The sequence below is a fragment of the Ambystoma mexicanum genome, chromosome 2q, assembly GCF_040938575.1.
Source record: "Ambystoma mexicanum isolate Mex_15411 chromosome 2q, UKY_AmexF1_1, whole genome shotgun sequence".
NCBI lineage: Eukaryota > Metazoa > Chordata > Amphibia > Caudata > Ambystomatidae > Ambystoma > Ambystoma mexicanum.
The window spans coordinates 182169687-182458044 of NC_090924.1; the positions used below are offsets into that span (position 1 = coordinate 182169687).

The 288358-nt window shown below is 43.3% G+C and overlaps 1 protein-coding gene across 2 annotated transcripts; it reads left to right on the forward strand.

Moving 5' to 3' along the window:
• Nucleotides 1-57468: 57468 nt before the first annotated feature.
• MYL3 (myosin light chain 3) lies at nucleotides 57469-227214 on the forward strand. Of its 2 annotated transcripts, XM_069647094.1 has the most exons (7): nucleotides 57469-57789; nucleotides 110464-110491; nucleotides 132778-132927; nucleotides 160596-160769; nucleotides 171659-171736; nucleotides 184320-184355; nucleotides 226590-227214. In XM_069647094.1, the coding sequence occupies exons 1-6, from the start codon at nucleotides 57670-57672 to the stop codon at nucleotides 184346-184348; spliced, it is 579 nt and encodes a 192-aa protein (XP_069503195.1). In that variant the 5' UTR covers nucleotides 57469-57669; the 3' UTR covers nucleotides 184349-184355; nucleotides 226590-227214. The 2 variants fall into 2 exon arrangements, with proteins under 2 accessions (XP_069503195.1, XP_069503197.1); XM_069647096.1 differs by lacking the exon at nucleotides 226590-227214 and having other exon boundaries at nucleotides 57534-57789; nucleotides 184320-184359.
• The last annotated feature ends 61144 nt before the right edge of the window (nucleotides 227215-288358 follow it).

Sequence of the window (288358 nt, forward strand, 5' to 3'; positions counted from 1 at the left end):
AGACACATTAGATTCCCTTAAAGGTCGACATATGTTTCGGCCCTCGGAAGCATGTACCAAACCCTCTCTTGGGTTGTCACTTGATTGATTACTGGGCCATCTTCAGGACATAAACAATGTTTTCAGAAAGTTGAGTTTCATTCCCCAGTGCTAGTTTAATGATCTGTTGTCCATATAATATTGCTTGGGACTTCTGAGCTTGCACAATGGTGAGTGTAATTTTATGACATCCAGTGTGTTGTTCCGTGTTCACACATGCTTTGGCTGTGCCTTCAAGAGTCAGCACTTAAATCATTCGAAAACCCGGTCATGTAATCCACTGAGTAGGAGCGACAAACTGGAGCAGTTTATTGTTCAGTTCTCGTGTTTGTAAGAGATTTATTCATTTCTTCTTAAACCTGCCATTTCGCGCTGCGTGCGGTGCCCAAGCTCTTTGGCTATTTGTGGGGTAAGGACCCTCTGCCAAAACTAAAAGGCCGAACACAGTTTGGGCAGAGGTTAATACAACCCAGCAGTGCCCATCAATCTTAGCAATATTGCTTCATTTAAAGTGGAAATATCCGATACGGAATAGATCTGTTTTTCCTTGAGCTCTTTTCATTCCTTGTGTCCTGTAGGAACTGTATGTGCATGCCAGTTGGGATTGCATGTGTGGTGTCATTAGCAGTGAATGTCCGATGTTGAATTATGACTGCTTTAGTCCCAAGGTCATGGATTGCCACCGTGGCTCCTTCCTTCAAACATGCCTATTCCATATTCCCTGTGGAATGACCTATGTCCATGTCACAGGTGCCACTTAGGCATCCAGTGTGCCTACCTCTGGCAATGCCCAGTGGTCACAATGCCAAGGTCAGAGCCTTAGACTAGGCACGTCCTAGACCCACATGATGTCCACTGTATTTGGCTTGTAGCACTCCCAGTGGGCACCGAGTATCGGGCGTGGCCTGAATCCCTCCTACCTAGAGCTCCAGTGTAGCTTGTTGTGTCTGGACATTGAGTACCATGACTAACGTCTTTTGACCAGGCAACATGTCCACCAGGGAAGGACACAAACCTTGTCCAGAGGCCACTGTGGGTGGCTTGTGAGGACCATGTAATAGCTGAAGAGCAGGTCAGCCCATGGGCAGTCATGTGTGTTACCAAGCCTCCTGGCTTTGGGGCAGATTTGAAGATGTAAATGGATGGTCGGTTTGGAAAGACAGTTAAATGGTTGGTGCATTGCTGTACTAAGGTTAGCAATACAATACAGGGGATTCTGGAAACTCCTAATGCAAAACACACGGATCATGAACGTCTCTTTTCAACCCTACTTGCAATGAACAGAGTCGATTCTTGATCTCCTTTCTGATATGTCATGTGTCTGTCTGCCTGTAATTGTATGCACCCTTAAATATACATTTCAAAATAGTATATATTATTGCGTGTGTGTCTGTGTGGTGTGTGTGTGTGTGTGTGTGTGTGTGTGTGTGTGTGTGTGTGTGTGTGTGTGTGTGTGTGTGTGTGTGTGTGTGTGTGTGTGTGTGTGTGTGTGTGTGTGTGTGTGTGTGTGTGTGTGTGTGTGTGTGTGTGTGTGTGTGTGTGTGTGTGTGTGTGTGTGTGTGTGTGTGTGTGTGTGTGTGTGTGTGTGTGTCGGTGTCTATTTTTCTATGTGTATGTGCGTTTGTGTACGCATTTGCGACTGTGATCTCTTGCATATGCGAGATCTTGCTAATTAAAAAGCATACTTAGAATGATTGGTACTTATCATCGCTGCATTGCAAACTGCACATGTCTTCTTGAAAGCAGCTGAGCGTCAATGTGCGTTCCTGTCTTCAGCTTCTATTTTCACATTATCGCCAAGACTCTGAAACCGAGAACAAGGAGGCCAACACTCATCCATGTCTGACCTGCCAAGAGGGCTTGCATTCCTCCTCCGGTGATGCTCAAAATGAGATGCCAGTGGCAATAGCCATTGATCTTACATTACTCTTTTGAAAATGTTTGCTTTCTCGGCTTGCCGTCACACCCCTTTATGGATTCATGTGTCCCATACTATGCTGCTGATGCGTATCACCCAAACGTCTGTATGCCTGCACAGAATATGGATTTCCAGCAATATGCCTTGTACTGTGTCATGCTATCTGCTAATATTTTTAGTGAGATCAATCTGGTTTTGAAACAAATGTGCTGTTGGTTGTATTGTCTTGGGTAGGTCTCAGTCTCTCATTGGATCTCTGCCACAGCCAATAAGATTGCTTCAAATGCAGGTTTTTAATACCAGATGTTTCCTGAGCAAGATTTCGACTGCACACACCTGCCCTCTGTCTCCCTCATACTGCCCTCCACCAAATCCCTTCCATTCTTATGTAGCCCCAATTAGTTTAAATCACTCTTTACCTGTTGCTTCTGTGCTTCTCCTCTATCTTGCCAATCTGCTCGTCGTTGCCTGTTGTCAAAGAAACGGATGAGGGACTCAAATATTGTCTCGCATGCTTGCTGCTGCCCGTGTTTGTTGCCACAAAATGGCACTTAGCATCCAGACATTAGCCCAGAGAGCGAATGTTCATAATACCATGATTGGGCGCTTGTACCAGGTGGTAACAACAAGCCAAACCCATTGAAGGACTTTTGTGTGGTCTGACCTGTTAACCTGGGCCCGCGGGCCATTACAGTACAATACTGCCCATCAATATCTGCATTATTTCTGAACTACAATCCTGCTCATCTGACCATTTATTCCTGCCTGCACTTAACATTCTATGGGCCTCATCACGAGTCTGGCGGTAACCCTTAAATGCGGTGGTAGCGCTATTACCGCTGCATTTAAGGGTCCGCCAGATCATGGCTTTGGTGGATTTCCCCCCAGCTCTGAGCTGGGGGGAAATCCGCTGCAAAATTTCAGATTTTTGGCGTGATTACCGCCGGCGGGTAATTCGTCGGCGCTAATAGCGTGAATTTTCCCCATTGGGCCTAATGGGAATGAGGAATTCCCGAATGGGCCCAATGGGGAATGGGCAATAACCCTTCCGCCAAACCCGTGATCCGGCGCTAATAGCGCCGGGGGTTTGGCGGTAGGGCTATTAGCGCCGGCGTTACCGCCCAACTCGTGATGTGGCCCATAGTATCCATGTAAGCCAGCACATTACATTCTTCAGTAAGAAATTGCAATAGATTTTAAAAACCTTCCACATTGATGGGTGTGTTAACAACAGTTCACAGGTCTGATTCCTGATAGGTCAATAGATTATATTTTTATATGAAGAATCCAGCTTTACCGCCTTGTGACATTGATAAAATAAGTTGAAGTGTGCAGTTATGAGAACTGAACACGTGAAATTCAGAATTAAGCACACGTCTTGACCTCTTTTCATCCTTGTGAAATTTGTAAAGTGAATACCCGTGAGTAGGGGTGAAGCGAAAATGGCAGAATTCCCATTTGGAATTGGCTTCCGTCAAATCAGCATTACGGTTCCACCGCCACCAGAATTTGCCTGGATTTGTGGGATTTCGCGCAGAGCATGGTGTTTCTTTCCCATGTCGATGTCATGCAGCGCAAAGAGAAACTTTGCACATATATTATTTTTCGATCCGTGGTGGTTCCATACAGCGGCACAGGAACATTTGTGCAGGTTTTTCTGGACCTTACTAATGTCTCGCAGTGCCATGATAAACTTTGCACAGTTTTTTGATTTGTGATAGGTTCACGCAGTGACACAAGAAACTTTGTGCAGGCCTTTTCTAGATCCATGCTTGTTTCACAACACAAGAAACTTTGTGTGGGTGTTTCCTCGATCTGTACTAGTTTCTCACAGCGACACTACAAACTTTGTGTGGTTCTTTTTCGATCAGTGGTAGTTCCGTGCAGTAGCATGCAACACGTTGTATGGTTTTCCCAGACTCGTGCTAGTTTCGCTCAGCGACATGCAGAACTTCACCCTGACTTGTTTTCGATCCGGACTAGGTTGACTTTGCACAACCTTTTGTTCGATGCATACTAGGTTTGTGCAGCGGAACCAGAAACTTAATGTCGCTCTTTTCAATCATTGCTGGATCAGCGCAGCGGCATGAGAAACTTTGCACAGCTCGTTTTGATTTGCGCTGGGTTCGTTCAATGGCCCGAGAAAACTAGGTACCGCTCTTTTCAAAGTGAGGCGGTGGCAGAATGGTGGATTGGAGCGAAACAGATCGAAATCTTACAGATTTGGCTGCCACAGGTGGCAGAACAGAATTTAACAATTTTGCCCATCCCTCTGTGAGGGTTACAGTACCAAAACAACACATGGGGTTCATGGCAGATATTTACATTTGAGATATTTTACATTTGAAATTCCTGTACTACTGGGAGTTTGTTACATGTGCATGATGCAGCATTTAAATCTTTTGGAGTTGCTTCCTCTTCCTAACACAGAGCTTAGATATTTTATAATAGAGTCCATGCCTGTCAGGAAATAACAGGAAAGAGTTTATTAATAACAGCCCCTACTATTACATTACTTAAAAAAGGGAGGAATCTGTCATGAAATTACATCTTTTAAATTGTGTTTTTATTAGTGAGATTGTTTATAATTTGCAATCTTTTCACAGAACAAGTATAAAACTAATACAATGCAAATGGCATTCAACATGTAATACATATAAAGTTAGGATCCATCAAGTAGTCAAGTTAAATTGTAATGCCTAGCATTACAAATATCTTTGTTAACATGCAAACTAAATCCAACAGCCTAGTAATACTATTGCCCACCATTAAATCAGACCTCAAAATAGTATCAGCTTCAATTGAGGAAAAGTCGTTAAAATACTTAAAGTGCATATGCTGAAGTTGTGCAGTGCTTCACAATACAGTACAAGATATGTTGTTGTTTGAATACAGTCAGGTTCTGTGCAAAGTCTATGAATTGTAGAACCCTTATGCAGGGATGTTCGAGGTCCCATAAACTTAAAAGTAGGCAACGAATACAATTTCAATCATATATGTCACATTCTCTAGAACTAGGAAAAAGGGAAATATATATAGATCGTAAACTCCTTTTCCTAGGAAAACGACTAGATTCACCATGGAGTGTGAAAGTGGTCCGTTCATTCACAATCACACCAGTCAAACTCCAAGAGCTTTCTCTTGAAATAGAGAGGGTTCTGAACAAGGACAGAGCCGTCAAGGCCCAATAAATCGTAAAGTGCCAACATGTTAGTGCAACAAGTTTGTCCGGAGAAGAAATCGAATTGTGTTTCATCAATGAGTGTAAGACCTCAAAAAGAGATTTAAAGGGAGGATTTCGCCCAAAGAACTCTTGTCGCTAGCAAGGTCAACCCAAACTCGTGTCGAATGATGCAGTTCGGAATACAGGCGAGAGGTTCAGTCTTTGCTTCAATATAATTCCCTCAAGGGAATTTAAAAGAGGACTTGCATCAAGTAAGTAGATCTCCATTCTATATTTTAAAACTGGAAAAACCATAGCCAGATAAAATGTGGGTAATTGGATGAGATAAAATTCTCAGAGGGTCCTACGGATCCTTTTTAACTGAGCGATCAAGACATGAGACTTAGCACTCACACGGTTACGGATTGCATAATGGGACTCGCTATAAGAAATATTGAAACCTAGGGATTAAGTCCCTAGGTTTCAATATTTCTTATAGCGAGTCCCTAGGTTTCAATATTTCTTATAGCGAGTCCCAATATGCAATCCGTAACCATGTGAGTGCTAAGTCTCATGTCTTGATCGCTCAGTTAAAAAGGATCCGTAGGACCCTCTGAGAATTTTATCTCATCCAATTACCCACATTTTATCTGGCTATGGTTTTTCCAGTTTTAAAATATAGAATGGAGATCTACTTACTTGATGCAAGTCCTCTTTTAAATTAGAGTAGGCGAGTTCCAACTGGGCAGTAAAAACAGCCCAGCTCATTGTTTTAGGTTTCAGTTTCCACGAGAAAATGATGATCTTTGATTTGTTTCCATTGACCCGGGGGTTATTATCCTCAGCAGAGGAAGAGAAAGCAGAAAGCATGCGCTTGAAACCTATTGGAATCAAATCAATCAGCATCACATTGTCAGCAAAAGCCAACTAAATCAATTGTCTTACTGGAAAAGATGTAACAGAATCCCATAGTGAATCTATATCCGAGAAGTAAATGTTAAAAAGCAATGGGACCAAGAAACACCCTTGCCTTAGTTGCACAAAAGTCTTGATCGCTCTAGTCAAAATACCAGCCTCGGTTAACCTGACTTGTACATGTGTTTGTGGTGCAAAAGGGAAATTATCTTAACTAAAGGTGGAGGCACCCTCCAGTTTAGCCATTTGTGCCAGACCCTCTGACTAATGACTCTATCAAAAACAGAGGAACTGTCCATTGACGTCAAATGAACAGTCCCAATAGAGCCATTAGAAACAGGTACACACATGTTCCAATATGGTGCCATTCAGGGTGGTGACCATCTTTTTTGCGAAATCCTACCTGGTTGAAAGTCCAAATATCTAACCCATCTACCCAGATTTCGACCTCCTTCAAAATGATTGATGCAAAAATCTTGCTAGTGGCATCCAAAAGGGTGATCGGTCTGTAGTTGACAGGATTCGACCTATCAGCCTTTTTTGTAGATGGGAATAATATAGGACAACGATGAAATACAAAATCAGACCATAAATCGGGAGCATGTTTCAAAGTTACAGGAGCCAACATTTATGGGCCAGGAGCCCTAGAAGGCTTACTCCTTAGAATATGGTCTCTAATATCAGCTACACCCAAAGAAATCCGAGTGGGGGAACCTGAGACAGCATCTGGTAGATCTGGGAGTTTGTTATTTTGAGGCTCAGCATAGATGTTCTCATAACACAAAACCCAAGTTTCCTCTGTAATGGTTCCAGGATCTTCAACCAATACCCTATGTGTAACTGAGCTAGTCAATTTCTAAAACTGGCATATATTTACATTTACCATATGATCTATGGCTTCCTTCCTTTATACAAAGCTGACAGCTAAGGCATTTAATATACTTTCTATAATGTTGGCAAATCTTTGTTGTATTGGAAATGTAATTATAGGTGCCCAATAATTGACTACGCCAATGACTATGCCTATGTCTGTTGAGGTTATATATATTTTTTCGCATTGGTCATTCAGGGACCCAATCTGGGCCTTTGCGAAATGCAGATTCCTTTACTCGTAAAACCTTTTTGGCAACAGTGTTGTTGATCGTCCCACGAGCAAACAAATCATGTTCTTGTGAAGTAAAAAAAAACTTGATTAACATCTTGTGTAAATCTGTTTAACAGAGAATGGTTCCATCGCAATGCTGTACCACTATTATTGGGTTACAAATATGCGGTAGCGACACGCACATCTCAAGATTTCAGCTATTGATTGTAAGCTTAAATATTAGTGAGAGGTGATCACTCACACATATCTCCTTAATTGACAAAGTCGAACATCGTGGCATAAGAGTTGCAGAAACAAAAATATGGTCTATCCAAGAATATTAAAGCCTCTATTCCATGTGTAATTCTTAACAGAAAACTCAGGAGCACCCTACAGTAGAAGACCAAAATTCCAGGTTTTGAAGACAATGCTCTACTCTGTACAAATTATAGAGATTTGCCACTTGTCTTGGGAGGATAGCTCAGGGGCAACGTGCTCGCCTTGTAAGCAAAACCACACAGAGCAACACGGGTTTGATCCCCGGGTCTGTGCTTAGAAACCTCTGTACATTAAGCATGTTATATATATACATACTTACAAATTACACCCTTAACCAATAGATCTCTTGGCCCAACTATGTCAATAGCACAGGCAGAATTGAAGTCTCCCCCTACCAAAATGTCGGCCTCATGTCCATCACCCAACCAGACATACAACACTTTGCCCAATGCAAGTTGAAAATCCCAAAAATTGCCCTTTGCTTGGATTCCAATGTAGATTTATTATAAGAATTTTCATGTTAGATTCGGGGAACTCAATCCCCATCGCTAGGATTCCAAAAGTGGCACTATCAAACAGAAACGTGCCCACTTTATCTTAAATATACTACTATAGCAAACCCTCAAATTGGTCATCCAAGACTGCCTTTAACTGCACTCTGTGAGTACACATGAAACCCATTCAGGGTTAGGGGAAGTAAGCATAGTTTCTTGGAACATATAGACATCTTGATCCCAAAGGGGAGGATTGCAATTACCCATCTCTGTAACATTAGTAGAACCACACGAATTCCAAGATAGGGGTTTTAGTGAGTTATTGTGAAAAGCTGGGTTGACGCTCTTTAGGCATGATGTTTTTGTAGATTGCCTCCAAGAGCCATGACTAGTCAGCCACTTGAGTTTATAAAAGAGGTAACTGGTATGTCGCTAGAATACTTGTTCCTTATCGCCAAAGAATTCTTGTTGTTTCCTTGTACATGGTGATCTTTCAAAAAAGCTATCAATTTGTCTGCAATCTCTTAGATCAACACCCATAGACCTATTTGAATCAACCTGCGCCCACACCAACTTACCCACAAAATATGAATAAAAATATGCCACTAACATTACACCCTGAATCAGGTATGAACACCAGATCTATGTCACGGTGACAAAGACTGATAGGCAAATGGATATTTCCCATCCGTGAAAAGTACAGCGAGCAAAAAGTGTGTCCTGCAAACTCTCATCTCAAAATGGGAAAAGACCACAGAACAGGTTATCATGCCATGTTCTTTCTGGAGAGGAGAGCCTGCTACCTTTTTTGAATTATGTCACCGGTGTGTAGCAAATAAAGAGCATGAGTTCCTGAAAAATAGAAATTAGCTTAGAAAGATACAGGGGTAGCAGACTATTAATTTGAACAATATTTTAAAATCCCACAATTCGAGAATCATAATCTACTGTTTCATTAATTTGTTTTGACAGTGAATTGCCGTTCACAGTCTCAGCTCGAGTGCCTTTCCCCATTGACTCTGATGTAAGGCTTGTCCCTATAGTCTGTTTTGGCTGTGCCAGAATATGTGGCTGAGATCTAATAGGAGACATACAGCTAGGTATTGCAGGTGGATCCTCAGAATCCCTGCGTCCTCTACTAATGAACAATCCAGTCCAGTTATCTCAATGTCCTTCTGCACAGGCAGACATTTCACGATTTGTGTCCTTCTGCGCAGGCATACAATTAACTATTTGAGCATGGGAAGACTTTTTTTTAAAGTTTCCGTTTAGAATTCCTAACATCAAGGGTATTGATGGTTGGGCAGTTTGTAAAGATTTCTTCTCGAATGATCGTTGGTTGGGAATTCAAGTCAATTATTTCCTGGTTGTTTGCCAGTGACAATAGGCATTTCCGCAAAGACTTCCTGCTAGTGCCCTTGACATTTGGGCATTTTTTAGTTTTGTGATCCTGATGAACAGCTGTCCCCCTTCTTTTAGTTGTTGGTGCTAGTGGGGAGATAGGTCTCTCAGTGGAGCGCAGTGCTGGACTATCAGCTTGAGAATCTTTGGGCTGCGTTTGAAACAAGCCAGGAGACACACATAAGCATGTTAAACCAAGAAGAGGCTGTGGGAAAGAAGGGCTCATAGCTTGGTCAGACCTTTCTTCCACAGAGGTTTCCAAGGGCAATGCCCTTAATGGAGTACCATGTTGACATTTACAATTAGTAAGGACCTTCTCCCTATCTAGCTTCTCGGGAATCACTTTTAAAAGGCATGTGTCATGGACAACCTAATCCTTAGCATTACCATAAAGGTGAAGTATGGATTTGAGAAATGGATGAAGGACAGCAATAGAAGAAGGACCAGTAGTATTCACATTAGATGGTGAGCCCATTCTCAGTCTAGGTAGAGCGTTGAGGGGAGATATAAACACTTCCCGCTGCCAGATTCTAAAACCAAATTGTTCAAATCAGTTGATAAAAGGCCTGATGACATTTCAGGGGGGGGGATTAAGAGGAGGAGAAGACAGACACGGTTGCTATCATACTAGGTCCAGGGACAATTCTGAAAGAGTAAGTGCATAGAAGAAAGTAAGGGAGGAGGGGAGGAGATAGGAAAAGGGAGAAAGGGAGAGTAAGCAGTCAAAAAGAGTGGAGAGGCAAGAGGGGAGAGTGAATACAATTTCAGAAGTCAGTAGTAACACCTAATGTTGCAAGCCAGGATTCAAGATGAAGAGTGTTAGAGTGTTCGAGAAAGTGTTGGTATTAGTTTGAAGCTGAACAGTCTTAGCGTCAGAGAGGAGTTTGTTTTGACAAAACTCAGTTATCTTAACCTGCTTTTGTTTATGTTTAGCAGACCTCAAGATGCCTGCCATTAGCAGGTAACAAAACCTCTCCCAAGGTCACCACAGGGGAATTGTTAATTGCGGGACCAGATGGAGAAATGATCACTGTGGGGGTTGTCAACCATCGTGGAAGCAGACAAGGTACTTCCTAAATTGCTGGAAACACCAGTGAAGTAGAGTGGGGGACAGCTGGACTAGCTTGGACTGCCCACGGACCACCGCAGACCACTTTCTGCTCCACTTGGCGCTCCGTGTGGCGTTTGAGGTTATGTAAGGGCAGACGGACTTCCGGGACTGAAGGCTCTCTCTGCGTCTCTGCTCCTACTCGGCAAAACAATGAAGTCCTGGAAGACGAAAAATGCAGCATCGTCAACACCGTAGACCACTTTCTTCTCCACTTGCCATGCCAATGAAATGACATTAGAATAATGCATTACATATGATAGCACAGTTCAGTGGGCTGAGTGATTGCTGCTGTGATCTATGAGTAACATTCTACCCAGAGCCGGCTTTAGGGGGGGCGACCCGAGCGAGCGCCCGGGGTGCCAAGCCCCTCAGGCCGACACAAGCCCCCACCACGCCAGGTCGGGGGGAGTCTTTCAAGGGCTCACCCGAGCTGGCGTAGTGGGAGAAGGTGCGGCAGGCGTTCCAATTCACCCAGGGCGCTGCTGCCCTTATAGCCGGCCTTGATGCGACCCATCCATTTGAATGGTGTCAGGAAGCACAACCTTTATCCCACTTATGCCTTCCACCCAATGCCTAAAATGGTGCTATCATTTAAACACCGAAAGACAGTTCAGTTTCAAGAGACTGTTCTATTGTTCTTTAAATAAAATTAATGATACGTTTTTGCTGCGCACGTCTGCAGTGTGTACAAATCACCACTCCTGTTGTCATTTGTCTTCTGTCTTCTGTTCCAGAAACAGGGTTAGTTTCATGCTGTTACTTAATCATTTGTAGAGTGTTTTTTCACAGCACCCAGAAATTAAATTCTTAATATAATTCTGCTCTCCATCGGGGTAAAACAGAAAAAGGTGTTAATTGAATCTGTGTTTGAAAGATATGTCTTTAATCTAAGCCAGTTCATCGTGAAAGCGGCTGACCTATGTTGGCACTTTAGAGAAGTCAGGTTGTTCTTGACATGCTTCTCTATTAGTCTAGTCAGCTTTTAGACTTATTCAATCATTTTTCATAACCGAATCTACACTTGGTATTGGGTAAAAATAAAACCGAAGTCTACATTATATTGCCATCGTCTTGTGACACATTTGAGCAACACAATGTTGTCTTTTTGCAAACATTATCTTTTAGCAAGTGTTCAGTTGAAGTGTTTAAAGAAGTGGGCTAGTGGCCCAAGTGTGACACACTGGAAATGTATTCCTCACCGAGCCCCACCCTGTTAACAGGTCAAGTTTCCACTGTGTGGGATTTAAGCCCTTGAGTCTCTCGACGCCCCATCATTCTGTAGGTTATTTTTGGTTCGGATGATCAACGCAGGGCTTTGTTTGACTTTCGCATATGTTTCTGGGAGATGCGTGGAACACGTGCTCCTGAAACAGTTCCATTCCACTAACAGCTCTTTGTCAGATTAGATCTAAAGTTAACCATTCACAGCAAAACATGTCCCAACACAACCATCATTTAACAGGTGGTTTGATAGTTCCGCAGTCCTGGCTCCACTGTGAAACGGTTGTATGTTGTTATCGGCATATTACAGGCGCTCAGGTCCATTAACAGCATTTGACAAATTTGCAATTTGGATGTGGTGCAAATTATTACCACTTAGCAGTTATAAGTAACATATTACACACTTTCACTCATTTGGACTGACACAAATTTCTCCCATTTTAGGCCAATGTGCTTCTTTTGTATGGTTCTTTCAGGTCGATAGATGGTACGTTCAATTTTGAGATTCCACACGCACTCTCATAAATAGGGTTTTAAGTGTGCCAGAGCTAGCTAGCGCTAGAGGCGCCGGCCATCACAGGCAGCCCTTTCACCACATGACTCTGTTGGGTGAAAGAGCTGTCTGCATAGTCGGCTCCTCTAATAAAGTACCAAAAGGAGAGGTGAGTGCACTGCTATGAAATCTATTGGTGCACCCGCCTCTCCTTTTATTTCTTAATCAAAGGCGCTGACCACTACTTGCATCCCTTTCACCTTTCAGTAGAGACCACCTATGCTGGGTGCCTCCTGGGGCTAGAAACAAAGGAGAGGCTAGTGCATCAAAAGGTTTAATAGTAGTGCATCCACCTCTCATGCTTGGCCCCCAGTGTCTGGTTTGGGAGAAATGTTCAACCACACCACCTCCCCATGCTGCCCATACATTGGCTGTGCCCCTTGTTAGAGTCTCCCTGCTCTCCCCCCCACAATTCCACATCACAATTAAGGCACTGCTCATAAACATTATTCTATGTCAAATGTGGGTGAGCTGGCACCCAGTCTATGTTAACCTGGGGGAGGGTTGTGAGAACAATCCATAAGAGTTCTTCCCGGTTATTTACCTTGGCACCTGACTTGCGGCACGCTCCATGTCTGGTCTTCATCGTACCTTCTGAAGCCCATGCTGCCTAGTCTGTGCCTTGTTTGCCACCACTCACATGTTTCTTCCAATGCTTGTCTCTTGCCACCATGATCCCTTCTCGTTCTTCATCTATTTCCTTCGATTTTCGTTCTCCGTACTCCAAAGCAGAGCTGTACTACTGAATCTTTCTTCATTGTTTTTGAGATACTGAAGAAAGGTTCAATCACACAACTCTATGCATCAGAGGGCCAGGTCTGATTTTAATTTAACTGTCTTTAACCATGTTTTTTTTTAATGTTACATGTTTAGGCTCAAATTAAATTAACTCAGTTTTGATTACTGGATTCAATAATTACTACTGTCGACTTTTCATGAAGATAGAGCGCATCTGACTATGGTGATACCGACATCTAATTTAACAAAATAGCATCTGCCCATTTGAGGAGCCATTTGTCCAGTCCAGTGATTCATTAATGTATTACATGTAAGTCTAGATTAGGGTTGTCCAATGCCAGGCCTCGCGTGCCGGAAACATGTCATATTTTCAGAATACACCTCATTGATATTCATGAGATACATTTTCATACAATGATTCTAAATGTATGCACATTTTTTCCTCATGAATATTAATGAGGGATATCTTCAAAACCTGTCAGGTGTGTGGCCCTTGAGGCCTGGAGTTAGACGGCCATGCTCTAGATCATCAACTGAGGATCCTTAAGATTCATTTGCAACATCTAGCTTTCCTGGAGCATTACAAACGGGCTCACTAGGCACCCCAGTTTAGGCGGGACAGTCCAGGTTTCTGAAATCCTCTCCCAACAAGCTTCTGCAAAATGGCCCAGTAGCCAGTTCTCCCACTTTTTAGAACCTGCTTCAAAGCTACATCTTTATCAGAGCATTTTTCTGAGTAATGGTCACTGCAAGTCAGGTTGCAGCTGCAGGGAGAGCCTAGCGTGAGGTAATGCTGCACTAGATCACATGCCTGCGGGGAAAATGAGGAACACTTGAAAGAGTGTGTGGAAAGGTGATGGGAGGGAACAAAAGGAGCAGAGTATACTCAAGATAGACGAGGTATTTCGGTAGGTTAACGATAATGGTGCATTCGTGTTCAACTTTAAGAGGAACACCTTTATCAAGGTGTACCTGTAAAGTGATGGCTGAAAATAGCACTATGTGCTCCGTGTCCACTTCTGACCTATATGAAAGTAGTGATTGGAATCTCGCATCATCTCTTGATTTAGTGAGTCTGTGCTTGATGAGCTGCACAAATTACTGTTATGATGTATTTTTGTTGTACTATATGTAAGGATATTTGGCGTGTTACAGTACACAGTACAGCAATACTGCACAAGTAGCATTTTTTTGCAGCACCACCACAAGGGTGCGGTGCATTGCTATATGGGTTAGCAGATTAACAAGGAAAGACAGACTATTCAGTCAAAAACGATTTTAACATATAAGATGCAAATCTATTTTTACAGTTAAAAGCACACGTGTTCATTTAAAAATGCACACTATTTTTCACCTGAAATGCCTATATTGCTAGAGACACATTTGAAAATTAACAGCTAACATATTAACCATTAACCTGACTAATAAAACCTTATTATAATATAAATCACTAATAAAATGTGTTCTCTACTGCAGAATTAGGCATACTTTAAAAACCATTTAAATGAGTGTGCAGATTTTTTTTTCTTCTCTTCTCTGCCTGATTATCCGTGTTGTTGTGCACAGTAACGGCAGGAAGGAGGAAGTCAGATTTGCAACAATTGCAAATGTATAAGCGAAGCTATTGTTGAAGAATAGGAGGATGAGAGATGATGGATTTCATTGGAACACGTCATAAAGAGGGCTGAGAGGAAAGTTTTAGTGGGCAGTAGCAGGGAAAAAGACAGGCAGACATCTTTCTGCACTACTGGGGAGAAGACCTGGCTGTGGGGGTGTCCTGCTGCAGTCGAGACTGGGGAAAGCTGAAAGAATTACCTTTCCACTGGCAGAGGCAGTCCTATCTGAAAAAGCTGAGAATTCCAGGCAATGACCCCGGCTTGAGAAGGCAAGCGTTCCTTTTTGCTGGAATTAAGCCAAGAGAGCCACATTCACAGAGAGAAGCCTCTGAACAGATAAGGTAATTACCTAACTGGGGGAGCTGTGTGTGTGCACGAAAGTATGCAGTCAGTGTAGAAAAATGAAAGTCCCGTGCGTGTCTTAATCAAGTGCTAATGTTGCAATTTAAGTTCTGTTCTCCGCCACTATAATTGCAGTGTGTCATTGAAAATTCTTTGATTGTTCCATTTTATTGCTGTAAAGAATGAGATCATGTCTAAATGCAACTTTTATAATACAGAAAATATTTGAAAACAGACGGGTGGTTTATTTTCTATTTACCATTACAATGCCAATGATGTGGGGAGATTTTTAAACAGTGCAATGGTCATTTTAAGACAGATGTGTGTATGTCAGAATCAGTATGAATAATTGTGAGTGACTGTAGTATAACTTGTTGGAGGTACATGAGCCAACGGGAAGAGAGACTCTCTGAACATAGCTCCCTACCGTATATAAGGTAGTGGAAATTACCACAAGACTACCACATATAGCTCTCTGTCGTAAATAAGTCAGTGAGTTTGCCCATGGTGGCGCACCAACACTATCACTGGAAATTGTGGTATCTCTAGAATGCAGGTCTGAGGTCTCTCTAGTGATCACACGAAAAATCTAAGCGAAGATAAGGGATTCTGGACATTGGGGCCACAAATAAAACAAGGGAATTATGCTCACCAAAATACCACCAACCACGTATACCAAATATGCAGGTCTGGGTGCTGAAATAATGCATGTCCATTGTATTATTGTTGCACATGGCCAAATCTGAATACAAAGAGTGATTATTGCTAAGTTATTTTTCGGCGGTAATAAAATACCGTCAGGCCCCAAATCTCCACAAAATACCCTACATATTTATGGTGCGTTGCAGGCCGGGAAAGTGATCATAGAGTACCTACTGGGCGTGGCAAGCGTGTCTCACACTGCCATTTGCACATTAAAGGGAACCCATTTTATAATAGCAGTGTGCCACTAAAAACGAATTTCAGAATGTCACAAAGGTAAACCACATTCTCAGATCTAGTGCAATATTTAGAGGCAAAGTTATTTGCACATGGGAATTGGTCTTCGAACAGTACCTTAGAATGGAGTAACCGCATTCAGGGTGAGGTGCAGAAAGAAAAACTAGACAATATTTTTGCAGAAGGCAGCATAATTCAGGTCTGCCTTACAAGATTATTGAATGCAGCCGATAAAAGTGCAGAGAAAGACTGTTTAATACGGCTATGCGGCAAAATATGGTTTATTTTAATTAACAGGTTAAAGACTGAATTAGATGGGGCAAGTAAAAATCAGGAAATGTTGAGAGCAGAATTGGATGTATGCCAAAAAGACATGCAATTAAAATGCAGAGACTTTGATACTCAGTTATCCAAAAGCAAGAAACAATTTGAAGATAGTGAGCAAGAATTGACACACTTAAAAGCCTTAGTGGATCACATTAGGCAGGATAAAGATGAGGTTGTTTCAGAAATGCAGATTTTACAAAAAGAACATTGCGAAAAAGAAGGTGATCTCCAGAGTGCGGAACAAGAAATGATTAAAATGATCCAAGAAAGAGACAAGAGAAATAAAGAGTTCAATGAATGCCAAATGCAAATGTGCGATATGCAGGAGGCAATTAATAAAATGAGTGATGAAAATAATTATTTGCGTGATGAAGCCAACAGACTCCTTAAAAAGTGTAAGGACTTAGAACAGCAAATGTGCATTCCCAGGTCCCAGGAGAGGCGGCAGGGTACCACATTCAATGGAGTGGAGGTGAATTCTAGCTCTGCCCAAAGAGCTAGTGCCCCAGTGACTGGGCCGGTGACTGAACTTGGTTGCAGCGCCCTTGGGGGATTTGATACTCCCATTGGGGGCAGCCACCAATCTCATACACCTGAAAACAGGATTGAATCACAAAATAGTGCAATTCCATGCATTGCAACAAGTAGCCCCATAAAAATAATGAAATCCATTAAAGCCCTGATCAAACCATTTAAAAAGGGAGGTGAATGCTGCATTGAGGATCACTTAGAAGCGGTGCATGACATTTTTAAAGCGCTCCAGATACCTAAGGAACAGTACAGACAATATTTTCATTTAACTTTAGATGCCCCGACGGCCAGCATCATAAGGGGATTAAATGAACAGCAGAATATGACATGGCTGGAGTTTGAAAAAGAAATTAGGCGTCATTTTTCTCCTTTTCAGTCATTGCAGGAGGCAAAGAAAGTCGCGTACACTATTACTGCTGGACCTAATACATCACCTCGCCAATTTTTACAAGACTTAAAAAGAGCATTCTCTCGCTTTGATGTATCTTTTGACTCAAATTCCAATGAGTTTAAAACCGCATACTTCTATGGGCTACAGAAAGACATCATATCCCAATTGGTCCGTGAATTTGACCGTGACAAGTCCCTTGAATGGATTGTACATCAAAGCACCAAGCTATATGAGGTACTCTATTGTCAGGGTAGAGAAAGTGATAAAATGAAAGATACTAGGCCTAAATCTAAAGAACCCTCAGCCACAGTAATGGAAATCAGGTCAGCCAAAATGTCCCTTGAGTCTGCTCAAAGCCAAGGTAAAAATAATGTGACACCTGAACAAAGGGGTAATCAACAAAGATCGCCATTTCCTGTACCAATGTTCCAATCACATGATCCTAGTAATAGAGAGAGCTACATCAGCCCTAGATATTTAGGAGATAGACCCCGGGTAAGGTACCGGTCTGATATGGCAGGTATGAACAATAACCAGAGACAAAATCAAGATCAAAGAAATGATGGTCCCTACCAGTCATTGGGGACACAGAGCAGATTTGATCCCAGCACCATGATATATGGTAATCAGGATAGGCCCCGATATGTGGATCGATTTACTGATAATGGAAATCAACATAGGGGCCAGTACCCACAATCTGAGAGACAGGACATGAGGCAAAACGTGAACTACAGTCCACGCCAGTACAATGATTCCCCACCAGGGGACTATAATCAAAGGATGGGTGCAACCCGCTCCCCTCCACAAATGAATCAAGAGTTCAGAAACCATCCCAACCGGTATCAATCACCTGAGAGGTATCAGAATAGATCCAATCAGGGGGAAAACAACCAATATCGACCTAGGCCACAGAAAGAGGATCCTAGAGAGGTGGAAAGGTTCCAATGCCTTGAGGCTCAAGTGAAAATGTTAGCTGAGCAAATAGGAAAGCTCTATACAGCACAAAAACAACCTTCCAAAGAGGGGGCTGATGGCCATAGCAATGACCGGGGGGCTTCCGAAAAGTGACTAAGTACTCATGATAACTGCAGCGCCAAAATGACAGATTGCTCTGATATAACTTTGCATAACGACTCTGAGATGACTAATGGATTAAAAATGAAAGTACCAGTAAATGAAATTGTGATAGAAAGTGCAAATACTTCTAAAAAAGAGGTACGGTTTAACTTAGAGCTAAATAAAACAGTAAAGATTTGCACAAATGAAAAAGAAACATTAGGAATTCCAAAAGAACAAAGGGACAGATTTAAGAAAAATGACTCATGCATGGGGAATACCAGTGAACAGGGAGTAAGTGGGGATGCCATAGCTCCTTCCCTGGGCAAGCAAAACAATGACCAAACACAGACAGAAAGAGGAAATACTCACAAGGAGGGTACAAGTCAATCACCTGAAAAATTCTTTGAGCCACATATTTTTGAAGAGGCTGAAAGGGCTGGTATTACACTAAATGATCACAAATGCACAGAATTAAAAAATGACAAATTGCTGAATGATGTTGTTACACATGTTCAGTTGGAAGGTTGTAATGTGGTCTCTGATGTTACCCAGATGGATGGGCGAACGGTGGCCACACTCCAAAAAACCTCTGAACATGGAGAAATGAATAAAATATCTCGCACAGAAATGGGTAAAAAGGAGGGAAAAATGTCTTTTCATTTACCAATGTGCTTAGCCAAAAGTGAAAAAGGCCTGAGAAAGGTGAGCCCTGAAATCAGTAAGAATTCACATTTCTTATGTGTATTAGAGGAAGTTGAGGACAGATATTATGCACCCATCACTGTAGAAGAAAAATGCCACACCTTTGCTATGATTGACACTGGCGCACAGGCCACAATTATGTCCAAGGAGCTGGTAAAGAGTATCAATGAAGGGAGGCCTCCACAGAGTCAGATCACAGTGAAGGCAAATCAAGGCCCAGTGCATAACTTTAATGGGGAGGAGGTGCCCATCATAGGTGTAACTGAGGTTGACATAAAAATAGGAAAGCACAGAATGAAACAAGAGGTATTGATCACATCTATTTGTGAAATTCCATTTCTGATGGGGACAGATTGCCTGAAAAGATTGTCTCCTCTCATAGATGGGGTGAATGGAGTGCTGTGGTCCTTAACCAAAAAACCATTGAGGCCTAAGAAACAAAAATCACAAAACAGCAATATAAAAGAATGTCACACCGTTGCCAAAACAAATGATGCTGTGGAGGTATATCTCCAGAATAGCTGCATACCTAGTGTCACTGTTATATTAATGTGTCAAGACAAAGATCAGAGCGACAATGAAAAACTACCTGTACAAATATACTTGGACCCAAGGAAAGATTGGCAGACTGCCATAGACGAACACACATTACGTTTCTATTTAAAAGAGAATACATGCAAACAGAATATTGTTCCTAAAACAGATTCAGAAAAACACATTACCACTCTGGCAGAGATACACATGGAAGATGAGCAACCATGGGTTCACGCTGGTATAAATGATTATCTTAAAACAATAAAAGCCACTTTAGCGCTTGAACATGAAAGGAGTTTCATTAATGAGAAATTGTTGCAAAAAATTATGGAGAGGGAAGAAATCCCGAAATTTAGGATTAAAAACCAATATGTTTCTGGGTTGGACAGTCCAGACTTTGAAAACCGAATTACAGGCAGATGCATGCTTAAAATTAGCATTGGGCAGAAAACAATTTACCATAATGTATGGATAGTGAATGGAGCACAAAATGAATTTTACATGGGCAATGACATCATGCACAGAATGTGTATGGTGTTAGATTTCCTTAATCAAAAAATATGGTCACGCCTAGGTGGGCCGGCGCCTGAATTTGAAGACAAAAGAAGGGCTTATCATTGTGCACAACTAGTTCCTTATGCAGTCGAATTACAAATGAGGAAAAATACTATTGTTCCTGCATTTACAAAACAGTTTGCAATAACACTGAAATGCAAAAATGGACAGCAGATGAAAGGCTCTGATGCATTTGTATGCCTGAATGAATCCATAAAACAGCAAGGCCTGGATTATGAATACATTCCATTGGTAGACATTGGTGAAGGATCTGTAAAAATCATGGTAAATAATAAAGGTTGTCAGGACATTCATTTAGAGGAAAACTCCCCATTAGGAATGGCCATACAAAAATCACATTATACGGCAGATTTAAATAACATGGTGATTGGGAATATTCCTGAAAAATATGTAGATGCCAAGGGCGAGTTGCCAGAACACCTGGACTCTCAGCCCAAAGGAATATTTAAAATTCATTCTGTGTATCCTTATGATTCCAATGAGACAGTGTGCTGCCATCAAGAGGATTGCATAATATTTAATTTAAATGAAAATGAAACAGGAAATCAGCCCATTGAAGTGGAAGCTGATATGCCAAAATATTTGAAAGTGGCAGCTCTACAAAAAGACACAGCCACACAGTTAGAGGAAAGCGCTGAGATTCCTTTACCAGAAGAGTTTCCAGAATTTTCCAGAATGGTAGAAGAGCAGATCTCCTTAGCGGATGCATGTGACAGCGATGAGGATCGACGCAATCTGAGGGAAATATTTATGGAGTTTAAGGATGTATTTGCAAAAGATGCTTATGATTGTGGTTTAACTGATTTACATGTGGCCACACTACCAGAAGGTTGTAGCAGAAATCCAGTGTTTGTACGCCAGTATAGACTACCGCTGGCATGTTTAGAATCATTGGCAGAGATTATTAAAAATTTGGAATCACGGGGAATAATTAGGCCCATTCATAGCACATCCAATACGCCTATTTTAGGTGTGTTAAAGCCAAATGGTCAATGGCGGCTGTGTGCAGACTTAAGAGAGTTAAATAAAAGAGTACCAGTATCTAGATGGCCACTACCATTCATTGATCAGGGCCTAGCTCAGATACATGGTTCAAATGTATTTACCACGTTAGATCTCACATCTGGATATTGGTGTGTGCCATTGGCAGAGGAGATACAACACCTATTTTCCTTTACATTTGACAGGACTCAATATGCCTGGCTTAGAGCTCCGTTCGGGTACATCAATAGTGGGAGTGAATTTGGCATATTTTTGAGAAAGGCCATGCCGGATGCAGCGGAAAGAGGGACAATAGTTTATGTGGATGATGTCTTGATAAAAAATGAAAACCTTAAAAGCCATTTTGATGAAATAAGACATGTGCTTGGCCAATTGCAGAAAGCAGGCGCCAAAGTATCTTTGCAAAAAGCACAATGGTGCAAGAAAAAAGTGAACTTTCTAGGGCATGAAGTGACTGAACATGGGCTAAATCCACAAAGGAAGAAAATAGAGGCCATACAAAGATTAAAAGATCCTAAAAATGTGAAAGGAGTAAAAAGTTTATTAGGGATGACAGGCTATAACAGAAAGTTCATTGAGAATTATGCAGAAATCACTCAACCATTGACTAAACTGCTTAAACTAAATACTCCCTGGAGATGGGAAAGAGAGCAATCTGATGCAGTGGCTAGATTGAAGGAATGTCTTGTAAAGGCACCATGTTTAGCATACCCCATAAAGGACAGGGATTTCTTTATAGAAATAGGCTTTTCTGAACATTGTATGTCAGCAGTGTTATCACAAAAACACGATTTGAATCACAAAACCATTGCATATGCAAGTAAGGCATTTTCCCAAGTTGAAATGAAATTTAATGAATGCGAAAAGGCCCTATTAACCACTGTGTGGGCGCTACAACATTTCCGCCCCATTGTTCAGGGAGAAAAGGTGATTATTGAAACAAATCATCAACCTTTGCAATTTTTAGAGAGTAAAAGAATTAGATCAGGCAATCTAGCGCAATCCAGAATCACTTCATGGACACTGGCATTACAAGGTTTTCCCGTAGAAGTAAGATATGGACAAAATAAAAAGAGCCCAATTGCTCAAGGGTTAGCTGACTTACATGACTGTGCAGCTGAACAAATAACAAATGAAATGGATGTGGAAGCTAGTTTACAGGAATTTGAACAATCACCACACAAAGCTTTTGATGAAAAAACATGCAAGGATTTGCCAACTGTATATGTGGATGGTTGTGCTTTTCACATTGAAAATGACAGTAATAAACAATTAGTGGCAGGAATAGGAAATGTCTGGTTGAAATGTGAAGGCGTTCCTAGTATAGGGATGAGGATTGGAGATAGGAGCAGTCAGGTGGCGGAATTGGCAGCCATCTATAAAGCAATTGCTACTGCAGTTGATAAAAAGTTCAGTGAAATTGTCCTGGTGACTGATTCTGACTATGCACGGAATAGCTTTGTGGAGTATTTGCCTGGTTGGAAAGCAAGAGGCATGGTTACATACAACAAAAAGCCACTTAAACATGGAAAAATGATACAAGCCATAGACAAATTGGTGTCAGAAAATAATTTAACAATATACTGGAGAAAAATTTGTGGGCATTTAAAAACACCAGGAGAGGATAAGGAGGGAAATGATAAGGCAGACCATCTGGCTAAGATTGGGGCTGTGATGGGAGAATTGCTACCTATTGATTATTTAATGGGTGAAATACAAATTGATGCAGTCACACGTTCTAAAGCACCAAAGGAGGTAGATCAACCGGTGGTGCAGTGGAGTCATGACACGCCAGACCAAGATTTGATTGAGGCACAAAAGAATGATCACATTTTGGGAATCTATTATAATCATTTGATAGATCCTGAACAAAATCCTTTAACAGAAAATGATTGCATGGGAAAAGAAGAATTGAGGGTGTTATTAAAGAACAAAACACGAATTAGATTACAGGATGGGCTCATGATTAGAGAGTCCATAACAGGGCAAATACAGTGGGTAGTACCCCTTTCATTCAGAGGACTAATGCTACACCATGCACACGATGCCATAACTGCAGGCCATAGAGGTTCACAAAAGACATTAGAAATACTAAAAGATTATGCTTACTGGCCACATATGTCCCAAGATGTGGAATTATATACTAGAGGATGTCTAGTATGCGCCCAATTTAAACCTGCTTCACCAATGCATAGAGCACCATTGATGAAAAGAGGCCTAACTCTCCCATGGTCAGATTTGCAAATAGACTATGTAGGTCCTTTAAAAAGGTCGAGCAGGGGACACCGCTATATTTTGAGTGTGGTATGTTTGATGTCAAAGTGGATTGAGTGCATTCCCGCACCAGATTGTAGTGCGCAAACAGCAGCCACATTGCTGGTGAACCATGTGTTCTCAAGGTTTGGGTTGCCACAAAGAATTGAGTCAGACAGAGGAAGTCATTTCACAAGTACTCTAATGAGTAAGGTATGGCAAATACTAGGTGTGAAAAGGAAACTACATATCGCATATCGGGCGGCGTCTTCAGGTACAGTTGAAAGAAGCAATAGGTCTGTTGTGGACATTTTAAAGAAATTTGTGGCAGAAGCAGGTTCCAGCTGGGATTTGCGTTTACCATTGGTTTTGATGGCAATCAGGTCGACTCCTGCCAAAGCAACAGGTGTTAGCCCCCATGAGGTCTTAACAGGTAGGAAAATGGTGTTACCACAACACCTACTATACAGAACACATGAGCAAACTCTAGTGAGTGCATCCACAGTTCATGAATATATTGATGAACTGAGGAGGCATTTGCAACATGCATTTGCTTTTGTGCAGAGAAATCTGGAAAGAGCTGCTGACAGTGCTAAGTCATATTATGACAAAAAGACATCAGTAAAGGAATACAATGTAGGGGATCAGGTGTACAAGTTTCATTTTGGAAAAAGTAAACAGAAAAATTCTAAATTTCTGGCAGCCTGGCAGGGGCCATTTCGAATTATAGATAAAGTCTCTCCTGTAGTGTATAAAATTTTGAAAAATGAAGGTGAAACAGCAATAGAGCAGTTTGTCCATGTAAATCAAATCAAACCATGCCATCCCAGACATGAGATCAGGCAGCTTGAGCATGTGGAAACGGATAGAGTCCCTTGAGAAAATAAATGGGTGTGATCAGGAGGCAGTGACAAAGAAGTTAAAAAAAAAAAAAAGTTGATTGTTATGATGGCACATAAACACTATAATATATGTGAAAATATATAATATAAATAAATAAATAAATAAATAAATAAATAAATAAATGCACATATAACGGAAGCTCGTGGTTGGTGTGCAGAGAGAAAGTGTATTAAATATTGAATGCTGTTTTATATGTGTTTGTTTTCTTTTAACTTGTGTTTAATTTCAGAAAAAAAAAAAAAAAAAAAACGAAGTATTTTTACCAAGCATGTTTTATTTTTGGCAAAAGGATGAAGTTAGTATTGTGCTATGTACTTAATCTGTTTATTTTCTATTTTGATTTAGACAATTAACATTATTTGATCGGAGGTTCCGGGATCAGAGGCCACGGGAGACGATGGAGTCCTGGAGTCCCCTGGATGAAGACCAAAAGATGCCTGCCTCCAGGTGGAGGTGAAGACAAAATAACCGGAATGCCAAAAGAGATGACTACTGTGGATTCAAGATTGCCAAGATGAAAGAGTACTCGAATGAACCGAATAACATCGCTGGTCGGGACATACCAAAAGAGACAAAACAAAAGTTCCGGCATATGAAGTTCCACGTATTTATTATTTTAATTATTTATTTTAACTTGTTATATTACTTATTTGTTTTAGTTAGTTGTTTTATTTCATTGTTTTTAATTGACTTGGAAAATTTAAACTTAAAGTAATGCCACTTCCACTGAGAAGGCAAATGTGGAACATTTTATGAACTGATGGACTCAGATGAAATGTTGATTGCAAATTTTCATTGATGCACATGAATATTCATTTTGTTGGATTGCTATATTGTAAAAAAAAATAGAACAAGTTGTTTTTAGGAATTGGCTTGGATTATAGCCAAGTTCTAAAAACAAAAGGAGGGTATATGTAAGGATATTTGGCGTGTTACAGTACACAGTACAGCAATACTGCACAAGTAGCATTTTTTTGCAGCACCACCACAAGGGTGCGGTGCATTGCTATATGGGTTAGCAGATTAACAAGGAAAGACAGACTATTCAGTCAAAAACGATTTTAACATATAAGATGCAAATCTATTTTTACAGTTAAAAGCACACGTGTTCATTTAAAAATGCACACTATTTTTCACCTGAAATGCCTATATTGCTAGAGACACATTTGAAAATTAACAGCTAACATATTAACCATTAACCTGACTAATAAAACCTTATTTTAATATAAATCACTAATAAAATGTGTTCTCTACTGCAGAATTAGGCATACATTAAAAACCATTTAAATGAGTGTGCAGATTTTTTTTTCTTCTCTTCTCTGCCTGATTATCCGTGTTGTTGTGCACAGTAACGGCAGGAAGGAGGAAGTCAGATTTGCAACAATTGCAAATGTATAAGCGAAGCTATTGTTGAAGAATAGGAGGATGAGAGATGATGGATTTCATTGGAACACGTCATAAAGAGGGCTGAGAGGAAAGTTTTAGTGGGCAGTAGCAGGGAAAAAGACAGGCAGACATCTTTCTGCACTACTGGGGAGAAGACCTGGCTGTGGGGGTGTCCTGCTGCAGTCGAGACTGGGGAAAGCTGAAAGAATTACCTTTCCACTGGCAGAGGCAGTCCTATCTGAAAAAGCTGAGAATTCCAGGCAATGACCCCGGCTTGAGAAGGCAAGCGTTCCTTTTTGCTGGAATTAAGCCAAGAGAGCCACATTCACAGAGAGAAGCCTCTGAACAGATAAGGTAATTACCTAACTGGGGGAGCTGTGTGTGTGCACGAAAGTATGCAGTCAGTGTAGAAAAATGAAAGTCCCGTGCGTGTCTTAATCAAGTGCTAATGTTGCAATTTAAGTTCTGTTCTCCGCCACTATAATTGCAGTGTGTCATTGAAAATGCTTTGATTGTTCCATTTTATTGCTGTAAAGAATGAGATCATGTCTAAATGCAACTTTTATAATACAGAAAATATTTGAAAACAGACGGGTGGTTTATTTTCTATTTACCATTACAATGCCAATGATGTGGGGAGATTTTTAAACAGTGCAATGGTCATTTTAAGACAGATGTGTGTATGTCAGAATCAGTATGAATAATTGTGAGTGACTGTAGTATAACTTGTTGGAGGTACATGAGCCAACGGGAAGAGAGACTCTCTGAACATAGCTCCCTACCGTATATAAGGTAGTGGAAATTACCACAAGACTACCACATATAGCTCTCTGTCGTAAATAAGTCAGTGAGTTTGCCCATGGTGGCGCACCAACACTATCACTGGAAATTGTGGTATCTCTAGAATGCAGGTCTGAGGTCTCTCTAGTGATCACACGAAAAATCTAAGCGAAGATAAGGGATTCTGGACATTGGGGCCACAAATAAAACAAGGGAATTATGCTCACCAAAATACCACCAACCACGTATACCAAATATGCAGGTCTGGGTGCTGAAATAATGCATGTCCATTGTATTATTGTTGCACATGGCCAAATCTGAATACAAAGAGTGATTATTGCTAAGTTATTTTTCGGCGGTAATAAAATACCGTCAGGCCCCAAATCTCCACAAAATACCCTACAAGCCCTTAATAATAGATATGTACCATATTTTCACAACTAACCTGCTCCCATCTCGCAATTCTTACTGGGAGAACGTGCATTTATATATTTATTTGTTCATCTGAAGATACATAGCAGAATACAAAGTGGTTACATTCTTGCATACACTTCCTACACACTGTCAAAAGGGCACTGCCTGGTGGTAAGCACCCTGTGCTTCCAACTCACTCACTCACTCACAAAAGGGAACATTATCCTGTCCAGCCCCACTCCTCAAATTCCTGTCACGTGCAGCATATGAAGTAGCACCCCGATCACGTGAGGGTGATCTTTGGTAGGGAAGACTTGCTGATTGCATGAAAACAAGTCTGACTAAACCTATCCCTGAATGGTCTAATGTTAACGACCACAATCCTTACTCTCTCTACAAATCACACTTTAGATCACTTGCACAAACCCACACAGCATTTTTGGTGGCACAAGGAAGCACACATTGCCCCATTCTGTTACTCCATGGCATGTCAGTTTCAACTCTTGTTAGAAATGTATATTTCAGGCAATAGAAAACTTGCATCCCCAGAACAGCTAAACATGCACATAGGTTACGTGCTACATGCAGGATTGAGACGTCTGTTTCCGTCCCACCACACTGCCGCAAAACACATTGAATGAACTTTTCAGGGCAGGCATCGTTTAGGGCCAGCCGCTTTTTACCGCATTGTGATGTCCTAAGCTATGACCAGATCGGTTGCATGAGGTGGGGGTCCAAATAGGACACTAAGAGGACAAAATCACAAACGGTTGAGCAGTAGTTTGTTAATTTACATGTTACTGGGGAAATAGAATATCACCAGCCTAAAAAAACACATGCAGGCTAACAACAATGCACAGGCCCGCTAAAAGCTGTGCATGCATACATAGATTGACAGTAGCACATGTAAATATACTGAAGTGCTTTTAAATTTGCATACAGAACTGTATTGAAAACCACAAACACATATAGATGGAAAGTAGCACATTCATGGTTACTGAACATTACACACACCTTTTCATATTAAACTGCAGCCAAATATTCTGAGAACATAGCGCATATGTGGGTTGAGAACAGGATAAACACATTCCAGAGAACATTTTCGAATTAAAACCTGCAGGAGCCAAATTAAGTTGACAATTGACTTTATTTAAATGACTTGCACGTAGCCTATTCATTCACTACCTCACACCTGTACAGGGTAGTCAGATTGATTGTACATGTACTCTAAATGTTCAATACTCGGGAGGATAGCTCAGCGGCAACGTGCTTGTCTTGGAAACAAGATGACACTGTTTCGATCTCCTGGTCCGCGCTTAGACACCTCTGGGTATTAAGCTCGTTATAAATAACTAAACATATATCATATCAAGTAACTTTCTCTGACACCACACTTGTTTTGATACTGGAGAAGATAGAACATTTTGCACACTAGCCTTCTATTGAAACATTATCATTAAAGTATGCAGCGTAGTTTAGATAGATGCAAATGCAGAAGACAGTTTTAGAATGTCTTCTATCTTTTAGAGGTGAATATGGATAGTAGAATATTAGTATGAATGTGTGTATAGGCTGATGATAGATTCATATTTGGGGGCTGTTTATTTTTGGTTGATTATTCAATTTCTGTATGCATAACATTTGATGATCACCACAGTGAAAAGCTGGGGACCACCTTGGTTGAATTTATTTCATCATTTTAAATATATACATTTAGAGTTTTAAAAAACAGTCTATTTCATTGCCTGGCCTTGTGTGGTGGGAATGTATAAACTGAGATGTGAGACCAGTATGTCACACCAACATGAGTCTAGAACAAAACTTTAAAAAAATAGAAATATTCCTACAAGGTCATACCTTTGAGGTGTCCTTGAAATATCTGAGTGGATGGGTCAGAGTTAACACAGTCGACCACTTTGAGGGCATGTACCATTTGGTTGCATGCAAGACTATCCTTAAGAGTTGTGAGATAGAATTACGTCAGCATTTAGTGGACACGAGTATCACAGACCCTAAGGAGTTTGCCAAGGCTGCAAACGGTAAATGAGCACTTATCTCCAGAAAGAAGCTCCCACATCTAAGATAGATGAGAGGGCAATTGATAAAAGCAAAAGACAAGGAAGACTAGGGCAAAGGCCCCCAACCCTCCTTTTAAGAAAGGTCCTCAAAAGCACAATGGGAAATCCCTGCCACATGGCTTGTCGGCTCCCACAGATAGAAGTGTGGGGCACCCACATCCACTGTCCCAAGAGGCTGTTTTCCATGTGGGGAGATGACATATATGGGAGGAGATATGATTGGCAAAAGTAGAGCCACAAAGGCTATGGTGCCACCATTATGGTAGAGGAAGCCACAGTCAGTGTGGGAATCATAGATGTTGAATTTCTACTAGGCCTGTCCAAATGTTCTGTAGTGACTCTGAGTAGACAAAGTACTCGGTCTCCATATGAGAACCAAGATCCCCCTAACATTAAGACCTTTTTAAAGCATGTATTTTTTTTTCCAACTTGAATTTTATTGATTTTAACAGTGGAAATGAACATACAGGTGGGTGTAAATAATGCATTCGTGGTTACATCAAAACGTTACTCCATCCCACTTTAACTTTGCTTCAACAACATCAACGTGTTCCGTTCCAATGACGGATGGATTAATGTCCTGCCCCTTCCCTCCTCCCCTTATCCCAGCTCTTGAGTCTTCCTTGTCCATGGCATTGCTGGGGTGTACCGCAGTGGGCTGCGTGACGTTCTTCACTGGTCATGTTTAGATTATGGAGCTCTAGTAGGGTCTGTGGCAGGCATGGTGAGTTGGTGACGAGTCATACGGGGTTCAACTCCTGATAGTGCGGACTAGGTGCTAGTTTCCTTGTTTTGTCGAATCATCTGTGGCTGTGCCTGTGATCTAGTGCTCAGTGAAGTCGCACCAGGCCTCTTCAGGGGGTGCGGCCTTGTAATGGAGTGCTGCCGTTATTTTCTCCTTTGTGTATATGTTTGTGGCAATCTGTATCCAGTCTTTTTTATCTGGGAGGCGCAGGGATTTCCATTTTATAACCAGGCCTGCCCTTGCCGCCAGTAGCAGGGGGGAAACTAGTCCTCTTACTCTACTCAGTTCCTAATCCTCCTCTTCGAGGCCGAAAGGAATCAGCAGAGGGGATAGTTCTCTCTCTATACCGTCTTAGTGTTTGATCCATCCGAAAACTTCTTGCCAATAGATGCAGACTTTGGGGCAGGTCCACCACATGTGCCAGTAGTCAGCGTCATTCCCGCATTGCCGCCAGCATCTCGGGCTGGAGGTTTGGAACATTTTGGACAGCCTGTGTGGATCATACTGCCACCTATGGAGTAATTTTATTGCGTGTAGTTTATACTGGGCCGCGATTGATATTCTGGAGGTTGTTTCACAGATTTTGTCTCAGGCTCGCTGGTATAATTCTCTCCCAAAATCTCTTTCCCATCTCCCCTTGAGACGACGACTAGGAGTTTCATCTTTAGTGATTAGGGCCCTGTACATTCTTGCTATTAGGCCTTTAGAAGTGTTGGTCGTGTCCAAAATTGTCTCAAAGGGCGTGAGTTTTCTTTGTGTGGTGGTCTTCCATTCTCTCCTAGATAGTACACCTTTCAGCCGTAGATACAAAAAGACCGGGATCGGGTGTAGTTGGAGAGCCTCCTCCAGTTCTGTAATTGCGATGAATTTCCCTTTTCTCCACAGCTGGCCGACTCTCTCCAGGCCGGCATCAAACCAGGTGGTATCTGGTGTGTTCCGGGATTTTCTCTCTGATCCCGGGGGACCAGAGATGGCTCAAGGGTGAGGGGCATGTGGTTACCCCAGACATTGCTTTCCCTTTCTTCCACATGTTCCACATCGTTCCCAAAATAGGTTGTTCATGCAACCTTCTTATGAGCTTCGGTCTCGGGACCCATAACCATTCTGCTAGCGTTGCAGGGGACAGATTGTTGTTATCTAGCTGGACCCATTGAAGGTCCTTTCTATCTCGCAGGTGCGGGATCAGGACCCTGAGTTGTTTGGCCTGGTAATAGCGTTCTATGTCCGGAAGGCCTACTCCTCCTTGCTCCTTTGGCAGTATTAAAATGTTGTAGGGAATCCTGGTTTTCTTTCCGTCCCATAAGAATTCCAGTAAGACTCTTTTAACTTGTCTGAAGAAGTGTTCAGGAATTATGATGGGCAGCACCTCGAAAGGGTACAGAAAACGTAGGAGACGCACCATTTTGATTGCATTTAAGCGGCCCATCCAGGAGATGGTAAGTGGTTTCCATTTTCTAAGGTCAGCCTTAAGGGTTTCAAGAACTTGGGGGAAATTTGCTTGGTAAATGTTGTCAAGGTGTCTCGTTAGGTTGATCCCCAAGTATTTCAGTGTTGGGCCTCCCATGATCAGCCCGAGGAGATCGAGAACTATTTGCTGTTCTGGGGATGGTTCCTGGAGTGGGAAGAGAATGGATTTGTTTTGATTCATTTTGAAGCCGGAAAGTGTGCCATATTCCTCTATTAATTAGATCGCTCGTGGAATGGAGGACGCTGGTTTCACCACATGGAACAGGATGTCATCTGCGTACAAGGCCAATTTATATTCTCTGCCGTTTACCTGCATCCCTTGGACGGTGGCATCTGTTCGAAGCGTTTGGGCAAATGGTTCCAGGGAGAGCGCAAAAAGTATTGCCGAGAGAGGGCAACCTTGTCTCGTTCCTCTATTGAGAGGGAACTAGCGGGAGAATTGGGAGTTTACTGCTACTGATGTTCTTGGGGTAGTGTAGACAGCTTTAATTCCTCGGTGGAGTGTGGGACCCAGGCCTATTTTCTTTAGCGTGGCCTCCAGGAAATGCCATTCAACTCTGTCTAAAGCCTTCTCTGCATCTATTGAGAACAATGCTGGTGTGTTTGACAATTTGTGTGCTTTGTGAATTAGGTGAAGTGTTTTCCGGGTGGAATCTGCGCCTTGTCTACCTAGGATGAAGCCTACTTGGTCATTATTTATTATTGCCGGCATGTGTGACTCCAGCCTTGCAGTGAGGATTCTCGTATAGATTTTAGCATCAATATTTAGAAGAGATATTGGGCGATACGAGACGCACAGCTTCGGGTCCTTACCCTCCTTGGGAATAACTGTTATTAGTGCTTCTGAGAAGGTTTCGGGTGCCACCCCAGATTGAAGTATGTCGTTAAAGAGATCTACCATGAATGGGAGTAGGGCTTCTTTGAAAGTCTTGTAGAACCCTGCTGTGTAACCATCATTACAGGGAGCTTTCCCTGTAGGAAGTCTTTTGATCGCCTCTTTAATTTCTTCTCCTGTGATGGGGATTTCCAAGGTTTGTACTGTGTCGGGCGGGAGGGTCGGCAGAAGTATTTTATCCATGTACTCCGTTATTGCTTCTGGATGTGGGGCAGCTTGCGACGTATATAGTTTCTCATAGAAGTTGGCAAAGGCTTCAGGGACACTGGGAGGATGTGGGTTGTGGGAATCACCCTCATTTTGGATCGTGGGTATCTGCCGCTCTTGGCGTTGACCACAGAGTCTTGTGGCAAGTAGGGCACCTGCTTTGTCCCCGTGTTCGCAATGCTTTTGCTTCAGGCATTGGAGCTTGCGGGCGATGGTACCTGTCTCCATCTGTCGTAATTCCTCTCTTTTTTGGTTAGCCATCTTGATCTTTTGCAGTCTATCGTGGTCTGTGGATTGTGCCGTGAGGTCGAGTTGGGTGATTTCATTTTGGATCCTATTTTCTATGAGTTGACGTAGACCGGATTTTCAAAGAGCGTCTCATTGCATCGCCATTTGGAGCACCTCCGGGGGAGGGCCACCTGGTCTATAGTGATAGTGAGCATATCGTGGTCGGACCATGTGACGGGGGATATGGTGGCTTCTGACAACGCCACAGTGAGATCTGAAGTTAGGTACATATAGTCGATTCTAGAGAACGTCGCATGCGGTGCTGAGAAGAAAGTGAAGCCTGTTCCATTCGGTTTCATGTGTCTCCATGCGTCAGTGAGATTGTAGGCGTGCATCATATCCGCAGCCGGTGGGGGTCCTGGACCCGTTGGGATGGTCATAGGAGGGTTGCCTGCCTGCCTGTCCTGATTTGGGTCCATCCACGTGTTAAGATCACCTCCCAATAACACTTCACCCTCTGCTTCTTTCATGACTTTCAGGATTGTGTGTTGTAGGTATCTAGACTATCCTGTATTGGGGGCATACACTGACCGAAGAGTGATGACGGTTCCTTGTATCTTGCCAACCAGTACTAACGCTCTGCTGCTCACATCCGCCCAGGACTTTAGAAGCTCAAATCGAATCGTTTTATTGACTAAGATGCCGACTCCCGCTTTCTTTAGTGAGCCCGAGCCCCAGTATTCCAAGACTAGCTTGGGATATAAGACCATCCTCTCCTCACCCTTGCTGTATCGGGTTTCTTGTAAAAAGAGTATATCTAGTTTCACCCTTTTGAACTCCCTGGAAACCAGCGACCTTTTGGTGGGAGAATTAAGCCCTTTGACATTCAGTGTGCCAATTTTGAGTTTGCCGTGCCTGTCACTTGATTCGTCATGACCGTGGGTCAGTGCTTTGTTCGTTGATATCGGTCGTCACGTCGTGCTGCCCATTGCACGAGATTGCCACGGAGGAAGTAGTGAGATAGCTGCCTCGCGCTAGCGGAGGCTTTGAGACTGGGTATGCCCCTTCCCCCTCCTTCCCCTTCAGGGTATTGAACATCATACCCTTTGCCCCCAGTTTCCGCTGTGCGCTCCTCATTTCCTTCATGGGGGTCTGTGTCCCAGTTCGATGGCGTCCGAGTTGGACCAGGTGTGTACAGCTGGTCTACTGTTGGACCACCAGTGAGGGGCGTAACCACACGACCCCAATCACAACTACCATCTCATTAACATTCTGAGCCCCCCCTTATACTTTTGTGCTTTACTCTTAACAACAGATTATCAAACAACTTTAACTGCTATTGCGAACTAGTAAATGGAAAGATACATGCAGTTTCAGGGTTCGTCTCCACCAGGCTTTCGTCTCTGCGCTTCGGATGATGGTCTTGCCATGTGACTGTCCAGTTCAAAAGCGCTGGTGGATGCCGATCAGTGGTGTCAAGACGTGTGTAACCAAGATGAGCGATCCACTCATGCCGTTTCATTTGTCACCATCTGGCGTATCATTGGGTCATTTGTATTTTCTAGATCCCTTGACTTTTTTCCTCCTCAGGCCCTGGGATCCCCATCTCACTCTGTTTTGTGGAGGTTCCTCTTGCATTTCTTCACTTGGGTCTGTTCTGAGAAGATCTGCGATGTACTCCCGTATTTCTCCTTCAGCGCGGAGTACAACCTTCCTACCCCCGTGCTCAAACGTGAGGGAGAAGGGGTATCCCCACCGATATCTGGTCCCTTGTTCTTTAAGCCATTTAGTTAGAGGGCTACAGAGACGCTGCAGAGCCAGGGTGAGCGAGGATAGGTCCTGAAAAATGGTTATCTGGGCTCCTCTAAGGGTGAGGGCGTCACTGGACCTGGCCTTCCTGAGTATCCTGGTTCTGTCTTGATATTTATGAAATCTGGCAAGGACAGATCTCTGGCCGCCTGGGGGACCTCCGGCTCTCTGTATTCTCTCCATTGTCGGTTCGTCAATGTTCTCATCAGCAGCCAGGATTTTGATGATATCATGCACAGTTTGCTTGAGGTCCTCCTCCGTTTCTCCCTCATGTTCCGGAATCCCAAAAAAACGTAGGTTATTTCTTCTTTCTCTATATTCTAAATCATCAATTTTCAGACTAATTTCATCCTCCCTCCTCTCTATGTCGCGCATTCTGAGGTCTAGTTGGGTTTCTAGTATATCTATATAGGCTTGATTATTTTCTACACCCTCCAGTCTCTCTTCAATTTTGTCCACTCTCTGCGTCATCCTGTCAATTTTGCCGCCAAGATTAGCGCCCATGTTTCGAATTTCGCTCAGTAGGGTGGCTATGTCTCCCTTTGTGGATGCCGCTCCTGTCTCTGACGTTTCCACAGACATTGTGGCGTTTAAATCCGGATCCAGGTGTGGTGGAGTGTAGGCGAACCTGGCCAGCTTGCTTTGGGTGTTCATATGATGCTTGTATGCGTGGAGGCACACGCCCCAGTAGTGGGGGCCCTGCCCTTTGCACTGGCGTGGTGTGGAGTTTTCGGATTGCGTGGTGAAACGCCGCTCAGGGAGTCCATGAAGATGGAAGCGTGGTGGTGGGAGGAGGCACACGCCCCGGGTTCAGGGCCCGTACCCTCCACTTTTGTCGGTTTCCGACTCTGTGACCGCTGTAAGGCCAGGGGGGTCCAGTGCACGGACCAGTCTTGTAGGTGGACTCGAGGGGAGCCGTAATGGATGGGTCCCTTGGTAGAGGGCTCAAGCCTTGGGAAGGTTCAGTGGGGTATCCACGGGGGTATTCCTTTTGTGCTCATTGGTGGTCCGCCTGCGAAGGTCTCAGCGGGGGCAGCTGACAGTGTATTACGCCGATGAGGGCACACGCCCCAGTGGTGGGGCCCAACCCTCAGCGTTGTCTTCAGTTCTTAGGCTGACTCTTTGCTCCCTGTGGCAGAACACCTAGGGGTCTGTCCAAGGAGCTTTTCCCGTGGGACAAGCGTTGGGCCGAATGCTGTGGGTTACGGCAATTTGGTCAGTTGATGGGGGGCCGAGGTCTACGTTGGGTGATCTTTATTGTAGACCACTGTATGTGGAGGATTCCCGTGGCTGTATTCTTGCCGCTGCTTCCTGAGGAGGGGATGCAGCTGTAGTTGTCCTCGTGGGGGTTCTGGGGAAGGGCAGCCCCTCCACCGAAGGTGCAGTACTGGGTGTGGTGTGGGGCATTTTATAATAGGAGGCTAGTTAATATCTCCTGTACCGGGGCTCTGGAGGGGTGCTTGGGTCACTCGTTGGAGATTTGTATCCTGTAGAGTGAGTACAGGAATTCTGAGACAGTGGCCAACTGGAGTTGGTTGTTCCCCAATGCCAGGGGAGGTTCCTTCTGTACTTAGCTTATGACATTCCTTCCGCAGGAGACTTAGGAGTGACCTAATCAGCAGGCAGACTGTCTGCCAATTTTTACTAGCCCCATATGGATTTAAAAATTAAGGCATTTGTAAGATTGCCAAGACTGAGCAAAAGGCCTCTTAATTCGACCACCAGTAGTAGAGCAACCTATCGAAATAATAGGTATAGACATTGTCAGTCCTTTGGATGTTCAGAGCACTTCAGGCAACCAGTACATTTTGGTTGTGGTAGATCATGCCACTCAGTACCCAGAGGAAGTACCCTAGAGAAGCATTAAATCTCCTATATGTCAAAGGCCTTAATAGGGATATTCTCTCATGTGGCTTTCCCTAATGATGTTATTTATGACAGGGGATCCAATATCACATCTGTGAAAATGAAGGCTAAGCGGGATTAATGTGAGTTAACCTATTCATTCTGCTCTGCCTTTCACCCACAAACCAGAGGGTTTGTTGAGCGGTTCAACCTGAACCTGAAAGACATGATTGGAAGCTTTGAGGAGCACCTGAAGGTGACATATCCTGCCATATATATTGCCTACCGACAGGTGCACAGAGTTGTGTGGGGTTCAGTCACTTTGAGCTCCTGTTTGGTCATCCTGCTAGGGGTCCCCTAAGTCTGGTGAGAGAAGGGTAGGATGGCAATGTCCAAACTACTTCCCACAACATAGTAAATTGTTAGTTGTGCTTGCTGTCAAATCCAAGATGGCCAAGTACAGAGAACAGAGTGCTTAGAACCGGAATGTCAGCGCTGGCATCATCAGATGACAGTGACAGACTGTACTTCAAGACAGATGTTCTGGTTCAAGAAACCTGCCAAGCTCTGCACCCTTCAGGATGAGTGGAATGGGCCTTATGTGGATCTGAAAATGTTCAGTGAGTTTAATTACCTGATTTATACAAAGACCTCATAGCAAATCCACATGATCTTTCATCTCAACCGGCTGAAGCCTCACTAAATTGGGAATAACTTCTTAGCGTTGTCTTCCATGACTATTGATGAGCCTGAGGAGACAGATCCCCTCACAGACATGTTACATCCTGATTACAAGATGAGTCACAGTTAGAACTTCAGATCTCCCAGAACTAAGCGAACAACAATTGCACGATTGTCTGCATCTTTTGGATCAATACGAGAGTCTGTGCTTGCATAACTGACTCCAGCATAAATTGAATGGTGCATTCATAACATTGACACAGGAAACAGTAAGCTGGTAAAAAGCAGAATTTACAAGATAGCGGACAAGGTAATGGACACCATCAGGGAGAAGGTCTCCAAGGGTTTTGCTTTGAAACCATAATGGTAGTAGCATTTGACTTTCGTTAAACTATACTAAATACTAAGCATGCTACCTAAAATGTTCAGTAGTGGGAATGTTGAAGTGTGCTTTTGTGTGGACTGCAGAGGGCACAATTCTATTACCAAGACAGATGTATACTGTAAGTGATTTCAATCCAGCACTCCAACTAAATCAATGCCTAGTATGGGATGCCCAATGGAAACCCTTATTTATATATTTTTATGTCAAGAGTTCTTTTAATTCTGGATGATGTACCCTTATATAACGCCCCTCTCTTTGAATCTCCCCCGGTCTCACTGAACCAAGAAGAAGGTTGTTTTGCAAAGTTAAAAGATTTATTTGAAGAATTGAACAATATATATCACACTTCTATATATAGGACTAATATCTGAATATCACACTTATGAATATGAACAATGATTAACAATGGGTAATATTACAATATCAACAATCTCTTTAATCAATTAGGAGTAGGAATAGGACGAATAAGGTAGCAGAGAATACTTTGTGTGGGTTGAATGAAATGCAGTGATATGAAAGAACACAGAAATAAACTTGATATGAATTTAACCAGAGACAATGTGATCACTCTTTCCCCCTGTTATTACTCACTCCCCCCAATATGCAATATGAATAGATGGAATGAGGGCACACAGGTTTCAGAAATAACAATCAACAATTGCAGTTTCAATCCCGTTTTCCCCCAGCAAGCTTAGAATGAACAGTAATGATTTTAAAACAGGTCAATTGCTTTTAAATGTAATATGAATTGAATGGGAAAAATGCTAAAAATGACTTTAATTCGCTAAATGGGATTCAGAACTACTGAGAGTTGCTTTGGATTGGGTCAGGTCAACACTGGCAATGATTATAGAATGATTAGCAGATGGAAAACGAAAACGAAATACAGAAACGAAATACAGAAGTTGAAAGCAAGAAATAGCTGTTTTACACGGCAACTTTTCCGCGATCACAGAAATAAATATAAAGAATTGAAATGTCGTTTTGGGTTCGTTTGAAAGCTGAGGATGTACGGTTCAAAAGTTACATAGGTTTTAGTAGAGGTCGATTTTTTTGAAATTGCACTTTGAATTACAAACAGGTTGGCTTACACTAACAATTCTCACAGGATTAGATGGATGAGAAAGGATTCAGAATGGACAAAAGAGATTCTACAATGCAGTCTGGATATGTTGGGATGGGTTGGATGGATTACTTTAAACAAAGAGATGACTACGGACAGTTCTACGCTAAATACTCACAACTCTGATTTAAAATGGACCCGTCAAAGATCTGGTCAAGTGTTTGGCTGGGATTCGCTCGCCACCGGACAGCTCTCAGGCGCATGGTTCTGCTCTCAGCAAGGCACTTGGGTCTGCACGGCCTCTTGGACTGGATCTGACGGATTCAGGGTTACAGCTCTTCTGAACTGATCTGGATCTTTGGGTTCTAGGATGGGTTTTCACCAGAAGCAGCAAAACAGCTCAGCCAGGCTGTTGAATGAGTTAGGTTAGGCTCCGTGGAAGTTTAGGGGTTAAATCAGGTTGCAAGAGTTTAAAGGCCAGCTGAGAAGGGTTCATCTTTTTGGATTGGCCATTCTGCTTCAGAGTTATGGAATCTAGATCTAGGTTCTAGAGTCTGGATCTAGGTTCTGGAGTCTGGATCTTCCTGCAGGGTGCTTCGCCAGTGGATCAGTTGATGAGTGAAAATCTGTCTCTTGCGTGTTCTCAGCAGTCCCTATTTATCCATTTTCCAAAGTGGGTGGGGACGCTGATTGTCTATGCCCAACCCTCTAAGGATCTGATAAGTCAAATAATTCCCCCTCTCCTGATTTGAGAAAGGAACAGTGTGTCATGGTGTGTCATGATGTGTCATGTTTATGGCTTAGCGAGAAACCCTCCCCTTTGTCTCTGTACAGTATATCTTATTTTTCATAAAAAACATATGTACAATATGCACAACTTGTTCATAATACATATACACATCACAGATTGCCTAAGGTACATGTTTTTCCAAATCTTATCTTCCTATGTGTTTTGGTTCATAAATGACAGTTTTTCGTGCTTTTGGTTGGTTGCACATTTTTGGATCTGTACAATGATTTCTACATACATGCACATACCATCTGGGAATATTCCTGTGATTTTTCATGCTCCTAACCTAATCACAATTGCTAGAATATTAACTTTTCCGTGGTTCAGTCGCTGAATGTCGCACAGATTCCAGATTAGTTTTAAACTGTGAGCGAATTTTTCATTTTAACAACCTATACATTTCATATGTTCAGTACAATTTGCTATACGTCTTTTTCTAAAACATACAGTTACTTCATTTTCAAATCCACATGTTCAGTCTGGCCCGCCTCCAAAGCTTGGCTGAGTCAGAGAGTCACATGGCTTCTTCCTGCCAGGCAGTTGGTGTCAGTTACACCCGAATTAGCATTTTCTATTCAGTTCAAGGAACCCATTGTCTCTTTCCCAGAGCCGCAGAGGAAGTCTCCTCCCCTTCTCATTAACATGCCAATGCGATATCCTCTCCTTTTGGTTGGAAGGAACAGGGTGGTATGTTCTAAGGGGAAGAAAGCCGCTTTGAAGTTTTAGCTGAATCCGGTTTCCTTATGGTCAATTGTGACATAGTTCCTTGTGAAAAATGACAGTTACAAATTTAAAATAAGCCAACATATCTTCAATTCCAGTCTTTTTTCAACATGAAAATCAATGTGTGGCACCCTATATTGCATTTCATGGAAATCCCTTCTTTAGCATATTTAGCTTTTTAGACACAAGTTTCTCCTGTCAGATTTAGAGATCACCAGCGTCTGACAGAGGTGAGTAACGGTATTGCACCCATTTTTGACAGATTTCTTTCCAAGCAAGCAATCTTCAATGTGGATTTTCTTCTGATAAGTGTACTTCTATGGACATTGTATTTATGTGGGTTGTTGAAGTAGAATGATGCTCAACACCCCACAAGGGGTTGGATCTTTTGGGTGGTTTGTGAGCCATGATTTTTGCAAATTTGACTATCAAGAAAGATTTCCACACATCTCTGTGTTTCTTTTGCAATCAGCCTTGCTCTGTGGGCAGCCAATGGTGGGTTTTGGCAATGGTCTCCTGTGTTACCACTGACATAGGCAAAAGCGGATGGCGGCCCATTTTTCAGATTTTTTACTGCGCATTTCTGGGTGATTTTAGCGAGCAGAATGCTTTCCAGTGGCCATTCTGATGTTCCTGATGCAAGCAATGCACAGTAATGTTGCAGGGCCTGGACTAGTGGGGAAAAACATCCCACAATATCCCATTGCTAGGGCAGATCAATTTATTGAAACTAGGCACTGCCTAGTTCATGAGTACCTTTGACCACACCAGAGAGTACTGGCAGGTCAGCTTAACTGGCAAAACAAACGAGAGGGCAATATTTTCTACTCCTGAAGGGGACTACCTCTTCACTGTTTTTCCCTTTGGGTTACAAAATACCACTGCCACCCTTTTAGATGGACAGTGAATCACGACCTATCTAGTTCATAGAACTTTAACACTTCAGCCATACCTGGGAAGATGATCTATTCCACCCTAAGCAGTATCTTCAAGACATGCAGAAGGCTGGCTTGACTATCAAGGCATCCAAGTGGCAGATAGCACTGGGTAGTGCTACTTACTTAGAACAACAAGTGGGTGATGGTAGGGGTCAAACTATCCAGGCCAAAGTCCAGGACATGATTCCATGGAATATCTGCACTACCAAAACACTGCTGAGAGTCTTCTTGGGGCACACCCATTACTATGAGCCTTTTATTAATGGTTACGTGGCAGTTGCCATTCCCTTGAATGATGCTACCTCTAAGAAATTGCCAAAGAAGGTCATCAGGACCATTGCCTGTCAGGCATATTTCCAGTGTTTAAGATATGGCTTGTCACTGATTATGGGCAGGAATTCATCATTCAGACAGACATTTGGAAATTCAGAATTTGTACAATTTACTGCAGCTAAGCAACCATGTGGGTATCTTAGTAGGTTCTTGACCAAGAAAGAGCACAACTGGACCACAATTGAAGAACGGTACATAATCAGAAACCCTACATTTTATGGTCTCACTTCGTGAACCAAGAAAGCAATTGATAATAAATATGTTGTATGAGTTTTACTGTGTATTATTTATTTTAACCAATGATCATTTCTCTTAATAACTATGAATGTTATTAATAGTTTTAATATTGGTGAAGATTAAATGTATTTTATAAAATGTTGTAATTCAAAGTATGTTGTCTATGTGCTTAAGGTTTTGTTCTTTTATAACCATTGCAAAATAGACACAATTAAAAAAAAGATTTAAAAAGAAGAGCCAAACAGACCACAGACCCCTTAGTTAGACTAGGGCCATTGTGCCAAATTTAAGGAATGTGTTAATTCTCCCCAAGTGGGAGCCTCCCTGTGAGGCGAGTCAGGTGAGCCTGCTCCACAACACCCTCCCTAGGGTTCAAGGCAAGTAGCATTTCACCGGGAGAGACTCCCCTTTTGGGGACAAGGACTCCTGTTCCTGTGAGGAACTCCCTTGGAACATCCCAATAATACCTCTTCAAGCATATTCTATGGGAACATGTATGAAGAAGAAACCAATATATGCTATTGTTACCCAGCAAAGGGAAAACCCCACTCAACTCGAATGAGGAGAATGACATACAGAGGAGGAGAGGAGCTATACGAGAGAGGAAGAGGCAGATCTGGACATACGCTGGGGATGTTACAATGCTATGTCACATAAGAGTGGGGAGGAGACAGATGAAGAGAAAAAAACACAAGTTACAAAATGGCCAACTGCCTGATGCAGAAAGATAGAGCAGGAAGTGCAGCATCCTGTGACCAGAAAGGAACACAAAACAGGTTTAGATGTGTGGCATCTTGCCTGGAGGAAAGTGAGAGACGTGAAGGCAGATGTGTAGCATCCTGGAGTCCAGAGAGAGGAAGATGAAGAAAGAGGTGATATGACCAGAGAAGACTTGTGGTGAACCTAGAGTACAATAAACTATGCCAAAAGCACTTGGAAGAAGAGACACAGAACTTAATGGTATTAGAAATACTGTGCAACCATCCTAGATGACAACACAAGAGAAGCAATTGCAGCAATTTGAGAGACCACACTATGTAATAGGGAAAAATGGAGAGCTGAGCGGAGAATAGAGAATTATTATGGAGCCAATCATACTCATCTCAGTCAAAGTATCTGAGTCAACGTAGAGACTGTGAAACTTAAACCCAGGGGAGTGAAAATCATTATGGAATTAATCATACTTGTCTCAGTCAAAGTAAAGTGACTGTAATACTTCAACCCAAAGGAGTGAATTAGAATCATAGTGTGACCAATCATACTTGTCCCAGTCAAAGTAAAGAGACTGCAAACATGTACCATGGGAAGAGTACAGAATAACTCTATGTAGAGAGAATCAGGAGGAAAATAATACCACCATAAAAAGTAACCATCAAAGAGAGAGGAAACCATAGCACAGCAAAGTGTTGAATTTACTATTTGAACTGACATACCTAGTCACCTGAGACTACCTGAGAATCTCCTGTATAGTTGTTGTTATAGTGGTAGGGTCAACTAAGCTTGGTTTGAACAGAGGACTGATTCTGTTAAGTCATTCACTGACGATGGACGAGCATCTTAGCTAGTTTTGTGAGTTAGGGATGCCTTATAACACAGGGTAAAATAGATCCTTTTCCTTTGATTTATTAAACTTCTAAGTAAAATGGCTTATCAGAGTGCATGACATTTTTCTGGCCCAGCACACCATGAAGTGAGAGAATTCCCAGTTATTGGTTTGGGTCAAATTCCTACAGGTATTGGGCAGAGACATCCAATGCAAACCTGGGTCACATCACTCTGATGCACATAGACTTAGGAGACACTATTGTCTTATGGATGAGACAGACTCTTAGAAGGGTGTAACAAAACATTTCAGCTGGGGTATGTGTAAAGATCGTCATATGACGCGGATAGGGAAGCCCTGCTGAACAGAACCCCTGGTCACAACATCTATGCCAATGACTTACGGCCCTTTTCATGGAAATGTGTGCAGAAATCTTGGAAGGGCCACGTGCCAATAAGCACAGGCCCAGTGGTGCCCGAGGGCAAGTGCAGGGGGGGGCGGAGGCTGCATGCGATCGGGCAGATGGGCAGAAGGCCGGGAACCCGAAGGACACATAAGGTCCCAGGGCACTAATCACTGCTACTGTGGGGTTTAGCACAGGAGGGAGAGAGGGAAGGAGGAGTAGAAGAGGAACGTCTTGAGGTGTTTGCAGAACTTGAGGAGATCCTGCTCAAGACAGAGAGAAAGGGGGAGGCTGTTGCAGAAGAGGGAGCCATCTCAGGAAAGGGAATGTCCACCCTCTCTCTGCTTAGAGAAGCACTTGACAAACAGAGATTTGGAGCTGGAGGATCGGAGGAATCTGGACGGGGAGTATTTGGTGAGAGCAAGTTGCACATATTATGATCCCTGGCCCCAGACAGCCTTATAGATGTTGTAGAAGGATTTAAATTTGATCCTTGCAGCAACTAGGGGCCAGTGTAGAGATTTTAGGGCTGTAGAGATATGGCCCCTTGGCTTAAGGCCAAGGATAAGTCTTGCAAACCTGTTCTGGATTAGCTTGAGGGGGCGGATAGAGGATGAGGGTAGTTTAAGGAAGAGGCTGTTGCAGTAGCCCAGCCCTGGAGACATTGAGCTTCAGAGGAAAGTGAGGAAAGGGAGGATGCCCCTGAAGAGGTAGAATTGGAAATGGGCCTTCCTGGCAAGGTCCAAGATGCGAGGAATGAAAGAGAGAGAGGAGTCAAAGATAACCCCCAAGTTTCTGGTCTCTTAGGAAGGAGAGGGGGGAAAGCCCATTTAGTATTATGATAGCCTACCACTGTGGTGGCTGGGTAATCTGAATATATAAGTCATACCTAGGGCATGGAGTGGTGGTTGGTAGGTCACATAATTATTAAAAGACACACCAGATTTGTATCCTACTCATGTCATCCCTCTGAGCCTTTGCAGCCATGGACAGGCTATGTGTATTTGATTTGGATTGCTAACTTTGCTCCCCAGCAGAACAAAGGGAAGGCAAGACTGAGACTCTATTTGATCCTTTGCAAAATCAGGTAATCCCTTTCTCCAGGAGGACAGACAAAAGGGCCAGACTCACATTAGGGTACTGCTTACCAAAAATACTTTCAAGTGCAGGGCTAGAGAAAAGTGCAGAATTAGGCAGGCTGTCTTGGCAAAATCAAAGAGAGGAAGGGTTCACCCATCTTAGTTTTCTGTGTGCCTTAATTTCCTTCCTATCTACCACAATTCCTGCACAGTGCAAAACACTTTGGATAGGATACAGTAAGGCACAAGTCACTTATTATCTTAACAATGATTGGACCCCTCAAAGTAAGCCTGCTTTAAACCACTGTCTGGTGGTGTGTTGCCTTTATAAGGAAGGTCTGCCTCTCTTTCTTTGATTCATGCCTGGACAACAAGAAGAATACAATATTACATCTTTTGTACTGATGTGATCCAGGTTTGCATTGGATGATCTTTCCAAAGCGATCAGCCATTGAAGTGAAGAAGGTGTGTTCCGAGGCAGAGACACACTTTGCTTCGTGACCACCCCCAGTGCACATTGTGGGTGAACTGCTGCCAGAGCAAACCTGCCTCTATGGAAGCTACACTGGTACTCATGACATCATTGGAGGTAAAGGACCCCTGCATGTATTAGCTAGCCTCACCGGGCTGAGAGAAATAAAACAAGGCTCATCTTCCATGAGCCACTGGATTGGTGCTCACAGCAACTGAAGAAGCCAAGCAGCTGTTAACCTGCATTTATACCACAATGAGCTGCATCGAACCATTGTTGACTGTGTTCAAACACATTTACACCAGCAGGACCAATGGTGCTGCCTTTGGCACTTTTTCAAACCTCTTTCAACGACTGTTGCTGCAGCACAGCGCCAGTTGAGTAAGTATATTGTACCAGTTCTAACAAGAAGATTGCTGCTTCAGAAATATATGACCCGCCACATTCCGGACCACTCCACTAACCAGCAGACTCTGTCGATGACCCCTGATTGAACACTGAACTACCCAATAGCCGTATTGGCTTGCCTTCTTCAAAGGATGCAATGAACCACAACCAGCTTTGTCTCAAATTCATCTCGATAGCTAGATCTCTGCCTGGATAACCTCCAGTTCTGATGAGGAACTCCCTATCACTCAACAACCCAATACTGTACTGGAAGAATCCTTGTTCATTTACTACTGTGATATTATATCTACTCACAAGTACCTGCCTGGTAGTGTGAAGAAGAAAACCCAAGGGAGTCATAACAAGTGTGCCTATAAAAAAAGGACTTCCACAAGTCACTGGGGAAGGCCCAGAGCCACATCATAAACTTGAGAGGAGAGAGAATGAAGGAGAGAGAGACCCGGCATTGAAATCAGTTGTACGAGGGAAACTGGTGAGATGGAGAGAATGCTGCTTCCCAAGCAGGGTAAAGGCAGGACAGAAGAGGTGCCCAAGGAGCACTATTCCACAGACAGCATAGAGAGGCCCTGTGATGCAGACTACCATCCCAAGAGGAATACACAAGTGAGCAGTGGTGGCCGAGATGGGGAAAGGGAGAATACCACACTCAGAGCTGATACCAGTTACCAAAAAGCATGCTGAAGCATGTCAGAGAAGGAAACAAAGCTGAATTTGAGAGACGTCCTGAGAAATGGTGGCCGAGACAGGGATAAAGAACCCATCTCAGCGTTCATATTACTTGCCAAGAAACATGCTTAAGCGTGTCTGAAGAAGCAAAGGATCCGAGCACGAAGGCCATCCTGACAAGAAGAGAAGTACCGAAGGAGAACACAAACCCGGTGACACAGCCCCAGTACAATTGAGGCAACGGGGAGAGTGGAATATGCAGGGAGAGAGATGGTTTCTACGATTGGCATAATCATAATCGACACAGTCCCAAAGACAAATAGATCAATTCCAGCAATCGTACTCGTCCAGTGATACTTAAATTAGTAAGAGTGAGAATAGTGACTGGGCTCATCATACTCATCCCAGTGACATACAAAGTAACAAGTAGAACAAGACTAGTTCCTGGGTACATCAAAATCGTCCCAGTGATATCCAAAGTAATAAGGAGAGTGAGAAAAACTACTGGGCCCATCATACTCGTCCCAGTGACATACAACGTAACAAGAAGAGTGAGAACAATTGCTGGACTCTGTATCCTCGTCACAGTGAAGTGCAGAGTCCTGAAGGGAGTGGAATCTTTACTGGGGTCATCATACATGTCCCAGTGAAAGAACCAGTAACAAGGAGAGTGAATTTTATTTCTAGAGTTTTTCTTTTTTTTACCACATCCACAATGGCAGGCCTAAACTGGCTGTTGTGCACAGATTTAAATCTTTGTTAGTCGAGCCCTACACATGTTACAGTGGTTTAAACTGGTATAGACTAGTCCTTAAGTCCCAAGTTAAGCATTACTCATCTGATAATAGTGTACCTGAGCCTCTGCAGTTTTAGAGGTCAATTGGTTAGTGACAAAATGTTTTAGGAGTGTAAGGGTATATTTAGGGAAACCTTCAAACTTCATTCTGCCTCGGTTTTGCTGAATTATTCGGAAATTCTGGTTGGGCTCTTCAGTTTTACATACCTGTTGGAGGATTCCACCAGTGTGAGCCATTGCTGCATTCTAAAGTACCAGATATGGCCAGGACCCTCTGTCCTAGGATGATTTCCGGTTTGGATTGTTAGCTGCTGAACACGTTTCCTGTGCTATCGTCATCCTCCACCTGGTCCTCCACGTCTGATTGACTGGGAACTTGGTGCTGGATCCATCTTACTAAAAAACCCTTAAAATGCAAATCATCAACTGCACGCAAGAGCATTTTCTAACACATTTCCATGACATCTTGGGCCACAACATATCGCAGTATAAAAGCATGTTTTCATGCTGAGTGTGCACATACATGCCTATGCAGGCTGAATGCACCTGTGCATCAAGAGTAAAGCAAACTTGATACGTGTTATTATGTGGCTAGACAGTCTAGCACGTAATAGCACTTGTCAGGGTTGTTTCAACATTGATACGCAGTTAATGTGCAACATACGTGTTACTACGTGCCCAGACTGGCCGACATTCAATGTAGGCCAGTCCAGTCACGTGATAACACGTTTGCTTTACCCTTGATGAACAGCACCGTCCATTGAGGGTACATCAAAAAAGGAATATCATGCCATAAGCAGCCCTCTATCCTAAATGTAGGGGTGAGGGCTGGCATACACACACACTCACATATGCCACTTGTATCCACAAATTCAAACACCATTCAAACAACTCCTCCTCTGCAGTGAGGGCAGCAACAGGGATGACAGGGACACCAAACACTTGCAGGAGATTACCAACAACTAAGTGTGTGTCGATATGGGGAAAAAAAAGAAATCAGCAATTTCAATGTTTGAATTCTCAGCCAAGCTCATGACTACTGTTGTGTTGCCCTGTTTCAAAATAAGTATGCAACATAGTGAACAGGGGTGATAAACAAGTCACAAAATGAAAATCAGTTTTGTGTAGGGCACTTCTGCCATTTTGGTGATATCAGAAAGCATGTGTGTAGCATATTTGCCAACATGGCCCATTCCAATCTGTAGGTGCTTATCCAGTCCTGTTTTTTTTCATTTGCGTTCTAGGACTTGGAGTCTGAGTTTTATAATGGGAAAAGTGGAACTACAAGTCCCAGAATGCAAAGAAAAATAACATGACTAGATAAGCACCTACAGAATGCAATGGATCATGTTGGCAACTATGGTGTAGTATGCAGGTGTAGTATGTAATGCAAATTAGTTAGTAGTCTGTCTGGAAGGTGAATCAGTTAGGGAACAGAAAGGGAGGTTGGGGTCTTAAAGTGTCCAGTTACTTGAATTTGTGATGCAGTCTTCATACTGTTCCGGGATCCATTCTGTGCTTATTCTAGTTGTGGTGTTGATGCCTTTGGTCTGATGTAGGCAGAAATTGGGGCAATTGATCTGAATGAGAAACATCTCCCCAGGGTTCTTGATTGGACTTCTGACCGCAGGTGTATTTGCACGTGTCAGTTTGGCTGACCACAAAGGGGTCGTCTGTATTTTGTCCTTTTTTTCCAAGGCTGGCAATTTTGTCGGCCTTTGGGTCCAGTTTCTAGGTGGCTATTATTTTATAGGAGTGGATTGTTTTAGAGTAGAGTATAATGGTCTTGTGAGCTGCCTACCTTGCATGCAAACGAGAATTAAATGTTCTAGTTAAAGCCTAGATGTATTGCTTTTGGAGTTGACTAGAGGTATGCAATGTCTTAATTTCGTTGGTCACAACATATAACGGTAATGATTTCTAATTTCTATAGCACTTTCACCAAAGCGTTGTTCATGGGACATATTTACCTACATGTATCATCCGATCTGAAGTTGGTACTCATTTAACGACTTCGTAAGGATGAAAGGCTTAGTTGGCCTTGCCAGGATTCAATCCTGCGACCTGCAGATGACACCCAGATCGCAACAGCGAACGCTCAACCCGCTGAGCTATCTTACTGGCAGACTGTTAAAAATGCCTTGGATGCAGTTCACAAGTACTGTTAATATGTCTCCTCATTTGTAGCATCATAAGGTACAATACATTTCAGTGTATGCTTTGTAAATCAATACATTTAAACATACACGTTACTCGAGTGAACACATTTGATGCATAACCAGCAAAACTACTCCAGTCCTTCCCCAGCTCAGCTGACATTTCTCTGAGAACTCATATTCATGTTGCAGTCTACACCATGAACCATAGAGAGGATTATACACGGTTTAAAATGTTAAGTGGTCTCGGAGCTCAAGTATGAATGCTAAACCCATCATCCTTCCAATGTCGATGAACTGGACACCATTACACTCGGCAATGACAACAAGCTTTGTCACGGTGCTTTTGAAGTAGGTAGAATCCTGCATAAATCGCTGTACAAAAAAGTGACAATAATAGTAACAATTATTATTCAAACCAAGCCGTGGAATAGATGTGCAACCTGTCTCGAGCATGTTGGCACGTGCAGATGAAGTGGCACTTTGCCACATGGTGTTCAGAGCCATCTGGTAAGTAGCATCATTGCCTTCATGTGCCAGTCAGCCACCCCACTGCGGTGCAGGCTCCGCCTCCGCCATGGGCATTCACTTCAAAATCCATATATGCCTTGAAATACCATTGTCAGCCATTTTATCGCGATAGTTTATTCTATGTGTTTATCTCATGTGATGTACCTTTATAAACATTCCGTTTTTTGTTTTTACTGAAGTTTATAATTGATAAATGAGGATCCATGCGTGTGCTGAATGCCACTAACCTAAACTCCATCTGTGCTAGGAGCAGCACTGGGTAGCCTGTAGTGAAGACGCCTAGCACGCACCTGTGACTGTTTAATGCACGTGCATTCATATACCACATGGTTTGTTATGGTCACCCACCATCAAGTAAAATACATTGGGCTTCATAATGACTCTGGCTGCCGCCTGCATCAATTTTTTTCCCGGCGCCTGGTAATGGGCAATTACCGGGGCATTACAGCCCCGGCGAACCAGGTAATTGCCCATTCCCGAGCGCTGGGAAATTATTAGTCCCCATTCCCATTTGAGTCCCATTGGACCATTCTTGAATGGTGCCGGTGCATCTGACATGGACTGATCGCGGGTGCTGGCCCGCCCGCCAGGTCAGACATGGCAGACGAAAAGGCAGCTGCTCGCCTACCTCGTAGTTTGCCAGTCTGGTAACAACGGTACCGGCAAGCTTATCGGTACCGTTGTTACTGGACCGGCAAACTTATAATGAGGCCCATTGTCAGCAGAATGCTGTTTGTTTCATGGGAGGTAATTAAGAAACTTCAAATAGAGCATATAGGACCGTATTTACAAAGTGTTTTTCAATGGGATTGCACCATTGTAAAACATATTTTCAATTCAGGCCCATGGACGGGTAACAATGAGAAGTGCATTGTCATGTGAAATTTGAGTAAATAGTTTGTCGGCACTGTGCAAAACTAAGAGGTCTGATTTGAGTCTAATTATTTCGTGAAGAAAGACTCACCATTTTGTGGAAATTCATGATGGAGCTTGATTAGCTGTTTTAAACTTTGGGGCCAGGGCACGTTTGCTCTAGTTTTAATTCTGTGGGACAGTGCACTTTCACTGGTGCAAAGTCTATGCAAAGAGGCCCCTGGTGTAAGCAAAGTATGCTATCCTCAATGCCTCTTGGGGAAAAGGTGTCATTCTAGATAAAGGCCTTGGTTGGTGATAGGAAGCGTTGACACAACGCAAACGCAAACCCATAATCATGGCCCTCGAATCTCAAATTGCATCATGGGTTTGTTTGTGTAGATCATCCGGCTAATAACAGATCACTTGGGCTGGCTCATCTAATTTGTTTGAGTTCGTTCAACCAATCAGAGCCCCAGATTCTCCTAAAAGATGTTAGAGTAGTGCTGCTGATGGACTGGGTATGAAGCACAAAACAAGAGATAGGCAAAGGTTGGGCTAGTTCAGGGTGAGGGTCTGCCACACTACATGTCACTTAAATTACTCTAGCTCTTTGCACAGTCCCCAATAGCTGTCCATGTCCACAAATGAAGTCGACTACCTACCTAGATTGTAAAGTCAGATCGATTCCACCAGTTGTGACAGATTCAGGTGGTGGTGGAATCTTGGCATCATGCATTAATTGGAGCCACCAAGTCATAATTATTTGTCCGATAGCTCGTAGTTATAGCAGGAGCTTTTTGGGTGCACTAATTCGCTTTTTCTGTTCCTGGGAGTGGTCGGCGGATATGTGGAGCATAGGGACCGAGTGTGTGAGCATGCTGTGCAGACCTGCCTCTAGGCTGTGGATCCCAACGTCTTCATTGACCTTGTCTCCTGATCAATCAGTACCTGCTTTGTGGAACTGCATTATGGCCTCTCGTACCATCAGCAGCCAGATCAGCTCCCAAGTTCTTACTGCTCTTCAGAGTCTCCTCTCCCTTATCTCCCTTTCTTCTCCTCTGTGTAATGCACAGGAACTCGGGTGCATTCAGATGTTCGGAGCAAAGCCATTTTATAAGAGTTGAGTATCTCAGCTGCAGTCAACACTGTCTAATGGGTACTGCCTCTGCCTGCTTGGCTGGACTCCAGACATTAGGATTTATGGTCTACCCAGAACATGTGGATATGTAATGCTTAATTTGTGTAAATTGACTATTCCAGAACACAATCTGTAAGCATTCCTTAACATTTGCATGTCACTGATTCCACGTTTGTTTTGTTTTTCGCTTACATCTAACTCTGTGGATTAAAATGTTTGACTAGGTTTAAATAACATTGTTTTTGTTCAGAGAAAAAGAGCTATATTTAAAAGAAAGGACAGGGTAGACAAAAAAACACTTTTCTCACTTCACCCCTTTCTCCCTAGCTAAATATCACACCAGGGAGCTTGCAGGCCTTCTATAATACGACACTATGGACATCTTTAAAGCTCTCCCATAAATTATTATTATTATCATTATTATGGTATTTATTGAGTGTGGACCTAGCTTTGGAAGCAATGGAACACTTTACAATCATAGGGGTACGAATAACGTTAGGGAGCAAAGATACATGGGAGTGGGGCTCTAACAACAGGGGAGGGAGGGCAATAGTCAGCAATGGACTTCAGGCTAATCTCCTCCTCTTTGATAGGCGATTCCCTCGCCTCATCAACTTCCTCTCATCTCCAGCTGTCCCCTACTCTCTTCCTCTGGCTAACTTTCCCTCCTCCACTTCCTCCTTTGCCCCAACTCAAGCTCCTTCCCCACCTCCGCAGGGTGTACCGCTGAAGGCTGGCAACCTTCTCCATATCGCTACACTCAATCGTCGCTCGGCTGTTAAACACTCCTTTGACACCTATCACCTCCTAGAAGAACTCGACATTGATGTCCTCGGTCTCACTGAGACATGGTTCACGACTAGCTCTGACATGAGTATTGATACTCTCCTCCCCGACGGCTACAAGATCCTCTTAGCCCCCAGATCCAACCAGCCTGGAGGGGATGTAGCCCTTATCTTCCCTCAGTACAGGGCCATCTTAAGCACTTTGGGGGCCTGGGGCACGGACACCTTTGGGGGCCCCCCTCCATCAAGCCAAATGAATTAAGGTATCCAGAATATCTGGTCGTGACCCGTCATCGCGATCACAACACATAGCTTGGCATATTACCTCGCAGCTATTAAAATAGCCAACGGTATTCCCTTTCAGTCCCCTACTCTCTTCCTTCTTGCTGTAATAAGAATGATAAAGAAGTAGCATTTCAAGGCCAACATTAGCAGTCCACAATAAGGCTACTTGCATTCTACAATAGGTACAGGCCATTTTTCATCATTAGCAGTAACAAGGAAGGTACACCAGTCATAGTATACATGATTCAGGACACAGATCGTATGTAAAAGGCACACTTAATCCAGAATAGACAGACTCAGATTAGCTCCCTCACAGAATGCAAAAATGCTCAAGCATGGATACAGAAGACCAATTAGAAGCAAGGAGAAAGATATACCTACCATAGAATAGATAGTGGATGAAGATTAGAAGCTACGAGGAAGGTACACGCATCCAGACAGATTGAGATTAGCAGAGGTACATGGTTTTCAAGTAGGGTTGCCATTACAGAGCAAAGAAACAACTGGCGGTGGTGTGCAATATATCAATGCTCACTATTAGTATAGAGGAAGCAACACTATAGCCAGTTAAACCATGTGTGAAGCTGTTGTGAAGCTCATACTCTGAGGACAAAATCACTCAGAAGGGTGACAATTGTGAATGGTTTAGGCACCGACAATTGTGACATATTAGGCAGTGCAAGATTAAATGAGATGCCCCGGATTACACAGTGATTAAAAGGTGAAGCTGGGATTTGCACCCATGCTGCAATTTCTGCACTTCACCACTTGCTTTTCTAGTATGTACCATGAACTAAAATGATCCCATTTTAGAGATCTGACTTAGAAAGTAGACCAACCACATAACCTAAAATGACAATTTTAAAAGCAAAATGTTATAGAAGCTCATTATGCAAAATGGGAATGATTCTAGCTTCATAGTCTGTATCGTCAAGGGAAGTATATAGGTGCCAACATACTATTTGATGTGATCCTAAAAGATTACATCTGGGTTTCTCTTTTGCATTTGAATGCTTTAAATTGGCCCAAAACACAGGCTTGTGAAAGTGCTATTTATAAACATACACAAAAACCTTTATGTTGCACAAAAAAAGCTAACTGTTTTTTTGTGCCAAATGAGCAGATCTTAAAATATCTTTGCCAGAGGCTTGCAATATCTGATCCGCTCTCTTCTGTCTTGGACCTTTTCCGCTGATGGGACCTACATAAAAAATAAGATCAGGTATTGAATGGGCTAAACAATACCCCCAACATGTGAATAGGCAACCTTTTCAAGGAAGACAGTACAGTAATGTCAGTGAAATATGTTGATTCATCCAGGATCACTGTATCGTCTGCTGGGGAAGCCAGGATAGAAGTATGACATAAGTACTTTTCCCAGTCCCCCTACCCTTGCACTTGCGCGATCTGAATGACACCTGGCCTAGTAGGATCGTTGTCTGTTCTCCCCTTGTTCCCCCCCGCCTCATCGTGCCTTGAAACACTTGTGTATAGGCGCGTTACAAATGCCATATCATATCATATAATATCCTTCCCGCAAGGCTGACGCACACCCAGACACAGCCCTTTCTCTTCTCTACTCCTCTATTTCTGCTACTCTTGATACTCTTGCCCCCGTCATGAGGATCTGGTTGGCATCCAAAGCCAAGTGCAATTCTTGGTATGACTCTGACCAAGCTAAACTTAATTGGAAGCGTAGGGCGCCAGAGCGGAAATGGAGGGTTTTTTGCTCATCCTCTGACAAACTGGCCTGCCGCCTGCTCCAAAGGCAATGCTGACTTGCTGTTCACACTAAGAAGAGAGTCCACATGCAAGCCTGCGTCTCTAAGGCATCTAACAATTTGGCCGAACCCAGGACATCCTGTCTACCCTCTCCTCTGCTCCCCCTCCTCCTCCTTCTCCTTCTCGGCTTGCTGACCCTTGCTCAGCTACCCCGGCCCCTTTCTCCTCCTTTCCGATTTTCTCCGCTGATAAGATAGCTAGACAAGTCCGATGTATGAAAACCTCTTCAAAACAGGTCCATCCCTGTTCCTCTGAAACGATTAAGGACCACATTGACACCCTTGCGCCGGCCCTTTCCTATTTCTTCAACCTCTCCTTTGCCTCTGGCTCTTTCCCCTCCCCTCTTACACACTCCCTTGTGCATCCTCTCCACAAGAAATCCACTGCTGATCCATCATGTCAGGCAAACTACTTCCCAATTTCCATTACTCCCTTTTTGGGTAAGCTTCTGGAAAAGCTGGCCATATCTGAGCTTAATCTCCATTTATACTCTGTTGGCTCCCTCGATGACCACAAATCTGGCTTCAGAGCTGCCAGAAACACAGAAACTCCTCTCCTGAACATCCGTGAAGACCTGCTCTCCAACCTCGATTCTAAGATTCCCTCTGTCCTCATCCTACTTGATCTCTCCTCTGCGTTCGACACGGTAACCATACCACCATGCTCAATCATCTCTGTGACAACCTGGGTATCAGCGATCAGGCTCTGGCCTGGCTGACCTCTTTTCTCTCTGATCGCCCCTCCAAGGTACAACTTCACTCCTTCCTATCTTCTATTTCCCTCTCCACATGTGGTGTCCCCCAGGGGTCTAACCTCTCACCCTGGCTTTTCAACCAATACATGGCAACTCTCGCTTACTGCATCTCCATTTTCTGCTCAACTTTCCAGTGCTATACTGATGACACCCATCTCATATTCAGGCTTCCTTCAGCCTCCTCCTCTCCTTCTTTCATCTCTGATTGTCTAATCGCCATTCAAAACTGGTGTGCCGCCAACAATCTATGTCTAAATGCCAACAAGACTGAGATCCTCGTTATTGGTTCACCATCTCCATTCTCTCCTCTCACTCTCTGGCCGGCTTCCCTTGGCCCTCCACCTACCCCAACTGCGGGGCTAAGAACCTCAGGTTTATCTTTGACTCTACACTTTCCTTCTCCGCACACATCTCTGATGTCTCCAAAAAGTCAAACTTTTTACTTCACCTCCTTAGAGTGGTTTCTTCTCCTTCCCTCAAAAGCTCACTGTCTCCCAAGCTCTGGTTCTTTCCAGACTCGATTACTGTAACAGCCTCTTTCTAAGTCTACCTGCCTCCACCCTCCACCCTCTACAAGTAATCCAGAACAGGTCTGCAAGACGTGTCCTTGGCCTCAAGCCCTGGGATCGTATCTCTCCAGCCCTGAAATCCCTTCATTGGCTCCCAATGGAAGCAAGGATTACATTTAAAACCCTCTGCATTGTCCACAAGGTTTTCTGGGGCCTGGGTCCAAAATACCTTCAACTATCCCTTGTAAATACCTCCCCTCTCAAGCCCTTCACTCCTCTACTTCTAACTCCCTCAGGGTTCGTCGTTTTGCAAAGAAACGAGCTGGGGTTAGATCTCTGTATTCAACTGGTGCCTCCCTTTGGAACAGCCTCCCAGCCACCTTGAAACTTGAGGAAAACCCTCTCCAGTTCCAGAAGCATCTCCAGACCTTCCTCTTTGGCTCTGCCTTTGCCCACCTTGTCCTCTGTTGATCTGTTTCTTCTCTTGGCATTGTCCACCTGGCCACCCTCTATCATTCGGGCCAAGGTACCTGCTCATCCTCCCACCCTCCTGCACTGCCTCCAGGCCACCCCCTGCACTCTGTACCCATACAGTACCCCTGCCACTTTTCTTCTGCACTTCTTCTGCACTTATCAGATATACCTTTCTAACTTCACCTGCCACTTTATTTTATTTAATATTTATTTATGTTTTCTCTCCTAGGCTCCACTCTTTCCACTTCCCCCCCTTCCATGCACTTTCCCCTGTTTCCCATTGCCATGCACTTGCGCTTTCTAAAATGTCACTGGGCCTAGTAAGATCGCTGTTTACTTTTTTTGTTCTCCCTTGTTCCCCTCCCTTTGGCCTGGTTGCACTCTGAAACTCTTGTGTACGAGCGCAATATCAATAAAATATAATTTTATATCAAGTAACCAAGTGAGGAAATAGCATCAGGTAAGGCAGGGAGTGGATGGTGTAAGGACCTAGGTGTTAGGGAGAAGCCAGTCCTTGACAAGGTGGGTCTTCAGCAACTTCCCAAACTGAAGAGGCGAGACGGTGAGTTGGATGCTGATGGGGAGTAGGTTCCAGAGTCCAGGGGAATAGACAGAGAAGGCCTGTCTTCTGGTTTTCCCCTTCCTGCACAAGCACAGGGGATACATCAAAGTGGGGCTGATTTACAAAAGCACATTTCAAGGGAATAATCCAATCATGCTTTCTCCACATCACATGTGCCATGCAGAGGACATGCTTTGAAAATGTGCGGCCGTAAAATGGCTGCCACCCATGCAATGATCGACATTTCAAACCCCCCTCTCTGGGGTGAGAGGCCCTGGTGGGGGAACAAGGTGAATTCCAAAACACATGCAAGGTACCCCAGTAAGCATGCATGTCTAGTGGGGCAATGGTTTACCTTGGCAAATTGACTCGTGCGTATGCGCCGCACAGTCACCGGTGGTTCTGCTTTGAGCCTTTACACTGATTGTTCCTGACCCAGAATCCCAGCACAGCATCACCTGCAGGGCTTCAGCTTCCCTCGCCGCCTAGTGTTCTTGGTGCCGGTCCATGTGCTTATTACGCTTTTCTTTTTATAATGCACTCACATGCATTGCTTTGCCAATATTGGGCCTGGTTTTACTCTTTCGCGTTCCATAGTTTTAATGGCCCCTGAATAGAGGAAAGAGGCCCAGGTGGGTAATGTGCTTAGCCAGACCATGAAAGGATTCATGTATTTGCAGTGCACTGCTGGATATTGCAGTGTGTTGGTATTGCTCGTGCTGTGAAAGGTGTATACATGCTATCAGTAATCGCCAAGTAGGACATTAAACTGTGTGTTACAAGTGTACTTTACTACTCTATCTGAGAGATGTGTCCTTAGCTTTGCGATTTAAGCTGTGCTGGAAGCAGGGCGTCGAGTTTCTGTCCAGCATAAAACCTTTGAATGGTCCCATATATTTCAGCGGGGTTACAAAATAAATATGTCTTTCTGTTGTTCGGCATATAAGGAAACTATTCTTTTTTTTGTGATCACATGAACCGGAAAAAGCTGTGAAGATATTGTCTTGCCCCATCAGAACACACACCACCTTCTGCACGAGCCACAGAGGCACGGTGCAGACGCCAGAGCACCTTCCCATGTACGTGCTAATCCATAACAATGCCATGCCCATCTGTTCAAAAATAGCAGCGCACATGCTTTGTCCTTTTATAGGAGTGGGTCTATTGTGATCTCTGGCATGTGGCAGCCACGCGAATGACACATCGTGTGACCTTCGGGGAATGAGCAGAGATAAAGTCCTTCTTGCTCCGAGAGACCTGTGCTGCATTTTGTCCCCAGTCCGAGTGTCTGCCTCCACGGGAGTCCTCTAGCCCTAAGCCTCCCGTCACTCTGCCTCATCTCTGCCCTCGCATCTCTGTCCCAGACAAAGACCAAGATGCCCCCCAAAAAGCCTGAGCCCAAGAAGGCAGAACCAAAGGAAGCACCGAAGCCACAGCCGCCGCCACCGGAACCGGAACCTCCAAAAGAAGTCGTGTTCGACCCTTCCAAAATCACAGTAGGTATCACCCATTCCCTTAGTGACACACAGGAGGAGGACGTTGCTTCATTACAAAATGCACTGCATGTTTGTGTGTTTGTGTCTCTGTACAAATGGGGTTCTCTTCGGTGTGAGTGCTTCTCTCTGTTATTCTGACTGTGTTTATGGGCCACTCCTGGCGCGTTCGTGTGTGTGTTTATGTGTTTTTGTGTGTTTAGTTGATATATGTTGATTAATGCAGCTACATAGCCAAGCGTTCATTTACTTACACGCTGTACGTGTGGAATATTTACTGCCACGGTGTGTTGCACCTGTTTTATCTGTGCTAGGTCCCATGTGATCCTGCTAATTGCCAACACAACTGAAACCTGCTCTCCCACCTCGAACTTTATAACAATCAAAATCCGTATCAAACATACTGTTGAAAGCAAGAAGGAAATGATGTGCTTCTCGCTCTGACGTTGAATTTAACGAATTCAGATCAACAAGTGTTGGCTCTTCAGCACAAGTAGAAAGATGGTTGGTATTTCTGCATTGTTAGCATGCAAACTTTCAAACTCTCCTCCCCCCTTAGCCCAGTAGAAAAGGCCAAGACACTTCTGGAATAATCTGCCCGCAGGAGGCGAGCTGAGGCTAGAGTTGTATAGAGCAAACGATGCCATCAGGAGATCAACAGAAGACTGAGCAGTTTTATAGCTCGCCACCACCAACTGGTTCGCCTTCAACTGCCTCCGGGTGGAACAATGCGCAATAAACTTGCTCACCCCTTTTCTTTTTCCAGTTTTGCTAGGTTAGTTAAGTAAGGCACATGACGAAAAATTGATTTGCCCAGAATCACGCTTAGGGCAGATTTGGATCACAGCACACTGCAATATGCTGGCATATCAACGTGTGCTGTGTTTGCCATGCAGAATAGAAGTAGCACTGGTTTCTTTTGTAATGATAATGATGTGTTATTTATATAGCGCCTTAATCCAAAGCACTTTACAGAGCACATATTTTCATACAATATCACCCAACCGAAATTGGTACTCATTTATCGACCACAGAAGGATGAAAGGCTGAGTTGGCGTTGCTGGGATTCGAACCTGCGACCTACAGATCATACTCAGATCGCAGCAGCGAGCGCTCAACCCGCTGAGCTATCTTACCGGCAAGCCGCATACATTGCAGCCACATACATTGCCGAAACGGCCGGCAGAATGAGAATTAACAGAGCGCGTCATGGCGCAATGATTGACTGTGCCAGTAGTGCAAATTACGTGCTGTCACAAATACATGTTTAAATATATACTGTCGACAAGAAACGAATGCAGCCGATCCAATAATTAATATCTTATCCGTGACACCACACGTCCTCCTTCATGTTCACGATCAGTCGCCTTCCAGTACCCAGCATTCCCCCCACTTTTCCTTTTGTGAACTCTGAATACTCTGTAATGGCGTGACCATGAAGCTAGAGTGGTAATAGGGATTTGGCTCCACAGCTCTGGGCCAGGGAAATGCTGTTGAGTTGAGCCATCATCCTGTGACCAAATGACAGCACCCTTCGTGTACTGTTGGCGAGTGTGGCATTTCCCTCCGCAAAGTAGCAAACTTCATCACTAACATGATTCACAGAAACAGTTTCTCCCCTGGGCTTCATTTGCCTTGCCACAAGATACCTCCCTTCAAATAGCAGGACTGTGACGTACACCCCTCTTTAATTTCCTTGTGAAATGCAATGGCATTCTGTGCCACTATTTGCACAAAACAACACCTATGGGCGTGATTAAATGCAGGGCTATACTTGGCTGAGGGGTCGAGGGGGGCGAAGCCGCGACGAGAGCAAAGTTTTCCTGCTTGCAAAGTCAATAGTTTAGCCACCAGACCCCATCCTTTCTCAAGCAAGCTATGCGTGTTGCGCTCTTTACTTCATCAGCAAAGGAGACTTGTTAGAATAATGCTGGTCTGTACCTGTGTTTTCTTAGCCCTCATTCACCGGGCCACTGTCTTCTACCCTCAATTCAAAGGGTTCAAGAAGTGGCCAAACGCATTCTGTGATCACATTTGTATTTATTTATTTATTTATTTGAATTCTTATTTAGTGCGCCACATGCCGCAGGCTCCAGGGCGCATACACATACCACAACAGGGCAGAAGAAGCAACATGTTAAGAAACAGGTCGGAATATATCAGCTTATCAGAAGGAATGTCAGGAGGAAGTGCTGTGCAATAGTTGTGCTGCCCTGTTTAAGACAGGAATGTAATTTGGCAAGTGCACCGTAACAAATCATGGTCATCACCGGCAACATTAGCATTGTTCATGAGAGCTCAGTTCTCATGCACTGCTTGCGATGGGCTGCCTTTTCAATTGTGAAAACTCCGTCCACAATGCAAACGTGAGCTATCCACCAGAGATATCTATCCAAAGGACTAACATATCCATTGATAACGTGCACATCACAAACCCAACCCCTCCCCAGAGACATGTATCAGACCTTTGCTCACCACACAATGAAGGATTAGGCCAACACTGCCATGCACGTTACCACTTTCCTCTGAGGAACGTCCACTTTTTAGGACGAATCATTGCAAGAAAACGCATAAGGATGCAAACAAAATACTTCACAGAGCGTTTTCCTATGGGATTGCCCCATTATAAAACGCTTCTGTGAATCAGGCCCACAGTGTCAATTTAAATGTGATATTTGCAATCAAATACAGTCATACCTCACAGCTGCTCAGCAATTGCTTACGTTACACTCTGTGGCGTGGCTGGTCCTAGGGAGATTGAAAAAGTTTGCTAATTTGGTCAGAACCAAAACATGCAATGTTATGGGCATTAAAAGATTTATGGGAAACGGTACCGTGACATGCAGCAAAAGAGACACATTGTCAATGGTTAATAGCACATGAAGCATACTCCCTTCTTAGATAATATTAGATGGTTTCCATCCAGATTCCAGATTCACAAGCAGAAAGTGGTAATGCACAACTTTCAGATGTGGACCAGCTACTTTTTTATGTGCTCTGAGGGTTCCACACACTCTCTCAAATATGGCTTTCACGCATGGTGCGGGGCCGGACGTGGCCGGTAACGGGCCACCAGCCCGATCCATGGTAGGCCTGTGCAGGGGGTCAAATCTTTTTCTCCTTGCACAGCCAATCTCCAAAGGGGACCAAAACACAATGAAAAGAAGATGTCCGCCAGCATAGGGAAAAGGGACTAAGTCCCTTTTTGATTTCTATGGTGGCCGGGATTGGAAGCAGCACAGAATCCAGAGCTCAAAGCTCCAGTCTCAAAGGTAAATTGGGAGTGCGGAGAAGGTGGGGAAGGGGTTTGGTTGTTTTTGGGGGTGGGGGAGGTGGGGTCGCAACAAGGAGAGGCTCACTGTTGCCTCCCCATAAAAAAAAAATATATAAAAAAATGGCTCCACACAGAGCAGGGCATCGGGTGGCTGGAACCAAGGGCAGAGACTGTATATTCTTGCCCGTAGTTCAGGCCACCTGAATGGCTAATGGCCCTTCCCCGGATTCGAAGTTTAAATCAGATTTAGGGCATTGTGCATTACATTATGATATGTGGGGTATTTTATGAGGTTTCCTAGCTTGCCACAAAACATGGGGCTATACACAAATTGGGATCATTTGCTGAAGGCAAAATCAGGGCTTAGTGCTGCACTAGGGGCACACTTTTTCTACCTTATTTGTATTGCATTGGTGGTTGAGTGTAATCACTCACAATAGACTTACCTGTCACCTGAAAATGATGTATTTATAACATGGGGAAAAGCATGATTGTGCTTACGGAAATAATGTGTCATGCAGAAAATAGCCACGCACAGCCTTCGTTTTTTCATAGGATACTTTCGAGATTGTCAGCAGATCAGAATAAAAGCACGCACAGGAATACACGATATGCAATCTTTATACATTAAAATCGACTGAGAACAAAGAAATATACTCTCAACTATCGGCAAATGCCGGTTTTACAATCTGCAAAAAATGATGCCATGCACTTATGCAAGTAGCCCTTTTAGAACACTTTCTGCTTCTCTCACCTAGGGGGAGATTTCCCTTTGTCTGCCAAGAGAACTATTGCAGCTCTCTCCCCCTACCCTAAACTTGGCAGAAGACACTGTGAGAACAACCTTGAGGGAAGCAGTTGCTCTTAGCTCTGAGAGCGGTAACTTGTTTTTTTATTATTATTTTATTTTTGCCAACTAATCTTGCATAGAGAAATGCACTTCACTTCATCAAATGGAGACCAAATAGACTTCCCTGATGCCTGATATGATTTTCTTTTCCCACACACAACACTCACCCTAGCTATATTCTATCGCACACAAAAACAATAAAAACAATGAAAAAGGGCAATTACGGGGTCCGGCGGGGCTGGAATACCCCAGTAATTGCCAATTTGTGGGTGCCGAATTTTCATACCGGTATGGAGGTAGCCTTGCCAGTAAAACCGGCAAGACTACCTCCAACCTCGTAATGATGCCCAATATATTGAGACCAGCTAAGCCACTCCCACACATGTACTATAGTATCCATCCAACCACACCTGGAATAACATCATTATATAACTGTACAACCAGCTTAAATGCCTCAGCCCTGGTAGGTGCATCCAAGCAGCACTGGCACAGAAGGCTCCCCGTTGCACACACATGTCTCCATGTGCTTGACATAGAACTCCCAGAAAAAGACACCCACCCAGAGGTCAGGGGAAAGCAAGCCTCGACGTAACAGCAAATCTATCTTGCATGTCCCAACTCTTCCTAATAACCCAACCCAACACACGTTCATAAAAGTCAACAAAAGCACTTGGAGACCGCACAAAATGGTGGGTGGTATAAACCCAGTGACATAAGATAACATGACATAAGTTAAAATAAAATAGCATAAGATAACACTACATGGCTTTTTTTTCATATGCACCAAAATAGAGTGGGGATATTTAGGGCCCGATTCATGGAATGTTTTGCATGGTGCAAAGTGGCGCTGCACTACCGACACAAACCCTGGTTTGCGCTGCTTTTTTATCCTCCCTCCCACCCCCAAATCCAAACTCTCCACACAACCCTTCCAATCCATCCCACTTCCTCAAGATCTCCTTACCTTCTGGGCTACTCTGCCTGGGCCGCACAGCTTCCTGGAAATGGAAGAGGGGTTAAGAATGGAGCCCCTCCTTCAATTTCCATGGCAACCCTGACACTCCACGGCCACGCAGTGAACGAAGCAGTGAGGGTGTTTTCTTTTTTTTACTATTGCTGTTAGCACCTCTAGTTGGGAATAGCAATAATCCCCCATTCTATGGGCTTCACCAGCCCGGTTAAGCCACCGGGCCCGGCATTAAGTTGGGCTCTGGGCCGTTAGCAGCCAGTGAAGCATGCAGAATACAGACTTATGTACTAAATTAAGAACAGTGTTCCTGACTAACCTGTACATATTATGCATTTGACACATTACGCAATTGTAGCCTCCACCTGTTCTGACCACCATTCTGCCACACTGTAAGATAGCCATAGCAGGGTTCAGAGAAAGAGTAACAAAGGACTGCCTGCGCATAGCTGTGGGTGTATATGCTTGTGCACCTTGGACCTAGCAGGATGGTCCACCTCATGCTGGTTAAAGGTTCACTCTAGGACTGGTTCAGCGAGCAGAGACAGCCACAGCATATCTATTCAGAAAGGTGAGGGGGTAATACAGCAACAGGTTGCTCCATCAGGGCATTTGCTACTCAGAGAGCATGCTGCATATTGTGAACGGAGGATAGCACAGGGGCAACGCGCTGGTCTTGGAATCAAGACCGCGCAGAGCAACAATGGTTCAAATCCTGGAATGTGTGCTTAGAAACCAAACTCAGGTATGGTATTAGGCGCGTTATAAAAATACCAATAAATAAATATACTGGTGCTGGGTGTTGTTTACATTCCTCTACAGTGAGTATGCCGAGTTGATCAATGGACATCCACACTCCAATATGTAACCTATTATGTGTGTCTTCTAGCCCCACCACCAGCTCCCTTTGATGTTTATTGGGCATAACAATGACACCCCGCCCAATACCCTCTCTTTCCTGGGAGCTTATGAGTCAGACTTTAATTCCTTTAGGACCTTCATTCTGTGATGGAACAACACTTTTCATCGTTGCTCCCTATTATGAGGCTATATCTATATACATAGAGGATATATAACACATAATACATACGTTGTTGCAGCACAGAATTACACTTTTCTTTTTTTACATAGACCTCAGAATCAGGCCCTAAGTACCTTGTGCCCCACACAAGGAAGTTTTCTTTCTCCGGCTGTTTTCTTACTAAGAGGATAACACTGATAATTGTTGGTGGCTTGCTTTTACTTAAACCACATTCAAATGTGGTAAATGATGATTGTACATGAAGGATATCTAGTCATCATATAGCTGGAATAAATACAGTTTTTGAAAGATTTTGGGCCTCATTACGACCCGGGCGGTAAGGGATTACCATTACCGGTAAGGGCACTGGTGCCGGTAATCCCTTACCGCCCAATTCCGAGGTCCCTTTGCGGGTCCTCCCTCAATGGCTGGTTTTACCAGCCGTTAAGGATGGTACCCGCAAAGGGACCTTGGAGGTAATTACGGTACCGCAATTTGCGGTACCGTAATTACCGCCTTGCCCATTTCCATTGAGCCGTATGGGGGCAAAAATGGGAATGTGGAAGGGCCAATGGTGAATGGGGAATTACCGCCCCGCCAACCTTGGAATGGGGCAGTAATTCTGCCATTCACCATGGCGGAATCAGTAAGGTACCGGCGTCAACCATGGCGCTAATAGCGCCATGGATAACGCCTGGGTCGTAATGAGGCCCAATATGTTCCTAACTGCACCCCGAACACTATTTCGCCTTTCTTTCCACATATCTCAGGTTTGGATTCAGATTAGTAAAGGAACGCAGTCATGGAACATGTAGGAAGTCTGTTATATCATTAGAATATATGGAAGCAGATTGGTGGAGTCACCCGCTTTATGGCTAAGTGCAAATGTCAACCCCTTAACATGATTCTCAAGGTGTACTGTACACAAACAAAAACAGCCACTAAACATGGCACATCACAATGGGGGTGTTCTAATGTTGCTTAACTCCAAGAAATGGGCAATGATGTTCTTAAAAAGCTCTTGTACCGAGATCAGCTTCATATTATGGGTTGCCTGTCGAGCTAGGTTTGAGTTTCCTGGAGGACAAGTTGCGACTAGAACCAGACATGCATTGGCTATGCATATAGTCAAAGACCGGGGCGACTCTAACACAAAGCATTACCAAAGAGCTGCCAATGGAGAATGGCTCTCATAGAATCCCTTGGCTTCAAAATATCAACAAAAGCTTGGGTGAACTCAATGCACAAACACTTTTCTTCTCACCTTGAACGTCTCGTGATAAAGAGATTTGTGAGTCCAGAGAGCTTTTAACGGTCGATATGCTGTTTGTTCCACTCCAGACACTTTACAGGACTGCTTCCCATGGAGCCATAAGACATATGGGAAACGGCTCAAAGCCAACACTGCAGAATGGAAAGGCCAGCCAAACGATACCAGTTGTCCTTTATGTAACAGACCGATTGCAGATCTGCTTCCCTTTGTAGTATTCTGTGCACATTAGGAAGAGAACAATGGTATTGGTTTTAAGACAGTTGGATTTCCTTCAATGTCGACCAGCTTTATGTTATGTCTTTATGATGGCCAACTCACCTTGCGGTGCTCTGGCCTTTTTGTTATGTCTTAGACAGGTACTTAAGTTAAGAAATAATCATACTGGTGCTGTATGTACTTTTTAAACCTTTTTACAAACTGACATTTATTGTATAAAGTGTTTATGTTATACGTTTTTTATAAAATAATTAATTCTGCAATAAACAAATGTGATTGATTGATTGGAGGAGCAGAGAGTGAGAGAATGCATTATCACATAGGTCATAATTACAAATGATTTTTCAATGGGATTTCCCATTCAAAAAGGCTTTGTGACTCGAGCCAAGAGACTCTGCAGGTTCCATACGTGTACATCTAAGTCAATTTACAAGGAATTGCGGTGTAGAAACTGCATGCATGATTTTGTGTATCCAAGTATGTAGGCATGTTTGTTAGAGTGAAGACTGCCCTACTGGACATTTGATGGTGTTGTAAAAGAGATTACAAAATAAAGAAAAAATAGCAGTATAAAATGCTTCCTAATATACATGAAATAGGGTATTTAAAATTCCAAAGAAGACCCCATGCGATGAACCTTCGCTCAAATATAACAGTTTGTGCCCTCTGTAACATAAACCCGCACAAAAACTGCAGACGCGCGTGAAAATAATGGGAACCAGGTTTTGCATTCCTTCTGGGCTTTCCCGCTGTCTCCATTTGAAGAGTGTCGCTGCTGTGACCCCTCCCCCACCTCTGGCAGAACATGGTCTGTAGTCAATTCCTTTTGTCAGCAGGTCCAGGGGACCAATTAAGGTTCATTTTGTATGGGAGCCAGGCCAGCAAGTCATGTGGTTCTAGGCGCAGAGGCGCTTAAAGCAGGCCACTGCCAGGCCCACCCCACTTCTGTTATCAAAGGCTAGAAATTCAGGAAGCCTCGGTTCTCCTGTGAAGTGGCTTCTGCAATTACTGCGGGGCAGCCAATGGTCCACGGGGACAGCCGATGAGAGACGTTGAAGATCGGGGCAGGCAGCTTGAAATGCATTCCACGAGCTTCCTGCTCGCAGAATGGCTTACAAATGGTGACATCTGAAGCTTTGCCACGTGATCATTGTAGAAGCCTACACATGCAACTAGGAAACAGATATGAAGAACGTGCCACTTTCAGGCCAAGGTTGAAGGAACTCGCTGGGGCCATCCAACTGGCCTGCATTCTACCCGAGCGGAATAAAAACGTAGCCTAATATTAAATAATATGAACAAAATGCAACTAAAGGCTTTGAACTTTATGAAAATCAACTTCAGAATGTGTAATGAAAGCAACCGAGATACAGGCATAAAGTCCTTGTCTCTCTCACTCTTTTTCCTTCTCTCTCTCTCTCTGCATTTCTACAACATATTGTGGGTACACCAAACACCTGATAATGTGTGTATAACGTATGTTTGTAATACAATCATTAAGCATTCACATAACTAAAACATATTGCATTTGCTAAAAAAATAAAAAATAAAACTAAACGTGCCTACCTCCATACCAGTAGGAACGTCTGCCAACATGTATAATAAAAAGAGCTTAGAAACATGAAAAAGATCCATAAAAATGATTTAACAAAGACACATTACCAGATAATATAGCATTGTAGGTGGAAGACATCATTGACTATATCAAATAAGTTACAGCAAAAAATAGAAAAAAGTTCCAGAAGTTCAACGTAACTATGCCACTTGTAGAAGTGCAGGTAATACCGCAGCAAGGGCATATCTGGTTAACAGAAAGTCCAAACAAATCCACTAAACGTAGTGAGTATAATATAGAGATTGAAACACTTGCTATTAAGTCTCTCTCTCTAAGCACTGCAAACAAAGTGAGAAATGCAAAGGTAAAACCGATGAGTGTCACACTCTCTGTGCTGGGTCAGGAGAAGGGCACAGACTCTTATGGGCATTTTAGGTAAGTTTAGCTGAATAATAGTCAAAAAGGCCTGAGGTGTTCCCTACCTAAATAATAACGAAGGATCTCTTCAATCATCTGTTTCTCAATGTCCAAAAGGAATCAGTTTATGTTCCAAAACTATTACTATGAGACCCTATCACTTATCTTAATAAGATAAAGGCAGGAGAATGACCCCCTTCTCCTGCTTCTTGCTCCCAGCTCCTAGCACTGGTTCTCTTAATATATGTTCTTTTCTTTGGCCATTCTTATCATCAGTTCCAACAGTCATTTTCTCACTGTAGATAGTTTGTATCCCACTTTTGGCAAGTCTTTACTTTTTTCAAATTGTTTGGTGGTATAGTTTATGTATGCCTTTAACATTTGATATTCTCTTTTTTTTTACTTCACACTCTTTTGCTTTGGCTATCTAACAGCAGGGGTGGACGGGCAACCAACAGAGGCCCTGGAAATTATTTTCAAAGTGGCCCCATGTTATACATTTTTAACAAGCTCAACCCTTTTCCTATGGAAAAATGTGGAAATACCGAGAGATGTAATTTCACCAAAATGCCAGGGGTAGTGGAAGTGACATCACACAACCATTGACTTCTGATGACATCACAGGAAGTGGTGTAATTTGACCCCGCCGCCAAGGGACACCACAGGAAGTGATGGCACATGACCTTACATCCCCTTGACAAAACCGGCAGTGGCATCACATAGCATTGTTCCTCAGCACATTAAGAACAATTTGGCTACAATATCACTGTAATATGATATACATTTCATCACCATATGTAGTGATCATATCAGTGTGTACAGACCCATATTACCAAGATATTCTAGTTGTGTGGCCACCAAATGGGATGGTACCATGTTCCCATGCCCAATGGACCTTGGCAAATAGCCATTGGGTACTGGTTGCAGCCAGTGTAAAAATATTCTAAACAATTTGGGAGACTGGGACGTTTGGCCAGACGTAGCAAGGGAGACAGCAGGGGCCTTAGCTGTGACCCCTAGCCACCTCTAAATGATGTCACTGGAAATAACACACACAAGAAGCCCAGCTTGCTGCGGCCTACCAGGAAATCTCCAATGTTCCCTATAGGCCAGTCCACCCCTGTCTAAGAGGCTAGCCTTTCTTTCCCAAATAGTAATCTATTCCATGGGTTGTCCCGTTTTTTGAGGACCTCTTCCCCTCTCTCATTTGTATTCACATTTAAAAGGTTCTATCTCTTTCATGCAGGTCTCTCTCTGAGAACATTATTCTTTCCTTCTTTATTTGATCAAAGTTCAGATTTAATAAATTTGTATGTTGTATTTTATTTGGTTTTATATAGCTCATTACAAGCACTGAACATAGGAACAAGCACAGTACAAATAAAAAATTAACATTTAACACACAGAGTATTTCTGTGATTGCAGTAACCCTCATTGACCAGACAACAGAAGGTGGGATCGCGGAGAGACTTGAAAGAGTGAGTAAACAGTGATAGAATGGAGAGAAAGTGGAAGAGTGTTCCAGTTCAAGGGAGCTAAAAGAGAGCAAGATCGCAAACGAGATTGAACACAGGGGGGATAAGGAATTATAAGCAGATGGTGTGAAGCAGAACGGAGTGGGCGAGTAGGAAGGCACAATAAAACAAGAGAGGAAAGATAGGGGGGAGTAAGAGCATGTAGAACTTTAAAAATGAAACATACAAAATCAAATTTTACATAGTGATGAAAGGAAAGCCAGGTTAGTCAAGGAAGAAGAGACAGAGTCACGAGGAGCAAGAGGACAGAAAGCATGAATGGAAGCATTAAATACAGATTGCAAAGGAGCGGGACGAGATAGAGGAAGTCCAAATATGCAGAGATAGAGGAGCCGTGAGACAATTAGAGCAGTCACCAATAGCTGTGTGGCTTTAAAAGTCATAAAAAGGACAGGCTTTTTGAATATTATACAAATGAAATCGACAAGAATGGGCAGATAAGGAAATGTGATGATTGAAAGAAAGGTCTGATATGAAAGGTGGTGATGGAGAAGGAGAAATAGTAGATGAAGTAAATGTACTGTACTTCTATTTTCCTCCTCTCCAGGAAATAATGTTGTTCCTCTCAATAATCTATCACTCTTCTCCTTTGAAAATGGTAATCCTTTCATGTCCAATTCTCCTTCCGTGAACATTATGAATATCACACTTTTTTTTTCATCACAGTCCACAAATAGTAACTCGTCTTTGGTACTGGGAAGAGTTATCTATTTTGTGTTACCTTACTTGTCATTCTTCCCATGCCTCACCAGCCCCAGTTACCTTCTCTGTACTTCAGAAACAGTCCTCACACTTTTATGGGTCTGATAGCAGTTCCAGTTCTTTGCTGTATTAGCAAAATGGCGTTTCCCGTCGTCCCTCGCCTGCCGTCCTCGCACTTCCTCTACTCTCTTTGCTATCGCGCCAGGTAGCAGTATCGACTTCACTGGAGTCCGTGCAATGGTCTCGGCATTGTTGCACGGGTCTACTGAAGACCAAAGCTGATGTTTGCAGCTGACTAATCAAATAGCACTGCGATGGCATGACTTAAGACTCAGCAAACATTTACAGACCTTAATATCCATTAATAAATGGGCACAGAAAGTCAAACAATTCCCAAGGGCAGGTCATGCAAGCGAGGATGCATTTCAGTATTTAAGAGCCTCTGCTCCCCACCAGTTGAAGCCTGCTAATCATGCTCAGTTGGAGCAAGAGGCAAGTAGCTGAGACCAGCTATTGGCAGTCTAGAGTTTTGACTAAGCTTGCACTGGTACATTCCAACCTCTAATCCCATGGCATTGAGGAAGTGTAAGTGTAGACACTGTGATATAATGTCACATCAATGAATATGTAGCAGGGGGCCTGGGGCGTTCAGTACATTTAACCAGCCTTCACTTTGTACGGTAGAACTATGACCAAATTCTGAATCCTTAGGTCATTTTTAAATGGCACTTCTTCTTCTCTGGCTATTGACTGTGCCTCTTGGAAACCATTTGGCCTCCGGGTACAGCCATACCACTCTCAGTGGCCGTGAGGATAGTTCATAGAGACAGCAATCTGGCAACGGAGTGGATATAGAGGGAGATGGGTCATATATTCTTAAGCACAGATGAGACTGGTGTGACTAGCAGACTACATAATTCAGCAATGAGGCAAGGATTGGCCTGGTGGAATCACTACTAATGAGTTGATCCAGCGAACAAACCATAAGGGTCCACTCAGCATTAAAGGGTTGCAGGTTACTAGCTTAAGTCTACCAGGGAAGCTCTTAGCCACTGACTGACTACCCACAAGAGCTGAGAAGGGATGCATGTCTTAGATAGATTGTGCCTCATGTGGGAATTGATGAAGATGTCTAGAACAGGGGTGGTAGAGAAGCAAATCCCTGCCCATATTTGACAGGGGTTAGACTCCGGAACACCTGCAAGCATTATGCACTGCTACCCCTTTCAGCAGCGTGATGTGATGAGATAGCTCAAAGTAGGTCCATGGTGAGCATCTGCCAAATGGAGCTTGTGCAAAATCTTCCACTATATATCCCTTTACAAACACCTTTCCTTAGATTAATGAGAGGAGGTTACTGTCAAATCCAAGCAACACAAACTTGGCAGGATAACAGATTGATGTGCACTTATAAGTAGGTCAGACTGCTGAAAGAACCTATTACTGACACTCTCAAAATACAGAAGACACCAGCCACAGCTGGAGCAAGCCCACTTTTGGTGCAAATGAGGTATCAGTTTAGTCCTATCATGTAAATCATCTTGTATTATAATGTGGAATGGATTCTATTGCATGTACAGACAAACTCAGCTCACTGGTTTAACACATTAGATGCCTTAACCTAGGACTCACCCAAAGGACACAGGCTTGGATGCAGGCATGGTAGATTCAGATTTGAAAGAGACCCAAGCTACTCCTCCCTGATGACGCCTGTAAGCATGAAACATGACAGGGCGTCCTTGTGATCTCGTGCAGAAGGGATGTGATATAGTAGTTTGGGATGGACTGCTTCTTTTGGGGTGGGGCCAAGCATGATTTGCATATGGTCTTTCCCCTTTTGTAATGGCTTGGCAGGGGAAGAACGATGGTCTGGAGGGTTGCCCAGAGCAATTGCCAGAGGTTTAAGATTAATTCTAAACTTTCCAGCCATCATTTTTTTTTGCTGTAGATTCAAATGTTTAGCCTCCTGGGGTTGAAGAATTATGTGCCAATGGTCTTATGTTTTAATACAACGAATCGAGGCATAGTTGATACAGCCCAATACAGGAAATAAGATATTAAAATAGTCAACACCCGAAACGGTCAATGTTTACTTTCAGGTAAGCAGGGAGAGTGAAGGATGGTTAAACAGTCAGACATGTATTGTCATCCGATACGAAGAGTAATGGCATTAATTACATGGGCCATGACCTTCTTAAGAATACATTTGTGCAACCCACACAAGACTTTGAAAATTATGAATGCCAACAGACCAAGCCAGATGTGTGCTTTCAGTGCAGAGTGAAATGATCCTACAACAGGAGTTGAGCAGATGTTTTGCTTTTTTACAACTTTCAAATGATCAGTGGAAATAGACATGTTATATTTCAAATAGCATCCCTTAGAAGAAAAAATAAAGTGAGGTGGACAGAAAGGTTTGTCCTTCAGTCTGCATCTGTCGTAAGCTAACACAAGGAAACAGCTGCAGGGCTGAAACGGTTTAAAGGTTCAGTGCCTGAAGCCTGTGGGTGTTGGATACTTGAGGAGCGGTCTTCGGGCACCACAGTGGCACATGCTCACGTTACCAGGGCGCGAGAGTCTTGATTTCTGTCGCATGAGACTTAACTGGGAAACGGCCGGAGGTGTTCACTTTCCAGCTTCCAGTTTCACTAGCTGTTCTTGGTCATTAAAGGTGTGAATACGCTTACGCATGAAGGCCGCCATCTCGATTCCTTCCACCGCCGTGCTGCAGAGGCCAATCTCAGCCAACGCGTTCAAAGTCAAGGGAGACACAAAGACTGTCCCGCCAATCACCCATAAAAGGCAGCGCCTCTGGAAGGAGGATGTGAATATACATAGATATGAAAAAATCAATGTGTGTTTTATATGATTTGTAAATGAATGTGTTTTACTATTTTTCGTATTAATGTTTGACATTGTTAAGGTTGAATTCGCTTTTAGCCAATATACATTACATACAACAAATATATATATAAATAGATATGTAGCTGGTGTTGACAGAGAAGAACAGCGAGAACAAGTCGTGCTTTCCATTCTCTGTCCATTGAAACACTGTGCACTTGACTTAGTCACCACCTCTGTCTTTGCACTTTCATTGCTGGTACTACACTCTGACTATTCTAGAGATTTTTCGAAATATTGATTCACCCTACCCCCCGACACTTTTGTTAGGGATGTTCTTTGTATACCCAAACGTTCCTTAAATGAGCATCCTTATTCCATCCTGGCCCCTTTCATGTATTCCCGATTCTGGAGCAACATCTTCCACCTCATATATGTGCCATCCCGGCTATATTTATAATGGCGAGTTGTCTTATTGCCCCCGTTGCTGGATTCATATCTCTGCAGTTTTTCAACCACCTCATAATATAACCCCTGCTAGTAAACATGCCTGCACTCAAGCCCAATAAAGGAATACTCTGAATTCTAAGTCGTATGCAATGAGCATAGATTCATGTAAAGGCGTGCCTCTGGTCAACTCACCAGACTTGTTTTTTTCCTAAAACAGCTGCCTCAACACCAATAGTCAGCATCCCAAAGCAAGGCCACCCAATCCTGTTTAACGCAAGAGCTTTAGACCTATGACCCTGCACACAAATGGCTCCTCCCTCCGGAAGCGCCTTTCCACTTCCCCTCCACCCTGAACCAGATGATATAAAGTACAGGTAAGGTCAGGATATACACACGTTCTGGTGATCATGCCCTAGAACCTCCATGAGGCTGTATTTGTGCTTTGTGCGCCACTTTCCCTATCGTTCACTACTCCTCCCACGCTGGGCACATGAGAGTGGCCTTGACAACTCTCCCCTGCACTTGCGCGTTTTCAATGTCTCTGGGCCCAGTAAGATCGTTGATGTTGTTGTCCCTTGTTCCCCTCCCTTGCCTCGTCGTGCGCTGAAACAATTGTGTATGGGCGCGATAAAAATAAAATATCAATATCAATATCATTTTATAAGCAGCGGTTCTGTGCTCCACTCAAATCCTACAGATCTTCAATCAAACATTATTTATTTATTGCCACTCTGGCCCTCCCCCAGGTGCATGGCTGCCAGCCAATCAAAAGGTCAAATGTATCTTTCACTGTGTTGTTACAGTTGGGGGATTTTAATTTCTGTTGTATGATGTGTATCCATCCCATCGTTTCTTCTAGAAAATTCTTAGTCAAGTCATTACGTCTCCTCCTTAAAAAAGAAGGTACAGAAAGTGCTCCAAAATTGAGCAGTTGTTTCCTCATCTTGGGTTATGAATAGCACACTACACACTCTTGCACATTGATCAATCCGAAGTGTGCAAGGTTGCTTTCTCAGTCACAAACAGACAAAGTAGTGCTTAAGTTAGCTTGTTACAGAATGCCATCTGTGAGGGCGTTCATTCCTGAGGATCTTTATTTCATTTTCATTTTGCTATGCAAAATGATGGTGGTTTTCTGTACCGGAATGTGTGCTTTACTAAACAGAGCTCATGTCCAATCGTCCATACTGTTAAGATTAGTAAACACTTGTGTACTCTGCTGGGCCTTGTCTACTGACACACCACAAGCTGCAATAAGATACAGAGTACCATGTACCTTCATAAAACAGCCTAATAAAATAAAATTATTTCCTATATCCATGGGCATACTATACGAGTACTGGCACCCATGTTCAAACTATCTTTAACTGCACTATGGCAGTGAAATATTGTGGCACAAGAGGAAATAAAGTTAAATTGCCGAACCCCAATCTGATGCCATTTAGGTTAGCCACCTTTTGTGTGTTGTTATCCAGTCCTGGGAGTTTCATCCCACAACAAATATCGAGCCTGTCTGGGATGTCTTTTGCCTTCTGCTGGGGTACCCTGGCACCTTTCCCAGGAGAGCAAGACATACCTCCACTTGGGTTTGGTAGGGGATGGGAGATTCAAATGGAACTCTGCAACATGATGGGGAATTCACTAAAGGGAGCTAATAACTGGAGTCCCTTTGATCTGAGGCAGACGGAGGAGTGGGGGAAGTACAGTTTAGCTGGGACAGGACCTAAACAGAGAAGGGGCCCACCATCTTGAATATGGCTCAGCCTAACTTCCTTCCTTTGACACACCTGACATCCCACAGACTATACACTCCCGGCTAATGAAAGAGCTATGTGAAAACCTGTTAACATAGCCAGAATTGCCCCCCTTGCTGTAGGCTTGAGGTGGACCAGTTCTCTGCGGACAAGTGACTTTATAAAGAGATGAGATTTAACCTTTAATGAAATCATCCTTGAATCTGTTTTGATAATATCTTGAAGAATCATCTTGGTACCATCTTGGAACAACTTCAAGAGGATTTCACTGGAACTTAGTTGTGGCAAAGGCAGCCCAAAGTTTCCATTCATTGGGAGAATAGAAGGACCACCAAAGAGAGTACAGACTATCTCTCTAACCACTTCTGGGGAGCACTTAAAGCAACCTGCTGGAGGAAAGCCTCACTACAGCTGGCAACTGCTACATGGAACTCTGCTTGCTGAAGTGGCATCCCTGCAAGTATCCCAGGCAACCATCCAGCCCAAACGGGCCAAAGACAGACTCACCTTTGCACATAAACCTGGTACAGGGTCCCAGAGCTCTATGAAGAGCACACACAGCTATTGTTGGCTCTTTCTTCAAAACTGTTGAATTGCTTTGAGCCACACCTAGCAATGCAAACTCCTTTGAGCCACTGAAAAGGGCCAACAGAGCTGCCTTTGAAACTTTCTGCACTTCCAGCTGCTTTGAGAGCCTTACAGTTACCCCAACCTGAACATCGCCTGCCTGTTCATAGCTCATCCAAACCACAAGCCATTGTCTATTATCAAACCGCACCACTCTGTAGGATCCAGTCAAGCCAACTCAACAATGAGGCCACATCTCTGACTTCCTGGCATCAACACCCTGTTGAGCCTTTGAGCTACTCCAACTTGAAGATCGCCTGCCTTTCCCAAGAGTGTTTGAGGCCTGGGCCACTGCTGCTTGTAGAAACACATCACTTTGTTGAATCTTGTCGGGTCAGCTTGCCACATTGAACCCGATTCAGTGCACTGAAAAGTGCCCAGAAGCCTGGCGCGATGCTCTCAGGAATCTGAAAGAAGAAAATAAGGTAAGAATCAATGGTTTGCTCACTTTTTCCTTGTGTAAAGGGCCCTAGTGACATTTAAGACCCCATTGTATAACTTAAAGACATATTCTTGAGCATTGCTTAACTTTTACAAGACTATTTACATGCGGACCCCTCTTCTTTAATGCAGAGAATTCCCCTTTATTCCCAAAGTCTGCATTATCTGAGTATATCAGTACAGGGGTGGGCTTCTAGTGTTTCTATCGTTTGTTCGTTTAATTTAAATCATAGTTTTTTGGAACCTTGGTTGGGCATTTCTTTTATTTTGGCACTTACCGGACTATTGTTGTTTTGGATGCTACCATGCTGGCTCACACCCTCCTGAAGGGTATAGCCTGCAATCCCACTATGCTGCCACCGGCGGCCAATGAGGTATACCTTTCATGCTGTACCCTTTTTACCTTTATGATTGAGGTCACTGTTGCTCTATAGTAGTGTGGAGCTGAGTAGGAGCTTAGAAGCCACGGCCCATCCCTGTTCTCCTGTAGTAAAGTACTCATTTCATTACAGAGCTGCTTTTGTGATTAGCATACACCCACTGGTTTAGGTTGAATTGATGGGATTGGCAGAAAACCCCAGAGACAGGTTGAAATCTTTGATTCACCCCTTCAGCCTGCAGCGCCTATAGCGTGACCCCAACCTCTCGTCCCCTCCAAACTCCCCAGCGATGCAGAAAAAAGCTGGTCTTGTGTGTTGCATACATTATATCCACCCTGTGGAATCACAATTTCTATCTCTAAAAGGAGGAGGATGAACAGGTTGCTGCCCAGAAGTTTTCTACTACTATGAGGTAAACTGATCTACTGTGCACATCTTGCTCAGTGGGGCCCCCTGGTGTCTGCCGAGCTACAGGATGAGTGGAAATACCCCTTCAGTAAGTACCCTGCAGATTGGCATTGCAGCACACTTTATGGATTGGTCTTACCTTGTAAGAGCTACCTTTACTTTTGTGATTTAATGGTACCTTAGGTACAAAAACAATGATAATATGTTCTCGTAAATCGCTTCAGAAGTCTTCCCCTTCTAAGCTCGGCACTCAGAGGTGCTATCTTCCAACTTAATTGTGCTCAATTTATCTAACTCGGAAGGAAGTACACTGAGTCACCCCTGCTTGATTCAAACTTGTGACTGCAGCTCTTTGAAGGCCGTGCTTAAGTCGCTTACAAATTAAACCAGCTGTCAGATGCCATTGGGTCTCATTACGAGCATGGTGGTAGCCGTGCCTGTATGGCAGGCACGGCTACCACCATGCTCTCTACCGGAACCGGCTTCCAGCGATTGGGCAATAACCGGGCCATTACGAGATGAATGGGCCGGTAATTGCCCATTCGCGGGTGGTGATATTGCCGGGCTCCCGATCCCCATTCTGCCCCATAGGGTGGGGAGCATGGCTTCGCCGGCACCGTTGATAACGGTGCCAGCGCAATTACTAGTTCTGCTCGCAGGTGCCACACAGCCCGCCAGGAACCCGCAAGCAGAACTCGTAATGCGGTGGGACGGTATGATCGGTGCATGTGCCTTACTGGCACCGTTCATATCGCCACCCTTATAATGAGGCCCATTGTGTGTTGCAGAAATCAGTCCCCATGAGTGTGACATAGCAAGGCACCGTGCATGTTCCTAATGTCTTCAGCACCAGGATGACATTGTACAAGTCTGTTGCCAGCATCAGAAGAAAGCATGATCTTCAGGTTGATCTTTTGGCCCAGCACTCACAGATATCCCTCTCAGCTCGCACACATTTCGGACTTTCCTAAGTTATTCTTCCTTTTGGGCGAGCTATATATACACTTGTTATAGTTGAGGTTTTTCTGAAACTTGTAATCTTTTCAGGGCATGGCAGTTTTTGTATAAATACAGCCACTAAGGTTTGGCGAGCCAAGAAAGGAGCGGTCTTAATTTGGAGTTTGCGAAAATCCATTTTCTCCCAAAATAAGCATTCTGACCTTAGTGAAGTTACACAATAGCATCTAAGCCAACATACTAAATGTTTAACATATGGCTAAACTATGGGAAGCAGACAGGGCACATTACAAATACTACCCAACACCCAGGCACTCTGACAAGATATACACTAATCAAACCACAAACGTCTCTTTTATTTCAAATTAATGATTATGTGTGACAAGGATCTGCCTCAAAATTCCTGATGCTGACTTTTCTTTAACAATAATCAGACGGTTTTTCTTTACATCACACACATCAACGCAATCAAGTATTCTAAGGGCTCGATTCATGGAAAAGTGTGCATTGAACCTGCAAAAAGTCCCTGCAATGAGAACTGTTTTGCACATCCCTGCGCATATGAGATTGTTTGCACACTTCGCATATTGATGGATTGTTTACCGCAAAGTAACCCTATGTACAAGTAGCGGCCGGAACGCCCACGACACACCCCCCCAGCAAAGCGAACCCAGCCACAAACACCTACATTTGTGGGATCTTGGGCCACAAACACATGCACCCCGGTAACCCAGCTCAGGGTCCCCACAAGCAAGCCAGCACCACAATGACACTATGTGGGGTACCTCGTAACCGACAACATGCTTACCATTTTTCTTAACTTATGTAATTCCACTGGTAAATCTGTATGAGGACCCTTGTAAACCGTGGCTGCACCCCGCTACTTTGTATGCACGCACCCCTAACTCCAATTAGCACCCCAACTGTGTGAACAGACTCCAAAATTCTATGTCGGACCTTACCTTTGCACCGCGATTCCTATGTGAGCGGCATACCTTCAGGTGGCGGTGAGATCGTAAACTTTCTGTGCTGATTTCCCCGATGTGACCTAGCGCGATCGGATCCATGAATATGCTTGGATATGCGCAGTTGTGGACCTGCGGTTTCCTCGCGCGGGACATCTCTCGACATGCCCACATTTTCCAATGTTCTTCCTCACTCTGCTTGTTCCACCCCCTATTTTTATAATTGCGTAGGTCCAACCCACACTCTGCGAGGAGTCTCACGCAAGATGCCCAACCGCTCACAGAGACATGCCGGCCCTGAGCAAAGTCCATACAAAGTCCGAAAAAGTCTGCAAAGTGGGTTCTGCACGCAGAATGGCCCTCAAAGTCCCTGTTCTCCCCCAAAAAATTGCATTCATCTGGCTCAAAGTGTCTAAGATAGTTTTCCCGTTTGTTTTAATTAGGAATTGTTGCTGGTGGCTAACTAATGGGACTGGCTGCTGGTTCAAAACCTGCATTGGCTAGAAAATACGAAAGGTTGAGTTGTCCATTCGGATGAAAAAAGATAAAATGTCTAGTTTTTAATGATTTTGATCAAGGTTATAACAACACAGTGTTATGTTTATTGTCATTATAAATTACTCAGTGAGTAGCAGATATGTGTATTCCAACTGGCATTGCTTGTTTGCAGATGTATGTTCATACTCTGCACCTAGGGTAGCCATGTCATGAAAAAAAGAGCTTTAATTTATAATGAAAATAAACAAAACACTGTGTTGTTATAACCTTTATCAAAATCATTAAAAACGAGAGGGGCAAAGTGAGTTTCTTCATCTGCATTGCACATAATTGGTCGCTGGCTATATGCTTGCACAGGCAAAGACATAAGTTGCATCAGGCATTCACTATATCCCAGTTATAATTACATGACAATTTCCAAAGGAAAATGAAGAAAGTATTTTCCTCTGTAACCTTTGCCCTCAAAAATGAACAAGAATCACGAAAGTTGGGGTACACGTAATCCCACCAGTTCCAAACATTCATGTCAAATTTCGAGAAGTTTCTTGAATGTTTACATATTAAAAGAACTTTGAAAAAGTGTTTTTTTGCAATTGGTCTTCCAGAGAACCACAAATAACATGTTGGAGGGTTGTGTATATTGAAACTGACCTTTCTAATGTTCCATATATGTGGCACAGGCATATAATCATGGTGCTTGCTCTTAAATTTTGCATGCAAAACATATTTTAAAAACCTCATCATCTACTTCGAAATATTGACATTTTTTATGAAACAGATTGTATCTACTGTCTATATTCAGCCAGGCACACCGAACGCTTGATACCAGGACTACACTACGGCACGTCAAAGGGTGGTGGTGTATTGAATGCAATGTTCAGTGTGAATAGTATATTATGGGCATTGGGTGTGGTTTTCTGTGTGTATTATTTATGGTGTAATATATGTACAGTGTATGGTGTGTTTTTTGTATTATGCATGGTGCATTTCGTCTATTGTGTATAGTGTGCTATGTGCATTGTCAATGATGTATTATGTTTACTGTGTATGGGTACGTTACGTGTATTGTGCATAGTGATTGTGTGGATTGCGTATGCATATAATACATAAAATACACAATACACCCAATAGCCCATGAGCAATAGATATAATGCCCCACACAGAGTACACAAAATACATAATCTACGATGCATGCAGTACACACCACTCTACACAGTACATGCAATACATGCTGCACAATGCAAGTAATACAGCATCACTGTGATATGAGTACCATTACATATCACGGTAAAAAGTGAACAATGATCGGGCACTTGGCTCTGCAATGGCAATAGCTGACAAAGTGCCAGCGACTGGCAATAGTTAACAAAGAGCCAATGACTGGCAAATGCTGATAGAAATGTCAGAAATGGGCAGGCACATGGCTATACAATGGCAATAGCTGACAAAGAGCCAACGACTGGCAAATGCTGATAGACAAGTCAGAAATGGTCAGGCACATGGCTAGACAATGGCAATAGCTGACAAAGAGCCAACGACTGGCAATAGCTGACAAAGAGCCAACGACTGGCAAATGCTGATAGACAAGTCAGAAATGGTCAGGCACATGGCTATGCAATGGCAATAGCTGACCAAGTGCCAATGACTGGCAAATGACGGTAGACACGTGAAAAATGTTGGCATGTCTTTTATAAGCTACGCCTGCGTGAGAAAAGGCCACAAAAAAGCCGTGCACACTTTCATTTGTTGCGACTGAAATTAGCTGGCACTCAATGAAAGACACAGTATACTGAAAAAATGTCCAGAGGTTGTTTATTTATTTTAAAGGTATCAAAAATGTATTTATTGAGATACATTATTTTCCACAATGAATTAATCATTAATCAATACACACACATTAAATTACATTAACATTGCAGGAGAGCATAAGACACCAGATCATAAAAACCTAACACAACCATCATGCCTCAACAATCAAACCATCATTTGCAACTCGTATCAATCAACCTCATTCATTCACAGTAAAAAAAAAAATTGAACTAAAACTATTAGTACAATACATATGTGGTAGCATTTCATGAATTAGCCCCAAACAATCTTAAATATTTAATTTCATCCACATAAAATGTGTATCAGCACAACAATTAACCAGAAATGTGCTCTATTCCACGGAGTGGGTACATTCAGCAGAAAATGATAAATCCCATCCCCGGATGTTCTTCTCTACCAGTTTCGACGTTTGAAAATAATTGAAATAACGTCTTTGTCAGGAGAAACAATTGATACAATACTACCATCTACTCCAGGGGAATCCGCTCAACATAATCCCACAGATCCATGATCTGAAATGGCAAGAATTCCATTGCCAGCATCTCTTGCAACCCATATGACAGCGATCCTTTCGGTGTCTGTGCTTCTTACGTTTTGCAGAGTAGGATGACACAATATTGTATTTAGATCTGCTTTTATCCGTGCCCTGAAATCACCAATAGCGGCCCTCAGGGCAATGCGAGTTCCGGCAAAGAAACGGACCCGCAGCCTCCCGTGGCTCGTGACCTCAGAGGTCACGAGGGCCGCTATTGGTGAGGTGCTGCCTCTTACGGATGCTACGTAATGACGTGCAGCACGAGCAGGGGCCCAAGTGTCTCAAGTTTTACGTCGCTGCGTGGGGCAAAGGGCGCCTCTGAAAGGTGTTCTTGATCTCTGCTGATTTCAGGGCACGGATAGAAGCAGATCTAAATACAATATTGTGTCATCCTTCTCTGCAAAACGTAAGAAGCACAGGCACCGAAAGGATCGCTGTCATATGGGTTGCAAGAGATGCTGGCAATGGAATTCTTGCCATTTCAGATCATGGATCTGTGGGATTATGCTGAACGGATTCCCCTGGAGTAGGTGGTAGTATTGTATCAATTGTTTCTCCTGACAAAGACGTTATTTCAATTATTTTCAAACGTCGAAACTGGTAGAGAAGAACATCCGGTGATGGGATGTATCATTTTCTGCTGAAAGTACCCACTCCGTGGAATAGAGCACATATGTGGTTAATTGTTGTGCTGATACACATTTTATGTGGATGAAATCAAATATTTAAGATTATTTGGGGCTAATTCATGAAATGCTACCACATATGTATTGTACTAATAGTTTCAGTTCACATTTTTTTTTTACTGTGAATGAATGAGGTTGATTGATACAAGTTGCAAATGATGGTTTGATTGTTGAGGAATGAAGGTTGTGTTAGGTTTTTATGATCTGGTGTCTTATGCTCTCCTGCAATGTTAATGTAATTTAATGTGTGTGTATTCATTAATGATGAATTCATTGTGGAAAATAATGTATCTCAATAAATACATTTTTGATACCTTTAACATAAATAAACAACCTCAGGACATTTTGTCAGTAAACTGTGTTACACTAATACCCTAGTCCAGGGTGTGGGGTTTTCCTGCGCTTTTCAGTGTGCTCTTACTCAATGAAAGACAGTCATGAATTGTATTTTGCTGAAAATAGAGTTCCAACAAAAAACAAGCTCATTAAATATTTCCCAAGGTGCGTTTTTACTAGCGGACAGAGATAAATACTATAATGACATCACGTGTTCATATCTGCATGTTACTTATCCTGTAAAAATGATGTCTTTATTCCGCAGGGGATAATATTCTATCGATTAGAAACGTTGCACAGATGACTGAGCCCTATCACTTTTTTAACCTGAAAATGGGGTGGGGGTGCAGTGGCGCCATATTGCTGTTATTGAATCTTAAACCACGTGATGGGACCCTCCAGCTGCTGCACTGATACCAAGAGTTCCGACCTACGACTGCAGCTGTCACTCAAATCCCTGAAGCACACGCTTAACCAACTGAGCTATCTGACTGCCCACAAGGTTCCATAATTCTGAGTGGGTAATTTACAAATATGTGGCCTCCAATCAATACATATTACAACCAATTATGGTCTTAACATAGCCTTTGTCAGCAATCCTTTGTTTATGAACATGTGTACTGAAGAGGAGTACATCACCCGCAACTATCCTAGTGACGCTGGGCATACAAGAACACGCCCAAAGCCCCTCATTTCAGTGAAATGCATGCCCGTGGTTACCTTTGAGCCCTTTAGAGGACTCACAGCATACGGACCAAGTCCAGGAAGGAGAAAAAATGTGTTCTTCTAAACAATTCACATGCTTAGGTTTATTCACAGTGCTTGCTCACAAACCTCAATCTGTTATGGTGGGGGTTATGATATGGGATTTGCAGTCAGTGGAAAAACCACAAAGTGACTTCAAAGAAGCTTTAAAATCATGAAAATATCAGGATTCCACAGTCTTTATGCAGAACTCAACGCCACATATACCATAGAGTCTACTGCTTTACTAATATATTTCATTGTGCGAATACTTCCAGAGGCGAGGTTATTATAATCAGCAGCACAGTGGGGCGACATCAAAGGAGAAGTTGTCCTGAGGGGAAAAAATTCCAGTTCTGTCTGCCTCGTCGAGACAAGAATTACATTCCAGCCTTCTCAGATTTACAAACATGTGTCATGTTGTGCAGATCCCTCTCTGTGTAAATAATCAAATTGTGTTGACATTTTGAGCACTTAGAATTGGGTTAACCAACTGACAGACCCTGATTTAAGGACCGTGTATTCAATAAATGTCGATTTGCAGGCCCATTTTTCATAATGTGAAAGAGGAAGGACAATATTTTCAAATTAAGCATGAGCAGGATAGGGAAACAAAATGGCGGGCATGTAAGAGAAAACAAAATGGAGTAAAGCAGTCTGTCGTGTTGCTGGCATATTATCAATCACATTTATTTCATGAAAAACGGTTTTCCCAAAGTACACAATGTGCTCTATGAATGACATGATCAAGATTGCACACTTTTGTTTTTTAGATTAATATAAATGTACACAGCACCTCTTCATGAACGAATACAAACAGGAACACATCTGTTTTCAATTTCAATTGGATAAGAAGCAGGGCTGTCATTTACCCACTTGCTACTTCCAGATCCTGTACTGTGGCGTGCGTTGGGTACGCCTCTATAGAGTTTTCCGGCTAGCCATAGATACCTCGCTTCGGGCATAATAGGAACCATGCGCTGAATTACATAAACTGCGCTGAACTATTGTCCTGATCTGGTGCAGTACGGGGCACGGCACTCCTAAATGCGCCCAGAGTATTGCACCATTTTAGGATGTACTGTGCTGCCAGTGAATTCTGACGGTGGTTTAATATTTGCGGCGCTAAATGGTGCAAACACATTTTTAAGTTGCTTTGTGGGTGGAATATGTATCCATTGCGCAATTTGGCAACTAACAGAAATGATGCTGATTCATCCTTTAAAAAGCTTTGTCAACTGTCAATAGTAAAATGGTGCAGCAGTAACATATGTGGGATGAATAAAAGTCCTTTCGTTAATGACAACATTCACCACAGGAATAGTGTGCCTTGTTTGGTGCAAAATGCAACAAAACCAAAGACTGCATGATAAGTGTTGCTACATGCCTTAGCCGGACTTCATTTCTGCAGCCAGTCTGGTTACTTTGGCATTGTGTTTTTTACTGGGCATCATTGTTAAAGCAATCATGATGTTTGCTATAACATTGATGACCAGTAAAAAAATACACACCTCCTCCCGCATCCGCAAATCAGAATTGGGGATGTGGGGGAAGGGAGTGCCAGAAAATCAGAAGCCCTGCTTATGAGCATGGTGAGTGCCACTCACGGTGCTGCTGAGAAGACCTCTGGTTCTCCCCCAAATTATATGCCAGATCACCATCATGGTGAGCCCTGCTCACTAGATTGGTGAGTGGCCTCTCTAATTCATTCCCTAAATCAAAGCCCCACTCTCCAGCATGGTGAGCGCAGCAGACTGTGCTCGTGAGCAGGCCTCTCATTTGGGGCACACCCCTCACCGAGCAGCCCAAAAGAGGCATGTGAGCAGGCCTCTCATTTGGGAATGTGAGGGGATGTGGGTGCATTTTTCACACACACACACATCAATGCCTACACCTATACTGCTCTCATGAATGTCTTCAACTTCATTGCCTCTGCTAAGCACTCCAGCCTATCATCTATCCTATTTCTCCTTGACCTGTTGATCCCTCTGATCTCCGTAATACTCTCTTACTTCTTGGGATTCGTGAGCAAGCCCTTGCCTGCATTGAATCCTACCTTGTACTTCACCAATTCTCTGTCTCCTGGAGCAACAACAGCTCTCAACTAACTCCTCTAAATGTTGCTATTCCACAAGGCTCTGTCTTGGGTCTGCTCCTCTTGACACTCTACACCTGTGCTCTTGGGGCACTAATATCCACCTCTGGGTTATCGTGCCAACTCTTCACAAACAGCACCCAAATGTTCAATGTTTCTGAACTCTCCTTTGATCTCTCTATCAAAATTTCCAGCGTTCCCTCTGCCATTAAATATTGGATGCTCCCCGTCCCTGCCAAAAGCTCTCTCTCATCTTTTCCTCTGGCTATCTAGTTCCCTCCTGACACTCTCCCCTACTCTTCAGATAGAACCCTTTGCATCATCAATGGCCCTTCTCTAGTTTTGTCTTCAAAAACGGGAACAGCAGCTTGCCTCAACCACCTAAATATTAGGAAAAACAGGTACCTCCTTCCTTTCAACACTGCCAAGCATCTCTTAATGACTCTTGTCTTCTCAAAACTGGATTATTGTGCCAGCATCCTCTTTGGTCTCCCCAAATATGCTTTCTGTTCTCTCGACAACATTATTAACTTCACTACCAGCACTCGCATTGCACTCCCTCACTTCACACATACTTCCTTGTACCATCACAAGGCTGGATGGCTGATGATCCCAAACATGGCCAGATTTAAATTTCTTCTCCTGGTTCACAAATCAATCCATGGTAAGGCACCACTGTACCTATCCTCCTCTATCCAACTCTACAAGCCTTCTTGTAATCGCAGCTGTGCCTTTTTGACAACCGTTGTGGCTCCTCACCCTCCTTGTGTTCCCTCCCACTTTTTCTCTCTTCTTGCTCCACTTGCATGGAAATCTCTTCCCCTTGACATCTGAGAAACAGTCCACATGGATTTTTTCATAACCAAACTAAAATGCTACCTCCTAACCTCCGAGTTACCCTCTTATCCGCATGTATATGATTTGGCTGTGGCAGAATTCTTCGTGTATGAATTGACCGTGGTCAATTCGGCCACAAAGGAATTTTGCTGCGGCAAATCTGGCCAATCTTTAGTCCCCCACAGCCCCCAATGCATCCCCCACTCACCACCTACTTACCTTTTGATGTCCGATTTTCTTCTGACCCTGCAGCAACAGTTCTGTCCCTCCTACGTTGGTCAGGTACGATGCTGCAGGGTCCCCTTTTCCTCTTTTTTTCCTTTCCCCACCTCCGAACCTCCGGAAGCGGGGGACTCCCCCGCTACCCCAAAGGCCATCACTACCAAACATAGGGACCTGGGGACACCCCCGCAATCCCCACTCCCCATGTTTGATAGTGATTACCCTGTTTGATAGTTTCAAATCAAACACGTGGTACTGGCCAAATTTGGCCAAATGCACCATACAAATATTAAAAACGATCATATTGGGTAATTCCTCTTATCCTACCTTTCATCTGCCTGCTAGCTAAAATTTTTCCCTCACCTCTGACCTATCACTGTCCCTCACTTCCTCTGACTCCACTCTAGCATTTCACCCATCATGAACACATCGTGATTCACTGCTGGCAGTAACATCTAACTGCACTTAAAAATATCTAATGTAAGTTGTCCTTAATCTGTGTATGTCCACTTATGTATAGTCCCGGATGACTGTTACATTTACTCCCCTCCACAACCTGGTAAGAATGTCCCTCAAACTCACCCCAATATAAGAACTGCTTCCCGTCAAATCTGATTTTGTTTCTATTGTATGCTCCTTTGTGATCAAAAGAACATTGTTCCTCCTGTATATAAATACATTAAAAATATACACATAGATTCTCACATGCACTCGCACAACATGCAGTCTTTTATTCACACATCAATGTACACATCATGTTTTTCTTACCTGCTATTCTGGTACAGAAAGGCTCTACCAGGTCCTGTGACAATCTCTGCTCCTGTGTAGCCTGAACAGGAACAAGGAATGGAGGAGTGCTTCACGGTTCATGCACATCGGTGCAGGAGCCTGAGCGTTCTACGGAGGATGCCCCAACAGGACTGAATGTTCAGGGATGCGCAGGAGATGCCCCTTGCACATTTAGGGCTGCATTACCACAGCCAGTATCCCCAAAGGGCCATGCAAGGTTGGAGAATAAATATGCCCTGGCCTTGCATGGCCCATTGGGCATGAACAACTGGCTATGAAATCTCAAAGGGAAATGCACATTTCAATCCAGCCCAGGAAGCACTCCCTCAGGGGCAACAGGCAGCGGATAGAGCGCTTAGTGGGGAATGGTCCAAAATCAGTAACTTGGTGCCCCATCACCCTGTATGGACAAACCTCCACTGGTAATGTCCTACTTATTATTACCATGAAATGTATAATTCTTGTGTTCAGAAGATGCAAGGTGAAGCACAGAGGATACCATTGTAAAGAATCAGTGGAAATAGTGGATCCGTTTAGTTAAGACTGAGGGTTAATCAGAGCTGTAAATTGAACATGCACATTTAGTGCGTAAGCGAGTAAAGCAACACATCCAAACTGTCCAATGTGTAAACTAAGCCATAAAGCAATGAATGGGCCATCATAAAACCAATATTGCATGTCTATGCCGCAAACATATCCACAGTATAATTCAATGATGCCCAAATAAGGTGCATATCACATAATATGCATGATTCTAATGTTGAGAAGAATTTATGGTGGAAAGCTTATGGTTTGCCTCACACTACTCTGTTACAAGTGAACCATTTCAAACTGGTACTGTCAAACCCAGTGATCAAAGCAAATCTTTAAATAATGGGTTTTCAACTCTTTCAGGCCACGTCTATGATACATCTGGTGCTTCTTGAGTGAACACAATGTATGACTCCTTATAGTACAAACGTTTCTCTTTTAAATCTTAGAATGCAGACCTCTGAAAGAGAGGTTCTACAGAAGGAATCACATGATTTAAAAGAAAGTCCAACTCTTGACATACCCTTAAGAATCACACATCATTTCAAAAGTATGTTAAGAAAGTGAAGCTGGCAGAATGACATTCTGAGTATCTCCAAGTAACCTTCACTACACCCAACCTTCTATGTATCTGATCTCCAGTGCCCAGTTGAGAATTAGACAGAGATAGATGCCATTGTGCACGTGCTTGAACAACCCATGGAGTTTGTTTAAAGGTTGCGATAAGAAGAGCACATGACTAACCACAAATAATTGCCAGACTATAATTGATTTAGCTATTTATTTAGTTATATCCTGTCCCCTGTTTAGAGCAAAGCGAGAGTCGTATCTGATCAAAAGTTACCTGGTCTTTAAAAAAGTTATGGTTGGATGGGAGCTCTATGTACATTGTCACATAACCATCCTCTTGTGTAGGCAGATCTACGGTATTTGAGGAGATAACCTGACATGCATCTGTGGGCCTGATTCATAGAGCGTTTTCCTATGGGATTGCCCCATTATAAAACACTTCTTTGAATCAGGCCCTTTAAATGTAAAATTCATATGCAACAAAGGTGTAAAACATTTGGTAATGCTTATCAAATAAAATAAGCTCTTTACATGTATGAGTAAATACTAATTGTTATGTAACATAAATATCACTTTGGCGGTGGACCCATACAATACAGAATTAATGGTAGGCTCGTCAATGTTAAAGTGGCAATGCCACTAAGTTGAGTCTACTGCAAACTATTGTGAGCCTCAATGATCCCCATTTACTCTGTCTCTTAAATCTTGTATGTAACTGTGAAATGTGTAGTGACATCAGTTGTGTGATTGATATACAGACATACAGGACCATCTGGGGTACCAAGAGTTTGATCTCAATTTAACTGTGGGGTTCCCTCTTCACAGCTGGTGAGTCACTGGTGAAACTCTCATTCTGTACAAAACGTCCACAGAGATACTAATATTGTGTATGTTACACAATAGTTGGTAATTACTTATGAATTGCTAAAATGTTATTATTACATATATGTTTTGTTAGTTACTTATTCGTAAAACGTTTTTTATGCTTTTGCTTTATATTAACTATGCATTCGTAAATGCCTTGTAAGTGCACCTCATTATAAAGCGATATTAACTGACATACATATTTGTGAATTAATACGTGATTGTGAATGTGATTGTAATATGTGATTTATTTATTGTGCATTTGTAAGACGCTTATACTCAAGAAATTGTGCTTCAAAGCGCCCACAGGGCAAAGGGGAGGGAACATAATAATAATAATAATAATTAGGCTTTTATATAGCGCTACAAACCCTCAGGTATCTGAGCGCTGCTTATTATTACCCACGGTGTGTGGTGCTCATTTATCGACCTCGGAAGGATGAAAGGCTGAGTTTGGCCCCGCCGGGATTCGAACCTGCGTTAACAGGCTCTGCACGGGTGTCAAAGCGGGCGCTCTACTCGCTGTGCCACTTGACCGGCCATGGCAGCAAAGGTAAATAAAAACTGATGAACAGGAAGGAATAGTCCCCCTAGGCCTTGTGAGCATTCAGAATGTGCAAGTGCAGAGAGAGAGAGAGAGAGGGACGGGACAGGGGAGGGGGTAAGTGTTCGCAATTCCACAAGGGGAAGTGCTAAGGAGTTAGAAGTGCGCAACAGTAGGTGCTTGGCAGAGATCACTTTGTACAGAAGTGATAACCTGCCAATAATAAGTGAAAGCCTGTGGCAACACAAGCCAGTGGGTGCCCAAAGGCAAGTGCTTGGAAGGGGCAGAAGGCTGAGGGTGATTTGGCGGAAGGCTGGGACCCAGAGCACACATAAGGTCCCATACCACCAATCTCAGCGACTGTTGTATTAGACTCGGTATTAGCACATGAGTGGGAGGGCAAGGAGGAGGTGAAGAGGGAAGTCTTAAGGCTCTTCTGGAATTTGAGGAGATCTGGCTCAATATGTAGAGTAAGGGTGAGGCTGTTCCAGAGGATGGCGCCAGCTGTGGATGGAGATCTGCCACCAGCTTGCTGCTTAGAAAAGCATGTGACTCGCAGAGAGTTGGAGCCAGAGGAGCTTAAATATCTGAAAGGAAACTATTTTGTGAGAATAAGTTGTAGATAGATTGGTTCAGGGCCCCAGACAGCCTTATGGATGATGCAGAGGGATTTGAGTTTGCAGCAACCGGGAGGCAGTGAAGGGATTTTAGAGCTGGATAGATACGGTCCCTGGGCTTAAGGCCAAAGTTAAGTCTTGCAGCCCTTATCTATACAAGCTGGAGAGGGCAGAGAGAGGAAGAGGGTAGAACAAGGAAGATGCTGTTGCAGTAGTCTAGGATAGAGAGTACCAGAGCTCTAGTGACGTTGAGCTTCTGGCGAAAGATGAGGAAAGGAAGGATACCTCTGAAGAGGTGGAGTTTAAAGTGGGCCTGCTTGGCAAGGTCCAAAATGTGAGGGCGAAAGGAGAGAGAGGAGTCAAAGATGACTGCAAGGTTTCAGCCTTTCTATCCAGGAGAAGGGGGAGAGCCAATAGAGGGGGCCAGAGTGAATAGAAGACAGAGGGAGTGGGATTCCCAATAGGAAGGATCAAAGTTTTGCTGGCATTGAGACAAAGATCATTGGAGGCACACCAGGACTGGATAGCAGATAGGCAGTCGGCAATGGTAGAAGGAGTAGGGAGAACATCAGAGGGAAGTTTGAAGAAGAGTTAGGTGTCATCTGCATAACACTGGGAGTGAGGGGAGAAAGTGGACATAAGGTGAGCAAGCAGAGAAAGATATGCATTAAAGATCCAGGGTGAGAGGTTAGAGGCCACAGGTGGAGATATGAGAGGAGAAGAGCCCAGGAGGACCTGGGAGGGAAAGTCTGCGAGGAAGGAGGTCAGCTAGTCCAGTGCCGCTCCGAAATACCCAGGGTATCATGGAGCTGTTTTATGAAGATGGAGTGGTTGACCATATCAAATGCAGAGGAGAGGTCAAGTAGAATGAGGACAGTGTGAGAGTTGGAGTCAAGAGATGAGAGCAGTTCTTCATGTGTGTTCATAAGAGCAGTTTCTGTGCCTCTGGATGCTTGGAATCCAGATTGATGAGCATGTAGGCAAGCAACAAGCTCAACATGTTAGGCCAGTTGGGGGAACACCAGCTTCTTCAGGAGTTTCCCAAGGAAGGGAATGATGGAGATGGGGCGGTAGTTGGCCAGACAGGTGGAGTTGATGAAAGGCTTTTTCAGGAGAGGCGGACAAGAGAATGCTTGAGGGAAGAGGGGAAAGACCCAGCATCAAGAGAGTGATTGCAGAAATCAGCAAGTGCAGGGGCAGTGTAGAAAATGTTCTCCTGAATAGTCCGGGAAGAACAGGGGGAGACCTGTTTGGAGGAGCACTTCACAGCGAGGATAACCCTAATGACCTCGCCCGATGTGATAAGGAAGAGAGAAAGACTGAGGGAGGTTGAGAGTCCAGAGGTGGCAGGGCATCGGTGGGTGGGGAGCCAAAATATTTGTCAAACAGCAAATGTAATGAACACTAGGATCCCCCATTTGTTGTACTATTGTTTTAATAACTAAAAACGTTTTTAAGCCATTAGGCGAGGTTCACACAAGGAAAACCTATCTCTGTGACACATCAGACATTTAAATTGACAAAACTATCGAATTATACGTATAGTCTAAAGGTATTTTTGCAACGCACACCACTTTTCTATTCAGTGAAGTAGTCAGCGTTGTTCCCTGGGTGGTGAAAATTAAGAATGTTGTGCTGAAGGAAATGTCTTCGACTCTGGTGCTATAGATCGCATGTCCTGGTGGAAAATGGAAATGATGAACATGATCCACTTGTTTTGGGCTTCTTTGTATTTTAAGTGCGTAGCAATGTGTCCATACATCGAATGTACAGCAATAAATAAAACAGATTACATTCTCAAAGCAGGTGACACGTGTTCTCTAGTACAATTTAACAATACTATGTACAATATCGCCCTGTACAATGTAGCACCACTATAGCAAAGGCACACAGGGACGGGGATTTCTGCATGAGTTTGCGCAAGTGCAAGATCGTGTATGTACAGGTGTGTTTTCCAATTGTCATCCAACTGTTTTGTCAACTTCTCTTTTGCAAAGTTCTCTTTCCGGAACTTGTCCATTTGTAAGCACACACATACGAGGCATCTGCTTCGCTGTACAATGTGTTTCATTCTGAGGAGTTTGCAGTTTCCGTTTGGAAGTCTCACAACACAACAGAAACCAAGGCTATCTTTCCAAGTCTGACCTTATTCAAATTTGACGATAGGTTGACTTTTTGCAAGCAGGGAGTGTTTTCCTTTTTGTGGCCTGTGGGCCGATTTCCCATCAATCTATCTCAAGAAACTGGGCGACATTTCCACACTTCTATGCAATAATTGGCAAAAACAGGCATTTATGAGTCCTCCCACAGACCTTGGGTTCCAGAAATTTCTTGTATTTTCCACCATCTGAATCAACATCGACAACGACATGGGGAAGCCAGCCTCAAATAGGTACTTTGGAAGCTGGGTATACTGTTCCTTAGATATATATTGGTTTTGAGCTACTTTCCACATTTTTTGGGCTTTGTCCGACACCATTCTTGGTCTGTAAAAATGATTGCCATTTTACTGCTGATGCAACCGTTTTGTTTTTTTTTGTTTTTTTTCACATCGAAGAAAAAAGTTACATGTGCTGTTAGCCTGGTTGACTGGCTACGGTCTACCAGGAAGCAACGTTGTAGTCTAGAAATTGAGAAAATGGCATTCCTCTCAAGCCTCAGTATTGCACTCCTTTTTATGATCAAGCCTCATGCGCATTCACAGGATTTTGCAGGATGCAGGTGGAATAATTAACTACATTCTGAGCCTAAGTAGTAAACTTTTACTGCACTCTGCTGCGTCCTTAATCCTGACAGATGTACTTGAATTGCACAGGGTAATTAATATAAGTTCATGTGCGTTTGGATTTATTAAACATTATACTCTAGGTTTTCATGGTTGCGACACCCTGTGACTTCCAAAAAGTACAGCTGAAGCAATAGTTCATTAGCTACACCAGATGTGTAGGGTTGTATTCTTTATGATATTTTTTATATGTTTTATGGGTGATTTGCAAGGCACCAAGCATGCAAAGTAAATCACTTCAGGGAGCACAGAGCTATCCTTCAATTCTTTGTCAGCCTGTAGTAGAAATGATATATCTAATATATCTAATGATATATCTAATGATATGTCTAATCAGACCACCTTGTCTTGTTGCTTTCCGGTAAAGCAGTTTGAAACGTCCTGCGGCGATCTGCAGGTTGCAGGTTCGAATGCATGCAATGTTGACTCAGGCTTTCATCCTTCCGAGGTCGATTTTCGTTCTCCTTAGCAGCTTTTTATTGGTGTCCTGAGAAACTAGTGTTAACCACTTGCTTTCATTACTTCGGCCAGTTCTGGTGAGATTGGTCCTGTGCTCTAGCACCTTGAAGCGTCTCTTCTACTAGATGGTCTGCATGTTTCTCTTGTCTTTTCATATGTTCATATCGTTTCAACATATGGTCATATATCTTCTTCATGACATCACTCTGCTCCTTATAGAGATTTCACTCAATGCTCCATAACATCCACTGGTGTGTGCAGACATCCATCCACTCTCTCGCGGTGTGGGTACATTTGATATGGTTGCCTGAGTGCATAACGCCTCTCATACACGTGATGCGTTATAGGGACAACACACGGGGTCCCACATGCAATTCTTCTCCTGCTATTCCATTATGACGGTGGTGAGGGGGCGGGAGTTCAGGTATACCTGCTCCTCTACAGTCTAACTCTGTCAGCATTGTTTTTAATGATAGGGGCATCATGCTTAGTGCACAGTTGCATCTATTTTTTTGATTGGATTTGGTTCCATTGTTCTTTGGCTTTCCGCTCCTTTCTGGTCTCCACACCAATCCCCACACTCATAGCTGGACACTTCTGTTTCATTCACATGCAGTTTAGACTTTGCTCTCTCATTGCACTGCAGGCTCACACTGTGGTAAAACCGTTCCTGCTGCATGCCCCCCAAAACCTTCCTGTTTCTTTTTAATGGGGTTATGCAGTGTGATATGCAATTGGCTGGATTGTGGACATGTGGCAAACCCTCTACGTTGGCCCAGAGAACTTCAACCAAAGGCTCAAGTACCACACCAGCCTTAGATTTGGACATTTAAGGTGATCAGATTCAAGGCAACAAAATCTTTGAAATTCAGCAGATGTGGTAAGTGATGAAAATCTTAACTCGGCGTCCGCCCGTTCATGACCCATAGGATCTAATGATGCGTCAGGATGTGCCCACTGTTTATTTGAATTCACTAGGTTTCTTTCACAGGTGCTCCCCATGTACCTCCTTCCATTTCTCTATGTCACACCACCCACCTCAGTTGATTTTCACCTCCCTGTCCTCTCCCATTAATCCCTTTCTCTCTTTGCTTAGTGTGATGCATTCTTGATCATGAGCGTGTCTTGCTTTATTACCATGATAATCTCTCAAGATTCCCCAGGAATACCCCTGATAAAGTGAAAACGGCCAAACTGAAGCTGGCTCCCCAGACCACCTCCGAATCCCCAACTTCACATGATGTTTGCTTTCTCTCTCCCCACCTCTAGCCTGATGTGATTTCAAATGTTGTCCTCCTTTAAATAGCTATTTTTGCACTTTTTGTTTTCGCTTTTCACCAATACACCGACATTAATCACTTACTTCAAGCAAAAAATACAAATATGGAGGCTTTGCATCAGAATATTGACCATCAAATATTTTAAAAACTACAGGAGAGAATAACCCCAAACCTGTCCTGGAAATTAAGTCAAAGCTTCATGCCCAAGTTATTTCCCTTTTGTTCCAATTCCTTCCAGCATTTATTGGGCGCTTCAGCTTGATAACATTTTGACTTTTGAAGAAAGAAAAACAACGTGTTTCGCGGTGCTCACACCGCTTGGTCACGTTATGACATTAGTTAAGAGAGTTAAGGTATCAAATTCACTGAACAAAACCTCAGAAATTCAGCACTCCCATTTCAAGCAAGTCCACCTTAACCATGTGCCCCCAGTTGAGTAGTGTATGACCACAATGATGACCTACCAGATGGCATCACTGATGACATCACTAATTATGTCATACTTTACTTCAATGATGACATCATTATGCTTACACTAAGCACAACTGCAGGGCTTTGTAATGCTATATTTTCTTGGGGACAAGGAGCCATTGCCTTTGACCATAGCCACTGTACATGTTGAACCAACACCTTATTTTTAGGCCCACTAGGTGAGGCCTTTGGATGTGGCCACTGTACATGTTGAACCAATATGTGTCTTTGGGGCCAACTAGCCATGGCCAATGGCTATGGCCTTTGAACGTGGAAACTGTACACATAGCACCAATATGTTTCTTTGGGGCCCAATACTTATTGCCTTTGGCCATGGCCACTGGACATGCTGCACTAACAGGTTTCTTTGGTGCCCAATAGCTGTGGCCGAGTGGCATAAAAACCCATTTGTCAAATAGATCTGACAAGTGCAGGCGTTTTTTTTCCCCCCACTCTCTATTCCCATGATAATTTCCCTGGAAATCAATTCCGATTCATACAGTAGTATATTGGCCATTCCCCAGCCTCACCATGTGCCCCCCACCTTTCTTCTTGGTCCTCCCACCCCCAAATTGTTGTTTGCCTACCTGACCCTCTCCCCGTACCCCCATCACTCTTCAGTTCATGTGATGCAGTTTCTTAACCAAGCACATCTTGCGGAATTGCCGCAGTACTCTCATGAGATTCCCCTCGGTATTCCCCCGACAAGCTGAAAATGTTCTTACCGAAACAGGCTCACTAGCCATACAATGCCCCAACTTAGGGGCAGTGACAATCTTTTCACATGGAAAATGTCATCTAAATCCATCCAGCGAGTGAGATGTTATCAGCACTAGAAAGGAACATCTTTGTACAAAGGATTCACCTTAACCATTAGCCACCCTATAATATACATATTTGGCTGAAATGTTCCCAGGAAATTGCTTGCCCTGACCCTCCCTTCTCAAGCCTCCACCAAGTTGGAAAATAGGGGGCAAATGAATTCATCAAAAATAAAAATATTAAAATACATTTGGTTGGGAGGTAAAACAGTTTGTGTTAAGGGGTCAAAAATGCAGTATGCCTACTATGCATTTTATGCTGTGGGCGGTGGGGAGACATGCCATCATGAATGGGTTTTCTTTTTTGTGAGGTGGTGCTGCCGGAAGGTCTGAATCAGTCTTGTGTTGTGGGAGGTGAGGAGTTAGATGGCAGAGTGGGATTTTGTTTTATTGTGTGGGGGAGGGAAAGCACTAGGTATGTGCCTTGCATTATTGAGAAGAAGGACAGCAGATATGGATCTCATGTTGTGGGCAATGTGGAATGAGGATACCACATAATTGAATTTGTTCTGACTTTGCTCTAGTTTGACTCTTACCATTGATGGAATTATTTGCACAGTTTGCAGTCATTTTGCACTGCTGAAAAGTGACTTTGCACTGCCAACACAAACCCTGATGCATGGAACTGTGCAAAGTCTTGTTTTGCACTGCAAAATCTGTGCAAGGGCAGTGCATAGTCATGCGTGCAGTACAACATGACTTTGCCCGGACTTTGCACTGCAAAATTACACTTTGCACAGTTCCATGAATCAGGGTTTGTGTCGGCAGTGCAAAAACACTTTTCACTAGTGCAAAGTCACTTGAAACCCCCACCTCAGTCCACTAATTCTCGTCATTCTTGCTGTATTTATAACAATAACATAAAGAAGTTGAACCTCCCGCAGATACCGCTGGTTGCTTTGACAGGAGGGGATGATCAGCTGAGGGCGATTGTTAGGACCTACTGGGAATCAGTGGGGCTGGCAATGCTAGGCGATGTTTAGCAAGAGGGATCCATTAAGGAGTTTATAGAACTCAACGAAGAGGCGGGGCTACACACGGGCCAATATGTCACGTACATTAGATTGGTGCGGATGATTAAGAACACCTGGCCAGAGACAGTTTTGATAGAAGAACCAGATGCAGTTTTGGAAACAATATATAATATATCCGAAGGAGGTCATGAGATCTCGAGACTGTATGAGATGGTGATGGCTAAGGCGGGGAAAGATTTGACACATCTGAGACTGGACTGGGAGGAGGAAGTGGGGGCCCCGATGGAGGACGGGGTATGGGAGCGTGCCCTGGGTTACCACAAAAAAGTGTCTAGAAATGCCAGATTAAAACAAATACAGCTGTATGTAACGCATAGGGCATGCATGACCCCCTTGAGGATATCCAAGTTCCGAAACGCTGGAATACAAGTGTGTCCTAAATGTAACCTGGAAAACGCTGACATGATACATATGTTTTGGTCGTGCCCGATTATTAGATGCTACTGGGGAGAAGTGGCGCAGAAACTGGCTGATAAAGGGGTTACTCTTGTCACAGACACGGCCTGTGCCTGCTTACTGGGTGGGTTCCCTAGGCCACGGAAACTCAAGCATATTGAGAAACTGAGAAATCTGGCGTATGTGCTTGCGAAACTTAGGATCGCCATGGGGTGGAAGAAATGCCACAAACCTAAGGTGGATGTACGCTGGAAGGACTTGCAGAAATGGGTGGAAGCTGAAACGGTGGCATGGCAAGAAGCGAGTAGCCGGGCTGATGAAGGGGAGGCGGGCACCCTGTTGGCTTGGATAACGCTAATAACAGAATTGTTTGGAGTAATATCAGATCCAACAGACTCAGAAGAGAACGAAACCTGGCCGCATGTGCCAAACATTGAAAGGGATTGACAAATAGGCTCACGAGGGGAGGGAGGGATAATGGGAGCAGTGATTACGATAACTTGATGTGTAATTAAACTATTATGATTATGCTGCTTGCTCGGTTTTTGTTGTTTTGTTTGCATAAAATCAATAAAAGAAATTAAAAAAAAAACATAAAGAAGTTGAAGTTCAACATTAGCAGTCCATGAAAAGCGCTCTTTTGTTGTAGCATAAGTAGGAAGGTACACGGGCTGTAGTATAAATGTAGGACACATATTGTATGAAAAAGGTGCACTTAATGCAGAATAGACAGAAGATTCAGATTACCTTTCTTCCAAATGCAAAGGTTCTAAAGCATGGATACAGGAGACCAATTGGAAGCAATGAGAAAGCTACACATAACTTAGCATAGATTAACAATGAAGATTTGAAGCTACTACCAAGGTGTCCATATCCAGACAGATTTGAAGAGGGACATGGTTTTCAAGTGATGTTTCTATTATGAAGCATAGTAGCAAGCGGCTGTGGTGTGCCATATACAAATTATTACTATAATTATAGATGAAGCAACACTACAGACAGTGAGTGATGACATTTTGAAGATTATACTCTGAGAACGAAATTACACTGAAGAGGTAAAAATGTTGAGAGGTTTAGGGAGTGACAATTTTGACAGGTTGGGCAATACAAGATTAAATGAAGAGCCCAGGAACACACATTCGTTAAGAGGCAAAGCTGGGTTTTGCATTGAAACTGTCATTTCTGCTCATCACTTCTTTCTTTTCCACTTCTTACCATGAACTAAAATAAACTCTGTTCATGGAAAGGACTTGGAAAGTACACAAATCCCATAACCCAACATGACAATTCTAAAAAACAAAACGTTACAAAAGCATTTTTATTGAAAAGGGTAATGATTCTGGCATTTTTGTCTCCATGTCCATGGGAAGTATACACATAGTAGCATATCTAGATTAATGTAATCTTCTGGGTTTTTCTTTTGTATTTTAAAGCTTTAAGTAGACCCAAAGTATTGGCATGTGGGTTGCTATTTATGATGTGCAATAGAACCTTTGAATTGTCAAAACAACAAACCCTTTTTTGTGACAAATACATAGCCCTTTAAATATCCTTGCCAGAGGCCTGTGATTCTTGTCTGCTCTCACCTGTCTAGAACCCCTTTGATTCAAATGGGCCACATGAACAGAAATATCAGGTAATAGGCTAAATGATACTACTAGCATGTGAGACGGCAAACCTTCCCAGTGATATAGAATGATTTGGCCATGAACACGTTATCCTCTGCTGGCAAAGCCAGGATACAAGCATGAATGCGTTGGTTCCTCAGTCTTGAATCTAGATACCTAATAACCTCTCCAGACTAATACATGATGTTTATCAATGGGGGTGGCTGCCTAGGTTTTGCTACCCCCCGCCACCGCCCCCTACATCCCCACTTAGTCCCTAGACCTTCATCTTATTGATTTGATGTTCATTTTGTAATGAAACCACTATCTGGTGCAGGTACATTCTGATAAAAGTACTTGTTGTGCTACATAACGAAGTACACATACATGCAGGTTTATCGACTTCATTCAAAAGGCAGGCTGAGTTGGCATTGCTGAAATTTTGGAAATGATATGATATGATATGATAGTTTATTTATATAGCGCCTTTACACAATGTGTTTCAAAGCGCTTCAAGGCAAGGGAGGGAACAAGGGAAAAAACAATTACATTCTTACAGGCCATGAACAGTAAGGATGTGAAATTAACTATCGTACTCGGCTTGACGACATTTCAGATAGCGCAAGAGCTAAAACATAGATAAGGAAGGGAGGGGGGGAGTGGGAAGGAAATGGGAACAGACAGGCGACTACCGTACTAGGCCTGACGACATTTCAGATAGTGCTGGAGGGAGGCTGGGGAGGAAAAACCAGTAAGGGGAGGGAGCAGGAGACAGACTAGGTTGCTATCATACTAGGTCCGGGGACAATTCTGATAGAGTAAGTGCATAGAAGAAAGTAAGGGGAGGAGATGCAAATGTATTCTTGCATGTAAATAAAAAGCTCTGCAATGATTGCTTAATACACTGAGTTATATTATGAACTAGCACATCACTCAAATGTATCAATATGCATTTCAATGTTGGCTAGTGCACATGATTAATGTAACCCCCAGAAAGGAGAGAATGCTACGGGAGCTGTGCTGTACTGTACACACAACCTATGTCTACCACAGTGAACACAGAAAGTATTGCAGGATGAATTGATCGGAGCAGAATGCATGTTTTGTTTGACAACAGTAAGGCAAGAGGTTTAGAGCCTCAGCAGCACGTGATCAAATATCCTGGCATGGGGTTCTTTGGATCCAGAAGCCTTGTGCTCCCCCTCCCCAAGGCAGAGGCTCGGGGCAAGAGCCCCTTTTGCCTTCCAATAAAGACGTCTATTATGCTCGCAAGTCAATGGAGACGCTCCACATCCCAGATGAAAGAGCAGCTCATTGTTTCTCTCTTAGGTTTTTGTAGTGCTGTAGCTGACAAGGGTTAGTATTATTAAAATCATTGAGGCTCACTCTATTAACCGGAGATGAAAGGATGAGTCTGCCCTGCAGGGCTTCAGGTTGTAGGCATCATAAACCTATGTGACCTATCATACCATCTTACACGACAACAACATGATTTGATTAAGCAATGTAAATAGTGCCAGGTCAGTTTATTGTTGAGAGATGAATGCAGAGTTTCAGGTAGATTACTCTGGTGATCAAAAAAAACCCATTAAGGGCATGATTAACAAACATGTTTTCACTGGGACATTTCTGTGTTAAAACATTTTTGTAAATAAGGCCCTTGGAATATTTGAATTAGAGGACACGACTTAAGACGTTAATACCTCCAAATTAATTAAGCACAGTTGTGATCAATGGGAAAATACTGGGATTTTGAATTCAAGACACGTCGGATCATAGAAGCTGAAATGAACGTTCCACTGATTGAACCCACATTCACCCACTGTTTTCCTTAGACTGTAGTATATAGTTACAGAGGCCTACATCTGAAATGATTGCATGTGGTGGCAACCCCTGGGCCTCTTTGGTACTTAAGCCGCCTTTAACATTTCCACATGACTTCACAAGTGTGGTCAATGGGCCCAATTATGTGGAATTATTTCAAGCGCATACTTTGTTTGAATGCCAGGGCTCAAATTCACCAGGTCTTAGAAAACCTAGACGTCACCGTAAACCACTGGTGCATGTCGTCATGAGCTTGAATTTCTAGTGACTTGAGGAAACTAAAAGCAGACGATTTTGAGTAAAACAATGTGCCACACAATTGGGGATTGCTGCTATTAACATAACTTGTTGTGGCCATTAGAACTGTAAGCCAGGATTGAAGAGGGTTTCTTCTCTGTCTTTTATTAAGTTGAACATGAGACTAATAGCAGGGATCGAAATTGAGACTGGCTAAGCAGGAGCTAAAAGCATCTCCTTGTTGTCCAGCATTAACCAGTGGCCAGGAGCTTCCTTAGTGGGATAAGGAGCTAGTACGTGCAAATCTAACAACTGTAAATCTATAAGATGTAAAAACCTAATTGTGGCCATTATTTATGACCCCTTGTGCTTTTAATGTTGTACAGATGAGTGGTAATGTTTGTTTATAGATTGTCCCAAACACACACAGGTAAATTGACATAGATGTGCTTGGTAGGCATCAGTTGACCTGGGGAGCCAGAAGGAGCTCCTGGATGCATTGTTGTCAAGCTAACCACGTGCTCCTGGGCTACATGCAGGAGCTAAATAGCTCACAGCTCCCCTCAATTCTGATCTCTGCTAAAAGTGGCACTTTTAGCAATTATGGGAGTTTGAAGAGCTCCTTGTGGCATGTATTATATAACGGGTGGGCTTCACTTCGCCCTTCAGAGCACAACACGATTATATTAACGGTTGGCTGCAAGACACTAGGGTAATCGAGTGAGATGGTTTTGATATTTGGGGATAGGGAATGGGATTGCTTTTGGGATATTACAGAAGGTCAACTAGCAGAGTAGCAATTGGAGGCAGAAGGTGTCTGTGACATTATTTTAAAAGGGTATATTGATTTGCTGGTGGGGTTACTTCCAATTCCGCTGGGTCCCATTAGATCGAACAAATCAGTATTGCAGTGACTGTTGCTGATCTTGGTAGAGTGATAATGGGGTGTGTGTATGCCACAGGGCTTTACATTAATTACATTTCCAGATGTTAAAACGGGTGTTCAGGCTATTTGTAAAAATGTAGCATTTTCACAGACAAAGGAAATGAGGCACAGGACGGGGACATGGAGTGCACAAAATCACACACGTTTTGGTCTGGTCACGTAAAAGGTTTGGAATAAGACTATATATATATATATATATATATATATATATATATATATATATATATATATATATATATATAGACAGAGAGAGAGAGAGAGAGAAAGAGAGAGAGAGAGAGAGAGCCCACCAGTCACCGGTAGACCACTTCCTTTACAAATGATGCACCTTATCTTCTCACCAGTCTATAACACATGGGAGCAATATGCTCAAGTGATGCTAAAAAGGAGTGAGTGTTTGCCTTTTTCCAGGTGGAAGGATGTCAATCATGATATACCTCAAGGAGCAGTGTAAAAGCATATCCGTGCCTGAGGAACAATCCAGCAGCATCCCCCTAACACATTACAAGAACTGGTATATAATAATGGAAAGTGGAGCGTACTACTTTCATTCCATGTCCACCACCACTGGGGGAGACCATGGCGGAATGGAGGAAGGGTCTGGGTCTCGACCCTCGAGTTTGAAGTAAGTGTGGGTGCAGACCCTGCAGCCCAATCCCTGTGAGCATTGTCTGTCTGGAATCCCAGCCCCCCAGACAAGACCACAGGGCTAGGACTAACAGCACCGTCGGCCACTGTACTCTCAGAAATATAGAGACGGTAGCCTGGTACTATAAGCAGCTTACCGGCAATTTCGGCTTACCATTTCCGCCACCGCGATATCACATGCGGCGGCAGAACGGTAAGTTCCCAGTCCCATAGGACTCTATAGGATGAGAACCGCTGAAGCATCGGCACCATTGTTAATTGTGCCGGAGCTTCAGTGAATGATCTGCCAGTAGGGGCCTGAACTACCGGCAGGTCAGGCCTGCCAGTAGTTCACAGCTCCTACTGCCAAGCACTGAGTGAGCCGGTCCGGGAAAGGTGCCTGTAACATTGTTACCGGCACCTTAATTCCAGACCGACTCACTTGTAATGACCCCCTGTGACTCCATTAGGAACTCCTTCCACCATGAAAACAATGGAACTTGCTATCTGCCATTACCCCAGCTCCCTCTTACTATGATGCAGTATGTTAACCCTCTCTGCTGGACATGAAATGGGGACAGCACAGAGTGAAAAGAAAGTCATAGGAAAGCAAATACAAAATATACAATTATGTACATGGGGAGGGGTGGACATTCAGGGAGGGCATGTTGCCACGGTTCATCTCAAGGTCACCTGCCAAAAGTGAGGGGTGGCTTATTTAAAGCAGTCTTGAAGTCCTGAACCATAGTTGGGGTACGCCGTTTCAGGGACAGCATCCAATGTGGGTAAAGGGGTGGATGAGAGAGAAGGGCAGGGTTGCTAGTAGCAAGGAACACTTGGGATCCTAGAATTTGAGGCACGGATGGCCAGGACCTAGACTCGGCTAGGTGGGTGGGCGCCAAAGTTGAGAAGAAGGATTTTGAAGGGCACCGCGCTGCACGGCAAGCCACCCACCATGTGCTTTTGCAACATGCTTCACTTTCTGGTGTGCAGTTCAGATCTTTGTTAAAATCAACGCTGAGAAATGCAGCAGTATGAAAAATAACATGGTCTCTCGCCATGACTTTAGAGGCATGGCCATCTGCGTAGCTTACGTCTGCCAATTTCCAGAGCTGACCACAGAAGAAGCCACGTTATGATGAGGCATCAGCACACAGGGACAGAAGGCATGCCTCCCAACAACTCGAGGAAACTGGAACCAGGTGGCGTCTGTGTGTGTGTGTGTGAGAGAGAGAGAGGACAGGGCATGTGCAGCACATAAAACCAGTCATAAGTGTCAATAAAACCGCCCAGACATATAATAGGGTTGCATTTCATGTGAAAAACGTAATAAAAACGTATGCCGTTCCCTTTCCCTTTCACCGCTGCGTGGGAACAATTACTCCCTGGTGTTGGCAGGCACTAGCAGGCTGCCTACGCATTTTATCCAGAATAAACCCCGGCTCACTCTAGGAAAGCTCCTGCCTTGCTACCGTTCCGACCAGCAGCCAACGTCGCATTCACAGCCCCGTTGCTTAAAAGGTGTCGGGTTCAAGCACGTTGGCAGAACTTGACTCCTGCTTACACTGTGCGCTCGCAGTGTCGAGAACAACATTTAGAGAAGGGGCTGTGAGCAAAGGACACCAGCTGTCAGCAAATGGCAGCACTTAGGGAAATAGGCCCGGGGGCAGGTGCTCCATCTTCTCTCGGAAATTGGAAACTACAGAAAAGATCAAAAATCCACATCATTTGGTAAAACATATAATGGGGGTAATTTTCCAGGTGAAGCAACTAGGGAAAATGGCAGTTAATGTGTCTACTGGTAGTTTTTCTGATCCCTCTCAATTTGCTAAATTTGCATGGTGCAATTAGGGAGTGCGGCAGACATAACGCGTCAGCCTCCATTTCTTGCTCTGCCACAGAAATGTGGGAACATTAATGCCAGCAAGTATTTTCATCCTGGCATTAATGCCTGCCTTAAATTGACACCTGATCAAATCAGGCCGATTCCATAGCAATCCGTTGCCAATGCTGCCCACAAAGCACACTTCGCAGACAGCTTTTAGACTTTTCCAATAACATGGTGGAAAAGTGAAGAGTAAAGGCAATGTTGCCTTTATTTCACCCCTCACGTTTCCGCCACCTATTGGAAATGAGGAAAATTGCGGTGAGGAGAGACCATTCGCAGAGAAGTGCAAACAGAGTTGGTCAACTCTGTGTAGTGGACATAGTCAACATAAATGGCCATCAATAAGTGTGCAGCCAACACAAACTTCCACAATCATGGATCATTAATTCATACCACCTGGAGAGGGCTCGAAGAGATCCTAGATCCTGTCTTTCCAAGGGTCTGCTAATACATTACAGTTGTCAGGCATGAGCCCATAGGCCTCTGTACCTTCTCTGCAGTGCCTAACATGTTGTGTGGGGATCATAAAGAAGTATTTCATTATGCATTTATACCTTTATGTTAACCTTTTGAAGTTGTTTCTTCACTTTCTATACATTGCCGGAGCTTATGAAAGCTTACACATATAGGTCGTGTGTAATAAGGTGTGAGGCTACTCCAAAAATCTTGCAGTTACAAAAACAGAAAAAAAATAGATTGCACACTCCTACCAAGATGAGCAAATCATATTTTGTTTAAAATGTAGTTTTAGAGGATCAAACATAAGCAATGGCTTTCATGTATAAATAGATGGGTTTTATGTCCACTTATGCATTTAACTAACACTATAGCTTTGCCAAGTTTCCAAATTACAAAACCGAACAGTGTTGGATAGAGGATTTTGAATAATTCTTACACACTAGAGTTGCTTTGGGAAATCAGCCTGCCAAGCCATTACAGAAGGGGAAACACATAGGCAAACCAAGTTTGGTCCTTAACTAAAATTGAAGCGCAATGAATGGAAGGTTCGGAAAAAATCTAAATCACTGGCAGTGGTCTTGTCAACCCTACAAAACATTATTATTCAGCCTGTCTTGCCATATAGGGTGTCATCAGTGATGCCCCACTCTTCAATTTAGCAAAAAGTTCAGAATACAGCTTTCTCCTTGTATGAGCAGGTCATGTGATAGAACACTCCAAGGCAGCCTTCTTGAGTTAGTATTCCATGGGTTATTGCCAATACTCTCTTATTGCCCCTTAATTCCACAATGTAATGTTGCCATCCAGAATGGATATCACACATATTGAATATCATATAATATGTATGCACCTAGACCCGCGGTAGGGGCATTAATGATCTGGTTACAGGCTGAGAGAAGTGCCGGTCCTAACAAGGGTCCCAACACGGTTACCAAACCTATAATGCCCCACTCCAAGGGGGTTATTGCTATTAGCATCAGACCATGATTTCCAAGATGCTAATAGTGTGAACTGGCACAGGGGCAGTTTTTCAAGTTAAAAAGAGAACTATAAAAAAATATGGCTACCATGTTACAATGCTAGTCCTGCCTCCTTTTCCACTGCAGTCATAGGAGGAGTGATTGAGCGGGGAGATGAGTGTTGCCATTCATGTGCTCGGCCTGGAGTGGAAGTGAAAGGAGTGGGGGCGACTGGAGGCAGGGAGAGGAATGAAGAGATATGTGTCAGGCAAATACCAATGTCTTCGAAACTATGATGTATATTTCCAATAGCTTTCTGGACTTGTTTTTTCAAAATGTTTCATATCGCGTGGTTTCAGTCGACAAGCTGGACGGAGATACATTAGGATCTAACCCATTTTGATGAGAATATAATTGTTTTCTCATTGTACATTGTTCGGCCTTGTTAGGATCACTTGGATATCTAGAAGGTACATTGGTAATTTTTATACATAAGGAAAGAAGAACGTGTGCCAGAGTAATTTATTAATCACAAAGAACTTAATATGGTAGACCAGTCTCTAAGCGCGGAACCATGATTCAAACCAGTGTTGTTCTGTTTTCAGGACAAACACATTTCTCCTGAGCCATCCCCATGGCCCAGATATTGAGAGATGCTTACAGCAGAGCTCTGAGAACATGCAATTGTAATTCCTGAAGGAAATCAACAATTATTTCACGTATACTAATTCTCTTCACAATCGTAAGCCACCATTTTATTTGCATATTGATCTTGCTGTAGATTTCAAAGATTATGGCAAGTTGACTGCCTTTTAACTAGTTTAATATATCAGTTGTCATAGTTTATTGTTCTGTGAGAAGGATTTCTCTCCTGGTTTGTTTCAAGAGTCCCAGATGTGTCACCCTATGGTGATTTGAGGGATGCTGCCTTTGAGTTTTTTCGGATTCTCAATTAGGTAGTACGGCCAAGCAGTCAAGGCTAATCTTCAGAGAGCGGCGGATGCTTTAAAAGTACAGTAATCCCTCTGATAAACTCCCAGTAACATAAGGTCTACACACTTTATCTGCAAATACGTCTTGTTCACATGAAGGTTGAGTAAAATAATGGCTTTACATAATAAAGGCAAGTAATAATAATCTTTTAAGAATATTCAAGAACTGTGAAATATTTGACCAACAGGCAGGCACGAATGTTCAATAAGTCAACACGTGTGTTGGTGATGCTCACCTGCAATATTACAATTGTCCAAGAGAATTAAGTGTCCCTGTTCATGCCAATGAAGGTAAGTACAGATAAGTAAAAGGTCTTCACATGAGATGTAATGAGAGGTAGGTGCCCCAAAAGGACCCTAAGAATGATAAAGGGCAGAGACAACAGAAGGGATCATGACCCTAAGAATGATTCCCCAGCATTCTGTGTTGGAGATTTCAGAGAGGCGTCACCTGGATGAGCAAAGTCTGCAAGTAAAGACCCAGAGCCACAAATTACAAAACAAAGAAGACTAGACAAATAAAGCGATCCCCCAATGGGAGATCCATATGAATAAATCCGGCAAGTGTGCAGTGGCACCTGGAGAGTTCCAAGTGGCAAATGGGATTACCAAAAAACCATCTCAGACCAAAAATACCTGGAAAGACTCAAAGAATATGGCAAACTATTACTTTATTATCAGCTCAAATAAAGTAGGGAAACTGGTGAACAAACAAATTGCAGCTTACACACTCTGTGCTTTTTCAATCATACAAAAGTTTTATACTTCGATGTTCATCAGCTATGATGTCATCCTATGTGTCAAATAGTAAAAACCTATCGGGTGGAGGGATTGGTTAAGGGATTATATATACCTGTATATTGTTTAGGTGTCAGTAACATAATTGTCTGCCCCTTATCTGGTAAGCACGCCTCAGAATACCTCTAAATATGTATAATACAGATTATTACAGAATAACAACAGTGGATTGGCTGCTGCAACATTGTATAGTACACTGCTACATAGGTTCTTGTGATTGGTTGGCATTCTCTCCCTACCTTGGACTTTCTGCTCAGCAGCACATGAGCAAAATAAAACCCAGATGCAGGGAATAAAGTCAGACTACAACCCATATGGTCAATTAGCCTACCATCTCTCATCAGTTAAGCCTCAAGCCAAGGCTTCTTTTTAATTAATCTTTTAATTCAGTTATGGCCTAATGATTAGGCCTTGTTTTCGTGTCTTGGATTATGTGTGAGGCGAGCACAATTTTTCCATTTCAACCTTTTATTTGATGCTATTTAATTCAATTATACAGGGTGCTATTACTCCTCTCAACCTCTGGAGACTTTGTTATTCCATCTCACGTATGCTTTCTCCGTCTTTAATTGTTTAATATTTGGCACTTGAAAATGTTTTCTTCATTACTACTCTCAGAGAAATTTGCCTTGTGTACATAGCTTATCCTCTTTGACTCCCATTATGCCTTACAATTAGTTCTTGAAGTTACATCCTTGATCCCAGAGCAACAAACTTTCTTTATTCCTGGGACAAAGCTGTTTTCCACCACGTTTCAGGTCTGCAGCCTTGGTCCGTCTCTGCGGTACTTTGGTCATTCTTAACTTGAGTCCGACGGACATTTTTTCTTCATGGGCGCTCCAATTACATTTTGTTTTCTTCTGCAGCAACCGTCTATATTTCTTATTTCTACGTATATACATTTATTGATCCTCTACTCACTAATCTTCTCAATGAATATGATTTCTTTGTCTCTGCATACATGTTTCTCTTATTACTTCAAATACATCTCTATTTGTCAAGTATTTGTGCATCGTTTCAGTGCGTCTGTGTGTCTAGTCTTCATGATGTCACTCTGCTCTGGTATGATTTCTCTTATAGCTCTTATATGTCCATTGATGTATGTAGACATCCTTACACAACATCAGTGCGAGGGTACATTTGATACAGTTCTCTAGATAAATAATGTCTCTCGTATCTTCGATGTGGTATAGGGCCGATACCTGGTGTTACAAACAGTGCTCTCTTACTGTTATTACAGTATGATGTAGGTGAGGGGGCAGGCACTAGAGATGACGTATACATCTGCCTCTCTACATCAGTGTAGCATGGACTCCAAGTTTACAGGGTGGGGTGCCTGAAAGAGAAGTTGGAGAGGTTATGGTTTTTGCCATAGATTAGCAACTGGCAGGTCACAGGTTGTGTTTAGATCAAAGTGCATCAATACATGCCACTGGAAGTGTCCATGCCAGGAGATGGTACCAGGGAACTGCTGCACAATTCCATGGGCAAAAGAAGGGTTAGCAGCAGTGACACCCAAGACGGTATGTCTGAAGGATCCATTGCTCTGGTTTTGAGTTCAAGCAGTTGGCCGAAGTTATGCAAGTTCAGTGTGCACAAAACACATCCAAAAGAACACATCTACATCGCCAAAGACCCACTTATAGAAAAGAGTAATGTGCCCAGAGGGGCCTGGATGGAGCTTACTTAAATAAAATAGAGCATCACAAAATCAATCAACAAGTGACAGGGGAGTCACACAGTGGGCAAAAGGGTTGCCTTTCTTCCTAACACATTCATATTTTCAGATTTCAGATGTCAGATAACACATTCATATAGTGTTCTTCCCCCAGTTGACCACCCCTTGCCCCCTTTGTGTGAGGGTGTATTCACCATGATTGTTTTAGTCATGGGCGACTGGAATTCTTCCTGCTGTCTTTTGCTCAACTTCTTTTTTTTTTTTGCTTTTCTTTTTTATTTCTTCTTTTTTTCCTTCTGGAGTTTTCATTGGTCACCATTTCATAATTCTTGAAGTAAGTTAATTTAACTTCCATTTAGTGCACTCCATGGACTCAATGTTGGATTAATGTCACAAGAGGCAGCTTTTACTTTGACATGTTTGGGGACGTGTTCCATTGTGTCGTTGTTCTATAGTGTTTCCAAAGTCATTAGATCTTTGAATGTAAATCGACTTGGACAACTCTATTTATATGTGGAGTTTGGAAAAACGTTCATATTTTGAAAACCCATCTTCACCTTTAGCTTTCTGACAAGCATGCAGGTGCTTATCGGTGTTTGCACATGGATAAAAAGTTAAAACCTCAGGAAAGCAAAACCTGAAGCTCTGCCAATGTTCAGCCGAAGCATACCCACACTCTTCATGATCTGCAAGGGATCCCAGACCTCCTCAGCCGACTTAACTCAGTGTCCCTTTAATACTGCCTCATTTGGCAGAGAACTCAATGAATTGCTATCACTGTTTTTTTTTTCGTGTCTGCTATGCTTGGCTTAGTGGTGTGGTAAAAGGCAGAGCCTGCAATTTGTATTCAATTGTATTGATTTCTAACCACACATTTACTATCTTAAGATCCATGACCTTTGTGCAGCCTCACTTACTAAATAAAATATGTTCTCGAAACGTGATGCAAGCATATGAAACAGGTTTAAATCACCATGCACTACGAGTGTTAAAATACATTAAAACAATTTGAATAACTGTTTCCATTGAACTTGAGAATCACTTTTCTGGATACTAAACTTTGCTTTTTTAAATTTGGTTTGCAGATTGAATTCACAGCGGAACAAATTGAAGGTAAGATTTGATGAGACTTCCCAGACTGGCATGTTGTTTGCCTTAGCCTAAAATGATCGATGCATACACGCTCTGATCTCAGTGCAACTGATCATTGATGTTTAGCGTGTATTCAATAATATCATAGAAATGTTATAACTGTAATCTACCATAGACTTTTGCATGATCATGTACTTTAACGCTATGTATGTCATAAAGAGAACAATATGACCAGGTTCAGCTGTTATTTAACACATTTTGTCATTTGTACTGGATCATTGTGATCACGCTGCCGCCCATAATGTCGACTTTCAAAAAGCTGAAAGCTGACTTCCGTTATAGCGCGACGCAGTGATCACATACATCACTGTGGCCTGCATCCCCCTTTCCTGCCTCCCCCAACCCATTTACTTTTTCGGTGGCACACACAGAAGTGTCCCGCCGTCTGCACTGTATCCCTGAGGCATCAGTTTTGTCCCACTAACGTGGGTCTGAACTGGCGCTGCAGGGTCCTTTTTTCTTTTTTTGTTTTTTAAAACTTTTCTCTTTATTGTCCCTCGCAACCATCTGAAGGATGCAGGGGACACCCACACAACTCCTGAGCCCCATTACTCTGACTAGTGGGAGTGGAGGACACCACTGCAATCCCCTCTATCATTAATCAGTGTAATGGGGGTTGGGATTTTAGTATGATGCAAAGGCGCCGTATTCGGTATAGGCAAAAAGTTTAAGTCGCAGTATTTGTAGAAACCCATTTGTACTTACATTTAAACACAATGGGGCTCATTACGTGTCCGGCAGTAACCCTGCCGATGCGACCGGCGGTTTTCCACTGGACCCGTTAATAATTACCAGCGCCTGATTTCCCGGTGCCACCAGACTATTCCAAGTGCGGCGGCTGGGAAGGCAGATGCCGGCAATTTCGTTAATCCCCACTCCCCGCTGCTGTTGCTAACAGTGCTGGTGCTTCTGTGACTGGTCTGCCTACCGTGGCCGCTGTGCACAGCAGGATCACACCTGTTGGGTACGGCTGCTCCAGCAGGCAGACCTCTAATATGCTTTCCGGAAACAATGGTGCCGTTAAGCTTAACAGCACCCTTGTTTCCGGACCGGCAGAGTCTGAATGAGGCCCAATGTGTGTACTCTATTGCTGTCTATCCACCTCCTCAATCCATCTGTGAATGTATTATATGTTGCTTTTGTTATACATTTGCATGCTAATACAGCTTTAACAAGACAGGCAAGGATTCACTGATATCAAATCCCACTATAAATTGTATTATTATATAGGGGTGGTGAGTACGCCTCTCCTCCATTCTCCTCCATCCCCACACCCCCTGGGAAAGGCCAACTGCGAAAATGTCCCCATACTTACAATGAGACATCCTGAAATATTGCCCACTGCCACCTCCACCCCGGGAAAATGAAACCTTTACTCACCTGGTAGTATAATGTTAGCAGGCACAGGTCTGCAAAGATCTCACTATTATATATGCATAGCTTTGACAAACTGTTCCAATACGGATGTCAATTCATCAAAATATCAGGGGTAGCACAAGTGAAATTACTTGCCTGATGTTGTCCGAGGGAGCCTCACTATACATAATGTTACCCTTGTGATATCACTGGGACAGACTATATGCATAAACATAAAAGCCATTCAAACACAGCAACTGAATAATGCTTGTTTGTCGACAGTAGATATCCCTCCCAACAGACATCACTCAACAGTATGCTACACCTTTATGATCATCTTAGATATCACAGCTCCTGCCATGCGTGATATGATATGACATTTATAACGTGCCTATACACAAGTGTTTCAAGGCGAGAGGAGGCGAGGGAGGGGAAAGAAAGGGAGGACAAAGACAACGATCTTACTAGGGTTGGCGACACTGATATTGCGCAAGTGCAGGGGAGAGGGACGGGGAAAAGTGCCAGGGGAAGGGGAGGAAGGGTAAGTGCAGGACACAGTATCAAAACAATTATTGCGGCCAGCAGGTGGCAGCGCAGTGATTAAGTACAGACAACAAGTGTCTGATAAGTGCAGGCAACGTGACTGTAGGGTTGCAGATACAGACCCAAGTGCAAGGAATGCCAGGAGGCAGTGCAGGTGTGTAACTGTGCGGCCAGAGACCTGGACCCGAAGTTCAGAGGGTAGCCAGGTGACCAGTGCAATATCAGACAGGTGATCATCAGGGAAGAGGAAGAGAGAATGCAGAAGCAAAGAGGAATGTCTTGAGATGCTTCTGGAACCAGAGATGGTTCTGCTCAAGTTTCAGAGAGGCAGGGAGGCTGTTCCAGAGGGAGGCTCCAGCAGAAGAGATGTGAGCTTCGATGTGAGCTCTCTTCATAGTGAGGACAGAGAGTTGGTATTGCCTTTTGGACCAAGCGGCAGGCCAGTTTCTCAGAGGATGTACAAGATTCAAACCATTTCCTCTCTATGTGCACACAAGGGTCCCCACTTAGAAATAGACCTGCATGCAGAGCTCCGGGCGATTCCCGTCTGAACGTAACAGAACCTCAAACCTGGCTGTCATTTTACTTCTCTCCCCACTCACCTAACCCACTCCTTTCTCTTTGAGATCTGCCAGAGTGCACGGAGACCATTCAAATCCCAGAGATGTTCAGCATTCAATCCCAATAACATGACATAGCTAAACTCACTGAGCTACCGCCATGGTTTACAAGAGGTTGCACGCTTCCTGAAACATGTCGCTCTTGCACATACACACACACACAAACGCCCACACACATAAGTGTGCACACACACTCACAGTGTACAAATACAGCCTGATTAATAATAATAATAATAATAATAATAATAATAATAATAATAATAATAATAATAATGGACTGCACTCAGAGTGCCAAAACCATAAAGACTCATCTAAGTTCAGCTGTGCTTTTCTCAGAGCAATGGCAAACATGTTCAATCCTAGAGTGAGAGCCATCGTGCCAGGGGTCACATACAGTGCGACAGGTAGCCAGGGGACCTTAAGGGGTAACAGCTGCTATCACTGGGTACCAATTTTTTACATCCACGTGTTCCAACCCCTAATCAGTCATGTGTGTACTACCCCAAGGAAAGGGTTTTTTTCTCCAATAATTGTTAGTAAATGCACTGCCTGTCATTATATGTAGAGTCCCTGTAATACGTGCACCGGGTATTTGCTATATTCATGTGAATTGAATGGTTCTTAAGTGCCCTGATTTTGCTGACTTAACAATGGCATAGATAATGATAATAATGCAGATGTGCAAAGCATGTTCGTTGATCTGCTGGGGAGTAATTCCATTATTTGGCAAAGTGCACAGGTCATGCCAACATTCCTCATTCCATTTGTGAGCTGCTTGACCTGTCATGATTTTTTCTTTCCATTCTGGGACTGTCAGCCTGTGCTTCCCATCATAAATCCAGAAAATATATCTCAGAATGAAAATAAAACAAGCATTGGCAATGCCAACACGTTGGGCCCATGTCTAGGCCTGGGAAAGACAGTTGCCAGGCACTGCTACCGTGGTATTAACTGGATATTGATGGTAGCAGGTGCAAGATGGTGTGAGTTCCAGGGCATCAAATTGCAGTGCCTGGTAAATGCTCTATACTTATACACAAGCCAACACTGTTGGCTTTGCCAACTCTTGTTTTTAACCAGACTTCAGTGAAGGACCACATGGGGCTTATGAATTAAGTGGATTAAGGCAAACCTGGTTAAGGCATTTGTATTACACCTCCAATTAAGTCATTAACTCTCATAAGACTGCTTTGGAGAAAAAAAAAGCAAGGTTTAATGGAAAGGTATAATTAATGAATTAGCTTATAACAAGCTTAATACCCGAGACAAGTCTCAAAGCTAGGGCCAGAATTCGAACCTGTGTTGCTCTGCGTTGTCTTGCTTCCAAGACAAATGTGCTGCCTCTGAGCTATCCCCCTGGCCATTAAGGCTTGATTAATGCAAGCTCAAAGAGTTTTCATCAGAAGGTGTTTTGGTCGGGGAGGGGCAGGAACCGGGTGGGATGGCCATAGGGATTAGAATGGTCATAGGCAGTAAATGGGTGGGAAAATACCCAAACAACACCTGCAAGTTTTGTGTCCATCTAATGCTATTTCTCCCTATCAGATTCAGTACTCTACTCTATCAGAACTCTAATGCACTCAATTTGGATTATAGGTGGTGCTGCTAAAGCACCATCTTATAGTATAAACTAAAAAATACAGGACTAGACTAAAGCCCTCTGCAAGAATGGGGTATGTTGCCAGTGCACATAGCTGCCAAATGGCCCCATGCCATGCTTGACCGCTTTCCCATGCCCTAACGCTAGCTTTGCATGCTGGGAATTCTATACCCAATTGTATAACAAGAAATAACCCTGCCAGAAAAGCCAGGACTGACTCCAGAGGTTATGTGTTACATGGGATCAGTTGTCTGCTAAGGATAGAAGAGTGCCCAGCACCAGAGGTCAAAGGGGGCCGGCGTGGTCGGCAGCGGTGCACCCATACTTTTTATTTTTAAGTTTCACTGTTCCTATACTTTTATTTTAAAAAGAAACCGTCATGGAATGGTTTACTTTTAAAATAAAAGTTTAGAAAGAAGTTGAAGCTTGCACTTCAGTGCCCTGAACTGCACATTCCCATAAATAGCTGGTGTGTTTGTTTGGGGGTTTGGATTGTGGGTGGGAGGGGGTGCAGGGATGGGGTTTGTGGGGAGCGGGCCAGCCCATCAGGGAACATAGCTCCATTACTTCTTTTCGTACACTCCGACCACTGCCCAGCACACCTACTTGGGTGGATCTGCTTCTTTTAATCATCCGTGTGGAAGCATCAGCAGGCTTCCCGGATCTGTACAGTCGCAACAGCCTGCATGACTTATTTGCAATGGAGAAAGCACAGCCTCTGCCGAGGAACGGCCTGCATTTCCGGCTTAAGGACTCGAGTAAAAAAAGAGCTTTCTGGGGCCTGGACAGTGATAATGAGGCGGATGGGCTGCTAAATTGATAGCACATGACAGAACATTTGAGAAGAGCAACGCATGTGCTCGGTAGCAGAGGCAGCTTTTGGTGATGGGGTTTGGGGGGCAGAATATAGGGTGCTAGCGGGAGGTTGGTGGCTGCCCCCAGTGTCCCCCTGGCTCGGCCACTGCATGTTCTGCCATGTTGCGAACATTGCCTGTAAATGAGCAATTGCTACGTTGCGACTTAGCGACCCCTCATGTCAGTCCTTCCCGGGGTTGTGAGCAGTGCGCAAAGTATGATTTATTCCGTTGAAAGTTGCTTATTGAGTCTGTCGTGTCCAATCCCCTTTGCATTCATAACACGTTGCAGATGGTTTCCAAGTCATGCTTGAGTGGGCACACGGGGCAGGCACATTTCCTTCCCCATTGAAGCCATGCTTCAAAACCTAAGTATGCTTTTGGGAATATCTAATTGGCGTTCTAATGAAGTCAAGTCTTCTGGTTTACAGGCCCTACGCCATTGCAATTTCTGTACACAAAGAGCACACGTTTCTTCCATTACTAATCACAGAGCCTCGGAGTCACGTGCTCTTCTTACTGACTGTTTCCTAGGCTTGCTTGCCTTTCAGTTAGAGCTATGGCCTCCCGCCCAACGAGGCCACGTATTTGGGGGGAAACACAGGTCTGCCTTCACCAATGGGCTCTGTCTGAATCGCGTTTAAATGTGAAAGAAACTGTGGTTTCCAAGTCCTTTTCCACAGTCGTAAAGGAACAGCTACTTGTCCGAACACCCAGCATGCACTGCTGTCATCCCAGAAGTCACAGTGTGGGGGGAAATGTCTCTTTTTTGACAACAAAGTTCTGAAGGTGACGACAGAGAAAAATGGAGGAGAGGCCCAGATAACATGGGCAGGGTCCTCCTCCCTCCCCCCTGGGTAAGGGGGAGGGTTGTGGCAAGCGTGCCAAATACAAGCAAAAGTCTGCAAAGGGCGACAAAGGAAGGGGCGTGCCAATCAGCATATAAACCGGCGGCCGTCCTGCTGCAGGAGAATCCAGCCCCAAGCAGAAGGATACCCGCCGCACCAAGGGGCAAACAGAACAAGCAAGTGTGATGGTACAAAGATGGACAAATGCCAAGGTTATGTGTTGGTGTCTCTACGCTTGGAGAACCTTTTTGGTAATAGTTCGCTCTTTTGCTCAACGATTAGATTCAAGCGACACATCTGAGTGGTGAGGAATGAGTGAAAAGATGTTCTCCTCATAGTTCTGTTGCATTGAGGTCATCAGCCTGCATGCACAGATAGACACTGCTGCTGGAGGTCAATGGTCTGTCCTTGTTGACAGAGGGATGTAAGCGAGTGATAAGGACGAGTATGCTTGTCCTTTTTGCATAGACTTGCATAATAGCCTGGCACTCAAGGTGGATGTTTGCAATCATTGTGGTCATTGCCTTGAGGTCCATGAGCAATACTCTTCAACAGCGTAACTGCCAAAGTACAATTTCTTCTTCCTTTTTTGGGGTTAGGAATGCATACTAGCCCCACTCACCTCACTTTGGATAAGAGGTTGAGAACGTATATTTAACATGCAACCCCTACAAGCAGATGGGCAAACCAGAAAAGGAGAAGCATGGAAGATTTATAATCACTTTTCTGGCTTCAGAACTCCTTTAGCAAGACTGTAGACTGATGGTCATGGCTTTCAGGGTATAATGGGATATTAGTTCCCCCTTTTGGGTAAGTAAATGTTTGGTCTCAAAGGGAGCCGGAACATTCTTATTATGACACGGTCTAAAGTTGCAATAGTTTGATGAGGTTTCCAGTTTGTTTCAACCGTACCAAACCAATGAAGATTTTTATTTCACTCGAATAGTTATTGCTATTAAACGTATGATCAATCTGTTCATTATATTATGAGTAGATATGGTAGGACAGTGAGTATGAAGGACAAACATTCCCAGTGCCCATCTACATTTTTCTCCCTACTACAAAATCTCTCATTCCTTAGCTGAGTGCCTCCTTAGTCACATGGGGCACTTTCTCTTACTCCTGACTAATGAAACTCTGGTGTAAGTCAGAATCTTAAGGTTTTGGTTACAGGTTTGACTTAAGGAAGTGGTTACATGAAATGCAGATCATAAATCGGCATGATTAAAGAATATGGATATTTGCAGGACCTTCTTTGGAATCAAATAGGCCTCTCCAAGTTTAGGTTACAAGCAAGTCAGAATGACTAAACCCAACGCAAATGAACTCTGAGAAAACCTTTAGTGAAAGCTTTGATTTTCTCCCACCCTTTCCAAGGTTGTATAATTATCCTCTTGGCACATAGTTCACTCGTTCCCTTTTGATCCCCATCCAGGACTGGTTTCTAATGCCAATCCTTCAAATGAAATGCATGTGTTCATACCGCCACTGTGCGATTCCCAACACAAAATTCTGCAAACGCTGTTCGTTTTTGTTTGTTACATCTCAATAAATCAGTTGACTGTGGGTCATTTCCAGACCCATTAAGGAAATGGACAGCATTGCGTCCAACACTGAAACCTTGTTGCACAGTGTTCCTCCTGCCTCTCATGAAACCTAACCCGGTTGTGATGCTAATTATTCTGACATGTAGAATTTCTTTTCTCCACACCCGTTTACGGCACAGCATCGATTGAAGCATGAGCATCAAAAAAACGAATCCAAATTTCAAAACTAAACACTCGGTACCAATTCACATTAAATAAACATTGCAATGGGCAAATTACTGACAAAATGATGTATTTCTGTAGGCCGTTTGGAAACTAGAAGGACAAAGCTGGAGGCCCAGGGAACAGCTGATTTGGCTAAACACATTGCCTATTTACACCCCCCCCCCACAGCGCTGATTTACGTGCTCTACAAGGGCCACAGTTAATCCAGCTTCAGATTCTTTCTGTGTGTGGCTGGGGACAGGAAAAGCAAAGAAGAAGCTTTCGCGGCCTAGGTACAGTGAACGTTTTGCTCTACCACACCAATTGGCACGCAACAGGGCATGATATCCAAGTACATTGGATAAACGAATGTCGGCAATCAGGATGAAAGTTAGATGACAAACAGAGAAAAAAGATAGGAGAGCATCATGGCCTTCTGCTCGGCTTTCCAGCATTCTACCGTAAGGAATCGTCGTTATCCAGCCTGCAAAGCTTGTTATCTGGCATTTCAATAGCCAGAAGGGTTCTAATGCCAGCAATACATGCTGTTGGTGTCATGGTGGACGAGTTCATGGAGTGCTAGAAAAAAGAGATTCTTCGGTATTTTCCATCATTTCACGGAGCACAAATCGTAACCCCTACATGGTACACTCAGGCAAGTCATACGTATGAAATTATTGTTGAGGCGCCAAAACCGAGCGTCCTTTAAGAAGTTGTGCCCAGTAGAATGAGCTAATTCCGTGAGCTGTACACCTCCTCAAGAATGTTGGTTTGCAGCTCCACATTCTCTAGACTATGCTCCAGCAGTCATCTCAGCTGATTCTAATGTCAAGACCTAGCGTGAATGCAATCCACATGTGCTTAAGGTGTCTTACCTGGATAAGGAGGTACTGGCAGGGATTCGAGGGTAATCACTATACTTGATCTTTTTATGGATTACTGCGTAGTATCTTGATGAATGCGGACATTCTTGTTCAAGGAGCAAATTATACTTTCGACAATGAGGCAGAAGAAGCTATGATTTTTCGCAATACACTCTGCTTTCAAAATGGAAGGTTTGTTTGCAGAATTTCTTACTCTGAGAGTACAAAAGAGTGGGGGAAATGTCCCAGAAGCAGTAGGGATAGGGACCAAACATTATACTATAACAAGAAAGTCCGTACTGCTGTGAATACAATTCTCAATAGGTTCAATTTGGATTGTTTCTCTAGGCTTACCACTACGGTATCACACATTTTTTTAACAAAGGGTTCTCTGAAAGCAATCAAGGCAGCCTCAAATTTGTGAAAATATTCTTTAGGTATTTATTTCACACGGAAAAAAAGGTTACACATGAATAGTTTATAAACAGTAAGTCACTCTCCAGAGCAGAAAGTGAAGGAAAATAATCCAGCCACTGAGAAAGCCACAAATGAATTGTGCATAGCTGAGAACGACATGTTTTTACACAAACTATGGAAGCACCTGTCAGCTGAATGCGGATGAAGGCGAGCATGATATGGAAGGATCAGGCGGCCACACCTCTGCCCCTGAACGGGTCCTCCCACAGACGAGACCAGCCAAGACTCTCCTGAGACCCGCTCACAGGAAGCAGAGGGCCAGAAGTGAGACAGAGCCTTTATTCAGAATGAGCCGCGGGATTCCAAAGTAGATGACTCTCAGGTAAACTTGTCAAGTCCGCCTTTCTGCCCATTACCATTTGCTGCCGCAGAGGCAAGGCCGGCTTTCAGCTGCAAGCTCATGCCCTACTTCGCTTGCACACCCAAGGTTACACACAATGGGCATAGTTCATATAATATTGTTTATAGTTGGTAATTAAGGTAGAGGCTGAGCCCTACACAGCTATTCCCACGCCGGTATTCGAAAACTCAGAGCACTTTATTTCCTAATTACATCTGTATATACTCAAAGAATGGCAGGCAAGCAAAGGCATATGTTAGAGAAAAGGCAATAACCCCCTGCCTTTAAAAAATATCATTTCCAAAAATCTAACTTGGCCTTGGCGCCACAATCCACAACATATAACTAACTGCCTTCATACTTCCAAGAGGCGGAATTATAAAGGCAGCTACATTTTTATAGTTGCAAATTCTTTTGCAGAAGGGAAATTAAGCAACATGTGGATCTCGTCAAATGGGTCTCATTTACAAAGAGAAAATCAAGATACTCCCGACTAGATCATGGCAAATTGAAAGGGTGCACATGCTACTGTGCAAATGCAGACGTATGCCCTAAAGGGTGGGTGGGAGTGTAGCTCCTGACACAGGAATGTGCATACAAAATAGGCGTGTCTTGGGGAGTGGCCATACCCAATCAATTCAATTGAGGGACACACATCGACCTGCAAACTCATACGCGTGCACGCCAAACACACACACACACGCACACGCGCTCTCTCTCTCTCTCTCTCTCTCTCTCTCTCTCTCTCTCTCTCTCTCTCTCTCTCTCTCTCTGAATGGACTGATTCACAAACATGTGATCTTGTACTAATTTGCCCTGATAACATCTGTTCAGGACACTAAAGATACTTGACAAATACTGTTAAATTAGGATTACATCGGCCAAAAAAAACATACACAAATGATATTGAAGATTTCATGTAATACTATATGTCAAATTGTTAATTGCACACTAGTATACAAAAACACAAAATAGTTAATAACTGAATAAAACAAATCACACTGATTTCAGGGTCTTTTTTATCACATATCGTTGTCTTGGTGGAGAGACGGTCAAATATAGAGAAATATCCAACATCATGTTTCATTTTCCAGGATATATATTTACATTTAATGACACGTAACACATACGTGTCATTATATATTTATATTTAATTTTACACGTAACACGCACCTGTACACATGTTTGCATGATTTATATTTCACATGTTCAGCTCTTTTTGTATTGGTTCTGTGCCGCTCTACCACACGCCGTGGTTAATCATTTATTCATTTTCGTTCTGTTTCAAAATTAGGATTTTGAGCAGGCATAATTTTAATTGGCACACATATAAAATATCCCATTCCTCCTGAAGGCAGTGGCAACACATTTGCATTCATATGAGGCCCAAGACATTTGCACATTTGAACAATGATAGCCCCCTAGAAAAGCCTTCCTGTACGCCTCTGCTTTATTGTTCAAAAGTTTAGCCTATTTTGTACATAAGAAACACAGACTTGTTTGAACTACCCGGTTTTGACTTCTGTGTATTTGTGCAAAGTAGTTTTTGGTTCTGACGCACTGGGTTTGCTACCTCATAGAGAAGCAAAGATGGCAATAATATATGTTCGAAACTAAACATAGTTCACATATTCAAACCAAAAATTGCATGTTAAGAAGAGACATTCCATATAGATAAAGATGAAGGAAATATTAAGTCAGCTTAACTACACGCTCTCAATCCATAGACCGGACCCTTGGTCTGTAGGACTGTGGCCGAGAAGCGCAGCTGCTAAGCTCCTGACTTTGGGCAGAAACCTTATCAATAATCCGATGATCTATGAACCTGATGGTAATGCATGGTAAGATTATGGCTAGGGAAAGGAATAATGCTGTCTCCAAAGAAGTGTCCTTCTGACATTAGCATCCGGGCGCGGGTGGCCAGACAATCAGATGGCTAGGAACGCAGGCTTGAACCCCCGGTACAAGCCCACATTGCAAACTGCTCAACGGCCAGCACCTCCTGCCATCTTCCCCCCACCCTCCATTCCCTTTTTTTATTTTTTATTTTGTTTCCCTCCTTCCACTTACCATATTACAGCGGTGGAGAGTGCCGCCGCCGCATCCGCTCCTTCCCCTTTCCTCTGGCAGGCTGCCATGGAAGGGGAAGAGGTGCTCCGTGTGGAGCCCCGCCTTCTCTTTCCTTAGCGACCATCTAGGGAAAGGATTTTCATTCATTGAACGGGATGCACAAGGGTTCCCAAAGCGTTAACTCAGGGTTAAATGGCGTTAATGACCTAGAGCCCTTGTTATCCTCACTCGCTTCACTCAGGCCGATAACTTGGGATGCCAGGCTGTTAACCCCCGTTCCAGTCCTTGGAACAGGGGCTTAGTGCCACACTATAGCCCTTCTGCTGAAGTTGCAAAATGTGATGCATTTAGGGCTAATATGCTTATTTCTCCTGTCACTTTGGCCTACGGACATCTTAAGAAATCAGCTAGAATCGAATACAAGCGTTGTTATGTGTTAGGAGGCTCCCTGTCTGATACAACAGGATAGAGGTTGCATGGGAAACCCCCACACCTCTTTCTAGCTCCCCAGACTCATTCTAGTTTGGATTTCTTTACATTTTAGTAGAGCACAAGTTCTTGACTCCACCTGACCTGTAGGGGGTGGAGTGGGACACATATGGCAACAACAGTCATTATTATATTTAAATTTTGAGACAATCCAAGAAGACTTTCACCCTTTTTCAAAACTGATACCAGCATGCAATGAATGTGTTTCAATGGTTTAATTAAGAAAACAGTCAAAAGATGAGGTGTCAAGATGATTGTCCAACTAAATAAAATAAATTACCACAATTGTAAATCCAGGGGTCAGTATAGCATGTGTGAACTGCCAATGCAGGATCTTATTAAATTGTTCAAAGAAATAGGGACTCCCCCTTTTTACTGCAAAGAGATTCGCCAACAAGGTGCTCAGACCAATTAATCCTAAAATCTGATGGCAAGCATAAACATACATTTCAAAGGGGGTCATCATGGGTTGGGCGGAGCAGCAAAAATGCAGCGGCAACGTTATTACCGTTGCATTTCCGCTTCGCCCAATCCTGAGTTTGGACCGAAAGTTGGAAATTTACCTCAAGCTTTTTGCTAGAGGTAAATCTTGCCACTTTTCACCCATTTGTGGTGCTATTACCACAGTAATAGCACCTAGAATGTCCCATTGTGTCCAACAGACCCAATGGGAATGGGGACTTATGCCCCGCCTAGCAACTCAGGATCTGGCGATAATAGCACCAGACTGAGTTGCAGTAACGCAATTTGTGTTGGTAGTATCCCAGAACATTTACTGCCTGGATCCCGCCAAAATTGTGACAGAGCCCACCGTGTCTCAATGCAATGTGCCCACACAGTATTCCCTCCTTGTGGAGGTAATTTTTTGCCCTCCAGGGTTCTCTGAGGAAAAGGTAACTGGTTTTCATACCCTGTTCTTTGGGGTATCCAACAGAACGGCGACTAATGGGAAAACAGAGGTTTCGAAGGATCTCCATAACCTATAATGGTTTTTACTGAGACTTTGTCTCCTTGGACCGCAGGAGGTTGGCTCCAGGCTAGGTGCCACTTCAGTGCTCATGGTGTGTTGGGGCATGCACTGATGCGTTCTATCAGAGAAGCATGGTACCACTTTCCTCCACCCACTTGTCTGGTCAGTTTTCCTTTACAGAACTTCCCCCACTTCCCCCACTCTCAATACCCCTATGCTGTCCTCACTACTTTCCAACTTATTGGCACTGCCACTTACCTTCCCTCCCCTAAAATCTCCCCCTGGCCCGACTTGGTCCTACAGAACCTCACAAGTCTCTTCAGACAGCTGTATCCCTCTCATCAGCCAATTAAACACGCTTGTTCTCTCCTGATGGCTTCTGCTCTCCTTAACAAGTCACTTGTTTCCTGCAAAGCCCTCTAGTCTCATCTCTATGTTGCCTTTTCCCGGTGCTTCACTTGCCTTACTCTCTTTCTTTTCTTTCCAGGTGTCTTCCGCCTCACAATACCTCTCTCCTTCTCAATGTCTGTTTCCATCTTAGAATCTCTCTCCATCTAAGGGCCTGATGCATGGAATTATGTGCATGGTTCAAAGTGATTTGCAGTGCTGGAAAGTGACTTTACACCGCTGACACACACCCTGACCCATGGAACTGAGCAAAGTGTATTTTTGCAGTGCAAAGTCAGTGCAGAGTTAATTTTGTACTGCAAAAATGACTTTGCACTAACACTGCACTGCAAAAATACACTTTGCACAGTTCCATGAATCAGGGTTTGTGTCAGCAGTGCAAAGTCACTTTTCAGCAGTGCAAAGTCACTTTGAGCCATGCGCAAAATTCCATGAATCGAGCCCTTAATATCTCCCTCCGCGTCAAGCTCTATATCTGTCTCAGTATTTCTCTCTCTCTTTTTCTCCCTCTGTCTCAATGGCAGGATCCCTGTCTTCACCAGATCAGACTATCTCTAGCTTATCAATAAGCTCACTCTCTTGCTGCTTCAAATAATCTGCCTCTTTCATTTCCAAGGTGAAATCCCCTCTTTCCGTACCCACATGACAGCCCTCTCCTGACAATTCAATAAACATTCTTAGTCCTGCTTCAATAATACATTCTCCCTTTGACCTCACAAAATCCCCTACCTTCTTTAACAAAGCACAATCACTCACCTTATTGTCAGTGTCCACCTCCTGTTCTATAACAATGTCTTCCTCCACACCATTCCAAGACACCGTCACCTCTCCACTTACCATCCTCTACTTCTGCCAGGTCTCCACCCTCATGCTCGCTCCACTCGAAGGCTCCAGGACTGAAGTGTTAGTGCGATGACTCCTACCTGCTCTCCTTGGTGGGGATATTCACCTCCTGTCCTGACTCCGAAGGAGTGACAATGACTGACTGGGCTGCCTGGGTTTTAAAGTCTGATCTCTTCTCCCACTGCACAGCGCTTAGGGATAGGGTTTGCACATGTCTAGTATAGGCAGAGCTGTCCTGTGATTATGTCATGTGCATGTTGCCTTTTGGGTTGGAATACATATTGCATAATTCATAACTGTCTGGGACATGTGAGTGGGCTCCTTTCATCGCCCCTGAACCAGTGATTCCTGGACTGTTTTAAGCATTGTTTCTCTGTTTTCTAGCATGCACAATCTAAATTAAAAACAAATGCTCTGGTCATCAATCATGTGAAGCAGTTCAGTGGAATGGTGACTTCTTAACCACGGGGAATTTGCAACATTGTAACCCAAGCAATTCTAATAGCGGGAGAATAGGGGTTGTCTGTTTCTTTTTCTCGACTATAGTGTGACTCCGTTGCAGATTGTTTGCATGCAATTTTGTATCTGTGTGATTTCTGTGGTATGTACCAGAGTTAGTCAGAATATGAGACGCAATGCATAAAAAGTGTTTTGTCACACGTCAGTGACGTTAAGTTGTTGTAACTTTGTTTCCTTAAGGGGAACACATTATGCTCTATGCTGAGTGATTTGGTCTGGGCGAAGGGCTTCTGTCTTCAACTTGTACTGTCCCTGGAGCTTTGAGGCCCTCCTACTGGACCTCCAACTGGCCCACATAGGTTCTGTTGGGCCTGTTTGAGCTTTTTGCCTTACATACAGGCGTTCCACGTCATCACATTGTGCACAACTATATAGTCTTTGACAGTTAAATGGTCCTTACTCCAACTGAATCAAATCAAGCTTTATTGTCCTCTACTTTGTTCTTTATATCACGCATCGAATTTGCAGAATAGGTCTGATTTCCTTCAAGTTATTTCCCCCTCCTGACACAAATAACACTGTCTGCCCCCCAATGCACGATTTGGTACATGCAGCAAGACCAATACAAAGACACGAGGAACACTTGCATCCACCGCAGATGAAGCGTTGTATCTTTGTTGGAGATATACACTCTGGACACAATGAGGGAAGCTGGCGTCCAGCCTGGTGGACGCTTGGAATCTTTGAGGGAATCTTTTCACATGTAGACTTCTGAGGGGGGACAGAGCAAACAGGCATGTATACTGTCGGAGTAGGAGCAACCACAATCACTGTCCCCTCTGGCATAGCTCTTGGCAACCCTCCAGATCCTCATTTGTCAGCCCACCAAATCATAACAGAAATGGAAAAGACCATTTGCAAAACAGGATTGGTTACATCCCAAATGGGGTATGCCAGGTAGTACCATTGTGGCAGTGTGTGACACACACCCATCCCATGCCTGTCTGCATAACATCTAAGATATTGACTTTTCCAAGGTTTGGTTCTGGTACATGTTCAACATTTTGAAACGTAACTTGGTGCTTAAGGATCTGTATTCAGACACTTTTCAATGTCTGTACTGATCGATGAAGGTTGTGGATATTATATTGATGTCACACCATTCAGGAAATGTTAGTCCTGGATTTCTAGATTATAATGCCAGGGATAAAAGTCCTGGATTGCAAAGTTTAGAAAAGGACAGGGCAGGCAAGGGGAATGGGGCATTTTGGCTGTATACATATGTGCAACTTGAAGACCAACTCAACATGGTTATTTCAAATATTGCTAAACCAGGAGAGGTATTTAGTGGAGACATTTCCTTCATTGGCATCATGTGGGGAGCAATGGAAGAGTTTGAGCTACAGATTACACCATCCTGAGCATAAAAACACACATTGTTCTGCATTAAAACATTACACTAACCATCTAGCAATAGCAATGCCTTGTGACTGCACAAAAGCTACACACATCGGTATTAGCCAATTTGATCGATTTTAATTGATCGAATGATACATCTGGCCAAATTCGGCCAGTACCATTCGATCGATTAAAATCGATCAAATTGGGTGATCAATACCGAACATGGGGTTCGGGGGTTGTAGGGGTGTCCCTCAATCCCCATGTTCGGTATGGATGTTTTGACGGCCTTGGGGGGTAGCAGAGGTGTCCCCTGCTTCCTAAGGACTGGAGGCAGGGAACGGAAACAAAAAAAAGAGGACCCTCCCACATCAGATTGACCAGCATTAGAGTGACAGAACTGACACTGCATGGTCAGGAGAGGCCGCTGACATCCAAAAGGTAAGTGGGCAGGTGGGGGTATTTGTTAAGGGGGTAGGAGGGCACAGATTTGCAAGATTTTGCTACTGTAAAATTGTATTTGCTGCAAAAATGACTACGGTCAAGTCCGCTGTGAACAATTTTGCCACATAGATCCCAAACATCAACATGCTGTCAATGGCTGTAAATGCCATAATACATGTTTATATCTTTTAATGTTTGGTGCTTATGGTGAACATGTTGTGTTCTGCGCCACATTGCAACATATGAACTGGGATCATTTTGGAGCATGTTTTACCCTGGGACACGTTATACGAAGAGCTGGGTAGCATCATTAAAACTACTCTATAATTGTGAGTGCAGCCATATATCTTGAACTTTAGCAGAAATGATCCCCCGTCATAAAAAAGGGTGGGCAGGAAAACCCTGCAAACTATCAACTAAGTACACTCTTGGACATACTGGAAAATGTTTGTTTTTTGTATTACTGAGGCACTCAAAAGCCTCGGCGAAATAAAATTCACTAATCAATCACCTGAAAGAAGGACTCCAATAAGGCAGGAGCAGGATGGGTCAAAACACTTCAGATTGTTTTTGTTGGTTTAAAAATATGTCTGGCTCAGGGAATTTAATCTAAATGTTTCCTTTATAGATCTGGGGACAGAGTTTGATGGCATCCCACATACAAGGTTATGGGATGTTCTATTTGATTTAGGAATACCACATGAACGCTTATCCCTAATCGTATTGCTCTATACTAATCTGTAATAAGCTGGGGGTTGGGCGGGGAAACAACCAAACCATTTAAGGTGCAGAAGGGTGCTCAGCAGGGATGTGTGCTTGCACAAACGCTGTTTTCCCTGTACATCAATGGTGTCATTGATAAGTTGTTAGCCGTCCCGACCATTCCCAACTCTACTTCTAGGAAACGGTGCATCACAGTTGGATTCATAAAATAGTTTGAGTGATTTAAAACTTTCTGACACAGTAAGGGCTTGGATATTAATTACAGTACAGCCAATATATGATGGTGTCCTCTAAAAAAAGAACATTGGGTACTCGTCCACTTGCGGGCGATGGGTGTATCATTGAAAAGTTGAAAACTGTTGACTACCGATGTGTAAGGTTCACTATTACTGGCAAATGGGACAGTCAATTAGAAAACACAGGTATTGTCTTATCCGGGAATGTGGGGGCTATTGCGAATTTTAAACACACACACACACACACGCGTGCGCATGCACACACGCAGGATGGTGCAATAAAACCTGCATTAGAAGTTTATTCATTGCAAGCCAGCCAAGTATCCCTATATGGTGTTGAGATATGGGGTTAAAAGGAAGGTGTTGCTGAGAACAAGTAGTTTCATCATTTTAAAAACGTGTTGACAATGCTGGACATGTAATGCAGTAGAGAATGGAACAATGTCAGCAGCAAAGCACCACAAGAACAAAGTATAACTGATAGTTTGTTTATAACTCTGTTAAAAATGAAAATAAAGTTGGTTAAAAAAAAAAAAACCTGCTGATAGCAGTGGTAAAAGAGTACCAAAACTAGTAGTGGAACTGTGGTCTCAGCAGGGGAGAGGGTAGGTGGAAGCATGGCGCACCATGTGACAAGTGTTGCCGCCGGGGCATTCCGATAGTCTAAGTGACTAGTAACTAAGGTTCGTATTACAACTTTACACTTGCACAGGGCCATGAATGGACAAATCCTCTATATAGAATGGTGAATATGTTGGGGAAAAGTAGAGGAATGGTAAACAGAAAACAACAAAAGTAGTGCAACTTCGCTCCTCACCGTTCCCGCTCACTTCGATCTCTGGCTGATCGTAGTTGGATGTGCTGACCGCTGGTCCATCCCTGAAAGAATGGATACAGTCACCATAGTAAAGACTGAAAAACAACTACTGGGGCACATTTACAATGGCTATTTTTGATAGAATTAGTGCCTCAGAGATTAAAAGTGTATATTGCGTTAGTAAAGGTACCCATGGTAGCAGAGTTATTTACATGAAACCAAATCAGCATTGACATGCTCACTTTATATGAAGTTATGGTTTAGCATGCTACCAGTTGGCCGACTACTCAAGAAATGGGAGAGTAACGAATCGAATGAGTGTTTGCATTGCAAATCCAGGGTTGAGTCGTTAAAACATTTTCTTTTGTCATGTCCATTGTACGTTTATTGCCTAAGGTTTTCTTTCGGACCTTGGTTTTTATTGAATGGAATAAGAGCAGCAGCAGATGCTATGTCTTTTTCTAAAGAGACAGGCGATGATGCATCTGTACATGCAAGTGCACGATATTCAAATTGTGCGAGGTATGTTTTATTTCAGCGATAATATCCCTGCTGGGGTGGGCCCATTAACGTGTCAGGTTATGCCCCCGGGCTCATAGTTACAGGTCTGAGTAAAGCAAGGGCCTTAATGAAGGCCCCGTGGCATTACCTGATGCAGTAATGCCCCCGTGGCAAGGGGCTTATTGCTATCAGTACACCAGTCCGTTGGACCGGGGTATTAATAGTGTATATGGTTGCAAAATGCTCCGGCGTTCAGCAACAGAAGTAAGGGGGAAAAATGCCATGGAACGGGATACCAAGTCTTATATCCCTATCCATGGCTGCCATTGAAAAGAGTAGAAGTGGGCATTAAAAAAATAGGAAAAAAAGAAAACAAAGACAATGCCTGCCATGGACCACAAAGGGACTTCTAAGGGCCCGGCGAGGGCCAATCAGATCGTTTGTAACATTATGATTGACTCTTGCGGGGTACTAATTGTTTGCACAGTGGGATTGGGTGACATAGATGTCTAGAAAAATGGTCTGAATTTGTGAATTCTTTCAAATATTTCTCAAAATCAGAATTAAAAATGATATTGTTTTATGTCAGGAAATCCTACCATTACATATGCAGGGTTTCAATAATTACTTTGAAGGATTTTGATAAACCCATCAGCTAAGCAAGGATGTGAACTAAAGTATTTTAGTGTGAACTAACGGTCAAATACAGAAAGATTTGTTTTACAGAGGTTGTGCTCTATGATCTCTTAACGTAACATGATAACGGAACTCTACTTTTAGAATTGTTCTCATCATTCCACTACGACAAAACCATACAAGGATCTTATTCTTTTAAGGAGTGAACGTCAGAAGTTAGTGCACACCTCGTTGGCCGGTGCTATCCATGCACCTGGCACACATTGCCTTTATGTGAACAGGCCAGCTCTTCCCGAGATAACACTCTAAGTAAGGTGGTGATTTGCAAGCACAGTCTTTCCTGATTTGCAAATGAGTGACGTCATGTAAATCAAGGACCACCAATGGCGCATGTACTTACTACATCACTAAAAAAGTGCTGGTATCATTCACCTCCATCAGGAGCGTGGTGTGTAGACCACCGTGAGAAAGTGTGATCATCAAGGGCACACCTCTGACTAGTGGCCTGCAGCATCTCTAGTGCAAAAATGTTTGATGCTCCAGGCAAATAAAATTATGTTTGCACCTCATGAAAGTCTTGTATTTGCTTTGCACAATTAGCAATGTATTAAGATTTACTCAGGCACCAACCCAACATATCGTGATTTCTCTTTGTATTTAGATACATTTCTAATCAAGTCTCTTTCATGGGAATAATTGTATCCATAAAGCTAACTGTTGGTCCGAGCAAGCACAAGGAGAAACAAGTCGAAACCGGGAAATAGTGTCATGTAAGCAATAATCATTCCCATCGCAGGTGAATGGAAGGGTAGAGGTGGAACTCGGAAAATGAAGAGGAACAAGTGAAAATGTTACGAGGGACGGCCCGTAACGTCCACAGCCACGTTCTGCGTGGTGTCTCGTGCAAGGCACTTGGCCTCTCGCAGTGACGTGCTGAGCCTGCACGAAATCCCCGCAAAATACGAAAAAGTACAGCGCAAGTCGATTCCATTAATCAACAAATGGGGTTTCGGGCGCAGTTTGGCGTGCAAAGTCCCTATTTTCTGTGCAGATATTTCCATGAGTCGGGCTCCTAGTCTCTTGCATTAGTTGGAGTTGATATATCTAGCTTAGATGTAGAGAATATGATTTTAAAACAAATAGGATTGTTGTTGGAATTGTCACTTGTATACTGGAGGGTGGATGATAGAGGCGGGTATAATTAAGCTTTATAGACCTAGCTGAAGGTCCGTACCAGATGTTATGGGCCCGGAAGACCGAGTTAAAAGCCTGAGCACAGAAAAATGTTTGACAAGTCTTCACCACATACATCTGACCAGGCTGTCTGCTGCCTCAGAACAGGCAGGTCTGTGTTAAGGAGTGGGCCTATGGACAGCATACAATTAGCAATACAAGATACCTATCCGGATCCTGTAGTCATGAACATTCCTCAGAGCATGAGTGTGGCTCCCCGTATGAAGTGGTTCCTTAGGTCAGTGTCAACAATTAGCCATGGGATTGCTGTGGCCCGGGCCAGCAATATCCCACAGTCACTCTGAAGCATACCCGGGATGTCCCTGTATAAGCACACACACACACCGGCGTATGTGGGCACACCCATGTACACCATTTAGCAAAAGCCTGAGGGCCGTAAATGTAAAAGGCCTGGAAAGGTCATGCAGAGAAGTTATAACACTGCGTAGGGAGACATGCTGGTGGGTGCAGTGCTGCAGATGTGTGCCTACCTGCACCCTCTAGGTGCGCATTCCAACAATGTGCAGCTTTGGGCACATTCATCGAGGGTTCCATCTGGCACTTTAAAATGCATGTTCCCTAATAAGGCAACATGTTTATGGTACGCAGCTTTGTCATCTTTCACAATTGCCAACGCGTGTAAAAAGTTCATGGTACACTTGCCTGCCCCTCGATAACACTGTATTTCGCCGGCTTGCCTCTTCTTCTCTTTCAACAGACTCACCGCTTCTCAGTCTTCTCTTCCTCTCCCTATCTTTCTCCCTCTCTCCTCTCCTCCTCCCCTTACTATATATTCTATGCACTTACTCTATCAGAAATCTCGTCAGACCTAGTACAATAGTTGCTTGTTTGTTCATCCCCCTCCAGCACTACCTGAAATGTCGCGATAGTCGCTTGTCTGTTCTCATCTCTTACTCCCCCACCTCCCCTCCTTATCATTGTCAAAGCTCTTACACTATCTGAAATATCGCAAGGCCTAGTACGATAGATAATTTCACATTCTAAATGTCTCAAGGCCTTGCTAGAATGTCATTGTATTGTCACTTGCTCCCTCCCGTGCCTTGAAGCGCTTTGAAACACTCATTCATCGCTCATACCAGGTGTTTTAAATATAGACACCTTTATTGTAGCAGTCATAATGTGAGGTACCTGCAAACATCAAAGTCATAACACATACATGCCAATCAAACTATATTAATTCACTTAAGAACTGTATTCATTACTTTTAAAACAACCTGTTGAAAATACTGATGTGTGAACGTATATATTTCTTTAAACTATTCACCAAACGTTTCATCCCATCATTGTTTAATTTTTACATTTTATGCTTATTTCATACATGTGTTATTCTTTGAAAAATTAAGGATGGGCTTACAGAGACGCATGTCATTTTCCACGCTGCGTTTTTATTGGAACGAGAAACAAGGACCATCCTTTTTTCATAAAAGGGTGGGAGCGTAGCCCACTCAAAGCATAGTTAGCGCTACTCATTATGAAATTATTTGACTTTTGAAACGAATGCCTGTATTCATTTGGATTTTCCGCTTGTGGTTGTCGAAAATGCCATACAAACGAGTACGTGCCAATAGCCAAGCTTGAATCAACATATACTACCTGCGTAGCTTTCTAATGAAACATTGCTGGTGATAAATTCAAAACGTGATGACACCTAGATTAATTGGAATTGTAGTGAGGTAATATGACAATCAGTTTTGGAACGCTCCATCAGTGGAACCTAAATATTGTCCTTTCCCCGTCCCGTTGGCAGAGTTCAAGGAAGCCTTCTCTCTCTTTGATCGCACGCCCAAGAACGAGCTGAAAATCACCTACGCCCAGTGTGGGGACGTCCTGCGGGCGTTGGGACAGAATCCAACCAATGCTGAGGTTTTGAAAGTCCTTGGTCGGCCCAAGCAAGAAGGTGAGTCCATATTTGTAATGTCAGACTTCCAGAAATGTGGCGCACTGCAAACAGACTTGTTTTTGAGGTGCCCCCCTACCTGTGAAAAGCACGCACCGAGAAAACATCTGGACAGACATCAATGACATCTGGGTGTGAAAAGGTATCGAGCCACTCTGAGGGGACGAGTTGAGCTGTTAACATATTTCTTCTTAAGAAAGGAAGCCATTTGAAAGCTTGTTCTCTGCAATATTCTGAAGCATTCGTAATGAAGAGCACTCCTGAAATCTCCTGCATGGTTTTTTTTTCGTTTTTAGCTTTTCCTACTAGGTGCCGCTTTCGTCCTACACCTAATCCTAAACTATTGGTACACAAGGATATACAGGCCGGAAATGGGCTGGGAGGAGGGGTGCATAGCCTGCTGGTATTGTCTTGCTTTCTACTCACCCATTTACTTCTCATCGCCATACTACTCTTTATGCCCCACTACACACCCCTCCTCACCCAAAACACACCCTAATGGGATCTCCTTAATCTGCATCATGCAGTAACATAGCACGATCCAATATTACTAGCCTGTCATTGTTATTTGTAAGCAATCTTCTCAGTGTTAATTGCTTAAATGCAGCTGTTAATGAGCTTTCTAAAATGTGCATTCATGCTCTTAATTTAAAAGCAATATGTCTCCTCACATCTTATCCTCGGACTGAATTCCAGTTAAAAACAAGCATTGCCAAGCACACAGTTTAACCTTGTCCATAAGCTGTAGACAGATATTTGCCAGACCCTCATATGCAGGCAGATTTATGTGATCTTTTGGCAGGTAGTGCCCTTGTGGCTGTGCCTATCACATGACTAAACGCAAGCCGACATTGTTGACTGTGTTAATGCTTGATGTGCTATGCTACTTGTCTTTGAACACTGATTTACACAAGATTTTGAACCTAAATCTATCTGCACGTGGGGAAGCATGCTCAGCCAATCGTATAGCTGGAAACGTGTTTGGGAACTGCAGTGTTCTGCCCTCATTCTGCAAGTCATCCATGGCCTTTCCCTGCGTGTCAGCATTTTTTGTGTGCCTCTTGGCCCTCGTACATCAACCTTACCCCTCCCCTTCGCTAACACCCATGCCTCGCACTTCATTCGAAATAATACTCCACCCACCCAATCCCATTTACCTCCTTGGTGGGAATAACTATCATCCCCTTGTCGGCAATGGCCCTGGAGCCTTGCAAAGGCCCTTTCTTCGCTTAGACCAGCCAAGTACGACCCCAACAGAGAGGGTTGTGGGGGTGATTGCTATATTCCCAAATCGGAATTTGTGGCAATGCACATGCCAGAAAACAGGGGGACAATGGACACCCATGCGTCCCCTGCAATGCAGAAGCGGCCCCCACTTTTCAGGGACCTCCACCATGGCCCAGGGTTCATGCATGGCCCAGAAATTTCTGGGTCTTTTCAGTACCTCTTGCAAGACCTAACCACCCATTTTGTTTTACACCTCTACTGTAAACCTCATGTGGATTTTGCAGTATTTGATGTATTCTGTTTAATTATCAAACAATATTATGTGATTGTGGTGATCAGCTGGTTAGCTGGACTGTAGGAGATTTGTTGGGATTATATTTATTATCTCGTGGTATTTTTGGTAAGGTGGTATTTTCTTAGCTCTTGGCAATATATTGTGGTAAACATATAGGGGTATTTCTATAGTGGTGAGACTAATTTCAGAACATTACCTAATAATTATTTCCCGAGGGTCACTAACGGTAAACAAATACTGGACTTAGTACACTCTGAATAAATGGCTCATGCTCACCTGTGATATTATATCTACAATATCACTTTCATTCCCCTTTGGCTGTGTTTTAAAATACATAAAGCATGCAAATGAAATACAAAACATTCATTCAGCCTCTCCAATTGACTGTCACAAACTTTGCTTTGAGATTTTATTTCACACATTTTAACTCTCTATGCATGTCCCATCAATGTGACTGATGGCAGAAGAAATACACTGAGACTAAATTACCTTTTTTAATTAATATTCTTTATCATAAACTAGAGATAGGCAAGTTACACAGTTACACAGCATGACTGGTGCACCCATGCTGTAATTCACACATGAACAAAGTTTTATCTGTGATCAAGTGCAGAGCTCTGCCTGTGGTCACCCTTGAATTCACAACAAAGCTCGCAGAATAAATACAGTCTGAATAACAGAAACATTTCGTGAAATATAAACACAGTTTTACATGCACATTTGAATTTGTATTACTAATGCAGAACCTACAAATGTACTGAATTATTTACCCTATGCTACAGAGTATCAACATTCATTTCACACGCCCCTCAATTAACAGCATAACTACCTAGGGCTATTGGTGATATTCCCCAACTCAGCTTGGCAGTGACCGTGGGTCAATCACAGATAAAGTCGTTCGGGACTTCACAGCTCTTCTAGGGACTACCAACCCAGGAGAGAGACAGCCTCAGCCATGAAGACAGTCTGCCCAGGAACCAGCCATCTCTGCCTTGTCCAGCAATTCTGCCTCCTCCGTCAGTGAGTGAACAAATGCCCAGCCCTCTCTGCCTCAAACCTTTTTCACAAAACCGTCTGTCACTCAAAAAGCACCTCCTCTTGACAAGATCATCCCAGTAAAATAGCATGTGATATCCTCTGTGCCTTTACCTGAAACACAAACTGCATTGCTGAAGAGAAAATGATACATCTCTTTTGCGTTTCCTGCCTCAAGACAATGCACTGTCTTTAGCAGAACGGATATTCACATTCCTCATCTTACAACACTGTGCAACTTCAAGTCTGCATGTTTAAAGTTTTCCATTTCCAGAGCATCATGCATTACAATTTACCTGCATCCAGTTTATATAATGGATTGATTTGCACTGCATGTTATTATGGGAGTTATATGTTAAATGGGTTTGGGTAAATTAGTATGTTAGTTTCATGTTAGTTTCATTTTCAAGTGCAGCTCAGCCCATTACAATAGCATCATGGAGCAAAGTGATCATTGTCTAGCATGTGTTCTGTACATTGGCATCTATTTAAATTCAGCCTGAAACTCATTCTCTTGAGTCATATATGTGAGTCTCACACACTTGGCCCTAGTTAAAATTCAAACCTTTGCTAAAATGTGAATCATGAAAGGCAGAGCCTATATGTTGAAATGTGGAGCCTACGTTCCTACTACAGGACAGGGATGATAAGGCTCACAGGGCACCTTTTTCTAAATTTATCTAATCCTAGTAGAATTTGGTAAGTACTGTAGCTGTGTGTTGAAGGTCTTTAACTTCTATAGTAAGGTAGTGGCCAGGTGTACTTTCTGATCACAAAGTTTGGGCTGCATCAAGTTTATTTAAATAATTTGCAAAATGCCAATTTGTATGCAATGCTTTGCACTGGCCTGTATTTTGCACTTTCAAAGTGTTAAAGTTCAATGACTGTTTTTCGTCTGGGTAAAGTAATTAATTCAGGCAATGTAGTTTAATCTCCTCAAGGAGCGTTTAGTCAATAACAATCCATTTCAAATATTCAGATGTTTTTAAAATATGTTTTAAAGATAATTTGTATTCATCTTGTTTCTCTTTTCCCATCTCTTTCTACCTGACATATTGTATTACTCATCTGTGCTTATGTAATTGGCATAAGTAGCCTTTTTTGCACTGCACAAATTCCATAGTAAAGTCATTGCAAGCCTTAGGATACTGTAAGCGATATTCAATCAACACTACAGCTAAATCAATGCCTAGTCTGGGATGCTGAGGAAAACCCTAATTGATGTATTTTTATATTCAGTTCAGTACTCTGGATGACAACCCTTGTATAACACCCCTCTCTTAGAATCCCCCTGACCCCACTGAGCCAAGAAGTAGGTTTGTTTTGCAAATTAAAAGGTTTATTTGAAAAATTAAACAATATATATATATATATCACACTTTTATAATAAATTAATATCTGATAGTACACTGAGACATATGATGTGGATCCACAATGGGTAATGTTACAGTGGTACACTTGATTACTTAGGAGTAGTATAGAGGATGAGGTAGCTGAGAGTGCTTTTATGGCTTCAAGGACAACGCAATGATGAATGAAATGCAGTACAGAAAATAACTTGATATGGCTTCAACAAAAGGCAATGTAATCACTTTTCCTTGACAATTCACTCCCCCCCTATACAATGTAAGAAATGGAAGGAGAGCACACAGTCTTCAAGAATCCCAACAAAATGCAATACGAAATGCAGTTCCCCCCCAGCAAGCTTAGAGGAAAACAGGTAGAGGTTTGAAACATAGGCCCAAAATGCTTTTAAATGTGATGGCAATGAAGTGAAAAGGTGCTAAAATTGCTTTTTATTCCCTCTAGAGGTTCAGGGTAGGTGATGGCTACTTTATATTAGTTCAGGCTCACTTTAACAATACTCTATGAATGATTAGCAGATTGCAAACGAATTTTAGCAAAGAGAAGCAAAAAGCTGCTGATTTCTACAGATGAAGAAATCGGGCCAAATCGCAAATTGCGGTAAATTGCGCAAGTGCGTGTCTCGCGATTACGGGAAAAGTATAGGAAGTCGGTTCTAGGTTCGTTGGAAAGCCTAGATTCTAAGCTTTCAGATGAAAGTTAAATTTTGTTCCTAGCCCAAACGGTTCCAGAGATACGGACGATTAAATAAAGGTAGTTTTTCGGATTTAAAGTAAACTCAAAATGACAGGTGACAGCTTGCAGCTGCAGAATTGCAGAAATGACAGATGACACGATTTCTAGGAGGCAGTTCTACTTAGGTTAAAATAGTTTGGATTAGATTATTTTAACTAAGAGATTGGTTCTGCACAGTTCTGCTAGGTACTCACAATATAAATTTGAACTATGCCTCGTCAACACGTCCGGCTGCGGTTCTGTCTGCTCGGCGGGTCAGTCAGGCACCGGATCTGCTCACAGCGATCTGGGTCAGCTCTGCTCTGCTGGTCGAGCCTCTCTGGATTCTGGATGTAACACTGCTTTCTGGGTACTGCTACAGGTTCTTGCAAAAATTCTCGGCAAAAATTCAAACAGCTCGCCCGGCTGTTGAATAGTTTGGTTAGTTTTGAGGCCTGCTGAAGAGGATTTAGCTGGTGGATTCAGGCCTCTCTGCTACAAATTCTGGAGTTAATTTCTGCTACAGGTTCTGGAGATTGATGGATTTGAAGTCTGGATCTCTGGATGTGAAGTCGTCGGTCAGAATGCTCCGCAGCAAATGGAATTGAATCTCTCTACCTGTCCCAGCAGTCTCTTTTTATGTGTTTTGAAAATGGGTGTGTGCCTGGGCCTAGCTAAGCCTGCCCCTCTCTACTTGTCATTGGCCCAATTCTCCCCTCTCCCATGATTGGGGGAAGGAAATGGATTGTCATCATGATGAGGTCTGTTTATGTGTCAGAGGATCCTCCCCTGGTCAGTTTGCCCACAAATCTATATTTGATTCCCAGATACACAATTTGTTGAAATTACATGTACACATTATATATTCCTTATGGTCCATGCTTGTCCGCCTCTGATCTTCCTGGGGGCATGCATTAAAAGATGACAACATTTTGCGCTTTTTAACTGGTTTTGCAATATCGGACATTTACCCAAAATTACACACATGTGCGCAAGGAGTATGGACATTAATTGATGAAGTGTCCGATTTTTAACATGCAGACATTTGGAGTAAGACCCTATTTTCCGCTAGCAACCCCCCAGAATACACCACAGGGTCCTAACGCCTCTTAAAATGTGCACCGAAAAATCACAAGAATAATGGTATTACTTATATAATTCTGACAAGTCCGTACTATGAATTATCCATCTTTTTTTAAATTATGCCATGGTCAAAAAGGGGTGTGGCTTCCCACATCAAATGGTGGAATAACTGGTTTATCCACTTCCCCCAAGCCAGCTTGTTCACAGAGGCACAGCTGCCCCCCAGTTTCTCCGAAGAGGAAGCTATTTTACGACGCCCCCAATATAACATTTGCCTGAGTCAAGGAAGTTGCATTGTTCGGTCCCTTCCAGTTCCCAGGTGCTCCACCCCTAATCTAATCAGAGAGGTGTCAACTCCTTTTGGCAAGGGGCAGCAGGATGCAGCTAGGCCTGGGAAGAGTGACTGTTGATCCAGTTTCAACTCCTGTCGGGGGTTGTTGTCAGGCAGAATTCAGTTTCATTAAGCCAGGTTTCAGCTAAATGTCACTTTTTGTTCCCAGTTTTCTACATTCAAATCAATTTTTACCTATACATTAAATAATTACTTCCTTCAAGTCATTTCAGAATATAGTTTTACATTGTATCCACCTCTTAGCAAGTCTTTCCTTGGCCTGGTTTTGTTTCATTTGTTCAGTTTTACACAAAAGTCTGGTGGTTTTAAAACGCCGGCTTTCTGATAGTGGTGAGTACCGGTATTGCAACCATTTTTTGGGATTAAGAAAATGAATTCCCCACCGTTCTGAGTTGCTTTTTGGCAATCAGCATTGCCATTCGCAATGGTTTTAGGCTACTGTGTGTGTAGCCCAATGGTGGTTTTAGGCAGTGCCCTCCTGTGCTCACAACATAGGCAAACATGGGTGGCAGTCTATTCTTCATGTTTTCCCTGTGCACTCTCTTGAGAGTTCTGGCCATCATGATGTTTTCCATGCCAGTACTGCACAGTTTTATGATAGGGCTTGGATGCATGGGTAAAAACATCCCACAAGACACAACAGATAATGTTGTGTTTATTATTTGTGGATAATACAAAATATATGTAATAGACGTATTGAGAACATTAAACACACTTGACTGCTACCTGAAGCACTGGAAAGATACTGTGGCATTAACCATTCGGGTGGCCAGCAAATGCCACCTGTTTGTAGGCTTTTCCAGTGGTGGACATGCCTACAGGGAACTCTGGAATTGTCCTGGGTGGCCTCTGCACCACGGACCATTTTTGAGTGAGATGAAGTAAAGAATTTGTTATAAAGCTTTCAGCATATATTATTATTGACTCTTATCAAATCTTATATCCAATGTTGTTATGTTTAACTGTGTTTTAATCATTATACAGGGACTAATGTGTTTTCAAAATCACAAGTTGGAAGTATTTTTCCAAACCTTTTTGGGAGTAGCAACAAAGTGTTACACAATAGAACTAAGGGGGACACCGAGGGCTGAGAAGCCCTTCGGAACGGGAAGAATGAGTGGGACAAATAAGCCAGTGGCGACTTGGGACAATATATTCTTGATGAGAACGAAGACGGGAAGCAGGAAGACAGATACGTGCTGAGTGGGGTAACGGGAGTCGAGTAAGTGCAATGGATAAGGAGATTGGGTAGGGTTGGAAAGTTGGGTAGGTGAGACAAATAATGAAGTGGAGGGGGAAGTTGAATGAAGGGTGGTTGGGAGCAAGATGGTTCTAGGGAGAGGAGCTAAGCCTTTAGTATTAATGGCGACAGGTGGAAGCAAGATAGACATAAAAAGGCAAGAAGGGAGAGGAACAAAAGCAAGAAGGGGCACAAGGGAGTAGGAATAGCAAGGTGTTTACATGAGGATTAGTGCATTGAACAAGAGGGCTCACCCGCAACTTGAGGATGAAGTGAAGTAAGCAGTTGATAGCTTGGTTATGGATGGCTTTGAAGACAATGAGAACCCATTCCTTATTCAACTGATGTCTGAGAGAGTCTACAACATAAGAAGGCATTGGGGAGACCTCTTTACAATGAAAACGAGTATTTTGGGGAAAGAAAGACTGCTATGTACAGTAAAAGAGGAAACAAGACATAAAACAGAACACCAGTAGAAACCAAACAGATCCAGAAAACGGCTAAGTGTTCCTATCAAGGGTTTGACAGTCCAGTGTGTCGTGGAAGTGGACAGCAACTGACTGGGAGGAGGGTGACCCAAGTAGAGAGTCATTAATTGGGATAGGGACCAGCGATAGGGGGCTAGCACACAGCATACAAGCAGATTTTGATGCACATGAAATCCCTGATAGTTGTTAATTCAGAAGACCCATGTTGGGCTGGAGGAGATGGGTGACTTGCTGATTTGGGGGATCTTGCATGGTTTACTTTACTTATGGGTTGTATACATGAGAGGGTGTCCAAAGTGTTGTATTTGTATTATGGGGTTTGTGATTGTGAATCTAGCTGAGCTTGAGAGCATTGGAGGGCTCTACAACTTCCATGGAGTTCCTTGGTGGAAGAAACCAGGGCACGCACCCAAGATACTGCATATATTCCAGGTGCGGGATCATGATGGGAATTGCTCAGGTACCAATGGTGTGAGGTTATCTGTGATTGCTGAGGTGGTCTTTGAAGATGCAGGTTTTCGCTTCCTTTAATAATTGTAGAAAACATGGGCTGAACCCAATGTGCAGTGTTACATTAGATTCTATAGCATATTTATTTATTTATTTATTGATCATTTGTTGGGCGTTTATACAGCAAAATCGTGTTTCCAAGCACCACAACACAAATGGGGAGGGAACAAGGAGAGTAAATAGAATGCAAAAGAACAGTACGTATACAAAGATGTTCCTACTAGGCCTTGTGGCATTCGGACGTGCAAGTGCCATAAAGAAAAGTGCAGGAGGTAAGGAAGGGATGGGGGAGGGGGGAATTAGGGATGGACAAGTGCTGGTGAGCCCAGGAGGGAAGTGCAAGCGGTGTCAGCGAGGAGTCCACTGGCTAAGTGCTGTGTGGAGGGATCCCAAGGGGGCCGGTGGGATGCACTGTGTCGAGGCAGGGGGCCCATAAGGGCAGTTCTGTGGGGCACTGGTGTAGACTGGGCAGAGAACCTGGTAACCTGTGAGATTCATGAAGGTACCAGGCCACCAGTCTCAGTGGCAGTGTGGCGGTTAGCAGGGAAGGGAAAGAGAGAAAGAGGTAGAGAAAAGCAGGGTTTTTAAACATTTCCGGAATTTACATATGTGCGGCTCAAGTCTGTGCATAGATGAAGAAAGTTTATTTCCTCCTTTTCTCTTTCCTATAAATCTGATTTCTGTTTCTGGCTGTGGAACAGTTCCCAGTCCTGTACTAAAATCAAAAAATGTTGAATTTATCTGTCAAGGAAGTAAGCGGTTTCTATGTCCTGCAGCAGATTCTCAACCAGGTCTGGAAGGTCAATCATTACAAGTCTAATGGGGGATGTAATCATATTCATGTAGTCCCTAATGTGATGCCCATCTGCATTTCGAATACCGATAGAAGTTCAAGGGGTATATCAGGTACACCCACCGGTGGAACATACCTCTGTCATGGTGTGAGAAGCGAAGAGCTTGTCGATCGTTCTGAAATCACTATTGGGCAGATATGGCTAGATTTTTCCAGAGCACGCGGAAATAGGATCGGGCTTCACTGGTTTTCTCGTCTACGTTGATTTTGAAGTATGTCTTTCTATCAAAGATAAAGGATTGAAGGATAGTCGGAGTGTGTTGCTATGCAGTCACATCAGTGTGAGGCATTTAATGACATGAACTTGGGAATGATACATCGTTATATTTTGATTGGAGTGAGGTTTTGGTGACCCCTTGACATTAAGCTGTGGATAATGTTGAGAGAGTCAGTGAGCTGGTGGATACCCTTGATAGTGTATATGACTAAAGTTGACTGTCATGGGCATATTGGTAGTATGTGATTCCTAGCTTGTCAAGATATCCTTTGAGTGGTTCTGTGTAGTTGTTGAAAGTTACTGTTAATACGATGGATCCACAGGAGGTATCGTGATCTTTATGAACTCATCAGTATGAACTGTTAACAGCTGAAGAAGTGTGCGCAAACAACATCAGGTGTTGTCTCTGAATCCCATGTATGATGGGAGTGTGTTCAATATTGTCTGGAGATCAACAGTTTGGAAGGCAGCAGAGAGATCCTGTGGGATCCTTTGTAAAGGGTGTTTTTCTATCTGTGATGTGAAGAGTGTCATCTACTTCCAGATTGGTGTCTGTTTCAATGCTGCAGTTTGGCTGAAGCTTGACTGTTAGTAATGGTGGAGGTGGCAGTTGTCATGTGGGCCTTTAAGATGGATGGTTACTGATTTCTCAGTTATTTATTTGAGGACTGAAGATGTGTGAGGAGTCTGTAATTGAATAGATCATCTAGTGTTAGACTGAAAGACACTGGTGTCTGATGGTTCATTGTAGAACTGTGCCAAACTGTGTTAAACAAGCTAGTGGCCAGAGATTGCCTTCAGGAACTTTTTCAGGCACAATATGGAAACACATAACAGGAAGTTGCCACTTTCACTTTAAAATGGATTCTGGAAAATAGTTGTGTTTGCACCAATTTGTTACACAGTATACTCATGTATGTACAAGTGCAGATATAGGCATGTACATGGAGGGATAGTTAGAGCACAGTTGAGGGGTTGGAAGCCTGTGGCTCACCACATGCTCTGAACTATGACTCACATGATCCCTCACCATTGGTGATGATGAAATTTGTGGTCCAAGCATCTGGTGAGCCAAAGGTTGTAAACCTGTGGAATAAACATATAACAGGTAATATGTACATAGATAGGTAGATGGATAGTGTGCATAAATGCAAAAGAAGCTGACAAAAAGATTACACTTTATATGTACAGGTTTTAGCCGGTAAAATGGCTCAGTGTATTGAACGTTTACTGCTTCAATCTGTATGCGATCTTCAGGTCGCAGAAACGACTTCTGGCAAGGTCAACACAGTCTTTCCTTCTTCTGAGGTCGATAAATGAGTACTAACTTCGATTGGGTGATGTGTATGTATTTATGATCTCTGTAAATCACTTAAGCGTAAGCACTATATAAATAACACATCATTTTCATTTTAGGCTTAATTCAATGGCCTATTGTTTAACATGATTTCCAGAATGGTGGTTTGGGTCAAAAGAAGTTTCTGGATGAAACATTGGGATATTCACTCCATTTCCCATATTACAATATGATCTCTATTTCTCTTATTCCTTTGAAAGCTTTGGTACCTTCATTACGTTTCCAAGAACATAGTGTGAGCCTTTTTCTCCAACAACATCTTATGGACTCTTTTTTACATTCACTACCTTTCCTAGATGACAGTATCAGGGCTATCTTTCTTTGACCATGTCTTATGTTATGTTATGTAATTAGCAGAGTGGTCTTACGGTGCTGATACCTTGTCTGAGAAACAGGTGTATTGTGCTCCCAAACAACAACCAGAGGAGGCTGGAGGGAACAAAGCCCCACAAACGATCCCCCAGAACATGGTATACCTTTAGCAAACACACAACTGCGCTTGTGGTTATATTGTTAGTAGTTAGGGGAAGAAAACTCACAACTTCAACCAAGACTAACAAAATGATCAGTCTAAATCACTTTTCAATTCAAAGGATTACAAATGTTAATATTATTTTTAACAATGTTTAATAACAAAACTTAAAGATTTATCGTTCCAATTGATGTTGTAACAGTGCAACACAAAACCGATAGTAAAGTCAGTCAGGAAGTGAATTCATTTTGAGATTCCTTAGTCATAAAGTGGCTGGTGCTGTGCAAAACGTTCATCTACAAACATTGAACCACCACACACTACTCATTTCTTCCAACAGTCATACCATACTTCAACATACACAATTCATCACAAATCCATCACATAAATTTAAAATTGCCCAACTTGTTTCTTTCCTAAAACCTCTAAGTCAACTAGTCTAAGGAAATTCATCAGGGGCTATCAGTTTCTGTCAAAAGCACTATGCAACAATACAAATTCGAAATCTACAGTGAATCAAGTTTAACAGTTAAATACTGAAGTTTCACAATTTTGATCAGTAAGCTTCAATCTTCAGACATAGCTCTTTACTGGCTATTATGTGTGTGTCTTCCCTGTGGAAAACAAATCAATCCATGCTGTCAATCTGTATTAGACATCCACGTACTCTTGTCCAATTCTCTGTGTGGAGGAGAAACTTTCCCGCTGCCTCGTGTAGCGTCCTGGCAACCACCAACCTGTATGAACGAGTCAAGTTGAATGGATACATGTGGGCACTGGCTCAGTGCGTCTACCATCTTAATAAGTCTCCATGCACTAGTTGGCAACCAGGAGGCAAGATTAGTTGATAGGTATCAAATACCTGCTCTTAAATCTCAGTAAGATGTTATGCAGTTAACGTATTACTGTATACTCCAGCGTGAACAGAGCAGTTTCAAATCGTCCAGCGGTTAACTCAAGTAAGCAGTGGCCCACAGGTGAATCGGGGAAGCAGCTGCTACTCACTACACTCACGATGTGATGTTTCTTGTTGTGTTGCAGAATTTATACGTCATTGCATGCCCAAAAGTACAAGGGATCATAACGATCGGTTCAGCAGCTAAATAGGCAAAGACCCACGGATGAATCAGGGGTTCAGCTGCCTCTCATAGTGCAAAAGTTCCTGTGAGCTAGACGTAGTGTCGCAAGATGTCCTCACCTCCGCAGGGGGTATTGCGCTCCCACCCAAGGTAACCAGACTGCAGACTGACAATGTTTTATGGAAACTCTGGAAGTTTGATCCTTTGTAAGTTTCTAATTAGGAAGTATTAGGCCCACATCTTTTACCTCCACGCTCTCTCATTTACTCAGGAGTGCCCCCATACTCTTTCTTGATATCTCTCTGTTTTTCACTGTTGCCCCTAGCTCCCTTATCTGTCTCGCGTAGTGCTTTTGTAGTACATTGTCGGGACTCTGTAAGCAGGACACATGGCAGCAATTTTGCAGATCATTTCACAGACTTGCTGGACGGGTTACCATCACACATTGCTTCTCGGGAAATGCTACTTCCTGGGAGCTCTGCAATACTTTCTCTACCGGTTAATGAGCCTCTCTCCACCATCTGCATAATTTTGACTATATAACCTGGACTTCAACTCTCAGATGGCCTGTACGAGAATCAGAATCAGAATGTGTTGATGTGATTATTAAAAACAATCATAAAACACAAACAAAGCAAGAAAAAGTATAACAAGCTAACATTAAACATTATACGTCTAAAACTTTGCTCAATATACATCTTGAAGTTCCATCGATTATAAGCATACACTTCCTTAGCAACACAAATTTGTAAGGATGCAAGTTCAAGTTAAAAGGACATAGAATAACATATTAACATATTTATGAGGTTGAGATATTCTCTTCAAGGTCACAGATGTGCAGCATCTTAAGTTTCAATACCTGTCGGATAAAATGAGAAGTGCCCACGTTATATAGACTTCTTACTGCAATAGACAATATAATATTGCCGGCCTAACTTGATAAAGCCCCCCCGATTTTAAAACTGGAATCAAAGTTCTTTTGCGAACTGTAGGGTAGGAACAACAACAAAAAATAAAGTGACCCAATGTTTCGGTATCCAATTGGCAGAAGGGGCAAGTTTGAGAATAGATTCTCACCCCCTGCCATTTCCCAGTTACAGAATTCAGAGGGAGAACATTAAACTTTAGCAGGACCAGGTAGGGACGTTGGGATACACCTATGCACCACTCAAGGTAAGGCTGCAATTTTGTAGGTGACGTAATTACCCTCTGTTTGGGGATTTGCAAATTTCTGAAATTTCCCTCCTATATCCCTGGTAAAAGTTCAGGAGCAGGACCTTAGCCTTCTCTTCGCTGAGGCCATCACTCTGGTGTTCTTCATATGAATGGCCAGCATGTATGGCTGTCAGGGTAGCTTTTACATGCATGAGTCTTCTAATGCTAAGTACACCAACATGGGAAGGAGCATCAACAAGTATTCGTTTAGACTTTCAGAGGCCTGTAACCACTAGGCTTCCTTGATACAGTGTTACAGCCGAGTGCAGCCAAACCAAGATCACAGTACTGCATGCTCACAACACTCTCTGGGCCATCTCTCCACATTTCAAAGATGAGGCATTAAGCTTGAAGAGATGCTGCTTTTAATGAAATAATCAAAATGACGAAGCACTTGGCAAAAGCGACATGATGTTGCAACAAGACGCCTGGAATGCGATCAGGCTCAGATTTGGTTGGTTTCCCTTGTTAGCTAAAGATATAGGTGTCAATAAAGCTCAGTTTTATCATAGTAAAACTCAAAGACAGTGAAGAAATAAGGGAAGAGAAAAGGGAGAGGAAATGTTGAGGCAACGCTTATAAGTCGCAGCTAGACTCAATATGGAATTTTAAATTGTCCCAAAGAAAAAGAGATGATTAGCCTCACATAGGTGCACAAAAGAGACAATAGCAGAAAAGCAAGATGACTGTTTTGTGATGTAATTGACAAGTCTGAAAAGGGAACAGTAGTTAGTGGAAGCTTTTTTGATTTTACTGGCCAGAAGGTCTGCTTAACCTCGAAGATGGTTTTATGTATATAGTTCCACCGCTTTTGCCTATCATTTGCCCAGTTTAAGTTCTTGTATACTTTGTTAATCCAGGTGGAAACATGGATTTGCATATCTACACTTTTCCTAGAGGGAGGAAGAAGCACATGGTCTTGTTATTAACATTTCAGTGAAATTATTCACAGGATTGGGAATGAAAGACTACCTTAGTTGTATTTGTTTTCACATGGTTCTATCACACCTTCCAACATAACCCACTGATGTTCCATTTCTGTCCATTTCTGACCATTCCTCGAGCCAAGTATCAAAAGGCTCAGGTTTGGCCCAGATGTGGGTCCGCAGCCTGCTGGGCGTAGAAACCCAAGGTACAACTCACTGATGATGCCCAATGAGGCCTAAAAATGTTTGGGGATGCTTGTGGTCTCGTGCAGAAAGGATGTGACCTAACAGTTCTGGCAGGACTGCCTGTTTTGAGGTGGGATGAAACCTGATTTGCATATGGTCTTTCCCCTTCTTTAATGTCCTGGTAGGATGATGGTCTGGAGGGTTGCCCAGAGTAACTCCAGAGGTTAGGATTCATTCAAAATCTCCCAGCCATCACCTCTTTTGTTTTGCATAAGTCACCTTGCGAGTGAGCCACCAATTGTCTTGCTTTGTGCTTATGAGATAGTACCTCAACTGGGTTTAATCTGGACATCTTTTAACTTGGTGGTCAGATGGTTTACATAATTTTGGTAAATCTCTGTCTAGGGCCATAAACTGAGGTTACTGGAAATCACTGCTGCTCTTTAGGAGCTTGCTGTTCTTCTACCTGTAGGATGACATCAGCTCTAGAACAAGTTTACACATACATACAAGTAAGTGCCACCATGGACACTTACACACACTCCTGACTTTCTACTAAATATGGGATCATGGCAGATTGCCTCCTTCCTGAATCCACAAACCCTTTTCTTTCCTTTATTTCTAATCAGGATATGTATCTTCACAGGATTGGGAATTTCCCCTGTCACACTTGATTTTTTGCAGAAGTCTCATCCCTTTTTTAACAAATTAGTCACACAGATGAAGTCTGTGCATACCTTTGATTGATATTGTTGTCTGGCTTGAGAATGTGGCTTCTCACTGTCATAATATGGTTCATGAGAGTTGAATGGTAAGAGGTGGCTTGGCCATTTAGGTGCCAATGGAAGGTTCCCATGAGGTCAGCGCCTAATGATTCTTCTAGAGGACACTAAAAACAAAAATCAATTTTATGACTCCATTCACCACAGAAATCAGAGCATATGGCATGAACAAATGTTTTTTTTTCTTGACACCAGTTGTGTTAAATCTTTCTTTTATAGTTTTCAGGTTGGGACTGGGTTGGCCTGTTATGTTGGCAGAGGTCATTGGGCTGCACACAGAAGTCTAGGCCAATTATATGCCAGTGGACCTCTTTTCTGCTTCTTGCTTATGAGTAGTGTGTAGCCATATCGATGACATCTTCTAAATTATACTCTTGGTGGGTGCTTACCCATCTCTGAATTAAACATGTACACCCTGTTAGTTATTGTATCTCCCAGTTCACAAATCCCTGAGTCTAAAGTACAGCAGTCTAGGGACTCATTAAAGTGTGACTTAAGTCTTCAAAACCTCTGTTGGTAGGTTTCCTCATCTCATGTTTGCTTTTTCAAACACTGTTAGTTTCATATATGTAGACACACAGTTCCCCATGTAGCTGGCATGCTGATATAGTAATTGAAGCTCTCAAGTTAACAGGGGAGTGATATACAGGCTCCATCATTTTCCATGCCTAGATTAACTTTAGGCTGCTCTCCTAATGGTCAAGAAGATGGCGGATTGGTTTACACCCTGGATACCAAGACCAGTATAATGGGGAAACTTTCCTCTAGGGCTTCCTTTTGATGGGAAATAGTCTATGTTGTACTCTCCTCTGACATTCTCCTTGGGGTTTGAGAACATTTGTGTAGTAGTCTTAGTCCTCTGCCAACGCGTGGATAAAAACCTACATCCAAGGTTTCATGCTCTGTGTTTCCTGACGTGGTTATATTTGGAGACCCGGAGGTGTTAAGAGTTTCTCAGGATTTCTCAACAATGCAGGCTCTCTTTTTAACTGGCCGTGTGACAGGGAGTGTGACATTTGAGGCCAGCTGAAAGTTTACATGGATGGGATCCAGCATGATCTTAGTCCTTTACATTGGCCCTTCTCCTGGTTTCTGGTCTGTAATCTCTATTTCATTTCTCAGTGCACCATGAGTAAAACGTGCAGCTTGTTTCTAACAGTCATTTTTTGCATTAGTTGTGGTGTACAGAATTAAGGGTAATTTCTTTTAAGGAAAATTCCACTGTTGTTAATCGTGGTATTTTCCATAAATATACCTAATTGTACTTGATGGCCTCTTTTCCAACTTCCTTGGATTATCTTTGGCTGCTTCAGACAAATAGTAGTATTGTCAGAATGGTGTTCTGACTATAAACATACATCTCAATGATATGGTGAAAGTCACTTAATTTCCTGGCCCAAAATGCAACAATTCATTCACTGTAATGCTTTACATGATGCAGCTCAAAGTTGTACCACGCAAAGGAAAACTCACACTGCAGAACTGCCATGAGATAATGCAAGGCAGTAATTCACACTTGCTGAAACTCAACAATGCCATACACACGGAAACACACACTGAAACAAAGCTTTAACATGGAGGTGACATGGGCAAGTATTCAATAACATTGACATGAGTGTCCTAAAGTTGGTGCCAGTGAAAATAATGCATTAGTAAAGATGCAAACAGCCCAGTCTAAAGCACTCTCTGCATCATGGAGCAGCTGGTTGCTATTGATTGGGAGGCTCCACAGTATATTGTGTAACCAACTGTAATGCAAAAGTGGAACACATAATCTACTACAAGCAACATTGGACAACCCATTTCCCACCTTCACATTTGCACCTTCTTCTAAAAAATAGTATGCACTATGATTGAGCAGTAAATAGGATGCACTTTTTCTGCACCACTTAGGTGTAGATTGGAATAATGTCCCTTTTCATACTGCTTGCAAGTGCCCTGAACGAGAGCTTAATATCTGGATAGTCCGAGCTGAAAGGAAAGGAAGAAGGGAGCTGTTTAGAGAGTGGTGAAATGAACATCTGCCGGTATTCCACCATTGGAAAAGCGCATCATTTTAATGTCAGACTCTCCACCAGTGGAGACTGTCAGGCAGCCCACTGGCGGTCTCCTGTCAGGAAGCTGGAGGAGTCTTGATTGGTGGCCAGTCTCTTGCGTCACCCTTGTGACAAGATATTTCCCTGACCAGGGACATCCTACATCATAACATCCCTATCAAGTGTGTCAATCTTTGAAGTGTTTAAATGGAATGCATAGCACCTTGTATCAGGTTACTCCTACATCAAAACACACATCTTTAGTGTTGGTGTAAGGCCAATAAAAGACATATAAACATATATGGCATAAAACTGCTTACAAAAAATAAACAAAGCATAGAACTATTCATGCTGTGTGTATATCACAATTTCTGTCAACGATTCGGTGCTTAAAATACTGTGCCCACAATACTATCTTTAAAACAAATATGTATATCCATTTGAATTCTAAAGTGCATTATAATAAAGTGGCAAGTTATTTATTTATTTGTTTATTTATCTATTTATTGGTCACATATTAGGCGCTTATCCAATTAGCTTAACTGTTTCAAAGCGCCCACAGGGCAAATAGGGTGGGGACAGTGAAAGCTAGACAATGAATTACAGTAAGGAAAAATAATGTCATTAATAGTACAAATAAATATTGAGAACAGAGGGAAGGGGAGACAAACCTACTATGCCTTGTGAGTGTTCAGAACATGCAAGTGCAGAGAGGAGGGGTGAGGGATATGGCGCTCTGACGGTCATGGAGAAGTGCTCAGGGTAAGTGCTGAGGGGAAAAATGTAAGTGCAACCATCGATGAGTGGGTGAGCCAAGTAAGTGCAGTTGAAAGTGCAGTAGATTCGAATACTGTTGGCATGCCTCCATAGATCCTAAAGACGCCCTGCTTGTAAAAGGTTTTCTCGTTGGTCACCAGGCATCTAGGCACAGCGAGAAACACAGATATCAAAATGTGCATTGCTTTTTTGAATTTCTCTTTTGCTAACCACACAATTTCACTACAGACATAACTAGCCTTCTGCTAATGAAAAGGGGATTACAGAGCTCATATAGCAAAACACCCACTATAATCAGGTAAAAATGGCAATTAAACTTGCACCAAAGTACTGAATCGTGGGCCAGGCTGTCAAGATATTTGATCGCGCAAGTGAGATGTGTTTGCCCATCTCCTCCCTTGCGGCAAAAAAAGATCAGTCCAAATCACACAGGACATCTGAATGAACACATCTTAGTTGTAGTCATTTGAATGCCCCCCCCCCCAAGCTTTGCGCATGTGAGCAAATAAGGGGGTGTTTCTGCACATTTAAAAAAGCATCCTAAGTTTACAAATGAGAAGCCCTTTTAAATGCAAAGAAAGGACGATCATCCCACTGCTCCAGTTGGGAACTGACACAGAGGGCAGCGCTAATAATGGTAATGTCATTTCTGATCCTGTAATGTCGCTGTGGTTTAAACTACAGCTTTTTATTTTTGAGCAATTCACAGAGACGGCCCTTTAATGCATGTCTCTGAAATGCACTCCGAGCAACCATGCCCCGCAACTACGTGGTTGCTGGGAGACTGTAATACATTAATAGCAGAAGTGTGCTGCTGAGCCTAATGTATGCAAGGGGGCTGGACAGTGCATCTTTGTGACATTGTCCAGCCCCTCCTAATATGTGCATGTCACCTTTGAAAATGTGGTGACCTGTGCATTTCTGCAAAGAGCGCAAAAGAAAAAATGCGCCTACAGTGCTTTTTAGGTGTCACTAAAGTGCCACCTATCTGTCAAAACTATTGGGAACGGATAAGGTGGTATGTTATGTTATGTGAGTCTAATGTATAAAGCACACTATCACTAAAGGTATCGTGGTGCTCCAGGAATAAACAGGATCGAACAACAAACAGAAACCAAAGGGGTACAGTTAAATCAAAAGCATTTTCAAGGCACGCCTCAACCCTAAGGGCCTGATTCATGGAAAAGTGTGCAGAAATTCTGCAACGCCTGTGTGCCGAGATTGTCACTGCATGAGCCTGTATGCAGTGGTTTTTCTGTGTGCTCCATGTATTCATGGAATTGTTTGCGCAAAGTAACTTTATACGCAAGTCGCGGCTGGAACGCCCCAGCCACCCCCCCATGCAAATCAAAAACAGACACAAACAGCCACCTTTGCGTGCTCCCCGAGAGCGAATACATGCACCCTCAGAACAGGGCATGGGGTCTCCTACAAGCAGGCCTGCATCTCGGGGACCTTGCAAAGGGTCTCTCCTAACTGTTACCAAAAACCCAACAACATGCATACAATTTATCGCATCTCAGGTAAAACTCAGAAAATCTGCATGCAAACCCATATAAACATGTTCTGCACCCTGCTACACTGAATACGAGCACCGGTAAGTTTGATAAGAACCCCGGCTCCATGCATGCACCCCTATATCCGACACCCGATTTTACCTCTGCACAGTGATTCCTATTCACAAGTAGCTGTATGCCTGCCTTCGCGTGGCAGATAGTATGAGGGCTTTGCGTGGCCATTTCCCTGCAAGGAAGTGGCGCAATCAGTTCCCTAAATACGTATTCTTCTGTTCAATAGTAGGCCTGCGATGGACTGCCTGCGGGCCGGCCCTCGTAACACCCACTTTTTCGTCCCCATTTTCATAGTCCTCCCCCTTCCCCGCCATCTACGCAAGCCACGGCCATGATCTGCATGGTGTCTCGCGCAAGACATTGGTCTGCCTCGAGGGATGTTCCGGGCCGCCAGAAGATAGACGCAAGTCCTAGGAAAAACCACTGCATTCGATCTTATGGATCAACGAAGGGGATTACGCACACAGTTTGAAGAGCAAGTTTCCTATTTTCTGTGCAAATAATTCCACGAATCAGGGCCCTAAATGATTAGCAATAGATCTTAGTAACAGTGGAGTAGAGTTCCATAGTTTAGCAGCTGCGATTGCAAATGTGCGGCCGCCGGTTTGGATGCAGTGAAATATATGTGGTGAAATGGCCATCGGGGTGAGTTGTACCAAATACAACTTTTAGACTGCTGACTTATGTAACATCTCCCTAATTAACCCTGATTGTTACATAAAGTTTCCTACCAGGAAATATCACTTGGAAATAATCTTTAGCTGTACAATAATAAACTGCTATGCGCAGTTCTCTACTCCTAGTATCTCTGAGGATTCAGTTTATCCACACTTTTCGTGAAGAGTTAAATAGAGGGTATGTAAACAGGAAATGAATTATGCTGCACTCACATTAGGATAGAGCGGGTATAGATGTATGCTCTGCATATGTGGGAAGGCAACAATTTCTAAAATGAGTATGGGAACACATTAACATGCATAATGAAAAATGGCATCACCGAAAGTTATGTTATGCAACTGTGATCTCTACTTTACACTGTTGTCATGGACATTTCTTAAAGTGAAATATTCAAACGACATTCAATTGGCCAAGTGAACATTTGACTTGCAGAAAATAAATCATTTCCATCCGAAACATAATCTGAGGGGATTTCCTATAATGTTGCTGGCAAATCATAAAAAGGCATAAACTTTTTAAATCCAAGAATCTGCATGTACTTATTTATTTCAGTATATAAGTCTTATTTAAATGAATTTAGGCCAATGCTTTGTAGAGGAGCAGCCGAATGCATCTACAGGAAGTCCCGCCCCTATTCTGCCCATATGTTGGAAACCGGAAATTGCGACATGTGCAACGCCAGTAATGATACCTATACCGCGAAGAGTCTTTGAGATGAGGTATCCACTAAGAAAGCCCTATGTGAAGTATCCTTGAAACGCCGATGATCTCCTGAGAAAAGCGCCTGACGAAGTGTGAAGATGTGAAAAGGAGAAGCTGGTGACGTCATGAAGAATGAGAATGAGGCACTCAGAAGGATGACCAGAGAAGAAAATACATAGGTGATATAGAATCTGATGTCAAAGTAAACAATCAAGAAGACTTTCATGTGCAAAATGAAGATTGCATGAGTGTGAAGAACACTGAAGAAAATGCAAATGTTCAATAACTGTACAGACGCTGTAACGCAAGTAGACTAAGAATTCAATAGGCTGGCTATACGTAGTATATAGATTGCAGGCGGCACCACCAACATACATGCATGTAGAGTTCTGGACATTCAATGACATATTTTAGTAAGCAAGTCTCCATGAAGGAAGATGGATTTGAAGCTACGTGTGTCGCAGCAAAGAATAGGCTTACATTCGAAGCAAGATCAGAGAGGCTTTCTGGCTTGATGTCAAAGACTGGAAGCAGCCAAGAATTGGTTATCAGAGTGCAAAAAACAGTGCACGTGAGAAACCAAGGCATCCTTCGTTAAGGTTGCAAAGAAGGAACACCATGGGTGCCATGTTTCATCATTAAAGATGAATAAATGCTATAATACAAGCAAATTCAAGGTCTCTGATCATGTGCGCTGAGAATGAAAATAGATGAAGGGCATGGTGCACCGGACTGAAGATAGAAAGTGCTCACACTCCCATATACATCCAGAGAAGAGAAGCTACTGCAAGGCCAAGTTAAAGACAATGTGAACTGCAGACGGCATGTGTGATGAGAAATGGCAGGCTAATTGGTTGCAAAGATAAGGTCAAGTCCACCTACCAGCACCTGGGGTACCAGCTTACGTGCTGATGGAGCATCCAGTGTTCCAGAAGAGTACAAGCTTGCCAACCAATCATATAGTGCCGTATAACGAAGATCTTTTTGGTCTAAGAGCCAATGAGGTGTTGTGTTTCTAATTATTGTTGAAGATGACTTGCACAGAGGTAGGGCATGAGTGGCCCACCTGACTATAGAGACCCTATCACAGTCCCAGCCCTTATAGAAGTATACTTAGATGTTCCCCTTGAGTCAACCACGATCGCATGTAGGTTTTCTTAATTTGCCACGTAGTATGACATCATGAATGACATGATTTTGCTATAAAGGTCTGATTTTTTGTAAGAAGCGTTGAGATCATGCTTTGTGACATCCGTTGATTTCCGTTGTACTCCCTGTCGTAGATAAGGGTTGATAAAATAGTATTATTTGCCATGTCAGTCTTTTTGCCTAGTTTGAGAAGTCCGTAGTATGACATGTTACCTTGAGTAAAAGGGCCTAAGGGTTCAGCTTTCATGTGATTCAGTGATTCAGTGGGTACATTTCTATCATGGCAGCCTAATGGCCTGGGATACAATATTGATAAGGGCCTGTAGAAACCCATAATACAAATCAATGGAGCACAATATGATTTTATTTTACTCCTGCCCTCAAATACACCAAGGGGGACGCCCTTCGACTTCTGGAAAAAGCAGGTGTATATTGTCCAGCCCCTTTTTCCCTTGATTTAACTCAATTTCTTAGGTTACCTGACTGACTGAGCCTAGGGCATAAATGGCTGTCTATGACTGCGCCCCTGTGTGCGGCTTTATAGGGCACTTTCCCCGAGCTTGCTCTTTTTGAGTCACATTTACTCTGTGCAAAATTCTTGTTCGGCCACTGCTAACATTGACTTCCCCAGCATTTACCAGGTTTGCCCAGATTCTCAGCAATCAAACCAGCAACATCTCCAACATGGTTGAAACAGGCTTGGTGGCTACTCATCCCCAATGCAGAACTGAGTTCCTTGCAGCATTTTGGGATTCTAGGTTTGCAGACAACTTGGTTTCATAGGAATAGTTGTCTTTGTTGGTTTACATACTAAATAAGACCAGCCCCTAAATTAAAACAAAAAGATGTATTAAAAGACACTTTGAAGAATCTGATTAAAGTTTTGAAAACGTGTAATTTCTGCTTTTTCCAGCCTTCTAGACACCGATACCCCTCTTCCCCAAATAATGGAGCTGTTCTAACTTAGGCTCTACACTACTCAAGAGGTGTAATAAGAATGGCACACACCCAAAATGTTGCAGCAAACCCAAGGAGTGTGTTAGGAGAGTTTTTCTGCATTCCACCAAAGTAAGACTTTATAAGACAATCCCTTGGTCATTACAGGCACTCCAACACTTAGTACAAGCCAGCACCACCCAATATTTAGGTATGATAGCAATGACAGAGCAGCCAGGTTCATCTTAGGAGGGGGAGAGGGCTGTTGTAAGGTAAAAAGAATGTGTAGCATACATATGGTACAAAGAAACACGTATACATTGATCTTTAGCTACTGGATCTTCCCCATCCCTCAAGCACTCCCTTGTGTGCCCCCTCCTGAACACAAGATTCTGCAGACCCCCCTTGTCCAACCAACAACCGCCCCATATATATCACCCCTTTCCTTGGGAAACTCTTGAAAAAGCTGGTCTTCCCCCAATTTACTAAGCACACTGAACTTGTTGGTTGCCTTCAGGACCACTAATCTGGATTTGTGCATCCAGAGGCACAGAATTTGCTATTCTGAACACCTATGTGGAACTGCTTGCATCTCTTGATTCCAACTCTTCAGCCGTTCTCATTTTACTTGGTCTCTCCTCTGGATTTGATACGGTCAACCACCCCATCCTCATAAAACGGCTCCATGATACCCTGGATATCTTGGAGTGGGCACTGGACTGGCTGACCTCCTTCCTCAGTGACCGTTCATCCCAGGTTATTCTGTGCTCTTTCTGCTCCCCCATCTCTATCTCCACCTGCGGTGTCCCCCAGGGCTCCAACCTCTCCGCATGGCTTTTTAACACCTATCTTGCTCCACTGGCACACCCCATGTCCACTTTCTCCCCTAACTACCAATGTTATTCAGATGACACACAACTCTTCTTCAAACTTCCCTCTGACTTTCTACTTACCTCTCCCATCGTTCCTGACTGCCTATTTGCCATCCAGTCCTAGTGCACTTCCAATGATCTCTGCCTCAATGCCAATAAGATTGAGATCCTTCCTATAGGGACTCTTGCTCCCTCTTTCTTCCCCTCACGCTGGGTATCCTCAATGGGCTCTCCCCCTTCTCCTTCATCTGAAGCCAGAAACCTTGGAGTCATCTTCAACTCCTCTCTTTCCTTCCTCCCTCACATTCAGGACCTTGCCAAGAAGACTCACTTTTAAATCTACCTCCTCAAAGAAACTCTCCCTTTACTCATTTACCTCCAGAAGCTCAATATCTCTAGACCTCTGGTTCTCTCTAGGCTAGACTACTGCAACAGCCTTTTCTTTAATCTACCTTATTCTTTTCTATGACCACTCTGGCTAATCCAGAATAGGGCTGTGAACATTATATTTGGCCTCAAGCCCACGGACCACATCTCTCCAGCCCTAAAAACTCTCCACTGGCTCCCGGTTGCTGCAAGGATCAAATTAAAATTCCTCTGCATCATTCATAAGGCGGTCTGGAGCCGGAAACCATGTTATCTGCAACTTGCTCTCACTAAATACTCTCCCTCCAGATCTTTACGTTCTTTGGGCACCAACTCTCAGTGTGTCAAGCGCTTCGCTAAACAGAGAGCTAGTAGCCGATCTCTTTCCTCTGCAGGCTCCCTCCTATGGAACAACTTCCCCCTTCCTGTTTGTCTTGAACCGGATCTCGTCAAATTGTGGAAGCTCCTCAAGACTTTCCTTTTTACCTCCTTCTTCCCTCCCTCCCCTAAAAAAACCCTCAGTTGCTGAGATTGGTGACCAAGGCCCTTATGTTATAAAGGTGATGGTGACAAGTTACTGGCCCCTTTTTCCGCAGCAGTTCACTGTGAGTCTGCCGATACGGGCAATGAACTACTGGCAAGCCTGAGCTGCCGGGAGTTCAGGCCCCTACTGGCAGGTTATTCACTGAAACACCGGCACTGTTGGTGCCAGTTCTTCAGGAAGTCCATTCCCTTGTAATGTTATGGGACTTAATAGGAATGGGAATTTACTGTACCACAGCTTCCTGTGATATCCCAGTAGCACCAGGATGTCAGGTGGCAGTAATGGTATTGCGGGGTTGCCGGCAAATCGCTGGTAGCACTGGCGGGTTACCAGCAACCTCGTAATGAGGGCCAAAATCTGGGATTCCAGGCAAACAAATTTCTGCAGCTTCTGGGGGCAGTCTATCAGAAATGCCCAGACTACAATTGTACTAGTGGAATAACCTTTGTTTCTCAACAAATGCAGCTGACCCTAGCAAGATGTAATGACAAGTACTGCATGTTTCACTAAGGTTATCATACATGTAGTTGAATAATGTTTTTGAAGCATGTCAACCTATTATCCATTAGCAGTTCCCATGTGCGGTCACTGTAAAGAAGTGCACCAGCAACACAGAGGTGCTCATTGTCTAAATCTGAAGAAAAAAATACAGTTGGCCTCATTACAAGGTTGCCGGTCCGGTAACAACGGTACTGGTAAGCTTACCGGTACTGTTGTTTATGAACCGGCAAACTATGAGTTCTGCTCGTGGATGCCTTTCAGCCTGCCAGGACTGACCTGGCGAGTGGACCGGCACCCGCGAGCAGATCTCGATGGATGCACGGCACCATTCGTGAACGGTGCAAGTGCATCCGGCCTCCCCATTCCCATCGAGTTCAATGGGACTCAAATGGGAATGGAGAGTAATAATTACCTGCACGGCTACTGCCGAAGTCGTAATGAGGCCCAGTGTGTTTATTTTCCCATGCTAAGGTACACACACAGGTTGGTTGGAGTCGGCTTGAAAAATTAATTCAGTCTTTCACTGATAAGCGGGGAAATTACCAAGTGAGTTGTTGTCTGTTTTCCTTTTAGCCATGTGATATCTGGCATAAATCATACTACTCTTCCGAGGCGTGTCAGGTGCTACCGTCCACCCAAAAAGGTGGTCTCTGTTGCTCCCTTCTAATTGAAGAGCAGAGTCCTCCAGGAACATGCAACACCTCTGTGAGTGTAATATAGTGCCTCTGGCAGCTCCCAAAAACAGCACTAACATTACACAAGCTAAGGGTTGATCTAATTCAGGCAGACCACGCCCTTATTTTGCTGTCTGAATGAATGTTAGCCTTTGCGTCGAAAGAAGGTGCCATTCAATAAAAGTGAAATGCTTACCCTTGGGCTAATGAAAATGGTGTCTTCGGAGCCTGCTTAGAAGGTAAATCAGTAATCTCATCTGCAATCGGAAATTGATAGGAACCTGTGGGATTTTTTTAAATACTAGGTCCCAACTCTCTGGATTGGAAGTTCTAGTCATGCATAAGCTGTAGAGAGCTGTGATACCACTCGTTTGTAACACTGATAATACACATGTGTACTGCGTTATGTCATCTGATTTCCTGGCTCAATGCCATTGCTTTATTGTTTGTCAGAGACTCAGGTGGAAACGTGCATACATTGTAGAGGTATTATCATGTTGTGCCGATTGTTTGCAGTGTGGGCTGGAAGGAGTTAAAAAAAAAGGGCATAGGTATATTTCAATTTATATGCCTGTAAAACAAAGGAAGCTTGCTCTGTCTTGATCTTGGTAAAAAGAAGTCATTCAAGAGTGCATTGTAATTAAATATCTTCTGAACTGTCATAGGGATTTTTTAAAATCTTTGGGCCTCATTACGAGCTTGGCAGTAGCCGTGCCTGTATGGCAGGCACGGCTACCGCCATGCTCGCTACCGGCACCACCTCCCGTGATTGGGCTATAACCGGCCCATTACGAGATGAAGGGGCTGGTAATTGCGCATTTGCGGGAGGCGGCAATGCCGAGCTCCCGATCCCCATTCTGCCCCATAGGGCACACTGGTGGTCGGGAGCATGGTTGCACTGGCACCGTTGGTAACGGTGCCGGTACAATCACGAGTTCTGCTCGCGGGTGCCACACAGGCTGTCAGGAACCCGCGAACAGAACTCGTAATGTGGCGGCCCGGTATGAACAGTGCCGGTGCCTCACAAGCACCGTTCATACTGTGGCCGCCACTGTTATAATGAGGCCCTTTGCATTTGATCTGTAGGGTCTGTTTGTGGTATTGCAGTTTTAAAAACATGTATTTTCATGTTTTGCGTCATTGTACAATTTATAATTAAATATATATTGTGCATCGTTGGTACACTGATGGGTAAATCAGCATATGGAATAAAGTTGATGGTGGCCTCCGCAAATATTTTATAGAAATATGTTGAGATGACATACTAACACCTGATATGTATGGCACTTTGAAACTGCGAATATATTTCAGAGACCATTCTAAAATGCTTGATTTTAGAATGGTTATTGTTGTTACTATTATTATTTGTATTACTATTATTATTGACATTACTAGTATTATTATCGCTATTATTGCTTTGTGCAAACGATCTTATTTTCAATTGAATATTCCTCATTTGCCCACAGAGATGAATTCTAAAATGATGGACTTCGAGACCTTCCTTCCTATGCTCCAACATGTGTCCAGGTCCAAAGAGAAGGGCACCTATGAGGACTTTGTGGAGGGTCTGCGCGTGTTTGATAAAGAAGGGAATGGCACTGTGATGGGGGCTGAACTCCGCCATGTTTTGGCCACTCTAGGTACAGTATGGAGTGGATACATTGGCTCTAACTTTCCCTCTCTCTCTTCTGTCTTTCACTTTCTCTCTGTTTTTCGGTCCATCTGTGTGTTGTGTCTCAGTTTTGAGTACTTAGCACACCCCAGGTATTTCAGAAATGACAAGACATGCCTTATGACCCAAATTACACCACTACCAGTGACGGAACACATCTTTTGACACTGATGACAGGCAGTTTTGGTGTTTTTTTAAACATACTTGATGTACACTTGAGGATGCAGCATACTAATAAACAGTGACTGACAAGTTACCTAATAATCTTGCACTTGTTTGCCAAACATTTATTTATATCTATTTAAGAAATGCAGTCGGTAGGCTAACTAAATCCGAGCGTTGTTAAAACAGACACAACATTGCAACATAACATATCTATGAATGGCTTTAAGTGGCTAGGACTTGAGAGGACCAGGTTCTACTAGAGATTTGAATTATGCCTCGAGACAGGGCCTGACTGAGGTCCCTGGCCATATTTCCCAAAATGTGTCCTTTGTTGTCTTGATGCTGTCTACCCTAGAGACTTGAGGACTGTAAGAAAAAGTCACTGTGTCTGGTCCTCGTCCCTAATAAGGGAGGCAATTTTCATATTTCTCTCACTGATCCATAGCCCAGAAATTGCATGTTAAAAGGGTAGGGCAATTGGAGTGTTTCCACATATACATGCCTACACAGTTCCCAAATGGGTGCTCTGGATGCAAGCAATGACTAGAAAATAGGACTTGAGATGTCTCAATGTGCTCTGTAATTCTCAAAAGGATTGTACACCTATTTCACAGAGATGGGCTTTAATGTGACTTTGAATATTGAGCCGAAACACCAGGTTTGGTACTGGAGAATCACTGACACAGTAACTCCCAAGCCATGCTGTCACTACACTAAATCTGGAAAACTGAAACAAGTCTGGGAGGAGGTACTCTTATAATAAAGTGCTGTGCCTACCTCTCAACAGGCGCAGCTCAACATGGACCTCACGTTGTACCCTGACCTTATTTTGTGTGAGGTGGCACTATCTACTGAGAGCCACCAAAGGACCCGGCTATAATGACATCCTTTAGTCTAAACCAGCCTTTGAAACGAAGAGAACAAGTTGTTCGGGTAGCTGGAATGGGATACCTGGAGTCCAGGAAAAATGCCCTTTTCCAGGAACCCTCAGAGCACACCGACATGCACAATCCAAGAGGGATGCTCTTTGTCATATAAGCAGGTGAGCAGACTGGCTCTTAACACAGAGCCATTCTATAAATGATTACATTGATAGCGTCTTCAGCTGCCACCGCCTTAAAAGGCCTATCACCCTGAACAAGCTTTAAACAAAGAATGGGTGCTCTTCCAACCCCTCTCTAAAGTGACAATGCACTCTTCTATGATTTCTATATTTGCAGAAGGACTGAAGGATAGCACTGACTGTTTACAGCCTTGTAATGACTACCTACTATCCAAGCATCTCTGAAATACACACGCATTGATCCCCCAATCTCTTTCCCAAATGCTTTCCCTAATCCGAAATTAAATCTTCCCAAAGAAAAGCCAAGGAATCCAAATAAACATGGCCTTTTAAAAGGCCAATCCTCTAGTCTCAAAAAAGTCACCCATCCCAACCCTGTACTACACCCTGCAATTCACTGATACCCTAGTCCCCAATACGACAATCTACCCTGTACCTCCCGTTTGCTGTTTCTGCCCATCTCAGTTCTATGAGCAACAGCAGATTCATGTTGTGAATGATACAAAAGCCAATCAAATATGGCGAGCTGACTCACTGCATTAAAACGGGCAACAGAAGCGAGCTGGTAAGGAAACTGCTAGCTGTACATGGGTAGTCAGTGGGTGGGCCTTGGCTCTAATATATTCTTGAGAACTGATTTTCTGGCAATCGGGTAACCTAAAACACGCACGCACCAAGTAAAATCAAATATACAAGGTATTTGTTAAAAGGACTCTCGCAGAGAATGACATACACGTCAAACTTTGTAAAAACGGTGGTACCTTCCTATCACCTTCAAAATTTTATATAAAGAAATGCCCTTAACACATCATTACAACCCTCACTGTGTCACCATTCATGCGATTTGCGACGAGGGATAGCTCAGGGGCAGCGCGTTTGTTTGGGCAACAAGCCAGCGCAGCACAATACAGGTTCGAATCCTGATCCTGCCTTAGAATTCACTTGTTTTTATTAATTGCGTTATAAATGAACAATTATAATGTGAAACAAATTCAACCAGTCAATTTCCTCAGTGCAGTGGTGGCTATAAACATCTATTGACAAAGTGCATCGGAATGTGTGCATGATCAATATACTGACTGTTTTTCTCCACGTGCACAATTGCTCATGGGGAACAGGGGACTGCCATTCCATCTTAAAGCACATCCCGATTTCAGAAATGCAACGTGTTTAAAATGCCTAGAAATCAAACCCGTTCCCCTGCTTCTGTTTCTGTTTCTGACATGCGCAGAGCGGTCTTATGACATGCGCGAGAGGAGCAATGCGGATCCTGCCACCCGCTTTGCTATAAGCGAAACCACTGCTGATGCAATTGCATTTCAAACCCTATATCGGAAGTAGATTCGTTTTTGTTTACATTTTTTTTGCATTTCACAATGATAGGACTTGCATGGTGGCCTTCACATTCCAATGTTGCATGTCGCTCCCAAACTACTGTATGCAAGCGGGCTGGCCTGAACAACTTGTGCACTGCCAACCAGCCTCCTGGAACTGTGTGGGTCACTGTTGTGACTAAAGGGACCCGCGAATAGCTCTAAGCAACACACATAAAACATGCATCTTTACTAGCATTACTCTTTGAGCATTTGGTCGCAGTAACTCCAGAGGTATTATGGTTGTACGCTTTTGGATTTAGTAAAAGAGAGAAGGAGCACATTTGAGATGCTCACATCATCTCCTCATGTGCTCCTGTGCACATCTGTGAACATCAGGCCAATGTTATACTTTATTGAATCCTACTAGATATCTTTGAAAAAGTGTGATTGCTATTTAATGCCGAAATATTTTGAACAGACTCATTCTTTTTTCAATAAACAGGCAGTTGGAATTGAATAGATAAATATTGGGAACATTTGATTGGGGGGAAAGTCAATGCTGAATGCATACGCCATTTTATGGGAGCACATATTTGACAGGCCATGTTTTGCCATATGCCCCTTAAAGAGCAATTAGATAAATTGCACACAAACACATAAACATGCTTTGGTTAATAACAAGCACTGGCAGGAAAAGGGGACTAAGCGAGTGAATGGAAATTGTTTTCCGCGTCAAAGAGTCCCATTCAGGGCAGTGTGGTTCTGGTGATGCAGGGTGAATAGTCAGAAACCACAGGACCTGCCTTTTCCAGAGGTGGCTCAGACAGCTAGGCACTGTTCGCAACAGCGCAGCTCTGGGGTTTGTGGGCACAACCCATCCCAGCGCCCAAAATACGTTTCCATTCATTGGCACCACTTTCTAGACTCTTGCAAAGTGGCAATATGCTTGTACTCTGAAAGTCGAAGGATTACATCAGGACATCCTTTCGTCCTTCCATTATAAGAAACAATTCCAAAGAGGTTGGGTAGAAGTTGTTTCATTACAAACTTTTCAAATTCCCATTATATTTCAGGCAGGGATATAGTATGCAGTTATGTACTGTATTTAATATTAGTACACAGTGAGGGTGGTGTGGCGATCTCCCAGCAAACGAGACACAGAAAAGAGTCTTTATCAGACAGTATAGACCCCGTTCCGAGTCTCCTCAGAGCTGGAGGCCGCCATCTTCCCTCACCAGAAATCGGTTAAGTGTTCTCCCCTGCGCCCCACGTCCCCATCCCGCCACCTCTGCATCCCTTTTCCACATATTTAGGCCCTCCAACCCCTCCCCACTGACCTTGTGTTTCCTTCTTCCTCGCTGGGAACAGAAGTGTTCCCAGTGCAGCTCCAACTCCCGAATGGACACCATGGAAAGGGAGAAGGGATTACCTGTTGTCAGGGTTCAAGTCCTAAAAATTAAAGTGGGGGACTCATCAAACGTAATGGGATGTGACGTCGCCAGAAATTAGCATATCAATATGAAATATGCACATTTCATTAAATTGGCTTTGCATAACCACCCACATTGCACAGGACGGATGGCATTTCCCTTTCATAAAATCAACACACACACACAACCAAGAGAGGATATTTTCTTCTAAAAGTGTTTTTGAAAACAATAACAAGTGTGCATGTTTTAATCTCCAAGAACCAATACAAATGTTTTCTCTGGAACTTGCAGTACCAAAATGAGACATTTCACATTTAGTTGTTTGTTATTTTACATCAGGTTATATAGTGCAGTGGTGAAGTGTCTGGCTTGCAAACCTGATGACTGCGGTTCACTTGCCAAGGTCGGCTTCACTTCCTAAATTCAAAGAAAACATTCAATGTTTCCCATTTTAGCTGGGGGGGGGGGGTTGAGTCCACCCTCTGAAAAAGGGGGTACTCCGTCCACCCGCTTGTACCCTCGATCCCTGCCTGTTGTTCCCTTCTCCCTGATCCTTGGCGGGCAGCTTTTTTTTATTAAGTTGAGAAACGGTTAACACGCTGATTCTCAACTCTCGGAAAATGCACTATTAGTACCCTGGTACAACATGCCAGGCTACTGACAGCAATATAAACCCTGGAGGGGAGGCATTAATGGTGAGGTAATGCCCTGGGGCTCACGTTAAAGTCCTTGCTTCTCTCAAGCTTCTAACTGTTTCCAAGGATTTCCCTCACCGGCAATACCCCCCTTCCTCAAGTTATATTGCTTAAGTATTCATAATCATATCTCCAATATAAAGACTTTGCTATCATTATGTATTCATTATGATTATGAATATGTTAATTATTATAATAATTAAAATAACTCGTCTACATACTGTATCCTTCTTATCACAAGGGAAAAATAAATATGTCCCCATACAAGGCATTGGCACCCAGGTCTGCCGCCTTTCTGGTAGAAAAACTCACCATAGGATGTATCCTCTCACTACCATTTTGGCATTCCCAAACCTACTGTTCGATCCCCACAGCAAAATGGCTGTCCCTTCAACAACAGCTCCAAACAATACCTTATCTCCTCTTAGTCACATATTCACATCATTCAACTCTCTCAGCCTTAGCAGATTGAGTGTTTTGTTTGTTGTTTTATCTGAGCCCTCCTCAGCCCTCTATGTAGCACCCACTTACTCTAGATGTGATGGTTGCATTCATTGCACTGTCTGCCAGCATGAATTGCCGAGTCTATGAACCTCAAATTCTACAGGGATTCGAAGTTTTAGTATGTTCTAAAATGTCGGCCGTATACCCAACATACCGTGCTACACAAAATGTCATGTCCCTTGTTTAACAGGGGCTTCATGCTTGCAAGCTAACATGTGTTTCCTGACATTACTATTAATACATGAATACAATATTAAGGGATGACCTGGAGGCTGAATAAGTTGTTGTAGGGTCTGTGTAGGCAGTGTGTCCGGGTGGAGCCCCTCGGCCACCCACAGTGCCAGTCTGTTGTGCTCTTCCCTGGGCTTAGAGCACAGCCTTTGTGTGTAATTGTAGACGTTGCCACGAGGGCAAATGTTCAGTTTCGTTCTGGACAGTGTATACTTGCCTCTGTATCATAGGCATGTCTGTGGGTTGCTGAATGTGCACGAGGTGCCAATGGAGCAGGGTCGTCTCTTCCTACGAGCAGAGCACTGGATTCAAGCTAATAGGCTAAATGATGGGTGATTCATCAGTGATGGCCTGAAAGATGACTGTGTCCAGAGCAAGCAAAGCGTTATTTCCTTGCTGTGTTGTGTGAAGACACACATCTAGTTTTTAGGCAGTCAGCAGATGGCCTGCCATCATATCTGCATCTTCGAAAACATTGCATGGGAGAGAATCATAATAAAGGCTTCAGTTGAAATACCATGTGCAAATATAGCTGGAAGGTGATTTGTTACTGTAGCATATGATATTACCATTTAAGTACGTAATACCTCTAGAGGATATTTAGATTGTTTGGAAAGGCATTTTAGTAAAAGTGTATGTGAGATTAAACTGAATTCTTTCATATCCGTGAAGAACCCAGAACTACTGAAATGTATTGAACAGGGCCAATGATGTTCTCTTTCCTGTACTACTTTCAAATCGCTAAAATAAAATACTAATACATATACTGCTCTTTCTATCATATCTTCCTTTATCTACAAATCCCTTTTCCCTAAACAGGGGCTCTCCCGTACAAAAAACTCCCGTACAAAAAAAATCAGCCAATCACAATCTCTCACAATCAATGAGAGGTGGCTGACATTGTTCTGGCTCAGGTATACGTCCTTATGGCATCACAACTCAACCCTATCTGTCCCATATTGATTAAATAAGGCTAAGATCACCCAGTAGGGTGCACAAAGCCTTCCACACCTAGGTTGTCCTTTCATCACCTCTAAATTCCAGCACTTCTTACCAGACTGAAACATCTGCTCTTCAACAGACAGCCCTCTATCCAACCTTTGCATTAACTGATCATGCTCTGAAGAGTGAGCTTTTTGGGTCCTTACTTCTCAGCTCTTTAACAGCCCCTCTTATAGGATTCGGCCAATCTCTGACCCCCTAGCTTTACACATGACCTTGAAAACCCAGCTCTTCCAAAAATAACAGTTTCTTCTGCACAAATCTTGTACACAAATCATGTAGGCTTCTGTCCATAATAGTATGAATATGTGAGGCGATCATTTGAGTGCAACCTACAAATCGTCATTAGCAGAATCCTGTGCAACAGCTGCCCTTCCATTTCTTGGGTGCCAAGGAGGTCTTGGTCCCTTTGTGGTGTTAAGTTTGCTTATAAGATCACTGGTGGCCTTGTCTATTACTTGCACCTACCGAGGGAGAAACTACGGGGACAAGCATTCCCTTATGGTAAGGCTCAGATCTTCTCATCTTTCTCCCCACAAAACCTGCCTTCTGCATTGATTGGCTTTTCCCACTTCCCATCATCACCGTTCCTCCTCACTCTGCGCTGCCACACCAGTCTTCCCAAGCACCATGCTGCTCAGACCTTCTCCAGCACACTTCTTTACTGGTTCCGCGTCTTTTAGTCCCTCCAATTGTTTGCTGCTCCATGTAGCATCCACCTCCAGACTCTACCTGCTTTCCTGCCCCACTTCAATGCTAATCCTTGTTTGTTTTTGCAGTGTCTTCCTGCCTGCACCCTAATCCTGCATCCCAATCTTTGTTTCCCACGGGACACCTTATCTCCGAAACCTCTGTCACAGAGTACTACTAGGAATACCCTCTTTGGTGGAGCAGCATTATTGGCTGGTAAAGGAGCACGATACTTAGTGGAGGACCCCAATTTTTGGGCCTATTACATGGGCTTAAAGCCATTACCAGCTAGTAATGGCTCCGCCTCGGGGGTTATTGATTAAATGTAATATGACACATTGATTTATTTCACATCCTCTGACATGTGTACAGTTGTTTCTTCATCTCTACCAAAATGTCTCACTGAACAATTAATATGGGTGGAGTAAAGTAGGTGCCACTTAAGTCCTGACAAACATACATATTGCGCCACATTAGGAGTTTGGAGGTAGCCATCCCGACTTTAGAGGGCCTGGTAATTCCCATTCTTGGGACTAGGACCCGGTACATCCCCATTTGAGCCCCCATAGGGATCAATGGGAATGGGGAGTATGCTAACAATGGGCCCATTAATGATGGGCCCGTTGTTAGCATCCTGGTCTGCTGGCGGGTCCCGCTCTGCACATCTGGTCTGGCCAGGTGTCCAGAGCGGGACCCGCTGCGGACCTCGTAATGTGGCGGTCCGAAATGAACGGTGCCAGTCACTTACCGACACCATTCATTCCGCTGCCGCCTACCTCCCAATGAGGCCCATTGTCTTAAAGCTTTTTGAGTTTTGATCAAAGTGGGATAGATATTCTATTAATCAACTAGGTTAATTTCTGCACACCTCCCAATGCGTGAACACTCAGCAAAGACTAATTATGCAGTTGGAGATCAGAGCGGGGGTAGAATCACAATCTGACAATCAAGAGATAATATGTTTCTTTTTTTTAAATCGATCCTGATGAAAGAAGAAGTAATGAGAACCCGTTTACTATATGTGGAGAAAGATTGGGTTAGTGAACTTGTTTTTGAGTATATAGCCTTAAAGGTCAAGGGTGGGGCATTATCGTGGGATAATGACCCACAACCAAGCAATGCGCTGAGGCGAAGCCGAGGGCCATATGTTTAAGGTGGATCATTATCTCCAGTGATACTGACCCCTCCCAAGGTTTATAAAGCTATAAGCATACGTTGGTAATAGCAATACATGTTTTGGATATTTTGTTAACACGTTACTTTAATAGTGAGTAAAGTAGATAGACAAACTGAGTTAGTAAATTAAATGGGTTTTTATTTTGTCCGAATTTAAATAAAATTGCCTTCAAAAGCTAAGCATTTAACTTGCAAAATTTCACTTGCAAACTTGATTATAACGGCGCAGGTTTAACATGAGTCTTCATTTGGAGTCATGTAAACATTGTCACACTGATTCATGGAATTATTTGCGCGCGGAAAACGGGGATTTGTGCGCCATTCTGCCCGCAAATCCCTGTTTAACAAATGGGGATTTGCGGGCGGAATGGCGCACAAATCCCCGTTTTTCGGCGCAAATAATTCCATGAATCAGCCCCTGTATGTATAAGAACGAGAAAGCATTTTCCAATGTTTTAACTTTATCTTTGTTTTGCTAAATAGCATATTGCAGCCAGAAAAGCTCTTCCCAGAAAGGGTGTTGCTTTCATGTTTGCTTTTGAAGACAGAGGAGTTGATTTAAAACGTGTTTTTCAATGGGATTGTCCCTTGAAAAATGCTTATTTGAATCAGGCCCAGAATGTTGAGAATGCAGTCAATACCAGTAGTTATTGACTGCACTCTGAACATTCTTATTGGTTGAGAGGAGGTCAATAACTATATGCATTGTGCTTATAATATTCTTATATGTAGTTGATATCCCTGTGGCCACCAGAGAGGTTTAGCCGCTTTTGACCCACCTATAGGTATTGTACATTGTATGGCAGACTTGATGAGCCAAGAGAAAAAAGACATTGAATTGTGTTCAATCAATTGAACTACAAATGCATTGTGAATGCATACACTAATTTCTCATCAAGAAACACATTGTGGAGCTCATTTTGTTCAAAATGTCAATTGCCCTAAGAGGACGGCTTATGTTTGCACTTACATGCAAACAGGTCTCTTCTGTGTAATTTTTGTCATTTGCACTGCAAAGTGAAAACGAGAAGTGTAAAGAGATGCTGGAAGCCTCTTTACACACATTCTCTATTTGTACTCCAGAGTGCAAATAGAGTAAACGCTGCCTGCATGGTTCAGAAAGCAGGCGATTTCCATAGGAAACAAAGTTGTTTTTGAAGGTGTGGAGAAAATGGAATCAGAACCGAAACTCCCGGTACACCCGCAGCCCCCCTTACTCACGGCCTTCAAAAACAATGAAAATCCCATGGAGCGTGAATGAAGGTGCCTGTCGTTAGTCCCTCTATTTGCGCACAAGCGATTAAAGAAAATAGCTGATATGTTTTATTCACAAGATATACTCAGAATGATCAAACGCAATAAAAAGCTGATGTATTTATTTGCACTGCACCCGTCATTTGTGTATGCAACATTGAACACTGGATAAATGCAAGAGTTTTTATGATATAGAACCATGGGCTACCTAGGACGTATGTTGGCAAATTCAGAATACCATAACCTTTAAGTATGCTGGGAAATGTGCTCAGATCAGGGTTGTTGCTAAGTCAGGAAAAGAATCGGGGCTACCCTAATGTCAGGACTGTCGGGATTTGGGGCTAGCCTTCAGGTTGGAGTCACTGAGTTTTTAACCGGGGCTACAACCAAAAGACCCAGGGCTAAAGCCCCCCACACCCCACCCAGCAACGCCTTTGTTCAGATCCTTGAATCACTGAGCCATATTTGTATTCTGTCACACGTTGACTAGAATATCCTCCGTGCAGATCTGCCCTTGGGGCGCAGAAGAGCAGATACTGAGAACAAGTGCTTGCTTTGAAAACATCACGCCAACCCCACGTGCTATGCATTAGCCTCCAGCAGGCCCGCCTTTCAATTTCCAGTTAATCCTTTTGGATTATGCAGTAACAATGACAACAGAATCTCTCTACTCATTTTCCTAAGTGAATCTTTAAGAAAATAACACCTTAAGAAACTAGAAAAAGATATAGGGGGTCATTATGAGTTGGGCAGTAAGAGATACCGGGCACCGGTAAGGAGACCGGTGCCGGTAATCCTTTACCGCCCAATTCCGAGGTCTCTTAGCGGGAACCGTAAGGAACGTGTGGTCTGACCACACATCCCTTACAGGTCCTAAGGGGGCTCAAATGGGAATGGGGAATGGTTTGTTCAATGGGGATTTACTGGTCCCTCCAGGGTCAGAATGCACCAGTAAATCCCCATTGAACAAGACCGGTGCCGGACCCGGTATTGGAGGTAGCCGTGGCGCAAATAGCACCATGGACAACCTCCAATCTCGGAATGAGGCCCATAGTCCATGTGCATGTCATAGATGATTCCGGATAAAATGCAACGATTTATATCATAGAATAGAATCAGAATATGTGTTTTATTGCACATCAGTGCTAGTGTAAGGACCATCATTTCAAAAAGACCATTGGTGATTGCAGTTTAACTGCATCTTTTTCTTGACTGTAATGATGCTTGCAATCGGATGTTGGATCACTAGTGAACATTATAATCTGTTAATGTAGCAGGCATTATTTTCATATCATATGTCTATATAGCTAAATGGCCTGTTTATTGTCCAGGTGAGAGAATGACTGAAGAGGAGGTGGACAAGTTGATGGCAGGGCAGGAGGATGCCAACGGCTGTATCAACTATGAAGGTAAGAGGAAGCTATAATATGTTTTTCTTTTTTTTGTTGCAATAGGAAATCATTGCAAACCAGGTATTTCACCCAAATCCCCCTGTTGCTCACCAACTCATATTTCCTCTTTAGTAACAATAATTAGGTTATTGAATGGACCTTTGAAATTGGTGTGGATTTTAGAGTAGTTTCCTATAAAAAGTGTGCAGCATGCAGACGTGTGTGTCATGGTTTTGGGTCCCATAATGTAAATGATTAGGGCACCCTTTCCTCCTGGTCATCCTATGCCTCTTAGCAGTATTGAACACTGTTGCAGAGCAAGCACTGCTCCACATCTTATGCTCATGCATGGCAACACATGAACTATATAGTCTGGTGGTTCCCCTATTTCTTTGCCAACAGACAGCAATATGCCCAGATGGACTCGTTCAAATAAATTCTGCTTTCCTGGCAAATGCAGACCTTCAATTCAATGCCCACAAATATTCAGTTCATACATGAGACGACTTGTGGTGCTACCCGCCAGGCAGAATATCACCCTGTACCAGCAGACTATGACTCAGAACTCAACCTCTAAACATCAACTCTAAATGTGCTTGAGTGTTCACAATTTACCTCAACACAAAGCACACAGACATATTTCATCTTCCTAAACAGAGGCAACCATAAACCAAGAATCATGGAGCAGCTGGCAAAGGCACACTTCCAAGGATTCACTCCCACCCTCCCCTCAAATTTAAGGAGCACATACAAGCTCTGATATTGGTATGAAACAAGCAGAACCACTACCTTTGGTTAAAATATATTATCGCATCTGTAACTTCGTATCTATCATTTAAACCTTGTCTTCCTTCACAGAGATGGAACCCATTCTCTGCTCAATGGTCTTCCAGCATGCACCCACCCCCCTAATAATAACGCAGGCCAATGTGGCCATTACATCCTCTAGCTCTGGCACATGCTGCTGATACATCACGCGGCCTGAATCCAGGTCTAGTCACCCGTTTAGGTTATAAAGCCATTCAAAACAAGAATCCACATTCTGTGTCTGATAACCTTCTCCTCCTTGAACAATCCAGCACAAAGAGTTCTAGAAAGGGTTACTTTCTCTCTATGCACACATCCTTTGAAAAAAAACACACACTGTGCCTAACACTCTCATCTTCAGTCGAGTCCTCAAACGAGGATCTGTACACACTGTATTCATCTCTGACTCTCCTTCTCTCTGAACCTTCAAAATTCCCTTTCATCCTGGCTCCCACCTTATACCCTTTATGTCATCTACAGGTGCAACCTTATGTACTAAACAATGCCTTAATTATGGAAAAGTCCCTAAATGCATATCCTGGGGCATACTTCTCCTCGATCATGTGCACCTTTGGGGATGCCTCTAATATCATAAATAATACATCTGCCTCCATGTTTATCACTGCACGTTTTGTGTTCTGCTCCACAGTTCTGAGTTATGGGTCAGTCCCTATTAGAACCCCTTTGTAAGCATGAGACCTTCCCTCCCAAAAAGGACTGAACATCCATCCCACAAGATCTGCACAATCATGACCAAGTCTGGGCTGTCTTCATAAACACACAGTTTTGACCATTGTAGATTTGCATTAAAACCCGTGTGTGTTTTTTTTAAAAAAAATGTATTTACTAATTTGAATATACATGTTGTTTGTGTAATTGAGCAACATATGTTGTTGTTTGTAGTGGGTTTTATGTAGTGTTACATTTTGTGCAATAGCCGTTTTAATATATTAATTTTATAATACAATTGTCTTTATAACTATGAAATTAATTTGGTGTATGACCTAATAGAGGAGAAGGTGAGAGCCGCCAGCATTTTGTTGTTGGAAGGTTTTTTTCTCTTCTTTATATAGATGATTTGTATTGTCACCCAGACAGTAGAGACAACTTTTTTTTTCCCCCGCTACATAAATACCTGGGTGTTGCTACCCGGTTTATACCTGGATTCATAACACTCTCACCAGATCACAACATCGCTCAGGGAGATAGTTAGGCGACTTGGCACTGCCATGAACAAATATATTTGCTAATGTGTACTTATGTATACATTAGATATCATGTGCTTGCATTATTCACTTATATGTAGATTAGTGGTATGTGTATTACAATGGACACCATATGAGCACACACAGAAGAAACCATAGGAAGCAATAACTCCATAGGCTATTCAGGAAAAAGTCCCTCAAATTCGAGAGTCTGGAATAGTTCTGCTGTTATCCATGACCATCATAACAGAGCACACTGCAGTACATCATTACCCTTACAGTGTTTATTTATGTACTTAAGCTTCCATACCACAATGGCATTCGGCATATAATTATATATCTGATGTCTTCAACCAACATCTTACTACCAATCCTCTTCTGTTGCGGTATGTGCTGCTGGGGCAAGTGACAATTCCATAAAGGCTGGCTCACCACCTGCCACAGAAAAACCATTCCAATCTCACAATTGCTTTAATTCACCCCCTTACCTACTACACCAATGAACACCAAAGAACACAGACCCCTGGACACAGCCATGTATCAGGGAGATTGCACAATGTCGATCCAATAGTCACCTAAGTAAAAACGATTTCTCCCAACTCTAAACATTAAGAACAGACCAGAAAGCAATTCACCAATGTTAAAGACCCAGGACCAACATCAGTAGATGACATAATTTAGAACCTGAAATCAATTTTTTTTTTAAAAACAACAAAAAAAACAATCGTGAAGGTGGATCAAATAATGTCATTAATACATTGTGACATGAAGTTGATTAGGTCAGACAATGGAGACTGGGAAAGGTAGAAGATAATATATATCAATTTTAAACCCTGAGTATGAAGCAAAACAGTAAACAACTATCACTCTGGATAGCAGCCAAGAATCAAATGAAAGGAAGAGTGATGAGAAATAGTCAGGATCCTTGACAACTAACAAGGTGATAACAGCAACAGTTTGCACACACCCCACCCCCTCCCGCCCTGTGACGCAGTGAAGCTATGATGTGACAATGCTGTCAGAAATATTGTAGCTATTCAGATGCACACAGTGCCCGGTTCCAGGTTCAGCAATGTATGGAAAGATACAGATGGAAGATCAGACCCACTCACATGTGTGTGCTGGTAAGACGTCTGGTGGTGGGCACAGTCTATGCCCATGTGATCAAAAAGAGATGACTGATATTTACAGAGCAGAGTCTAGCTCATACTGCTAGGAACACTGAATTGTTAGGAAGTGACTCGAACAACACAACGGATGCACACCTTAATAGATCTAGCAATTCACCCTTTGAATGAAATTGACACAGATAAAAAATGAAAGACGTTTCTCACACGAATATCTTCAAAACCCATAAAGGACAATTAAAACAACTATCGGAAAACACTGCTATTTTCATACGAATGGTTCATGTGCAGGAACGTGCTTTGTAAACATCTCCTCCTAATTATTGAACTGGGGTACGAGCGTGAGATATTGACTGGTACAACATAAGACCATCCACTTGAGACTTTGACAAAAGGCTCAAACAAAAAGAGACCAAACTTCAAAAGGGGGCAAATTAATTGTAGCCCCCTAAAAACCTTTGGGCTTGATGAAATTCAGAGATTGCATGAAATCATTCTAGGAAATCAATGAAGGTTAAGTAACATCAACACAAATTAAATGGGCCGCGTGTATAACATGTGTGAGAAGCAAGCTGAAGTAGGAAACATCCATGAGGAAAAAATAGCCAGGGACAAACAAAGACAATTTGGAGACACCTATAGCAGATGACTAGGGTATGTGCATATGAAGGATACTCATTACCGTATCAGGAATTGGTTAAGGAAAATACAAAATGAATAACATATTTTCAACATTGGCAAAATATTCTGTGTCATGTTAAATCAAAGGCACTACAAACAGGATTGAATAGCAGGATCATTATTTGGACTATTAGTTAAAAAGAAAGAAGCAGTTCGGGGAGTCGTCATGCTGCAAACATAAATCAGAGAAAAACAGGCAAACACTCACAACTAAACACAGATGTATTTTAATTCTATAAACATTTGTGATGAAAGTGGAGGCATTGGGACACCTTGAATGCAAATGTATGTCCAGTATAGGCCTATTATAGCAAACAAAAGAAATGTTGAGTGAAACTCTGAAAGGGTTAGAAAGAAAAGACGGCAATCCAATTTCTCTGAAGAAGATTGCTCTCCATCAGCCTTCTAGCAGGTATAACTAACACACATCTTCCCTAACTTGAACAACGTCTTCAAGAGCAGCAGGACACATGTAGAAACTGAGAACCCAATTCAGTAGAGTCATTGCCAGGGAAATACCCATTTCAGAGATAACATCTCAAAGATTTCAACACTATTGTCACACAGCTATAATTAATATTATACTAGGATTCCAATGTCAGACATACTTTATGAGTCCCAGGTTGTCTTTGTGCCATGGTGTCAAGATCAAACTCTTAACTTCTGGCTAGTCTATTTTACCAGGTGGAGAATGGGGCTGACCCAACGTTTGCTCATTAAGCAAATGCAGAAACAGAGCTGAGTTTGACAGGATAAAATGGGCCGACCTACTCATAAAAGGCACAGGACATAATTTAACAGTTAAAATTGACTTATTTTACAAACAAAGACCCAGCTAGACAGAATTCCTGAAGATTTATATCTAATACCTCGGCTATAAGGAGAGGAACAAGACAAGGTTTCTCATTGTCTCCACTAATATTCATACTAAAAGTGGAACCTATGTCATTAGCTATCCACTCCACCAAGGAAGCTTAAAGGTATAACGATTCCTCGGGGCTTTTGCAAGAGCATGCTATATTTGGATGATATCCTGATGGTCACACCAGGACAGGAAACATCAATTAATAATCAAGTGCACATTATGCAAAACATCTTTGGTTACAGAATGAAATGATTAAATGGGAGACATGAGTTTTGCAACACCCTGACAATGCCTCAGGGCACTTGCTAAGTGGCACTCAATCTTTTGATGATAACTCATTTTGTGGCCCTCTGGATGTTTTGGACCTCACCTCCCATCAACCCTAGCCTGAACAAAACTATATATTAGCCTGGTGGCAAAACTATCTGAAATTCTTTGGCAACAGACTGAACATGGCACTTGAACACAAGAATTCAGATAACATTATATCAGCAAGCAAATACAGCTGGTTATTGCTGAATGTGGGGAAGTCCAGTCCACCAAATTGGTCAGAGTGTGGGAACAGAAGCGTTGCTGGAATGCTGCCTCTGTATGGCTGAACGAGGGTGCAGGCTGACACGGGAGGATAGCTCAGCGGCAGTTTGCTTGCCTGGGAAGCAAGATGACATGAAGTTACGCAGGTTCGGTCTCTGGGACTGCGCTTAGAAACCTCTGGGTATTTAAGTGCATTATGAATATGCAACTAAGATAAAAAAAAACAAATATGCAACTAAAACAATTCCTGTAACAGTGCCTCGTTGTCTGCGGGCTGTGTAAGTGCTTTAAAAATACAAAAAAAAAAATGTTCTGTAAATGTTTACGTTTTTATACTTCTGATGGATAAAAAAACTATTTTCACTGACTGACCTCGGAGTCCCCACCAGGAAACCACAGACAAATGAAAATACCTGCACGATAAAGCGAGGAGCATGGGAGCCAAAGGAATCAAAACGGCACTGAATAAAAAAAATGTGTCAAAAGCATTTGCTCCACTAGGAGAATTCATAACAAAACCAATAGTAAACTTACATATGAGCCCCTGAAATGAAAGACATTCGATATTTTCGCTGTCATTAGACAAACAAAAAAAGTTGAGGGGACGCAGAAGCTTGGTCTCATGGATGTTCAGCATACATCGTGAACATATTGTACAGTCAATGGAACATAGCTTATCAAATGAACGGATATTGTGGTGAGGCGTACATTTTGTTAATGTGCTTATTGTCATACACTTAAAGGCACCAATGTGTAAGGATGGAAGCAAGAGAATGGGTACGATAACAGGGAAGATAGAACATTACAGGGCCTTTCCCGGAGAACTAAAATGTTGCATCCTCGTTCCCTGTGCCATAAAGTTAAGGTTGAAAAGTATGTTTTTAGCTTCTCCCAGAATTTAAAGTGGTCTTCTTGGTCTCTGAATACCTTAACACCTTGCTAATTCTCGAGCAGGCCTTTGATCCAGCACTGCGCAGGATTATCCCTGCAAAGTATTTTTGGTTGAGTGAAGGAATGGTTATAATGGGGCGATATGCTCCTCGGTGGTGGATTTCCCTGTCATTAACAGCCTGAAACCCAAGGTAAGGGAGCAAGCAAAGGCGGTCCTGTTTCCGACTAAGTCATTCCGCCACGAGGGACACAACTCCATTTGCACCAGTGTAGTTACCTACACGAGTGCTAATGGTGTTTTTTTTTTTTAAGTACACTTATCTTGAGGTGCTGTGCAGCGGCGCTCCTTAGTTCCCAAAGGTCTGTTTTCTTTGTTGATGACCTGCCATCATCAACAGAAAAAACGACCTGGGGAACTACGACACTGAGTGCCACTGTATCAGAAGGTAAGGTTTATTTAAAAAAAAAAAATATCCACTCTTTGCACAAACAGGGGTTGGGGTGGTGGAAGGTGGGGATGGGGGTACAGGGGTGCACTTACCTGATTCCTGATGAGGGAAGATGGCGGCCTCCCACTCCAAATTGATTGGAGGTTTTACTGTGTGGTGAATCCCCCATTCTGAGCCTTCTGATTGACTGGGAGGCCGCTACACCCCCGTTGCCGGGCACTAATGTACATTGCTATCTTTATTACACCTTCCATCATAATGGGGGAAAAGTATGTAAATATCTGGTGGGGTTGTGGGTTGACATGGCTGTTGATACAGACATTGGGCCTCATTATAATTTTGCTGGCCCGGTAACTACGGTACCGGTAAGCTTGCCGGTAACAGACCAGCAAACTACGAGGTCTGCCCGCAGGTGCCTGTCAGCCCGGCAGGTCCGGCCTGCCCTGCGGAACGGCACCGTGAGCAAACCTACCAGGTAGTGTTGGCACCGTCATTAACAGTGCCGGCGTTACCGGCCTCCCCATTCACATTGAGCCCTATGGGGCTCAAATGGGAATGAGGAATAATAAATACCGGCACCCAGCAATGGGCAATTACTGGGTCTGGCGGGGACGGAATTCCCTGGTAATTGCCCATTGCCGGGTGCCAGTAAAAAAACGACTCCAGGAGCAGCCGTGCCGGTAATTACCAGCACGGCTACCACCATAGCCATAATGAGGCCCATTGTGTTTTGGTTAGCATAGCTCTTTAATTATTCCTTTTTTTGCCAGATATGTTATCCTCACAGTCTCGAGATTGTACATTGTATTATTCTCTTAGTTGGGGTCTATCATTTATTTAAATATTTTAAAAGTTTTGTAGTTTCACAGAAGGACACACCATTGTAATAATATTGATATGATACTTGAAATTGCTTTTTGGTAGACACTTGGTCTATGTTTCAAGTAGGCCTAGAAGAACGTTCCTTCAACAATCTCAACATCACCCAAATGTAAGTTCATTTGTCAAGGTCAAACATCAGACGAGCATATTTTGGGTGATTTGTCAATCTTTAACAAAGGTTTGTCCACGTTTTTTGGAGTACAAGTGGCTGATACTCTGATTCAATCTGAGGCGGCTTTTAGGGAGGTGGGAGGTCATTGCTGGAGGCAGGCTTTGGCTATTTAAGGAAGTAAAGGTTTATTTAGAGTAGTTATAGGAGGAAGGGTATGAAGGCAAAGGATGATTGTAACCCAGTTATAGAGTAAGATTTAGGGATGGTTTTGCTTGCACAGCACTGGGTGACACTTTGACTTAAATGGGCTGGGTGAACAACAGAGTGCCATCTCCACAGTTTCAGGGCTGCAGGTAACATACCAGTCAGTGTCCATCTCTTGACGCAAGTGGACACAACATGTGCCATCAGGTGACACCTGGGAGGAGGAGTCTGAGGAGCCAAGCATATCTGAAGACAGCTTGTGGGAAAGTCACGCTCACCTGATTCACCTGAGAAGGTGTAGCAGAGATCTACAGAGGGGGAGATACATAATTTGACACATTTGGAACACTATGTCTGTAACCAAATGAGCAAGAGACGGGAAGATGTACAGCTCGTTGTATTTTCACCACTGAAGCAGCAATTGCTGTGCACTGGGGATGCTAGAATTTCATGTGCTCAAGTTAGGTAATCATTCAACTCACATTCCACTCCCCTGACACAAGTCATTCATGGGTACATGCTCCAGTACAAGGACATTAACAGGTAATGCATGACACTGAGCATCCAGTAAGGCTGACTTTGGAGAGAGGGTGTGCTTTTAGTTCGTCCCACGATCAGTGGGGCAGGCGGAGGAAGTGCAGCAATCTTACCTAACCAAGTCCAGGGAAGAACAGCATTCAAGGTACTCGAACAACTAGAGGAAACAGAAAATCCATGGTCTCATTATTTGCTGACCCTTCCACTGAGTCCAAATGGGTGATATGATGGATGATGAGAAAGATTATGCTCCACCACTGCCCCGGGAACAAGCATGGTTTCTGGCTGCAGACAATGGGCCTCATTCCGAGGTTGGTCGGCTATTAGTGCCATGACTAGCACCATTACCAGTACCGTGTCCGCCCTGGTTCAATGGGGATTTACCGGTCTAGTCCAACCTTTGTGGGACCGGTGAATCCCCATTGAAAATGTCAATCTCCATTCCCATTTGAGCCCCCATAGGGCTCAATGGGAATGGGGAGGGTGCTAATAACTCTGTTATTAACTCTGTTATTAGCTCTGAAGTCCCTTTGCGGGTCCCGTCCTTAACGCCTGCTCAAACCAGGCATTAAGGAAGGACCCGCAAAGGGACCTCGGAATAGGGCGCAAAGGGATTACAGGTACCGGTGTCATTACCGGTGCCCAGTATCCCTTTCCGCCCGGGTCGTATTGACCCCCAATATCTCAAATGACTTTGCTGCCTTCTGAATTGGCATGGGAATGTGCATCCCCTAATTAGCCTATGTCCTACACTTGTTGGTCACGCACTTAATTTACCAATCTGCAACGTGCGGCGGAAATAGTTGCTTTGGCCCTGAAGATTAGCTGTCATTTCAGCCAGGATTACTGTGCCAAAATGCAACTTTGCTTACTTCAAGTGTAACCCAAATTGACACTGAAGATATTTGTGGCAAGACATCATTCTAATTTTCAGGTGCTACGGGAGCAGTGCAAAACCATCACATAGTACTTTGATTACCAGAGCTCTAAATGGGGTATTTGTAAGACCATGTCAGCTGCTGCTGCTATCTAATATCTGCTTCGTGATATCAGCATTTGAGCAGGCCACCACTGGTTAGCCATCACAATGTAACCCTGTGCAAGGATCCCCCTCTAGTCTAACTGTTTGAGCACAACATGAGCAACATGGAAAGCGCCCATGCCTTGTCAGATGATGCTGATACAGCACAGCTGCTAACCACTTTCAACCTTTCATGGTGATCCACGGGTAGATCTTTTGAACAAAAACATTGAGAAATTGCTGGCTTCCTTTGTGGACCCACGTGTTAAAACAAGATGGGTGGTTTTTCTACCACATGTCTCATTGGTTGAGGTATTGTAGCAAGCATCCCATGTTAGAGACACTACAAATGTTCATGGATGGTTTTCACAGCACTTGCAATTTCACTTGGTGCAATAGCACAGGCAGCAGGAAGACAACAGACCTGCCCACATTTTGCCATTTGAAACGGGCCTGTCAAGCTCATGAATAACAGTGTCATCAATGGGCAGCCCTTCATGAATACCTGTTCAAAGATTTGAGAGCCATGTGGGAACAGCCTACTTTGATGAGGAGAATCTGTGGAACACCCTTCTCAGTGACTCTGGAATGTATTTTGAATACAGGCTGGTCCTCAGGAACATACAGAGGGCCATTATCCACACATATTCTTGATGGATATCTAATGGCCACTTCAGACATGGGAAGGGATGATATGTCAGCATTGTTACAACAAGCGGTTCAACTGACCAGCAGCACCTGTGAGATGTGTCTGTGCAGTCACTAAGCTGATTCCCAGCTGAAGTACAGTCAGAGTTTTTTTTTTTGTTACTTTGGAAGAAATTACTGCCTCTAACTGCAGGAGACGCCTAGGAGCACTGCATATAGAACAACTGAAATATATAAAAATGTATGACCACTTCATTGAAGAAGACTATGGGCATCTACCAATCGCCTTGACACCCATTTGGAAGATGGTGATGATGATTTGGTAATGACCAGATGTACGTGTCAGAGACTGAAAAAGTGAGCAGGATTGTTTCGTGGTGCGTGTTGGCTAGCACACTCTGTAAAAACACGTGGACAATTAGGGGCTGCAAAAATCGATTACAATCATTCAATATCACAGGAATATACAAAAAGGGCCAGCAAGAAACACAAAAATACTCCTCCAAAATGACCCCAAACTCTCAAACCCTCTACATACCCAATTGAAGCATGAGTCTGCCCTTTGTTACTTACTTCCCTCACAGTTTAGCAAGACCTGGAAAGCAACAGGAAGTGAGCAGCGCTGTTTATATGGGCTGGTATTCCTTGCAGAGAGTTGTGGGCTTTACGTGTTTGAATAAACCCAACAGTTCACCTGAGAAAGCCTTTACGGTCTAGACGATCCTCATCAATATACCAGTTTTTTTCTCACAAAATATACTGCTTCCGTTTGGATGACCCACATTTTTCTACACCTTAAGTATGGCTTGGCCTTGTGCAAATCTATGTCTAGCATGTTGTTTATATTTGCAGTGTCAACCTACATCGATAGGGAATGGATCAAACGGGCCAAGGCTCTCTCAACTATATCCCTGGGTGCCTATGGAGACGGTGCCTGTATTCCCAAGTAGGTTGAGGGGCAACTGATGCAACCATTAGTAGGCCTCTGTAAATAATGTAAATGTCATCCAATGGAGACCGTTCATTTGTGCGTGCCAAGAATGACCGCCTATTTCTATTTCTAGGGAGTCATACTTAAGCTAAAGTTGTTCTCCGCATGTCAACTGTATCTAGATTTACATTTTATTTTCCACATTCAATGTCAAAGGATTGTGCTATTTTTTATTAGATTGGTTAACTGTCTGTTATGTATGCACAATTAATTTTAGTGTACTTACTGGTTTTTATTTCAGAGTTTTCTTGTTTTTATGTGTTTATGATGTTATGCCCCGAAGTGGTTGGATTACCATTTTAATCTTCCATATGCTTGGGGGTGCCCCTTAATTGATTATGTTCAATCACAACTGGCAGCCACATGAGATAATTGATTTGTTTTTCCGGTGTATATTGTGTATGGCTAACGCTCCGCCTGTATTAGCTTTGCTTCACACAATGACTTGGGATCCTGCAACCAATAGGAAATCTACATTTTATAAATGAAATATTGATATTTTTGTGTATTATGTGTGCACTTTGATGGCCGTGGGATGAAATAAAGCGTTGAGTGACTGACTCACTGACAAATCATCGCAAGTGACCCGGAGGCCCGTCATGAGTTCGCCAGGTTCTTTTTTGCATTCTTTTGGTAGGGGCAAATCTTTTCCAAAAGATTAATCTTCCATTATCTATGAGAACTAGAGAGGTCCACCCAGACCTAGTTTTGAAGGGCTACTGGTCTTTTACTTGCTCGTATTTCCAGAATAATGACCCCAGTATGCTTCCCTGTATTCTGAGGTTGACCAGTGCTGTACAGGACCATGTATTCTGCTCCACCTGGTTTGTATTACTTTTAATGGGAGTCAATGTATCCAAGGCTCTTTTGATTCTACTATGAAATAAATTCAGTTGTGCCGGGTGGTGGTGGAAGGTTTAGTAAACTTGAGAGGGTTTGCAAGAACGTTTTTTTTTTTAATGCTTCTGAGAATAGTTTTTATCGGCGACTGTTGTTATACATGCTGACAGCCATTGCTGGCACTTTCTCACACTAATTACACTCCTTCTAGTAGGATCGCCCAGGTGCAAGTTAGCTGTGCATTTAAGTGTGATGAATGCATTGGCACCTCTTTGGGAATATTAGATATAGGTTATCACTTGTTGAATGTTTACCAACATCTGCCTGCCTCCCGTAGCCCATTCCTACAATACCACTTGGCCAACCAACTTTCAAAGCTCTCAATTTCTGTATCTCTGAGGCAGAAGCTGCAGCTCAACGAGAGCTGTGATCCCAACATTATTGGAAATCGTTTATGTTGAATCACTCTTTATTTTCTCTTCCCATCCGTTTCTCCATAATGCTACTAGTTCATATAAACCACACAAAATGCCTTTTGACAAAAAAACAATGCACTTCGCAATGGACCGTTTTGCCTGACTAGTCCCTTGAGGACCCACAATGCCAGAAACATCTAAACAGATTCCCGGGTGCCCCTTGGACTTTAGGAGAGGGTGACACGGCCTTTACTGCATCCACACTTGCATGAAAATTGACCACTTTTTTAGGGTGTTTACTAAAGGGCTATGAATTATATCACGCAAGCACATAAATGTTTCATTGCTAGGACTCGCCATTTTAACAATTCTCCTTTGTCCCCTTTTGCAGCTTTTGTAAAGCACATCATGGCAAGCTGAACATCTGGTAAGCTGCATTATGTTTCAAAGAGTGATTGTTCTGCCCTTATTGTGAAACGTGTTTGAGTCATGTTCTTTTCTTTTGCTCTGTGCGTTATTTAATACAAATGTGAGTAACAATGAACACCGTGGTGGCATAGTACATTCTCTTTCAAGACCAAACGGGTCACAGATCCAGATGTGAACAGTTGGTAGTGAGGGGGGCATTTATTCAAACCCAACTCCATCATGTGGCCTGAGAAACAGTTTATAGTTGTAAGGCACAGCAACAAGAAAGGTTTACATTCATAATTCGTACCAATTGAAGGGATGTTGGGAATCAGAAGAGACCACTTACTGCAGTTGCCAAATGGGAGATGTGTTCCCTGTGCTATGGCATGAGGGTGATGGTAAATTGTGCTGAGGGTATAGGGAATTGGCAGAATAACACACCAGGCACCTAATAATTAAGAGAATGGGCATTTAAAATACCAATTGCCTTTAAAATGGCAACATATTATAAGTTAGCAAAGCTTGGGGGATTTAATGCCTGGAGTATATAGTAAGTACTGCATGGGGTACATATATATGTTATTCATCTCATGTAGGACATACCATGTACTAAGGTGGTAAATATTCCATGCACTAGCAACTCATATGTAGGTGGTGTTTTAAACATAGGCGAAATATAGAACACAACATGTTCCAGCTGTTGTTATCAGCATACTCCTAATGAGGTTCTAAGTCACTGAAGCCCTTAAACGTTTGCATCTTGGTGTAACATTTTACACTGATAGACATGTTAACATTTTGTCGGAGCACTGAATTCTCGTTGGTGACCTGGAACTCATTTGCGGACTTCAGGCAGCAGACTGGAAGGACGTGTTCTCTGTGAGCTCAGTGAGCGCAGGGAGAGTTGCCCCCACGAGCCAGCCTAAATGCATTTAAAAAGCGTGTTATTCTGCCCTTAGCTTGCCTTTGAAGCTGCAGAGCACTGAAGCCCTTGTTGGCGACCTGCAACTTGCCCCTAGAAGGTATCTGAATTGTGGCGCGAGTGACTCAAGCACTTACAGCTCCCAAAATGGCGTCTGTGAGCTCGTTGATGAGGTGGAACACCGTTGTCACAGAGGCAACCCCTTGTTGAGCACAGGCAGGGGAGTTGCTAGGTCTGGAAAAGACCCGGGGCTAAGCTGATGTCGGAACTGTTGGGACTGGGGGCTAGCTAGTCTTTTGGCTGTAGCTCCTGAGATTCTATCCGGGGCTACAACCAAAAGATCAGGGGCTATAGCCCCCTTAGCCCCCCCCTAGCAACGCCCCTGAGCACACGGCTGTGGAAGACTTGCCTGACCTGAGTTGACAGTGAGGAGTGGAGCCATTGGAGCGATTGACCCCTGGATCACAGTGCAAGTGGTGAGGAGTGGAGCCATTGGAGCGATTGATCCCTGGATCACAGTGCAAGTGGTGAATGTGCCCTGTATTGCACATGAAGACAAGGCGCCGCCATCTTGAGCCCATCAGACCGGGATGTGTGCTATTTGCCCTAGGCTACAGGCCTCCCATAAGCCAGAAAGTGACCAATGGGCCTTCCCCTGATTGATTGTGCGGTGCCTCCGGTCATTGTGTAACAGGAGGTGTAGTGCGGTTTGGCATCCATTGTTAAACAAGAGATCAAGTCCGCCGCCTCTCTTGGGGACACATGCAGAGGTTCGGAGAGGCGAGCTCAATGACTGGTGCATCTGGTTTGTCCCAATTGCAGTTGGTGAGAGCGCGGCCCTGTTTAGAGCAGCCTACCCTCTGCGCATGGAGCACAGGTCCTCCCGGCTACAGCAGCAGCCTTGTAGTGAGTCCAGGAGTGGGCTGGAATGGCATGTCCTGTATGGCCGTGGGGGAGTGATGTTGGAGGAGTGTAGCCCCTAATATTGTATAGGTGTATAGGTGTCTGAGGATGTCAACCCTAAGATTGTTGAGCCTGTGGATTGCCCCATTGTTGCAGGGTCATGAGGAAAGGAGGGCCCATCTTCTTGGGCTGACCAGCCCGGGGGTCATACTCATGTGCTGTCTGTCTCTTAGTGGTTTCGAGGTACTTGTGGTGTCTGCCTCAGAGAAGGCTCAAAGGCTGAAGTCCCTGTAAATCTGGATCCTGAAGACCCTTGACATTCCAGAGGGCACACTGGAGCTCAGATAACTATTGGCAGGCTCTGCAGTGATTTTGGGGCAACCACACTTGGAATGTTAGGACGGCAGACCATTCTGGTTTGGTGAATAGTCACGGTCTGAGGTGGATGCTGGCAGAGTGGGCCCTGACTACATCGGCCAAACTGTTTTCTTTCCCACGTAGGAAAGTCTTCTCCCCTGAAATTCCAGACTATAATTTGCCTTGGTTTGGTCAAAAGTTTCTAGCATTGACAGTATGTACCCTCTCAGTGTGTCAGGAGCAGCAGCTGCCCCTCCAGGTCACTTATAAGTGGAAGTTAAAATGCAGAGTGGTGCACATCAGCGTTTCCGCTGGGCTTTGCAGACTGGCTGGCCAGCTGCACATACAGAGAAGTGTCCCTAATCGTGAATGGCTCCTGATGGTGCACACCACTTCGGAAAGCTTGGGAGGTCTTGCTACACTAAGCATCAAATAAGGGGAGACTCTCCTTGCTTTAAGCCACCAACATGTGTTCAGCGACCTGGGACGTCTTGTGCATCTGACTTGTCTGCACCTGTCTTGCTGCTAGGCCGTCTGATTAGTTTGTTGTGTATCGTGCAGTTTCTCCATACATTGTGCAGTTTCTCCATTTCTCTCTCTTCTTCTTTCCATATCTCTGCCCTCTCCCTCCATGGTGCTACTCTTTCACCTATCCTACCTCTCTCTCAAAGCATCGAAGTAAAAAGTAAAAAATAGATCTCCTGGTCTCCAATCCAGGCCTGTACATCACAGACACATATGCCCATGCTTCTTTCAGGCAGACTCTCACAGACATCCTCTTTGCCGCTCATTCTCTGCACCTATAGACTCCACACATAGTCTTTGTCCTCTCCCTTTAGTCTTTGTCACCCAACAATGGTGGCACCAGATGCAAATTACTCTTGTCATGCTTCTCATTCTCTAGGTGCATCATTAATGTCTATCAAAATAGTAGTGTCATGGCGCAGGGCTCTCAACCCAACCGCTTCCTTTTTGATAGGCATCTTCCATCTCTCATCAAATTCCTCCCCTTTCCTGCCACTTCTCTGTCTGCCACCCTTTTTGACACTTCATATCAAAAGATATACCACTTCCCTGTACCCCTCCTCGGAAGACCTTCAAAGGTGGCAACCAGCTTCACCTAGCTACCCTCAACTCTTGCTCTGCTCTTAAACACTCTTCTGTCTCCTTCTTGAAGACGTTGACCTTGATGTTCTCGCTTTCTCTGGGACGTGGTTCACTGTCAGCTCTGTCACTGCTTTTGACACACTCCTCCCTGAGGGCTACACAATCCTCTCTAAGCCCAGGACTAATTGGCCTGGAGGCAGAGTGGCCTTGATGTTCCCATAATGGTTCTCTTCTTCTATCATTCCCAATCAGACCTACTCTTCCGTCAAAAGCCTCATCTCCAAGCTTAGTGTCTCTCCAACCGTATTGCTGACTCTCTCCACCATCTACTGGACCTCTTGTCCGGTCTTCCCCTTCCTCTCGTTATGGTCTGACCTCACCTCTTCTCTGCTTGTCTCCACCTCCAAGCTTCTCCTCCTTGGAGACTTCAAGATTCACCTTGACTCTCCTGATTTGTCCACTGGCCTCTTCTGCAGTTTCTGTGACTTTCTTTCCCTCACCCTTCATCCCTCTGGTCTGACACACTCAGCCAGACATACTTTGGATGCTCTCATCTCAGCAGACATCCCCATCTCCAACCCTCTCACTACACTTCTCTCCTGTTGTGACCATGCTCTCCTGCCCTCTCACCTGGTTCTCTTGGGTCTGCCGGCTAAGTCCCTGCCAGTCTCCTTCTCTATCATTCGACCGATGAAGTGAGTGTCAGTTGCTGCTTTTGCCACCACTTTCATTCCCCCTCCCACTCCTGCCACTGACTCCGATACTGACTCTGTCCTTGATAATCTCTATCGCCAACACCCTGGACATTCGTGCCTCTGTCATGAGGGTCTGCATGATGCCTGCTTCCAACCTAGCCTCTCTGAAACTCAAGGGCAAAGTTGCTGAGCGGAAGTGGCAGGTATCAGGCACATCCTCTGACAGACTGAACTGCCGCCTACTCCCAAGGCATTAGACTCTCCATCTGCTCGAAGAAGAGGGCCTATATCCAAGACTGCATTTCTGGGGCCACTAAGAACATGGGCAAACCATTTACAATCTGCAAGGGACTCACCAATCCTACTGGAATCTCCTCTTTTCCCCAGCCATACATGACCCTCTGTACTTCACTGGCCTCCCACGTCTTAACCAAAACTCAGGACATCCTGTCTTCACTGTCGTCTACTACCCTCCATCGTCCCTCCTCAGCTCTCAGACATCCCTCGGCCACCCTCTCCCCTTCCCTTCTACTCTCCTCTTTGTCACCCATTGCACCGGATGAGGTCTCTAGACAAGTTCTCTCTGTGAAAGTCTGCTCCAAACAGGTGTTCCCCTGCTTCTCCAGAACTACCAAGGACAACAATGTCTCCCTTGCGCCATTCTTGGCCGATTTCTGTAATCACTCCTTTACCACTGGCTCCTTCCTGCTACCCCTCAAGCACTCCCTTGTGCATCCTCTCCTCAAAATGCCCCCTGCCCTCCCCTCCTTGCCAGATAACTACCACCCTATCACCATTAACCCCTTGTGGGGAAAACTCCTGGAGAAGCTGGCCATTTCCCAACTGATCCAACACACTGAATCAGTTGGTTGTGTCCACGACCACCAGTCTGTCTTCAGATCAACCAGAGGCACGGCAACAGCTATGAAGATTTGCTCTCAAATCTCGATCGCAACTCTCCATTAATTCTATCCTTCTGGATGTTTCCACTGTCTTTGACACAGTCAATCATGCCACCTTCACAAATCAGCTCTGTGCCACCCTTGGCATCAAGGGCCTGGCAGTGGTCTGGTCGACCTCTTTCCTCGACAACCGACCTTTTCAGTTTCAACTGGGCCATTTTTTCTCTCCTATCACACTCTCCACCTCTGGCATCCCACAAGGCTCTGTCCTCTCACCGTGGCTCTTCAATATCTACCTTAACCATCTAGCCCACCTGATCTCCTCCATCTCTCCAAACCTCCAGTGTTATGCAGGTGAGACACAGCTCTCCTTCAAGCTTCCCTCTACTTCCTCCTCTTCATCCTCTCCCATCCCTGACTTTCTCACTCCTATTCAGGCATGGTGTGCTGCCAATGATGTCTGTCCTAATACCAGTAAGACTGAGATCCTACTCATTGGGATTCCAGCTCCTTTCTTCTCTCCTACCCTCTGGTTGCCCCCTATGGGTCCCCACCCCTCACCCTCTTGTGAGGCAAAAAACCTTGGTGTCATTTTTGACTCCTCTCTCTCCTTCTCTCCTCACATCGGAACCTTGCTAAGAAGGCCCACTATCAGCTGCACCTCCTCAGAGACATTCTCCCTTTCCTCGCCTTCTTCCATAAACTCAATGTCTTCAGAGCTCTGGTCCTCTCTAGACCGGACTACTGCAACAGCCTCTTCCTCAATCTTCCTTTATCCTCCCTACCGCCCCTTCAACTAATCCAGAATAGGAATGTAAAACTTATCCTTGTCCTCAAGCCCAGGGATGGCATCTCTCCAGCCCCAAAATCTATCCAATGGATCCCGGTTGCTGCGAGGAACAAGTTCAAGCCCCTTTGCATCATCCACAAGGCTTTCTGGGGCCTGGGACCCTGCTGCATCCAATTCTCTCTCCATACATACCTCCCTGCTAGAGTCCTCTCGTCTTTGAGCTCCAACTCTCTGCAGGTAAGACGCTGCTCTAGGCAGAGAGTGGGGGGTACATCTTTCTCCTCCGCAGGTACCTCCCATGGAGTGGTCTCCCTGCCCCTCTCAGGTTTGAGCCATACCTCCTTAAGTTCCAGAAGCTCCTCACGAGCCTCTTTGGGCCTCATTACGACCCAGGCGGTAAGTTACCGCCTGGGCCGTGACTTTACCACCATGGCGTAAACTACGTTTACGCCATGGTGGTTGGCGGACTTACCGCCCCATTCCGAGGTCGGCGGGGCGGTAAGTCCCCAATCCCCATTTACCCTTCCCCATTCCCATTTTTGCCCCATAGGGCATAATGGGAGTGGGGAAGGCGTTAATTACGCCACCGTAAATTACGGTGGCGTAATTAACTCCATGGTCCCTTAGCGCCATGGATTTTAACACCTGCTAAAAGCAGGTGTTAAAAGCGCCATGGCGCTAAGGGACCTCGTAATTGGCGGTAAGGGGTCGGCGCAGCTAACGCTGGCGTTAACCCCTTACCGCCAGGGTCGTAATGAGGCCCTTTGTCTTTTATTCCTTCCCTTCCTCCTCCCCTGCTAACACTCTGTCTGCCGCAGTGACTGGCTGCCTGGTTTCCTATGAGTTCTATAGGGCACCAGCCCCCCACCGCCCAGTCCCCCATTCCTAGCACTTAACATATGGACCCTCTCCTCCTGCACCCCATGCAAAACCTGGCACTTGTCCTCCTGGCCTCCTCTTAGCACTTGCCTAGCCCCTGAGGCTCTCCCCTCTCATCTACCCTCTCCCTTTCATTTGCACTCTATCCTCTTTACCTGCACTTCCTTTCCCGCCCTTGCACTTCACATTTTGCCCAGACCGGCACTCCCCCAATCCCACCCTCTCCCTCGCATTTCTTTTTACTGCACTTGCACGATCCAAATGTCACAAGGCCTAGTAGGAGCGTTTTTGTTATCTTTCTCCCTTGTTACCCCACCCCTTTTTTTGTCTTGTGGCGCCTTGAAACACCATTTGTTATATAGGTGCATTAAAATATCCAATAAATAAATAAAGATGGATAATTTGTACTGCAAGATTTAGACCCTTGTTCTCGTGATGCATTCATTGCAAATATTTGCATTTTAGTACCATTTGCATCGAATTGACCATGCAACTTCGACAATGGTAGCGTATATATTGGTTGACCGAATTTCATTCCTGACCAAAAAACCTAAAGGCCCTCTCGGTGTTAAGAAGAGGTAAACATTCAGCTATTGCCCCACACAGAAACTTCCTCAGAATGTTGTAAATAAAAGCAGAATGGGAAGACCTGCAACTGGACTATCCATTTACATTCCTTCATTTGAAGACAGAGGTGAGGGTTAAACAAAAGAGGTCAGCGGTCTTGACAGCAAGAGCATCATATTTACTGTTTCTTGTGTACCATAAATGCAATCTTTGATTTGGAAAGGTAATACTTTTACAAATGTTAATGTAAGCCAGTCTGTGTTGAGTCAGTATTTTAATGTAGGCTTTCAACTAACCAGTTCCACATCTGGAATTGTGTAGAAGACTGAGCTGTGAAATACAACATGTTTACAATCTTTGGCAGTGCTTTCTCCACTGCCAAAGAACCAGGGAAGAGGTATTTTGGCGTAAACGAGAACTGTCTACCAAAGATGGACTGCAATGTCCCTTGTACTCCTTTCAAGGAACATAGAAATGAACTGATATTTTATTAGCTGGTATTTAAATAACAAAGGAACTGCCTGCTGGTATCTGGTCCCTAGCTTTAATAGCCCACCTGGAACCTCCGTGAGAACCCTGTGTGGTGATGATGTAGGGGGTGGTTCCGGCTCAGGTACTTGGAACTGTATTCATGGCAACACTGCTCCTACAGGGTGTCTGCACATACAGGAATATCGTGTAGCTGACCGACTCTATACAGCACATCTTACCTTATCAGGATGTCCCGCAACGAGAAATCACATAATTAGGCTATCAGTGGTGACAGGAAGAGGGATCGGATGAGTGATCTTTAAGGTCATCTCTAGTGAAATAAAGGGTTAGTGCTTGTCACCGGAATATAATGGAGAAACAAACACAATGCAGTCTGTGCTTAAAAAGTCTAACCAAGACGCCAGTTATTAATAACACGAGGCAAGTGGTCGGTTGACTCTCTGTATATGTCCGCATAATGATTTATTAAACTACTCATTACAATCATGTGACTGTGGCATGAATGCCCTGGTCTGTTTTTAGCACTGTCACAAAACACGTTTACAAGCTGATACATTTTGCTTCAACCCAGTAACAGTACTGCTGTTCTAAACTGCACTGTGCTTTCATCACAAATCACTCCATAGTACAACCACTATACTTATGAAAAATACTGTCCTAAATAATAAACGAGGGGAGAACACCACTATATTATTAGCTAGGATGCAGTCCACCTTAAAACAAATGCGTCCACTGAGAACATGAGTACAAGTCTGCTGCCATACTTGCCTTACTTGGAAAGACAAGCTGACTGTCCCATGCTGCTTTCAATGCGACTTCCATCTCCGTGACGTCTCTAAAAGTAAAGAGGGGTGTTTGAGGGAGAGGATTGTGCTGGAGTGGTGTGGGGGGCTGTCTTTATTGGGGAGGGCCTTGCGCTTAGATGCAATTTTGTCTTTGAGTGTTTTGACTTTGGTGAGAAGGGCAGTCTGGATGCTGGAGCACCAGGCTTCGTCCTTAACGATTTAATCTGGGCTGGAAATAGGTGAGGTGAGTTCTTTGAAGATGGAGAAGATTTCGCTGGATTTGGAGCTGGCGTTAGAGATTCTTTGATTAGAAGATTCTGATTTGGCTTTAAAGATGGCTTTTTTTATAGGTGGAAGAGATCTCTTTGAATTTGCTGAGGGAGGATTGGTTGGGCGCAGATTGCCACTTGGTGAGGACTTTACGTGTTTTAGTGCGGAGGGCCAATAGTTCTTCTGAGAACCAAGAGTTGGAGTGCATAGATTTCTTTTCTTTTTTTTTTCTTCTAGAGGTGCTATGTCTTCAATGGCTTGGATGAGGACATGGGCATAGGTGTTGGCAAGAGATGTGGGGTCATTGCTGAATGGAGGTTTAAGTTCGTGGACATTGAGAAAAGGGACAAGGTTGGTTTTGGTGAGTTTTTTAGAACTTCTAACTTTAGCTGGTGGGGCATGAGTGAGGGTCTTGTGGGTGGCAGAGGTGGGAATTGAGAATTGTATATAGTGGTGATCAGTCCAAGGGAGGGCTAAGATGTCAGTGACGGGAGATGAGCAGTTATAGTCGATGATCCAGTCAATGGTTCTGCCTTTACAGTGAGTGGGGCTGAAATTTTAAGTACGAACCCTAGGTGGGTGAGTTCTTTAGCCAGGCATGCGGCTGCTTTATCCTTAGGGTCGAGTAGACCTAAGTTTAGGTCACCTAGTAAGATGGATTTGGTTGAGCTCTTGAGGTTGTTGCCTATGATTTGCAGGAGTTGCTTTTGGTAGTTGGGGTGAGCGCCTGGTGGCCTGAAAGTGATTATGAGGTTTATGGTACAATTGGGAGAGAGTGCGAGTTTGGCTGTGAGGAGATCAGCATTGTTTTCCCATTGATGGTTGCCAGTTCTTATGGAGAAGGTGTTTTTGTGGATAATGGCTACGCCTCCGCCCTTAGCGGTTTTACGATCCTGCCTCAGGATGGTGTATCCTGGGGGGAGCGTGATGGATATGGCGGGGCTGGAGGCTTCATGGAGCAAAGTTTTGGTTATGGCTAGTAAGTCCAATTTGTAAGAGGTCATAAGGTCATCGATTTCAATGGCATATGCAGGGATGGAACGGGCGTTGATGAGAGCGCATTTGAGGTCATAGTGAGTGGGTGTCAGCGGAAGGTGTTTGTGGGTGCTGGAGGTGTCGGTGCAGGGGGTATTGAGAGTGTGTGGAGGTGAACGTTATGGGTTGGGAGTGGAGTGTTGGTGGGATGTGTGTGTGAGTTGTAGTGTGCGGTGTATGTAAGTGCGAGGTGTGCAAGAGCTAAATTGGTTGTTCCTGGGGTGTCTGGTAGGTGGGGTGCTGTGAGGCTTAGCGATGATCCATGATTGAGCACATAGGTGAGGCGGGGTAGTTAAGGAGTGGATGGGATACTGTTGACTGGAAGGAGCATTACATTCCCAGTTAAATTCTTGGTAGTTGTAATATTCAAAGATGAATCCTGGGACTCAGGTAATTGAAACACGAGGAACAGGAGCACTCAGATGCAGGGAGGTAGAAATGGAAACTGCTGTATCAAATTACAGTGAAAAGATCAGTAGTTAGGCAGGATAGTATGGGTGATTTATCTTCTCAGCTCCTATCCTGAAGTCCTGTCCAACGGAATTCTCTGGAATCTTGGGCTACCCAGGTTCTTTATTCCAATGCTCCTACTGATGTAATTACACGGCCCGCAGTAGCGGACATGTATTTGTGGTTAAGTTGCTAAACCCATAGGCAGAGCACTTTTTGGGCGGCTTATAACTTTATATATACATATTCAGTAAGGATGCTACATCAGTCCTCTTCAATGAAGTTGTCAAAGTATGGAGAGTGTCTAGATGGAGGGCTTGCTATTATCTAGATAGGGAGCAATGGAGTGATTGAGAAGGGGGCCGAACGTAGGTGATAGTTGGGGGCAGATACAGGGATCTACATGAGGAAGTGATCACAAGGTGATCATTGGGGAAAGGTGAGGGCTGGAGAAAGTAGCAAAAGCAAGATCCAGAAGTTTACCATGAATCTGATTAGACACAGTGATCATATTGAGATGGGTGAATCCAAAGATGGGGGGATTTCATTGTGTTCAGGATGGTGAAGTCTTACATTGGTATTTTGGGAAATTCAGTGAGCAGTGATTTCAGAAATGAATCTAGGTCATAAAAGAAGTGGTTGAGAGTACCAAGAGTACTTCTACAAGGAGTTAGAACAAGTAGTTGAACAGCAATGAATTTAAAGGATGAGTGTATATAATCAAGTGGGGAAGGAGAATCAAGTAGGCAATGTGTGGGTGGTGTGTCTTGCTGATTAGTAGACCCTCTCTGCCAACAAATAATGAGAGAAGGTGGAAGAATTGGTGTGAAGAGCTGTATGTGTGACTGTGTGTGGAATGGTGTGAGTTTTTGTAATAGCTATGAATGAGAGGTGGGGTGGGGGATTCCAAGAAGGTCTTTCTACTGATCACCAGTAGTGGCAAATTGGCCAGAAAGGACAATAATACGTTTATTTGAGGTGAATAGTGACAAAAACGATTTTTAAGACAAATACAGTTTATGAGGTGCCAATGAAGGTAATTAGGTGAATAAGTGAGCAGGTGAAAATCCAAGTTCAGTTGCGGGAAGGATGGCATGGAGAATGTCAAAGGTGGACAAGTCTAGGTAACATGAATTGCCAGGAGGAAATCTTAATTATCCTGTGAGCCTTTTTGAGAAGGGCAAGCAAGGTGAACAGACATAAAGTGAAGCCCGTAGTAGTCTTGCTCTGGAGGTGCAAGTACTATGAATGGGAAATGTAGTGAGGTGCATTGAAATGCAGTGACGTCATGGTAGAATGTTGTGTGTGGGTGACTGCTGGGGATTCTATGTGTGGCAGTTACATCTTGAGCTGGAAGGTGTGGATGTGCCAGTGTCTTATGTCCAGGAATCTACTTAAGTAACTAACCTGATGTGAACCTGTGGGCCAATAAACTCACCTTAAAGAGCTTGGGCTTCAGTGACTTCGTACCCAACAAACCCATGATAAAGCCCTTTGCCAACTAATCTTTTCCTCGCTGCCCAACAGCCGGACCACTTGGAAGGTACCATATTCAGAAGGGACTGATGGGCAATCTTCTGCCCTGTAAGACCTCTTGAATACAATATTTCTGGGGAGTATGGTAGGCAGGAAGTGGGGAGATCATCTTACATGGTCTAGATTATCAGTTTTGGTCTACCTCCCATCTGGTTCCAGTGGTTGTGAATGATAACTGTGAAAGAATGTGATATGGTGAAGATGAGGTAGCGTTAGCTTCTTTGATTTTTAATTATTAAATGAAGCAGGCAATTCTGCCTCTAACAGTGAGATCTACTAATCTGAACGCACTCTCATAATGCTCCATGCTAAAAAAGTATAGTATGCATATGGGCCCCTGCTATGATTGTCTACTGGCATCAACCAGCAACTGCCTTGTGTTGGGAACAGGGCAGGTTTGAAGGATACATGAGAATTCCCCTTCACAGTTATTGGAACTCAAGGTTCCAATAGAGAAGGGTGGCTTTCTGACTGTAACGACCTCTGGTTCAAATCATAATAATTGTGTGCCCCAGAAGCCAAGTTGGAGTTTAAAATGTTTAAATATAAGACATGTATTGTGGGTTTTGACCATATGCAATTATCCAGCCTAAGAAATTGATGCCATCTTATTCCCATCTTGTTGAACAGTGGCTCATTTCTGATACAGCTGTGTGTGCATTTACCTTACTGTGTTGGATGTACCCAAAACACTATGTGGGTCCTGCCCAGGAACTCCACTGTTTGATCCCCTTTCAGAAGACCAACACATTTCTCTAGGGAATATGACCACTTACTGGGGGTTCAGTCAGAAATTGGGGATTCCAAGGCAGTCCCCAGCAACCAGGAATAGACCCTTAACAACTGGCTTAGTTTTGAACAAACCATTGTTCCATTTTGCATATATAAGAAGGGGAGACCCCTCCCCCCTTTTTAAATTTATCTTTGGACTATTTTTGAAGAAGGATTCTTCTGGCACTCTGTTGGCAAAACGGTGTGCCTCAAAGCCCTCTGCCATAGAGGTGAAGACTGAGAACTCCCAGGAGGAGGTCATCCCTTTCCCAATACCATCCAAAGAGAACATTGTAGGTGACTGCTGCGGGACCAAGTCCTGTCTACTGCCTGAACACTGTAGCCAAAATCCTGCTCACTGGTGGTGAGTAACCCTGCAATTGTTCTCTGACCATATTTCTGGTGTGGAAGAGCAGAGCAAAGGACTATCCTTGACACTGGAGATGCTGGACTGGATCTTCCAACAACTCAAATGCCTCAATGTAGCCCAAAGACTTTCTTCAATCTCATGATGCTTTCCAAGTCATCTCGACCATCCACAGCTCATTTTGAGGGGACCTGCTGTGCTGCGTTTGTCAATCTAAGCACTTCAAATCAATTCCCTGTATTTGAGACATCTCAACGCTAACATGACCCATTCAAGATGATCCTCCTGTCCTGTCTAGATTGCTTACTTGACTCCATGGAAGCAAATGTCTCATCACATCTTGACTGCTGACTTGAAGCTCTGCCCATCTGGAACACAAAGTCGACTTGCTGGAAGCCATCAGCTTGATCCCTCTTAAACAATGACTCGACTCAACACTAGAATCATCTTGCTGCTGATTTAACTACTGATTCAATCACCTGTAAGCTATTGACATGACCAGTGTCATGCAGCAACTTGATCCACTGGGAGCCCTCTTCTTGAATCGTCTTGACAACAACTCATCACTGGGAAGAATGACTTGACCATCTGAATGCCAACCTGACTGCAGCAAATTACCCAGAAGCCTAGCACAATAAATGTTGAGCCCCAAAGAAAAGAGATTATGGCCCTCATTACAACACCGGCGGTAACCAATGGTGCTATTAGCACCATGGTTGCTGCCGGTATTGTAACGAGTCCGCCAATGGTAAATGGGGAAATACCGCCCCATTCCAAGGTTGGCGGGCGGTAATTCCCCATTTACCATTGGCCCTTCCCCATTCCCATTTTTGCCACATAGGGCTCAATGGGACTGGGGAAGGCGGTAATTACGGTACCGCAAATTGCGGTACCGTAATTACCTCGGAAGTCCCTTTGCGGGTCCCTACTTTAACGGCTGGCCTAGACCAGCCGTTAAGGTCGGGAGCCGCAAAGGGACCTCGCAATCAGACGTTAAGGGTTTAACGGCGATGACACCTTTTACGGCGCCATTAAACCCTTAACGCCAGGGTCGTAATGACCCCCTATCTGTTTTGGAAGTGGATCTTTCCACCTAGGCCATATTAAAGGGCCCTAGTGTCTTGTAAGCCCCCTTCCCTACCTTCTTAAAGACATCTTCAATAACTTTGACAATTGCTACTGGAACCATTGCCCCTTTCTACAAAGCCAGAGTGCCCTTTTATTGTAAAGTCAGTTTCCTCTGTATTTTCCCATACAGGAGTGGATCATTGGTATTTTATTAGTTGTGTGCAAATGTGTTGCTTTCATTGTAATTAAAGAAAGAAATGTGTAGAACGTATGTTTGGCAAATGCCTATTTTGGTACACAGTACTTCTGTTGTTTGGTTGTCTGTTGTTTGGTTTTCTTCTTTACCCACCCATGCTCCTCCTGAAGAGTATTTACTGCCATGTGCCTGTGATTTCGCTAACAGGCAAAGGAGGTTTACATTTCAGGCTCAGCCTGCTTCACCTTTATGATTGGGATCACTGCTGATTTAGAAGCCGTGTTGGGCTGAGTAGGTATTTTAGTCACTTCAAGTCATTATGTCACAGTAACAAAATACAAAATAAACATTGCTGGTATAGGGCCTGAGTGTTGATGTAGACTGGTGCAGCCATAAGAATTTTCCTGCACTTGATGATGCTGGTTGGGGTGAGGGTGCACAGAAAGGAGACCCTTATGCATAGTCTAGATGATCAGCATCAGCCTACCTATTTTCCGAGTGTCAGTCACATCATGGACAGTAACTGAACCCTCTATGCTGGTAGACCCTGCAATGGCATAGAGGATTCAGTTACTGCAGAACTCCTACAAATTCAGTGTTCATTCTTGTTTTTGACAGAGGTAGGCAGGAAGTAGGTGAGACTATCGACTGTGGTTTACATGTTCATCAGGAGCTAACCTCCCTTCTCTTTACTCTCCACATGGTTAGCTGAACCACTCCTCTTTGCTGCTGCACAACTAAGGGACTGATGGGGTAACATTCACCCTTGTCAGTGCTCCTGCACTTAATGTTACAGGTGACAGGGGTGTCCATTCATGTGTTATTGTGGATTACACAGTACTCTTTTATGGAAAGCCCTAGGAGTTCATGGGTTCATCCCTAACCCTGGCTTCTCCTGTGTTAAAAGTTGCTGGTGAGGATGTTCAGCAGACATGTCGGGGCAACGAGATACTCTAATCATATGACTCTTCCCCCGATTTTAGTCATTTCTCCAGACCATAGCCCAGCTTTCTCTCATCATCTTCCCTGGAGCTAAGGAACCTATATATTAGTCATAGATGGAAGTGTTAGGCAGAATCATTTACAGAACCCTTGAGGACCACTACACACAACTAAGACTACAAGTGTAAGTACTATTTCACCTTTGGTACAAGCCTGTACTGCACAGTAAAGTGGTAGCGATGGCTGAGCAGCCAGACTTATCTTAAGAGTAAAGTGAGCAGTACCAGAGATTACACAAAGGACAACAATTACTATGGTTCAAACAAACACTGATTCAAGGTTTCTGAGTAAAAGAATTTACATTTATTTACACCATCATTTATAAAACAGTTCACTATCATAAAGCAGCAGAAAATCACAGTCTTAATATACTACAACAACAACCAATCAATTTGGGACAAGATAAGCTCAAAATGAAATGTGAGCAACATGGTACTCCAGCAATTTAAAGGGGAGTAAAGACTAGGTTATCCAAAATCAACAGCACCAACAAGTTATAGGCAGGGCTATCTAGAAAAGGCTACTACAACTAGGATTCAAGTCAAGAGGTCTGCGCCAATGTTAATGGTTCAGAGTCTTTGCAGAGGATCACACAGTTCAAAGTAGTTCGCGGTTAAATCTTTGAGTTCAAGACGAAGTTGGTCAGAGGAAAAGTTATTTAAAGGAGAAGGGAAGGACAAGCCTTCGGAGAGGCAAAAGATTTCCCGCACTTTCACCGCGGTCGGACGAAACGAATGACCGAGTTTGCACAGTACCTTTAAAGAATAAGAATGCTGTAGCTGAGGCAGTTGTTCATGGCCGTTCCTGCAGGGTCACGGTTCCTGAAGCTTCTGTCGTGGAGACAAGAAGGAGGGTGACTGGAGGGTCCTGCACTGCCAAGGGAAGAAGCCAGCAGCGGAGCAAAACAATGAATAAAAGGTGCACTGCTTAAAACCCAAACTGGTTCTCTTCCCACTGGCTATCCAATATACTGCAGCGATGCACAGTAAATTCGACCAGGATGAGGACCTGTGTCTGGTGTTTGGCAAGCTGGTTGTTCCCACCAAGCTCAAGGGAAGAAGATTCCTTGCAGATCTTCTCTGTCGTCGAAGTTTCAGGCGATTCAGACCTGCAGCAGGGCTTCACCGGGTGTCCAGTAGTTGCATCAGTCGTCTTCCTTCTGCTTCTCTTTGGTTCTCTCTTTCCAGTGGAGACTCTGACTTTCAGTCCCAGAGACTGACTTTTTATGCACCAAATCCCACATTCACACAGCCTGGCTATCAATCACACAGCAGGGCGGCTATCCTGGCATGGCAGCCACCTAGCCAATAAAATAAGAGTGTGAATTGGGTCTCCAAGGAGACCCTGTGCAGGGGGCCTCAAACCCCTCCCTCACATCCTGCCTACCCAGATACTCAGGTGCATAAGGAGGGCTTCTGTGCAGAAGCCCACCAAAGGACGGCGAACAAAGAAACCAAACCTGGTTTGCCACGCAGAGTAAAACACTAGAAAGACCTTTTCAAAAAGATATTTTAAAATAACTTGACCAAGAACCAAGTAAACATAAAAGTGGATTACCGGGTTTGAGTTTGAGGCTACCACCATAGCCTTAATGGCACCAAAGGCTATTTTCATAGTCTGCGGTAAAATAAAAATGGTAGATACCACTGCCATTCCCAAATCTTAGAGAAAGGGGAACATACTAATGTTCCATGAGAATCAGACAAAAGGGGATAACTATTAACCCCTCCAGCACTCTATTGGAAGCTAGGGTGTACTGGGTATGTTAATTTAAAAAGAATAGTAAAGTCAATTGTAATTTTAGAGGCTCTGGGAGACAGTAGTCAGTCCCAGAAAATGGAGTTTAAAGTGGGAAGTCGGAAAAGACAACCCGGTGTCACTGCACTGTGTGGTGTGGCACACAGTAAAAAGATGATGCCTATGGGGTGGGAGAGACTCCATAGTCCATGAGCATAAAAATGTACAACACACAGCAAAACACATGTAAGAGTGGGAAAAAGGATCACACTCTTACCAGGTGAAAAAATTAAACCCTAGAAATCAAGCAAAGCTGCTGAGGGACTCAAAAGGTAAGGGAAATTAGCCATTCTGGAGAGTTCTCCCTACACTTGGAGAACTGTAATCCTGGTTTGCTACATCAATTTCTCACTTGAACACTGGCAAGCTTGAACGTTGCATCATCATTTACATGCTTAACTGTACATAGTTATATATCCCTCACTCCAAATGCTGATTAGCAAGTGCCAAGAAAATATTATTAGTCTGTACGCACAAAACCACAATTTACATTAACACAACAGACACTCCTCCCTCAAAATCCACTCTTTCCTCACAACTGCACTCTGTCTACCAATTCAGGCAGAGACATCTTCAAGGGAAGGAAAAAGGGAACCGTGCCCTCAACTTTTCTTTAATATCTTTTTTAATAACTATTTGTAAGTTTGATACGAAGCAGTAAAATCACCAAACACTGAATTGTTCCCCTACATCAAATGACAATTCCAATGAACCCTGTGGCAGTGATATATACCATACTCTTCAATTCCTCCTTGGATACATTCCACCACCAAATGCCCCCTTCCACTCCATTCCTCCTTCTCCCTTACTCCACCACCTACATCAACAACACTCCATATCTCAATCCCCTCCGCCTCCCACACCACCTGTTCCCCACTACATCGTCCGTCATCTGTTCTTCCCCAGACTTCCACACCTAACACAGCCATACATTTCTACCACAACCTCATGCTGTCATAGTATCTGGGCAACTGAGAACATATAATAGTTGACCCCAGTCAGTGGCAATCCCCATCCTAATCCAACGCCTGAGTCGTACGTAAATTCGCCATTTCTGCCCAACCCCATCTCTTGATGTCTGATACCCATTTTTAGCAGACCCCAGGGACACTTCCAAGCAATCGCCACTCTGCTTTTCGGCAAAATCAATAGAAATTGTGTTATCCTCTTTCAATGTCTATCCAACTTACCCCCTGGTAATTTCCCCAGTAAGAATGTAGATGACGTAAACTCATAGACAGCATTCAGCAAAGCATTGATCCTGTCTATTATTTTTCTCCATTACAGCTGGATCTTAGTGCAGACCCATATGCCAAAATTCAGTCGGCTCCTGCTTTCATCTAGGGCAGATATGAGATCAATTTGAATTAAACATATGCATATGTGCCGGTGTCTTAATCACTGTGTGAGGAAAATTGCATCGAATCGTCTTGAAAGGGGCATGTTGGGACACCTTCTCAACCTGCTCCCATGTCTTTAGCCATTCCCTGTCCGATGGCATATCCTAAATCCATCTCCCACCTTTCCTGGGCCTTAGGTGTCGAGGGGCATCACTGTGGCCCTTACAAGGGCCCTCATTATGACCCTGGCTAATAGCACCATGGTCCATGCCGGTAACTTGCCGACTCCGCCATGGCGGAATGGGGAATTACCGCCCCATTCCGAGGTTGGCGGGGCGGTAATTCCCCATGCCGCCCTGGCCCTTCCCCATTCCCATTTTTGCCCCATAGGGCTCAATGGCAATGGGGAAGGCGCTAAGTACGGTGCCGCAAATTGTGGCACCGTACCTAGCACCAAGGTCCCTTTGCGGGTTGGTTTTTAACGCCTGCAAAAAGCAGGCGTTAAATTCTCCAAACCGCAAAGGGACCTCGTAATCAGGCGTTAAGGGTTTAACGGCGCTGCCACCTTTTACGGCGCCGTTAACCCCTTAACGCCTGGGTTGTAATGAGGGCCAATGTGTGTGTTTACTATAGCACAGTCTGTGTGGTGTTATTAACTTTGTTGGGGAATGTGCTGTCATCACTTAAGCCGAAATGCACTATTAAGAATTTCAGTGCCATGATGCTTCACGGTATAGGTCAGTGTGTTAAGCACATTATGCAGGGATCTGAATTCTTATACCATATCACAGTGCCAGATCATGGCAAGGCAGAATTCACAGATACCCTCTCCAAGATGAATACACTTCAGTATGCACATTATGGTGATCTTAACAACAATTGGGCTTCATCAAAAAGAAGCTATACAAATTAACATAGTTTCAGTATGGAGCAGGTTTAGAGCTTGGTCCCTTCAAACAAGGGTTGTAAAAATAGAGCGTCCACCCCTAATGAAGAACGCAAAGTCTTTGTAGGGAGAGGTGATGAGAAAGAGACATTCATGACAGTGGAGCCAAAGTGTCCAGGCTTTGCCGCAGGACTATACTGTTGTTAAACTGGTAGGACCATTTCATTTGAATCTATAGTACCATGCTGTCTTGTGTGATAATGTTTGCTTTCTGTCGTTATGGTGGCATTGGTATCCCCTTTGCTTGCTCTTTTCCTTCATATAGGGGTTCTAGCCCGGTGAACGCTGAGTAAATTACACAGCCTTTTGCATTCCATATATTTACCCTCTTCCTATAAGCCTATATATCTCCTCTCTCCATGTCCTTCCCAGTGCACCCTTAATAGTCTATTCTTGTAAGCGAGGGGCTTGAAAACCTTTGATTTGAAGATGCTTTGTACTACGATTCCCATCACCAACAGCCAGCATGGTCAATTATGAGGGATTATTGGATGAGAGAAGCAGGGTGTAGACCTATGATCCAAGATCATCCATATTATTACATCCCCCCACTGTATCTGCTTGTATATCACTCCTTTCTTCACAACTAAGTTCCTGCTACAGAACAATTAGTACACAGCACATACAGACATAAGGCAAGCTTATTTTCAAATCTGCCTTTAGGCACAAAAACAAGATTTGTGTCTACACTTTCGAAATGGTGTTCATAACATCAACAATAATGGGTAAGCATCTGTAAAATACTTCACAGGAGCATCTTTGAAATCTATGAAATACAGGTGTAAATATCCCAGATAAGATCTTGTAGGCTTATGCAAATTACTATTCTGGTACTTGCAGATTTCCAATCATGGTGGTGAAAATAAATCCTCAGTAATCTGCTTTTCCATAACATTACTCTATCCAGATCTCTTTAACACAGCCTTGTTGATCTATCGTGTCATTTGTGTAATTTCCAAATCAGGTCTACACAAAGATTTGTTGCTTTACTTCACAAAAGTCAAACATTCAGAAATAATTGCACATTGCTGGATGAGAACAACTGGGAAGCTATGTGATCACATACAGATTTTTTTGTTTTTATTTTAATTTAATATGGCTGGTTTATAACAAACCTTTCATAAAAGGAAACACATTAATCCATCCATCCGTTTCATTACATCATTTCATCTTGCATCATTGAATCATCAATACATCAAATCCCCTTCTGAAATTGCTGACTGGTTTCAAATCCCACCTTCACCACCAAATTGAAAGTCCCTAATTTCTAAATCGCCAGCCCCTAAAAGGGATTTAGTTCTCCCTTAAATTTTTTTTTTAAAAAAAACTACTCATTGTTTGACTGGCCACAGTGATACTTCATATGTTAAACATAGTAACCAATGGTATGTTTCACACCATCACATTAAGGGCCCGATTCATGGAGTATTTGCTCGTTTCAAAGTGAATTTGCACTGCTGAAAAATGACATTGCATTGCTGACACAAAAACGGATTCATGGAACTGTGCAAAGTGTGGTTTTGCCATGCAAAGTCCGGAGAAAGTCATTTTGTAACAAAGGGCACTTTTCAGCAGTGCAAATTCACTTTGAACCGGGCACATATTCCATGAATCGGGCCCTAGGTGTTTTGGCTCACTAATGGCAAGACCACTTGAAAACCCGGGCCTTCATCTACTATTAATCTATATTCAGATGTGTGCACCTTTATGGTCAATTCTACTCTGTATGCTCGATGCTACAGCATGTGGATCTACCCTTTTGCTACAAATCTCTCCTGAGTATCCAAGCTTGAGCACAGATACATTCTGTGAGGCAGCTAAACTAAGTTCTGGGACTATTGCTGGGGTATACGTATACGGTTACTGATCTTTGCCCTGCATCTTTACTATACCTTATTAGTATCTGTATTATTATCATTTGTTGTGCGGCATGCTACAACACAGGAACCCACATTGGACAGCTAATGTTACTCTTGAAAGGGCACTTACCATTCCAGCATGAAGGAAGGGGGTCATTGGACTGCAAGGCAGTGTCCATGCTTATTTTAACCACTGCCTGGGTAACATATCAAGCTATGGGTTGCAATTATGACAGAGGATGGGGCGTTGGGGGTTCCTTACCAGAGATCCATAGGTCTTTTACTTGTTCTGGTTCGAGGGGCCCATTGTTGTTTGTGCCCCGGGCACCAAAATTCCTAAAGATGGTCCTGAATTAATGGTGTTTAGTGATAGTAGACAGAAGACGGTAGACAAAATATACGTCACTACTTTTATGACCCTAACACATTCTAGAAAAAATGGAGGTTGCTGCAGGGATATTTAAAGAGCAAGGCTAGAGAAGCTGTGTTTAAAACCGCAGCAGATGCAAGAATTTCCAGAGGCAAGGCATCGAAAATTCACATGACGGGAAGGCTGTGCTGAAAATGGAATTGCCTAGTACCTATCTCCAGCATGCTGCTTTCACACACGGCTGTAAACGTGATGTACTGTGTTTGTTTGCTGTTAATATGAAGCTGTCACTTTCATTGGATGCATGTAGTGAATCTGGGACCACGAACCTGGTGGACACATGTAATGATGACAGCCACTGGTAAGGCTCTGCCACCCCCTCTGCAATATCATTGAATAGGTTGCTCTAAATTGTGCTTTTGCAAAATGCTACGCTCACCAAATTGTGCAGTCAGTTCAGATTATGAAGTGCCATGCTGTGCATGTCAGAATATGCCGGTGCATGCCTCGGAAAAAAATGGATGCAGAGAAAGAAGTTGTTGAAGTGATTCGTGTGTGTTTTATTCTGTGCTCTCTCGTGAGTACGCATGTTTTTTTTTTTTTTTCATGTGCGCTAAATAAAAGCCACAGTAGTGAATTTTCCAGGTGACAATGGAAGTCATCTCCTACTGTTCCTACTCATTTTCAGGTGGAATCTGTCGAATTGGTGACAGTTCCTTAAAAGGGACAGGAAGGGATCCTTTATGCCTTTATCTGCCCTTAGTTCTCCCTTCAAGGACTACACTACCGTTTAAAGGTGTCCGTACATTTGACGGTATGGCTAGTATTACCAGGGCCATACCCAGAGCTATCAAAATTCACCAGACCATGCGTGATAAGGCAATTCAGCGCTGTATTTGCTTAGAGTTCTGGGATTTATACAGGGACATCATTTCACCAAAATGCCTGGGGTAGTGGAAATGATATCACATGACCCTTGACCTCTGATGACATCACAGGAAGTGATGTAATTTGACCCCACCCCAAAGCGACATCACAGGAAGAGATGGAACACAACCTTTCACCCCTTAACAAAACAGGAAGTGGAATCACATAGCATTGTTCCTAAGTACACTACGATAAATATGGTTACGATAGCACTGTAATGTGATATACATTTCATAAAAAGACTGAATCACCATATGTATAATTAATATTATTATAATCACTAGTATAATTAATATCACTGTGTATAGGTCCATATCATCAATGTGCTGTGAATGCAAGCAGACCGCAAAGTCCAAATAATGTGTTATTATATAGCACTTATGCTTAAGTGCTTCATATAGACCAAATATACATACAACATCACCCAACCTGTGTTGGTACTCATTTATAGACCTCAGTAGGATGAAAGGCTGAGTTGGCCTTGCCGGGATTCAAACCTGCAACGTCTCACACATTGCAGCAGTGCGCTCTCAACCCACTGAGCTATTTTACCAGCTATAGCTATGTTAATGGCAATAGTAAAATTAGCAATTTCATTTCTAAATGTTCTCAAAGTCAGAAAGCAAATTACTCTCTGTAGTGATAGTTTTTGTAAAGCGCTTTGGATTAAAGTACTATATAAAGAAAAAAATACAAATACCAATAAACTGGTAACTGAGATTAACAGTAGGCCAGTTCATCAGCAGGTCTGGTGCAAAGTTCTCCAAATGTCAAGCTTGCGTGGATATACTTTCCAGGCTTCAGAGTTTGGCAAAATACATACCATTAGGGAGGCTGGGGGGTTATAATTGTGTATTAAAGAATTTAGAGTAGTGCAGGGAAAGCAGAGCACTCAAACAACATCCCAAACTCTGAAAACATGTTACCTCATACATGCAAACAAACATCCTAAACAGCATGTCATGGAGATGGGAACGATAGATGCATTACAACAAAGCATTAATTGTGGCATAATGAAATCAAGGGCCACTTGATGTGCTACGGTCAAACATTTCTACAATGTAAACAAGCTTTTAGGCACAAGGATTTTGTCAAGTGACCGAGGACACCGAGAAGGAATGTCTTGTGATGACTATAACAGAGACAACTGCAGAAAAAAAACATGCTGTAACTTGAAAATAGTAACATACCTATACTTTCTGTCTGCATTGTGAATTTGAGGTGTTTAAGAACAGACTAAATCAGACTAAATCAGTGACTCACCCCCTTAAGTGTACCTAAAATAAACCTTTAATTAGTCTAGCAATTATTGTATAGAATTCCAGAAAGACTATCTGTTATTCATGTTCTTTCTTATTTAGGGTCACTGCTCAAAGTGTTACACATGTCCCTGTTTGTTTAAGAGGCCTGAACAAGAAAGACAACCACTCCAGAAACAAAGAGCTACATGGCGCTGCCACAGCCCAGGAGCTTCCATAAAAAAAGGGGGTAGCAAGGGAGCCCTCAGGGGTCGCAGTTGCGACCCATGTTGACCCCACAAATGACATCCTTGGATTTGTAGTTTTCTTACATTTCAAATAGGTAAGAAAAAAGTCCCAGAATCCTAAGGGAAAAGACAGGTCTAGATTCCTTCTCATGCATGGCCATGGGAAACTTGAGAACTCTCCATACCAAATCCATTCTGTGCTGAGCTGAGCTGATATTGCAACACAACACCAATTTCACACATTTTCTCAGAACCAGCATAGTCCGATGTCAAAATTGGACATTCAAACTCAGAGGTGAAAAGCTTCCCAACACAGTAGGGGAATTCGTGCGGCTGTTCTTATAACCGGCTACTTTTATAGAGTGTATTTTGGCTTTACTCTTCATGACTGGAGCTTAAATATTGCTTTTACATCTGGTGTTCTGGGGCAGCTATTTTCACAAGCGCTATGAGAAAACGTATAAATTACCCAATAAACACCTTTAATAAACAGATTACAAACATGTGCCTATTTTGTTTTAGAAATCTATGTAACAATCTGTGCAATGTGGAGGTCAGATTTTGTGTAGTAATCTCATACGAGTTGCTAAGCATGTTATATGGATATAAATCGTTCGTAAAGGCTGTTCAGAGATCAGACTCCTAAATCCATGATGGGAATTGGTGCAGCACTTGATCCTGTTTGTTCTGATTTTAAGCCAAGTCTCTTATTCTCAATAGTGCACTTCAATTTCCCGGTTCATTGCTCATAGCCAAATTATGCATGGAAACGATCATATTTCCTCAGAGAACGCAACAGAAATAACAGTGCCATGAATCTTCATAAAATAGATGTAAAACAGCCAAACAGCCAACTTGATTGTATTGTTTTCTAAAGGTTACTTTAAATCATGAAATAATAAAAGTACGTAATATCCAAACTTGTATCAGAATATATATATATATATATATATATATATATATATATATATATATATATATATATATATATATGCCCTAAATCATACAGATGTCTTTTATTGGCGTATTTGTCTAACACACACTCTCACTCAAATCACCCCCACACGCTCATTAGAGTAGCAACACATGAGGCCACGTATACATTATTTGTAAAAAATGTGTTTTTCTTGAAACATTTCCAAAAAAAGATTGCTAAGGGGGTCTTGCCCATAGAGCACTGTTGGCCATCCTACCTATGGGTAAGGAATTGAAGTGAGTTAATGTGCTCTCTTTATAGACTGCCAACACCTCACCAAACTAAAAGACTTCAGCCCTGGGTAGAAAAAGAGGATACAAAACAGCCACACAGTCATTCTCCACAATAGACCTCAAAAACATGCTAAAAGTCCAACGCACAAAATTTGACATATCCTGGATAATGGGCCTCATTACGACCCTGGCGGTAGCCGGTAATGATTTTTTACCGGGACCCAGAAATGGGCAATAACCGGGTCATGCTGACCTTGGCGGACCCGTTAATTGCCCTTTTCTGGGACCCGGTAAAAATTAATCCCCATTCCCATTTGAGCCCCATATGCTCAATGGGAATGGGGAGGATGATAACAGCAGGCCCGTTGTTAGCATCCTGGACTGCTAGCGGGACCCACTAAGGACGCCTGGTCTGACCAGGCGTTCCTTAGCGGGCCCCGCAGCAGTCCTCTTAATAGGGCAGCCAGTAATGAACAGTGCCGGTCCCGTACCAGCATCATTCATTACGTGGCCGCCTGCCTCCTAATGAGGCCCAATGTCTTATTAAATAAAGTAACACATTTTTATTACACGCTTAACAACAGACACCAGTCTCTAAGCGAGGGACTAGGATTTGAACCTGTGTTGCTCTGCATTGTCTTGCTTCCAAGACAAACGTGTTGCCCCTGAGCTAGCCTCACCACCATTTACTCCCCAGTCCAGGTTCCCTGGGGATACTATCGTTCAATAATGTTCATCAAAGTACCCCCATGTTGAAATAATTCTAACTAGACTCCTTCATGAAAAAAATGGAGGCCTTGAAACCCCAGCAAACAGAGTATAAACAGACTAGATCAATGGTTGAGCATATTTTTTTAACTCTTTTTATCATCATTTTTGTACTCAAACAAACACAAATAACAGTCTTAAGCACACAATGGATCCCCTCCCAAATTGCCCACCATGTTCTGTCCCGGACTCCCAGATTCCTCTCCCATCTGTTCCTTGATTGTGCCATCATTCCCCTGGACACGCTTCCCTCTTCCCCATTTTACCTCTCTGCTTCCTCCCACTTTCCCCATATTTTCCCCAACATCCCACTTGACAGATAAACAACTTTTTTGATGCTGCAGCAGTATTCCATGCCCACCTCCCAGCTCAAAATCGTCGGCATATATCTGGATCCTCATTTGGCTGTAATGTCCCTCTTGACCACTATTGCAGCATTCGCTGCCAGTTTGCTGTCCCATCTTGTCCCTTCAAAGTCCCCACTTATATGTAGCAGTAGAATTTTGGGGTCCTTGGGGATTGTCCTACCCAAGATGTTGTTCATCCTTCCAATACTCTGTCCCTTACCTCTGAGACCCGCTGGCTTTCCCAAAGCAAATGATAGAAGGTGCTGAGTTGCCCTTCACATTTGAGACACGTGTCTTCCTTGGCACTGTCCATGTTGTATAGCCTATCCCTGGACAGATAGATACTGTGCAGTATTTTGTTTTGGATCAGTTTCATCCTTGAGCATACATTTACCTCCCTCGCCGCCAACATGGTTCCGACCCACTCTTTTTTCTCCGAATTCCTGAGATCCCACTCCCATTTCCCCTTTAAAAGTGTTAGCGGGAGGGCTGAGAAATTATGGCCTGTTATAAGGTTGATGGTGGTCGGTCAAAAGACCGAAAAAAAAATCTCGAAATACAATAATCTCGAATCCAAAATCCCGAAAAAAAAAAAGTCGAATTTTTTATTTATTTAATTATATGCTTTTTTGGGGTCAGGTAAGTAAAAAAAATGGGTTAAAATAAAAAAAAAATAGAAAAAAGGGGGGTTGGGGGGGGAACCCCCCCATTTCGAACAAAAAACGTCATTAAAAAAAAATTCGACTTTTTTTTTTTCGAGATTTTGGATTCGAGATTATTGTATTCGGGATTTTTGTTTTCGGTTTTATTACTATAAACCAAGGTTGATATCTGAGCTTTGCACACACTCTGGCTTCTCTGCCACAAGGATACTGTCAGACTCAGCTGTAGCCGGCTGTGTATCGGTTATGTCCAATTCCACCTCCCCCTCCTCCTCACCTGTTTCTTCGGGAGAGATTCCGTGTTGATGGGGTCTTCTTTCGATCCTCTTCTTTTTCGTGAAGAGAAACGGTCTTCCGCGGTAGGAAGCCACCCTGATTCCCTGAAAAAACAGGGAAGCTGGGGACCCCCCTCCGCAGAAACCAAACGAAGAGGAAAAAAGCCAAAGCTTAAAAAAAACCCTCTTCTCTCGGAGTGAAGCACTGGAGTGTGGTGAGGTAAGAAGTTCCAGGACCACGAGGAGCAAAGGCGTGGAACAGGTTGGATCAAGCCTCAGGTTACGAGTCTGAAGAGAGCAGCTGACAAAGCGGAACCAGAACTGCAGCGAGGAAAACTCCAGTGAACAGGGTAGATCCAGGAAGATGTCGATTGCGATCCGAGGAGCGGAAGCGCTAACAGCAGCGGAAGGAAACTCCAAAGAAAAAGGGTAAGAACCTGTAGGAAGCCGGTAGCGAACCGAGGAGCGGATCCGCTACCGGAGAAAAGAAAAGGGCAATAGGCAAAGAAAGGAGAGGGAAAGAAACACTACGAGAGAGAAACAGAGGAGGAGAAAAATGAATAAAGGAAAAACAGGCAGAAAGAAAGCCGCCTACAGAGGACTCTGAAGTGGAACTCAGCGAGGAAGCTAGCTCCAAAAGGGCAGAGAGCGGGTAATCAGGAAGCAGGAAATTAAGCGGAGCACGGCAACAACAGGAAGCGAAGTTGCAGCGCACCGAACCGGAAACAGGGGCAGGATTAAATAGAGGAAGAAACAGGACAAGAGACTAGAGCGATAACCAGGAAGTAAGCTGTAGAATGGAACATTCTAATGGTGGCGCATGCGCCAGACCTTCCAAAGCCGCCAATCACGCCTGCGGTTCGGCGGAGGTGTGACAGATACAGTTCACAGCAAAGATCTCAAGGCCTTCTTCCAAAGCCTCTTTTACAATACGTCTCTTACTGCAGAGGGCCTGTCGTAACAAACAATCACCAATGGTCTAAGGATTTCACATTCACAGGTTTTAGCTTTCAGTGTTCATCATGGGTCTCCTTCCTTCAAGTTCAGAAGGTGTTTTTATCACAATGTTCACAATTGGCCCCCTTCATTTGGGCTCGGACCCTTTTAGCACAATATTCACAGTTGGTCTCCCGATTCGGGCTCAGATCATGGATCACCCGCGTTTGGGCTTGGATCGTGTAATCTCACTTTCTACATTTTCCTCTTGATATCTTTGATCTCCCTCGTTCGGGCTTGGACCATAGATCTCCCTCAAACAGGCTCAAACAGGCTCGGATCATGTAATCTTACTTTCTACTTACTTTCTACCTTCCCTCTTGATATCAAAATCAAAAGACTTTCAAATGTGCGATGGGCTTTGCTTAAACTATCGCAGGTCTACTTCGATTCACTTCACACAATCCTCTTATCCAGTTTCCACTTTTCTTTCTGCCACTTCTTGGTTGAATACCATACCCGATCGAGCACCCACATGGTGCTGGACCTCTCTGTCACTGCTATTATATAATTTCTCCTTATATGTTCAACATCATCAATTAAGCTTTCCTTGTGTCTTTCATCACATGTGTTTAAATCTTCATTCTTGCACTCATTATACAATGTGCCGCTTGCAACCTTGACTTCAACACAGACCGTTCTTGCTTCGATCTCCCCAACTCACCTGCTGTGTTGATCTCTCTGGCGCTGCTTTCTTCTTGGAGCCAAGGACGGTACCATGGTATCTGCTGTTTCTCCCCGACTTGGTCTGACATGCAGGACAGCCCCAGGTATCTCTGACACACAATACAGGATTCTTCAGCCTGGTTTTGTGGTCTTATGCTTTCTGATCTGAAAGGTTGTGGAAAGTAACCGTTTCTCACCAACTAAATATATAGACTCTCCTACTCTTATGAAACAGCAGCTCGGGGAGTTAGACTGAATTAGAACTTGCCTGACCCTAAATAATTATAAGTTATACATGGATATTGAGGGCAAACATGAAAAACGCAGAACTTTACATATATATATTTAAGTAAATTGCCAAATGAAAGTTAATATCCCTGTTTATGGGTGTTCATTTTAATGTGATATTAACAAGGGAAGTTCATAATATTCATGATAAATTAGAGTGGGCCTCATTACGACCCAGGCGGTAAGTTACCGCCTGGGTCGTACCTTTACCACCATGGCGTAAACTATGTTTACGCCATGGTGGTTGGCGGACTTACCGCCCCATTCCGAGGTTGGCGGGGCGGTAAGTCCCCAATCCCCATTTACCCTTCCCCATTCCCATTTTTGCCCCATAGGGCATAATGGGAGTGGGGAAGGCGTTAATTACGCCACCGTAAATTACGGTGGCGTAATTAACAACAAGGTCCCTTAGCGCCATGGATTTTAACACCTGCTAAAAGCAGGTGTTAAATCCTCCATGGCGCTAAGGGACCTCGGAATCAGGCGGTAAGGGTCGGCGCTGTTTACGCCGCCGTAAACCCCTTACCGCCTGGGTCCTAATGAGGCCCACTGTTATCATCATGTCGATTTTGTAAGAAAGACTCTAACGAGGAGACCTTGAAGCACTTAATAATGGCTTGTCCACAACTATTTCTTGGTTTAATATGCGCCTGACGGGTTTCGTATGAAAACTGATAATCTATGTCATTGATGCTTTGTATATTTCATCCATTGCTCTATCTAATAGGATACCTAGATTTGGGCCTCAAAGAATGGTAAGATAACAACTGAATGTGGTGTATCGACAAAGTTGAAAGTAATATGTTTACCTCATAAAATATTTACACATTATAATGCCTAATAATAATATACGATGAATTTAAAGGATTTCTTTACCTTCTATTGTGTTATATAATATATACTTGTCTTGAGTGAAAGGATGAAGTTGTAGATTTTTAGTGAAATATTTACTGTAATATATTTTGTATTGGGAAAATGTTTTATGTATTTGAATATGAATTGTTTGCTCTTTTAATGTATTTTTCTTTGTGAAACATTTGTTAAAATTGAACCAAATCTCAATTAAAAAAAGATAATAATTCAGGGACATACCTGGAACCCTTACTCAACTGTCCAACTAAGACCTTTAGAGTATTGACTCATTTTGGTTGGAGTGCATGCAACCAAAATAGGATCAAACAAACACTTCCAAAGACACTCAGCAGACTACACCTGATGGTACCAAGTACATCACTCCTACATGGAACCCTATTATTTTCTCCCCACTGCAAGAACTCTTCATTTGTCTCCCCTCACCTTCTCAACTAATGGGCTCCCCTCTAAAATCTTATATCACCATTTGCTCCACACACAATTCCTGTGTACATGGCAACATTAGGCTTTTCGACTACTAAAATATTTATCCATCTAGGTCAAACCTCAAATCTTTGTGCCACCACCAAACACAGAAACAGAACAGCATTCAGGACTCAGGACTCCGCAACCTCCCGCTCGGACACATCAACTCCTCAGGCTTCACCTCCATCTCTACGCCACTAACAACCCCCATCTTATCTTACACGGCCACATGAAATGGGGCCACTGAATATGGTAGAAAGATGCTATACAAGAACACTTTAAAAAAACAATGTACATTACTTTTTTCTAGCTTTGACTGGAAAGAGCATTACAATGGCCCTCATTACAAGTCAGGCAGTGGACCATGGTGCTATTAGCACCATGGTCCATGCCGGATTCCGCCATGGTGGATGGTGGAATTACCGCCCCATTCCAAGGTGAGTGGGGCGGTAATTCCCCATTCACCATTTGCCCTTCCCCATTCCCATTTTTGCCCCATAGGGCATAATGGGGATGGGGAAGGCGCTAATTACGGCACCGTAAATTACGGTGCCGTAATTAGCACCAAGGTCGCTTAGCGCCTTGGGCCCTCATTACGACCCTGGCGGAAAGGGTTTTACGCCAGCGTAATGCATGGCGTACCTTTCCGCCTTACTACGAGTTCCCGTAGCGCCATGGTGGTTTTTTCGCCTGGTTTTTCCTGGCGGAAAAATCCATGGCGCTACGGGACCTGTTGTTAATTACGCCACCGTAATTTACGGTGGCGTAATTAACGCCTTCCCCACTCCCATTATACCCTATGGGGCAAAAATGGGAATGGGGAAGGGTAAATGGGGATTGGGGACTTACCGCCCCGCCAAGGTCGGAATGGGGTGGTAAGTCCGCCAACCCCCATGGCGGAGTTGGCAGCTCTGCGCCATGGACCATGGTGCAAATTGCACCATGGACCTCCGCCAGGGTCGTAATGAGGGCCTTGGACTTTAACGCCTGCAAAAAGCAGGCGTTAAAGTGTGAATCAGGCGTTAAGGGTTAACGGCGCCGACAGCGTTGTTAAACCCTTAACGCCTGACTTGTAATGAGGGCCAATGTGTGTTTGGATGTATGTATCTGTATTTGTTTCCTCTGACAGGGATTTGTTAAAGCTCCCCGAATGTCTGCAAGTGTCATAAGGCAGAGTTGCGTTTAGCTAGCTATCTCAATACCATGTATATTTTTGTTGCGCAAAGGCTCTCATATCAAGAAGCAAACAGCACTGTGCAAGGTGAACTATAAAACACACTGAAAAGTGGCAAGCCCATTGTTTTGCTCTTTGTTGCAGAACCTGCCACTGTGCCACTTGGTTAGATGAGAACATTATTTCACAGCCACGCTTACATGTACCATACATTGGGATGTGGTGTTTGCTAAAGGTCATCTTGAACTTCCAATCGGTTGATATGGGATCCTTGTTTTTATAACTACCTTTATTCCCAGCTTTATTTTATTTATTTTAATTTTATTTATGAATTTGTAAAGCGCTTCCTTTGCCTTCTTGTTAGGTTATGCTTTTAGACCACACCTCTACTTTTCCTTGAATAAGCCTTCTCGAAGATTTATTCTCAAAATCATATTTTGTATTCTTTGCCTTGTTTTGAAAACATGTTTCTCTTACTGCATTGATATTTGTTAAACGTATCTATTAAATGTATTCCTCAAGGGCCCTTTGGGTCATGCCTATTAACAACTACTGACTGTCCCCTAATATGAAGTCATTTTTTAAAATGTTATAACAGATCAAGATTGGACAAAATAACTTAAATATGACTTTGGGGTCTTTCGCGACTGCACAACACATTTTCAAGGTGGTCGAATTCCAGATGAAGGAGGAACACCTTGGTTTCTCATGGTAATTAGTGGTCCAATTAGAAGCCTCAGTTCTCAGGTCAAAAATCTGGGTAATTCGTTTGTTTCAATCAGCCAATCTAAGGCTTCTGAGGTTGATTTGTCGAATTCATTGAGCCAATCAGATTCCTTGCACATCCCGAAGGTAGAACAACGTTTTATAAAACGCACTGCTCCTTTCCTGTTCCTTTTGGCGTTTTGCAACACTGTGAGGGAATTTGTTGCACAGGACAGGCCCACACTGAAGGCGTGGGTTGTTCATTTAAAGTGAGTGTGTTGTTTATATTTATATTCCTTTACCTGCTTAGAATGTGTTCAGTGTTTTTCTAAGACTTCCACTTATAAAAAAGAAAAAAGAAAATATCCCTTTCCTCCATCTCTATTCCCATTTGGTTTCCCTAATGAATCTTACAAGGTCAAAAATACTTTCCTGCCCCTGATCCTACCTCCAGAAAATCACACACACACATCTAGCAATTGACCGTAATGGAGCGCGTGAAGAATACACTGTGCTTGCTACTGTTCTGTCCCTAAGCGTCTCTAGAACTAATATGTTGCTGAAGGAATAAAGAGCAGGTCCATGCATAACGTTATCTACTTGCATGAAGCGAATTACCATTTCACAGCTTCACCTTTTTTGTTATTGTCACCATCTCATCTCCCCACTTACTTTTGTTCTGGTGTGTTCATCTTGTTAATGTAGTGTTGTTTTAATTTCTTTTTTGTTCTTTGGTAGCTTCCTTATCAATTCCCAGGATTTATTGTCATTTAGGTTTTTCCTTCCCTTTCTTGTGGATGGGAATGTTGCGATTACAATAGTGGGTAGAGAAGAAGGTGGGAGGGTGGGAGCAGAGAAGCAGTGGGAGGAGATTAGTTCCTCCTTGCAAGAGCAGGAACAGTCATTCCAGATTGATGAGCAAAGGAGAATACTGTGCTGTTTTGTGGTGCCTGCTCATGGGCCCAGGTGATGCAGCTTCAACAGTCTTACAAGTCATCAGGGGAAGCTGAGGAATTGTAGGAGGCATCAAGAGAAAGATTGGCACATCAAGGGACCTCAGCAGTAAACCTTGAGCAAAAAGGCAGGAGATACAGGCCCTCTGGATAATGCTTCAATGGAGGCAAGGCCTTTGGTGGAGGCTGGCATAGAGGTAGGCAGAGTCTCTGATGGAACATTAGTGTATGCATGTGGAGTGGCAGTACATAGGTATGTTCCTGATGTTGGCATAGGAGGGCAGATTCAGCAAGCATCCTGCAGGAGGAGTACAGTAAAACTATTTCTGTCTGGTAGGAGCCATTAATGAGGAGGAAGTGGTTTCCACCGATCAAGGTGATGTTGCTGAAGAGGGTCAGGTTATTGTGGAGAGTCTCAGGTTGGGAGGGACTCCTATGGCGAAAACCATCCTATGGTGGCGTCACAAGAGATAGAGGACCGTCGAGTGGGTATGGTAACTGAGCCTCACTCTCTTCACACCTTTGTGGATGGGTCTCCAACAGTGAGGATTCCTACCCCGACCACACATCAAGCATGGTCCTGAATGTCAAGGTACTTTGACCTGCCACCAGAAAAGACCTCCAAAGGGAAGGAGGGGAAGGAATTCTGCAGGATAGGTCTGTTGGAAGAAATGGAAGCAGAGGCATGGAGGCTGGCATCCAATTCCACAGATGACAGGAATGCAGAACTATGTTAGCTGGTGGCATTACAAAGTTTACCAGGTGCATGAGTTCATCACCTCCACTGGCCAAGCTAGTTACCTGGTGGACACCACCAGCCACTCCAGCAGTGCTGAATATGTGGTTGTTGGCAAGTCCTGTGGTCTGGTGCAGGACAGTATCATCAGGATGCCATGTCAAGCAGCACGAACGCCCCATAGACACCCAGACTGCAAATTGGTGCCACTGGCACGAGCATCTGCACCTAGCGGAAGTGCCTGGCCACGGGTGGTAGGACACTGCCATTGGCCATATGTGCACAGAATCCATGTGGCCATGTGATGATGCATACAGGTATGCATTGCTTGCATTACCTCATGGAGCTTAGCTCCACAGTACATTAAGCCGTTTTTGAGGGTGGAAGGAATAAGGCTTTCATTGGGTGAGGGAATGACTCACAGGAATGCTTACCGCCTTACTACGAGGTCCCTTTGCGGGTTGGCACTTTAACGCCTGCTTTTTAGCAGTCGTTAAAAACCAACCCGCAAAGGGACCAGGTGCTAATTACGGTACCACAATAGGCAGCACCGTAATTAGCACCTTCCCCATTCCCATAGAGCCCTATGGGGAAAAAATGGGAATGGGGAAGGGCAATGGGGGAAGGGGGAATTACCGCCCCGCCAACCTTGGAATAGTATTTTACCGGCATGGACCAAAGCTAATAGCACCTTGGTCCACCGCCTACCGTGTAATGAGGCCCACTGAGTGTGATCAGCATAGTTTGCGTATATTATTCCTCCGCTGTCCAGCATATCAAACAGAGGCATAGTAAAGATGTTAAACAGAGTCAGCGATATACATGAGCCCTGTGGCAGCCCATAAGGGATCACAAAACCCTCTGCAGTCACCTTCTCACGGTACACCCTAGCCATCTGGTCAGACATGAATGATATGATATGATATGATATGATATGGCATTTGTAACGCGCCTATACACAAGTGTTTCAAGGCGCGACGAGGCAGGGAGGGGGGAACAAGGGGAGACAGACAACGATCCTACTAGGCAAGGTGTCATTCAGACCGCGCAAGTGCATGGGTGGGGGGGACGGGAAAAGTGTAAGGGGGAAGGGAGAGGGGAAAGTGCAATACAGGATTAGTAATAAAAGAGGGCCAGCTAGTGGCAAGTGCAAGATAAGTGCAGAACAAGTGCTGGGGGGGGGGTGTAGGGATACAGAGACAGTCCCGCAGTGCAGGGGTAGCAAGGAAAGCAGTGCCGGGGAGAGTGGCTGGGCCAAGGACCAGGGTTAGTGAGTGGCCCAGTTGCTGATTCAGTACAGTATCAGTGGTTTAGCAGGGGAGAGGGGGAGAGAAAGCAGAAGCAAAGAGGAAGGTTTTGAGGTGCTTCCGGAACCGGGGATGGTTCTCCTCAAGTGTGACAAAACCCAACAAGCAGCTTTGTTAGAGAAGTCCTGAAGCCTGGTGACTAAGGTGGCATTTTGTACGTTTACCTGTTAGGGCCCTCCAGACATCACTGGCTACATTAAATGTGGAGACCCCAACCCTTTCACTGAATTTCAGCCCCTGGACACATGAGACAGTTGCCTGGAAGTGGTGGAACATCATGGTGGTCATAGAAGGACTATACATAGCTCATTGCAAGCATCTGCATGTGAGAAGCAAAACACAAGGTCCTTACTGGACCTTGAAAACCACATTTCAAAGCCCTAGTATGCACCGTTTCTGAGGCTTTTGCACGGCAATGCACTGCACCATGCCAGGATGATGCGGCAGCAGGTGGGGAGAGCACACAGAAGGTCCTAGTATGCAGCAGCAAGTCAACTCTCGCCTCCCCTCCACGTCTGCTCCGGATTATGTCTGCCAACCATACAATCCCATTCTAAGTGCAGTTTATGTCAGAGGGCAAAGCACAAAAAGCGATAAGCGACTCGGGACAGTGGCCAACAGGGTAGTTGATTTTCAACAATGGATGAGTGTTATGCCTGTTTACAGAACCCGTGCGGAGTACAGGTACTTTCTGCTAGTTCTCATTATATATTAATGGCCTATCCAAACATCTTAATGCCTTTGACAGACATGTTCCTGGTCTTGGCTCCAAAACCATTCCAGTTTTAGCTTATGCTGATGATACAGTGTTGCTAGCTTTGTCCCCCACGATCCCTGCAAAGCCAATCTGCAACAAGGATGTGCTCACTAGCTCGTAGTCACAACAAAAACGAGAATACTAGGTTTTCGATTAAACCGGAGGTAATTCCGTTTGTAGAATCGTTTGAATACCTGGGAGTTACTTTAAACAATCATTGAACTGGACATGGCCAGGTTGGGAAACATGAAAGAATAAAGGCACATAAAATACGGGGTATAAAGCATGTTGACAAATTGTTTGAAGCCAAGCTACTTCATATTTATCTGAGCATCGACCATGACAATCCCAAAGCAGTGGCCAGATATGGCATGGAACTTTGGGGGTTTACTAGTTATTTGAAACTAGGCAGTGTGGAGAATGGATACTTAGCGCATGTCGTGGGTCTTCCGCTTTCTTTGCCTACTTTTGCAGTACATGCCAAATTAAATATGCCCTTTATTCAGGATATGTTTTGCCTTAGGACCTAGTTTGTTGCGACTAGGAATATGGGTGAAAAAGAAAGCAACAATCATGAGATTTATCTTGAACCACATTTTAGCCTGCAAATTAACCTCATCACTGATTCCCTGTCAGAAACATATCAAAAATATGTTTAGTAATATTAGCGTAGCTGCCTACTATTGTAACCCCCCCAAACAATGACTTGTTACCTTTTTACTGAGATCCAAACTACTTAAAAACTAAAACGCTTGACACATCCTGAAGAGTTTGAATTAAGTAAACTCCAGAATAGACACCACTATATATTTGCCACAGGACAGATACTTTGTAATAATTTACTCTGGCCTAAATTCAAATTTGACTGTGTATTAATCAGGAGAGCTCGGTTTGATGTGTTTCAACTCAGAGCTGTTACTATGACTTGGTCTCCTGCGAATTGGCATGACTGGTATTGTTTACTTAGTGGTTCTCTGATGGAGTGCTCGTTACATTTATGTTTTTTCTGCCCATCTTACGTATAAGCAAGGAGACGATTTCTGATTCCTGTACTATGGTAGCTAAATGATATTCCATGGAAACCTGCCCTGTTTTAATTGCTATCGGCCGAAACTCAAACAATTGTATTATCCTTTTTTATCATTTTCAAGAAGTGCACTAAAAACTAGAAGCCACTTGATGACATTGGGCCTCATTACGACCCAGGCGTTAACCATGGTGCTATTAGTGCCATGGTTGACACCGGTAAATTACCAACTCCGCCATGGTGAATGGCGGAATTACCACCCCATTCCAAGGTTGGCAGGGCGGTAATTCCCCATTCACCATTAGCCCTTCCCCATTCCCATTTTTGCCCCCATAGGGCTCAATGGGAATGGGGAAGGCGGTAATTACGGTACCGCAAATTGCGGTACCGTAATTACCTCGAAGGTCCCTTTGCGGGTTCCTTCCTTAACGGCTGGTAAAACCAGCCGTTAAGGTAGGGACCTGTAAAGGGACCTCGTAATTAGGCGGTAAAGGTTTAACGGGGCCGACACCTTTTACGGCGCCGTTAACCCCTTACCGCCTGGGTAATAATGACCCTCATATTGTGTATGTTAAAGTTCAATTAGGACAGGGTACACCAGAGTTGTAACCAGAATGTATACCATTGTCTTGCATTTAATGCATAAGGAGTTTTTTTATCTTTTTTAATATGAATTATTTGGAGCTATTTTTTTTATTGTTGTTAGTTTGATAGAATGAATTTCCAAACTACTTTTTATTTATCCGAAAAAACACGAGGGACAGCTCTTTGCATTGACAAGGATGGTTAATTTGTCCTTAGGTAGCAATATTAACAGATTTAATCATTCCACTGAATAAAGCTGCAAAAGGCCCATTCTATGACTTCCTATGCGCTAAACGAGTTCTTTCCTTTTTAAAGTGAGAAGGCATGTTGTTTCTCCTAGGGGATTTTGATCATATGGTCGCTCAGATGACTGCCTGCCTGCTTGCTGGAGCTGGAAGAAAACGTGAAAAAGTAGAATCATATTTGTCAACAGGGTTATAATTATGATGAGACACACATATGCGAGAAGAGGTCTGAGAGGTCGGTTTAGTGAATGACTTCCTGCCCCCCTACCCAGTCTGTATCAGGCTGATGAAATCAGGTCATTGACATTGTGCAAATATCACTTTTTTCGTTTTTTCTTTCCATGAAATCAGTCTTAGAGCAGTTGTGTGGTAAAGTGTATCCATTTGTGTTACTTCGACTTATTTTGTACATAATGTTGGTTTTTAGACCACAGTGGTGTTCTTGTAATGTTTTTATTTGTATGATATTGTCTTTCCGTTTCTTGTCATAAATGGCTCAATCAGCCGAAAGTGTTTAAAATAAATCTAAATCTTTGGGAGAGATTGTGAAATTTAGTGTTTAGCATCCCTCTGTTGGAGAGATTTAAACCTAATTGGATAACAGAAATCTGTGGGAAAACCCAAGAATGTGAAGGTAGGGCTGCACACTATGAGAGAGCCAGAAAACATCTAGAATTTCTTAACAACGTTTCTTCTACATGTGTAAAGATTATAGAGGTTTGAGCTAATTGCAAACATACCTTAAAAAGAACACAAAATAAGGTGGAGAAGGATGCATGGGATAATCCACACAACATGTCTCACAAAGTATTCATGAGATTTCTGGAGAATGGTCGCTTCAGGCACAACTTCAACTAGTACTAATGATTCCATGACAAATAATATATTGGCCATAGAAGGGTTTAATAATGTATCTGACTTTTAGAAAAAGCGAATGGTTACTCTGAGCTGCATTTGGGTATCACTAGATCATCAACTAATCTCGTGGGGAATTTAAGTATGAAATTCATACCTATATTAAGGATTTGGTGATATCAAACACCCCTGGTCCAGAAGGTGTCCTCTGTGACCTCTATAATGCAAGAACTGATTCATGAGTTCCTCTGTTGTTCAACATATGGCATGCTAATGCCTTTGTTTTAGGAAGGACCTCTATTGTGCCAATTATTGAAAAGAGTGACTAGGTGATCTCTGTCTGCTAAAGTCCTGATATATCGCTAACATTGTTGACTAGATTTGTTTTGTGCAAATTACAAACCTGCCTGAGTGAAAACAAAGTACCTTCTGATGTTCCGCTGGGTCGTCACCAGTGTTTGGGTGTGGTTGGACAATGTCTAAAACTTGTTGACCTTCAGAGAAAAGTCAATTGAATCAAAAGCGGAGAATTTATATTTGGGTTTTGTGGGCTAGTCCACAGGCTCAGCAATGTGGACCATTCCATTACATGGAAGACACCCTTGGATATGGGAAAAATGTGAGGATATATTAAGTTTGTTGGAACAACTCGATACAGGCACAGTGTCATTTGTAACCTAAGGCACGATGAGTAGTAGGGCCCACATCATTCGCATCACTCAACAAGTTAGACAAGGGTACATGGTTGACCGGCCCCAATTTAACTTAAATAAGGACAGACTGGAGTCACACATAATTACTACAACATACACACATTCCTGGAAGAGTGAGCAGGTCGATTCCTTGTCTAGCCTACCCCAATGAAAGTCCAGTGGCTCAACATTATCTTACGTAAGGCTATGTTAATATTAGGAATTATGGTGCATAGTGGTTAACATATCAAGATCTACGGCCAAGGTATGGCAACACAATGGAAGAAATATCCAATAGTTCATATTTCAAACGAGCTCTGCAGACAGTTAATTATTTGGACTCTTTAAGTTTGAATCTATTCATGTACCCAAACGTGCAACCGTACCTAGAGACTCTTGCCCTCGAGTTGAATGAGGGAATTAAATAATTATTACACTTGCTAATAACTGTTGTGAGGGGTGGGCAATCCTTCCAGCTATGAAAGTCTATGAAGACAAGTGTTGTGGCACAGTAACTTAGGTGTTGGTGGCATTTGGGCTCACTCCGTCATGTTCTGATAAAACTGAATTTCAATTTCGAATGTCTCTATTAGGGCTTAAACAATCATAGTCTGTGAATCTTACATTTTCAAAGGCCCAGTCTGCTCCAATTGAATTCATACTTTACCTACTAGCTGTCAGTATGGGTAAATAAGAATGCAGTCCTTAATTAGGATGTTCTCAAATGACTTATTATTAGATAAACAATGTGATGTTGGGTGTTTTGTTTCAGTGGAGGTGTCTTCTGCTTCACCGGGTCACTTCTCTGATGGAGTGCCTTCCCTATTCTCATGGGAAAGTTGCACAATTCCAAGCAATGTCAGAGCTGCAGTATTTTCGGACTTAATTGTGCAGACTGGTACTGGTGTGCTGCTTACTGGGAGGGATGCACTACAGAGCTTTTGACTTCTTCCGCTGTCTGCACATGATGTCACATGGAACCATATAGCTGTGTACTCCAGATGGGCCGTGCCTTCTCTCAGCACACTTGCTTCTGCCAGAGTGTGCAAATGTCCAGGTTCAGCTGCTGTTCAATCTGTTGGAAGTAGTGTCAGATGCCACATATGTATGTGTTGTACTTTCTGATCCCTTGAAGGAGTTTTTTACTCAATTGGAATCTACACAGTTGGGTGAATTTGTATTACTATGGACCTCTCTCTGTGGTGTCATTGTGCAGTCGATGAGTATCACTGCTTTCCAAAAGCAATCCTCATTCCTCTCTGGAAAGGAACAACATTTCTATCTTGATCACCATCTGCATTTTTGTCATCGTCATCATTATTATCAGTAGATGGGGCAGGGGAGATAGAGACCTGGAATGTCAATGCCCTTGTACTGTGCATTCTCGCCCCCAATCTTCCATGGACGGGATCTATACCCATCCCCCTTCAGCCCTTGAGAAAGTGGAAGGAACTGAAAGCACTAAAGGTTGTGCTGGTCTCATGGCTATTCATTGTTGTGATGCAATACCAGTGTGTGCGCATGCACCAGCGCCTACACTCCAGAGCAACGTGTGGCTGTGGTCAGAAATGAGATGTGATTGATAGCTCGAATTGACCACATCCAAATGTGACATCCCGAGAGCTCCACGCAAGGGCTACTACAGATGTGGAAAGAACATGTTTGTGCAATGTGTGGTTTGCTCTCTGTATCTCCTATCTCCCAGAATATCAGGTCTTCCCCAATCTATGATGCTTCCTCTCACAAAAATCACACATGCATGTGTCTCACACAAATTGCTCTTCAGGATTCCACGGTCCTCCTGCTCCACTTCCAAGGAGTCACACGATGACATATGTCTCATAGACTCGATTCAAGAGATGGACAGTGAGTTGTGTAACTACTGGCTCCCTTATTTTCTGTTTCTACCTCCAACAATTTGCTCATTGTCATCTTTAGTTTGCATGCTTTGACCTTTTGATTCCCCAAAGTGAATTTTATTCACCATTACATTTGTGTGTATCACTTCATGCTGGATTCCTCTCCTTTCTAAGTGATATAGTAAGGGCTATGATGATCAACCAATTACTCGTTACTCAATTAAACTTCCTTGGCAGAAAGGAATGCTGATTGACTCTGTCAGGATTTGAAATTGTGAACTGCAAGCCAGTCCCGTGTCAGAGCAAGTACTACCTCATTGGACTAACCACCTGCTCTTTTTATATTTTGTTACTTCTTTAAAAAACATTTCCCTTGTGTTGCTTCATGAGGGTGGGAGTCCCCGGGAGGACAGCTCAGGGGCAACAACTCGCCTTGGAAACAAGTTGACACAGAGCAACCCAGGTTCGATCCCCGGGTCCGCTCTTAGAAACCTCTGGGTATTAAGCGTGTTATAAATAACCTATCATATCATGGGGAGGAAGTGCCACTCGGGAGGGAGTCCCATCCGCACCTCCCACCATCCTCCTTTATTATTTGCTTTTTTGCACTTTGTTTATTTTCACACGGCTCCCCAACTCCCACCTGAACAGTTTTGCAACATGCTGGCATTTTTCCATCAATTGGTGTCACCCCTGTGCAAACATCCTCATCTCTGTAAATGTCCATCTTGACCAATTTGGTTTTCCCCAAGGCATTAAAAACCTGCTCATTCGATAAAACAAAATGCCCTGCCATACTACTGTACCCCATCTTGGGTACAGTGCCAAGAGACCACCTTGTTTGTGAACATAATATTAATATAATAATAATAATAATAATAATCATAATAATAATAACTGTTTCTGAAAAGCAGCATATTCTTATAAATATCTGTTGTAAACCCTAAACCAATTTATTACAACTATGTTCTTTTTCTCTTTTTGTAGGTAAACCATTTTCACAGAATCTTGATGGCACTGAACACGTCTGAAGGTCACGTGGTTTTTGCTGGAATCTCACATCACAAAGCTGCACCTGGGTCTTTAAGGCTTCGTTTATTATTGAAATGAGCATGACAAGCTGAGCACCTCTCTAAAGTCACTTGGGTATACTCATGGGCTTCACAGGCACAGATAATCTGCTCCTCGGGGGTGGTGCATAGTCAACGATACCTGGCACAGAGCCGGGCTCACCAACCCGGAAATGTTGCATCGCGGGGCATTCTTTAATCAGGCCAGTGTTTTAAATGCCAGCTCTAATGCACCCCACCCACTTCGTTTGTATCTGATTACCTGTAATTAACATGCTACCAAATGTGGCCTGTCATTAAAGAACTCACGTTTCTCCTATGTTTGTCAGAGTTGCTCATTGTTGTCGTCCTTTGCATACACTGATGTACTATGTCGCCCACTGACCTCTCACATAGTATTATCAAGTCAAGAAAAATGCAGCACATCAACGTTGATGAATGGGACGGGCATGTGAATTCTACCATGTTTGCGGATCAAAAAATTCCACGGCCAATTTGTGATCGACTCAAACGTTTGCTAATAAAATCATATTTCTGAATTAGTGGTTGTCTGGCTTGTATTCGATGCGTTAACATGTTCAAGTTCTTGTAATATGCTTGATGACGTGAGGTGTTGTGGAATATGTCTGTGTTTAAGCGGGGTTCCAGAATGAGAAGGCAGAGAAGTAGCAGAGTGACTGTTTGAGATGTTGCTGTCAGAGGAGGACGTTCTGCGGTGGGCAGTGGCCTTGCGACTCAATAAACACACGTGTCGCGCCTGCTGTTCGCGCCCACCTTATACTTCAGTTCTCAAAAGTTCAGATATAGCAAACGGCAAAAAAACGTGCTATGAGAGTGCCCCGTGTGTGTGTGTTTGATTCCATAACGTGGATGTTTCCACTGCAAAATGTGCCCTACCCCAAAGTCACTATTAAAGTCTTTTAAGTTAGCATTGCTACTCTACGAAATCAGCTTTTTTTTTACATTTACCAACTGAAATAAACATTTCAACAATTTATATCAATTGTGAAAACTTGTTAAACATATTTGGTCTCATGGACTACAGGTCAACTATTACAACTGTCTTTGGAAGACCAGGAGATGAATAAGCCAATGCCGACACAAGACGTTACGCTGCACTGGAAATGTGACATTCCACCACCGGAAATGTGACATGCCACTGGCGTCATGCTTCACCGGAAATGTGACATGCCACCGGCGTCATGCTGCACCGGAAATGTGACATGCCACCGGCGTCATGCTTCACTGGAAACGTGACATGCCACCGGCGTCATGCTTCACCGGAAATGTGACATGCCACCGGCGTCATGCTGCACCGGAAACGTGACATGCCACCGGCGTCATGCTTCACCGGAAATGTGACATTCCACCGGCGTCATGCTGCACCGGAAACGTGACATGCCACCGGCGTCATGCTGCACCGGAAATGTGACATGCCACCGGCGTCATGCTTCACCGGAAACGTGACATGCCACCGGCGTCATGCTGCACCAGAAACGTGACATGCCACCGGCATCATGCTTCACCGGAAATGTGACATGCCACCGGCGTCATGCTGCACCGGAAACGTGACATGCCACCGGCGTCATGCTGCACCGGAAATGTGACATGCCACCGGCGTCATGCTTCACCGGAAATGTGACATTCCACCAGCGTCATGCTGCATCAGAAATGTGACATGCCACAGCGTCATGCTGCACCGGAAATGTGACATGCCACCGGCGTCATGCTTCACCAGAAATGTGACATTCCACCGGCGTCATGCTGCACCGGAAATGTAACATGCCACCCAATTAGGGCAGGTCTGTGGACAAGGAAGTATGTGGCTTGGAGGCAAAGGGTAAGGTTACGGAAGTATCATGCATGAAATGTGGTAAAGGGAAAAGAAAACCGGATGAGTTTGAGTTATGAGCGAGTTGAGCATGCCTACTGGTGCCGGTTCCATGTCATAATATCCCCGCAAAAATGTCGGCATACAAGAATGCGCCGTTGTTTTGCAGTGATATTACTATATGGAACCTCCGGGGGGAATCCCTGCAACCCCCAATTTGTTTTAAAGGGATTGGGGGACAGCCCCGCACCACGCTCTCCCATTTACCCCATATATTGTCTGAATAAATATTGTCACCTATGCCATTTCTCAGCGACTGTTTGTATGGCGACATTATATATGGCAACACTATTACCTGATACCCTGGTGCCAGCACACAGACAACCCGCTCCGTGTGATGCTTCACATGGCACTCACTGTCCTCAAAAAACAAATGTACACTCAAAAGTGTAGTGGTGTTGTTATTTTCAAGCATTGCTGCATCGGTTTCAAACCATAACCATGTGCTTAGCATCATATTATGTACACGGAATTCCTCTTTAACGTGTTTGTTTTTCTGCAGCTCATTACGCAGCGAATCAACTCACAGTAAAAACCAAACCTAACAGGTAAATGTGCTTAACATGTTAAACGCATTGAAAGGGGACAACAGTACAGAGGGAGAGTAGAACCGAACATCATACAGGGTTCATGAGGTAAGTCTAGCCATGGAAGTGATCTACCGAGGCCACTGGTGGCTCGCCACTTCCTAAAACATACTGGGAGAACCGGACCAGACATGTGGCAACATGAATTGATGTTATTCTATTACAATCACTCCCACGTGTATACCTTGAACATAGCACATGTGATTTGATCCATAGCTCAACTCGTGGCCAAGTGGTTGCACAGCCATCTTTAGAACTCTCCAATCAGACTCCCAATTCTGGAATGACACCCCAAGCTTTTCTGTTGCAAAGACCAGCAAGGGCTAAAGGTCCTGCTGGAGTAACATCGGGAAAAGCACCCATCCAAGCGTGAAGCAGACACCCCTGTGCATCCTGGAGTCAAGAGGATCACCAGTGACCAATCCCCAAGCTGTTTTGTACAGTAAATCATTCCAGGTAAATCATATATTATACTTTTACATGGTGCTACATGGAGGACTATTCAGCCTTCTAGGTGCCATAACATGTGGTGTTGTTATAATATGATTTTTACATGTAATAGGTTGGGCCCTGTTATGTGTGGAGCATTTAGCAAGTGCTTTTAAATCCTTGGGTGTCTTCATGCTAATAACACAGGGGAAGGCAGAATGGAAAACACAATACATAGAGGAGATGAAAGGGAAGGAAGGCGAGCAGAGGAAAAACACAATTTAAATGAACAAAATAATGTTAGCATGCATCTAAAACCAAAGGACCTGATTTACAAAAGTATTTTCAATGGGAAACGCCATTTGAAAAATGTGTTGCAAATCAGATTCACAGAAAAGTTAGTGCGTAGCAAAGTGCCTTTGCGCTGCAAAAATACACTTTGCACCAGGCCTAATTCACAGAGCGGAGCATAGTGATTTTGCACCGCAAAGGTACTCTTTGCAGCATGCTAAATGGGTCCAATTTTAAAAAAGCACTTAAAGTCCACGGCACTACGTGTTTTTCTTGTGAATTAGGCCCTCAGTCTCAGACGTGTTCAATATAAGTGAACAGACCCAAATTATGATAGGGCCAAAAAAAAACGTTGGATTCGATTTTCACATATGTGCACTGTTTGAGGATTTCTGGGACCGGATTACAGAAACATTCCGCTGGTGAAAGTTGCAAAGTTGCACGGTATTGCACTAGTGAAACAAAGACACATTTTGCAACAGAGCAAAGCTTGCCCTAGTGCTAATATAGAATGGTACTAGCACTGGGCAACACTTTGGCTTAGCAAAAATGCATAATAAATTGATCTTTTTTGTACTAGGGAATTATTTGACCATGTGCATATACGAAGCCCAACTGCACCTGTCATGGTGCAATCGTTTTCACATATGTCCCATTGTGTTTAGAAATAGGGCACACTTTGCTAATACCGTGCTACTGTCCACTTGCACTGGTGCAACATTTCTGTAATCTGTCCCCAGAATGTCAACACCATCTCTCTCTTTGATTTGCACATGCATCAAGTAATAGGCTTTTCCCTAATGCATTCCTTTCCTCGCTTATTATTCTGGAGTCTTTAAAAAGGAGAATAACCAAAGAAAGAAAAGGAAGAGCAACTCCCTTATATAGCCAAGCACTTAACACGAAGGAAGAAGGAAGAATCGTGAAATTACAACGATCATTTAGACTGGAAAGACGTACGAGAAATTGGCTAGGAGAAAGAAAAACCAAAAGACTTGTTTGGCTTGGCTTATATAGGGTGGGAAGGGACAAAGCAACAAGTGTGTATTTGTTTATGCTAAATACTTTAATTTTAAAAAAAATGGAATGCATTAATCGATAACAACTCTCATTTTGACACACGGTAACCAGTTGACCATACCCTCACCTCACATAAAATCTGGTCCTGCACAACACTCCTGGATGATGAGGTGGCAGAGAGGGTCCAGGTTCGCCCATGCAGCTGACTTGGAATTATGGCTACTCTATCTTCCACATAATCCAAGCCCAGTTGAGTGCGGACAGAGAATATACGTGCACTTTGCGTGATTGACCGAAAATAGCGGCAGAATTCATTTTCAATCATTATGAATGTATTCACCCGATTCATAACTCTATAATTATGCCCCAGATGTTTCTACACCACCTTAGCCTTGTACGACTTAATCATCATCCCTCTCGATTGTACTTTAAATTGAATCGCAAAGCGAAAATTGCCCCAAATTCTTGATGCATTAAGATCCCCTGCTTCTCAATGTGCACAACATCTCTATCAGAAAGAAGGAAAGCTCATTCCCAGGTAATCAAATGAAATGAATCTACATTATTCAAGAACACGGCATCAATGCGGGCGGGAAGATAGCTCAGGGGCAGCGTGTTTGTCTTGAAAGCAAGATAACGTGGGGCAACACAGGGTTGAATCCCTATCCAGCCCTTAAAAAAACACTCACTGGTATTAAGCACGTTATACATGAAGAATAAAATAAATAAATATGAACTACAGGATCTTCGTCATGTCTATTTCCTTAGCTGCCAATGGGGGTCATTCCGAGTCGGGCGGTAAGGGTTAACGGTCACCGTTAACGAGACCGGTGCCGTTAAACCCTTACTGCCCTACCCCGAGTTCCCTTTGCGGGTTGGTACTTAACGCCTGCTTTTTGCAGGCGTTAAAAAACCAACCCGCAAAGGGACCTAGGAGCTAATTACGGCACCGTAATTTACGGTGCCGTAATTAGCGCCTTCCCCATTCCCATTGAGCCCTATCGGCAAAAATGGGAATGGGGAAGGGCCCTTGGTGAATGCGGAATTACCGACCCCGCCAACCTTGGAATGGAGCGGTAATTCCGCCATTCATCATGGCGGAGTCGGAAAGATAACGCATCAACCAAGGCGCTAGTAGCGCCTTGGTTAACGCCAGGGTCGGAATGAGGCCCAATGTCTTTACGTTCATTTGTAGTTGCCTGCCATAAATGAATAAGACGTAACCAATGACTAATGTGTGTAAGGACCTCGAGGTGCGTGCAATAAGGACTGATGCGCCTGCATGTGAGAAAAGGTGTAATCTTCTATGGTGTCCGGACATTTCATCGAAAACAATTGGTCGACAGGACATTTGGTCGATGTAATTTCATTGAAAACCAAATGGTTGCATTTTTTTTAAATTTATATATATATTTTTAAGGTTGTAGATTAGGGAAAAAAAGGTTTTTTTAGAAAAAAAGGGGGTTGGGGGGAACCCCCCCAAAAAAAGGGGTAAAAATAAAAAATAAAAAAATTCAACCATTTGGTTTTCGACGAAATTGGTTCGACCATTTGTCCAGTCGACCAATTTTTTTCAATCAAATGTCTGGTAACCATCTTCTATTACTAACTCAAGACACATCAAGTGTGAGTAGAGTCAGGGCTTGTTAAACAGAGTGGGGAATAAGATCTGTGCCTGTTGCAAACCACCATTGATAGAAAAAGATTGTGCACAGCTTCAAAATGCTTTGTAGTGGACAACCACCTGAGCATCAGAGAATAATTAAGCAATACGTTTTAAAGGATGTTTGGGATGGCCCATGTCAACTAGATGGACTATACCTGGCTCCCATTCACCATATGAAAAGCTGTGGAGAGGTGCATGCAGGCTACCTAAACTCGTCCCTTCCTAACATCCACCTGTTTTGCGGTCAACAGGGACACATTACGCACCTCACTGCCAACTCCCAGCCATTCCCTAAAAATTCGAAATTGGTCTCAACCAAGATAATATATAGCATGGCACAATCAGATGTTTAAGTATCACACTTCCAACCTGTTTTAAGGAACCATCTATATGAGTAATTTAGTCAATCCCTAACAGTGAGCTATAATTACTCACTCCAAGCATAAGAATGGTTACAAACCGGCCCAAAATAAGCCATCCAATTTTCAGCCTGAACATTAGTTTCATTGGGCCTGATTTACAAAAATGTTATAACATGAAAAGTCCAATTGAAAACATTTTTGTAAATCAACCCGTCATCTTGTTATTGATGCTTTTAGAGTTTTTAGCCACAGATTCTAGAATGTGCTCCCATTCAGAATGTGCCAAATCCTTCTTATTATCCCGTGTATTATTGTATCATTTAATGTTTTAAACATTTTAGAAAGGTTCTTGGCAATACATTTGTTGCTGACTGAAAATTAGATAACGTTAAAAGCTGAATTTGAAACCTCCTTAAGCCACGACTTTAAAATGATTATAAAGCCAACTAAATCATCCTTTTTAAAAGTGGATACATTGAACGATCGGTAACACATATGTTTGCTATTTGAAGTTAGATTACCCTCAATAAATGTGTTGTTAGCAATTAAAATGGGGGAACTAACACAGAGCAATTATAGCAGTGGGAAATGATTGCTTTCTGTCCAGTGCAGAACAGCCGTATTATTAAATATGGTCCATTGTTGAACTGCAAGATTATGGTAATCGATAATTAGACTGGCCGTGAATATCGCTTGACACGGTTCGGGTATGTTTTTGTCTACCTGCAGTGGAAGAACCAGCATCACATTAAAACATTAATTTTCAATTTCTGAATATTTCGACATATTTTAATAAAGCATATATTTGCTATTTTTGACTAGAATTTTTTGGTATTTGAGTAACGAAATTATGCATTCTTACTTTTACTTGCTATGAAGATTAGACTGATTTCATGTCCTACTCTGAATGTTGACTAAGACCTTACTGCACACCTGACACCTATCAACAGTAAGCCTTGAGCTTGGTCCAAAGTGCCAATGGGTAAGAGAAGGGATACCTATGTGGTCTATTGGTTTTTCCACCAAGAACCCGCAAAGCAAAAAGGGGTGATTTATCACAGCATAGAATTGAAACCCTTGGCAAGATGAGTTTACTCGAAAACTGGCACATACATCAGGCACCTTCTCCAGCCAGGAGAGAAGTGGTGTCAAATACACTTCAACAACACCGGCAAAAGCCCTCATATTCAAGCCCCAGAACTCACCAGCAGCGCAAAGCAGTGTTGTTCCATTTAGTGTTGTATAGATCATCTCCCGCCTTTGCATGGGCTCTTGTCTCATTGAAGCCTACACATATGAAGAGTGTGGCGGTTATTGGGGTTAGAAGAGGGAAAAGGGCGAGTTTGCTTTTCCTAAAATATCGTTGCAAGTGAGATTCAAGAAATAGTTTCTAATGCAGGCAATTGTCACTATGTTGGGAAAGATGTGTTGAGCTGTGTGTTGCAGGGTCAGATGTCTGGGTTGTCGAGTTGTTTAAAGCTGATAGTATGCAGAGGCCTCCTCCCAGTTTGCTTGAGTGTAATCTTTGGAAGGTGGTTTGTGTGTTGATCAGTGTGCAGCGTGAAGGTCCATAAAAGGATGCTGGCTGTAAGGGTATACTTGCAATACTTGAAATGGTGAGTATTGTGTGATGGGTGGTAGGTTATAGAAATGAAGGTTCTCTGCTGGGTGCTATAGCAAATACACCTGGGAATCTGTCAGTACACAAGGGTAAGAAATAGATGCTAGTGCTGGCTCGATGGAAGAAGTAGAGCATTTGCACAGGGTTAGGGGGTTTGCTTGCCCAGGCACCTGGAATGTTTTGCTAAACCAACTAAAACCACTACTTCCAATCATCCCAATGAACTGTGCAGACAGACTCCATTTATTTTAGAAACTCCAAATAAATAGAGAAACGTGAGACGAACGATAACATTCTTTTAATTAGAAACATCACAGTAGTCCTTAAAATACACGAAAATACATTTTCAGACCCAGGCCCATCTTACTTAAAATGGCACTCTTTAAGAAAGTCCAAAGCAAAAATTAAAAACAATTATCAAACAATACCTATAATATAATTAATCATTTTGGTGAATTATATATGGGATAAAGTACCCCCAACATACATTATAAGGATATTGCAAGTTCCTGAGGAGTTTTGTGGCCAAATAGAGGATCATGGCAGAAGGCTGAGTTCCTTTATAAGGTCACTGAACATAGAGGGGACTTGAAATATCATGTTTATGTACAGAAGGGGGTATTGTATTCCTTATAATGCACACAGGCATCGCCTGTAATGCCTGGCCTCTTGTTTAATATAATATAAGAGATCTTTCATTTGCCGGTCCACATAATCAATATATTATTGTTTTGGATTTTAATATAGCTAATATGCAGCTCCTAATGTGCAGAAGAAAGTTTAAACAGTTTAATAACATGCATTGCCGAGTGCCTTGACGAGTGCAGTTGGGCACCTGAACTATTGTTGCTGCTTTGCAAATGCAATTAAATTAATAATTTGGAAGACATCTCAACTGATTTGGAAGTAATCACTCCTTTCACACTAACGAGTAATAAGCCCTGCCTACTTACCTACAACTGCCTACAAAAACAGGAAGTCACGCGCATTCACGCGTGTGTATTGCAGAGTGCCTTGACGAGTGCATTAAGGCACCAGAACTATTGTTGCTGCTTTGCAGTATGATTTCGATGTTCAAGTGACTTTGATAATCCTACATGAACTTCCTTTTGAAACCCTTACTTTAATGTTGGTTCTTATGTCTTCACTTTAGAAATCAAATGAATTAATAATTTGGAAAATATCTCAACTAATTTGGAAGAAATCACTCCTTTCACACTAACGAGCGATAATCCCTGCTTACTTACCCACAAATGCCTACAAAAACCAAAAGTCATGCGCATTTGCGCAGTGTCTTGATGAGTGCATGTAGGCAGTTGGATACGTGTGTAGGTGGTCTGTGTTGCTGTTGTTCATGCTCTAATGTTCTTTTTTTAAATGTATCCACCAACAAATAATATTACTTATCGAGACTTCACTCCTTTTATCTTTTTCATTCTGCCTTCTGCTGCCATGTCTAGTGCGTATTCCTTGAAAACATCTATGCCGCTACACAATCAAATTGCAAAGTTGCTGAACTTGGCGAAATCGAGATCTGCAAAGACACTTCTTCATGTGGTTTCTTCGGGAAAAATAACTGCCTCTGCGCAACCTCATTCGTATTAGGCTATGACCGACATCAGAGGATTTTGTAGTGTTGAACATGCTGCAAATGCCATGTCTAAAAGTATGGCGCCTAGCGATAATTCTACAAATACAATTAATAAGCCAGATGCAGCTTCTGGCATAGACAAACCATTAATTGACTTAACTGAAATCTCCAACTCTGCTCTAGCGACAATCCCTACTTCCTGCTTTCTGTCTACTACTCTTGACCCCCAGTCAGTTGAACATCAGTTAGCGAGTCCCATTGCTCCACCTGTCGAGCCGTGTGAGCCTGACAAAGCACAGCCAAAGAATAAAGTAGTAGCTGTGCAAATTCACAAAGGCATAGATTACAAAAACACAATTATGCATTGCTCTACCAATCTAAACACCTTGGAAACAAATGAAAAGACACAGACTTTAGTCACCATTCCCGTTCCGAATGATGCTGAGCAGATTGGTCCCCTGTCGACTTTCTCCTCTTGTGAAGTAGTAGGAATAGATCATGCCTCCCCAAAGAAGATTCGCACACCCTGTCCACCACAGGGTAATCTATCTCAATCCCCGCTCATGTTTCCAAATTCCACCCACAACTCTTCTGTACTCTCTTTCTTTCACAAATCCAACAACACGCAGACCTCTTCTTGCATGAGCTGAACCGATACCTCTAGTTTAAATAATTCTGAGTGCCATGAACATAGCGCTTATGTCTTTGGCAAAATTATATGAAGCACTTGAGACAAAAATCAATAAACAGACCATTCTGATACAAGATCTAATCTCTAAATCCACACATTGTCCTCGAAATCTGCCCGCATGCATTCCATCTGAAAGAGGTGATTCAGTTATATTGATATCAGGTCAGACCCCGTCGAAAGAACATTCTTGCCCTAACATATTGCCCGGGGTGTCAGGCATGAACTCACATAAATTGGCCTCTGGAAGTCGAGTCATCTGTTCTCAGACTCATATTCCAACTCATCCATCTTCCTCAAAACCAGCGTTTACAATCTTTTCCCATCACAAACCAGTCAATAAACTAGCTAATCCACCCAAGAAACAAAATAATATGAAAGATTCACAAAGCTTAGTTCAGTCGGGGTCGCGGAAATTCTTGCCATCTTAATCCATGCTGGCTCACAAGATATTTGCGCTAAAAATGCTAAAACAAAAAAAAGTCAGCTTAACAAATGCAAAAAAAATGACCAAAACTATATCAAGCATGTCATTCCGGACTCAAAAGTTGCAAAGATCATGCAGTATGAGCCCTTTGATGAACTTATACATGAGGCTCAGCTTCTAACTGATGAGCCCGAAATTCAGAAAAAGTTTACCTCCCAAACCTCTGTTCCTCCCTTGGGTGAGATTCTTGTGGATACGTCCAGCCACTCAAAGATATTGCCTATCCAAGATATCCTTTTCTCACACTAGAACAGAGGAGACAGGAGATTGCTAAATCCATTGCTATATACTCGCCACTGCCCAAGTTACAAGATAAACAAAAACATCTAATGTCTCTCCGCGAGAGGTGTAACCCTTCCAGGCCATAATGGCCCACTTGTATGCCCAGACACCAAAACTTTGCCTCAGAGACAAGCGACTAAACAATCATGTAAACCACTCCATAATTCAGACTATCACCACCTAATCCTTCGTTGTAGAGGTGGATCTTATCCGATGCATGATCTGAACAGAGCAAGCATTTGAACATATTTGATGCTGTGCCGAGACAGGAGGACTTATGTTCGTCAGATCTGGCACAAGTAGAGTTCCTCCATGATTATGACCTTACGTTGGCCAGACTATGGGTACAATCTGGCTTAGTTGTAAATACCATATGGCACACTAAATTACAACTCTATGAGATGGGCTTTCTACTTACTCAAGATAAATCATCTCATAAAGTAAATCTGAAGAACATACCTGACTCGATGGCCCTCCGGACAATAATGCTGTTGTGTCTCTCAAGTGAGAATCACCTGCATCAGAGGTCCACTTGACTCATTTCGTAAAGTAGATAAAGTACAGAAGTCAGGAAGCATCCCCCTAATGCAAGGTTCAGGAATCAATTAGCAATCCACACCTGCTCCATCCAGAGTTTGCAAGCTTGCTAGTTGGAACAATAGGGCTTCACTAACCTTCTAGCCTCAGATGATCATCCCTTGGTAGACTTTGATATTGTAGTACTGCAGGAAACCTGGTCAATTCATCCATCCATTTGGGATGGATACGCAGTCTCACTGTTCCCAGCAAAATGCTTGGCCAAAGGCAGGTCAATGGTGGGATTGCTAGTGGATGTGAAAGCAGACCAGGTATTACATTTAGAAACTAGAGCTATCTCTAATATGTTCATCCAAATGGTTAAAATTCAAACTCCTAGGGAAGTGTTGGCTATTGTTAACATATATTGGAATCACGCTGGCATTGAAGTGAAGACGTTTCTATGTGATAGACAACATGTTTTAGACTTAATTTCTGGAGATGACTCTATAAGCTATGTGATATTGTTAGGCAATCTCAATCTACATTGCCTGTCAAAGAAGCAGTAAAAGTCTGTGTGTATGGCACAGCAATGGCTGATGTTAATGAAAGATAGACAATTTGTCACGCTCAATGGAGCAGTTAAAGGTGACATCCCGCCACAGAATACCTGGAAGAGAGGAAAGCAAACAGCCATTATCTTTGACCTGGTCTTGATCCTACCCTTTGGTGCCAAATCAGCACTACTTGTACACCGTTCAACTTTCTATTGGAAGAAATAGATTCAAAAGGTCAATCAACTCCTTGATACAACTAGATGTGTTAATGGTTCTCATGTTTCCTTAAATCCGAAAATAGCAAATTTGGAGGGGATTTATGTAGCTGCATTATATATCTTCAAATTGCATCCATCCCCAGGACACAGACCAAAACTTAAATATGCTTATGATCGAGAGCTACACATGAGGAAAATGCAACTCCATACAAACATAAAATGACCCCATCTGACAGGGGAGCTCAGAGTAGAAAAAGTGCGCACATTAAAAATGCAATACAAGAATTGGCCAAAGTCTCACAAGGCCTGGATCTTGCAGCAAGATGCAGAAGCAATGATAGACGCCCTAGCCACCTAGAATACTACTCAATTTTGGGGTATGCTGAACTGTGTCAACGATGACACTCAAACATCCTTTCAGATCAATCCTATCCAAGAGAAAATTTGTCTTCAATACTACGAAATTCTCTATGTAGATGTTCCCACCCATCAAGGGGATATCATCTCAACCATGTCTACGAGCATAGACTTGCAGTTTCATAGAAATGACATTGTGCTTCAGATAGCAAAACTTAGTACTTCTAGAGCTGCAGACCCTGATGGATTCACTAATACAATGCTAAAAGTAAATCCAGAAGTTTGGGCTAACATTCTTTTTAAGGTCTTTTTGGATGTAATCGCTCAAAAACAAATTCCGCGCACCTGGACCAAGTCAATTATAATTCCCATCTCCAAAAAAGGTAATCGCGATCAGGCAGAAAATTATCAGCGAATCGCCTTGCCGGACTTTCCAGGAAAATGTTTTGCTCAATTGATATTCAGAGATTTCAATCGATGGATGACCGTCGAATGCCTATGTGATCCTTTCCAGACAGGGTTTCTTTCAGGGATGGGCACAGCCATCCATGTCTTCACTATTTCTGCAATTAAAATCCACGAATAGTGACTTAACCAACCACTCTACATGGCCTTTGTTGTTTTCAAAACAACATTTGACTCAGTGTCAAGAGAAATGTTTTTTAGTAAGATGGCAAGGGCAGCATGCCTCTCCTACATCCAAGCTCTGGATGCTCAACTGAATTTGAACACATCAATACCAATTTGTTTATCCTTGGATGGAAGTCTTTCTGAACCTGTTCACACATATAGGCCTCAAACAGTGCTGTATCTTGACCTCAGCCTTGTTCAATTTTTTTTTATCACCGACATTGGCACGCCTTTTACAAAAATTGTGCCTAATCCTCCTAAGCTTGGTCAGCGTCCAGGACCTGGCTACAATATGCAGATGATTTAGTTATGTTTTCCAAAACCCTGAGAGGTTTAGAAAATTTCTTGACAGCTCTTGATGAATATGAAGTTAAGAATCAGCTCATAAAAAGTCTAGAAAAACTAAGGTGATGATTTGTGCCTCTAATCATAAGATCAAAAAATGCTCATATGCATGGAAACTTCAATGCTCTCATTTGGAAACAGTTAATAATATTGGTACTAAACACGAACAACCACCCCTCAGATCTCCCATACTACTTGGAGATGAAGCGGAAGGTTCAGACAGCAGTCAGCTAAGCTCGCATCATGCATACAAAAATATAAGAACTTTTCCTGCAAGCCTCTCATCAAAAATGATAGACAAAAAGTAGTGCCTATCATCACGTACGGTGCAGAGACCAGAGCTTACAAAGGAGCGGCTCTCTAGACAAAGCTAGAGGGTTGCTTCTGAAGGCAAGTGCTATCCCTGCCTGCAAGTCAACCTATGTGTATAATCAGAAATGACTGGGGCGTCCTTTCACTAAATATTTCGTTTGTATGGAAAATGTGTACATTGTATAGGAAATGCCTGATATCTTTGGATGCAGAATCTCTTACATTTGCGTTAGCCACATATCTGGAAACTACCAAAGATTGCCTGATGATAGAGTGGAAAAAACAAGTTGTTGAAATCATGCAAGATGCGGACATCTCAAATTCACTTTTAATTCTATGATTGGATTCAAACAAGACAACAATGCATATCACATCAAAACTTTATTTAGAAGCACTTCAGGATTAAAAAATAACAAAAAACGTTATGAATCTGAGCCCCAACTCTTGAAATTTCCGAGTTCTCTGTACGAGAGAACCTGTTTCTTCATTTTAGTTTGAATCTCTGGCCTAGCAGAGGAGTCCTAGGTAAATGGTCAGGGATCCCAAGAATTGCCAGATCATGTAGAGTCTGCAATGCTCCAGAAGAACTAGAGACACTTAAACATCTCTTTGTAAAGTGTCCAACATTACTGTCGAAAAGAAAATTATTTTTGCAACCTCTTTTTCAAAACTGTAAAAATGTAACTGATAATATGCTGTGGAGTCAGGTTTTTAGTGGAGAACGAGTCTGTGTTAGCATTACAGCCATGCAATGTTTACTGCCTTTGGAGCTGGCATGACACCAGTGACTATGAACTATAAGATATCTATTCTCAGAAGTAGATCACACACAATATGATGATGAAAAGCTCCAAAAGATTTTTTTCTTCTCTTTTTTTACCTTAGCGGGAAAGAAAAATAAGAGGGGGGATGTTGAAGGGGGGAGAAAAACCAATGTTCAAACTTGACATTTTCTAAATAGAGACATCTTCATAGTTTAAATGTGATATATTTTCAATATGTGATTGTTTATATTATATTGAGTGCCTATGTCAAATCTATGTTGGTTTTATCATGTGCTTATGAGTTTATATATATTTATGAGTTTATGAGTTATATATATATATGAGTTGATTATATTACTTGAATATGAAGGTAGGATAAGGGGAGCTATAAACGAACATGTTAGAGGTTGGGGCCAGAGGAGTAAGGAACCTGTATGCCAGTCGGACCCAGATCAGGACAGAGCTGCATCAGGGGAGACTATGCAAGCCGAGCGTCTCAATTCAGGTTAGAGACGCAAACTAACCAACCCTACTAACAATTTCCCTTTCTGCATACACCTCTCAAACTCCAAACCAAACACAACCAAAACCTACAGCACAACAAACCGCACAAACTTCACTACATTGCAACTACAAAACAAAAACACACATAGTCTCGCACAACAGTACACGACGACTCCCGGCCGCAAACACCCCAGTCCTAGCCAACGGACCCACCGGGCTGAGGCCGCCAGCAGCAAATCACTGCTCTCTTGCACTTTTCCTGTTTCCTCCCACTAACTCAACCTCCCCTCCTCTTTCAGAGCCGCCAGAGCACCAGGCGACCACTCTGGTGGTGATAGTGCGCGGTACAAATGTCCTTTAACATAACATAACATTAACATATGTTTATGTTCAATGTGTATGTGATTGATTTTACAATAATATTTATATGTATTGAAAGGTTGATATTTTCAACTATAACAATAAATAAAATAAATAGATAAATGAAATGCATTGAAAAACCGTGTTTATTTTGTGCTTCAAAATAATAACAAAATGGAGATTCAAGTGGAACAGAAACTATTTTACAAGCATTTTAAAAGCTTGTCACAGAGTTCTAGATTACAGCCGGAATTTTGCTCTCTGCCGCAGCCACCATTATGCCATCACAACTGAAGCGCAATAACTGATTACAGAGCGTCCCAATGTCATTTTCGTATTACAGGTCAATTGTGATGTCACAATTATCCTGTAATCAGATCATTATGCCTTGGCTTTTATACAGATGTTTTAGGCTATAACCCGTCATGCAAACTGACTTCTTTTATGTACTGCCATAATGAAAGGCATTAACACTTGAACTCACGAAAATGACCACTCGCATTCTAAATCAGGTCTTTACCTCAGATAAGACACTCCAAAGTATTGGTGCAGCACAAACAGCTGCATTTTGCCCGCTGGGTGGCATTCATTTAATTTAACTTACTCGGGCTGTGAGAAGAATACGGGGATATGCATACACAATGGGAAAACTGATGATGTCACACACAATGCATAGGTTAGAGAAAGTAATATGTTTATTTATCGTTCACAAAAATGGAAATGAGACCCAGGAAGCCAAAATCCTAAGAATGATTAACACTGCTAATAGGCCCAGGACCTGATTTACAAAAATGGTTTTAAATGGGGGAAGACCCATTGAAAACATCTTCGTAAATCAGGCCCACATCGTTTTTTTGTTGACAGATAGCACTGCTACACTAACAGCTGTGGGATCGCTTGCTCATATTGTCACACAATTTATTTTTACATCAACGCCCACACAGGTCCCCTAAGTCCATCATGTTCAGAGAATATCCATTGGCACTTCGAAACATTAGAGAAAGGGCTCATTTAATGGATTGTTCAATTATTTGCCGTCTCGACCCAGTGACGCACTTAAATGGTTTGTGGTGGGCTTTCTACCTCTGGGAAAAGGCTTGAACAACATTAACTCTGCATCGATTGGCCATGTGTGTATGGATCCCTGAGCATTGATTGATTCCTCAAGCACCCATTATTGGTCCAATTTCTGTCCATGAGTCCGTGGGCCGTGTCGTGTTTCTCCTCTCCTTCCAGCATTGACATTTGTTTGGTTTTTGGTAATGTTATCACTTAAAACGATAAAAGGTTATATTAAAAAAAAAAGAGAGAAAATATTTCCCAACACTAAAAATGTACACTAAATATAAAACATTGAACGTTTGAAACAACGTAAACAAAGACAGGCAGATACCACAGTGATTACGCTCTATTTGACACTTGCGCCGCTATCAAACACATCAAGCTGATTAATGGTGGGAGGGAAATGTGAAGCCAACTTTACATGAAGTGTGAAAAGGACCAAACATATGTTACGGGGCTATGCTATTACAGGGCTCGTGTCTCCTTAAGAGACTGCAACCCTGCCACGTGAGAGACATCACGTGGGGAAGTGACGTCAGAAGGAGGGGAGGGAGTTAGAGGGCAGTTCATACATGTATGCGAATAAAGAAAGACGTATATCCTCCATCGGTGTGTCTGTCCTCCTTTCAAAGGCCCAGTCCGGGCCTAACATCTGGCGACGAGCTGACCTACCAGACCACCGAGTCTTCCTCCTTTGCGAGCAAGGATCCTGCTCCAATCCGCGCCGCGGGCCCCTTCCAGCCCGGCGCACGTGCCTGATCCCAGGCCCGCCTCCTCCTCAACACGCCGACAGAGCATCCGCGCCACGGGCAGTTCCGCGCCCGGCGCCCAGCCTGATCCCAGGCCTGCCTCCTCCTCACCGCACAGACAGCGCATCCGCGCCGCAGGCATTTCCGAGCCCGGCGCCGAGCCTGATCCCAGGCCCGCCTTCCCCTCACCGAGCAAACAGGGCATCCGTGCTGCGGACAGGTCCGCCTCCTCCACCCGTGTGGTCCCAGCGACGTTGCCTGATCCCAGGCCCGCTTTCCTGGAAAAGAACATTACAAGAATAGAGAAAGAGCGGGTGACCCCACGCCCGCGTCGCGAAACACAGCAGCCACACCACCACGCTCCAGACTACTACAGTGAACCAACATGCCAGGCGCCACTCGGCCCAACAGGAGTGTTTCTCTGGGGCACCCTACGCCGACCGCACGACGACCCACCAGCAGGTGCAACGGAAGCCTGGAAATCATCAAAGGTGGGTCAAACAACACTGCTACCACACATACTCAGGCACACCCTGCCTGCTGCGTAAGCCCTCAGCATGAGCTCACCTCAAGCCCAACAACTAACAAATGCCCCGGCCCCTGCAAGGAACACAGCAACGACGGCATGGCACATGCCTCCCCCATTTTAAATGATGCCACAATACAGACAAAGGTCCAAGATGGATTGATTGGCTAGAGGACTTTAACACCTTCATCGATGCTGCAGGGGAAGACAAATCCCCTCGGCTACGAAGCATGTTCCTAAATCTGGCGGGCAACGACATCAAAGTCCTCACCAAGACCATTCCCCCCGCAGAACAAGCTGACTTTCCAACACTAATAGCGCCCATAAACAGAAGATTAGTTATTGAACCTAACAGAGACTATGAAAGATACATATTCAACCTATGCACACAGAGAGTCGATGAAACCATTGATGAGTTCATAACCCGCCTACGAATAAAAGGGGCCAACTGTCAATTTGAAGTCTTCTCACTCGACAAAGCCATACGGTTGAGGATTATTGAGGGCTGTTTGTCTCAAACCTTAAAGAAACAACTCCTCAAAAAACCTATCACCATAGAGGAAGTGAGCCAGATGGCCAGAATTCTAGAGAGAGTCGAAAAGCAAGTGTCACAAATCTCGAACACAGCCTCGACGAGACAAGAGAAAGCTGAAACCGTTGCACCGCTACAGGCCAGCCACGCAAGACAAGGGGACAAGGGCGTCAACCCCAACTATTCCACGACGCCCAGGACCCAGCGCCAATGCTACCGCTGTGGAATGTCTTTCCCTCACGCAGGGACCTGCCCCGCCATATCACAGAGATGCGGCAACTGCGGCAGAGAGGGACACTTCCAATCAGTCTGCAGAGAAGGCAGACCATTCCCAACACAAAAGTTCCCAATCGCCCCTCAATTCAAATCGCCTGTCAGGAACCCCCTACCCCAGGCCTACCATCCACGGCCATACGCCCAGAATCCACGGAGGTACGTCAGAGTAGTCGAAGAGGTGTACCCCATGGATGACAGTCAAGAGCCCGAGGGTGAAGAACAAGTGTCCCACATCAGAGACGAATATGATGGGCCCCCGGAACAATTTTCACAATATGAGGGAGGCTCACAAGGGGGCCAACAGGAATTCGACCAATACAATCAGTATCCACACGACGAATATGTGAATCTCATCATGGATGAAGGGGAAGCCCGTGAGGCACCCAAGATTCCCGTTGACATAGCAGGGCACCAATTCTGCTTCCTCGTAGACTCGGGAGCCACCGTTAACATAATGGGTGAGAAGGAATTCAATCAGATCACCAACCGGCCACCCCTGACACCCTCAAACTCCAAGATCTACCAATGGGGTGCCACAACTCCTCTGCAATCGATTGGATTTTTCAGCCGTCGGCTCATCCATGATAACCATTCCACCACGACGGACATCCACGTCATTCGCAGCCCTACCAAAGGCAGATGCCTGCTCAGTTACAGAACAGCGTCATGCCTGGGACTCATCGACATACATGTCTGTGAAGGGGACAAAATCCGTTCGACAGACCCGACACTGGAGACGAGAGAGAAGGTGCTCTTCCTCTCGTCAGCACTCACCCAAACTGGAACGATGTCGCGCGACAACATCCTGAAAGAGTTCCCCCTCATCTGCAAAGGCCTGGGTCAACTGAAAGGGCCACCTGTGAAACTCCACATAGATCCCACCGTCCGACCTGTACCACAGCACCCGAGAAGAGTTGGTTTCCATCTTCAGGCCGCAGTGTCGGCAGAACTCAACCAACTCCTAACGGATGGAATAATTGAACCAGCCACGGGTCCGACCCCATGGGTATCCCCGTTGGTAATAGTACCAAAAGACGGTGGACGTCTCAGACTCTGCGTCGACATGCGCATAGCCAATACAGCAATCCAGCGCAAAAGGCATCCTGGGCCACGGTTTGAAGATATGATAGTTCAACTGAATAAATCCACCCTCTTCTCAAAACTGGACCTGAACCAGGGTTACCACCAGATGGTACTCCACCCGGAATCCAGAGGGATCACCACGTTTGCCACACACAACGGGTTGTTTCGGTACAAACGCCTAAACTTTGGCATCTCGTCAGCCGCGGAAATTTTTCATGAAACCATCCGGCAACTCATACGTCCCATCAAAGGCACACTGAATTACAGTGACAACATACTGGTATTCGGGCGCACCCGTGAAGAACATGACACAGCTCTTCGCGCCACGTGCAAAGCCATCCAGGACGCAGGACTCACGTTAAATGTGGATAAATGCAGATTCAGCAAAAGCAAGCTGAAATTTTTCGGTCACAAAGTGGCCACCATATTCAATCTGCAAGCCCCAAGACAGATTGCCGACGTCCGTTCTTTCCTAGGCATGGCTGGGTATTGCGCCCGATACATACCCCACTATGCCACCATCACGGAACCTCTTCGGAAGCTACTCCAGAAGGACATGCTCTTCGCCTGGACTGCCGAATGCCAGGAGGCGTTTGACTCCATCAAACATTCCCTGGCAGAAGCGCGGAAACTGGCCTACTTCGACCCGGAATGGCACACTGAAATAGTGGTCGATGCGAGTCCGGTGGGACTAGGCACTATACTCGCCCAGACCAACGGCACTGACGCTCACCCGAGGCATGTAGTGGCATATGCCAGCAGAGCACTTGCGTCCCCAGAGGCCGCATACTCCCAGGCGAATAAAGAGAGTCTAGCAGCAGTCTGGGCATGTGAACACTTTCACAACTTTATCATCGGGAAAAGATTCACCCTCATAACGGATCACCAGGCCCTCCTGTCGCTGTTTGGGAACCCACGGACGAAAATGCCCCCCAGAATCGAACGATAGGGCATCCGGCTGCAAGAATATGATCATTCATCGACCGGGGGGTGAGCATAATCCAGCCGACTATCTGTCGAGACACCCCTACGGAACGTCAACGCCAAGACAAGGCGACATAGAATACATAAGCTATGTCACCACCAACGCACTACCTCCGGCAATGTCACTGGAAACAGTGGCACTCGCAACAGCAGCGGACCCAACCATGGCCTTGGCGATTGAACTCACAGAACACAACAAGTGGAAAGACTACAAGAGATCACTGTCAACACACCCAGGAGCAAACCGAGACGAATTGGAAAGGATTGCAAGAGTTCACTCAGAGCTGGCCGTACAAGACAGCACCATACTTCTCAGAGGGTGCAGAATAATAATCCCAACGGCCCTGAGGTCTGAAATAATCAAAACAGCACATGAAGGTCACAGAGGCGCAGACAACACCAAGCGCCAACTACGACGCCATGTATGGTTTCCTTTTCTTGATGCCTTAGTTGATCGATGGGTAAGAAACTGCATAGCATGCCAATGCAGAGCCAGAGAGGAAGCACCCGCACCTCTACAAGTGACTCAGATCCTGGAACGCCCGTGGGAAAGGGTGGCGGTAGATTTCTATGGGCCCCTAGAGTCAGGAGAATACCTACTCCTGTTCATTGATGAACACTCACGTTTCCCCATTGTCAAAAGTTCATCATCCACAGCCTTTGCACAAGTAGCGGCAATCTTTGACGAAGTAGTGAGCGAATGGGGCATACCAGATGTGATCAAATCTGACAACGGACCCCCTTTCTGTGGACATGACTTCTCAAAACTGGCAAAGCACCTGGGGTTCAAACACCAGAAAATAACGCCACTCTGGCCCCAGGCGAATGGCATGGCGGAGCGGTTCATGTCATCGATCAAGAAAACAGTACAAAGAGCCAAGCTAGAAAATGTAGATCTCCACCAAGCTCTGTGCAGAATGCTCTGGGACTACAGGAACACGCCGCATGAGGCGACAAACAAGACCCCGGCTGAACTTATGGTAAAGTACCAAGTTCGCACAAGGATCATTCAACACCCGTTGAACAGACCGGACACAGACACACAACTTATAGAAAGAGACGCGCAGAGAAAAGACCGAGCCCGCACCCAAACCAATGAAAAGCGGCGAGCACATCCGAAAGACTTTCAAGTAGGAGATGAGGTCTTTGTCCAACAGCCAACGGTGAAGAAGAGCGACCCTAGGTTCTCCCCGCAGACACTACAGGTCACGGCCGTTAGAGGAACAATGGTGACCGCCGAAAACGAAGAAAGAGAAATCACAAGGAACTGCTCAAAGTTCAAGTTGGCAACAACCACAGACTCCGAGGGAATCCAAACCCCAGAGCCTGAGACGATGACAGTGGATGGGCGAGACACATTGTGGACGCCTCCAGGGTTCTCTCCCCGGCCAAGAATCAAGAGGACAGAGAGACCTGAAGAAGATCCTCAAAAAGCCAGCACCCGGCCCCAACGCGCCATAAAGAAACCAGCACGCCTGGTCGAAGAGTGCTGAATGTGATGCAAAGACATTTCGTCCGGGGGTGATGTTACGGGGCTATGCTATTACAGGGCTCGTGTCTCCTTAAGAGACTGCAACCCTGCCACGTGAGAGACATCACGTGGGGAAGTGACGTCAGAAGGAGGGGAGGGAGTTTGAGGGCAGTTCATACATGTGTGCGAATAAAGAAAGATTTATATCCTCCATCGGTGTGTCTGTCCTCCATTCAAAGGCCCAGTCCGGGCCTAACAACATATAGTGTAAATGTCATTGTACAGAGCTTCTACTTTCCAACAGCAGAATCCTTGAAGGCCTCATTTTAAGTGTTTCCAAAAATGGCACAGATGGTAAATAAGGGGACAAAGACCAGCCTTCTAATAAAAGGCTAGACTCTTCCGGGTGCTTCCTTCCCCATGTAGTGCAAGACAAACTCCAGCGTCTCCACAGGATGATATTTTAATCCCTTTGGATTAATCCTTGCATTTTGGATTTGTAAAAAGCAGCTGCAATCCACAGGGAGGCACAGTAGTGTTGGCCGCCATGCAAGCACATGGCGGCCCGGATTACTGCTTGTTTGCTGCTCTGAATGCAAAAAGGCAAATGGCTGAGTTTACTACCAAGAGCAACACTGTCCCATTTATTGATTATGTTCTAACTAGGGATCATGCCCCGAAATATATCAACCAGTTTGTGGGTAACGCCTTGGTTTAGGTCTACATGAGGATTAAAATGAACGCGGTTACGAGGCCTGAAGTTATTGGAGCCTGAATGAATAAATATTCCATGGACTCGTCAGTTATGCCGCTTGTGTGGAGACAACCAACTCGAATCTGTTACACATCTATTAACGAGTTGTGATGCGGTAACGTTAACTGCTCTCAAAGCTGCTGGATTCAAACCTGTTATTTTGGGAGAGGTGCTGTGGTTCCTGATCGTGAGTGGTGATAATGAACCCTGTATTCTTTTATTTTTTTATGATCCTGTGGAGGAAGATAGTATCGAGCTTGGAGGATCTTAACGTGTTTTGACAGCTTGGAAGGTTGGGGAAAGGAGGGACTTGTGGAGGAAGGGTGGGGGCACTGAAGGATATACGTAATGAGGCCCAATGTCTTTCTTGTATGTTTGTGAGTTGTTTTAAAAGGTTGTTTTTTTAACAACTGTGTAACTCGTTAAATAAAAATAAAAAAGGCATGCAGTCCTGGGACCGCCCAGATCATGTGCTTTTTTATTCGCCCTGACCTGTTAACTATTAACATCGCACACTAAGTGCTACAGACGCAGACCCTGCCTGTTCTGTGGGATGAACACCACACTTTTTTTAATTTTTTTGTAATTTTATTTCAGCTCATTATGAACTTTTAAAATAATAAAAGCAAAGCAAAACTTCCTTCTTGACAATTGGGAAGGTTAACTGGCAAAATTTGAGTCTCAGGCTTCTGGTTTCTCTAGTTCTATTCTCTTCTCACTATCTACCATAGTTCTTTGGATCCGCTTTGGAGTCTTCGTCATTTGTGTTTTTTTGTTCCAATTTTTTTGCTAGCTCTCTAAGGTATGTCGTTAATGCGAACATCAGTTGCCTTTTTAAACCTTCGTGTAGTAGCGCCCATATGTCATCATTTGTTTGGTATTTACTCCCAATGGTTACCTTTTTTAGGTGAGTTTCTCTCTCCTGTTGGAAGTGTGCACAGTTCAAGACCAGATGTTTTAGAGATTCTTTTTGCAGTCGACAAAATCGACACAAGTCATCTTTCTCTTTACTTCTTTTCCAGAGATTTAATACTTGTTTGGTCTTGAACAGATTCAGGCGGAACATAATAAATCATTTCCTTCTTATTGGACAAGGGAAGAGTTCCAAGTATTTCGGTATCTTGTTGAGCATTCTTGCTTCCGAAGGAGCATCTTCCATGCATCTATAGGAGGCCCTTAATGCTAATGTTTCGCACCAATCACATTCCCATAGTTTTTTCTTTGCTTTGTTGGGGTTTTGTTTTAAGGTTTCCGCATTTATTCCAATGGTCTCCAACATTTTTTCACAATTTGCTTTCCACTGCATAAAAATGGTATCAGTTTGTGACTTATTTGGGTAGTTTAGAATCTTAAATTGCGGGAGTTCATCCGCTCCCAGAATCTTTCTATATAGAGCTAGAGTATTCCATTGCACTCTAGCGTTGATTGATGTAAGACCTAATTTGTATCACAGGCAAGTGACAGGCGCCCCTTTGGGCAGTTGAAGTGCTCTTGACCAGAAGGTGTTTTCACACCACGTCCAGGTGTTGAAGGAGCAGCCCAACATTGTTTCGGCACCAAATATTAGTGTCAAGATGGCCTTTGCTCTGTAAAATTCCATCACCGGTTTTAGACTGAATTTTCCGTATTATTTGTTTATTGTGGCAGCTTGGGCTCCCAACATCATGCACTTTCTCAGGATGTTTGTTACCATTGGTTCGTCAGTTAAGTTAGAATTCATTGTGACGCCGAGATATTGTGCTTGGGTTACACGGGCAAGCTGTACTTCACCTACTGACCATGTGTACTTTATACTTTTCTTTACTTTTTCTTGGTGCTCCTCTTAGATTTTGCAACACCAGTATCTCGGTTTTGTTAGTATTTATTACCAAGCCATTTGTGTCTGTGTATCTTTTCAGAGCCGTCAGCTTTCTTTGTAATCCGATCGTTGTTTGATCTAATAGTACCATGTCGTCAGCATAGACTATATGACCCAGGTTTTGTCCATTTATTTTTGGGGGAAAAGCTCTAACTTGATTTAGGTCTTTGCTGACATAGGCAGTTAGTAAATTTAAAAGGGTTGCTCCCAAAGAACCGCCCTTTTTTATACTTCTTTCATTTCTTATTGATGATGATAGAGAACCTTTCGTGTTCAGCCTGATTTTAATCGATGTCTCTGAATACAGTTCTTGTATTGGTCTTAGTAAGTGTGGAGGACAGTTCATTTTTTTCATCTTTGACCATAACTGTTGCCGATCAACACTGTCAAATGCATATGCGAGGTCTACGAATGCTATATATTTCTTTGTTTTATTTTTCAAGGCTTCCATTTTTAACATGTTGATCATCAGCAAGTTCAGAGAGCAACCTACTCCCTTTACGAAGCCGGTTTGTCGGATGTCAAATTGCTCTGTCTCCTTGATCCAAGCTACTAGTTGTTTCAAAATTTGTTTAGGAAAGACTTTCCCAATCACATCGAGCAACGCGATGGGCCTACAGTTTTTCGGCTCGGAGCGGTCCCCTTTTTTAAATATTGGGACAATTATTGCTGTCTTCCACGATGTTGGAACTCTCTTTTCACGTTGGATGATTTTGAAGAGTGTAGCAAAAGTTTGCCCAAGCCTCAGGATGTTTCTTCAATTGAGCATTCGTTAGGCCATCGGGCCCAGGTGCTCTCGAGGAGCTCAGCTTTTTTATGTTTATTAAAATGTCCTCCTCCGTGATGTTAAGTGACCACTCTGTTAGATTATCCATCGGCCTCGCTCCTCTTATGTTTTGTTTCGAAAACAGTTCAGTGTAATGATCAATCCACTTTTGTTCAGTCACCATGTTTATTATCAAAGCTCCTTGTGGTGCTTCTAAGTTGTTGATTACGGACCAGAAGCGTTTCACTGCTCTTGGAGACATCAGCGCTAGCATTGCTTTAGCATCTTGTTGCATGATTTTGTGTTTGTGCATAGATAACCATGCACTATACTTCTTCTCGAGCGTTTTAGTTCTTAGTCTCTTCTGTTCTTCGTCAAATTTCTTTAAAGCTCGAATATCTTTGCGTACATGTTGATGTTTATAGATCGACTTTTGGTTTATTCTTTGCGATTCAGTGTATTTTTCGAGCAGGTTGCTATATTCAATTTCTTTGTTAGATTGAAGCCTTGGGATCTCAGCCAGTGCACCTGTCAGGTTGTTAATCTTCTGTTCATCTAGGCGCACCCTCTGTCTACTTTGTGCAACTATTAATGGCTGGTTCCAGTTGTCTATCTCTCCTCCTTGGTCTGCTTTTATTGATGTTATCAGCAGATTGTGATCGCTTTGATGCATAGTTGTCACTTTTAATGTAATTGCTTCCTTAAATATGTTCTCTGATATATAGAAGTAGTCCAATGTAGATTTCGTATTCCATTAGCGAGGAGTCTATAGTGGAATCTTTGTCGGTTATGTTCGAGTCGTCTGGTTCGGACGTTGACATACAATTAATTTGACTTCTTCTGTCACATTTCAATTGGTTTGATTGTCTATCATTCCTGCTCAATTTACTGCCATTTCTTTTTTGCGAACACAGGATGGGCTCAGTAGGACTGCAATCTGTTTTACGTCTCTTTAATGGCTGGGCCTTGTAAGTTTATGTGTCATAGTTTGGCTTGGTCTCAATTTGACTTTCGTCATCAGTAGTCTTTCCTCTGGGCTAGTTGCATTAGTATCAACTGAATAGTTTTAATTTTTTTTTAGTTTTATTTCAGCTCGTTATGAACTTTTAAAATAATAAAAGCAAAGCAAAACTTCCTTCTTGACAATTGGGAAGGTTAACTGGCAAAATTTGTGTCTCAGGCTTCTGGTTTCTCTAGTTCTATTCTCTTCTCACTATCTACCATAGTTCTTTGGATCCGCTTTGGAGTCTTCGTCATTTGTGTTTTTTTGTTCCAATTTTTTTGCTAGCTCTCTAAGGTATGTCGTTAATGCGAACATCAGTTGCCTGTTTAAACCTTCGTGTAGTAGCGCCCATATGTCATCATTTGTTTGGTATTTACTCCCAATGGTTACCTTTTGTAGGTGAGTTTCTCTCTCCTGTTGGAAGTGTGCACAGTTCAAGACCAGATGTTTTAGAGATTCTTTTTGCAGTCGACAAAATCGACACAAGTCATCTTTCTCTTTACTTCTTTTCCAGAGATTTAATACTTGTTTGGTCTTGAACAGATTCAGGCGGAACATAATAAATCATTTCCTTCTTATTGGACAAGGGAAGAGTTCCAAGTATTTCGGTATCTTGTTGAGCATTCTTGCTTCCGAAGGAGCATCTTCCATGCATCTATAGGATGCCCTTAATGCTATTGTTTCGCACCAATCACATTCCCATAGTTTTTTCTTTGCTTTGTTGGGGTTTTGTTTTAAGGTTTCCGCATTTATTCCAATGGTCTCCAACATTTTTTCACAATTTGCTTTTTCACCATGCATAAAAATGGTATCAGTTTGTGACTTATTTGGGCAGTTTAGAATCTTAAATTGCGGGAGTTCATCTGCTCCCAGAATCTTTCTATATAGAGCTAGAGTATTCCATTGCACTCTAGCGTTGATTGATGTAAGACCTAATTTGTATCACAGGCAAGCGACAGGCGCCCCTTTGGGCAGTTGAAGTGCTCTTGACCAGAAGGTGTTTTCACACCACGTCCAGGTGTTGAAGGAGCAGCCCAACATTGTTTCGGCACCAAAAATTAGTGTCGGGATGGCCTTTGCTCTGTAAAATTCAGTCACCGGTTTTAGACTGAATTTTCCGTATTATTTGTTTATTGTGGCAGCTTGGGCTCCCAACATCATGCACTTTCTCCGGATGTTTGTTACCATTGGTTCGTCAGTTAAGTTAGAATTTATTGTGACGCCGAGATATTGTGCTTGGGTTACACGGGCAAGCTGTACTTCACCTACTGACCATGTGTACTTTATACTTTTCTTTACTTTTTCTTGGTGCTCCTCTTAGATTTTGCAACACCAGTATCTCGGTTTTGTTAGTATTTATTACCAAGCCATTTGTGTCTGTGTATCTTTTCAGAGCCGTCAGCTTTCTTTGTAATCCGATCGTTGTTTGATCTAATGGTACCATGTCGTCAGCATAGACCATATGACCCAGGTTTTGTCCATTTATTTTTGGGGGAAAAGCTCTAACTTGATTTAGGTCTTTGCTGACATCCGCAGTTAGTAAATTAAAAAGGGTTGCTCCCAAAGGACAGCCCTGTTTTATACCTCTTTCAGTTCTTATTGATGATGATAGAGAACCTTTCGTGTTCAGCCTGATTTTAATCGATGTCTCTGAATACAGTTCTTGTATTGGTCTTAGTAAGTGTGGAGGACAGTTCATTTTTTCATCTTTGACCATACCAGTTGCTGATCAACACTGTCAAATGCATATGCGAGGTCTACGAATGCTATATATACCTTTGTTTTATTTTTCAAGGCTTCCATTTTTAACATGTTGATCATCAGCAAGTTCAGAGAGCAACCTACTCCCTTTACGAAGCCGGTTTGTCGGATGTCAAATTGCTCTGTCTCCTTGATCCAAGCTACTAGTTGTTTCAAAATTTGATTAGCAAAGACTTTCCCAATCACATCGAGCAACGCGATGGGCCTACAGTTTTTCGGCTCGGAGTGGTCTCCTTTTTTAAATATTGGGACAATTATTGCTGTCTTCCACGATTTTGGAACTCTCTTTTCACGTTGGATGATTTTGAAGAGTGTAGCAAAAGTTTGCCCAAGCCTCAGGATGTTTCTTCAATTGAGCATTCGTTAGGCCATCGGGCCCAGGTGCTCTCGAGGAGCTCAGCTTTTTTATTTTTATTAAAATGTCCTCCTCCGTGATGGTAAGTGACTACTCTTTTAGATTATCCATCGGCCTCGCTCCTCTTTTGTTTTGTTTCGAAAACAGTTCAATGTAATGATCAATCCACTTTTGTTCAGTCACCATGTTTATTATCAAAGCTCCTTATGGTGCTTCTAAGTTGTTGATTACGGACCAGAAGCGTTTCACTGCTCTTGTAGACATCAGCGCTAGCTTTGCTTTAGCATCTTGTTGCATGATTTTGTGTTTGTGCATAGATAACCATGCACTATACTTCTTCTCGAGCGTTTTAGTTCTTAGTCTCTTCTGTTCTTCGTCAAGTTTCTTTAAAGCTCGAATATCTTTGCGTAGTTCTCTTTTTTTCTGGACTATTTCTTTGTTATAAACATGTTGATGTTTATAGATCCAATTTTGGTTTATTCTTTGCGATTCAGTGTATTTTTCGAGCAGGTTGCTATATTCAATCTCTTTGTTAGATTGAAGCCTTGGGATCTCAGCCAGTGCACCTGTCAGGTTGTTAATCTTCTGTTCATCTAGGCGCACCCTCTGTCTACTTTGTGCAACTATTAATGGCTGGTTCCAGTTGTCTATCTCTCCTCCTTGGTCTGCTTTTATTGATGTTATCAGCAGATTGTGATCACTTTGATGCATAGTTGTCACTTTTAATGTAATTGCTTCCTTAAATATGTTCTCTGATATATAGAAGTAGTCCAATGTAGATTTCGTATTCCATTAGCGAGGAGTCTATAGTGGAATCTTTGTCGGTGATGTTCGAGTCGTCTGGTTCGGACGTTGACATACAATTAATTTGACTTCTTCTGTCACATTTCAATTGGTTTGATTGTCTATCATTCCTGCTCAATTTACTGCCATTTCTTTTTTGCGAACACAGGATGGGCTCAGTAGGACTGCAATCTGTTTTACGTCTCTTTAATGGCTGGGCCTTGTAAGTTTATGTGTCATAGTTTGGCTTGGTCTCAATTTGACTTTCGTCATCAGTAGTCTTTCCTGTGGGCTAGTTGCATTAGTATCAACTGAATAGTTTTCATTTTTTTTTTATTTTGTTTCAGCTCATTATGAACTTTTAAAATAATAAAAGCAAAGCAAAACTTCCTTCTTGACAATTGGGAAGGTTAACTGGCAAAATTTGTGTCTCAGGCTTCTGGTTTCTCTAGTTCTCTTCTCTTCTCACTATCTACCATAGTTCTTTGGATCCGCTTTGGAGTCTTCGTCATTTGTGTTTTTTTGTTCCAATTTTTTTGCTAGCTCTCTAAGGTATGTCGTTAATGCGAACATCAGTTGCCTGTTTAAACCTTCGTGTAGTAGCGCCCATATGTCATCATTTGTTTGGTATTTACTCCCAATGGTTACCTTTTTTAGGTGAGTTTCTCTCTCCTGTTGGAAGTGTGCACAGTTCAAGACCAGATGTTTTAGAGATTCTTTTTGCAGTCGACAAAATCGACACAAGTCATCTTTCTCTTTACTTCTTTTCCAGAGATTTAATACTGGTTTGGTCTTGAACAGATTCAGGCGGAACATAATAAATCATTTCCTTCTTATTGGACAAGGGAAGAGTTCCAAGTATTTCGGTATCTTGTTGAGCATTCTTGCTACCGAAGGAGCATCTTCCATGCATCTATAGGATGCCCTTAATGCTATTGTTTTGCACCAATCACATTCCCATAGTTTTTTCTTTGCTTTGTTGGGGTTTTGTTTTAAGGTTTCCGCATTTATTCCAATGGTCTCCAACATTTTTTCACAATTTGCTTTCCACTGCATAAAAATGGTATCAGTTTGTGACTTATTTGGGCAGTTTAGAATCTTAAATTGCGGGAGTTCATCCGCTCCCAGAATCTTTCTATATAGAGCTAGAGTATTCCATTGCACTCTAGCGTTGATTGATGTAAGACCTAATTTGTATCACAGGCAAGCGACAGGCGCCCCTTTGGGCAGTTGAAGTGCTCTTGACCAGAAGGTGTTTTCACACCACGTCCAGGTGTTGAAGGAGCAGCCCGACATTGTTTCGGCACCAAAAATTAGTGTCGGGATGGCCTTTGCTCTGTAAAATTCCGTCACCGGTTTTAGACTGAATTTTCCGTATTATTTGTTTATTGTGGCAGCTTGGGCTCCCAACATCATGCACTTTCTCCGGATGTTTGTTACCATTGGTTCGTCAGTTAAGTTAGAATTTATTGTGACGCCGAGATATTGTGCTTGGGTTACACGGGCAAGCTGTACTTCACCTACTGACCATGTGTACTTTATACTTTTCTTTACTTTTTCTTGGTGCTCCTCTTAGATTTTGCAACACCAGTATCTCGGTTTTGTTAGTATTTATTACCAAGCCATTTGTGTCTGTGTATCTTTTCAGAGCCGTCAGCTTTCTTTGAAATCCGATCGTTGTTTGATCTAATGGTACCATGTCGTCAGCATAGACCATATGACGCAGGTTTTGTCCATTTATTTTTGGGGGAAAAGCTCTAACTTGATTTAGGTCTTTGCTGACATCCGCAGTTAGTAAATTAAAAAGGGTTGCTCCCAAAGGACAGCCCTGTTTTATACCTCTTTCAGTTCTTATTGATGATGATAGAGAACCTTTCGTGTTCAGCCTGATTTTAATCGATGTCTCTGAATACAGTTCTTGTATTGGTCTTAGTAAGTGTGGAGGACCGTTCATTTTTTTCATCTTTGACCATAACAGTTGCCGATCAACACTGTCAAATGCATATGCGAGGTCTACGAATGCTATATATACCTTTGTTTTATTTTTCAAGGCTTAAATTTTTAACATGTTGATCATCAGCAAGTTCAGAGAGCAACCTACTCCCTTTACGAAGCCGGTTTGTCGGATGTCAAATTGCTCTGTCTCCTTGATCCAAGCTACTAGTTGTTTCAAAATTTGATTAGCAAAGACTTTCCCAATCACATCGAGCAACGCGATGGGCCTACAGTTTTTCGGCTCGGAGTGGTCCCCTTTTTTAAATATTGGGACAATTATTGCTGTCTTCCACGATTTTGGAACTCTCTTTTCACGTTGGATGATTTTGAAGAGTGTAGCAAAAGTTTGCCCAAGCCTCAGGATGTTTCTTCAATTGAGCATTCGTTAGGCCATCGGGCCCAGGTGCTCTCGAGGAGCTCAGCTTTTTTATGTTTATTAAAATGTCCTCCTCCGTGATGGTAAGTGACCACTCTTTTAGATTATCCATCGGCCTCGCTCCTCTTTTGTTTTGTTTCGAAAACAGTTCAATGTAATGATCAATCCACTTTTGTTCAGTCACCATGTTTATTATCAAAGCTCCTTGTGGTGCTTCTAAGTTGTTGATTACGGACCAGAAGCGTTTCACTGCTCTTGTAGACATCAGCGCTAGCATTGCTTTAGCATCTTGTTGCATGATTTTGTGTTTGTGCATAGATAACCATGCACTATACTTCTTCTCGAGCGTTTTAGTTCTTAGTCTCTTCTGTTCTTCGTCAAGTTTCTTTAAAGCTCGAATATCTTTGCGTAGTTCTCTTTTTTTCTGGACTATTTCTTTGTTATAAACATGTTGATGTTTATAGATCGAATTTTGGTTTATTCTTTGCGATTCAGTGTATTTTTCGAGCAGGTTGCTATATTCAATCTCTTTGTTAGATTGAAGCCTTGGGATCTCAGCCAGTGCACCTGTCAGGTTGTTAATCTTCTGTTCATCTAGGCGCACCCTCTGTCTACTTTGTGCAACTATTAATGGCTGGTTCCAGTTGTCTATCTCTCCTCCTTGGTCTGCTTTTATTGATGTTATCAGCAGATTGTGATCACTTTGATGCATAGTTGTCACTTTTAATGTAATTGCTTCCTTAAATATGTTCTCTGATATATAGAAGTAGTCTAATGTAGATTTCGTATTCCATTAGCGAGGAGTCTATAGTGGAATCTTTGTCGGTGATGTTCGAGTCATCTGGTTCGGACGTTGACATACAATTAATTTGACTTCTTCTGTCACATTTCAATTGGTTTGATTGTCTATCATTCCTGCTCAATTTACTGCCATTTCTTTTTTGCGAACACAGGATGGGCTCAGTAGGACTGCAATCTGTTTTACGTCTCTTTAATGGCTGGGCCTTGTAAGTTTATGTGTCATAGTTTGGCTTGGTCTCAATTTGACTTTCGTCATCAGTAGTCTTTCCTGTGGGCTAGTTGCATTAGTATCAACTGAATAGTTTTATTTTTTTTTTATTTTGTTTCAGCTCATTATGAACTTTTAAAATAATAAAAGCAAAGCAAAACTTCCTTCTTGACAATTGGGAAGGTTAACTGGCAAAATTTGTGTCTCATCTTCTGGTTTCTCTAGTTCTCTTCTCTTCTCACTATCTACCATAGTTCTTTGGATCCGCTTTGGAGTCTTCGTCATTTGGGTTTTTTTGTTCCAATTTTTTTGCTAGCTCTCTAAGGTATGTCGTTAATGCGAACATCAGTTGCCTGTTTAAACCTTCGTGTAGTAGCGCCCATATGTCATCATTTGTTTGGTATTTACTCCCAATGGTTACCTTTTTTAGGTGAGTTTCTCTCTCCTGTTGGAAGTGTGCACAGTTCAAGACCAGATGTTTTAGAGATTCTTTTTGCAGTCGACAAAATCGACACAAGTCATCTTTCTCTTTACTTCTTTTCCAGAGATTTAATACTTGTTTGGTCTTGAACAGATCCAGGCGGAACATAATAAATCATTTCCTTCTTATTGGACAAGGGAAGAGTTCCAAGTATTTCGGTATCTTGTTGAGCATTCTTGCTTCCGAAGGAGCATCTTCCATGTATCTATAGGATGCCCTTAATGCTATTGTTTCGCACCAATCACATTCCCATAGTTTTTTCTTTGCTTTGTTGGGGTTTTGTTTTAAGGTTTCCGCATTTATTCCAATGGTCTCCAACATTTTTTCACAATTTGCTTTCCACTGCATAAAAATGGTATCAGTTTGTGACTTATTTGGGCAGTTTAGAATCTTAAATTGCGGGAGTTCATCCGCTCCCAGAATCTTTCTATATAGAGCTAGAGTATTCCATTGCACTCTAGCGTTGATTGATGTAAGACCTAATTTGTATCACAGGCAAGCGACAGGCGCGCCTTTGGGCAGTTGAAGTGCTCTTGACCAGAAGGTGTTTTCACACCACGTCCAGGTGTTGAAGGAGCAGCCCAACATTGTTTCGGCACCAAAAATTAGTGTCGGGATGGCCTTTGCTCTGTAAAATTCCGTCACCGGTTTTAGACTGAATTTTCCGTATTATTTGTTTATTGTGGCAGCTTGGGCTCCCAACATCATGCACTTTCTCCGGATGTTTGTTACCATTGGTTCGTCAGTTAAGTTAGAATTTATTGTGACGCCGAGATATTGTGCTTGGGTTACACGGGCAAGCTGTACTTCACCTACTGACCATGTGTACTTTATACTTTTCTTTACTTTTTCTTGGTGCTCCTCTTAGATTTTGCAACACCAGTATCTCGGTTTTGTTAGTATTTATTACCAAGCCATTTGTGTCTGTGTATCTTTTCAGAGCAGTCAGCTTTCTTTGTAATCCGATCGTTGTTTGATCTAATGGTACCATGTCGTCAGCATAGACCATATGACCCAGGTTTTGTCCATTTATTTTTGGGGGAAAAGCTCTAACTTGATTTAGGTCTTTGCTGACATCCGCAGTTAGTAAATTAAAAAGGGTTGCTCCCAAAGGACAGCCCTGTTTTATACCTCTTTCAGTTCTTATTGATGATGATAGAGAACCTTTCGTGTTCAGCCTGATTTTAATCGATGTCTCTGAATACAGTTCTTGTATTGGTCTTAGTAAGTGTGGAGGACCGTTCATTTTTTTCATCTTTGACCATAACAGTTGCCGATCAACACTGTCAAATGCATATGCGAGGTCTACGAATGCTATATATACCTTTGTTTTATTTTTCAAGGCTTCCATTTTTAACATGTTGATCATCAGCAAGTTCAGAGAGCAACCTACTCCCTTTACGAAGCCGGTTTGTCGGATGTCAAATTGCTCTGTCTCCTTGATCCAAGCTACAAGTTGTTTCAAAATTTGATTAGCAAAGACTTTCCCAATCACATCGAGCAACGCGATGGGCCTACAGTTTTTCGGCTCGGAGCGGTCCCATTTTTTAAATATTGGGACAATTATTGCTGTCTTCCACGATTTTGGAACTCTCTTTTCACGTTGGATGATTTTGAAGAGTGTAGCAAAAGTTTGCCCAAGCCTCAGGATGTTTCTTCAATTGAGCATTCGTTAGGCCATCGGGCCCAGGTGCTCTCGAGGAGCTCAGCTTTTTTATGTTTATTAAAATGTCCTCCTCCGTGATGTTAAGTGACCACTCTGTTAGATTATCCATCGGCCTCGCTCCTCTTATGTTTTTTTTCGAAAACAGTTCAATGTAATGATCAATCCACTTTTGTTCAGTCACCATGTTTATTATCAAAGCTCCTTGTGGTGCTTCTAAGTTGTTGATTACGGACCAGAAGCGTTTCACTGCTCTTGTAGACATCAGCGCTAGCATTGCTTTAGCATCTTGTCGCATGATTTTGTGTTTGTGCATAGATAACCATGCACTATACTTCTTCTCGAGCGTTTTAGTTTTTAGTCTCTTCTGTTCTTCGCCAAGTTTCTTTAAAGCTCGAATATCTTTGCGTAGTTCTCTTTTTTTCTGGACCATTTCTTTGTTATAAACATGTTGATGTTTATAGATCGACTTTTGGTTTATTCTTTGCGATTCAGTGTATTTTTCGAGCAGGTTGCTATATTCAATCTCTTCGTTAGATTGAAGCCTTGGGATCTCAGCCAGTGCACCTGTGAGGTTGTTAATCTTCTGTTCATCTAGGCGCACCCTCTGTCTACTTTGTGCAACTATTAATGGCTGGTTCCAGTTGTCTATCTCTCCTCCTTGGTCTGCTTTTATTGATGTTATCAGCATATTGTGATCGCTTTGATGCATAGTTGTCACTTTTAATGTAATTGCTTCCTTAAATATGTTCTCTGATATATAGAAGTAGTCCAATGTAGATTTACTTTCCTCTCTCTCCCAGGTGTGTTTTGCGGGGATGTCTCCTCTGACGTTACAGTTCAGTAGATGTATGTTCTAGGCATCCATCTCTTCTGACCAAGCTTCGGTAATTTGGCATAAACTGGTTGCTGTTCTGATTGGTTTTATTTTTTTATGATTATTTTTAGGTAAGCAATCCATGTTTATATCTCCGCAGAGGTTAATATTTGCATTTCTTTCCAATTCATAAATTTTATCAATGATTTCGCAGATCAGGTCTAGGAAATCACTATCATCCAGGTCCTTGTGTTGCCAATATATGTTAATTATGTGCAAGATCTTCTCATTCTTTTTTTGCACTGCTTCCACAAGTACTTGTGACACCTGAACATACGGGGACGGGTTTGCAGATGAAATTAGTTTTAGATGACCGCCCGTCTTTATCAAAGTTATTAGTCTTGCCTTGGGCCTTCCTTTGGTTTGTTTTATTGCAGGATTGAGTGCAATTTCATAGTTTACGGCCACTGGCACCTTTTGAACCCAAGTTTCTTGTAAGCAAATAATGTCTAGGACTTCTAGTTCTTTCAATTTTGTATTATATAGATGGAAGAACCCTCGGCTATTCCAGGAGCCGCAGGATATCTCCTTGCCCTCCTGTATCGCTTGGCATTAGCTTTTTCTCTCTCTATTTAAAGTTGCGGCTAGCCAGCTCCACCTATCCTGTTCCCCTTCTCTGGTTTCTTTGTGTTGGGCTTCTCCAACCTCATCTCTTTTTTTTGTTGATTGTACGATAGTTATTTTTATATCATCCTTTGGTGGTTTTTCTCGGAGATTTCGCTCACTGGTTAGATTAATTTGGGAGCTATTTGTGTCTCGTTGTTCTGTACACAATTTTTTCCCGGTTTGGTGTTCTTCACTCCTAGTGTCTATTTGTGTGTTGCTTTTGATCTGTTCCTTGGGTTTAATTAGCTACTTTTCATTTCGGCTTCTTGGTAAGTTTTCCTCAAGAATCTCACAGACATCAAAGCCCAAGGAATTTAGGTCCAATTTATTTTTCAAGATCAAATCTCTCACTATTCTTGAGTGGATATGTAGCAACACCTGATCCATTTTTCTTTCATTCAAGAACTCAACCGTTTTGATATCCTCCGTGTCGATTGGTCTCAGTTGTGGTATGTGTTTAAACAACTGACGGACATTGTGTCTATTTAGTATCAAGTTGTCTGTCCCACAAATCACTCTTTCAATCATCAGGCAGTAATTTGCATTTCTGTTCGATCTCTTTATTGATTGATTCGTGTTTAATGGTTGGTGGCGAGGTTGTTCTCTTCTTTGTTCCTCTCTCAGTTCTTGTTGGTTAAGTTCATAGTTCCATTCTCGTTGTTCGTTTGCTTGAGTTTGTGGGTGGTCAACTTCTTTCTCTTTATCTATTACAACCTCTGTAGCTTTTGTTTTATCTCCTGAGCCAGGGCAGCTACTTGCGTTGTTTTGGCTTCATAAGTCCAACGTTCACCAATGGTTTTGAATCGCTTTATAGGTTCTGATAGGCTAGCGCTTATAGCTTCAGCACGACCTCTCTTCTCCGGAGTGATTATTCTACAGATCCGTTTTTTCTGTACTACGTTGTGAAGTTTCTCAATCTGCTTGCTTATATCTGCATCAAGGTTTTTGGAGTCTTCCAGGACATCCACGTTGGTATCAGGGAAGTCAGAATTTGGCTCCTCTTCGAAGTTAGCCTCGGAGTCATGAGTTGACAAATTAACGAGCAGATCAATCATGTCTGCTTCATCGCATTTTTGCTGATCTCGATTAACTGCATTTTGTGAGTTGCCATTTAGTGCTGAGTCCAGCGGTTTATCCACTGCGTTTTCTTTTTCTTTAATAGCTGTCTGATCTTCTTTATCTATATTTGTTTGAAGTAGTGCATTTAAATTGTTTATGTTTCTCAGGAATTTGCTCGAACTTCTTATTTGGTTATTTTTCCGTTTCGGCATATTTTTTGTCTTTCTTGTTTGTTTCTTTGAGTTCACTTTCTGCGCTTGGAGGAACTTTGCTTCTCTCTTTATTTACTGGCGTGGGAGGCATGATAAATGAATCCTCGGTGTTAACAGGCACTTCAGCCACTGCTTTTATATTTACTGCAAATTCTGGAGAACCATCCCAATCAGCTGCATTCATAGCTATTGGTGGTAAGCCATCTGCATTTGCAGAGGTAGAGGGTTGGTTTTCAATTTCATTTTCTGTTCCGAAGCTTACCATTGCCATTTCTGTGGCTTTAATATACATTCTGTTTTCTTCTGATCGCTACTTTCTGTATTGTCCAGATCAATTACTTCGACTCTTGCAGTAGCTTGCATTGTTTTACTTGAAGAGTGTTTTGTTTTCTGATCTGCAACATTGTTGATCGCCATCTGGTCGTGTTGGTCCAGCGAGCCTTGCCTTTCCTCTTGATACAGGTTTTTATTGACATTTTCAATTGTTTCCTGCTCGATGTCAATCGTGTTCTGCTTTGTTGTTGAATGCGCTTGGTTTTTCAATATATTGATCGCTTCCCTCGCCAGTTCTGCTAGAAGTCTTTTGTCCTCCGCATTTGTTTTCATTTGTTCTTTAAGCAACATTGTCATTAGCTCATATGACTTGACATCATTTTTTGCCTGTTGTTTCTTGTCAGCAATTTCCATTTCTAGATTTACTGTTTTGGAGTTCAGCAAAGCCATAAGCGTGTTTTGATCCTTACTTGTTTCGTTCAGTTGTTCATATAACTTTATCAATGGAGCCACCGTGATTGTCAGCGCAGAGGTGAGGTTTGGTCGAAGTTCATTTATAATTTGGCCTATTAGGTTTGTGCATCATTTACGTCGTTCATCATCATTTGGAGTTTTTCTCCGTTTCAGCTGATCGCCCTGGCATCTTCGTATTTTCGGGAATTGTCTTTCCATTAGCGAGGAGTCTATAGTGGAATCTTTGTCGGTGATGTTCGAGTCGTCTGGTTCGGACGTTGACATACAATTAATTTGACTTCTTCTGTCACATTTCAATTGGTTAGATTGTCTATCATTCCTGCTCAATTTACTGCCATTTCTTTTTTGCAAACACAGGATGGGCTCACTAGGACTGCAATCTGTTTTACGTCTCTTTAATGGCTGGGCCTTGTAAATTTATGTGTCATAGTTTGGCTTGGTCTCAATTTGACTTTCGTCATCAGTAGTCTTTCCTGTGGGCTAGTTGCATTAGTATCAACTGAATAGTTTATGGTCAGGGTTTGGTTTATGATTCTCGAATCGTTTTACAATTTATTTGCGATTGCATTTGAGTCTCTCCTGTGTAAAGCGTCTCCATTTGTGTATGGTCTAAGAAGGATGTCCATTTCTATCCTCTGTTCTCTTCGGTGTATTTTGTTTTTGTAAGGCCTCAGATGTAAATACATCCTCGTTGGTATTTATTATTATCTTGTCATCATTAAAGTCATTTTGTGATGATTTCCATTTGTCTCCTTTGTTTGCTTTTTCTCCGACCCTTTCATCGATGTCTGTATGGTCACATTGGTCACTTGTTGCCGTATTGATGCCATCATCAAGTTTGGGTAATAGTCCGGGGCTCGCCTCCATTAATGCCGCCGGTAAGGGGCTGTTTGCTATTTCGTTCTTGTTTGGTTTTTTTTGGAGGAAAAGTGTTGCCTGAGACACCACTTTGTTATGTGAGCTCAAAGACCCTTGCTCGATTTCAGTGCATTCTACCCCTAGTTCGGTGTAATATGGAGAATTTAGGCCTCCCAAAATTTCTGGGAGGCTCTTAGTTCTTGTGCTAGAGTTTTGGTGCCTTGTTATTTTGTCTTCATCATACTCAGGCGTTTCGATCATATCATTTTCGATGTTCACAGTTTTTACAAATTTTGCTGTGGAAACTTGGCAGCCAAAATGTTGTGCACTCACGCTCACACTTACTTGATTTAATTGGCCGTTTGTCACATGGTCTTTTGCTCCAGGCTCCGATTGTCGACGCCTCGGCATATTTGGTCACGCCGTCGACATCACCACACCGGCTCACGTGACTCTTCAATAGCCGGCGTTTGTTATTCTCTCTGCACGCTGCATAATCAGGAGGGTGGGCAGCAGCGTTCTCTCTCTCACCGCTCGCAGCCAACAGCCAAACAGCAGCTCCTTCTCAGAAAGTAAATCCCTCACTTCCTGGCTCACTTCCTGGTCGGGGCGGAGCAAGGAAAAGGGGGCAGGGCTTATCCTCGCGTCTTTCTTTCACTGCACCAGCAGTTCTTCTCCGTCTCTCGCAGCACAGCCAAACAGCAGCTCCTTCTCAGAAAGTAAATCGCCCTTTGCGCGCCGGGCTTAGAAGACTAGGTATGAATAGTCTTAGAACAAATGGCACATCGCTCTAGGCTTTATTCAAAACCACACAAACCAGCTTGAATGACCACTTTCACATGATTAGCTGTTATGTTGTATCACACTATGCTATGTTACGCAGATTTTTTAACAGGGATTTATATTGCATACTGCTGGCATTTTCATGGCCTCCAGGTGCTCTGGCAGATCTGAAAAAGAGGTGGGTGGGGTAGCTTAGTGGCAAGGGGGGGAAACTGCTAAATGGATGTTCTATTGTGTTGATGCGTGCAGACCAGAAGTACCCCGAGATCTACATGAAGATGTTATTCTGGGCATTCTCTATCGACATGATTGAAGAATTTGTGGATATGGGCGAACCCTGAGTACTCGTGGCACTAATATACCTTGGGTGTGACTGTAAAATGTAAGCTGAATGAAGAGGTGTGATGCTTTGATGTATGATGTCTGTTCAGAGGTCTATTAAAATGTTGTATGTGATGCTTAGTTGGTCTGCTCAGAGTGTACTGGAGCTTAGATGTTGCACTTTTAGTATGTACGCATAGCACAATTAACATTTTAACAGAGCAGTGCAGAATAGTAGCATACATGAGTGGACTGGCCTATAGGGAACTCTGGAGATATCCCCGTAGGCCTCGGCACCCTGGGCCTCTTGCATGTGGTATTTCCAAATGGTCTTATATTAAAAGGGTTGGGATTGCTGAATATATTTAATATGGGGCCACTTATTTCCAGGGCCTCTTTTGATTCCCAGTCCACCCCTGGTAGCATTGTTAGAACTGATAGAATATTGTTTCGTCCTCATTGTATGTGTTGGCCTATGCCCAGTCGCTTTGCAAGGAAATCCGTATTACAAGGTCGTGACCCCAAGTGAATCGAGCCTCCATTTTAGGTTAGAACCGCCATTTTAGTTTATTGTACAAAGTCACCCTGTAGTCTAAAATGGCCGTCTCGTGTGCTCTTGTTCTTGCCTCAACCTCTTCAACCTCTGTAGGAGGGTTAATGTCCAACCTGCCTTCAGGCTACATGTTCGGGTCATGTAGACCTTGGCCTTTGTTGACCTCGGGATCAGGGGATTACTTGAATTAGCAATGTTAACCTACAAGTATAAAAGAACAATAATGCTATCCAAATACGACATGCAAAACATTTGTTTGATCTGTATTAAAGCAATATGTAAAGAGTTTAAAGTTAAATTAGAGAATAACAATGTCTGTTAGTAAATGTATTTAAAAGTAAACTGCATACACGAGATATGTAAATTAGGAAACGAACCTGGCGCGACCCTAGCCCAGTGTATAATTAACTTGTAAGAGGCTGGACATCATTATAACAAACTGTATAAATACGCTGATGTCCAGTTAGCAAATTCTGCTCACTGCTCACATTGAACCCTGCTGGTGGTCTCTGTGAAGTATTGACAGCCAAATAGCTATTTGTGTACTTTGTTCAATACTGTTCAGTTTTGTAATAAAGATTCTGGGAATCTTAACAAGCCTGTGTCGGTGTATTTTCCTTTGCTTGGTGTAACAGCCTTAATATTGTATTTTTCTGATTCCACAGATGGCGCCCGAATAGGGACCCTCAAGATTGACTTTGTCTCGTTGAAGGTTGGCTTAGCTATCGGACCGGGATCGGACGGTGCCAACAGAAATGGCCACTCTAGACGAGAAGCGAATTCCTCGATGAAACTGCACAATCCGATCCCTGAACGGTAGCCCGAGACGACGTCTTGACGAGGGTCCCTGTATCGAGGTGGGTAAATTTGCCGAAAATCACCAGACACGTGGGTCCTTAGCATTGTCCTTAGTAACCCGATCGGGCCTCCCAGTCCTTTGGTCAGGTGAATCGTGTCCGATTCTTAATCTAACCCTGACAATTTGAATTTGGAGCATTGTACTCTCGAGCACAATTATTTAACCAGGTAACACCCGAACTTTGATATGCCTGGGAAATTGTCTGCCTGCTTTAGGGCATTATTCCGCAGCGACAGATAATCTTTGGAAGATAGCCGTCCCTCACCACAGGAGGGGTCGCCGGCATGTATTATGTACTGTAAGAAAGGCTTTGGTAGTATAGCATTTAATGACATTTGGCACAGACAGACTAGACATAAGTCTAATCTTCGGTGGCCAACCAATGGTAGTTTTGAAATCCCTCGTATAGAATATTTAGAGTCTGTATTAGTAAAGAAAAAGGCTAGACCTGCAGCATTTGACGCATTGCACAGTTGGAAAACAGAAGCTTTGCAGCAACAAAAGAGTAGAGAGAAACATATGCGTAGACATATGATAAGTGTCGAAAAGGCACAGTTATATGATCAAAATAAACAATTAGAGTCAGTTAGGAAAACGGACAGGGCGTTTCAATTAGGCATTCAGAAAATATACCCTTCAAAAGATTTTCAAACCTCAGATGAATTGATTAATAAACTTTTGCATGAACGAAGGCCCGATGCCTCCGCGCCACCTCTGTACGTCCCTCCTCTTGGCGCTTTGCCCCTTCCCGTTGTTTTTCCCCCTCCTATAGTTCTTCCGGTCCTAACTGCTGTTCTTCCTGTTGTTCTTCCAGCCATTGCTCCTTTGCCTGCCCATTTGCCTCCACCTGTTGATATTCAGAATGTGCCTACTCTTCTTCTTCCAAGTGATTCTGCATCGCTTGTAGTAGACCAGGGAGCGAGAGGGTTGTGACTCGTAATACTGTGTCCCCAGACAAAAAGAGTGAATTGATTGCTTGGGCTAAACATTGAATGGAGAAGGGTGAACAAGCCGATGTTTTTTGCACACTCAAAAATTTAAAAAGTATTCCTGAGAAAAATGTTTTTATTGAAGGATTACAGACTCATTAGAGTATAATGTGGAATAGATTAAACGATGAAGATTTCCCACAGGGGTTACAGGATTTGAACGCCTTAGCGTTGTCCAGAGATACTGCAGAGAAGGTATATGAGCATGTTGAGAGGATTTTTGAGTATAGGAAGGAGTTGGAAGGGTTACAGAATGAGGATGCAGATGGTGGTAGTTTAGGTATTATGTACTTACAGAAACGGTTTTCTCCTCGCCGTGAATTAAAAGGTGAGGAAGCGCGAATTTGTATAAAGGATGCAATAAGATGGATTTCGGATATGTCGATAACTCCAGATGAAGTATATGACACATATAGTCAGTATACGTTAGAAATGCAAAGGAAAGTGATACAGGTGATGGTAGAGTACCAGCAGAATGAGTGTGTAAAAAGAAAGATTTGTTGTCCTGCAGAATTGTTGAGTGTTTATAAGAGAGCTTTTTCGATTGATACTTCTTCGACTGCCCTAGCGCTTGATTTGGCTCTGTTGCTTAGTAAGCGTTCGGAGCTGCCTACTTCTCAGTTGCCTATGAGAGAGGTCCATCCGACATTTGTCCCGAAAGTTGAGATTGCGGCCGATGCTGCACGAGGTATAGTCGCCGTGGACATTCCTGCACATTACTTATCACATTTTGTTCACGTCCCGTTTTCAAGACAGGAAGTGAACACCATAAAGCAATCTATTACCGATACAAGAAAGAATCCGACCGGGTTCTATAAAGAAATATAGAGTTGGTCTTACAGTCGTCGGTATTCACCTTAAGTGATATTGACCTATTATTTCCCGTACTCCTGCCAGTCGATTTGTGGAAACAGATTAGGACTATAGATGACATACCTGGGTTGGGAGATACATGGGATAACATGGTTAGGCTAGATAGAGAAAGACCAGCTGGCGAACAACCGCCTCAAGTGATATTAACCTTGCCTGATAGAATTATTGTAAAATTGAAAACTATGGTTCCTGAAAAGAGAATCATTTGGGACAAGCTCACGGCCTGTGTCCAAGGAAAGTCTGAGGGTGCTACCGATTTCTTCAATCGGTTCGACCAGGTATTTTCAGATTTCAGTGGACAAGACTTAGGCACAGAGTCAGGGAAAAGGCTGTTTGTCGACAAATTTGTACGTGGATTGCTGCCTGACATCCAGTTACAGATTATCTCTTCTGAAAGCGCTTGGCAGGCGAAGTCTCAATCAGAAGTACTGCATATGGCTCAGTACTATGAAAATCGTGTAAATACTGAAAAGGAAAAACTTGAGAAAAAAAGGGTGACCTAAAAACAAAAGTTTTATTACAACAGATTGTTAGAAGCCCTAGAGGGGGTTATCAATTTAGAGGTCAGTACATTCCACAGGGAAGTGCGCCCTTGGCTCCGGTAACCATTAACCAGTGGGCCTATTGCCGGCAGGAAAGCCACTGGCGCGCACAATGTCCGAACTTGCAGCAAAGGTCATTTGGGAACATGGGTAGATGATCCAGAGGTCGCCCAGGTGCAGGGGGCCCTGGCAGAGGTCAGTTTGCACCAGAATCACAGCAACCTCCTTCACAAGATAAGCAAGTTTCAAATGTGGATAATAGAAACATTTTTGATCACCCTTCTGCCGCGTAACTCTCTGAAGAGCTTCTTTTTGATGATATTCTGTTTCGCTAGGATTGCCCGAAGCAGGATTTGGAACCTACGCCTATTCCCGTTTATCAGAAAGGCCCCTACGTTGAGATGGCGGTGGGAAATAGGAAGCATCTATTTTTAGTAGATACGAGAGCACAGAAATGTTCCATTGATCATTCACGGGTTCCAAATATTCCCCTGTCAGGGCAGTCCAACGTTTCCGTAGGGTTTTCGGGCACACCTGTAGTTTGTCTGGTCTCTTTGCCGGTACGGATAACACTGGGTCCCTTCACGGAATAGTGTCCATTTCTACTTACCACAAACTGTGGGGAGAACTTGCTGGGGCTAAATTTGTTGAAGGCATTGCATGCAGTAATGCATTGTTCTCCGGACGGAGTTCGGTTAACAATTTCACCTCAGCAATCACTCGCCTCTCAGTTTTTGACTCGACCTTTACCACCAGAATTCAGTAATGTTCCAGAATGCTTATGGGCAATTGATGATAATGATGTGGGCATTCTTTAAATTGAACCTGTTAAAATTATTTTGAAACATGGAGTAAAATTGGCTCGCATCCCGCAATATAAGATCTCAGTTGAAGGCGGACAGGCTTTGAAATGTATAGTTTCTGATTTTGTACATCGTGGAGTAATTGAGGAGATTACGGGTAGCCTATGTAACAGCCCCATTTTGCCATTATACAAAAAAGGTGATAATGCGATTCCCTTTCGTTTTATAATTGATTTACGTGCTATTAACAAAATTGTGGCTCCTCAATTTCCTATTGTTCCTGATGTTACAACGATACTAACCATGATTCCGGCTTCTGCCACTCATTTTAGCGTTGTTGATCTTAAAAACCCATTTTTCAGTATTTACATACACAAGGATAGCAGGTATTTGTTCGCGTTTACCCTAGGTGGACGGTCGTTTACATTCACTCGTGCACCACAAGGGTACACTGAGAGTCCAAGTATTTATAGTAGGGCATTGAAAGAGCAGCTCGATACTCTCGAGTTGCCTACTACTTGCACATTACTTTAGTATGTAGATGACCTCCTCTTGGCTGCTGATTCTGAGAGCGCCTGTAAAGAAGGCACTGTGTTGTTGCTTTGTCATCTAGCGAAACATGGCCACAAAGCTTCACTTAAAAATTCCAATATTGTTGTCAGGAGGTCGCCTATTTAGGCTACCTCCTGTCAAAGGAGGGAAGATGGTTGACACCTGAACGAATAAAGACTATTTCTGGCATGTCTGTCCCAAATACGCAGAAGGAAGTTAGAGCCCTGATAGGTATGGCTTCTTATTGTAGATTGTGGATCCCTAACTTTTCGTTAACGATTAAACCAATGCTGGTTTGACAAAGAAGGGCATTTCTTTGCCATTGCCATGGACTTTGAAACACCAGACAGCATTTGATTTGTTCAAATCCGCGCTGTGTTCAGCGCCGGTTTTAGGACCTCCGAATTATGACAAGGCCTTTGTATTGTTTGTGCATGAACGTGATGGATGTGCTTTGGCTGTATTAACGCAGGAGCATGGAGGGAAGAATAGGCCGTGCGGTTACTATTCCTCCGCCCTTGATCCTGTAGCATGCGCTTTGCCAAGATGTTTGCGCGCTGTTGCTGCTGCTGCTGCGTCTGTAAAACAGAGTGAGAGAATGGTCCTGGGTAATGCGTTAACCCTAATGGTACCTCACTCTGTAGATATTTTATTGAATAGAACTCAAATGCAACACCTCACTTCTGCACGATTGACAAGATATGAACTAATCTTGTTTGCCCCCCACATTCAAATTCAGAGGTGTTGTGTATTAAATCCAGCTGAACTTTTACCTGTCTCGCAAGATACTGTTGATGGTGACGAAACGTCACACGATTGCCTTTATGTGACAGAACAGGAGACTAAAGGCAGAATCGATCTGAAAGAGACGCCTTTGAATAGCCCACAAGGAGAGCTATTTTGTGATGGCTCTTGTTTTAAACTTCCAGACGGTACATCCACGGCTGCTTATGCCGTCACTACTTTAAACACGATTGTGGAAACCAAAAGAATTATGCATAATACCACGCAGGCCGCAGAAATTATAGCGTTAACTCGAGCTTGTGAACTTTCTGAAGGGCCTACAGTAAATATATATTCCGATAGTCAGTATGCTTTTGGGGTGGTTCACAATTTTGGTAGACTTTGGAAAGAACGAGGTTTCGTGACCTCGCACGGAACGAAAATTCAGCATGGCACTTTAATAGTGCGATTACTTTCAGCACTCGCACTCCCTGTTCAGTTAGCTATTATAAAATGTTCAGCACATCAAAAGGTTACAGATGATGTAGGAAAAGAGAATGCTTTCGCTGATCAGATAGCTAAACAAACTGTCACTGATTTCAGTTCAGAAATGTATGCTGTAAGAGAAACTGTAAATATTTGCACTTTGGGTGAAAGTATCGATGCTGTAAAAGACATTCAAGCAGATGCTACCATAGAGGAAACTAAGAGATGGATCGAGGGTGCAGGGAGACTGGATGATGATGGGTGTTGGGTGGACAATATTGAAGGAAAATGGTTACTCCCTGACGCCTACATTACAATGATGGTTATTATGGCTCATGGTCCGACACATGTTTGTGCGCGTAAATTGACTACAATGCTACACAGTGTATGGGCCAATGATAAGATTTTCAAAACTGCAGAGCGTTTTGTCCAAGGCTGCATGGTCTGCTTGCAGCACAATGTAGGAAAAGGTACCTCGACTCCTAGAGGAAGTTTCGCTCCACCTTCTGTCCCGTTTGAGGTTATTCACTTTGATTTTATTGAAATGGAACGTTGTAACAATCTTAAATACGTGTTGGTTGTCATTTGTGCCTTTAGTAAGTGGGTTGAGGCCTTCCCGATTAGAGATGCAACGGCCATAACCACGGCAAAAACTCTGTTGAAAGAGTTTTTTCCTCGGTTCGGGCTGCCGAGAGTCATCTGGTCAAATAATGGGCCACACTTTAACGCTACTGTAATCCTACAAATTTGCAAAGGATTACAGATTGACAAACGGTTCCATTCGGCCAGACATGCCCAAAGTGCCGGATTAGTGGAAAGGCATAACGGCATTATAAAGAACAAGCTCGCTAAGACGTGTGCTGGCACTAAGTTAAAATGGCCAGATGCCTTGCCGATCGTGTTACTGTCGATGGGAACAACCCCTCAAACTACGACTGGGCTCCCTCCCTTTGAGGTGGTAATGGGGAGACCTGCTAATATTTGGGGTTTGCCAAAAAGCAGTTCACTATGGGACATAGAAAATGTGCTTCTTTCAGATTACTGTAACCAGTTGACTAAAAATCTGTTTTCAATTTATCACCAGGTGCGAGAGGCATTACCTGTATGCTACGAGGGTCCCGGTCACAGTCTATGACCGGGGGACTGGATCCTCACAAAGGTTTTTGAGAGGTCGTCTTGCCGTGCACCTCGGTGGAGGGGTCCCTACCAAGTCCTGCTAGTCACTCAGATTGCTGTGCGGGTAGCGGGTCGTAAGAACTGGATCCATGCAACGCACACCAAACGGATACCGCAGCTCGTGCCATACGATACAGAAGATACAGAATCCCTTCCCTTTGCTGTAACTAGCGTGCCTGAAACAGCAACAACCAACAAGGAAGAATCGGAGGCCGTTCCGGAATCTGCAAGGCCAGATAAAACGGCCATCTTGTCTCCACACTCCCCAACAGTGGAACTTCCGGATCAATCCTTTTCTGATCCCATTTCCTTTCATTCGCCACTTCCAGGAGGAAGTGACGACACTTTGTCCTCAACAGAAACTGCGAAATATAATTTGCATCCAAGTAAGTAAATGTACAGCATGGTCTGACTGTGCGATTGAAAAAAAATCATTTGAGGGCTTGTCTTTTGGCCCGACTGTACGGGAAGATTCTGTTGGCTAAGGGTTGTGGGAAAGACATTAAGAAGACGCGCGACTGGAGTCGCCAGCAAACAAACAATTGGTGTTTTTTCGGTTGAAGACTACAATGCCTGCACCTGCTACCGCTCGTACCAAACTTTTAGATAAACATGTGAGACAATGATCAAGCATGTAAGGGGACCCCCAAAGTGTATTGTTGCCTTTTTGTGATAATTACTGGATTTTTAGTAACTGTTGGTTTTGGGTTATGGTATCTGGAGGAAGCATATCCGCTAAAGGACTTTTTACCTATTGAAAATGTATCTGTTATCCCCACTCCTTCCGTGCAATTGCATACTTTATCGCCTAGAGATTCTTTGCATAGACGGAACTATCAGAATAATACCCTTTTGTTAATTATGAATGCCACTTATGCAATTTTAAATAAGACCAATTGTTGGATCTGTTCACATCTACCACAATATGGGGATAAGGGGCTAGGTTGCTATATTCATCCTTTACCTTTGACAACTGCCTGTTACGCTTCTCTTAGAGCACTATTTTTTGGCCGATGGAATGACAGCATCTCAGGGAACTTTGATGGTACAAATTTAAATAGCTTTGAAAAGCATGTTTTGATGCCCCTGGGATGCTCGCTTTTTGCAAATAGAAGTAAGCCAAACGTTGCTTCTGTTAGGCCCTCTGATAGATTGTCTCGTCCTTTTCAGTTTTTAATCTCTTTCAAAATGGCTCCTATAGGCAATAAGGATGCCACGCCTGCATCTTATTCTTTTAACCATAGCCCCGATTCAGTATCCTTCTGCATACAGAGGAATGGAACACGGTCAATGGGTAATTTTAGAAAGTGCGCCAACGTTGCGAATTTGACTAGTGAGAACAGACCTCTGTACGTAGGTGAACCTGTCTATTTTGTTTGCGGTAATGTGGCATTTCCATGGTAGCCCAGGGATTGGCAAGGAACCTGCTATTTAGGGATTCTACTTCCTGGGGTATTGATTGCCAGCACTGCAGATGTTTCGAAAACCCGTCCACGACGAGGTGTGAAAGGGGATACTCCAGCACAAACTCTAGGAGATATCATGAAATCCTTTGTGCCATTTTTTGGGCAAATTACGAATTCAGAAGATATCAGGGGACTAGCGAGAGTATTGGAGAGAACCATCAATCGGACCACTGACATACTCTATAATATGACGTTAGAACAGAAAGTGATAAGATTAGTGGCTCTTCAGAACCGGATGGCATTAGATGTCATTCTGGCCGAGCGTGGAGGAGTATGTAAATGAGTGGGGTCCGCTTGCTGCGTTTACGGACCAGACTCCTCTCCGACGATCTTTAGGGCTATCCAAAATCTACATGTACTTAGTTCAGAAGTACATGTTCCTGAGGGAAACTGGGGACTTAGTGCATGGTTTTGGGACCGCCTACGGTCATGGGGATGGAAGTTGTTTTCGGCCCTGCTGATTATCTTGGGAAGTTTTCTGTTTCTTTGCTGTTGTATACAGTGTCTCCCTGGTATATGCTCAGTATTAGGGGGATGTTGCGCGCAAGCAGCAAGTGTATTAGGGCATAAAATATACGCCCCAGAGAAGGTTTCCAAAGAGTATGTGTTAAAAGAAACTCTGGTGTCAGATCTAATGGCAATAGATATGTCAGACAATGATTCGGGATGTATAGATGTTGAAGTGTGGAGTTAGTCGCAAAGTGATTGAAGGTAGTTTAGCGCTTGACATAGGCCAAAAGGAGGGTTTGTTAGAACTGATATAATATTGTTTCGTCCTCATTGTATATGTTGGCCTATGCCCAGTCGCTTTGCGAGGAAATCCATATTACAAGGTCGTGACCCCGAGTGAATCGAACCTCCATTTTAGGTTAGAACTGCCATTTTTGTTTATTGTACAAAGTCACCCTGTAGTCTAAAATGGCCGTCTCATGTGCTCTTGTTCTTGCCTTAACCTCTTCAACCTCTGTAGGAGGGTTCATGTCCAACCAGCCTTCAGGCTACATGTTAGGGTCATGTAGACCTTGTCCTTTGTTGACCTCGGGATCAGGGTATTACTTGAATTAGCAATGTTAACCTACAAGTATACAAGAACAATCATGCTATCCAAATACGACATGCAAAACATTGGTTTGATCTGTATTAAAGCAATATGTAAAGAGTGTAACGTTAAATTAGAGAATAATAATGTCTGTTAGTAAATGTATTTAAAAGTAAACTGCATACACGAGATATGTAAATTAGGAAATGAACCAGGTGCGACCCTAGCCCAGTGTATAATTAATTTATAAGACGCTGGACATCATTATAACAAACTGTATAAATACGCTGATGTCCAGCTAGCAAATTCTGCTCACTGCTCACATTGAACCCTGCTGGTGGTCTCTGTGATGTATTGACAGCCAAATAGCTATTTGTGTACTTTGTTCAATACTGTTCAGTTTTGTAATAAAGATTCTGGGAATCTTTACAAGCCCGCGTCGGTGTATTTTCCTTTGCTTGGTGTAACAGCCTTAATATTGTATTTTTCTGATTTCACAGCATAACCCATATTGCAGGTTTCCAAGACATAACTCAGGATGTATAGCAACATATATTGGGCGATCTGTGGCACCCTGTGTGTGAAATTTAGTGATGACATTTCCTAGTGTTGGACTACAAGATCACAGTGTGCATAAAGCACATGCTCTCATCTGAGTTGGTGTCTAGGGAGTAATGGCGTAGGTGCTCTGGTTGGTTTGCGTTGCTAACTGTGAACAGTGGATAGCACAGGGGCAACGCAGCGAAACAGGGGTTCAAATCCCAGATCTGTGCTTTGAAACCGAAATCGGATATGGTATTAGCTGCGTTATAAAAAGAAAAATTCAATAAATAATTTGTTTTGGAAATTGTAAAGTTTTTCTGAATGTATAGCCATGCTGGGTTTTGTAGAGTCGCTTTGGAAGGGAGTTCCAGAGTTTGGTCACAATGTTTCGAAAAAATGATCAGTTCTGTCTGTTGCTTGTGCATTGTGTGATGCCCAGCCTTATATTATTGATGAATGTCAGTGTTCATCTTGCTTGATATTGTGTGATCTAACCAGAGGTGAATTTGGCTCCTGGCACCTGAAGGGTTTTTTCCTATTGGCTGGTAGCCAGTTGCGTTCTCTGATGGCTGCTGTCATGTGTTCCCTCCTGTGAAGTCTGAGCACTGGCCTTCCCATTTTCTTCTGAATGCAGTGACGTTTCCTAGTGACATAAGCTGGTATTCAGAGATATGTGTCGTTGGCATAGTCAATTCTTTATAAAAGCAGCAATATGACAGGCAGGGTCTGGTTCGTTAATGGAGGAATGTGTTTTCTGCCTGATTTAGCATAGCTGAAAAGAAACATGCATTTACTATCACCTTGATTTGTGTTTCCAGGATGAGTCTTTCTCCATTGGTATTCTAAGGGAGTAGGTCTCTTTTTTGGTATCCAAGAAGGAATCCATTTCTGAAGGCAAGAGCATTGCTTTGATTTCTATCCTATCTGGTTGGCAATCCTCATCTATGTGATCACTTGATTGGGACAATAGGTGAGGCTGTTGCTTATGTCAATGAAGACGATGTGGGTGTCCTGAGCATCATTTTAGCAGGTTAGTCTGTGCCTGTTCATGAGCCTCATGGACATGGCTGTTTGTGTATTTACAAGTAAAGGTGACAGGTTTGATCTTTGTGGAACTCCACAGGTTATTTTGCACTAGTTACATCTGAAGGGGGGAAGCAAAGAGGTTTCTGTTTCGTTCTGTTTGTGAGGAACAATCTCTTCTGTGATAATGTGTTGTATGAACCAACATCTTCCAATCTCCGTAATAGTGGTGCATGCTTGATGGTATCAAAAGCCACTGAAATGTCTAGGACAATGACAGCTGAGTTGATGTTAGTGTCCACCTACATTTTATGGGCTTCCCAAATGGATAAAAGTGCAGTCTTTGTTCCCCTGATTGGCCAAGATTTTTGTTGGACTGCATCTACCCCAAGATTTGACTCTATGAATAGCTTTCAGGGAGTTCTGCTGGGTATGGTACATTTGAGATGTATTTGCAGTTAGTGTGGTCGTTCTGATTTCTAGTGGTGTTTTAAAGAAATGGTTTATGGTAGGCCATTTTGAAGCGTTGTGGATCGATTTCTTTTTCCGTGACCAATTCACGTGCACGGGTAGACTGGGAAGCAAAAGAGGCCCTGGAAATAATTTTCAAAGTGGCCCCATGTTACACATTTTCAGCAAGCTCAAACCTTTTCCTATGAGAAAATGTGGAAATAATACAAAAAAGAGGCCCAGGGTACAGGGGCCCGCTGGGAAATCTCCAGAGTTCCCTATGGGCCAGTCCACCCTTGTTCACGTGCTTGCAGTAATAGAAAGCTGGCGTTTCTTTGCTAAACTTCTCTTTGTTGATGTCGGGGGACATGGCTATTCTGGTGATTCTGCTTTGTTGTTTTCTTCATTATAGCAGTGAATTAAGCTTCAGGGATGGGCTTGCATTAATTGAGAGATCTGCGTTTTGGTCAAGCCGAGAAGTGCTGTCTGCAGGGATTGACTGCTCATTGTGCTAATCTTGCCTGGAGATGGCGTTGTGACACTCCCTCTTTATGCCTATATTAGCTACAGCATCGCACGTAGTGCGAGCACGTAATCAAGCCAAGATGCCTGAAGTGCAGTTTGCAGTATTCGGACTCAAGTAGAAAGCTTGGCCGCTGCCTGCCAGACATTACACTTTCTTTGGTAAGCTGCTCACGCCTTTCAAACAAACTATCTTTGTGGCGTTCATAAGTAACATGCATATTGCCATATAATATGCGTAGGTAAATTCAAGCACATAATAAGTGTAATGAGCAGCGGTGGACTGGGAACCAAAAGAGGCCTTGGAAATAATGTTCAAAGTCGACCCAAATGGCACATTTTCAGGAAGCCCAACCCTTTTCCTATGAGAAAATGTGGAAATACCAAATAAAAGAGGCCCGGGGTGAAGAGGCCTACCGGGAATTCTCCAGACTTCCGAATAGGCCAGATCACCCCTGGTAATGAGGAAAATGCGGGCCATAGTTCGTTTATTGGGGTACTTCACTTAGACACAATGGGCCTCATTACGAGCATAGCGGTAGCCATGCCTGTATGGCAGGCGCGGCTACCACCATGCTTGCTACTGGCATCGCCTCCCGCAATTGGGCAATAACCGGGCCATTGCGAGATGAAGGGGCCGGTAATTGCACATTTGCAGGAGGCGGTAATGCCGGGCTCCCGATCCCCATTCTACCCCATAGGGCACAATGGGGGTGGGGAGCATGGCTGCACCGACACCGTTAATAACAGTGCCGGTGCAATCACGAGTTCTGCTCGCGGGTGCCGCTCTGCACGCCTGGTCTGACCAGGCGTTCAAAATGGCACCCGCGAGCAGAACTCGTAATGTGGCAGCCCGGTATGAACGGTGCCAGTGCCTTACCGGCACCATTCATACCGTGGCTGCCACTATTTTAATGAGGCCCAATGCCTAAAGCCTGTGGTTAAGTGGCTCACTCGGCAAAATAGTATTTTTTTTTTTTTAACCAAGCACATTGAGGAAAGAAAAGACTAACGTAGTCATGCCAGAGTCTGTGCAAGATGCGACGGCTGACAAAATACTTCAATATCGGAGGGAACCATAATTGACAACAATTCCTTAGTAAACTTCTGCTGCAGTCTGCAGCAACAGGTAATTGTTGATAAAAAACACTCACAGAGATACATAACTTCGATCCTCAACCAACCCTTCAAGCGGTGCTCTCTGCTTCGCCGAATTTAAACTTCTCTAAAAATAGCGAATCGTGAGAGAGAGATACTGGATGCAACACTGCGAGGTGGCGACCATTAGGGGTCACCAGGCGTGCCCATGACGTCACATCCGGGTGGACCAGTTGGGCTATGGGTGTGTCCTTAGCCCAGCAAACAACGTCACAGGTGGAAGGGGTGCATCATTTTGGAGCACACCCCACATAAGGGCTGAAAGGCCCAGAGAGCGGCTTCTCTTGCTGCCTCACCATGTCCCATATTTTTGGGGATCTCATATCTGAACAATAATATATGTCCCGGTTCGACCTGCAGGTTTTCCGGGACATGAGAAGTATGCCCTGGTTATGGCAAGTACTTCCTGGTCATGGACAATGCTTCAGGAAGACCTCTGAGGGAGTCTCTATCAATACTACAAAAATTGTTTGATTGTATGATTCAAATAAATATGGGCGTTTAAAAGCCAGATCCGTGTTGCATCACGTTCTTATGTGTTGGTGTTGTAACCAAGGGCTGCGCGTGTACGTCCACTGTTATACATATGCCCCGCAGTGCTCTACATGTGCTCCTCCCAATTCGGGGGTTGTTCAGCTGTTACAAGCAATAGTCATGTTATGCAGTGACATTTCCAATGCTATGCAAGAGCACAAGTCTACACTGGCTCGAGAAACAGAACTTTTTCATTCGAACAGCAAAGCAGCATTGCCTGCTTTCAGTGCCTGATTAAACCCTGTGGAGACCCTGGGCAGTCGAAATCTCGCAAATTATTTCCTAATAATGTTTTTTATTTTTATCAGTTTTCGCGGGCCCCTGAAAGGAGTGGGGCTGATAGGTCGGTGCCTACATGGCCTAATGGATAATCCGGCACTGCCTGCGGTACTTGAAAATCAAAGGGTTGAAGAGGATAATGGACCTGATGACAAAGTGTCAGGAGATATGGATATTCAATAACACAATGTGCATAATGATAGCTGTGTGCTTGTACCGCCAATGCATCTGAATTCTAATCAGGATAACGGCGCAGTAGTGCATTGGCAAACCGTTGACCCCAATGACATTTCTGATCAGCACAGCCAGCATCTGGATAAACAGAGGAAAATAAGAGCAGCAAGATCCAAGGGGAAGAAACGCACAGCAGTACGGGAATGGATACATTTAGGTTTCTGTTAAAGAATAAAGAAGTTTGCAGATGCGATGTCAGCAAAGCTGAAAGTCCAAGCAGTAAAAGGGTAAAAAGGAAAAAGAAACCAAAGTCTCCGACAATGGACAACTGGATTCTGACACGACAGGAAGTGCAGAATAATGACAATGACAATGAACAGATCTCCTTCGTTGAATCGGTGCGATAAAGACTAAATTTAGAACTCTCAGATAACGACTGGATCACTGAAGAACCCTTGGAGATCACTAACAATAATTCCATTTAATTTCATCATTTATATAGCGCCATTCACCATGGGTATGGTCCCAACGCGCTGTAGGTTGAAAGTCCTCGGAGGGACCGAAGTCCGAAATATGGGAAAGTTAGGAGGTGCTAATATTCATGTGTACATATTGGCCCTTAAAGGTTATGAGGGCTTGCCTGAGTTCCTGCTAGCCACCCATACCTTATTGGCATGTGCATGGGTAGAGAAATGTACAATGGGGAAATAAGCTGGAGGGTGAGTGTCGGAGGATAGTCGTAATGTGTGTAGCTACAGCTGGAATTAGTGTCATGAAAGGTAGCTACATTCTTATGGCAGACATGTTGTGCACAGTGTCATTTGAGTTGTATATGAAAGCAGATGCATGTAGGAGTGTGGTGCGCCATTGGCTAATTCCAAAAGCGTGGAGAGGGGATGGAAAAATGCATTGGCTATAATTAAATGAAGGCCTCAAATTGGTGCATTTGTCAGAATTCTAAAACATCTAGCTTGATAAATTATGGTGTATATATTCTGCATGCTTCCAGCTGTCATTAAGTGGCTACATTCAAGACCCTCCTTAACAATAAAGGCAGCATTCTGCCAACACCTGCATTCCCTGTAGCAGAATAATGATGAACATGCCAGTGATCCCTCACCTACCATGGACGTAATCAATCAGAAGGGCCACTGTGGCACACATAGTATACTTGTCATGGAACTTTTTATTGGATAAGGGAGACATCCTTTGAACCGCTCAGCAATCGTGTGTTTATTGTCAGTGATAACTCAATTACATGTAGTAACTTCAGCAGACATAGATTACATCAACAGTTCTGCAAAAGGCACACTTGTCCATCCGTTTTCTACCCAAGTTGCCAATTTTGTCATGGGATATTCTGTGAATTTCCAGAAAATGGGCTATGTATTTGAGAGATAACATGATTTCTGCTGAATGGAAGAACCTAAAGGACCATAGTAGTATTAAAATAGTACGGGATGACTGTGGAAGACATGTATCTTTTGCAAATCATGACTGTAACCCAAACTCTAAGACACCTAACCCAACATGGAAGTGACTTCCTAGGGCAATATCAAGTAAGAAATGGTGAGGGGATTATATTGACTGTCACCACATAGCAATCCTTTCGTCGGACACTAGGGGCCACACACATTTTGCTGAATGATGGATATAACATTCAAAGACATTATGTGTAATGCCGGTGATAATTCACAGGAAGAAATATACACTTTAATAACTGGCAGGTTATCCCAAAGACTCAACGGTACCTCTCTTCCTCTCCTTGTGACTGTGACCTTCCAGCAGTGGGAAGAATCTGCTTGTTCCAACCGGGGGGACGAATGTGAAAAGCCTCCCAGATACCCTTTCTCCCCACTAGAAAACCAGAGAGGAGAAGAGATCCCAGGGAAACCCTCTGGGGAAGAAAACCCTGTGTCGACGGCTGCAGGAAAGTAGTCTTCAATGCAGTGGAGATTCAGGTCAAGTCCGGAAACTGGTGGTCTTGAAAAAGAAAAAAAATGGTAAGTACTTGCAGGTAGGTGAGAGGTGGAAATGTAAGAGATTATGATTCAGATTACCCTTAAACAGGAATGGGATGCGAGGAAAGGTGCCAGCAGGAAACTTCTGAGACTCCCTAGGGTAGCATGAAATAGTGAGATTAGAACGAGTAAGAGGACTGGATAGAATCGGGTTGAGACCACGGGAGAATCTTTTACCTAGATAGAAAGAAGGGTGGAGCTTGGAGTTGATTCAGCAGTGAAGGGTTTGGAGCGAACGGGTGAGGTACCCTTGTCGCGTATGTCTGTAGATGTAAAAAGGGAGAAGATAATTGAGTAGGGGAACGATCGGAAGGTGGAGGATCAATGTCAATGTGATGGATCTCGGAAAGCCCTGAATGTCGCTTACCGCGTTCCGGAAAGGAACCGGTGAGCCGTTTGGAGCGAGAAAGTGTTGGAGTCCGGGGAGTCGGGAAACAGAGACGTGGAACGGTAGGCACTGAAATCGAGATAGGATAAAGATTGTTTAAGATACAGAAAGATTAGTAATATGCAAGACGTATCAGGAAGATCCTAGATGCGAACTCACCGAGCGTTGTTGTTGAGGAGTAGCAACGCATCCGTGCGTCTTTCACAGGAACAGATAAACCTTCTCTCGGGTAGGGGGACGGTACTTCCTGGATACTGAGGCGTGCAACATCTATACCCCGCATCTTTAGTTGCGGCGGCCATCTTGCCAGTAAAAATGGCCGAAACCCGCCGTCCTAAGGTACATCCATGCCACAAGGACCAACGCCTTCGGAGAGGCGTGATATTATGAACTATTTATGTTGCAAGAGACTTGGCTTAAAAATAACGTCTATTTTGAGGGATATCACAGTATTGAGCGTAAGGCTAGGAAAGGGAAAATAGGACACTCATGTGGCAGTGTTTTACTGGGAGAATAAAGTATATACAAACAGAATATGCTATTTCCATGAACAGTGATCCCTTTTTATGTGGTGAAGTCACACTCAATGTTATGGGTGCATCTGTGATCTTATTGGTTATTAATGTTTATGATCCCGCAGGAGGCAAAAGTACTGAGACTATGATGATGAAGTTAGCAGAGATTATAATAAATCGGAGGGAAGAGAAATGTCAGTCCCCTATCATTATAGGTGGTGACTTCAATGCCCACCATGTGAAGCTAATTACTAAGATCAAAATTCAGGTATATGATTGTGGGGATACGCCTTGGAGCCAGCAGGGTGTGTTGGGTGCACCGGTGATCGGGGGCCCTGAGAACCGAGGCAGCGGGTCGGCCCCTTCACTCTCGGCTGTCATAAGCGCCGAGAGCGAGGGAACACGAGCCGCTGCTCGGAAACGCGGCACATCACAGCTGCACTCACCTGACGGGAGGCCCGACCCCGAAGGGGGGACGAGGGCGCAGGCACTCCATGGCGGCGAGGAGTGGGGGCGACCGGCCCTTCAGCGTGGCGTGCCCCGCGGCGGCCCCGGAGCGGGTTGCGGCTGGAAGGCACCCAGAGCCCGCCCATACCCAACGCAGCCGCGGTTGCGATCACGTGATCGCCTCCGGCATTTTCCAGGTCTCCGGAAGCAGGAAATGGTGCACGCTAGCAAGGCAGCCTTTAAGGGAGGCGGGACAACCCCTCAGCAGCCAATAAGGTGTAAGCCAGACAAGGCTGATGCCGATTGGTGGGGACTTGAACCTAGGGAAGCCTTTAAAAGTGTGCCAAATTAAACTGATGACGTTCTCTCATTTTCCAGGAAAGAGAAGAGGGCGATGAACGAAGACCGGAGTGGTGGGCCTATCCGGACACCACGAGATAGGCCAAAGTTGGGGACTGCCTCAATCTACATTGGAAGGGCCAAACACTGGTGAAGGAAACCAGAGGACTATATTCTTTGTTTTGCTAAGGACCCTTTACCCATTAGAATAAATATTGTTTCAGCATCCGCCTGTCTCCTGAAGTCTCCTTATCACAATGATGCCAAAGTTTATGCTGGCTACTCTAAGATAGGCCAGCGACTGGACCAGGGAGATACAAGGAGTACATTCACGCTGCATATATTTTTACTAATGTAGGTGCGCTAAGAGTGATGTATCTATGCTCATATGGTGGAATGAGGATACTCCAGCACTGTAGACTAACTATTCATAGAGGAACTTTCGTATAGCCAGGTCAGGAATGTTAATGTAACATTTAATAGCCTGAGTGATCATGCCACTTTATCTGTGGAAATGGAAATTTGAAATGGTGCAACAAGGTCCGATGTAAGGGCTCATATGGTATTTCTCCAAAAGGTAACTGCTTTGTATGGCATAAAAACAATACAGCACATTTCAACCAGTTTGTGTGAAACATCCAATCTAATGTATCTTATGATATGATATGATATGATATGGCATATACACAAGTGTATTAAGGCGCGACAAGACAAGGAGGGGGAAACAAAGGGAGGACAAAACAGCGATCTTACTAGGCCTTGTATCAGGGCAGAAGGGAGAAGTACAAAAAGGGGAGGAGAGGAAGGAGAAGTGCAAAAGGGAGGGGAGAGTGAGAAGTGCTGGTAACAGAGTGCAGCCAACGGGTGGCTAAGTGCTGGTAATCAGAGGGTGCATCTACCACACAGGGATATTGCTAAATTTCACATTACCTCTAGCGACGGGTATGTGTCCTTTCTGTTACCTAGTAACCTTGTATCACACAAAACAGAATGGGGAACAGTTGCTTCACTTGAGCTAATTACTTTGTAATGCCATTAATGCAACCTAAACCCTTATCCTGTCGGGGTCAAAATATTCTAGCCCTGCATGGTGTTCCTAGCCCTAGCAAGCGCTGATGCACCGGCTACGCATTAGAACCACCAGGGGGCAAATCTCACCCTATGTTAATTTCCAGGGACACAAAACACACAATACTATTTTCGTCAATTTTTTCAATTTACTATCATACAAAATTTGGCCATACCCGATTAAAACACCAGCAGTTGCGAAAACTACAATACATTATTTTCCGCCTGCACCTTTGGGTCAAATAGGCAGGTCACGTGGGACTCTACGTCAGGGAAAATTTTATTTAATTGCCCTCCGTGAGGTGTGCCTAGTTGGCTCAATCGTCAATTCTAGAACATTTTAAGAAAATCCACATCACACACCATTCTCGTTAATGTGCGAGGGGAACATAACATATCTACAACAAGAAATCACAGAATCTATAACATTGATTCTAACACAATTCTTTCTAAAAGAGCATCAGTCCACTTGTGTCACTCTAAGTAAAGTGGCATCCATATGTCTGGTCGACCGGTTTCAATGATGTCTTTCGTGTATCATATTCTTCAGGACCCATTGTTTCTTCCATAGACCCAATCTGCAAACCCCATGAGGGTAAAGTTGCGACATGTTCTGTGAAACAAAATGAGAGAAAGTCAGATTGACTTCTCTCATATACAGGATAAAGGTAGGGCGTTTCTTGTTTATTCTCAAAGATATAACATGGGATCATTTATTTTCCAATGAGCTAAGCCAGTCAACTAGTGACATTAAAAAGAGGCTGTCTTCACCACACCCCACCACCATCAAGTGTGTGACATCATGTCCAGTGCTATAAAAGTCATACCTCTTTATCTGTTGTATGTGCAAAGGCACGGTCACTTCCAACAGTATTCACACGTTCTAAAGCTTCTTTTTAGAAAAGCCACCAACCTTGGTGCTAGATCTGAAAACATAGGGTGTCTTCTATTAAATAAGCTGTTCGCATGCTCACAGAATCGTGAGTAACCTTATCCCAGGTATACCATCCCCGTGTTTAAATGATGATTATAAAATGAGTACAACTAACTCACCACTCGTCAATCTCTTTTTGACCCAGTACACCTCTTGTGGTCTAATGTTCTTATGGGAAGTGCCTTTTAGGATGGTCCTATGGATGGAAGAAAAATCCCCAATCACATAGATGGTCCCGGACCATGTGGCGTTTTTTGTACAAAACCGTAGTTACATCCCCACGGTGCTTCTGAAACCATTAGTGGGTTACTTCCCCACACTATCAATCCCCTCCAGGGTCGAAGGAAGCACCCATATTGCAGATAATTGTCCCACCTCCTGTTACGATAACCTCATTTAACACCAGGTGTGCGGTCCAAATTATCATGTACAGTATTGCATTTACAAACCCGCCCTTTCAGAAATGCTTTTTGACATGCTTTTTGACATTAAAGGTACACTAAGGAATTGGAGCGTGTACCGCTCACGTTTATTAATAACTTACGAGTTATTTTCGTCTGGGCTTCTCTGCCTCTCGTGCTTCATTCACAGTTTCGTTTACCTCGCGGAGAACGCCACTCGGCGTCTCCGCGTATTATGTAAACGAAACAGGAAGCCCACAGTGTACCGTCAGCCAATGGACGCCCGGAGATGGTTCACGTGTTCCCGCGGCCATTTTGCATTGGGCACAAGCGTACGCCGGAGGGCTGCAATGCCATCCTATGGCGGCCATCATGAACAGGGCGAGTCACTCTCCCTCACC

Coding starts and splice junctions, on each gene's coding strand:
- MYL3 (XM_069647094.1), top strand. CDS start 57,670: ATGCCCCCCAAAAAGCCTGAGCCCAAGAAGGCAGAACCAAAGGAAGCA. Junction 160,770..171,658: donor CCATGTTTTGGCCACTCTAG/GTACAGTATGGA, acceptor TTTATTGTCCAG/GTGAGAGAATGACTGAAGAG. Junction 171,737..184,319: donor CGGCTGTATCAACTATGAAG/GTAAGAGGAAGC, acceptor CCCCTTTTGCAG/CTTTTGTAAAGCACATCATG.